Source organism: Narcine bancroftii, chromosome 1 (genome assembly GCF_036971445.1).
Source record: "Narcine bancroftii isolate sNarBan1 chromosome 1, sNarBan1.hap1, whole genome shotgun sequence".
NCBI lineage: Eukaryota > Metazoa > Chordata > Chondrichthyes > Torpediniformes > Narcinidae > Narcine > Narcine bancroftii.
In genome coordinates this window covers 341,933,899-342,216,419 of record NC_091469.1, presented here as the reverse complement: position 1 = coordinate 342,216,419, position 282,521 = coordinate 341,933,899, and the positions used below count along the sequence as shown (strand labels likewise).

General features: G+C 40.6%; 4 protein-coding genes and 1 long non-coding RNA gene across 13 annotated transcripts; 4 read left to right on the top strand and 1 right to left on the bottom strand.

The window, feature by feature from the left end:
- Positions 1–55,850: 55,850 nt before the first annotated feature.
- Positions 55,851–225,568, bottom strand: fyco1a (FYVE and coiled-coil domain autophagy adaptor 1a). 9 transcript variants are annotated; one of them, XM_069910198.1, is made up of 18 exons: positions 225,469–225,568; positions 211,999–212,134; positions 206,108–206,214; positions 203,792–203,917; positions 197,461–197,567; positions 195,042–195,185; positions 181,835–181,928; positions 178,964–181,507; positions 172,477–172,569; positions 171,941–172,059; positions 170,692–170,859; positions 166,494–166,643; positions 148,988–149,199; positions 138,038–138,185; positions 77,342–77,455; positions 69,483–69,693; positions 64,238–64,347; positions 55,851–57,293 (listed from the first exon to the last, which is right to left on the bottom strand). In XM_069910198.1, the coding sequence occupies exons 2-18, from the start codon at positions 212,051–212,053 to the stop codon at positions 57,212–57,214; spliced, it is 4,584 nt and encodes a 1,527-aa protein (XP_069766299.1). In that variant the 5' UTR covers positions 212,054–212,134; positions 225,469–225,568; the 3' UTR covers positions 55,851–57,211. The 9 variants fall into 9 exon arrangements, with proteins under 9 accessions (XP_069766299.1, XP_069766291.1, XP_069766307.1 ...); XM_069910190.1 differs by having other exon boundaries at positions 225,424–225,529; XM_069910206.1 differs by having other exon boundaries at positions 225,414–225,528.
- LOC138749208 (uncharacterized) lies at positions 74,174–75,053 on the top strand. The gene is made up of 2 exons (XR_011348481.1): positions 74,174–74,490; positions 74,615–75,053. It is a non-coding gene; the product is annotated as an uncharacterized lncRNA (long non-coding RNA).
- LOC138749192 (C-C chemokine receptor type 7-like) lies at positions 91,913–93,420 on the top strand. The gene is made up of 2 exons (XM_069910275.1): positions 91,913–91,994; positions 92,184–93,420. Exons 1-2 carry the CDS (start codon positions 91,986–91,988, stop codon positions 93,258–93,260), a joined length of 1,086 nt encoding a protein of 361 aa, XP_069766376.1. The 5' UTR covers positions 91,913–91,985; the 3' UTR covers positions 93,261–93,420.
- LOC138749203 (C-X-C chemokine receptor type 6-like) lies at positions 109,885–116,508 on the top strand. The gene is made up of 2 exons (XM_069910284.1): positions 109,885–110,417; positions 112,250–116,508. The coding sequence occupies exon 2, from the start codon at positions 112,285–112,287 to the stop codon at positions 113,353–113,355; it is 1,071 nt and encodes a 356-aa protein (XP_069766385.1). The 5' UTR covers positions 109,885–110,417; positions 112,250–112,284; the 3' UTR covers positions 113,356–116,508.
- Positions 225,569–268,637: 43,069 nt separating the features above from the next.
- Positions 268,638–274,049, top strand: LOC138752397 (C-C chemokine receptor type 3-like). The gene is made up of 2 exons (XM_069915275.1): positions 268,638–268,684; positions 273,000–274,049. Exon 2 carries the CDS (start codon positions 273,021–273,023, stop codon positions 274,047–274,049), a length of 1,029 nt encoding a protein of 342 aa, XP_069771376.1. The 5' UTR covers positions 268,638–268,684; positions 273,000–273,020.
- Positions 274,050–282,521: the final 8,472 nt, after the last annotated feature.

Sequence of the window (282,521 nt, the reverse complement as noted above, 5' to 3'; positions counted from 1 at the left end):
CCATAGGTGCTTTCCTGAACCGATTCCCCCAATTCACATGTAAGGTGCCTTATTGGGTGGGGCTGTTACAACCAGGAGTTATTCCTGTTAAATACTAGAAACGGATGAAACCAGAAGGCGCTGTAAATAGCCAAAGCTCGCTGGCGCCCTCTGCAATTTCTCTCTTGCTAAAACAACCCGTTCTAAATCAGCAACTTTTACCGCAAGTTCTGCCCGAGTTCTTTGCAGGACACTCAATGCAATGTACAGTTGCACCCAAATTCTTCCTTGCTTCAGACGGGCATTAGATAAACCATCATTTCAAATGCTGTACCTGGGGATTTTTAAAAAAATCCAAATCCAGGTCGTTCTAAGCGATCCAAAAGACCAATGACCATTCACGATAAGCGATGACCATTCCATCCTCGTTCACATGAGACTTAAAGATAATTATGAAACTTTCAATAAAAAGTAACCAACGTACCAAAACCCAGTTGATCTTGGATCAACTGATCTTACAATCAGGTGGAAGTTTTTCTGTAGCTTTTAAGAGCATATGATTGAAATGTTAATTCCAGAGACGGGTATTGCTGCGAGTTCATCGCTTGCTTGCTGTCCTTCTTGTGTGTCCCTGAGTGCACGTCAGTCCTGTTTCTGAGGCTGATCAAGGACCCTGCCACGCTTCAATTGGAGAGATGGGACTGAGACGGCTCCCAAGCAACCAGTGTGTGTGAACTGAATGTTGAGCAGCCCTCGTCTCCGGGGAAACACTGAGCTTTCTCTTGTCAGCCTTGCACACACGGCACAGAAATGATGTCCATCAGATGCAGTGGAAGTTTTTAAAAAAAGTCCATTCTGCCACGCACAATTACTGAAGCATATGTTGTCATTGGCTATTGGTGAATATCGGTTTCTTTACTTCAAAAGATGCCCACATTTTGTTTCAAGCTGCTACTGCCGAATCAAGCTCCACGGTTTTAAATAACACGTTGTTGAGTACAGGTTGCAATTTTCACAATGATATTTGTACGCCCTCTTGCAAATCCTTTTGGTTGCATAACCAGCAATTCACCAACATTGTCGAGTAGCGGAGATACGGATCTAACTTTTTTTTAAAAATGATGTTAAAATTCATCCCTGCAAAGTTAACTCTTGCTATTAAAGACAAAACATTTTTTAAAGGATTTTAAGGAACTTCCACATATGGATTTTTTCCCACCATGAGCAGCCCGTTTAAAATTGCTAACATTCCCTCCGATGGATTACTGATCCCGCTCCATCACATTTGACGAGCTCAATTACTGTCAGAACATGGTCATGTTGTGAGCTATATTTTCCATTAATATAACAGTCGTTCAGGCTTGCACCGACCCATGGGTGATAAAACATCTCGCTGAACAGCCATGGAAATATATAGCACGAAACATGCCTGGCCTTCCCTTTCAACCCCTAGTATAGCTTGGAAAAGGATTCAGTAAGCTCATCAGCAGTGCCTAACCAAGAATCCCATTAACATGACCACACAGTACGTTTCTGGTTCACACATGGTGATGGTGGAAGCCCTTCCTATTGTACAAATTTACATGGTTCCCAGCAGAGACAAACACCCAATGTGCTGGAAAGTCTCTGCAGATCAGGCAACAGCTGAGGAAAGAGGAGAAGATTCAGGTCAGTGACCCGCTGTCGATTTAGCAAAGGGTCTTTGACCTAAAATATTCATTCTGTTTCTTGCTTCACAAACACCCTTGACCTCTATCTCCAGAGATGCTGCTCAATCTGCTGAGTATATTCAGCAGTTTTCTTTTGCTTCAGAATCCAATACCTGCAGGCACCTGTGCTTCCACTTTATTCAGACTTCGGTATCTTTTGTATTTAAATTGTCAATATAAGAGAAGCTAGCAAACAAGAGGAGGGAGATAATGAACAGAAGGAGAGATTCCACAAACTTAAAAACACATGTATTTTGTTAAATGCCACCGAGGGTCACTGAGCTCTTAGTATCACAGACAATGAAGCAAGGTAATCAGTATGACAATTTTACTTCCTCTTTTTCTTCATGCCATCTCTTACATCATTGTACTGACCCATCTCCAGAACATGATACTGCCTCATGTTTTCATTCAAAGCCATAGTTCAGTTTGTTGGGCGCAAGATACCACAGAGTCGAGGACAATTTATTTCCTGCTGTTACCAGACTCATTGGTAAAATATGTTGACCCTGCATTATAAAAATGTACTTCTCTATATCCTGCTTTTTGCCCTGCTAACACTATACCCTGCACTTTTTGACTTTTGTTGTATTATTGTTGTACTTGCCTGGATAACACACAAAACTACACTTTTCACTGTATCATGGTATATGTTACAATAAATGATTCAATTCAATTTGTCCATTTCTCGATCAATTAAAAATTGTAAAGACAAGATTAAACAGATTAACTGTGAGTTTGTCATCAGCAAGGAAAACTCGGCCTGTGGCATCACAGGCACCAGATTTGACTCCTTCGAGGACATCTACATGAGGCAGTGTCTTAAAAAAGCAGTCTCTATCCTCAAAGATCCCCACCACCCAGGGACATGCCCTCTTCATTCTGCTACCTTCGATAAAAAGGTACAGGAGCCTAAAGACGAGCACTCAGCAGCACAGGGACAGTTTCTTCCCCACGGCCGCTAGATTCCTGAATAATCAATGAACCATAGATACTCTTTAGTGCACTATTATTGTTTTCTAGTAATGTTGTAAGATGGTTATAATATGAATGTTTCCCGATGATGCTGCAACAAAACAGCAAATTTCATGACTTGTTCAAACAATGAATTCGAATTCAGAAAGAGAAAACTGTTCATGAGCCAGCTCAATCTAAATTTTCCCAACCAAAATTGGCAGCTACAATTCATGAAACTGTGACTATAGACCAGAGTGCTTTAGGACACCTTAATGTTGTGAAAGGAGCTATGTAAATTCAAAACTTCACTTGTTATCACAGCCTCGACCCCTTCATAACAAAAAATGTTTTCCTGAAAACATTGCCAGAAAGGAGCTTTCCTATTCCAAAGGATGGCACAGAGGAGTTGACTGCCCACTTGGGTGGGGTTATCAGGTTCAGTTATGCAGCACGTAATCACTTGAATGCCCACTGCACTTAGTTTCTTTTTCCCAGAACCTATTACAACTCAAAGCAATGCTCATGTTGGACATGCTGGGTAAGATGTCCTCAGTCCAGAATTCATTGCCCAATGACTTTTCAATATTAGATAACAAGAATATTAATTTGAGATTTATTCTTAATTATAAGATGGAATGGTTTGGACATAATATGACTTAAATATTTTAAAAGAAGATCGCATTCCTGCAACAATGACGCTGCTGATGTAAAACAGACGTCTTGGTGTGATCGTTGCAGTTACAGTGCAACCGCCTCCCTGAATCCACCCCCGAAATACAGTATGTGCTTCAAGGTGAGCAAAACTTCTTGGGAAATAGTCTAATGGAGAGTGGAACAAAATCACTTGCTTCTTGAAAGAACTGGGACATGAACAAAGATTTCATCCTTTGTTGCAGCAACATTCCCCGATTCATTGAGAGTAGTAATGCTTCATTTTGCTTGGGAGCCACTTTAAGCCTTTGTATCCAACTTAAACTCCATTTAACACTACTTGGTAGATTTGGTAACATGTCCTTTAACATATACAGAGGCTATCCTGTGAAATTCTGGCCCATCAAATTTATTTATGAGAAATTTTGAAAAATAATGTAAATATTAACTGCCATATATACTCATGTAATAGTTGATCCTGTGTAATAATTGACCCCCCCGCCCCACCACTTTTTTTGGCCTAAATATCGCGAGTTTTATATATAACCCATATAAAAGTTGAGGCCCTATTTTTTGCCCGACACCTGCCCATTCAAGCTCCCAATGTCCCAACCACAAACACTCATCTCTGCCACCTGCCCATTCAAGATCCTGAAGCCCCAACCGTGAACCCTTGCCTCTGCCATCCGCCCATATGAGACACTGACATCCTGACCACCCATCCATCTGAGCTCCTGACACCCCAAACATGAACCCTCGCCTTGGCCGCTCACCCATTTGAGCTCCTGATTCCCCAACCATGGATCCTCGCCTTGGCTGCCTGCCTATTGGAGCACCTGACATTCTGACCGCCCATCCATCCAAACTCCCTGTACCTAGAGCGCAAACCCTCGCCTTGGCCACTCATCCCTCCAAGCTCCCGATGTCCCAACTGCAGATCCTCACCCCGGGCAACCAGCCACAGGCACTCCTGATGCACTGCACAAGGATCCTTGTCCCAGCCATCCATGCACCAGAGCTCCCAATGCCCTGACTGCCTGCCATATGAACTCCAGATGCCCCAACTGCAGATCCTAGTCCAGTTGCTCACCCATCAGAGCTCCCAATGCTCTGATCGCAATCCCTTGTCTCACCCACCCACCCATCAGAGCTCCCAGTGCCCTGACCACAGATTCTCGCCCCGGCCACCAGCCCCTCCAAACTCCCAGTGCCCTGACCGCAGATACTTGACCCAGCCGCCCACCCATCTGAGCTCCTGACGCCCCCAAAAGCAGACTTACCACCCAGTCCCAGGCATCCAAGCTCCCAAAGCCTTGAACAATGCATGTAGTTACCGCGGTCAGAAGTATGACCCCCATATTTAACCTGAAAATGTGGTCCAAAAATTTTGACTATTACGCGAGCATGTACAGTAATAGTATAAATCCTGGTATATTCACAATCATAAAATTGAAATGAAACTTATCAATTCAACACTGACGATTGACTACCTATTTATGCTAAACCTGCACTATAATCCCATCTGTACTCTATATTCCTGCTAACTCCCCCAGATCCTACAATTCACCAACAGAATATGGGCAATTTCAGTGGCTAATCAATTTAGTGCTATGGCCCTGTAGACTGGAATAGCCTGATATTGTGCTATTTTTCTTTGGCTTGGCTTCGCGGATGAAGATTCATGGAGGGGTAAATGTCCACGTCAGCTGCAGGCTCGTTTCTGGCTGACAAGTCCGATGCGGGACAGGCAGACACGGTTGCAGCGGTTGCAGGGGAAAATTTGTTGGTTGGGGTTGGGTGTTGGGTTTTTCCTCCTTTGTCTTTTGTCAGTGAGGTGGGCTCTACGATCTTCTTCAAAGGAGGTTGCTGCCCGCTGAACTGTGAGGCACCAAGATGAACGGTTTGAGGCGATATCAGCCCACTGGCGGTGGTCAATGTGGCAGGCACCAAGAGATTTCTTTAGGCAGTCCTTGTACCTCTTCTTTGATGCACCTCTGACATGATGGCCAGTGGAGAGCTCGCCATATAACACAATCTTGGGAAGGCAATGGTCCTCCATTCTGGAGATGTTACCTACCCAGCGCAGTTGGATCTTCAACAGCGTGGATTCGATGCTGTCGGCCTCTGCCATTTCGAGTATTTCGATGTTAGGGATGAAGTCGCTCCAATGAATGTTGAGGATGGAGCAGAGACAACGCTGGTGGAAGCATTCTAGGAGCCGTAGGTGATGCCGGTAGAGGACCCATGATTCGGAGCCGAACAGGAGTGTAGGTATGACAACGGCTATGTATACGCTTATCTTTGTGAGGTTTTTCAGTTGGTTGTTTTTCCAGACTCTTTTGTGTAGATTTCCAAAGGCAATATTTGCCTTGGTGAGTCTGTTGTCTACCTCGTTGTCGATCCTTGCATCTGATGAAATGGTGCAGCTGAGATAGGTAAACTGGTTGACCGTTTTGAGTTTTGTGTGCCTGATGGAGATGTGGGGGGGGAGTGCTGGTAGTCATGGTGGGGAGCTGGCTGATGGAGGACCTCAGTTTTCTTCAGGCTGACTTCCAGGCCAAACATTTTGGCAGTTTCCGCAAAACAGGACGTCAAGCTCTGTATGGGCAACTAAAGCGGCATCGTCTGCAAAGAGTAGTTCACAGACAAGTTTCTCTTGTGTCTTGGTGTGAGCTTGCAGGCACCTCAGATTGAAGAGACTGCCATCCGTGCGGTACCGGATGTAAACAGCGTCTTCATTGTTGAGGTCTTTCATGGCTTGTTTCAGCATCATGCTGAAGAAGACTGAAAAGAGGGTTGGTGCGTGAACGCAGCCTTGCTTCACGCCATTGTTAATTGTGCTATAGGTCTAAATTAAACCTGCAACCGTTGGTATGCCAGAAAAAATTGGAGCAGATGGGGGAAATATATATGTCCACAGGTAGAATGTATAAATACCTCATATACAGTGTTCAAAATTAGGTTCACTGGAGCTGTAATGCAACAGTTCGAGCACTTCACCACTACGGTGCCATCTCTTCAAAGATTTGCATATTATATCAAAAACACCCCAAATGCTGAACATCATAATGGTCAACTGGTCTTCTTGTATCCCTCATCAACCAAGGTTCCCTACTTTTGATAGCTTTTCTCTTTACTCAAACAGGAACATCCTGACCTTGAACTCTTCCTAGTTCACATTTGCATATAACACACTTGTCAGGCACCATTTTGTGTGAGATGACTGCAGTGGAGTGGAGATTCACTAAGTATATGTGTACAAGGATGCAAAGGTCCTTGTCATGGTTCATCCCCAGCTGAGGACTCTCTGATCTACAGGCTGTTCTCAGGGATGCACACAGAGTCAGACATCTAGAACTGCTGGAAGACTATCAACTCGGTGAAAGACGCACTTTGCTCTGCCGGAAACCTGTTGGTCTTTCAGCAAACTGAGATGTCAGTGCAGAATTTCTGCTAAATGGCACATTCCATTCTGCAGGAGGAATACAGTGAGGCTTGGTGCAGCCAACCTGAGGGCACTACAGGGAAGGACCACAGTGTAGTGTTCTTCCATTACCGGGCATTGAGGGGCTCAGACAGAAGGGAACTCCCTCAAACAATAGTGCGGAGAGTAACAACAAGATACCACAGTGGTGGTAATGGTGTAAATAGAAATTAATGTAACAATGTACGGTGATGGAAATATATGGCTACAAAACTAAGAGAGGAAAGCAATGTTCCCTCTCATTTTTAGTAGTCAGTGTGCGCAAAAATTTTAGGTGGTGCAATTTTTTTTCCAGTGACCAAAGTATATGCATACTGAATGTTTGTGCAAATGCAAATTTGAAATTGTTTCTCTCATGGCTAATAAAACTATATTGGCATGTTACAATATAGTACAAGTATGATTAACTACTTGTTTAACTGACTAAATAGGTAGCAGAAACAGTTAGCTAAGAGATTATTTTCAATAAGTATAATTATTAATTACCACATTATTTTAGGTAACTAACCTTAATTTCCTTTTGTGTGGCAAAATGTGCAGAATGCGCGCGCGCACACACACACACACACACACACACACACACACACACACACACACACACACACACACACACACACACACACACACACACACACACACAGCTTAGAGAGAACAGCGGTGGGAAGAGATTTTAATCAATTTTCCTTTTGTAAATAATTTATTCTGAATAAAGTCTATTGTTTTTAAAAAAAAGACTTTGTGTGAAATTCTGTCCCAAGAATTTATGCCTGAACAATTGCTTAACTTTGTTTACATCTACTCCCATCTCATTAATACAGTGGACAGCAAAAATCCTTCTTGCCAACCAGTTTTACAGTTAATCTGTCATAATCCTGGTAGAAGGAAGATAATTTGGGTCATGTTGATTTAAGAACAAGATAGAGTTAATACTATCACAATTTTACTAAATGACACATGTCCTGTTTATTATTTTGCAGTGAAATCTGTTTATATCTGTTGTCACTTTTTAAACGGTTTGGTTAATTTTCCTTGAAGAAACATTATCAGCAACTCTTTGTTATCTACTTCTTTTCTAACATGGTCGCTTCTCAATTGCAGTATCTTTCTGTTTATCCCTCAAGTCATTAACAATCAAGGAGCTGAGTCCTGGGAAAAGTATACAAAAGTATTCAAGTATACTTGAATTCAGAACCAATTTTTGGAATGGAGGATAATACAAAGATGATTGGATAAATAATGTTGACTTTTTAAAACCATGTACTCTATAAATGTCTTTACTGTATTTACTTGTAAATACTGTGACCATTTTCAGAAGTGATGAGATCAAAAGACGACTCCATAAAAATGGTCAGCCAAGTGCAAACTGAAGCAAATTACAGAGATAATTTTACTGATTCTGGAAATGTCAAATAAGAACATGAAGTGTGGAAGGAGAAATACATTAAACTGAGAAACAAAGTTAACATTTCAGGACAATGGCTGTTCATTAGAACTACCCCTGGTGAGCAGGGGTACCAAGGGGAGAAATGAGAAAAAAGGTAGACCCCCATGACAGGATGAATTACAATATTCAAAAGTTGCAGTCTGGTTCTCTTTCCCAGATCATTGGCCTGAAAGGCAAATTGTTTCACACACCACACAGGTTGCCCGATCTGCTGAGTATTTCTACCATTTAGTCTTTCAATTTGAATGTTATTTTAATTTTTGATGTTCATTTAATTTAGAGATACTGCACATTAATAGGCCCTTCTGTCCAATGAGCCCAATTACCCCCATGTAACCAATAACACACTAATTCATACATTTTTGCTTTGCTGATTACTTATTTCTTGATTTAAACAATTAACAAATTTTTCTCTTATTTTATTCCATGAACATCTAATGTTTAAAAACCTCCACCATTATTTGCATTCTCTTTTTTTTGGTGTAACAAGCCATATCCTCTCAGATTTCAGATTCAGATTTCTTGTCAGAGTACATACATGACATCACATACAACCCTGAGATTCCTTTTTCCTATGGGTATGGCAGAATTACCACTAATTGTTAATGCAAAAAATAAACTGTACACAGCGTAAACATGTAAACAATCAAAAGAACTGTTAACAACTAATGGATGTAAACAAATTGACTGTGTAATACAGAGAGAACAAAAGAAAATCAATAAATTGCACAAGTAAGAGTCCTTAATGAGTCTCTGATTGACTTTGTTGTTGAAGAGTCTGATGGCGGAGGAGTAGCTGTTGTTCCTGAAATTGGTGGTGCAACCTCTTTCCTGATGGCAGCCCGGAGAGCAGATTGTATGCTGGATAGTGTGAGTCTTTGATGATTGATGCTGCCCTCCAATACCAGTGTTCCCTATAGATGTATTCATTAGTGGGAGGCTTTTGCCTGTGAAGTCCTAGGCTGTGTCCAAAGCTTTTGGAAGACTTTATGCTCAGGGGTATTGGTGTTTCCATACCAGACCATGATGCAGCCGGTCAGCATACTTTCCACACACCTCTGTAGAAATTTGCCAGGGTTTACCCAACTTTAAACTACCTAAGGTTCTTAACCATTTTCAAGTTCAAGTTTATTGTCATCTGATCGTATATACACAACCTAAGAAAATATTGTCTCTCTGGATCATGTTGCATGCACAATAACACAATACACAGTATATAATGATCACATATAAAATCAAAATAAATATATGTAAATCCAGTAAAATCTCTGTAATCCAGAATTCAAGTAACTTAAGCAACCGGCAAAAGAATCACAGAAAATAAATAGATAGAAAATATGAAGTTTAAAATTGGCACCCCCTAATGGTTAGCTCTCCAATCCATGAAACCTGCAGTGTCAAGCAATCAGAAAATGGACTTATCGGGCATCTGCCAATCCACATAGGTGCCAGATACCAGAGGTTTTACTGTATTTGGAATGATTTTCATAGCTACAGGATACTGTTCATCTGTCCCACAGTCTGCAGGAAGAAACTGTTACCCAGCCTGATTTTGATGCTCCTTTACATTCTTCTTGGTGATAGTGGGTTAAAGATACTGTGTACTGGAAAGAAAGGATCTTCTATAATTCCTTCAGCCCTATTTAGACAATGCACCAATAAATGTCATCTTTAGAGGAAAGGGAGACCCCATGACCTTCATGGATATTTTAATGATCCTCTATGTAGATTTCCAATCTGATGCTTTGCAGCTACAATGATGCAGACAAACAGGACATTCAATTGTACTTAATTGTCAAAATAGGGACCGGTAGTTTTTCCCTCCTCAGATTCCTTATGAAGTGTAGGCGCTGCTGTGCCTTCCTGACAAATGAGGAGGTGTTGTGAGTTCAGGGTAGGTTGTCCCTTAGAGGCACACCAAGGAATTTTGTGTTCTTCCTTCTCTCCACAACTGAACCTTTGATGTGTAGTGCAGAATGGTTGACCTTCATTCTTCTGAGGTCCACAATCACCTTCGTTGTCTTAGGTTGTTGTTTTCGCACTATTTCGAGTCTTTCATCCTCTTTTCTATAATCCGACTCATTGTTGTTGCATAAAAAGCCAACTACTGTCATATTATTTGCAAATTTGATGATTCAGTTGGTGCTGAATCTAACAGTGCAAACATGAGTCCTCAGCATGAACAGTAGTAGGCTGAGCACAATCATGAGGTGTGCCAGAGCTCAATGTGATGGATTTTGAGGTTTTGTTGCCAACATGGACACACTGTGATCTTTCTGTAAAGAAATACAGAATCCATTTGCAGAGAAGGCCGTTGAGTCCCAGTGAGGACACCAACCTCTGAAGTATGATAGTGTTGAACTCCGAGCTAAAGTCAATGAACAACAGCCTGGTGTATGAGGCATCGTTCTCTCAGTGGGTCAGGATGGAGTGGAGGGTCATGGCTGAAAGGTGCACTTTGACACAATCCATCATCAGCCGCTCAAAACACTTCATGATTGTAGACTTCCCCAAGAGTTCTCGTCAGTGATTCACACTGGAGTCTATATCTCTCCTGATCCCAATTACACATAGACCATTGTGGAGCTGCGTGATGTCATCAGTAAACAAGAGAAGGTCCATCCTGTTGTACTACAAATTATAATCAGTGATTTTAACCAGGCCTTTCTCAAGAAAACCCTGCCCAATTACAACCAGAACATAACCTGATGTACTAGAGGTCCTGGCACACTTGATCACTGCTACACCATGATAAGGAGGCCTTTCCCAAGACTGCATTTTGGCAAGTCGGATCACCTGATGGTGCTCCTTCTGCCTGTATATAGATAGAGCCTAAAAAGAGAAGCTCCAAAGATCAGAATAGCCAGAAGGTGGTAGCAGGAGGCTAAAGTTCAGTTACAGGACTGCCTCGATTCAGTGGATTGGGCAGTGTTCAAGAACTTTATCAAAACACCTCTTGGTGACTACATTCTCACCAAATCATCCAGGGTTTTTCCTAACCAGAAGCCTTGAGTGATCAACAAAATCCAGAACCTGCTGAGAGCTAGATCACAGGGATTTAAGTCTGAAAATCCAGAACACTACACAAGGAGCAGGTACAACATACAAATAACCATCTCCCGGGCGAAGTGGAGATTCTGGATGAAAATGGAAACAAGAATACCTGACAGCTGTAGCGGGGCCTAAATGATATGCCCTGCTACAAAACAAAATCAGCTACAGTAAGAGATGGCAAAGCTTCACTCCCAGATGAATTCAATGCCTTCTACACCTAATTTGACCACAAGAACAAGGAAGAAGCAAGGCGCACTTCTATGTCCCTTGATGATCCTCTACTGTCAATATCTGAGGATAATGTGCTGGCTACCTTCAGGAGAGTGAATCTAAGAAAAACCTCTGCTCTAAAGAGGGTACCCAGCTGAGTACTGAAAACATGTTCTGATTGACTTGCCCATGTATTCCAATGTAACTTCAATATCTCACTCCAATGTGTGTGGTACCCACCTGTTTCAAACAGGCTTCAAAGACACCCATACCCAAGAAGAACCTTCTGATCAATATTAAATGTACTCCTCTGCCATGTTTTGACTGCACTGATTCTTTTTTAAAAATCCAGATACAACATTGTAACAAGCAATTCCTTCCTATGAGCCTGTGAATCCAATTACACTCATGTGACTAATGAACCTATTAACTCAAGCATCTTTGAAACCAGTGAGAAAAGAAGAGCACTTGGAGGAAACCCAGACAGACATGGGTAGAACATACAAATTCTTCAGACTGTGGCAGATGCAAATCTAGGTTGCTGGAACTGTAATAGGGTTGTACTAGCCACTATGTTAATCCTCCACCCAAATAGTTTACTAAATATTTTAGTAAATCAAATTTGATTCACATCATCAATCAAACCTAAATTAATTTGAATTCAGATGGTGTGCAGGGTAATTATACAAATAACTAGACATATAAAACCAATGCATGCTACCTTAATGGAAATGCTGTCAGATTTTTAATAGCTTTATTATACAAAATCAATCCTATTTTATTATCAAAGCAGGGATTATTCATTCCTTATCTTAATGAAAAAGTTGATAAATGAGTCTAATGAATTGTATATATTCTTTCATTTACTCAGATAAAGAATTGGAGCTATAATATTGAAGATGCAACGTATGAATTTGATAAGATCTGGGACCAATTCCTGGATTATTATCATAATCTGAGGATTTAAGTGGTGTGGATACTCGGGGGAATTCCCTGTCTGGGGGCCATTATTCAATTCATATTTACAATATATACAGATAACCTTGTTTAGAGGGTAGATTAGTAGGGAGAATTTTTTTTTTCCTTTTTATTATTGACAAACAAGAGCAGTTCAACTACAGATTAAGGATCATATCACAGAACAACATGATCACATCAGAAAAGTATAAAATATCTTATATAAGGGAATTCTGTGTGTACTATTTGTATAATTTTTGTATTCAGTATTATTTTGGGACATAGTACGAGCTATGATTTAGTTGTTTAATTATTATAATTACAGAATTTGATGTCCTGAACAAAATAAGTTATGTAATAATTATAATTATGATTCTAATTTACAATTGATACATGATACATGATTTGATTTATATTATCATTAGTAAATCTTGTGTAAAATGTTTTTGTTAAAATCAAAAATATTTTAAAAAGAAGGAACAACTGGAGGTGGCGAACTTTGCACAGTCACAACGGGTTTTGTAGGTAAATGGCTTTTCCATTGATACGATTGGGATTACAATCCCATTCCACATCTCACACCATCCATTTTCACTGCATGACTGCAATTGTTATACCTACTGACAAATAATGGTTTAATCCTCGCAGTGCATTTGTCTGCTCACTATATATATCACGATGATGGCATCACGAAGGTCCTGAGGCAGCTTTTCTTGGTCCCAGCAGAGCTTGAAAACCTCATGCAGTTTGGCATGCAGAGTTTTGCCGCCAGCCTTCCAGACCTCTGGGGGGGATTCCATCCATACCTGCTGCTTTGCCACTTTTCAGTTGTTCAATTGCCTTATATGTCTCTTCCCGGAGAAATCAGACTGCTCAAACTACAGGGGAATCACGCTGCTCCCCATTGCAAGCAAAATCTTCGCTAGGATTCTCCTAAATAGAATAATACCTAGTGTTGCCGAAAATGTTCACCCAGAATCACAGTGCGGCTTTTGCGCAAAGAGAGGAACTACTGACGTGGTCTTTGCCCTCAGATAGCTCCAAGAAAAGTGCAGAGAACAAAACAAAGGACTCTACATCACCTTTGTTGACCTCACCAAAGCCTTCGACACCGTGAGTAGGAAAGGGTTTTGGCAAATACTAGAGCGCCTCGGATGCCCGCCCCAAGTTCCTCAACATGGTGATCCAACTGCACGAAAACCAACAAGGTCGGGTCAGATACAGCAATGAGCTCTCTGAACCCTTCTCCATTAACAATGGCGTGAAGCAAGGCTGCGTTCTCGCACCAACCCTCTTTTCAATCTTCTTCAGCATGATGCTGAAACAAGCCATGAAAGACCTCAACAATGAAGATGCTGTTTACATCTGGTACCGCACGGATGGCAGTCTCTTCAATCTGAGGCGCCTGCAAGCTCACACCAAGACACAAGAGCAACTTGTCCGTGAACTACTCTTTGCAGACGATGCCGCTTTAGTTGCCCATTCAGAGCCAGCTCTTCAGCGCTTGACGTCCTGTTTTGCGGAAACTGCCAAAATGTTTGGCCTGGAAGTCAGCCTGAAGAAAACTGAGGTCCTCCATCAGCCAGCTCCCCACCATGACTACCAGCCCCCCCCCCCCCACATCTCCATCGGGCACACAAAACTCAAAATGGTCAACCAGTTTACCTATCTCAGCTGCACCATTTCATTGGATGCAAGGATCGACAACGAGATAGACAACAGACTCGCCAAGGCAAATAGCGCCTTTGGAAGACTACACAAAAGAGTCTGGAAAAACAACCAACTGAAAAACCTCACAAAGATAAGCATATACAGAGCCGTTGTCATACCCACATTCCTGTTTGGCTCCGAATCATGGGTCCTTTACCGGCATCACCTACGGCTCGTAGAACGCTTCCACCAGCGTTGTCTCCGCTCCATTCATTGGAGCAACTTCATCTCCAACATCGAAGTACTCGAGATGGCAGGGGCCAACAGCATTGAATCCATGCTGCTGAAGATCAAACTACGCTGGGTAGGTCACGTCTCCAGAATGGAGGACCATCGCCTTCCCAAGATCGTGTTATATGGCGAGCTCTCCTCTGGCCACTGAGACAGAGGTGCACCAAAGAAGAGGTACAAGGACTTCCTAAAGAAAGCTCTTGGTACCTGCCACATTGACCATCGCCAGTGGGCTGATATCGCCTCAACCCGTGCATCTTGGCGCCTCACAGTTCGGCGGGCAGCAACCTCCTTTGAAGAAGACCGCAGAGCCCACCTCACTGACAAAAGACAAAGGAGGAAAAACCCAACACCCAACCCCAACCAACCAATTTTCCCTTGCAACCGCTGCAACCATGTCTGCCTGTCCTGCATCGGACTTGTCAGCCACAAATAAGCCTGCAGCTGATGTGAACATTACCCCTCCATAAATCTTCGTCCACGAAGCCAAGCCAAAGAAAAAAAGAGAAAAAAAAAAAAAAATATATATATATATATATATATATTCTTCACAATGAGGACCAAAAAAATGTCTTCCAAACACATAAATTTAATTTAATGTCAAGCATATTGCAGAGTCTCCGGAAAGTTCAATGTCAGGCATTGAAAGCAGCCCAACATCTTTTAGCATAGCTGGCAGGAGACAGAAGTTTCACCATGCTCAGTCTTTACTAAATTCCAGCCTCTAATCTCAGGATGTCAATCAAGCTTCCACTAATTATTGTAAAATTACACAATTACTCTGGCATTCCTATTACAAGCTCATTTGAAACAGTTTGAAGCAGTGGGAATGGTAGGGAGAAGAGGAGGGCTATCAGTATTCTGTGGGATTATGACACATTGCAGATTGTTACATTGTCCTTGAGAATGTATTTAGTGGGGATGAAACATTCACTTACCCCATTATGTAAGGTATGTTTGTAACAGGGTTGCCAGCTTTGGAGACACAATTCAAATTTGGCTCATGTGGAACTTTGGTCACATGACACCTGATCTTTCACCTCATCTCACGGTTTGGGTCACACTCTAACTGAAAACAACTAATGCTAAAATTAATATGTTTACTTTGTAATAGTTGGATGCCCTTACCATGGATTTGCACCAGAGCCTGTTTTGCAAGAAGTGCAAAGAACGAGATCAGAGGGGTAACAAAGTTTCTGGGATGGCGCATAGAGAGCCTAATTTGGGAGAGGAACTGGGGGAATGGAGAACTCTAGGTTGCTAACTGGGGGCAGAAACTGAGGGTGGGAAAACTGAGGTCAAAGAACTAAGTGTTTGGAGTTGGGGATAATGGACTGGGAGAGATATGGGGTGGGGATAGGAGTTGGAATGAAGAAATGGAAGGGAAACTGGGGGTTAATACAACATCATTAAGTCATAGAATTATATTGCATGGAAGCAGGGCTTCAGCCCAAGTCGTATACGTTGACATCCAAGCTGGCTCCATTTGCCTGCATATCCCTCCCATATCCTCATGACACCCGATCTTTCATCTCATCACATGGTTTGGGTCATATTCCAATTGAAAACAATTAATGCTAAAATTATTAATTTTTGCCCATCAGCTGTTCCAATGTCCTTTAAAAGCTGTAATTATTCCTGCCTCAGTCACTTTCTCTGGCAGCTGGTTATACATATTCATCTCCCCACGTGCCCACCTAGCCCCTTTTAAATCTGTAACAGAGAGCTAAGATTTGGGAAATTAAGGGGATTAATCTCTAAGTGGGGACATGAGGGTGAAAGTTGAGAGTCAGGAGTTGGGAAATGGAGGTAGATAGAGATCCATTGCTGGGTAAATGAGGAAAAAAAGACTGAGGTAATAGCTGATGCTGTTGTCCTTAGAATTACACTTCACACCAGAAAATATTTACCCAATTCCTTTCCAAGGAAACCTTTAGTCTCTCCCTCTATGGGTATAGATGGTGAAACATCTCAAAGGCTACAGACCTCAATGTATGATTATTCATCAGGATTGCTAATCTTTGCTCAGTTGTTGCTCATTCTACTTCACATTGCCCATTTACTTTTTTAATTATTTTCCCCTGCTGCAGGATTAGTACCTCCTGACCCCAGATGAACAGAATTAAAGTGGAATATGTCAGTAATTGTCTTTTGTACCTGTTTTCTCAGTTCAGCATTAAGCCATCAGCAGAGATTAAATTTGACAAGGCTGAAAAACAAGACAGCCCAGAAATCCTAGAAATATTTTGTGAGACAAAACAGATAGGACCATAAACCAATAGAGTACAAATAGGCTATTCACCCCATCGAGTCTGCTCTACCTTTCAATCACGATCTTAACTATTTTTCCATAACCTTTAATGCCCTAGCTAATCAAGAACCTATCAATCTCAGCCTTAAATCCACCCAATGATTTGGCCTCCCCAACCACCTGTGACAACAAATTCCACAGAGTTACCATCCTCTGGCTAATGAAAATCCTCGACCTCTCTGTTCTAAATGGCTGCCCTTCAATCCTGAAGTTATGCCCTCTTATCCCAGAAACTGTCACGATTGGATGCAACCTTTCTATATATTTTCTGTCCATGCCTTTAAACATTTGAAATGTTTCATTGAGATCCCCCCACTCCCCTCATTCTCCTAAATTCCAATTAATGAAGCCCAAGACCCATCAAACATTCCACATATGATAACACTTTCATTCCTGGAATCACCCTTGTGAACTTCCTCTGGATCTTCTCTAATGTCAGCACATCCTTTCTTTAATGAGGAGCCCAAAACTGCTCACAATACTCCAAGTGAGGATCACACGAACCCTTTGAAGCCTCAACATCATATCCCTGCTCTTACATTATATTCCTCCTGAAATGAATGCCATACTGCATTTGCCTTCTTTAGCACTGACTCAACCTGTACATTGACCTTCAGGCTATCCTACACGAAGACTCCCAGGTCTCTAAACATCTGGGAATTTTCAATATTCTCCTCATTGAGAAGAGTTCCCTACTTATTTTTTTTCTACCGATATGCATAACCATACACTTTTCAATATTGAAATGCAACATACAGAGAAGTGGCCCCAACTCCACCCCTATGGAACATCACTAGCAATTGACAGTCAATCAGAATATGATCCCTGTATTCCAACTCTCTATTTCCTGTCAATCAGCCAATGCTCTACCCATGCTAGCAAGTTTCCTGTTATACCTTGAGGTCTTATTTTCTTAAGTAGCCTCATGTGTGGCACCTTATCAACACCTTCTGAAAATCCAAATAACACCTACTGCATCTTCTTTATCAAGCCTGCTTGTCACTTCTTCAAAGAATTCCAGTAGCTTGTCAAGGAAGATTTTTCCTTCAGGAAACCATACTGGATTTGGCCTATTGCAGTGTAGATGTGGAGATATACATGTGACTTCCCTGTCTGGTACTTGATTTTTCCGCCTGGAACCTAGTTGGAAGTCACCTCACCTGCCAATCAAGATCAAGCCCTGCCCCATCTTAGTACACACCTTATCAATGGCCTATTTAATTGCCTCATTGGTATCTGGGCCAGACTTTTCAGCCAATAGGACTCTAAAGCTCACCACATGTGGAGCATCTGCCTCTTCTCTTCTGGGATGAACCCTAGCTCCACTTTAGGTTGTAAACCGTGAATGATGCTGGAGAGTCATTGTAATGTGTGCACAGACAAAGGGTTGGAAGCTGTGTATTGTGGGTCTAGAAATCACTGTCCCTAGTTTAGAGTAGTTAAGAGACATGCCTACACTACATCAAGGGATGGCGGGTATCATATGTTGCAACTTGATTACAAAGCTTTCTATCTCCAAGTGGTTGTGAGTGGGTCATATAATCTTGTGTGTGTGTGTGTGTGTGTGTGTGTGTGTGTGTGTGTCTGTGTGTGTGTGTGTGTGTGCACGCATGTGCGTGTGTGCTATGTCTTTCATCTGTGTGTAGCTAAAAACCACTGTTCAGCCAGCCTGTGTTCAGACTTGTTGCACTTGGGTCTTGTCGAACTTGTTTTTTCTCACACACTTATCTTGTCATGTGCCTTCAAGTACTCCATAACCTCATCCTTGACAATTGACTCCAATATCTTCCCAAACAATGGCATCAGGTTAACCAGTCTACAATTCACTTTCTGCTGCCTCCCTCCCTTCTTGAATAGTGGGTGGCATTTTCAATTTTCCAGTCCTCCAGGACCATGTCAGAGGCTATTGATTCCTGAAACATCTTTACTCATGCCTCCACATTCTCTATAGCTACTTTTGTAAGAACCTGCGAGACTTATTTACCTTTTGACCATTCAACTTTCTGAGCACCATCTCCCCTAAAATTGTAACTGCACTCACTTCCCTTTCCTGATATCCTTGGACATCCAGCAAATTGCTAATCTTTTCCATAGTGAGGACTGATGGAAAATCCTCATTTAGCTCCTCTGCCATCTTCTTGTCTCCCATTGTAATTTCTCCAATGTCATTTTATGGTGGACCTGTATCTACTCTCACCTCTTGTTTATGGTTTATATATTTGAAGAACCTTTTCGTATCCTGTTTGATATTGTTTGCAAGCCTACTTTCATATTTCATCTTTTCCCTCTTGTGAGTCTTTTAGTTGCCTTCTGCAAGTTTTTAAAAGCTTCCCATTCCTCTACCTTACAACTGTTTTTTGCTTCCTTGAATGCCCTCTCTTTTGCTTTTACGTTGGCTTTGACTTCCCTTGTCAGGTACAGTTGTGCCATTAAATATTTCCTCTTTTTTGGAATATATTTATCCGGGAGCTTCCCCATTTATTGGAGAAACTCTGTTCCATTACTGCTTTGCTATCCTCCCTTCTAGTGCCCCTTCCCATCTACTTTGGCCAGTTCCTCTCTCATGCCATTTTAATTCCCTTTACTTCACTCCATACAATAAATAAAGTAATATTAATAAAAGCACTACATATAATTTAAAATTTTATGAAATACTATTGAGAATGATATGATGCAAGGATCTATAGAATATCATGCATTAATATGTCCTAATATGGACATGAGATAAGGATGAATTAGATTGTTGTGGAGTATGTTTACAGAGATTGGCACAACCTCTTGGGCGAAAAGGCTGCATTGCTCTATGATCCTTGTGCTGCAACACTTTACACTGCTTTCTTCCCTTTAATTCTAACTCAGCTTGGCCCAGCAAGATTCACTCCCATCTCTACAAGCAATAACTCCTGAATGTGGTTTCCTTGTAAACCATCATGTTAAAGAGTAAATATTGTTCATGTGTCCAGTTGCCCTCAGCTCTAATGTGTCAAACCAGTAATTGCTCAAAGGACTGTTCCCATTTGTATAGGGAATCAGTTCTTTCCTGAGCTCGTTTCAATATTCCATAGTTTGTCCTGAACTCATAGGAACATAGGAACATAGGAAGTAGGAACAGGAGTAGGCGAAAAATGGCCCATCGAGCTTGCTCCACCATTCAATAAGATCATGGTTGATCTAATTTATGACCTAACTCCACCTACCTGCCTTCTCCCCATATCCCCTAATTCCTCTATCATGTAAAATCATCTTATTTCATAATATAAAGCTAGTGTTAATTTGACTGACACAGCCACCATCTCTGCCACTCTCCCCCTTTGATTGCAAAAGTTTTCATTGAATTTTATTGGTTTGCTGTCCATACTTGAGAATCATCCTTTCTCATTCTCCTGTCATTGCTTTTGTCTCTTGTCTTCTCAAGGGAATGTCATCTTGTTTAATCCTTTGACCATTGTAGGAAGGATTTTGGATAACTGTAGCCCTGGGTTAATTAGCATTGAGAAAAGTTGATGAGTGGAATAATTTTGGCCTTGACGTTTCTAAAGGCTACAGTGCAACTGATGAGGATGGGAATCAGAAGTAGTGCAAATAACACCAACTTGTGCATAAGCAATTTGTTGAGAGTGCTACTGAGTAAGCTGACAAGATGTGGGGAGTTGACTGACAGTACGGAGGAAGGATGAAGATAAGATGATAATGAAACCGCATTAAATGGAATGCTGGCTGCTGTTGAATGCAATGTGGGTTGAAGAATCACTGGTAAGACTGCTTATCCAATAACTAGTACACAGTCAGCAGAAGTTCCCTCCAACTAAACAGGAGACAGCTGTTCCTCAAACATTGCCAATGACCCTTTACCCAACATTTGTCCAAGATGAACCTGATGTAACTTCAGTGCAACATTTGATCCCCAATGCGAGCCTTTGACAACCTAATGACATTCTCGCTGTCTTATTTTGTCTTTGACCAAATACTGTATGCTAAATAACCCAGCTTCTGACATCTTAAAGGTCTCCCATCATTGACAAAGCACAAGTCATAGGAGTGCCCAAATAAATGCAGCTCTAACACTTCTCAAGAAGCTTGACACAATTAATTGAGGGTAGCGCTAGATAAATTAACAGAGAGGTATAACCAAGGTGGTTTGCAGTTACCAAACTTCAGAAATTATTATAGAGCCACACAATTAAGGTATTTATCAGATTTTTACCAGACGAGAGAAAAACCAGACTAGACTAAGATAAAACTAGATAAAATAGGAGAGAAGGTACTGGAAAATATATTTTATAAGTGGGATGAAAAGCAGGTACAATATAACAGCTCACCAGTATTGCATCATTTACTTAATATATGGAAGAAGATTCATATAGAAAAGAAAAAAATGAATTACCAAATACCAAAATTGTTATTGATGCAAAATCCACTAATCCCTTTTACAATAGATAACCTTTCCTTTAGAGAATGGGGGAGAAAAGGAGTCAAGAGAATAGAAAATTGTTTTTTGGGAAATAATTTATTAACATTTGAACAGTTGAAGGACAAATATGGAATAACTCACGGTACAATGTTTGCATACCATCAACTGAAAGCTTATTTAAAGGATAAATTGGGAAACAGATTGAGATTACCAGAAAGAAGCAGCTTTGAATATGTGATTACAGATACAATGATAATTAAAAGATTTATAACAAATATGTACATTAAGCGGCAAAGTAAGGAAAATGATGAAATAAGCTATAAACCCAAACAAAAGTGGGAAAGGGACTTAAACATAAAGATAAAGAATGAAGCATGGGAAAAGTTATGCTCTGGAACTATGAAGAATACAAGAAACACAAGGTTACACATGATACAATATAATTGGTTACACAGGTTATATATCACTCCTCAAAAATTAAAAGAATGGGATCCAACAATATCAGATAGGTGTTTTTGCTGTAAAAATGTAATGGGAACAACAATACATGCAATTTGGGCGTGTACAAAAGTGAATACGTTTTGGGAAGAACTAAATCAGATATTAAATAAAATCACAAAAAACAACATACCAGACATCCAGAGATCTTTCTTTTAAGTAACATAAGAAGTAAATAATTGGGCCTCAAATTGGATAAAGTGCAAAAAAGATTCATTATTATACCCTTAGCAGCAGAAAAAAATATATAATGTCAACTTGGAAAATGGAAGAGAGCCTGAGAATACAGCAATGGTACATGGAAATGAATAAATGTATTCCATTGGAAAAAAATAACATATAATCTAAAAAATAAAGTTTCATTGTTTGAACAAATTTGGAAACCATACATGGAACATAAGAGAGAGAGCTTGTCTCGGACCTCCATCCCCTAAAATGATAAGAAGACAAAACGATTTGATTTAGTGTGTAAAAGTAGATGACACATTTTTCTTGTTTATTTTTCATTGTGTGAAGACATTGTTTTATGATTTTATTGTATTGTATATGTTGAATATTTATTGGTTTTGGAGGGGGGTGAAAAGGGGGGAGGGAGGGAAGGGGAAGAAAAAGGGGGGAAATGCCACTGTTTGTATTTAATGAGAAAGGTTTGTACATATTTTGGTTGATCACAGTGTGAGAAATAAAAAAAAATTAAAAAGAAAGAAGCTTGACACAATTCAAAGCAATGAAGCTGGTGTGATTAGTACCCTGTCCACAATCTTCATAGCTTTTAACAACAGCATTCAATTATTAAAAATTCAATATAGGTTCTTATCTGGCCCATGACAAAACCACTTCCCAAAATTACTAATGAAGTTCATTGTTATCTGATTGTACAAGTATAACCTGACAAAACAGTGTTTTCCTGTCCTCAGTGCGAAACACGCAGACATAAAACCAAACGTAACACACATATAGACAACCAATACACATGCAGGACAAGTATTTCTTCTATAGAAATAAATAAATAATGTTTCACGAATATGAGACACATGCATGGAACCATACCCATCCATCCACTTCCCTCCAAGATGTCTGCCATCCTGGTTGGTAAATGTATCTCCCTTCATCATGATGGAGTCTCAGATCTGGAACTCCCTCCTAATCATTGGAAGTACCTTCACCTGATGAACTGATAAGTCACTAACACTTTCTGGCAGGTAATTAATGGTTGGTTTGCGAGTGAAGTCCTCTTCTGAAAATAAATACAAATAAAATGCCAGGGATTTTGTTCTTTTAAATATAAGCTGTGCTGCTGTTATTCCAATGAACTTCCTTGGATTCTATTCTTTTGTTTACACTTTCTTTGCAATGGAAACAGTTCTTCACTCTTTCTATGTAGTACGGCATCAGCTTTACTCCACTTCCTGCGCTCTACCTCACTCCATGTTCTTGACCTCATTCGGATTCACACAAGCAATTCTTCCTTTAATAGCTCATCTCTGCCACGCCCAGTCCTGCCTTTTCCATCTTCCCCTCACTGAATGTGAAATTCTAAGGCTCACTTCCAAAACTGAATAATCAAAAGCACTGCCTTACATTTTGTGCACTATTTGTTTTAATATATTTAATGTTGTAAGATGATTCATAATATGAATTATGATGTTGCTACAAAACAAATTCTGTGACTTGTTCATGACAATAAATTCTGTTCTAATTCTGACCATTCCCCAGCTTCCCTTGTTCAACTTTTGTACAATTTCCACCCCTGATTCCAAGGAATCAGTCCTTAGAGAAAATTTCAGAGAACTCTTCCACTTTTCAAACAGCATTGCAGAGGCATATTTGGCCCCACATAAGATTAATCACCTCCTCTCAAAGCTCAGAGCTCTTGAAACCCATGCTCCTGTGGTGCTGGGCACAGCTGAAGAAAGCACAGCCACCATGTTGAGGGTTGTTAACTACTGTTTTTTTTTTAATTTAGCGCATGCCCCTTTAAGGGCAGCATTGGTTCAATCACCACGTGTGTGGTGACATCATAATCGCTGCCTAGGGTGCACACTGAGTGGGAGGTTTGAGTGAGGAAAACCCCTGATGGCGCACTCTTCCCAGGGCTGCCCCGTCACATGGCGTTACACGTGGGACTGGTTCGCCCTGAGAGAGTTTGCCGCCACACTCCCATGATAAAGACCATTGATCTAAGTTCTTGAATACAATGTTATGGGGAGGAACTCCTAAACAAGGGATGCCAAAATTGTTTTGAAAGGTTTTAGAAAACACAATTTGCAGTTAAAACATGGAGAAAGGGACAACAGTATTTGTCAAGGATTTCCATGAGTAGTTCTAGCAAACAGGACTCTGATGCTCTGCAGCCTGTTCCCAGGACCAGACATCAACTACTGATCCAAGCTCATTGACCAGGTGAAAAATGGTGAGAAATTTGTCTGGCTTTCCTGAGTGAGAAGATCCCCTGGGACTGACTAAACATCTAATTTTTTTTTTAACTAATATATAGACTTTATTCACAATAAATTATTTACAGAAGGAAAACTGTTCAAAATCTTTGGGTTGTATCCAAATATTTCCATTTCTGTATATTGTTACATTAATTTTCTATTTAGCAACATTCCCACCACTGTGAAACCTTGCGGATAATCCTGCCTCTGTTCTCTGAGGTGCTTTCCCTCGGTGTCCACCCTCGATGCCCAATGACAGAATGACTCTCGTCTATGGTCCTTCCTCACAGTGCCCTCATATTGGCTGCAGCAAGCCTCAGTGTGTCCCTCAGCCTGGAATGTGCCAGCCAGCACCATTCCCTTACTGTTATCTCCATGTCTTGAAAGGCCAACAAATTTTGGGGAGACTAAAGGGCGACTTTCACCAAGTTGATGGACTTGCAACAATTCTGGATGCCTGTTTCTGTATGCATCTCCCAGAACAGCTCGTAAATCAGAGAATCCTCTGTCATGCTAGTGCTGGCGATCAACTGTGACAAGGACTCTTGCATCTTTCTCCGCTTATCACACTCCATACCGCGAGAGAGGTGGGCGACTGTCTCCACTCCATCGCATTTACCTTGAGGACAACTACGTTAGTTGGTGCTGTTTCTATTGTATTTTTTTTTTTTTTTTTTTAAATTTTTTATTTTTCACACCATAAATCACAATAGCCATGATATACACTTTTTCTTTTCCACACATTTACAGTGACTTTTTCTCCCTCCCCCCTCCCTCCTCCCAAGCCACCCCCCCCATCCCCCCCCCTCTCATCCATTTTAGTTATACAATCTAGGTTGCATTAATTCAGTTAGACAATGTTGTCATTCAACAAAAATACACCAGAAATTCTACTGAGTCCATTCTTTTCTTCTCTTCTCCTTCCATCAACTTAGGTAATGTTTGTTCCCGGTAGGTTTTCGCTATTGTATTTAATGTAAGGCTCCCATACTTGTTCGAATATTTCAATATTATTTCTTAAACTATATGTTATTTTTTCTAATGGAATACATTTATTCATTTCTATATACCATTGTTGTATTTTCAAATTATCTTCCAATTTCCAGGTTGACATAATACATTTTTTTGCTACAGCTAGGGCTATCTTAACAAATCTTTTTTGTGCATCCTCCAAGTCAATTCCAAATTCTTTATTTTTTATGTTACTTAGGAGAAAGATCTCTGGATTCTTTGGTATATTGTTTTCTGTTATTTTATTTAATATCTGATTGAGATCATCCCAAAATTTTTCTACTCTCTCACATGTCCAGATTGCATGAATTGTTGTTCCCCTTTCTTTTTTACATCGAAAACATCTATCAGATACTGTTGGGTCCCATTTATTTAACTTTTGCGGTGTAATGTATAGTCTGTGTAACCAATTATATTGTATCATACGCAGCCTCGTATTTATTGTATTTCTCATCGTTCCAGAGCATAACTTCTCCCATGTTTCCTTTTTTATCTTTATATTTAAATCTTGTTCCCATTTTTGTTTAGTTTTACCATTTGTTTCCTCATTTTCCTTTTCTTGCAGTTTAATATACATATTTTTTATAAATCTTTTGATTAACATTGTATCTGTAATCACATATTCAAGGTTACTTCCCTCTGGTAAACTCAAGTTGCTTCCTAATTTATCTTTCAAGTAGGATCTCAGTTGGTAATATGCCAGCGCTGTATCTCCCGTTATATTGTACTTATCTCTCATTTGTTCAAAGGATAAGAATCTACTTCCTGAAAAACAATTTTCTATTCTTTTAATCCCTTTTTTTTCCCATTTTCTAAAGGCAAGGTTGTATATTGTAAAAGGGAGTAGCTTATTTTGCGTCAATATTAGTTTTGGTATTTGGTAATTTATTTTATTTCTTTCTACATGAATCTTCTTCCATATATTGAGGAGATGGTGTAATACTGGAGAAGTTCTATGTTGTACCAATTTTTCGTCCCATTTATATAATATGTGTTCAGGTATCTTTTCCCCTATTTTATCTAATTCTAGTCTCGTCCAGTCTGGTTTTTCCCTTGTTTGATAAAAATCTGATAGGTACCTTAATTGTGCGGCTCTATAATAATTTTTGAAGTTTGGCAATTGTAAGCCTCCTTGTTTATACCATTCTGTTAATTTGTCCAGTGCTATCCTCGGTTTCCCCCCTCTCCATAAAAATCTCCTTATTATTTTCTTTAACTCTTTGAAGAATTTTTCTGTCAGTTGTATTGGCAATGCCTGAAATAAGTATAGTATCCTTGGAAAAATGTTCATTTTAATACAGTTTATCCTTCCTATCAGTGTTAGTGGTAGCTCTTTCCAATGCTCTAAATCGTCCTGTAATTTTTTCATTAGTGGATTGTAATTGAGTTTATATAATTGGCCTAGATTTTTGTTTATTTGCACACCTAGGTATCTTATTGCCTGCGTTTGCCATCTGAATGGGGATTCCTCCTTAAATTTTGAGAAATCCGCGTTATTCATAGGCATTGCTTCACTTTTATTTACGTTTATCTTGTATCCCGACACTTCTCCATATTCCTTCAATTTCTTATATAGTTCTTTTATTGATAGTTCTGGTTCTGTTAAGTACACTATCACATCATCCGCAAACAGACTGATTTTATATTCCCTGTCTTTTATTTTTATTCCTTTTATATTATTATCTCTTCTTATCGATTCTGCTAGTGGTTCTATAGCTAGCGCAAACAATAATGGTGATAGTGGGCATCCCTGCCGCGTTGACCTGCTTAAGTTAAATTGCTTTGATACATGTCCATTTACTGTCACTTTCGCTAACGGTCCCTTATATAATGCTTTAATCCAATTAATATACTTCTCCGGTAAACTGAATTTTTGCAATACTTTGAACAAGTAATTCCATTCTACTCTGTCGAAGGCCTTCTCTGCGTCTAAAGCAACTGCTACTGCCGGTGCTTTATTTCCTTCTACTGCATGAATTAAGTTAATAAATTTACAAATATTGTCTGTTGTGCGTCTTTTTTTTGATAAATCCAGTTTGGTCTAAATTTACCATTTTCGGTACCTGTTCTGCTAATCTGTTCGCTAATAGTTTAGCTATTATCTTATAATCTGTGTTTAGCAAAGATATTGGTCTATATGACGCTGGTGAGAGTGGATCTTTCCCTTGTTTTAGTATCACTGTAATTATTGCTGTTTTACATGAATCTGGTAAGTTTTGTGTCTCATCAATCTGGTTGATTACATCCAGGAGGGGCGGTATTATTAGGTCTTTAAATGTTTTGTAGAATTCTATTGGGAGTCCATCCTCTCCTGGTGTCTTATTATTTGGTAAATTTTTTATTATCTCTTGTATTTCTACTGTTCCAAATGGTTCTGTTAATTTATTTTGTTCCTCTATTTGTAGTTTTGGTAGTTCAATTTTAGTCAAAAATTCATCTATTTTCCCTTCTTTCCCTTCGTTTTCGGTTCGGTATAATTGTTCATAGAATTCTCTGAAGTTTTCCTTAATTTCTTTTGGATTATATGTAATTTGTTTGTCTTTTTTCCTTGTTGCCAATACCATTTTCTTAGTTTGCTCTGTCTTAAGCTGCCATGCTAGGATTTTGTGTGTTTTTTCCCCTAGTTCATAATATTTCTGTTTTGTCTTCATTATATTCTTCTCCACCTTATATGTTTGTAATGTTTCATATTTTATTTTTTTATCCGCCAATTCTCTTCTTTTGGTTGTATCTTCCTTTATTGCTAATTTTTTTTCTATGTTTATTATTTCCCTTTCCAACTGCTCTGTTTCCTGATTATAGTCCTTCTTCATCTTGGTTGCATAACTTATTATTTGCCCTCTAATGAATGCTTTCATTGCGTCCCATAGTATAAACTTATCTTCCACTGATTCCGTATTTACTTCAAAGTACATTTTTAATTGTTTTTCAATAAATTCTCTAAAATCCTGTCTTTTAAGTAGCATGGGGTTTAATCTCCATCTATACATTCTTGGAGGGATGTCTTCTAGCTCTATTGCCAATAACAGGGGTGAGTGGTCCGATAATAGTCTAGCTTTATATTCCGTTTTCCTAACTCTCCCTTGTATGTGGGCTGATAACAGGAATAGGTCTATCCTTGAGTATGTTTTATGTCTAGTCGAGTAGTATGAGTATTCCTTTTCTTTTGGGTTTTGTTTCCTCCATATGTCCACAAGTTTCATTTCTTGCATTGATTTAATTATAAATTTGGTTACTTTGTTCTTCCTGTTAATTTTTTTCCCCGTTTTATCCATATTTGGATCCAAATTCAGATTGAAATCCCCTCCTATTAGTATGTTCCCTTGCGTATTAGTTACCTTCAAAAAGATATCTTGCATAAACTTTTGATCTTCTTCGTTAGGTGAATATATATTAAGTAGATTCCAAAGCTCTGAATATATCTGACATTTTATCATAACATATCTCCCTGCTGGATCTATTATTTCCTCTTCTATTTTAAATGGCACATTTTTGCTAATTAATATAGCCACTCCTCTTGCTTTTGAATTATACGATGCTGCTGTTACATGTCCTACCCAATCTCTCTTTAATTTCTTGTGCTCCAATTCAGTTAAATGTGTTTCTTGGACAAATGCTATATCTATTTTTTCCTTTTTCAGTAAATTTAGTAGTTTCTTCCTTTTAATTTGGTTATGTATTCCATTAATATTTAGAGTCATATAGTTCAGCGTAGCCATTTTATATTTTGTTTATCTTCTCTTTCCGTTTTTCCATCATTACCTTTCCTCCTTTTCCATTTCTGTTTTCTTATTTTCAACTCTTTACCAGACAACATTCCTACAACATCCAACATTTTCCTTATTCTCCTATTTCTATCTTCTTTATCCCCAATCTCCCCTTCCCCTCCTGAGTTGCCCTTTATCCCTTGTCGGACAACCACATTTCCCCTCTCCATTTGGATTTGCGAATCCACTCGCAAGCGTCAACTGATTTTGCAGTGACCGCTCTTTTCCCCCCACCCAGCCCCCCCCAGAAAAGATTTCGTTTTTTATATGTCACAAAGGTCACTCTTTTAGTTCCCTCCTTATTCTCTCTATTCCATTACCTTCCCTTATTAATTCTTGTCTATACTTTCTATGTTTTCCTCTAATTACAGATACTTTCACATATGCCCATTGTCTCTATTCACTCTTATACCTCTTTACCCGCATACATATCAATCGTGGTCATTTTTACCCTCCTTACCCGTCTTCATCCCTCAGTCTATTTTTGTCTTTACCCACATACATATCAATCGTGATAATTTTTGCTCTCATTACCCGTCTTCATCCCTCAGTCTATTTTTGTAATTGTTCTGCAAATTTTCGTGCTTCTTCTGGATCCGAGAATAGTCTGTTTTGTTGTCCTGGAATAAATATTTTCAATACCGCAGGATGCTTCAGTGTAAATTTATATCCTTTCTTCCATAAAATCGCTTTTGCTGCATTGAACTCTTTTCTCTTCTTTAGGAGTTCAAAGCTTATATCTGGATAAATGAAGATTTTTTGCCCTTTATACTCCAGTGGTTTGTTGCCCTCTCTTACTTTTTCCATTGTCTTCTCCAGTACCTTTTCTCTTGTAGTATATCTTAGGAATTTTACTACAATAGATCTTGGTTTTTGTTGTGGTTGTGGTTTAGGGGCCAATGCTCTATGTGCCCTTTCTATTTCCATTTCTTGCTGTAGTTCTGGACATCCTAGGGCCTTAGGGATCCATTCTTTTATAAACTCCCTCATATTCTTGCCTTCTACATCTTCCTTAAGGCCCACTATCTTTATGTTATTTCTTCTGTTATAATTTTCCATTATATCTATTTTTTGGGCTAGTAATTCTTGTGTCTCTTTAGTTTTTTTATTAGATTCCTCCAATTTCTTTTTTAAGTCTTCTACCTCCATTTCTGCTGCTATTGCCCGTTCTTCCATCTTGTCCATTTTTTTCCCCATTTCTGTTAAGGTCATATCCATTTTATTTATTTTCTTTTCTGTGTTGTTTATTCTTCTTCTTAAATCATTGAATTCCTGTGTTTGCCATTCTTTAAATGACTCCATGTATCCTCTAACAAGAGCAAGTACCTCCTTTACCTTGCCTATCTTTTCTTCTTCTATTTCCCTGTACTCTTCCTCTTCTTCTTCCTCTAGGTTGACCATCTGTTGTTTCTTTGCTGCCCTTTCCTCCTCTTCTTTCTTGTTTCTATTGTCTTCTGTGGTCTCTTCTTGCTGCAGGTGTTCTGCAGCTGTCGTTGCCGGCTGTGGAGATCGACTCCCCAGCTGGTCCCCCCTCCCGTCGGTGTGTTTTTTTGTATGCGCATCGCGCATGCGCGAGGAGTCGCGCATGCGCGGTTGCGCACTTTTACTCGGCTCTGTGAGCCATTGTTGTAGTTCTCTTTCTACCGACCTGAGGTAGTGGGGTCTTCTCTCCACAGCGGGCCTCTTCGGACAGGTAAGGCCTTCACCTTTTTCCTCCGTTGTTTTCTCTTCCTCTCTTCTTTCCGTTGATTTTGATTTTTCTCCTTTTGTCTCCATCTTCTTTCCACCTTTATACTCACTTTTCTTTAACTTGTATTTCTGTGCCTTTGTATTTTCTCTTGTTTTTCCCGACTTTTCTGGAGAGGGCTGGAGTTCACCGTCCGGCCACTACTCCATCACGTGACTCCTCCGCTGTTTCTATTGTAGAGGAAGGATCTGAACAGGAGGGCCCTCTCACCACTAGTAAGGCCAAGTCCTGATGTTTGTTTATGAGCACTGGTAATTAGGCAATCTACCAGATGACCTGCACAGTCTGCTCAGGGAACAACCCCAACATGTCCATCGGCTCCTCATTTCTCAGTGTCTGCAGGACATTCTGTGCTGATAAGTGGAGAATTACCCAACAGGTTGGACAGGGAAGTATTCAAAACAAATGAATTTTCATGTGCTTGCTCCTGGAGGATTATTTGAGTTAGGAGGCATTTCCCTCTGTCAATCAAGTTTAGACATACCTACAGGTAAAGATATCTGACAATTGGTCCTCATCCTCATACAAGATCACATGGGCTTACCTTGGCCAGCCCTCTTGCCAGCTGCAGGATAAAAATCCAGCACAAGGCCTACTTCACTCTATTCTTTGATCCCTGAGCTCCACTCCAAGTTGCATGCCATGGCTGACACAGGAAGGCTAATTGTTAGGGGTCCAATCCACCTTCATATGTGCTGACCACTGCCTGAAAGCCTTGTGTCTGTCTGGAAAAAAACATTTCCTTGAAGGATAAGTGATCCGGAAAATTCCAGCTGACTGGGAAATTATGTGGCAACTCAATCGATGATCAAAGGTCATTGTCAAGGGATACTCAAACTTTCAGCTATTTAAAGGGAGATTTGGGGATAATCAAAGAACTGTCTCCCACCTGGTTAAGGAGCAGCTGACTGGACCCCTAGCCCATCCTTTAGTCTGAGTATTCAAGAAAACAAGTCTATTTAGGGAAAGAAAGAACTTTGTGCCTGTGGAACCACCTCCACCCTGCCCCATCGACCTGCTTTGCATACAATGACCCCACCCCCACCACCAATAGAAAGTTCAATTCAATACAAACATCAAGTACTTTTGGATAAAGAAGAATAAACAGAAATATGGCAAAAGTAACAATGACAAGTAGAAATGCAGTCCTTTTGAAGTACAGTGATTAATATGAATAGTGGTTTAAAATGTTGCATTTGAAGTATGTTTATGTCCTCTGCAGAGTGTTCTCCTGCATTGTATTTGTCCAGTATATGGTCAGCATTGTTTGTGAATAGGGTTTACCATTGAGAAGGGGAAATATTGTCACAGTTCAGTAATTATCATGGACAGGTTAATGTATAGGCAGTCCCCAGGTTATGAACAAGATCCTTTCCCAAGTCTGTCTTTAAGTCAAATTTGTAGGTAAGTCAGAAGGTACATATGGTTCTTATTTAGAGTCAGTCAAATATTTGATAGTATGTAGTATATATTTTATCTTTCTATGCATACAAAACTACTGGAGTTAATTTCTTGAAGTTGGCATCAAGGGAGGTTGGTACAGAGCTTTTCTGGTTCTCATCATAAGTGGCCTTGGAGCAGCTGAGGCCCTCGGTAACTGTACAGTAAACATTTGTGAACCTCTCTGTATCAGGATCTTGCTCCTCTAACTTTGCCATCCCTGCTTCAAAAGGCTTCAGCTAACTCTTTCATCAAAAACCTTTTCATTTCTAGAGTTTTTAGGTCCCAGTCTCCTTCCTCAAATGCTATCATCTGTTGCTCTAGTTCCATAAGGTCTTCATTGGTCAGTTCTTCAGCATGGGATTCAAGTAACTCTACGACATCATTTTCACTGCTTTCTAACTGCAGTTGATTACCAATATCAGCCACAGCTTGCCTGGCTTTGGTGATGTTGTCAGTTGTAAACCTCTGAAAAGCATGCGTGAATTGGGGGCACAATTTCCTCCACGTGCCTTTCATATTTGACTGCTCCACTTCATCCCAAGGATCAGCAATATTTTTGATGACATCACAGATGTTATAATTCCTACAGAATTCCCTTAAGATCATCACATTATCTTGGGTAGCCCTGACTGCTTGTGAGAAGGCCCACTATAAATAATTGGCCTTAATCTTGGGTAGCCCTGACTGCTTGTGAGAAGGCCCGCTATAAATGATTGGCCTTAAAGAGGCTATGACTCCCTGATTCAATGGCTGAAGTAGAAATGTGGTGTTTGGTGGTGGGGGGGGGGGGGGGGTGTAAAAATACAACTTTTATATTGCGGTGAAGGTCATCTAAAGTGTGTGGATGTCCGGTTGTGTGGTCTTGCTGACGCAAGTACACATGCCAACTTCCAGCTCAGACTGAAAGAGATGGATGTGGTCGCCATCATTGCCGCAACTGCCCCGCTGACTGCGTGTAACAAGCGGGGCCAGTTCATCCCTGCACACCTGTGTGTCGCCATACAACTCCCCCACCAAAAAAAAAATAATTGGCACCAGTAGTGTCCTGCTGCGCTAATGGCAGGTGTTGCTGCTTTGATGGCCTGCCCCTGCGCTCTGGCTGCAGGACCTTGACTGGCTGGGATATGTCCAAGAGTGCAGGCTTCAGACAGTCCACAGTAAAGAGCTCCTCTCTGCCCCCAATTTCCAAGGCAAAAGTGGAACCTGTTCTGCAGAGCACTCTATAGGGACACTGAAAAGGTGCTCTGTGACCTTCCCTGTGTACAAAGATACAAGTACAAGTCATTAATTCGTGGGGAACATGAGAGGGAAGAGGAGAGGTGCCAGGGACCCCAGTCTGATCCGTAAGTGCTTTAGGATGCTCCCTAGGTCCTGGATTGGGCCAGGGGCTAGGGGCAGGAACTGACCTGGGAGAGTGAGGGGCTCCTCATAAAGCAACTTGGTGGTCGAGGCATGTAGGTCGTCTTTGGGGGCTGTACAGATACCCAGGAGGACCCAAGGAAGCTCATCTGCCCAGTTCAGACTCTTGAGTCATGCCATGAGGGCTGATTTCAGGTGCCGGTGGAAATGCTTCACCAGGCCATTGGACTGGGGGTGATAGGAAGTTGTGTGATGTAGTTCAGTCCCCAGGAGTTTGGAAAGTTCACCCCATAAGGTGGATGTGAACTACGCACCGCGGTTGGTGGTTATGTGGGCAGGGACACCAAAACAGGAGAACCAAGTGGACAAGAAAGCCATGGCGCACATATTGGCAGCTATGTTGGGAAGGTTGAGGGGGGGGGAGGTTGCTTCCAGCCTCTGGGTGAATCTGTCCACCAGGTTAACAGGTAGCAGTAACTCCTCGAGATAGGCGGGGGCCCATGATGTCAACATGTACATGTTTAAATCGGCATGAAGCGGGCTCAAACTGCTGGATAGGCACTCTTGTGTGTGTCTACGCCTTCGCCATCTGGCAGTCTGTGCACGCTCTTGCCCACTCTGTGACCTTCTTGCGAAGGACATGACAGATGAACTGGGTAGAAATCACTGAACTGTCATATGGATGGAGGGGTGCAACAAATCATGTACGAGGTCGAAGACCACTTTCTGCCATTTAGCTGGGACCACTGGTCAGGGGTTTCCTGTTGAAATGTCACACAGGATGGTGGTGGTGCCATTCTCCAAGGGTAGGTCCTGCAGTTATAAGACCATGATGGCCGTGCGGAAACATTCTGCATCTGGGTCGGATTGCTGGGCCCGGGCCAGCTCATAGAAGTCAATGCCCTGTGAAAGGGGCACATACCGCTGGGCTAGAGAGTGACTATGTTGTATTTTCCAGAGAGATGGCGAATGGAGGTAGTAAACTCTGAAATGTACAACAGGTGCCGCTGTTGCCGGGTGGACCATGGATCTGAAGCATTGTGGAAGGAGAAATTTAGCAGTTTGTGGTCAGTGTAGACTGTGAAGGGCCTGCCCTCCAGAAAATAATGAAAATGACAAATCGTGAGGTCAAAGGCGCTGTACTTGTGTTCCGGTGGACAGAAATGGCGGCTGAAGAATATGAGTGTCCTCCACGTATCGTTCACCAACTGCTCGAGGACCGCACCCACAGTGGTGTCAGATGTGTTGAGTGTGAGTGCTGTGGATGTGTCCATCCACGGGTGCACTAGCATAGTCGAATGCGCCAGGGCCTCCTTAGTAGCTGTAAAAGTGGCTGACACCTCATCTATCCAATCGAGGTCTCTGGCAGAGGCAGTCATCAGGTTGTGAAGGGGAGGCCTGATAGCAGCTGCAGCGGGGATGAATCTGTTGTAAAGGTTCACCATCCCCATGAACTCCTGAAGACCTTTGAGAGTGGGTGGCCTTGGGAACTGGTGGATGGCCTCTACCTTGTCTGGAAGTGGTGCCGGGGCATCCTTGGTGAAGCAGTAAGCCAAGAAATCAATCTCCTCACAGCCAAACTCACACTATGTGAAGTTGATGGTAAGGCCGAACTGTGCCAATCAAGCAAATAGCTGTTGTAGGTGTGCCACATCTTCCTCTTGCGTGGTGCTTGCCACCAGGATGCCGTTAATGTAAATGAAAAGGAACAATAGGTCATGTCCTACCGCATCTATCAACCTCTGGAATGTCTGTGCGGTGTTCTTCAGGCCACCTTCAGATACTTGAATAGGCCCAATGGAGTGATGATAGCCATCTTCTGGACATCGTCTGGGTGGAGTGGGATCTGATGATACCCCCGGATCAAGTCAACTTTAAAGAACAGGTGGGCACCTCGAAGGTTGGTTGTGAAGTCCTGAATGTGAGGCACTGGGTAGCGATCCAGAACAGTATCCTCATTCAAACAATGTTTGTCGCCACAGGGTCACCAACTTCCATTGGCTTTAGGCACCATGTGGAGGGGTGAAGCCAATGGGCTGTCAGACCTACGGATAATGCCCAGCTCCTCCATGCAAGTGAACTCCTTCTTGGCCAGTCTGAGTTTGTCTGATGTAAGTCATTGGGTTCGCGAGTGAACGGGGGGCCTTTGGTCATGATGTGGTACTGGATGCCATGCCAAGGTTATGTGGAGGAGAACTGCAGGTGCCGAATGGTGGGGTAGTCGGCAAGCAGACAGGTGTAGTGGTTGTCTGAGGTCTCCACAGCAGCTAGGTGGGTAGTTGGCTCGTTGGATGTTCTGAAGGGTACCATCTGAAAGGTCTCCGCATGGATAAGGCTTCTGCTGTGCAGGTCAACTAGTACCAAGTGCGCTCGAAGGAAATCCACACCCAGCAGGGGTTTATCCACTATTGCCAGTGTGAACTGCCACTAAAAATCCATTCCCCTGAAATGCAGGGGTATATGCTTCCAGCAAAAGGTTCAAATGGATGAGTTGTTGGACACTCACAGGGTAGAGCTATGTGGTCCTGTGCACATTTCCAGTGAACTTGGTGGAATGACACTTAGTTCAACTCCTGTATCAACAAGGAACCTGTGGCCTGAGATGCTGTCCTACACATGAAGCAGGGTGTTCTGTCAGCCAACCATTGTGGCCACTAATGGCGGGCTGGCCCACTCATTTCCCTGAAACAAGCAGGGTTGTCAACATTTTCGTGGCTTGGCCCCCAATGTTGGTGGTAAAAACACAGGTGTTGATCTGTGGAGGCTTGGCTTGAGTTGTTGATGCAGTGCCCTGATGGGGGGGGGGGGGGGGGGCTTTTCTTCTGAGTGGACTCATGCTGCGACCTGGTCATTCAGTTGGCCATCTCGGGGGTCTTGTGTTTAGTGTGGTAGAGGATGTTGGCCTTGACTGCGTCTTTACGCGGGTCACTGAAATCAGCATCCACGAGCAAGAGCCTGATGTCCTCCGGCATTTGTTCCAGGAAGGCTTGCTCAAACATGAGGCAGGGCATATGGCCTTCTGCCAGCGTGAGCATTTTGTCTATTAGTGCAGATGGCTTCCTGTCCCCCAGGCTGACTAAGTGCAGGAGTCTAGTGGCCCTCTCATGTCGGGAAAGGGCGTATGTGGTGATAAGGAGGTTTTTTAAAGCTATATATTTACCCTCTTCCAGCAGAGCTTAGTTGAGGTCATCAACATGGCCAGTGGTCACCTAGCTGAGAGAGCTAACGACGTAGAAATACCTCATTGAATTGGAAGTTATTTGCTTAATCTGGACTGGGCCTCCACTTGGCCGAACCAAGTGTGGGGCCGGTTGTCCAGAAGGTCGGCAGCTTTATCACTACAGCGCCCACTGGTGTGGGGTCCATCTTGTTGATTCTTCAGGGCATGGAGACTCGTCGGGGTCACCACTGTAGAGCATTGTGAGAGAGTGACTGTACAGACTGGAGACACAGGCTGCTAGCTCGGGTATCACAACAGAATGTTTATTTAAAACTTACGCACTTGCTTTTCAGGTCAAGAGTCAGACCACACGTAAGTCCTGTCGCTTGCCTCATGCTGACATAAGTGTACACACCAACGTCCAGCCTGTATGTGTAACAAGTGGGGCTGGTTCATCCCGGCACATCTGCATGTTGCCACAGCTTTACTATTTCAATAATTAAAGCACTTACATTGCTTAGTAATAATTGTAGTTTTCATCAGAGCAGGACCTTTCACATGCTCCATTTTCTCACTTTACCCTTTAAAATTATTCCGATCATTGACCGACTGCAGCCTAATACTTTTCCCAATGACTGATGGCATTTTATATCTTTACAAATGCTTTATTATTTCCACTTTATTTTCAATCATGATCGTTTTCATTTCCTTTGATGCATTACCAGCACTTGCATCGGATTTATGCTTTGGAGACATGGTTACTGTGGTAAATAAGAGAAAAAAATTAAGCCAAATACAAAGTTACGCACTCAACACAGTGTTAAACGTAATGTGGTCTGACTTAAAATGGCGGACAGCGTCCTCCTTCATTGAGTCAACGAACCGCTGAAGCCAGGCGTTGTCAGTTCCCTAAGTATGAGTTGTCCATAAGTCAGATGTTCTTACCCCGGGGACTTACTGTATATATAAAGAAATGAAGATCCCCAATCACTTTCACAATTCCTTCAGGGATGGACAGTGGGGCCAACCATCATTTAGATATGTGTTGAATTGTAGGTGCACTCAGCCTCAAGGCACAGTGCTGAAGCCATGTTCCATTGTGAGGTGTTTAATAGATAGACTTTATATCTTCCTTCTACTTAAATGTGTCTGCATGTGATATTCAGCCATTCTTTCTCTAGGTTTTCTTTATGTGTGTCTATATATTCATAGTAATGAACAAGCACTGATGTTGACTTTTAATTGCTGGGAATCCTGGAATTTGACAGCAGAACATCTGACTTTTTTTGTTTACTGGTATACAGCCACCTAGAAAGAGAGGCTGCCTGCAGCTTATTGGGATGGCAACAGTACAAGATCACAGAGTGAAGAAGGGGACAGAGATGAAAGGAGGGATCGCAGGGGAATCAATTCACAAGGCATCAGCAGGTAGGGGAATCTGGCTGCTGGGAAGTAAGAATACTTAAGGAACTGGAATGTGTGGGTCAGCTGATAGAGATTCAAATTTTGAAGAAACTACTTACAGGGAATTGGTGCCGAAAAAAATTTCATTGACATACAACATGGAAGTGATCCCTTTGGCACATCATGCTAACTGCCACATATTTATCTGTACTAAACTCATTAACCAGCACTTGGTTCAGAGCACTCTAAGCATTGGCAATTTAAGTGCTTGCCTCGATGCTTACTAAACATTGGGTCAGTACCTGCCTCCACCATTCACTCAGTGTGCTCCAGATTCCAACCATCCTGGGGGCAAGAGCTCTGATCCTTTTCTCAACTTCATTACCCCCACTTTAACCCTACATCCTTTTATTTTAGATACTTCTTCAGTGCAATCATGCCCTTCCTACAGTGTGATGTCCAAAACTGTACACTGTTCACTGGCTGAGGCTGCAATAATTTTTGGAAAGTTGACAATAACCTTCCTGACTTTATGTTCTGATGAAAATAAGTGTCCTATGTAAACAATAAGATGCTGGAGGAACTCAACTGATCAGACAACATCAATGGACAGAAATGGTCAGTCAATGTTTCGATTCAGAACTCTTCATAAGATCTATCTTATGTGCCTTCTTCAGCACTTTATCAATATGTGCTGCCATCTTCAGCGATCTTTCGACTAATACACCAAGGTCCATCTGTTCTTCAATTATCATTGAGTATGTTGTTCTCTTATAACTTTTTCAAAAGTGCATCCGATGAATTCTCCAATGACCATGTCCTTGACTTTAGTGAACACACGAGAAATTTTCATTTAGAATGTCACGTAAACTGTGAGCAGATTTCTATTTTTGTATTTTATGGGCCTTTCTCTTTCTCTGAAAGCTATTTATATAATAATGCTCTGGGATTGTCCTTAACATGCCCCCTCTGTGATATTTTGTAGCCTTTTGTATAAAAGGGGCGTTAAGTCAGCGTACAGGAGGGAGATTGAAAACCTGGCTGAATTGTGCTCCATCAACCTCGCACTCAATATCACCAAAACCAAGGAGATGATTGTTGATTTCAGGAATGGAAAACCAGAGGTATAGGATCCCATGATCATTGGGGGAATCAAAGATGGAGAGAGTTAGCAAATTTAAATTCCTGGGAGTCACTATTTCAGAAGACATTTCCTGGACCCAACACACGAAATGTCACCATGAAGAAACCATGTCAGCGCCACTACTTTCTCAGGAATTTGCAGAAGTTTGGTATGATATCAAAAACTTTGGCAAACTTCTATAGATGTGACCGGCTACATCGCAGCCTAGCATAGGGGCACCAATATCTCTGAGTGGAAAACTCTGCAAAAGGTAGTGGACAAAGCTCAGTACATCACAGGCAAATCTCTCCCCACCATCAAGTAAATCTTCATGGAGCGCTGCCCTTGGAGAGCAGCAGTAATCATCAAAGATTCACACCACTCAGGGCATGCTCTGTACTCGTTGCTGCCATCAGGAAAGAGGTATAGATGCCACAAGACTTCTTCCAGAAGGTTCAGGAACAGTAGCTACCCCTCCGTCAGACTCCTAAACAACAAACTCAATAATAGACTTAATTCAGGACTCTTTCTTTGCACGTTATTTATCATTGAATATTTATTTTCTGTATTGCAGTTTGTTTGCACCTTCCTTCTTTATATTTATCCCTTTTGTATACATATCGTTTCTTGAGTACAGTTCATTCGTGCTACCAGTAAGTAAAAATTTTGCCTGGCCTGCAGGAAAAATAATCTCAGAGTTGGTGGTGATATCATATACAGTATGTACACTGACAATAAACTTTCAATCCCCTCTTCACCCTCCTCATCTGGTTTCAGGGCACCTCCTGTCCTACATCTTTGTAGCTGCCAGTTTCTTCTTTTCTTTAGTCAGCACATGTTATCCCTTAATGTCCAGTGTTTGCTGGACTTTCTGAACACATAACCTTCCATCTTTAAACGATCCCACATGTCCGATGATGACCTACTACAAGCAGCTGCACTCAGTTGACTTTTTGCCACATTCCGTAAGTATTGAAGGTAGTTTCTGCCATTCAGTGCCTTACTTTTCAGACCATCGTTATCCCTTTCCAGAGCTCTCTTAATCTTACAGCTATGATCATAACCTCCAAATAGCTCTCCATTTCATTTTATTCTGAATAGAATTATTTTGGATAGACATAAATATTATTGTTAAACTGAAGAACATATCAATAATTAATAACTAACTTAATATACAAATAAAGTGCACTGAAAGGACAATGGACAATTGGAAGAACCCAAATTAACTGCACCATCAATTACTCGAATAACTCTTGTCGAGAAATCATTAGTCTTGAACATAGGCACATTCATACTGCTCCTGTACTGAGGAGGGGGCTGTGAAACAGTCATTTTCAGCCAGGAGCCTGTGGGGTGGGGCACAGGTACAGTGGGCCAAAGGGGATGCCTGACAAGACAGTTATACATAAACAGTGGTTTCCACATTCACCCATTGTTTTTATTTAAGAGTCCAGTGGGGTCTTGTTCTAGTGCTTTAATTACAGTAATTCCTAAAAAAAGATAGAGTTCCTTTGAAAGTATCTTCATATAGACCAATTTCATTGTTAAATGTAGATTATAAAATAATAGCTAAAATATTAGTGAATAGATTGGCTAAATTTTTACCAAAGTTGATTCATATTGATCAAACAGGTTTTATAAAGAATAGATATGCTTTAGGTAACATTTTGCGCGTGATTAGTTTGATTAATAGATTTCGACAATCTTTAGATCACCCGATGGTGATATCCTTAGATTCAGAAAAAGCATTTGATAGAGTTGAATGGAATTTTTTGTTTAAAGTTTTGGAGAAATTTAAATTTGGTCCTTCTTTTATTGGTTGGATTAGGGCTCTATATAGTAAACTGGTAGCTAGAGTATTGACGAATGGTTTGATTTCAGAATCTTTTAAGTTAACTCAATCAACTCCCCAAGGTTGTCCTTTATCACCAGCTTTGTTTGCGTTAGTGATTGAACCTTTAGCACAGTGGATAAGACAAAATACACAGATACAAGGTATGAAAGTTTTAGATAAGGAGTATAAAATTAATTTATTTGCTGATGATGTACTGGTGTATTTAATAAATCCAGCTCCGTCAGTTTTGCATTTGAAGGAATGTTTAATACAATATGGGTGTCTTTCTGGATATAAAGTTAATTGGGAAAAAAAGTGAAATATTACTGGTAGGTGAAGGAGATTATTCAGTTTATAAGAATATTATTAATTTGAAGTGAACTGATTGAATTAAATATCTGGGTATAATTTTGAATGTTAATTATCAATCTTTATATAAATTAAATTATGCTCCATTAATGAATAAAATTAAAACTGATTTGATTAAATGGAAAGATTTACCTATTAATTTAATGGGAAGGATAAATACAATTAAGATGAATATCTTTCCGCGTATACAATATTTGTTTCAATCTATTCCATATTTACTTGATAAATTTTATTTTCAAGATTTAAATAAAATGGTTAGGGAGTTTTTATGGAGGGGTAAATTTTCGAGAATAGCTTTGAATAAATTAACTTGGAAATATGAATTAGGGGGATTACGTTTACCACATTTTCAAATTTATTATGAGGCAGCCCAATTTAAATTTATTAGTTCATTGATGGATTTGGGTCGGCCTCCTAGTTGGGCTAAAATTGAGATGGCAAGTATTTCTGAATTTGAAATACATCAATTTTTGTTTAGGTGGAATATAAATTTGTTACAACAATAATATGCCTATATGAAAACATTTAATAAAGTTATGGATAAAGAAAAATAAAATGATAGGCTCGAGGGGTAAATTATTGGCTTTGACTCCATTGTATAATAATCAACTTATTTCTTTTTCAATATATAATCAAAGTTTATTGCATTGGAGATTTAAAGGTGTGAAAAATTTGGGAGATTGTTTTAGAGAGGGTAAGTTTTTATCTTTTAATCAGATGAGGGAAAATTTTGGTATTGATAAGAATTCTTTATTTCTTTATTATCAAATTCGATCTTTGGTAAAATGAATGTTTGGTAGAGATATGATTTTACCTAAAATGACTAAATTTGAAACTTTTCTTATGAAGGTACCAGAGAAGGGGTATATTTCATTTATGTATCAAATATTACAGGATGGTACAGATAAAAAGGGTTGGGATAGATCTAAAATTAAACAGAAGCTGATATTGGTTTTACTTTTTCTGAAGATGATTGGTTAGATATCTGTTATGATAGATTGATAAATGCACATTATGCAATGATTAATTACAATTTTTTACATCAATTATATTTGACACCTGAAAAATTTTTAAAAATATGGTTTTAATGAATCAGATTTGTGTTTTAGATGTGGCGATATGGTGGGAACTTTTTTTCATGCTGTTTGGTTATGTATACATATACAATCTTTTTGGAATAAAATTCAATCATTTTTTAGAATATCTGTATAAGATTAAAATAGTTTTAGATCCAACAGTATTTTTATTGGGTAGTTTGCAACCTCTGAAAGGTTTAGGATTAGATAAATTCCAGCTTGCTTTTGTATATTTAGCTTTATCCATAGCGAAAAAATGTATTGCTAGTATGTGGAAAGATACAAATATGATTGATATTAATAGATGGCATAATGAGATGAAATATTGTTTAATAATGAAAAAAATTATGTATGTTTCACATGATAATTATGTTTTTTATTAATAAGTGGCTGTTATACTAGGAATATTTACATTTCAATTTATATTGATTAGATTTTAACATGTATATTTAACTTTTTTTAATATTCTTTCTTTTTTCTTTTTCTATGGCTCTCCTTAAGAGAGTTGGCTGAAGGTGGGGGGGGGGGGTTCTTTTCTTTTCTTTTTTTTCTATATATATATAAAAAACATTCATGTTTATGTTTAATTGCTGTATATGTCATATATTATTTGTTTTTTGAACAAATAAAGTTTTTTAAAAAAGAGTCCAGTGGGGTGAAGTGGAACTTACAAAGTCACAAATTAAGTCTCTCGGTGATCTGGTTGTTCATTGGCACCGTTGTAGTTCCAGTTGTGGCTGAGGTGCAGTGATCTGGACAGTCCTGGATGGTCACAGGTGCCTGTACGTACTCATCGGTGTTGTGCTGGTTGATAAGCACTGATGAGTCTAGTGTATCCTTCCTTGGAGCAGGGACAGAGGACCAGGGGTCAGATGCTTCGTGTGTGTGAGGGGTGTGTGGGGTGATCTGCGGAGGTCTCCTGATCCCCTGGGGGAGCCAAGATAGACAGTGTCTTCATGTCCGTCAGGGTATGCCATGTAGGCATATTAGGGATTGGCATGGAGGTGGATCCTTTCAACCAGGGGGTCAGACTTATGGCTTTTCATATGCTTCCTGAGCAGGACAGGCCCTGGGGATGTCAGCCACGCCGATAGCGTGGTCCCTGTTGCAGATTTCCTAGGAAAGGAAAACATACGTTCATGTGGTGTGGCATTTGTGGAAGTGCAAAGCAGTGACCCAATAGAATGGAGTGCCTTTGGGAGACTGGGAAACCCTTAGACCACAGGGCCAAGAGGACAGCCTTCCAAACTGTGGTGTTCTCCCTTTCCACTTGCCCATTTCCCCTTGGGGTTGTAGTTCATGGTCCTGCTTGTGAGAATGCCCTTGGCCAGCAGGTACTGGTGCAGCTCATCACTCATAAAAGATGACCCCAGTCACTGTGTAACTGGGGAATCCAAACAGTGTGAAGAGGCTGCGCAGGGCCTTGATGACTATGACAGCAGTCATATCCGAGCAGGGGATGGCAAATGGAAAACAGGAGTATTCATCAATGATATTGAGAATAAAAATATACATTGCAGTCAGTGGAGGACAGAGATCCTTTGAAGTCAACACTGAGGTGCTCAAAAGGGTGGGCGGTTTTTATTAATTGTGCCCTATCTGGCTGGTAGAAATGTGGCTTGCACTCAGCACAGACCTGGCAGTTCTTTGTCATGGATCTGATCTCGTAATGGAGTATGGCAGGTTGTGGGCTTTGATGAAGTGGAACGATCTGGTAACTCTGGGGTGGCAGAGATCATTGTGGAAGGTTTGTAGGCAGTTGATCTGTGCACTGGCAAAGGACCCACTGGACAGAGCATCTGGTGGCTCATTGTTTCACTGGCCAGTACAAGGTATTGTAGTAGTAGGTGGACATTGCTATTCTCCACCTCAGTATTTTGTCGTTTTTGATTTTGCCCTGCTGCTGATTGTTAAACATGAACACGACAATCAGTCAGCGGGGTGAATCGTTTACCAGCCAGATAATGGCGCCAGTGCCGCACTGCCTCGACAGTAGCCTGGGCCTCTTTCTTGACCAAGGAATGTTGAATTTCTGGGCCCTGCAGTGTATGGGAAAAAATGTGACTGGCCTGCCTGCTTGCTTGAGGGTGGCTGCCAGAGCGAAGTCTGACGCATTGCTTTCCCCCGGAACAGGGTGGATTCATCCACAACATGCATTGTGGCTTTAGCAAAGTCTGTCTTGATGCAAATGAAAGCTGCACGAACCTCTGCTGTCAGAGGAAAGGATGTGGATTTTATAAGGAGGTGGGCTTTGTCTGCATAATTGGGGGCTCATTGTGCATAATAGGAAAAGAACCCAAGGCACCTTTTCAGGGCCTTAAGGCTGTGGGGGAGTGGAAGTTCCAGAAACGGCCACATGCGGTCAGGGTCTGGGCTAATGACTCCGTTCTCAATAACAGCCGAGGATGGCAAGGCGGGTTGTGCGAAATATGCACTTGGCCTTATTATACATGAGGTTGAGGACCTTGGCTGTTTCTAGAAATTTCTGGAGGTTGGCGTCGTGGTCCTGCAGGTCTTGGCCGCAGATGGTGACATTGTCAAGTTATGGGAAGGTGGCCTGAAGCTCGTACTGGTCCACCATTCAGTTCATCTCTCGCTGGAAGACTGAGACACCGTTTGTAACACCGAAGGGGACCTGCAGGAAATGATGGAGGTGGCCATCAATGTCGATCCCCATATACTGGCAGTTCTCTGGGCAGATAGGAGGCTGGTGATATGTCAACTTCAGGTCAATGGTTGAAAAGACCCACTACTGTGGAAATTGGTTGACCATGTTGTCTGTGCATGGGAGGAGGTATGCGTCCAATTGCATGTATCTGTTGATGGTCTGACTGTAGTCGATGACAATCCTTCACTTTTCCCCATTCTGCACTACCACTACCTGTGCTCTCCAAGAAATGGTGCTAGGTTCAATGATCCCTTCCTTGTGTAAGCACTTTACCTCTGCCCGGATGAAGGCCCTGTCCCCAGCACTGTACCATCTACTTTTAGTGGTGATGGGTTTACATTTGGCGGTGAGGTTGGCGAATAATGATGGGGGGATAATTTTAAGTGTGGAGAACCCACAGGTTGTATGTGGTGAACGGCTGGGTTGTTGGCCATGTTTGCTGGGGGGTTGTGGAGAGTGGGTGGGGATCAGCAGTCAGTTTGAAAATTGACAGTTATACATAGTGAGGGGTGGATGAGGCCCATTGAACTCCATTGTCATGCTTTTAAGGTGACATTGAAAAGCAAGTCTAAATAGTACAGCAGCGCAGAGCTGCAACATTACCAAAAGTTTAAGTCTTTATAGTCTGTACCCTGCACTGTTAGAGTCACCACACAGTAGCCCGGGATGTCCGCCATGTGTGACTTGGAGGTCAAGGAGACCTTCTGGTTCACAGACAATACTGTCAGGGAAAGACGCCGCACTGTGTCCGGGTGTATGAAGCTCTCTGTGGTGTCACTGTCGAATAATCAACTTGTCAAGTGACCGTTTACCTTAACGTCCATCATTGACCTGGCGAGCTGATGTGGGCTGTCCCAGTCAAGTGTGATGGAGGCCAGTATCAGGTCACAATTCTTCGCTGTTGTGGAAGATGGCAGAGTCCAAGATAGTCGTCCCCAAGGCCCAAAAGCTATGCTGCAGGATCTTGAAGATAGTGCCCAAGATGGCAGCACCCATGGTTTGCACTTGGTGCTCCTGGGCCCCGGTGAAAGCGGTGTCTAGGATGGTGTCCCCACAATCCGCATGAAGCACTGCTAGGAAGCGGTTTCAACTTGCACACTTTGGCGTAGTGTCCCTTCTTCCTGCAAGTTGAATCCTTTGCTGGGCAGCATTTCCTCTGATGTCGCACTGTGACTGCAATTGGGTCACCAATGGGACAGGGCAAAAGCAGTGGGAGGTGTTCGCGTAGCACTGCTGCTATGGTCAGGTTGTTAATGGAGTGGGGAGGCTGGTAGTGTGTCCCAAGATGGCTGCACCCAGGGTCCCTGGCGGATGTAGTTCAATGATGAAGGCACCCCTGATCAGGTCCTCAGTGTACTCTGCAGCAATAACAGCTTTACGTTCACAGGCCCTGCTGTGGGATTGCAGGGCCCATAGGTACTTACCATTGGACTCACCAGGTTGCTGTTTGAATGTCATTAGAAAGTGTTTGGCAGAGACAATGTTGATCTTCCATGGGTACTAGCCTTTGAGTATGTCCATGGTTTCCTGTACAATGTGGATCCCTGATCATGGAGTACATCAGGGTGCTGACCCGAGAATGCAATGCCTGCAGTTTATTGGTCTCTGACCGCATGATGGTAGAAGATGCTTGCAGGAATGCTTCAACGCAGCATAGCCAAGTTCGAAGTTGGCGGATGCCTCAGGTGATTGAGGGTCGAATTCCAGATTTTCTGGCTTCAGAATCTGCTCCATTGTGAAAAAAAACTTTCAGTAAATTAATTACTCAAATGACTGTTGTTGAGAAATCAATAGGCTTTTATTCACTGAAGAACAAAGGGACATCCATACTGCTCGACTGACCTGTACTGGAGAGGGGGCTGTGGGACAGTCACCTTTAGCCAGGAGCCTGTGGGAGAGACCACAGGTAGAGACAGCCAATGGGTGGGCCGAACCAGACAATTAGATGCAATTAGTGGTTTACCACACTCATAGTTGGTGGGAGATCAGGGAGAACTGAGATTCACTGATAATGTGTTATAATGATAGCCAGCTCTTCCTCCTGGCTCCAACCCCCTCTACCCCTATATAACCCTGGTTTCCTGCCTAAACCCTGAGGCCTTCTGAAGACCACTGAAAGACCCTACCCTCAGTTATGAGCTAATAAAAACATTATGTTCTCCCTCCAGTCGTGAGAGCTTTTATTCACACTACAATTTTATTAGCTTATTCCCTAGTGATGGAAGCACTATTCAAGCCTGGCATGCTGCTGATAGACCCTCTGTCCCTCGACGCGGCTGAGTGCACATACTGGCTAGACTGCTTCCAGGCCTACTTGAATACGACCAGAGATGACTTCCACACCAATGAGTTCAGGAGGTCCACACTTTTCCAGAGTAGGAATGAAAGGGTATGCAGTCATCAGGGACTACACTACATATGATGCAGCCATTGAGGCTTTGAAGGCTTGGTACCTGAAGTTGCAAAATGAGGTCCTAGCGAGCCACTGACTCACTCTATATCACCAACGGCTAGGAGAGACCATCGATGGCTACCTGCTGGATCTGTGGATGCTTGCCAAGAAGTGCAGGTACAAAGTGGCTACAGGCCGTGTTCATGAGGAAGAACAGGTCCGGGACCCTATAGTCGCTGGTGTTCTGTTCAAGGTACATGAGGCAGTGACTACTCGAGTCAGGTAAGAAGGATCTGGCTAGTCACATTGAACTGGCCAAATGCCAAGCTGGAGAACAACGACCTCGAAGCTAGCGAGCTCGCTCACCCAGGTGATTCCTTCCAAGGACTGGCTGCTCCCATTATCCCAGCCCTAACAGCTGCCGTTTCCTGTGCTGTAGATGGAGATAAAATGAGCTGGTGGTGAAATAGTGATGCATCCTCTACTAGACTCACGGTTTTGTTAGCTGAGTGCTTTTTCTGTGGCAAGAGCCAGCATCCCTGATCTCGTTGCCCGGTTGTGGCAAGAAAGGACATTGGGCAAGGGTTTGCCATGTGAGGGAAAGCCCGGGGAAGTCCGCAGCCTGCACCGCTCCTGGATCCGATTCCAGCTCCAAGCCATCTGCTCTGAATTCACCCAAACCCACTTGCTTTGCTACATGCCCGATGGAGGGTGGCAGTGAGGAAACGGCGCAAAAAGGATTGGAAACCATCTTGCTGTGACTCAGATTCAAACTCGACGCCATCATTGTCAGAGGAGGAAGGAGGCCAGCCATCTTACCCATAGGCAACCCAGGATGGTGGGAGCCACTCGAGTGAGGAGTATGGAGTCTCCGGAGTCCTAGCCTCAATGGGTCTAGATCAGGACAGACTTCACCAGCTCAGCAACTCCATAGTGACTGTGAAGGTAAACGGACATTCCACTAAATGCCTGATCAACACAGGCTCTACTCAAAATTTCATAGACTCACGGATTGTGCAAGAATACAACCTGATGATGTATCCTTCCAATTATCGCATATTCTTTGCGTCTCAATCACACACTACGGGTATTCAACAATATTGTATAGTACATTTGTTGTTTGAATGGGGGGGGGGGGGTGGGAATTTTGTAAGATATGTCTGTATGTACTTGATGAATTGTGTGCTCCAGTGCAGTTGGGTCTGGACTTCCTATGTCACCTTAAAAGTGTGACCTTGGAATATTTTGGTCCCATCCCCCCTGTAACGGTTCAGAACGGAGGGCCCGTAAAATTAGAACACACATGCAGCTTTTCCATATTGAATATCTCCCCCCTCCCCCCCTTCCCGAATCTGTTCTCTGACTGCAAATCCATTGCTACCAAGAGCAGGAGGTACAGTATAGCAGACCGAGATTTCATACAGTTTGAGACACATTATCTGCTCCATGAAGGTATCATTGAACCTAGCTCCAGCCTGTGAAGAGCGCAAGTGGTCGTGGTAAAAAGGGAAAACAAGTCCAGGCTAGTAATTGACTATAACCAAATTATTAATCAGTACACACTCCTGGACGCATACCCCCCTCCCTCGAATTTCGGACATGGTGAATGACATTGTGCCGTATCGGGACTATTCTACCATTGATCTAAAAGCTGCTCATCACCAGCTGCCAATCCATTAGGGTTAGGGTTTGGGTCCCTTAGCCACTGAGCCCCTTGCTGGTCCACTCAGTGGTCCCCCTCCTGTTGGGTGGTCTCCCCTACTTCTCCTTCTCCACATAGGGTGCCTCCCCATTTCTGGTGCCCTGCACTGGCCCACTGCTCTCCCCAGAGTCTGCAGCACCTCGAGGCCACTGCCCACCACAGGCGTCACTATTTTGGACAGAGACCCGTAGTTACAGGATTTTAGTTTAAAACATTAGAGACTTTACACAGCCACTTCATTCCAGGATATTGCGGGCTTTTTTTTACACTACACCTGCTGTGTAAAAAGCACCAACATGGAATGGATTGGGGGGGGGGGGGGGGGGGGAGGAGGGGGTAATTCCAGTCCTGGCTTTTTTCCAGCAGCAGAGATAGTAGCAGTGCCAGAATGCCATCTGTGTAAAAGGGGTGATCTGGCATTCCAAGACCAACTCAGGGAAGGATGTGTTTGTGTACCATATTTAATTTTTAGTGTATTTAAGGGTAAGCATTTAAAACTTGGACAAAACATGCCAATAGGACAACACAAAAATCTTTTAAATAATAATGCCACCGTCCTGCTCTCTCGCGGCAGCCCACAATTATACAGCAAAAAGGCAGAATCAATCTGGCTGACAGCGAGTAGTTCACTAGGGAATACCTGACCGGCAGGGACATGGAGATTAGCCCATCTCAGATGTTTATGCATCCTCCCATAATGCAGAAGTCTGAATTGAGCTGTAGATAAAATAGCTGGAACTGGAGATGAAATGAGCTAGTGGTGAAATAGTGATGCCTCCTCTACTAGACTCACCGTTTTGTTACATGGGTGAAGCATAGATGTGTTGCTGGAAGGAGAATGAGAGATGATTTAATTCATAAGTACATAATTCATGGTCTTGACAGATGTGGGGTGGCTGTCCTCTAACATGCCTTTTAACGCCTATACAGAGCACTAGTACTGGGTGGTTGAACCCTTCAGAGCCGCGCAGTGTCTCTGCTCTCTCCGGAGTCCACACCCACAGCGACGCTGCCAATGCAATTGATCTAGACACACCACCATTTTTATTTAAAGGAGCCATTGTAAGAAAAAAAAGGGATACCGTGGAATTAGTGTAAAATAGATTTTTGATGCTTGTTACTGATTCATTGTGCCAAAGGACACTGTGTCACTCTCGGACTTAACAACAGAGTGGTGTGAACAAAAAAAAAACACAAGTTGACTAGAAGAGGAGAGAGCAATAGCATCTGATTTTCAAAGTTCTTTTTCTTAAACCTGAAATATAATTCAGCATTATAATGTTTCCAGGATTATTTTTTTCAAATTTCTAGTCTCTATAGAAGAGAAGTTAAACCTGTAGAGGGCGATGTCCACTCACTTGAGTTGCTCACAACCTTTCAGGGCGCTTCCAAAGGCTAAGTTACATGCACTGACCGGCTCCTCACAGAACATTTTCCATTGTCTGGAACTGTCCTTCAAAGCTCAGCAGTGAACTTCTCCAGAAAACTTCTGATATGTTGAGGGGAACCAATAGTTTGTGTGGAGCAAGCTGCTTGGTATTCCTTGAACCCTGAGTTTGCCAGCCACTGGAAGAAAGATCAATCACACTGCTGTTCAGGGTCCTGGAGACTGGGTAATAGCTAGAGGGTTGGATTTCTCATTCATGCTGGAATGAAGAATAAAGTGTAACATCCCCAGTCCTCTGGACCCCACCATGTTACTCACATGATCAGTTTTGAAATCATCCATCTACTGGTTTCTAATTGCCAATCTGCAACAGTCAGTTCTTGATACATTCAGCACAAACTGAATGAAAAGTAGAATGGGTATTTGCCAATCATAATAGAGAACACAGAAATGGCAGAACAATTGAATGGTTTTTTTTTGGTTCTTTCACTAAGGAAGATCCACATAACATTCCTGGAAGGATCAGAAGGAATTTGACTGAAATTACTATCACTTGTGAAATTGTGTTAGATAAATTGATGCCATTGAAATTACTTTGAATAAATACTGATAATATACAAAGATTCTTTTTTTTTCATAAAAACCTTTTAACTCCAATGTGCAAAATACTAAAAAGGGAATATTTCCTATCACCACGGACCACAGGTCACTAAGATCTTCAAAGTAAAGATAAATGAAAAGAAAGGTTAAATAGATTGCTCTTTCATTGTCCCGCTTTCAATTAACATACAAAGCCAAAATTAATCCCAAAGACTGGTAAGTAGGTGGCGTATTGTACTTCTGACAAGTGTGAAGGCACAAACCTATGAATCTATTGAGAAATTTAAGTCTAGTAATGGGGTAGGGGGATTTTAAAAAAACACAGGGCATCACAAGATCATTCAACTTCAATGGGCTGTCTGCCTTTTTTTGCTGATATGTCTCTGCTTTAAATCAAAACAGAAAATGTAAAGATGTGCACTTCCTGCTTCAAATGAAAATGGCTAAACAAGTGAACTAGTGAGTTTAGAAATCAAACATAGAAATCCATAATGTTAATGCTGTTGCAAATTGATTTTCACCAAAGCTTAGTTTTTACATAGCACATGTTTCATAGTGCAATTTTTGCATTCTGCTCATGTTTAAAGAGAGTAAGGACTAAAATATAATTCTAGATGGGTGCTCTCATAGCCAACCATTGAGCAATTCCTGAAGTTTTTTTTTTGCAAATGCACTCGGAGCCGGCCTGTCTGGCTTGATGAGAGCTCCAATATTTTTAATTAAGATCTGTTTTGAAGTGTTTGTATGTGACCTACACTAAAAAAAACTCCCACAATTTATCTCCTTTAAAACATATTTATATACATTATAAAATACAACATAATCTATCACAGAAGTCATAATCAAAATAATATTGTAGAGAACATTCCATGATATGTTTTGATAATTCAGTTAGATTGAAGAACAACAACTCCTTATTTGCCAGGGCAGTAAAAGACTTAACTATTGGGTAAGGAATATGACTCTGATTAACAAATACCAAGAGAATTCTAAGGAATATGTACTTACATGAAGCAAGCTGTTCAAATATTCTACAAACCTAGGGGTCTAAGGGTATAAACTACATGACTTGCAAGCCACAAGATGGTCGCTCTTGGGGTAAGACCAGCTGCTCGTGGCAGTGCTTCTTGCTGTAACAGAGTTCTCATGCTTCAAGCAAAAAGTTCACTTTAACGCAGACAAGTGAGGAAAAAAAAACGTGGGGAGCTCTGAGTTCATTGGTTTAGGGTCACCAGTTCCACCCAAGCATACTACACTCAGCATATTGATAACTAAAATAATTATCATATTATTTCCTGAAACTACTTTCTGAAATAAAACCAGCATATTTGAATGAATCAATACAAGATTCCTTCCACTGTTCCCTATGGAGTGTATGTAAATATGCTTTTTGCTTGCACAAATCTTACTAAAAAAAAATCAAATAAATGTGAAAATACTATGATACAATTTAGTAGTTATACTGGTGGATCCAAAATTATTATTAATCTATCCATTTTTAATTCACAGATCAGTATTGCAATGTTACATCTCCTTTCCTCACTCTGTATTCATTATTTTTTTTAAAAACAGCAGTCAAAATAATTTCCTTTCTTAGTTCCCAGAGACAAGATTATTCGCATTATTTCTTTATTCCTGAGATGCTTGGAGCCTTGGGACTGTTTTTAGAATGTTGTTGCAAATTAGAAAAACAACTGCTAACAGTTGAGGAAAGAAATTTTTTAAAATTGGCCCAATTTGAAGTTTCTTCTAATCAAAATAGATTAATGAGTCATTTAGCACACAAATGGGCCCCTCAGCTCAATTATTCCTTGGTGATTCTGTACCTACTTACACTAATCCCATTTCCTCTCTTTAAACCAGTTATCCTCCTGCTCTTCTTCTATCCAAATACCCGTCCAAATGCCTTTGGAATTGTATCTGCTTCTAGAACTTCATCTGGCTATTCATTCCATATAACCAGCAGTCTCTGTGTGAAAGTATCACTCCTCAGATCTCCTTACCACTGATCCCCAGGAAAAAAGATTCTGACCCTTTAGCCTATCAATGCCCTCTCATAATTTTATACATCTCTATAAGGTCACTCATTTATCTCTTATGTTCCAGTACAAATTAAATCAGCCTATCCAATCTCTTTTTATAGGTGTTAAGCAAGAAGATCTGCAGATGCGGCGATTGGAATTTAATGCACAAAAGTGTTGGATAAACTCAGCAGGTCATGCAGCGTTCATAGGAATTAACCAACATTTTGGACTTGGGCCCTTCATACAATGCTCTCTATTCTGGATAATATCCAGGATTCTTCTATACTCTTTCTAATGATATTATACAGTAATTTATACAGTTGCAACATATCTTCTCAATTCTTATACTCAAAGCCTTAGTCTAAGTAAGAAAAGCGTACTGAATATCTTCTTCAGCATCCTATCACCCATCCTCTGTGTCACCACTTTTCGGGGAGCTATGAATGTGTTTTCTAAGGTCCCACTGCATATCAGCACCCTGGAGGTCCCTGCCATTTACTGTCAACATCCTGTTAGTCATTGGTATCCCAAAATTTATTACCTCAATATCACAGATTAAATTGGAATGGGAAATCCAAAGTATGTTCAGGGGAGAATCTTAGATCCTCTTCTATTTTATTTGAAGTTGACTGACAGGTTGAGTAGTTAACTCTCTTTTGAGCATAGTAAGGACATGTAGTCTATACCATCAGTCTCAATAATTACTTGAATGGGTGAAGGGAACAAAGTGATGGTTCCACCTTTATAGAGTTGTGGGATGGTATATCTTTTACCAGAAAAGGCTAGGACAGTAACTTAATGTTTCCCATTGCGGTGTAGGGAAAGCAAGTAGCCTTAGACACAGACACTGGGCTGCTCCTCTGGTGTGGTTGTATTTGGTCCATTTCCATTTACTATTTACCTGACTGTTGGGGACTGACTTCATGGGCTCCAGCCTGCAATTACAACAATCTTCTCAGACCAGGTTCATGCGAGTTGTGACAATTCATTCAGCCTGTTAACATTACCTGGGTCTCAATGTTTTCAGGTTCTCCAAATTGGGTCTATAGTTTTGCAGAGCTAACCTCTCCAACAGAACTTGTGAAGCAAATAAAAAATGTCTGAAGGGAGGTGATTCAATATTTGCTTGTCACTCCTCCAAACACTCTTTAATGTGACCCAGTATCAAAGTTTGGATATTTGATATTACTCCTTCCTAAGTTCTGATGGGAAGTCATTAACCAGAAACTGCGACTTTAGCTCTTTCTCCACAGATGCTGACAAGCTGGCTGAGTTTTTCCAGTGTCCTGGAATTGGCATATTCTGAGGTACTGGCCCAGCATACCGTGATGACCTTTGAAAGTGCCCACCTGAGTGGCTGAGTGGATGGACAGATGCAGCAACACCTGACCACCCCTCCCTTTTGCCACCTGCATGTCTTGGTTATGCTGAGCTCGGGTGGTTGAAACATTAACTACACAATTCAGTCCACCAACAAAATGTGACAGAGAGAAATGTTTCTTTCAGTTTAATTTTTCACTGGATTGTTATTATTTTGTTTTTTGTAAACCCTTTAAAAGGAATGCCATTATAAAATATTAGAATTTACTTGCAGTTAGCAGTTATACATGTAGATTGGATTTCCCTATGATACTATAAGGTTAAAAGTAACAGGGATCATAGTTTTACTGAGATTTATTTTCTGGATTTGTTGGGCAGAGGCTGCTTGAAGGTGTAATTATATGCTACTTGAGTTCTCTGACAGCTTCATTCATGTCAGGAATTCAAATTTGTGCATTTGGGAGCGCGGTCATTAGAAGTGACTCCAGGACCAATCTCAAATCCAGTCATTTTGTTTGATAGCGAGGTGATCTTGTCAAAATAACATTCATACCTGAAGGACAACTCACCACCAGATTCTCAACCACATTAGGGGATGGACAAGTAAATGCTGGCTCAGCCTGAAAAGGCTGCAACCTTTTTGGAAAAAAGAGAACTGGCCAAAGTGGAAGGAGTATCACTGAAATAGTTATGTTACAAAATGGAGAAGAGTCACATAGATGTTCCAAAACCTTGTTGACCGTATTCCATTTCTGTGACATCATGGACAGAACTGACCCAAATGGACCTCAGCTTATCAATATTTAGCAGTTCCAGCTGGATATACAAGACTACTGAATACTATGGCTATTGTTCTGGCTCAGAAACAGTGAATGGCACCATGGCTTAACCCAAAGCTGCTTATCATCTGTCCATAAGATAGTTAATCGCTCTCTTGTATCTAATTACAGATCTATAGGTCAGCATATAATGTAATTAATATTACTAGTCGGCAGCCACCTAAACTGGAAAAAAAATTAAAACAGGTGCTTTTCTTTTTTCTGTAGAGTTGTCTGGAACATTGATGTCGCTTGTAATGGATCTGAGTCTCAGTGATTCTTCAGTCATTTGATCTTCCCCTAATGAGCTGCAAGTTCTCCTTCAAATCTATCCTTAATACTTTTCTGGCTAGTAAATATCCTACAGATCCTTCATCATTGCTGACAGTTCCTACCTGACACTAGTGTGAAAATACCATCACCATAAATACCGCAGAATACAGTGCCTACCAACTTCTCAAGGGCAAACCCTGGATATTAAAAAAGTGTATTTATTTCTCAGTCTTAAACTAGGTATCAGGTGCTTTGAATTAGTGAGTGAACAAAGCAAGGAAGCATTTTTTCCTGATATACCAAATTCAAAATAATCAGCTTCAACTGAAAAGTATGCAATGATTTCCTTTATTGTCAAATTATAGAACAAAAGTGCATCATACAATGTAATTTTAAATAGATATGAGTGACCTTTCCAAAGGAGAGCCAGAACTCTATGTTTCCGATTATTCGAAACGCTCAGGACCAGACATGTATAGGTTAACTGCAATTTCCAGATATCTGAGAAATGGCTTTAAGCAGCCATAGTTTAAGCAGCAGAATGCTTGTATTGGGTGTCGCTGATCCCAACACCTCCCCACCACCGTTGCTGAACTTGCATGGGAGTCTGAGGCTCCCCACTCTGATCCCCGACACCTCTCCACCGCCATGGCCGAACCTGCCCAGGAACCTGAGGTCCCCGCTCCGATTCCCGACACCTCCCCACTGCTGTCGCCGAACCTGCCCAGGAGCCCGAGGTCCCGGCTCTGATCCCAGCCCAGTGGCATCAGCATAATACGTATCAGCAGTTAAAACAACAACAAAGAACAAGGGAAGGCTTTTCAAGCATGAAATAAAGTTCTTTTCAAAAAACTATGTGATCTCTACTTACAAAAATAAGATAAATGCAGCAACATTCAAAATGGCACTAGCAGCGCACTTGAGTACACAAGAGTTCTGTTGGATTCAAAGTAGTGCTTACAGAGCATCAGAGTCCCACTTGAGCACAGCAGGTAAAAAAATATCTTTTTTTCAACTTGTGACATCATGTTTGCTGGTGAAAAGTTTTGTGGACAACTGAGAATTTTGTTAAAGTGGTATAATCGGAAACATGCTGTATTCAAATTGGCATTCCAACAATGCTGTTATATTATAAACCCACATTAACACTCTATTTGTTCCAAGCGTATAAATAATTTTAAAATACATGTTTCTCCAATCAAAATATATGTGATATTGAATATAAATGTTTTCCTTATTAAGATACCCCAATTATCATGTTACATGTTCTCAGCTGCATATGTTAGGTTCCACACATTTGCTTCATTGAGCAAATTACCAGGAATGAGGTATTAACCTACTTAATTTATTCCTAGATGTAATGCCACCAATGATATCCTCTTTGTGTATGTTAGTTTGTAACAACGTAATGAGCTGCAGCTGAACTGTGGTTAAACTGGGAGCAGAACAAAAGCTAGTTTCCTAATAAAATATGACACCAGCAACCATCATTTCTCAGAAAAGACAGGTGGATCTACTCCTTCCCATTACCAAAAAAAATGGCCTGGTCTCTGAGAGTCCTATGTTACAGTATTTTGTGCTGAAAAAAGTATTTGTTACTAAATATATTTTTAGTTGAAACTTATATGTGCATGGAGACCAAACCTTGGAAGATGTTGCCCCATATTTGTTTATAAAAAGTGCAAACATTTCATGGTTCAGAAACATCGCTTCCATCATAGATTATAGACTTTTCAACTGTTAAGCGATAAAACACCTTCTTTGATGTGAACCTAAAAAAAAATGACAGTGTTACTTTGATGTAATAATCATTTGGATTTAATGAGAGATTGCTAGAATACTCCATTTGAGAAGAAATTTAACTCAAATCTGCAGAAAACTGCCAAACTGGAGATGAAAATTAAGCTTTGTTCTACCTTTATTGCAAAAGATTATGATTTAATAACTTGATCAAATAATGCAAGCAACTTACCCACTCAAAACCTGTTCATTTTCATCTCATTGGATTGATTCTACACCTATTCTACAAGATTTACAAGCACTAAGATTGATACATTTCATTTAATCAAGAGTTTTTTCAAGTGTGTTTCCTAGATGGCTCAGGTACCTCACACACTTTACAGAATGGTGTAATATCTGAGTCCAAGAATACCTGAACATAGCAGTTGTTTCATCTTGTGGTCCTAATAAACTCTGCTCCATACGCCAAGCTAAAAAGGCATCCTCACATGAGTATCTCAAAGGATGGAGTTTCATGCACATGTTGAGCTTCTGATCAACTTAAGTGGAGAGTTATGAAACAGCAATAAGCACTTCAAATTCAATGAAGAAGAGCAAAGTAGGAGGGAAGGGGAAAATCCAGTGTAAAGGCACACATTCCCACATTTCCCATAGCAAGTATTGATACATTTCAGAGATATCAGTGAGTATTGAATAAGTTCAAAGCAAAGGACTACCTGCTTGTTTGGGATTTCCTGTGACTTCTATTTGATTACCCAAGGTCTGTCAGGGTAGAAGTCATATTGTTGAAAATTAAATAGCTTCCATGGACAACAAAGAGGTTACAGAGGAGAGGGATACAGCCTTTGGATATAGTGAAAGATACCGGGCATCTTCTTCAGTGTCATAAATGGCAAAGGAGGTCCCGTATGTCGAGGACAGCAGAAGACTGGAAGATGTCACGTATATTTTTAATAATAGAGAAGGAACCCATGCTGAATTCCAATAGTGTAATCTGATCTGTCTCATCCCCATCATCATATTCTCCTGTTGCCTAGGAATGTGTACATCTGTCCACCGACTTCACCCTTTTTAAAAATTCTATCATAACTTAGCAATGTCAAAGAGTAACATTTAGTAGCAAATAAATAACAAACATATCTTTGGGATGCAAGAGGACACTAGAGCATCCAGACAAAGTCAATATAGTCACGAGGAGAGCATGCAAAATCCAGTTGAAGGGTGCGCTAATGGTCATATAAATGCCCTCAATAGCAGCCTCCAATTGTGGGAAACCAGTAATGCACATGAATTCCTTTCATCAAAATTCCACTGAGACATAACCATAATCAAAGTATATGAACAGATCCATGACCTTAAATAGTGATTCATCTGAAGCTACATTGAACATTAAATCATGCAACATCACAGAGATCTACTACAAATACTTGGAAAGATCCTGTTGCAAGGAGGTTGAACTCAAAGCAACTTTGACTATCACGGAGAGAATAGACCATGCATGTTCAAAGATCTTCTCACAGAATTAACACAACTCAATGGTGACAGTCTTTGAAAATATGAGGCAGGTTTAGATAGGATGTGGTATTTCTGAAAAATATGTGGGAGTAGATTCTTTGCAGATGATTATGTCATTGTCTCCACCTAGATGTACTTAGTATGTTGGTAACTGCCTTATCACAGCCTCCAAAAATTAAATTCTAATGGTGATTTAACCACTGCAAAATTTATTGATTAGCTCAGCAATGAATGCTAAATTAAATACACTCTGTTATAGCACTTTTTGTCAAATTTAGAAAATTTGACCAGCTTGAATTCAAAAAGCTGCCCATTCTTGGCTACCTGTACATGGACTTTACAGCATGACTGTGATGTGAGAATTTAATGAGATTTCAAGGTTGCACATAAAAGTTTCAATTTATGTCAGTAATTGAGTAGGAAAATATTTGGCAAATATCAAAGAATGTGAAATTACTCATTTGAGTAGGTGCAAATGTAGAACTGAGGTAAAAACACACTGAAATACAGGAGGAACTCAGCCGGTTTTTTCAAGGTCTAGAGGAGACAAAGATATATTGCCAATGTTTCGGGCCAATACCTCTTCAAGAAATAAGCAGAATAAGCCAGAACAGGAGGCTATACTCCAATATTATGAACTAGTGTTAGTTCAGGAGTTTAAAAAAAGCAGCAACCCAATCTTACCTGGATTTTGCTTATAGGAAGGTTGTGTGTTTTGATGTGTGGTGTGCCACAATGAAAGTAGAAAATAACTTTGATTTATTGAGGGAAATCATTCTGATTGAGGAGATTAAAAATTGTGTTCCTGACGATATTCAAGTGTACTTGGCAGAGAAAAATATTAAAAAACTTGACAAGAATTGGCTAAATTCGCGAAGAATATGCCTAAGCCCACAAGCCTAAGTGGACACAATGGAAAACTTTTCAAAGGAATACTACTGATAATCCAAGTAGAGTAGAAAGAAATCTAGAAGTGAGGTTAAAGGAAGAGAGGAAGAGAAATGGGTCAAGGAAAAATTTTCAAGTCTTATTTTCCACTATTGTAAGAAGCCAGGGCACATAATAGCAAATTGTCCTGTACTGAAAAGGAAGAAAGAGAAAGGGGTGGTACCAATTGCTTATGTTCAGAGTGATAAAGTTAGGGATATTTTTAAACCATTCATGACTGAAGGTTTCATTTCCATTAAAGAAGGATCCAATCAAGTGCCAGTTAAAATCTTGCGGGATACTGGAGTAGTCCAATCGCTTATATTAAGCAACGTTTTGAATTTTGGTGAGGAGACCGATACTGGAGATATGAATTTAATTAAAGGCATTGGTGGTGAAGCAGAGCCTGAACCTTTGCATAGAATAGTGATGAAATCAGACTTAGTTAATGGTCCAGTTACGATAGGGATAAGATCAAGACTGCCGGTGGATGGACCTTCACTTTTGTTAGGAAATGATTTAGCAGAGGGTAAAGTCGTACCTGCAGTGAAACTCACAAGTATGCCATTGGTTTATGAGTCTGAAAAGGATTTGGAAATCTACCCTGCGTGTGCCATTACTAGAGCCATGTCTAGAAAAAAGGTAGAGGTAGAGAAAGTCTGTGATGATCCTGTAGTGGAGGCAAGCATTGAGGACAAACATAAGGATCCAGCTTTGCTGTGGTTAAGAGAAGAATTAATAACTAGACAAAAGCATGATCCTGATCTTGCTGGGATAAGAGATAAAATTCTGTCTAACCAGGAAATTGAAACTGTGCCAGTAGGTTACTTAATTCGGGATGGAATTTTGATGAGAAAGTGGAGACCACAAGTGATACCTGCCAGTGAAAACTGGGCAGTAATAAGGCAAGTTGTAATTCCCAAAACTTACAGGAATGAAATATTAAAGTTGGCTCATAATACACCTTTAGGAGGTCATCTTGGAGTGAAGAAGATGGTAGAAAAGATATGGAAAGTTTAATTGGCCGAAATAGAAGCTGTCACACTTGTCAACTGTTGGGCAAGCCTAATCAAGGACCACCAATGGCACCTTTACAACACATCCCTACTTTCGGGAAGCCCTCCTCGAAAGTGATAGTGGACTGTGTTGGCCCATTGCCAAAAACCAAAGCGGGAAATAAATATTTGTTAACACTCGTGCACAGCTTCAAGGTTTCCAGAGGCTATTCCCTTGAGAGACATTAAAGCAAAGACGATTGTGAAGGCTATGCTAAGATTTTTCACACTGTTAGGCCTACCAAGGGAAATTCAATCAGACCAAGGGAGTAATTTTATGTCTGGAATATTTTAACAGGTGGTGTATGAATTGAGAGCCCATCAAATTGCGTCGTCTGCCTATCATCCTGAAAGTCAAGGGACCTTGGAAAGGTTCCATTTAACTGTGAAAAATATGATGAGGGCTTATTGCGTGGAAAATAAAAAGGATTGGGATGAAGGAATCCATTTGTTATTATTTGCTGTTAGAGAGGCAACTCAGGAGTCTCTTGGTTTTAGTCCATTTGAGTTGGTGTTTGGTCATGAAGTCAGGGGTCCATTACTATTATTGAAGGAACAGTGGATACATAAATAATATACAATCAAATCTGTTGGATTATGTTTTCAAATTTAAAAACAGATTACATCAGGCTTGTAAGATGGCAAGGAAAAATTTAAAAACTGCTCAGGGAAAAATGAAAATTCGATATGATCAAAAAGCAAAAATTAGGGACATTAAACCAGGCGACAAAGTATTGGTTTTGTTTCCAATGCAGTCGAACCCTTTGAGAGCTCAGTTTTCAGGACCATATAGGTGAAATCAAAAATTAACCAGGTCACCTATGTCATTGAGATGCCTGATCGTCGAAGAGAGACACAGGTCTGTCATGTGAACGTGCTTAAACCTTACTTTGAGAAAATGACTGAGGAGGAGACTAGGATTCCAACTAAGGTGCTAGTTTTAGAGGAAAGTAAGGAGGAGATGAGTTTCGTGGAAGGTCATGCAGCACAGAAAGTGCTAAGCCCCAGGCTGGAAAATTCTATAGTTTTGCAAAACTTAGACACCAAGTTAATGCATTCGACTAAATCAGAAAGGGAAGAAATGAAGACATTATTTATGAAATTTAAGGATATATTCCCAGATGTTCCATTAAGAACTACTGTGGCTTGTCATGATGTGGAGGTCAGTGATGCTAAGCCTATTAAGCAGCATCCTTACCGAGTTAATCAGGTAGATTGTTGGATCAAGAGGTGGATTATATGCTCAAAAATGAAATCATCCGAAAATCAAGTTCAAATTGGAGTTTACCCTGTATTCTGGTGCCTAAGCTAGATGGCTCAATTAAGTTTTGTCCAGATCATTGAAAGGTAAACATGGTGACAAAGACTGATGCGTTCCCTATCCCCAGAATAGATGATTGCATAGATAAGGTGGGGAAGGCTAAGTTTCTTACAAAGATTGATCTCTTAAAAGGATACTGGTGTGTTCCTTTGACAGAGAGAGGCAGGGAGATTTCTGCATTTGTTACAACTTCGGGATTGTATGAGTATAATGTTACGCCTTTCAAGATGAAAAATGCACCTGGCCTGGCACATTTCAGAGCATGATTAACGAAGTAATTCAGGCTTTAGAGCACACAGGAGCCTATATCAATGATTTAGTAATTAGTACGGATACATGGGAAGAACACATGCTTGAATTAGAGCAGTTATTTCAGAGACTGGTGGAAGCACACCTCACAGTGAATTTGCACAACAGTGAGTTTGGACAAGCCACTGTAATTTATGTGGGTTATGTGGTTGGACAGGGACAGGTAGCACCGGTTGAAGTGAAAGTATTGGCTATCACTACGTTCCCTATCCCCGGTAATAAGAAAGGTCTTCGGCTACTATCATAGATTTTGTAACAACTTTGCTGAAATTGCACTCCCATTAACAAAAGTATTTGGAAAGAAAGAAAAATTTATCTGGTCAGATGCATGCCAGGAAGCGTTTCTGAAGTTAAAGGCCATTTTATGCCATCAGCCTGTACTTGTGTCCCCTAACTTTGAAAAGCCATTCTCTTTAGCTGTGGACGCCAGTGATGAAGCGGTTGGTGCTGTACTGTTACAGAAGGATAGTGATGGAGTAGAACATCCTATTTTGTACTTCTCGAAAAAGTTTAACGACCATCAACAAAGTTACTCGACCATTGAGGAGGTGTTATTAGCGCTTGTTTTAGCGTTGCAACATTTTGATGTGTATATTTGTACTCCTCAAAAACCATTAATAATATATACTGATCATAATTCATTAGTTTTTCCGTCTAAAATGAAAAATAAGAACAGACGGTTATTGAATTGGAGCTTACTATTTCAAGAGTATGATTTAATTATGGATGGATAATGTAATAGCAGATTGTTTGTCAATATGTTAATCTGGGTAGATATGAATTTAATCACATATTTATTGTAAAAAAAAAGGAGAGTTTATTTTATTTATGTAAAACTTCCATTAATTGTTAAAAATTTGTTCTTGTGGACCAATTTTTTTTTTAGCAGGGGAGGTGTTACTGAGTTCTGTGTTGTGTATTGGCCTATATGTTGTGTGGTTTTATGTTAAAAAGTGACAGTTTGTCTTAGAGAGCCAAGGTGAAGGTGAAGATGGACTGCTAAGAGAGTGGGAGACGGACTGAGCATGTGCAGAAAAATGATCTAAATATTTCTGGACATGGACGATAAACCACCACTGGGGGTGCTGTGGAGTGGAAGAAGACCCAGAGCATGAGTTATGGTCTAGAGGACAGTTTAGAATGTTGAGATTTCAAAAAGAATGAACCTTCCAAAGGTAGCCAGAAGGATCTGGACCAAGCCAGTGTTCCTCTCTCTGCAAGCAACACAAGACCACTTCTAATTTTGTGCTCTCTCTCTCTCTCTTTCAAAGATCTTTTGGCTTCAGTTTACCAAACAAACCAAATTTTGTTTATGATCTTTGCTTCCGTTGAGATCGAAGTTTTATGAGTCTTGTGTGTTTTTCTGTGGGCTGGTTGGAAGTGTAGCTTAGACTTTGATCACGTATGCTATATTTCGGCTGGGGAATTTATTAGTTTAACAAGTGGGCATTGTTATAGAAGGCGGGGCAGATTTTGAATTAAAGTTTGAAGGTGATTTTTTTTTGTTAATAAAGTAATTGTTCATCTTTACTGCTGTGTAATATGCCTTCTCTCTGGTTGCTGGTTTGATCTTGTAACAACAGGAATCAATCAGGAGATGCATGACCAATGATGCCATTAGGTGCACGGCTCATGATATAGATACATAAGAGGCACAAAACTGAAATGAACAAGAAAGTGTCTAAGCCTTTGGTCTATTGTATGATTTTTGCATTCAAAGAGATACTGTTAAATTATGTTACGATGATTTATCCTTAATGACATGCTGTTGCTGAAGGATTCAATAGTCAGTGAAGGCATTTGGAATGAAGAGAACATATCAAATTTAAGAACAACTGATGTAGCTCACCTTGAAAAAGAGTTGTCGAATATCAGTAAATACTGCCCTGCATTCCTGGCCTTCATTTGGCCTTGTATTGTTTCCTTATGAGAATTACAACGTGTTAAAGGAATTAAAACCTATGTGAAAATAAAACAATGAATAAAATTACATTAAAAAAAAACAAAATAAAATCTCCAAAGTGTTCTTTTATGTGATATTTTACTTTGGAAGAAAATAAGTCTCCTCATAAATCACTATTGGTTATGTCCCCAGATGTTTAGATGCAATTCTCTTTACTCAAAGTGTTGGTTTGAAAATTAAAATAGACGATAGTTTAACAGTATAAGATAGAGTCATGTATAAACCAAACTGAAGCATACTGGAAACTGAGCTACATCATTAAGTTCTATAATCTGAGTTAACAGCTTGTCCAGTAAAATACAGTGAACTTCGGGCAGCTTTGTTCACGGTCATAGAGCGATCCAACACAGACTTTGCAGCTCAGCTAGTCCATGATGTCCCTCAACCCCAAATTTTAAATAATCCTACCGTAACCCATTTTAACCTGCCCACATTCCCATCAATTTTCTCCCCTAGTCAAGTGGCATTATGCTCAGATCGCAACCTCTCTCTTAATCAAGATGAAAGAGATGATCATTGACATAAGGAGAGGGGGCAGAGGTCACAGCTATGTCCACATTCACGGTGCTGGTCAAAAGCGCAGATAGCTTAAGTTCTTGGAAATAACTATCTCCAATGACCTAAACTGAGGAAAACATGTATATATGGGTGTACAGGTGACCACAGAAAGCAATCTTGCTGGATGTATCACAGACTGAAATGTGAGCTACTCTGCTGGAGACCAGAAGTTCAGAAGGCAATGAATGCAGCTCAGAAAATGATGCAAACTTCCCTCCCCTCCATGGACTTTATCCACATATCCCACTGCTCCTCCTATTGGAGAGATGAAAGGTTTAAGAATGCAAAAGCACATACAAACAGCCTGAAAGACAGTTTCTCCCCTGCAACCATCAGGCTCCTGAATGGACCCAAAATCAGTACTACCTTGTTTGGTGCTAATTAATCTTTCTTTTCATTGAAATCCTGTACTCTATAACTGTGCTCTTTGCAACACCATCTGAATGTTGGAGATAACCTGTTAGTCTGCTTGCAGAAAAATACTTCTCACTGTACTATGTATTTTGAGACAAATAAACTTGCATGCAAACCAAGTTACTATGGGAAATGTACAATGGTCATTTAACCTATCAACCCACATGTATTTGGTATGAGTGGGACCACCGAGAGAAAACCCACACCAACACATGGAGAACATGCAAACACCAAAGAAAGGTTCGGAAGTCCGAATCTGATCACTGGATCTAAGAGCCTGGCTCTCTAATAGCTATACCACTGTGTTTACCTTGAATTTCAGTCCTGGGGAACAAATGTGGATAAATGAATGCAAATAGCAGCCCTTAATTATGCTTTGAGATCAAAGGTGCACTCTTATGCTTCCCTGTTCTACAACAAGCAACAAAAAGAAACTGTATTTACCTTCTTGGTGGATCTGCTTATTAAGCTACGTCAATAAAATGAAACCTGACCAGAGAAAATCAACACTTGCTCCATTCAGGCCAATGCCAACTTGGCAAAGAGATTCCTTTATGAGACTGACAGCTCCAATTCAATATTTTCATATGAACACCCATCCAAATGCCCCACTTGCTATTTTAGGTTGCTGCTTAGATGCCTACAACGTTGTTTATTACTAGAATGCTTATACCTATAATGAAGCACTGAAATGATACAAAGTAAGAAAAATCAAGTGCCACAAACATAATTTCTTCCACAATTTATCCATCGTGCAAGGTATAAAGAAATGTAAGCCACAGGACAAAACATCACAAACCAGATGAAAGGCTCTTGGATGATGCAAGCTGGGAATCTAATTACAAGCATGAGAAAATTGTGCTAAGTGAATACAAATTTTCTTTTTATTTTGTAGGTGATCTCTCAGACATATGATCCTGTATATATATCCTGTAATTTGCATAAATATCACATCAAATCATCAGTAAAGGAGGCATTCAGGTAACTCTGAAGTTCCAACCTAGCAATGAGGTAACAGAATGCTGCCTTGCACTCAGGGGCCTTTCCTTTGACTGGAGTGATTCAAAATACTTTGCAGTAGGAGCCAAACACGGTGATTACACTCTGCAGCACACAATGAGATTGAAGATTACACTTTTCTGTCTATCTCTGGCAACTTTCTTCCACCACTGCCTTAAACATTTTCAGAGATTCTGCCTCCACCTCCCTTTGAGGAGAATTCCAAACAATCATAATTCTGGAAAAAAATTCTGAAAAGCCAATTTAAATATTTTTTAGCAGTCTGTTTAAAAAAAATCTGAATATTATATTACAAAATGGAACCAAAAGCAAAGATGGATAATTGTGATGGAATCCTATCTCTTTGACCCTTTTATATAATGTCTTGAAAAGCCTTGTTTACATGAATATTAGCTGGCTAAGTTCTTTAGATGTGCTGGAAGCATCCTCCTAATCCTCTAAATTTGCGCATTTGAGAGTATCCTAATTGTTACTTGCAGCAAAATTGGTACAGGATGATAATGAGATGCTTTACTGTAAAGGTCAGACAAAATAGTTAAATGTGAGCCGGTCGGGGGCGTGGCATGATGCCGTAGGAGGAAGACATGGAAAACGTCTCTCCTGACAGAATTAATTAATGCCCAAATTTTTTTTTTAACTCTAATTGTTTATAAATCAGCTTATAAGAGATCTCAGAAAATGGCTACGAAAAAAGCTAAATCTCAAACTTCAAAAACCAAATGATCAGAACTTTGTGAGAAGATCCAGGACCTACCTTGAAGACTCAGCCTCCAATTTTAGTTCCAATTTTAGTTCCTCTTCAGCCCAGGACGTCAAAGGCCACATGGGTATGATTCAGACTCCAGTGCTGCCGTCTCAGAGAACTGGGAAGGGCAGCACTGGAGCATGCAAAAAACTTGTTGAGCCGGCTCCAAAGCCAGATACATGCGTGGGACTTTGCACATGTGTGCTGTTGAAACGGCTGTTAAGGAAGTGGAGGACCCGACATTGGCAGCAGTGGCTAGATATACGCGGGTTAAACAAAAGGCCCGATCGGATTTCCAGCCACTGACAACTTCTACAGAGGAAGAGGAGGAGGAATCAGAAGGAGAGGAAGAAAGTTTTGTGCAGCAATCTCAAGGAGAAGAAACAGATGATGATGCAGATGACCAAGATGTTCAAGTTAAAGGGGGGCATATTATGTCACCCCAACTCACCTTGACCCACAGGTCTTTGAAAAAAATCTTTGAAAAAATTGATTTTATTAGACAAAAAATGGATGCCAAATTTGCTGAGGTTAAAGCTGACTTTACAAATCAATTGGATGTGATTAAAGAAGAAATAACTGCAATAAAAAGAGATGTGAGAAATGTAATAAATCTGTGGATAAAATTAAAATAAAAGTTCAAAAAATTGAATATGATTTTCATGATTGTTGTATGGATGTGGAACAATGTAAAGATACAGTTAACAAGATTGAAGATTCTTTTACAGCTTGGGAAGTTGTGAAAAATAATTTAATGGATAAAGTTGATATGTGGGAGAATCAAAACAAAAGGGAGAATGTGAAAAGTGTTGGTCCGCCTGAAGATTTTGAAGGTAATAATTCTGTGAAATTTTTTCAAAAGTGGATACCCAAAAATTTTCCAAATGGTTTGGAGCTTGACAGGGCACATACAGCTCTAAGGAAAAAACCATATCTAGGAAAACCACCACGCTCTGTCTCGATTAAGTGTCTACGTTATCAAGAAAGGGAAATTATTTTAAAAATTGCACTTCAGAGGGAAAGGGAGCAACGAGGTCCTTTGATAATTCAGAATAATAGATTATTATTTTATCCTGATTTGAGTAATGAAATTGTCAAAAGAAGAAAAGAATTTAACCCAGCCAAATCTGTTTTGTGGAATAAGGATTATAAATTTGCATTTCATTACCCAGGAATCTTTCATGTTTTTTTATAGACAGTATCAATCTCAATTTTTTTCAAATGAATTCGAAGCTTTGGAGTATACTAATTTACTACCTAATGTCAAGCAAAATTGTGGTTCCTCGTCTGTATTTCAAAAAGAAAGAGATTAAGAAAAGATGAGAGAAGAGAGTTCGCCTGGGGGGCTACTGACTGAAGTTCAATTGAAATCGGTGAAGATCAAGCCAATTGGGACCTTGAAGAAGCATACCATACTTGACTGACTTAAATTTGATTATGATATTCTGTTTGGGGCAGGGGGGGCGGATTTCTTTTTGTTTCCGTTTTCCTCTTCCGAGGCTTCGTGCCACTAATGGTGAGGGCCACTTTTCAATAAATAAGGGAGTTAGTGCTGACCTAATAGGTGCTTTTGGGGTTTTATTTTTCTTTCTATTTTTTCTCTTTTTTTTATTATTTGGGGTTTCTTACTTAGAAAAAAATTTAAAAAGAGGAAATGAGAGCCGGTTACTTTACTGTGCCAAAATAGTGAAGAAAACAATTTGATCATGTGCTTGTCACTGTAGATGTGAAAAAACTCAACGTGGAATAATATATCAGTAATATTTCAGCAGAAATTATAAATCCATATTGGGAACTATAAGTGAGAAATATTTAAGACATCTCCAAGCAACTGAAGTCAAGGTAATTTGTCAATAAGAAATAACAACAAAAGATAAGTGTGAGCCAAACCACACAAAATATCAATTCAGCGAAAGGGCAGTATGCAGACATCTGTGATGGCAGCATGAGGAAATAGAACTTAGAACAATGCAGCACTGAAACAGGCCTTTCGTCCCATGATATCCGTGCTGACTTTGTGCCAATTTAAACTAATCTCATCTGCCTTCAGGTGGTCTATGTCACTCCATCTAATGCCTGTTAATGTGCCTAACTAAATGCCTCTTAACTGCTGCCCTCATATCTGATTCCACCACTTTCCGTGGTAGTGGGTTCTAACCACTCTGTATCTGTATATAATGTTATAATGGTGATAATAATTATTATAATGTTTTCATCAGGTATATAAAAGTGTAATTTTCTGTTGTTTATAATATGTATTATAATTCTCCAGCTAAATTCAATCTTTGAAAATTCAATGTTCAAGCAGTTAAATTCAATCTTAGAAATGTACATGAAATTTGGGAAAGTAACAACTGAAAAAGTAATCTAAAACAACAGTACATCTCCCCTTACCTTGCATTGCTCACATGACATTTCTTCAGAATCTTGATAAACAATGCTAAATGATATGCTCTTTGGTTCAGAAGAAAATACCCAGCCAATGGTAAAACCACATTCTTTAACTGTAATAGGTATAAGACTGTAGCAACTGGATTTAATAAAAAGCTCTCTGTTACTATTTCCAAACTGTTGAATTTCTTCCATTGTGAAGGGTATTTTGAGCCTAAAATAGAAAAGAAAACAAAAAAATTTAAACAACAGCTTCCCTTTAAATAGGTTTGCTGAGAAAGACATTGCAAAGTGCTTCATACCAGAGCATTATTAAACATAATTAGACACTAATCTACACAAGGAGATGTTAGGAGAGATGCACTAAACCTTGATCAAAGATGTCGGGTTTTCTGCAGCATCTTGGAGAAGCAGAGGATTTGTGTGGCTGAATGTTGAAGACATAAGTACTGATAGTAGAGTAATTAACATCAGTGGTGCAGAAAAAGTTGGAATAGCAGGTGCACAAAATCTCAAAGAGCTACAAAACTAGAGAATATTATGGTGATAAGACATAAAAAACCATAAAACAAATTTGAAAACTCGAAAATTCATGAATGAACATATTTATGGATGTGGAGTCAATTAAAGATATGTACAGTCATGTGTAAACACCATGAATGTTCGGGTGAAATAATTGTTTTTGGTGATGTTTAGGAGTAGAATTTGTTTTGAAGCGAGTAAATAGATGCAGATTTCAAGTTACAGAGATTGAAAAACAATCAACATGCTGGAACTGTAGAATGAAGAACACAGCCTACTGCTGCAAATACAAAATGAGGAAAAGCATCTAGACATATTCATCAGATTAAGTAGCTTCCATTCAGAGAGAGAGAGAATCATTAGTGTTAAAGTTGGGTGGCATTTCATCAGCTCAGTTCTCACGCAAATAAGAAAGGACAGCGAACTGAATCATACAATTTAATAGTGAGTCCCAGGGGCTGCAATATACTCAACAGAAGATGTGCCGCTCATACAGAGCTGGATTGAAACATTTTAGGAATCACATACAGGAGGTCAGAGAAGAAGGTGCAATGAATTAAGGTGGTACGGCAGAATGAAAAAGCTTTTGATAAGGTCCCACACGAGAGACTGGTGTGCAAAATTGGAGAACGTGGTTGTCCTGTTTGGAAAGTATCAGGTTTGGTGGGTTCACAGTGAAACGTGTCTGGACACAAATGTTACAATCAGAGGTAACTTTATTGAAAACACTGGAGATAAACAGGAGAAAAAGTCAAATGATATTTAATTTACGACTAACTAACTACATAAACATTCACATTGGACACAGGTTGGACTCTAATAACAGTGGCTGCCTATCATCTACACCGGGGCAGGCAACTTTTTACCATGCGTGGGCCAGATGGTGTGTCAGTGGTTGAACGGCGGGCCACATAAATAAATTAGATTAATAGAGATAGATGGAATAAATACGAATATGTATTTCAGTCAGGGAAGGCATCTTCAGATCTGGAAATGCACCAAAAATCATGTGTCATTAAATGACACAATAAAAACAAAACATAAAAGTCAAAAAGGAGAAAAATTAATCACAATGAAAACAAAATAACTAACCCCAAAACAGATCGCAGTGAGAGGGGAAAATCTCACACAAAGAGAGGGTGAACCTCACGCGGAGGGGTGGGGGGGGGGCTCTCACGCAGGGAGGGGGGCTCTCACGCAGGGAGGGGGGCTCTCACGCAGGGAGGAGGGCATGTCATAGAGAGAGGATGAGTCAGAGAGAGAGAGGAAGTGACAGAGAGCGAGAGAGGGATTTACGCACAGATAGGGAGAGTCCAAACCCGAGTGAGCAAGTCCAGCACTCTTGAGAGGCAGATGAGTGCAGAGATGAGTCACGCAGAGATGGTGTACACACACACAAAGTCTCAAATACAGAAACAGGAAGAGAGGGAGAGAGGAGTACCATACAGATAAGCTGAAAGAGCGTTATAGAAAGAGGTGGTGTTGCAGAAAGAGAGAGAGAGAGAGGTAGATTCTCAGACATGAGTCTCTAATAGAAGAAATGGATGTCACACAGAAGGCTCTCACAGACAGCAGGATAATGTCAGCGTGAGCAAGGGGAGAATGACACCGCAGGAGGGGAAGAACGGCACCGCGGGAGGGGGAGAACGATACTGTGGGAGGGGGAGAACATAAAGGTGTTGGGAGTCTTGAGCAGAGGGCATGGAGGGAATCTCAAGCAAAAGGTGGGGGAGTCTCATGCAGAGGGCAGGTTGGGGTTTCCAAAGTACAGAGAGTGGAGCCTCTAACAGAGAGTGGGGGAGCCACGCATAACGAGGGAGCCGTGCACTGAGGTGGAGCTCCCACTGATGGGGGGGGACGAGCCGTTCATCGATGGTTGGAACCATGCACGGGGTGGGGGGCGTGTGTTTGTCCCTCACACCAAGGCTGGCAGCCGCACACCAGGATGGATATATTTGGATCGAGGGTCATATCTGGCCTGCAGGCCATAAGTTGCCCATCTCTGTTCTACACGGTATGAGACAAAAATTATAACAGTGCAAGAAGGTGCATCGGGCACAAGGGACTCTGATACCAGTGGCTGCTTACCCTACCATACTCTCCCGCACGTGTACACATTGTTCAGACAGGGACTTTCAAACTCACTCACAATTCCCTGTACCAACAGGAATGCAGCTCTCTGCAAGCACTGATTTGTCACAGTGTTACAGTTCAATGCAAGGTAGTGCACACTTTACCCACGACACCCCGGTGACGTCCACAGGAGCATCCTGGTAGGGAGCGATGTCCAGGACTTGGAGCAAAAGGCAGAGAGAGAGAAATGTGGTATGCATCGATGTTTATACTGTTCTGAGCTGGGCATCTGGCCAATGATGGCACTTAATCAATTAAATAAACCAGCGGGTGGCCGGAGTCCATCCTTGATTGGCAGGTAATGTGGCTGCCGAATAAGTTTCAAATAGTGAGATCACGTAACCCTCCACAATGTTCCAGACAGGAAGGCTACGTGTTCTTCCATAATCCACATATAACAATGGTAGAGGATGCAGTTTATTGACATGCTTTGGCAGCCAGGCATGAAGATTCAAGATTTTTTTTTATTGCCATGTAATAAAACAGAAAAATGTGATATTATATGAAATTTCCTTTAGTCTACCGTAAGGCAAAGATTTGCCATGTGCAAAAATTGCCCAAAACCCCTACAGTCAGTGAAAGAGAAGCAAGAGAGTCCTCCCAGAGTCACTTAATATCCAAGGATTTGCCTCCAGCACACTTATAACCATATAACCATATAACCACTTACAGCACAGAACAGGCCAGTTCGGCCCTACTAGTCCATGCCGTAGCAAATCCCCACCCTCCTAGTCCCACTGACTAGCATCCGGTCCATACCCCTCTAGTCCCCTCCTATCCATGTAACGATCCAGTCTTTCCTTAAATGTAACCAATGATCCCGCCTCGACCATGTCTGCCAGAAGCTCATTCCACATCCCCACCACCCTCTGCGTAAAGAAATTTCCCCTCATGTTCCCCTTATAATTTTCCCCCTTCAATCTTAAACCATGTCCTCAGTCATATCGCCTTCAGTCAAAACACTGGCATTCCTGAGCTCCAGATCCAAAACTCTGACACAATCAGGAAGCCCTCAGGGCCCTTGGCATCCTCTTGGATCTCGGTTTTGATACCTAGTACCCCTTAAGCCAGTCTCGAACAGTCCGCAGCCTGGTATGAGTCCCTTGGACTGCAGTCGCCCACAGCCTGCGTGGGTTCCTATGCTCGAATCACCAATAGCCTGCTATTTGTTTGTTCTTCAGCCCCAGAGCCTCTCACTGGTCTGCTGCCATTGTCACCGACCTGTGGGTCATCTCCTCTGCTTTTCCTTCTCAAATGGAGGAGTTGCCTCCTGTTTCGTGGTTCCCTGCGCCAATCCTCTGCTTCCTCAGAGTCGGCAACCCCTGTGGCCGCTGCCGATAATAGGCACCATTATTTTGCATCCAGTCACTGCCAGCTTGGGTGCAGAGAGTGGTAATAAATTGGTCTTTTTCAGATTGACAGGCAAATTTACTGGGAGATACAAGATTCAGTGCTCGGGCCCCAGTTAGTTACAATATATATTCATGATCTGTACAAAAGAATTAAATGTTATATCTCTAAATTTGCAGATGACACAATGCTGGATGGAAGCATAAGCTGTGAGGGCGATTTCAAGATACTGCAAAATAACATGAATGATAAGGAGAGTGGGAAAATATAAAGCAATGTGAGGTTATCCACATTGGTGACAAAAAAATGTAGGCACATTAGTATATGGATGGTGATAAATTAAGGAAAAGTTGAGATGCAACAAGACCAGCATGTCACAGTGCGAGTGCTTAACTTGTAATTTAAGATAATTGTTCTGTTTTTGCATTTAAATATTCTGTAAACTGACCTTGTTATTCACTGATTTTCTGCCCCTTTTGAGTCACATTTTTGAGCATTTAATCTCTCTTAACCATATAACCACTTACAGCACAGAACAGACCAGTTCGGCCCTACTAGTCCATGCCGTAACAAATCCCCACCCTCCTAGTCCCACTGACCAGCACCCGGTCCATACCCCTTGTAAGGTAAAACATCATGAGATGGGAATGTGTAAGGAGTTACCCTGTACAGGGCTGTAACAAGATGTGAATGCCTCCTTGTACTTACAAGATAAGAGAGACATTGATGGATTGAGAGGCAGGAAGCTAGCAGGGAAAGGATAGCAACAGTTTTAGTCATTGGACAAGTAATGATATGATGATGTTCTAAGCATGTATCCAAGGGTATAAAAAATCACCATTTTGCTGATAACGGCAGAATGCATTCTCCGACTAACATGGTTAGTTGCAAGTGTTACAATCCGGTAATAAAGAACAAAGAACCCTGATTTCGACTCAGCCTGGTGTTTGTCTCACTCATTCATGAACAAAGCAGACCTAACAATTTGGTGACCCCGACGTGATGGGTGAGTGAACACTGGACGACGGTTTCTGTTTTTTCTGACAATCATCTCAGCCGGCTGATAAAAAGGTCCAGAGAAGCCTGTTTTAACAAAATTCTCTTTTTTTTTAAATCTTTATGATTGTCAGTAAGAACTGGAGATCGGACAAATTAGACGACCACAATTGAAGGTCGCATGCCAGGATTGTAACACGTAAGTGATTACAGACAAGATAAAAGTCCTTAAGGTGTTTGAATGACATTTATTAAGTGCTTCGCAAGAAACTACTAGAGTTTAAAAGTCTTTATTGTGTCGTTGCAAAGTCCAATAGAGTGAGAAGGTGGTCTATAAACAATTGAGGACCTGAGTTTTCTGCCCTAAACTGGTTATTAAGAGGAGAAATCTCCCACGTGAAGGTTGGGCTTTGAAAGAAAACAAAGGTTCAGGCTTATTGGCCTCAATTGTATCTGAGAGACTGACTTATAAATGTCCGGTAGGTATGATAATGTCTGTACACTTGAGAAGTTAAGAATTTATTTCCCCAATTCGCCGTGGTGGAATACCACAGCAGACACTAGAGACCTTGAGACAACAAAAAAAAGTACTCAGGGACGCCTGCCTGGTGAACAAGAACGACGACAGAAGGCTGCGACAGCTGTGTCCGGATCAGGCATTCGAACGCTGGTCACGAGGACCATAGAGAGAGCCTTTGCTGACCGTGATGAACTGCCTCCGAAATATCAAGCTGTGCAGGCTGTGGAGCAAGACTTTCTCACATTACAGGAGGCGGAGAAAGTTGCTGAGATCGATCTGGAGTCGGAAGGGGAATGTGATGGGAAGGAGGGATTGTGAATTAGATTGTTACACATATAATTTTAACCTTGCTTGTAACCTAAATATTATAACCTTGATTGTAGAACAAATATTATGAATTAGATTGTAGACCATATGTTAACTTGGGAATTTACTAATGTACGGGGGGTTAGCTAGTTTTTTGCTTGGGGGAAAATGGGATGAAACTTGTAAACGGGCAATGGGATCGGGGTGACGGATGGGGGGTGTACGCAAAGGAGGGTTGGGGGAGCCCTCGCCCACCAGCCGAACTACCCTGTGAACAGAACCCGTATAGAGCTTGGCAATAATAGGCGAACTAATGTAACGCGGTGGTAGCATAGTCAGGGCGAGATTGTCCTCTAAAGAGGACAAAGGAGGGATTGTAAGGTAAAACATCATGAGATGGGAATGTGTAAGGAGTTACCCTGTACAGGGCTGTAACAAGATGTGAATGCCTCCTTGTACTTACAAGATAAGAGAGACATTGATGGATTGAGAGGCAGGAAGCTAGCAGGGAAAGGATAGCAACAGTTTTAGTCATTGGACAAGTAATGATATGATGATGTTCTAAGCATGTATCCAAGGGTATAAAAAATCACCATTTTGCTGATAACGGCAGAATGCATTCTCCGACTAACATGGTTAGTTGCAAGTGTTACAATCCGGTAATAAAGAACAAAGAACCCTGATTTCGACTCAGCCTGGTGTTTGTCTCACTCATTCATGAACAAAGCAGACCTAACACCCTCCAGTCCTCTCCTATCCATGTAACTATCCAGTCTTTCCTTAAATGTAACCAATGATCCCGCCTCGACCGCGTCTGTCGGAAGCTCATTCCACATCCCTACCACCCTTTGCGTAAAGAAATTTCCCCTCATGTTCCCCTTATAATTTCCCCCTTCAATCTTAAACCATGCCCTCTAGTTTGAATCTCCCCCACTCTTAATTGAAAAAGCCTATCCACGTTTACTCTGTCTGTCCCTTTTAAAATCTTAAACACCTCTATCAAGTCCCCTCTCAATCTTCTACGCTCCAGAGAAAAAAGCCCCAGTTTGCACAAACTTTCCCTGTAACTCAAACCTTGAAATTCTGTCAACATTCTCGTGAACCTTCTCTGCACTCTCTCTATTTTGTTTATATCTTTCCTATAATTTGGTGACCAAAACTGTACACAGTACTCCAAATGTCTTGTACAATTTCATCATCCTTGACATCATCCCTTTTGCAGAACTTGTCTCATGTTCTCTTCACCTCTCTCAACCTTAGAGTTAATAATCTATGTATATCACATGCCCTTTGACCCAACTTGTTTATGCGGCTCAAGTTTTCTCTCTGAGCTTGTTCCATTTACTGTGCTTGGCCTATATCCCTCTTTTCCTGTCCAAATTAGCTTTAAATGTCATAATTGTACTTGCCTCTTCAACTTCTGGCAGATTGTTCCACAAACCCACCATTCTCTATGTGAAAAAAGTTGCCCGTCAGATCCCTTTTCAATTTTTCCTCTCTCAACTTAAACCAATGCCCTTCAGTTTTTCAACTCTCCTACCCTGACAAAAGGACCATGACTATTCATCTTATCTATGCCCTTCAGTCTCCTAAGCTGCAAGAAAAAAAGTCCCAGCCTATCTAGTCCCTCTTTATAACTCAAATAACATCCCAGTAACATTCTTTGACATCTGTTTTGCACCCTATCCAGCATAATGAAATCCTTTGACAAAGGGTGATTGGAACTGTCCACTAACTGTGGCAATATACAGCTATAATCTTTTCTGTATCTCTTAAAATTCATGTGATTTCAAACTTTTTCCAGTTCCGACGAAAGGTCAACAACCAAGGAGGACAAAGCGGTTGACAATATCAGAAGATATAAATGATCCTTTGCTGACCATTTGGAAGGAAAAAAAAAATCAGAAAGGGTTTTTTTTAATGGGATATTAAACTTAATTTAGATAGGGACAAAACACATGCTGCAATAATCTCTTCTGGGTCCTTGAAGCTCCTATGTTCCATTTGATCTGGATATCTTTGATATGATACTCACGTCATCTCACCACACTTCAACAGATTAATCTCTGCATCTTGCATAGGTTGCCTGGTTCCATCTTCATTTGGAATTCTTGTGCCATCTACTGATGATGCATCATGTGCTGGACTTCTGAAAAAAGTTAATTTATATAATTGGATGTGCAATATATTTCACAAGTTAAAGGTTTAAGGTTCATAAACATAGAGCAGGTTAATTTTCAAGATTGAAAAATCTACTACAGGGGCTCCCCGGGTTACAAATAACCTGATTTACAGAGATGTGACTTTACGCAAATTCTCCCATTTAAAACATTTTTCGAGCTAGAAAAAATATTAATAATGTTCCATGGTATTAATTAACCATTGGATTTAGTGTATTCTTCTTCTTCTTCTCTTTCTTTGGCTTGGCTTCGCGGACGAAGATTTATGGAGGAGTAATGTCCACATCAGCTGCAGGCTCGTTTGTGGCTGACAAGTCCAATACGGGACAGGCAGACATGGTTGCAGCGGTTGCAAGGGAAAATTGGTTGGTTGGGGTTGGGTGTTGGGTTTTTCCTCCTTTGTCTTTTGTCAGTGAGGTGGGCTCTGCGGTCTTCTTCAAAGGAGGTTGCTGCCCGCCGAACTGTGAGGTGCCAAGATGCACGGTTTGAGGCGATATCAGCCCATTGGCGGTGGTCAATGTGGCAGGTACCAAGAAATTTCTTTAAGCAGTCCTTGTACCTCTTCTTTGGTGCACCACTGTCTCAGTGGCCAGAGGAGAGCTCGCCATATAACACGATCTTGGGAAGGCGATGGTCCTCCATTCTGGAGACGTGACCTACCCAGCGTAGTTTGATCTTCAGCAGCATGGATTCAATGCTGTTGGGCCCTGCCATCTCGAGTACTTCGATGTTGGAGATGAAGTCGCTCCAATGAATGGAGCGGAGACAACGCTGGTGGAAGCGTTCTAGGAACCATAGGTGATGCCGGTAAAGGACCCATGATTCGGAGCCGAACAGGAGTGTGGGTATGACAACGGCTCTGTATATGCTAATCTTTGTGAGGTTTTTCAGTTGGTTGTTTTTCCAGACTCTTTTGTGTAGTCTTCCAAAGGCGCTATTTGCCTTGGCGAGTCTGTTGTCTATCTCGTTGTCGATCCTTGCATCCGATGAAATGGTGCAGCCGAGATAGGTAAACTGGTTAACCGTTTTGAGTTTTGTGTGCCCGATGGAGATGTGGGGGGGCTGGTAGTCATGGTGAGGAGCTGGCTGAGGGAGGACCTCAGTTTTCTTCAGGCTGACTTCCAAGCCAAACATTTTGGCAGTTTCCGCAAAACAGGACGTCAAGCGCTGAAGAGCTGGCTCTGAATGGGCAACTAAAGCGGCATTGTCTGCAAAGAGTAGTTCACGGACAAGTTGCTCTTGTGTCTTGGTGTGAGCTTGCAGGTGCCTCAGATTGAAGAGACTGCCATCCGTGCGGTACCAGATGTAAACAGCGTCTTCATTGTTGTATATTCATTGTGTATATTCCATTAGTTTAATGAGTTAGTTATTGAATTAATAAAATAATTCTAGCAAGTGCATGTATAAAAACATTTGGTTACTATTGAAAATTGACGTGCATCACTCATGGAGAAATCGGCTTAAACCGACAGTTCCTGGAACAGACTCTTACGTAAAACAGAGACTGCCTATATAAGATATTGCTGTACACCTTGGATTGATTTCTATCTACTAAGTATATGAATTAAAAAGAAGTACCCCACAATATGCTAAAAACTAAAGAAAAATAAGAGTGTTGCTTCTACATCCAAATTAATATCAAGTACATTCGCGTTCAGGTGTTCATATCTTAATATTGTTCTTTTGTGTTCGCTTCTGTTGATTTGTAACAAGTAATAAGAAAATATTCATGACAGTGTTTAAGTCTGGTGGATGCATTTATTCTTCACCACCTTTTGATTGTCTAATAAGGTCTGTGTGTCCCTCAATTGAACATAAAGTATCCCCTTTTATGCACTATACAATTGATGATGGTTTAATTGCCCCAATTCTGACCTCTGATGTCACTGCTTTCCTTAGCCATGTGGCTCTCACATAGCCAATTGGGATATATCGAAAATGGTATAAATATTCAGAAGGTCAACCACCATTGAGAAAGAATGTGTTTGACTTGCCATCTGTGATGATTCTGGTGGTTTTAGATTCTAATAAATCAATCATATTTGGGGTCACAAAATGTTCAGGAAATTGTGAGCAGAATGACTTGTGGTCATCAAAGCATGAAAACAAAATCATGGATACCCAGCAGTAATGGGCAATTATCCTACAAGCAACAGAAAGTATTGGTTACTTTCTTTAATGTAATTCCCATAAGTGGATAAGCAGGAAAGGAACTCTGAAAAACAGACAAAAACCAGTTGCTGTGATTCATGTCAGGAATGAAGGTATTGGTAGGATTAGCTGTTAAATACTGACCACTATAATCAACATGAGAATGAGATTCTGTAAATTGCAAGCCACTACAGGAATAGGAAAGGGTCAATAACTTTGTTGGATAGTTTTTAAAGGCCGCCCAATATGAATAGTGATATTAAGGAGCAGAGAGCGAACAGATTCTGGAAAGGTGCTTTGATAATAGTTGTCGTGTTGGGAGATTTTAAGTTCCCATATATTGATTGGCATCTCCCTAGAGCAAGAGGTTTAGATGGGGTGGAGTTTGTTAGAGGTGTTCAGGAAGGTTTCTTGATACAATATGTAGATCAGCCGACAAGAGAAGTGTACTTGATTTGGTATTGAGAATTGAACCTGGTCAGGTGTCAGATCACTCAGTGGGAGAGCACTGATTTGGTATTGAGAATTGAACCTGTCAGGTGTCAGATAACTCAGTGGGAGAGCACTGATTTGGTATTGAGAATTGAACCTGGTCAGGTGTCAGATCACTCAGTGGGAGAGCACTGATTTGGTATTGAGAATTGAACCTGGTCAGGTGTCAGATCACTCAGTGGGAAAGTATTTTGAGGACAGTGATAATCCTTCTGGCTCCTTTACAATAGGATTGGAGAGAGATAGGAACAAACACGTTAGGAAAGCATTGAATTGGATAAAGGGAATTTCTGGTATGAGACTATCAGGCAGGAAATTAGAATCTTAAATTGGGAAAAGATATTCTCAGGGAAAAGTACAGAAGTTATGACTGGGTACAGGAACCATGGTGTACAAAGGGTATTAAAAAAAAACTAGTCAAGCTGACAAAAGGCTCAAAGAGCTAGATAATGTTAGAGATCTAGAATATTATAAGGTTAACAGGAAAGAGCTTTAAAAGGAAATTAGGAGAGCTGAAAGGGGCCATGAGAAGGCCTTGGTGGGCAAGATTAAGGAAACCCCCCCAAGGCATTCTACAAGTATGTGAAGTACAAGAAGGTAAAACATGAAAGTACAGGACCTATCAAGCGGGAAAGTGTGTGTGGAACTGGAGAAAATAGCAGAGGTAATTTGTGGTGGCGCACATCGAGACACAGGTGAACCAGCTCCGCAATGTTACGGCCACGGCTGCTCCACAGCCGCATCAAGATGGCACCGCCGAGCGCATCTTCTTCCGTGCTCAAATGAGTCATGCACTCGGCTGCGTCGTGACGTCACCGCTCACGTGTGGGTGGGGCTTATGGGCCACCTTATAAGTAGCAGTGCGGGCTTTTCAACATAAAACCATAAGCAACTCACAGTGTGTAGCCTTTATTTCACTTCCCTCAGTAGTTACCGTTACATTGGTGACCCCGACGAACCCAGACGGTTCTGGAATCTACAACATGGACACTGCAGCAGTCAATGCAGTGGCCATGAAATTGCCAATGTTCTGGACGCTTTGCCCATACACTTGGATCGGGCAAGTGGAAGTGCAATTTTACCTCCAGCAGATTACCTCTGAATCAACAATGTTCTACCACTTCGTCAGCTCCCTCGACCAAGGGACTGTAGCCAGAGTGGATGACCTGATAGATGACCTGCCAGAGGAAGGTAAATACCCAGGTCTCAAGAAACTCCTCCTGAGTACTTTTGGCCTGTCCAGACAACAGTGTGCTGCCAGGCTCATGCACCTTGATGGCTTAGGCGTCAGAGCACCATCCTCACTCATGGACGAAATGATTGCACTTTCAGAGGGCCACAAACTATGTCTCATGTTTGAGCAGGCCTTCCTGGAACAGATGCCACACAACATACAACTGCTGTTGGCAGACGAAGATTTCTCAGACCCACGTAAGGTCGCAACCAGAGCAGACGTGTTATGGCACAAGAAACGGGAAAATGAGTCAGTCATGTACCAATTGACTCACCCCCACCCAGTTCAGCAGACCAGACCCCATATGAACTGAGCACAACTGCGCCCCAGCAAGGAAGCAGAGACACCAAACACTGGTGTTTTTAATCACCAACGCTGGGGGAACAAGCATGAAGATCTAGACAGCCCTGCTCATTTTCGGGAAACGCCCAGGCTAGCCGCCGCTAATTGTTATGGTGTCTGGCCACACCAATAGCCTATTGCACGTCACCGACAAGGCTAGCGGCCAACAGTTCTTGGTCGACACGGGGGCCAAACTCAGTGTCATCTCGCCAACAGCCCTGGAAACACAAACACGCCCATGAAGTCCCACTCTTCGGGTGGCAAACAACACTGCCAGTAAGACCTTTGGCACGTGCAATGTTCAAATACAACTCGGCAGAGAAAAGTTCCAGAGGAATTTCATATTAGCCGCTGTGGACACATCACTCCTCACTGCAGACTTTCTATGAGCACACAGCGCTCAGAACGTGAAGGCCAAACACCTGGCTCATGTCCAGACATTTCAGACCATCCAACTTAAAGCAACCAACGCCAGTAGTGCAAACATGGCCATGGTGAGCGTCACAAAGGATGAGTACAATCGCACCCTGGGCAAATTTCCATTCATCCTCAGGCTGCAATTTTCTTCTGCCATGCCACAGCACAGGGTGCAACATCACATCCCAACCCAAGGCCACCTGCTCCATGCCAAAGCTTTCACCGGATAAACTACAGTTGGCCAAAGAAGAATTTTCTCGGATGCAGGAGTTGGGCATAGTCTGCAGATCCAACAGTCCGTGGGCTTCCCCTCTTCACATGGTTCCCAAGTCCTCAGGTGGGTAGCGGCCCAGTAGGGATTACCTCAACACCTGACCGCTTCTCAATCCCACATATACAAGACTTCACGGCCAACCTGCGTGGCACAAAGGTTCAAAGGTTGATCTAGTGCGTGGCTATCACCAGATTCCCATCCACCCAGACGACATTGGAAAGATGGCCATCATCACCCCATTTGGACTTTTTGAATTCCTCCGCATGTCTTATGGCCTCAAGAACACAGCACAAACCTTCCAGCACTTGATGGACACGGTGGGCAGAGACTTTGACTTTGAGTTTATCTACCTGGATGACATATTCATCGCAAGCAAGGACCAGGAAAAGCACAAGGATCATCTCTGCAGTCTCTACACACGCCAAGGATAATCTCTGCAGTCTCTACACATGCCTGTCTGACTTCGGCCTCATGGTCAACTTGGCAAAGTGCCAGTTTGTCAAAGACCCAGTGCAATTCCTAGGCCATACAATTACCGCAAAAGGGGCAACGCCATCAATGGAAAAAGTCGTAGCCATATGCCAGTTCGCCCATCCTAACAACCTCAAAGGCCTCCAGGAATTCAATGGGATGGTTAATTTCTACAACTGCTTCATCCCAGGGGCAGCTCTCATCATGTGACCACTGTTCACCATGACATCGGCCAAGTACAAGATTCTAGGTTGGACAGAGGAGGCCAACGCGGCTTTCACTGGAACTAAGAATGCCCTGGCCAACGTCACCTTGCTGGTACACCCCAGATCAGATGTGCCAACGGCCCTCACCATTGATGCATTAGCAGCAGCCATTGGAGGCATCCTTGAACAGTCTGTTGACAGTTAGTGGGAGCCGTTAGCCTTTTTCAGTCACCATCTACGCCCCCTGGAACTTAAATACGGCATGTTTGACAGGGAGCTCCTGGCACTCTACCTTGCCATTAGATATTTCTGCTACTTTCTGGAGGGCAGGCTTTCACGGTCTTTACTGACCACAAACCCCTCACGCACGTCTTCTCTATGGTAAAGGATCCCTAGTCAGTGCGCGAGCAATTCCATCTATCGTACATGTCAGAGTTCACCAACACCATCCGGCACCTCTCCGGCAAGGATAATGTTATGGCCAACACCCTCTCTCGACCCACCATCCAAACCTTGTCCCCAGGGCTGAACTACTCCCAACTGGTGTAGACCCAAAAAGAGGATGCAGAAATGCAGGCCTTCCGCACAGCCATCAGCGATCTCCACTTCTGAGACTTCAGCCTGCCAGGCAGCTCTGATGCACTGCTGTGTGATGTTTCCACTACCTCACTGTGCCCGCTCATACCACAGCAACAGAAGCGCTATGTTTTCCAGGCAGTTCACGACCTCACTCATCCGTCCATAAAGACCACAACCTGCATGGTGGCGGAGAGGTTCGTATGACATGGCCTGAGAAAGCAAGTTGCCCAACTGGCCTGCAATTGCACCCAGTGGTAGTCCACCAAGGTCCATCGACATGTCAAGAACCCCATCCAGCAGTTCGATCCTCCAAAGAGGCAGTTCGAGCATGTACATGTCAACATCGTGGGCCCACTACCTGTCTCTCAGGATGCTAACAATGGTAAACCGCGCCACAAGATGGCCAAGAACCATCCCGTTAAAAAACACTCCAACTGATTCCTGCTCCAGGGCACTACTCACGCATTGGATTGCAAGGTTTGGGATACCAGCTAGTATCACCACCAACAGACGGGCACAGTTTAAATCAGCACTGTGGACATAGTTAGTAACTCTACTGGGCATTAAGCTGCACCACACCACTGCCTACCATCTGCAATCAATGGCCTCATCGAACATTTCCACCGCAACCTGAAGTCAGCTCTCATGGCCCGTTTAACCAGCCCCTGCTTGGTGGACAAGTTCCCCTGAGTCCTACTGGGCATCCAAACTGCACTCAAAGAGGACCTGCAGGCTTCCTCCACGGAAATGGTGTACGATGTCCCATTAATCTTGCCAGGTGAATTCTTCCCACTGTCCCAAAATCCAGGTACTGAGGGGAGAGCAGAGTTGCAGAAACTACGGGACAGACTAGCCTCCTTTGCACCACCCCCCCCAACTCTCACACCATGGGTGCTGGCCCAAATCCATTCCTCAGGATTTATTAACCACTGTAATTGTTTTTGTCCACTGCAGACCGTATTCCGCCCCCCTCCAATGACCTTATGAGGGCTCGTACAAAGTCCTACAAAGCTCGGGCAAACCTTAACACTGGACACTGGGGGTAGGGAGGACTGTTCACAGCCAACCAGCTGAAGCCCGGAAATCTCGACCTCAGCTAGCTGATCGTGTCAGCGAAACGCAGCACTGGGACGACCTCCCAAAGGCCCAGCACACTACCCTCAAGGGAAATAGAATCCTAGAACTGATTCTCGGGGGGGTGGGTTATGTGGTGGCGCACATCGAGACGCAGGCGAACCAGCTCCGCAATGTTACAGCCATGGCGGAGGAGCAGCACGTCAAGATGGCGCTGGCTGAGCGCATCTTCTCCCGTGCTCAAACGGGCCACGCATGCACACTCGGCTGCGTTGTGACATCAATGTCCACGCATGGGCGGGACTTATGGGACGTCTTATAAGACGCAGCGTGGTCTTTTCAAAATAAAACTGTTGGAATTGTAAGGAACTCACAGTGTGTAACCTTTATTTCACTTCCCTCAGTAGCTACCGCTACAACTTCAGTATTGACTGTGGAAAAAGATCTTGGAGATGTAGTGATAACTTGCAGCATTCTGAAAAACTTGAGCATGTAGAAATTAAGAGAAAGGATGTGGTGGAGCTTTTGGAAAGCATCATGTTGGATAAGTTGCTGGACTGGATGAGATGTTCCCCAGGCTACTGTGGGAGGCAAGGGAGGAGATTGTTGAGCTTCTGGCAATGATCTTTGAATCATCGATGGGAATGAGAGAGGTACTGGAGGATTGGAGAGTCGCGGATGTTGCTCCTTTATTCAGGAAAGGGAGTAGAGATAACCCAGGAAATTATAGACTAGTGATTCTTACTTCAGTGGTTGGCAAGTTGATGAAGAGGATTTTGAGATGCAGGATTTATGAACATTTGGAGAGGTATAAATGATTAGGAATAGTCAACATGGCTTTGTCAAGGGCAGGTCATAACTTACCTTTACGAACTTAATTGAATTTTTTGAGGATGTAACTAAACACATTGATGAAGGAAAAGCAATAGATGTAGTGTATATGGATTTCAGCAAGGTATTTGATAAGGCATCCCAAACAAGGCTTATTGAGAAAGTAAGGAGGTATAGGATCCAAGGGGACATTACTTTGTGGATCCAGAACTGGTTTGCCCACAGAAGGCAAAGAGCGATTATAGACAGGTCATATTCTGCATGGAGTTCGGTGACCAGTGGGTGTTCCTCAGGGATTTGTTCTGGTACCCTTACTCTTAGTAATTTTTTTTATAAATGACCTGGATGAAGAAGTGGAGGGATGGGCTAGAAAGTTTGCTGATGACTCAAAGGTTGGGGGTATTGTGAATAGGGTGGAGGGCTGTCAGAAGTTACAACAGGAGATTGATAGGATGCAAAACCGGGGTGAGAAATGGCAGATGGAGTTCAACCCAGATAAGCATGAACTGGTTTATTTTGGTAGGTCAAATATGATGGCAGAATCTAGTATTAATGGTAAGGCTATTGGCAGTGTGGAGGAGCAGAGGAATCTTGCGGTCCGAGTCTATAGGACACTGAAATCAGCTGCACAGATTGATTCTGTGATTAAGGCATTAATCATGGAATTGAATTTAGGAGCCAAGAGGTAATGTTGCAACTATATGTGACCCTGGTCAGTCTCCACTTGTGCAGTTCTGATCACCTCACTGCTCGAAAGATGTGGAAGTCATAGAAAGAGTGCAGAGGAGATTTACAAGAATGTTGCCTGGTTTAGTCAGCATGCCTTATGAAAACAGGTTGAATGAACTTGGGCTTTTCATGTAGTTAGTCAGAAGCTTTTTCCCCAGGGTTAAAATGGTTGCCACAGAGGACACAGGTTTAAGGTGCTGTGGAGTAGGTACAGAGGAGGTGTCAGGGGTAAGTTTTTTTTAAATTTATGCAGAGAGTGGTGAGTGCGAGGAATGGGCTGCCAGCAATGGTAGTAGAGGCAGATATGTTAGGGTACTTTAAGAGACTATTGAATAGGTACATGGATGTTAGAAAAATAAAGGGCTATGGTAAAGTCTAGTCATTTCTAAGGTAGGAACACGTTTGGCACAACTTTGTGGGCTGAAAGGCCCATAAGTTTTCCTTGTTTCTAATGAGTTATGTCATCTGTAAACATTAAGTTCCTTGGTCATGTCATTAGTTTGTATGCAAAGAAGTTATCGTGATAGCCTTCACTGGGAGATAGCATTTAATGTTAAAAATAAATTTGTTATACATTCAATGATGTAATTTTCAGTTAATTAAACTGCGAATTGATTTCAAAGAAGCACTGTCAAAATTTAAGATACAATTTTTTGTTCATGGCAATTATCTTTTATGCTAGTTGTGGAGATTTATTTTTAATTATCCCTTCCTTTAACTGACTTTCAGTTTCTTTTCATTCCACAGTTGTTCAATTGCTCTGTAACAGCTTCCGTTTCTCTCAGACTGTCATGTATGCCTCACATATTTTAATTGTTGCTGCTTCATTAATCATGAAATATCTATTTTTTAATATTTTATTTAAGAATTTTAAAACCACATCTGCAATAATTAAAAGGATAAATTGATAAATAATAATGTGTGACGTGTGTGTATGTGTATATATATATATATCTATATATATAGATATATATATCTATTCTTCTTTGGCTTGGCTTCGCAGACGAAGATTTATGGAGGGGTAAAGTCCACATCAGCTGCAGGCTCGTTTGTGGCTGACAAGTCCAATGCGGGACAGGCAGACATGGTTGCAGCGGTTGCAAGGGAAAATTGGTTGGTTGGGGTTGGGTGTTGGGTTTTTTCCTCCTTTGTCTTTTGTCAGTGAGGTGGGCTCTGCGGTCTTCTTCAAAGGAGGTTGCTGCCCGCCGAACTGTGAGGCGCCAAGATGCACGGTTTGTGGCGAGATCAGCCCACTGGCGGTGATCAATGTGGCAGGCACCAAGAGATTTCTTTAGGCAGTCCTTGTACCTCTTCTTTGGTGCACCTCTGTCACGGTGGCCAATGGAGAGCTCGCCATATAACACGATCTTGGGAAGGCGATGGTCCTCCATTCTGGAGGCGTGACCTACCCAGCGCAGTTGGATCTTCAGCATCATGGATTCGATGCTGTCGGCCTCTGCCATCTCGAGTACTTCGATGTTGGAGATGAAGTCGCTCCAATGAATGTTGAGGATGGAGCAGAGACAACGCTGGTGGAAGCGTTCTAGGAACCATAGGTGATGCCGGTAAAGGACCCATGATTCGGAGCCGAACAGGAGTGTGGGTATGACAACGGCTCTGTATACGCTAATCTTTGTGAGGTTTTTCAGTTGGTTGTTTTTCCCGACTCTTTTGTGTAGTCTTCCAAAGGCGCTATTTGCCTTGGCGAGTCTGTTGTCTATCTCGTTGTCGATCCTTGCATCCGGTGAAATGGTGCAGCCGAGATAGGTAAACTGGTTGACCGTTTTGAGTTTTGTGTGCCCGATGGAGATGTGGGGGGGCTGGTAGTCATGGTGAGGAGCTGGCTGAGGGAGGACCTCAGTTTTCTTCAGGCTGACTTCCAGGCCAAACATTTTGGCAGTTTCCGCAAAACAAGACGTCAAGCGCTGAAGAGCTGGCTCTGAATGGGCAACTAAAGCGGCATCGTCTGCAAAGAGTAGTTCACGGACAAGTTGCTCTTGTGTCTTGGTGTGAGCTTGCAGGCGCCTCAGATTGAAGAGACTGCTATCCTTGCGGTACCGGATCTAAACAGCGTCTTCATTGTTGAGGACTACGTCCTGGTGCGAGAAAGAGACAAACTGGATGTGCTCCACACCAGGGTCATGCCCAGCGCGGAATGCCACACTGACCACCGGCTGGTTCGCTGCAAGCTCAACCTTCACTTCAAGCCAAAGTCCAGGAACAGTAAAGCCCCCTGAAAGAGGTTCAATGTTGGAAACTTGCAGTCAGACGAAGTGAGAGGAAACTTCCAGGCAAACCTCAAAGCAAACCTCGAGGATGCAATCCGCCTCATGGATTCGTCCCCTGAAACCCTCTGGGATCAGCTGAAGACTACCATACTGCAATCCACTGAAGAGGTACTGGGCTTCTCCTCCAGGAAAAACAAGGACTGGTTCGACGAAAACAACCAGGAAATCCAGGAGCTGCTGGCAAAGAAGCGAGCTGCCCACCAGGCTCACCTTGCAAAGCCGTCCTGGCTAGAGAAGAAACGAGCCTTCCGTCGCGCATGCAGCCATCTTCAGCGCAAACTCTAGGAGATCCAAAATGAGTGGTGGACTAGCCTCGCCAAACGAACCCAGCTCAGCGCGGACATTGGCGACATCAGGGGTTTTTACGAGGCTCTAAAGGCTGTGTACGACCCCTCACCCCAAGTCAAATGTATTATTTAAGAAAAGGTTGGACAGGTATATGGATGAGAAGAAGATGGAGGGTTATGGGCATTGTGCAGGGAGGTGGGACTAGAAAGGGGTGTTTGGTTCAGTGCGGACTAGAAGGGCCTAATGGCTTGTTTCCGTGCTGTAATTGTTATGTTATGTTATGCTATATGTTATTAAGAATAGCAGCCAAGGAAGGTTAAGTAATTTGATTAGGATTGGGGTTTGAGGGAAAAATCCTATTTTGGTGTGGCAGCACTCAGTATTGAGAAAGGTAAAGTCTAGTATTTGGTATTATATACATTAAATCACGTTGAGAATACCAGAGGCATCATTATGCATGCTCCAAGAATTGAGGGTCTGCTAGAATGTTGGACATAATGGAAAATGGTAAAGTGAGGGATCTCATAATATTTCAAGCAAGTCTTGAAGAAATATTTGAAGGATAGAGCATGCAGGCAACAGATACCAGTCTGAAAGAAAACAAGTTAAAAAAAAATGAGTGTTTAATGAAGTGGGAAGAGTAAAAAGAGGTGTGAAGTAGGTATATGTTGAAGAACTCATTTTGCCCACAAATTGACAGCCAATGTCAGAGCATTCAACATTTAAGGGCAGCATGGTTCGCAAAGCAGTTGGTACACCACTACTGCAGCACAAATGACCTGGGTTCAACTCCACCACTGTCTGCAAAGGAGTTTGCACATTCTCCCCATGACAGTATGGGATTCCTCCGGGTGCTCCAGTTTTCTCCCACATTCCAAAGACATACAAGTGAGAAGGATAATTGATCACATGGGTGTATTTTAGGCAGCTTGGTTTCATCGGCTGCAAGAGCTTGTATCTCTACATTTAAAAACAAATCAAATGCTATCAAAAAAAGGCAGAGGAGTACATTCAGTTTTGTCAAAAAGGTTCGGGCCCTGAAGAGACATCAAAGGAACAACTCGTACCTGAATAAAGAATGGTTCAAACATTTAGGTACTTTAAAGTTGTGTAAGATAGGATTTGATTTATTACACCAAAAAAAAAGAAAGCAAATAAGGAGGAGGTCTTTACATTTTAGATGTCCTTGGAATAAAGTTTTTAAAAATTGCTGTTAGGCAAGGATATCAGGAAAGAAGAAATAAGCAAGACAAAAAACAAAAAAAAAGTTGAATTTTTGGAGATAATGGGTGCTCTTTCTATTCTGAAACAGAGGTAGAAATACAGGGACTTTATTAGTGACAGCATAGCATCTATACAGTGAATGCATGCACAGCAAACACCAACTCTTAGTAAAAACACAATGCTGGATAAACTCAGCAAGTCAAACGGTATACTTTATATAGCAGGGATAAAGGAGCCCACCTCACTGACAAAAGACAAAGGAGGAAAAACCCAACACCCAACTCCAACCCACCAATTTTCCCCTGCAAACGCTGCAACCGTGCCTGCCTGACCCGCATTGGACTTGTCAGTCATCAACGAGCCTACAGCAGACATGGACAAACCCCTCCATAAATCTTCGTCTGCGAAGCCAAGCCAAAGAATAACCAACATTTCAGGCTTGAGCCCTTCATCAAGGTATGAGCAAATGGTAGTCAGGCACCAATTCTTAGTATCTGGAATACTGATTTCATACCAAATTACCCCCTTTCAAATTAAAGGTCTGGTATAGCTGATTGTGTTCTCTGTTTCAATCCATGGTAGAAAGCATTATGGACAAAAATTGGATGGCGTGTCCATCTTTTAACTACAAAATTGGTGTTTAATCTTCCTGTGACAGAATGAAAATTTATTATGAACTAAAAGTACAAAAAAGTGGGTATTAGACTATTTATATATCAAATACTATAATACCTATTTGAGGTTTTACTGAAATGTAAAATGTGTTTGTTCTGAGTGCATTGAACTATGAGTAACTGTGATTCAGACACTCTTATCTTAATCATATTGAATAGCCAAACACTCAAAATATTGGTACACAAATTATGGAGCGCTGTTCCAAGTTTCATATTCAAATCATCAAGCTGCCACAGTTATTACACACTGCCCAAATGTTGCTGCTACCTTCTCACCCTCAAAAAGTATCATTTGGAATGAGAACTTACTACATTAAACTTTTGCAATTCTTTTGCTGAAATATACTCTATTCCCACTCCCATTTGCACCACCCTGCAGTCACCTCCCCCAACTACATGGACCTATTTCCTTAGTTCACTTTAAAGATTTCATTGTGTGCAGAGCTGAGGCAGTCCTTGAACACATTGGCTACAGTTTGCTGATTAAATTTCTGCTGTTTCTCAGTTCAATGGTGCTGAGTCCCAAGGCCCAAAAAAGGCAGAACATGACAATTAATTCACTCCTAACGATAGACCTCTGTGACCCCCAAACATAAATGTACATAACAATGAGGAGCTCACAAAGTCAGACAAGAAGGACATATTCTCCTTAGCACAGAGGTCCATAAATCAGGTAAATATGACTTCTTTCTTTATCTAATAAGCAGTGCAGGGTCTGAAAGAGTCAATCAGACAGGAGGCGTAAGAAGTACCTCAATGATCACTTGACGCCAGTAGTCTACTTTGCAGTTGATATATGTATGTTTGTATCAGGATGTAACATACACAAAAAAATGGAAAAATTGAAATGGCTTTAATGTGCATGAATCTTAAGATCACTTTCAAGAAGAGAATTTTCAGAGAAATTAAAACAAGGAATTAGGCATAGAATAGCAAACCATATTATGAATTGATTGAAATGCAAATAAATAGAGATTAGAAATTAGTTTTATTGAGAGGGTGAAAGTAATGATGTTCTAGTGCCAAAAATAGTCTGTTCATTTAAAAATCTATGGACTATTTATTATATGTCAGCACCTAGTTGAGAACAGAAGCGCATTACTTCCTTTTTTTCCAAATGTGATGCTTGATTTCTGTTTCACAATCCAAAAAAGCCAGTTCAGGAGACAGCACATTGAGACCAGATACCGATCAACACATAAAAACATTGTACATCTTCAAAAATATGGCCCAGGTAAAAATCTCTTCAATATGTAAACTTCTGTTTTGGTGAAGAATCATGTTGGCTTTGCTAATTGTATTAACAAAATGCATATGACATCACAGATGCAGTTGTAAATATCAGATTTATGGTTTAAAATCAAGTGTTTAACTCATTAATTTAAAATGGACTCTTTACTAATTATCACTATTTTATTTTTAGTTACCGATAACTAAGATTCCAGTCATCACTGAGGATAGTTTTGACTTTGCCATGCTGGACTTTACACTATTTACAACAGCCTGTGAAACATCAGGAATCAGAAACTTTGGTAGGTTTTTCATGCCCAGTTTATATGCAATAATATTTGTGACAGGGCTTCTGGGCAATGTCTTGGTCATCGTGACATTTGTCTTTTACACAAAGAAGACCATGATGGACGTCTACATGATGAATTTGGCAATCGCTGATATGATCTTTCTTTGCACCCTCCCATTCTGGGCTGTTGATGCATATAGTGAATGGATCTTTGGAACTCCTGTGTGCAAAATTATGAATGGTGTCTACACCATCAACTTCTACAGTTGCATGTTAACGCTTGTCTGTGTAAGTGTAAACCGGTACAATTTCATTGTTCAATCAACAAAAATGCTTAGAAGTAAATCTAAAATATTTCACACAAAGTTAACATGTGCAGGAGTTTGGATGCTTGCAATCATCCTGGCCCTTCCAGAATTTATATTAAGTGAAGCATATGGAGATTTACCTGACAAAATTATCTGTACTATGGTGTACCCTCCTAATTCAAACAACATCATCAAATTAGGTGTTTGTGTAATCCAGATGGTAGTGGGATTTTTGATACCCTTTGTGACCATGATCATTTGCTACACAATCATTGCAAAAACTCTGCTCCAAGCTAAGGGCTTTCAGAAGAATAAGACACTAAAAATTATACTTGCAGTTGTAATTACGTTTATGATTTGCGAACTGCCATTTAACATTGTACTCTTGATGCAAACTCTGCAGATCATCAGTGAAGACAACATAAGTTGTGAATATCGTGTAAACATGGATTATGCAATTATCATAACGGAGAGCATTGCCTATGTACACTGCTGCCTCAATCCTATTCTCTATGTATTTCTTGGAGTAAAATTTAGAAACAACTTCTTGAAGATGTTAAAAGATATTAGATGCATTAGTCATAAACATTTAACCCAATATCTTAAAACTGAATGTGAAACATCACAGCAAAAATCAGGTATATCTGACTCAACCAGCTTGCACCCTTTATAAAAAGTACTGGGGAAATCAGGATATCAAAATGTACATCATTAGAATCAGACTTAGAATTCTTGTGTTTTCTTTATCTTTTGTAGTAAGTTTGGGTATTTTCTAAATCAAACCGAACAATGGCATTGAAGGATAGTTAGGTTAAATTTCATGTAGCATCAAATTCTGCTTTATTATCTTCAAACATAAATTGTAAATGAAACCTAACATTTCTAGGTATAAAACATGATTAAATATGTACAAATATGGAATTTCTTATTAATTATATAATAAAATTGTTCAATGGTTATGCTAAGTTATCTCCTTGATTCATTAGTATAAAACACTGATCTTACTGGAGCAAAAAATACTGGTTGCACATATTTGGGAGTATCGAAAGTCATAATTTATACTGTAGATGGGCACCCAATGCATATTTATTTTAGACATACAGCATGGTAACAGGCCATTTCAGCCCAGGAGTCCATGCCACCCAATTCCCCAGTATGTTTTGAATGGTGGAAAGAAGCCGGAGCAGAGATAGGGAGAACTTACCAACTCCTTATAGACAGTGCGGGCTTCGAGCACCTGTCCTGATCGCTGTCGCTGTAAAGACATTGCGCTAACCACTATACCACTGTGCCACCGCTGTTATTCTATTTGGACACAATTTAAAATAATAGACCAGAAATATACGCCCTACAATATTTGACAGCTAACATTTATTTATTTTTATGCAGAATGATTGTTTTCTTTTTTTTGTAAAGTAATAGGAATGAAAGCCAGATCTTAATATAAATAGTCATGGAACTAACGGATGAATTAGTTGTCATCTTCAAAAATCCTTTAGATTATGGAATGATTCTTGTAGATTGGAAGCTGACAAATGTAACTTACAATTTAAAGATTGAGGGCAAGAGAACACAGTGAAACAAAGACAGATCAGTCAGCCCACTATTGAAAAAAACAGGTTTAATGAAGGAATTGATATCAAGATGGGATTATAAAAATCAACATGGATTTTTGATAAGGAAGTCATGTGTGAAAAGGTGGCGGTGAATAAAATTGATGAACTCATCATGGGTTCAACACCAATGAAGTCATCCATATAGTGGAGGAAGAGTTGAGGAGCCTTGCCTGTGTAGGGTTGTAGCATGGATTGTTCCATATAGCTAACAAAGGCAGGCATAGCTGGGACTCATGCAGGTATCATGCTCACCCCTTCGATTTGGAGAAAGTGGAATGAGTCAAAGGAGAAGTTATTGAAGGTGAGAACTAGTTTTGCTGGCAGACAAGGGTGGTGGTGGAGGGTGATTGGGTCTGTAGTTGAGGAAGAAACAAAGGGTTTTGAGAACTTCGGTATGAGGGATGGAGGTATTTAAAGACTGGAGCCTCATGGTGAAAATGAGGCAGTCAGGCTCAGGAAGCTGGAATTTGTTGAAATGATGAAAGACATGTGAAGTATCACAGATGCAGGTAGGATGGGACTGGACCAGGGGAGACAAAAAAAGAGTTGAGGTAAGATGATACCAGTTTGTTGCAGAAAAAAAGCTGGCTAGCTCATCATAGGTTAGTGGATAAAGTTGATAAACCTGCTGAGTATTTTTTAAGTTGTTACTGGCAGTGTAGATAAGAGAGAACAGAGGGATATGGTATTTTTAGGTTTTCAGAAGACTTTTGATAAAGTCTCACATGTGAGATTATTTTGCAAAATTAAAGCATATTAAATTAAAAGTAATTTATAGACATGGATTTAAAGTTGATTCAAGTACAAGAATCAGAGCTGGAATGTTAGTTGCTAGGATCAATGCTTGGGCCACAGTTATACAGATTAGCTACCCTATTGTCCATCTTAACATGGCACCTCCTGTCTCATCTGTGGAAGAGAGTCTTGGCTCCCACAAGAACTGCTTCACCTCAGAACCTATAGAAACAGAATCTTCCTCAATGAAGAGTCCATAAGACGTAGGAGCAGAATTAAGCTATTCAGCCTCAATAAGATTCACAATATATGTCAACTATTTGGATGACAGAGTCAAATGTGATGTTTCTAAGTCTGCCAGCTGAAAAAAACCGAGTGAGATAAAGAGTAAAGAGGTTGCAAAGTAGCTTCAATGTGACTGAAACAACTTGAGTGAGTGGGCAAATCCACGAAAGGGGGAGTATTAATTAAATAGCGACAGATTGGAACATATTGACACACAAAAGAATCTTTTGTGCACCAGTTAGTAAAAGCAAAATTGCAGGTGCAGGAGTGGTCAAGAAGGCAAGTTATGCTTGTGTTCATTATAATTTGGCCCCAGAAAGGGCCATAGTTTTGTGGTGTTATTGTCATAGATATCAGATGCAAACTACCTCCTCACACATGCAAATAAAAATGTGATTCCATACTATGAATGTGCTACTAGCATGTCACATGACTTAGAAGATCTTTCATGTCTACAGAGTGTTTTTATTTTTTCATCCTTCAGTATCGAGATCTCCCTGATCTTTGCATGGATGAAGACCATTTAAATAGTATTTAAGATTTTAATATTGCATGATGTAGATGAGTCATCCAATGTCAAGTGCACTTGTTTTGAAAACACAGCTTTTATAGTGAGCTATGTCCTAAGTCCAGAACTAACATTGTTCGATGAACGCTTTATAATTCAACCACAAGAAGAAGATATGCTTTATCTTGGTAAAGAGATACTGGCTCTGTGGGTCTTGAATTTCAGGAAGTAAAACAAAATGAGTCCACATAAATTTAAAAACTGTGAGAGGGTAGTCAATGTGTTATTTTCTTTAAAGGATCCACATCTTGCTATATTTTTCATTATATCTACAGGTGCATCATTCAAACCAAAACTCAACACTTATTAAGAACAACTTGGCATGCCTCAACTAATAATTGTCTAAGTTATTAAATGAGATTCCAATATGTGCAACTTTTCAAATATTACCATCATCTCTATGAATTACAAAGCACAATATAAACTTATTTAATACTTGCAAAATGAACTTGGAAGCCCAACATCAATTCCTTTAAGGCCATGCATGTGCCATGATCTGACTGATTCTCACCATCTGTAACTGAGTCATAAAACTATGCACAGTAAGAGGGAGAGATTCAAGATGAAAATGAGCCATTTTGTCAGACACGATGAGCCAATTGTGTCAGCAAACAGAAATGTAAATGAGGTCTATACTGAGAGTTGTGATGTGAATGAGGAGGTAGGATAAGGTAAAATATAGGAAGGTATAAAAGTGTTGAAGAGGAGTAGGAATTTTGGAATAATGCAAGTAGTAGTAGTTCCATTTGAGAAAGAGAATTAGAAGTATCCTTGGTCAGAATGCTGCATGAAGGGTTGGTCTTTGCCTGAGAGCGAAAAGTATGCAGGAAAGAAAAAGAAAGAACAATTAATTTTAAAGGACTAGTCAGTCTATTGAACATCTTGTGACACTTCTGTGTTTCTGCCAAGAGCTACTACTTCCAATTTTTTTTACTATAAATGATTACCCTGGCAAGTTTTGTGCTATACCCCCATAAGTTTCAACTTTTGATCTTCAATACTCTTGACAGAGCTGCTTAACTGTAGTTTGAGATAAAGATCTCTCCTCCAGGCTCATATGGCACTTGAATCATCAAAGTATCATCAAAATATAGGTGGTCAAGAAATAAAGTGAAGAATTTTGGAGAGAAACAAGACTGTAATACACTGCAGTTATTTAGTTCCTTGTTGTTACAAAAACATATTTTCATGCAACTGCACAGAGGTCTATTGGAAGTTTAGCTTCACGTGCTCATTGTAATCTGATTTTGGATGAATACTTAAAGAAATGAGTTCGTTAACAAGATTAACTCAAAATATAAATGTCATTCTCTCTGTTGGTCTCTGACATCCATAAAACGATTTCTTAGTCACTTTAATAACATTTCAAGCCATCAGTTCTACTATACACAACAAACCAGGAAGCTGATTGCAAAATTTCATAACTCTCATGTAAAGATGTTCATCATGTACCCTGTGCTAAATCTCTTACATATGACATTGAATGCATTCCTCCACTTACAATTATTGGAAAGAGTTTACTTGTATATTTTTTTTTATCCTTACTCAAATATTTATATTGAATTGCCCTATAACTTGATTTGCTCTTTGTAAACAACATGCCCTCTTTCTTAGTTTTTCTTCTTTTTTTACATACTTAGCATTTTGATGCTTGTATTGCATCTCAATATTACCTATGCATGGTGCAGCAAGTTATTAAGAAAACTAACAGAATATTATTGAATATTACAAGGATGATTGAATACAAAAGTAGGGAAGTTACCTTTGGTTCTACAGGGTATTCACCATATTTCATCGAAAGTACTGTGTGCATATTGGTCTCTTTATTTAAAGTATATTACTTTCTAAGAAATAGTTAATAGATTTACTACTTTAATAACTGGAATGATCAGATCGTCATTTGTGGAAAGATCAGACACACATGGCTTGCATCTGTTGAAAATTAGAAAAAAAATGAGAGGGAACTTGATTGAAATATTTGATCCTAATGGGTCTTGAAGGAAGATTGGATAATTTTTTTAAAACCCAGAGGTCACTGATTAAAAGTAAGGTTGTGTTAACGAAACATATTCCTCTCAGAGTTATAAAACTTTGGACTTCTTCAAAGAGTAGTGGAGCAGAATTCTTAGATATTAGTAAGATAGAGGTAGATGGTTTTTTTAAGCAAGGGGTTAAAGGTTACCACAGGTAGAAGGAAATACTGATGTTAGTTATAATCAGATCAGACTCAATCATATTGGATGTTGAAGTAGGCTGGAGATGTCTGGCATTTTCTCCTGCTCTTAACCTCAATGGGACACATAGCTCTCCACAATTCTCTAAGTTAGGTCATAATGAATCACATCAAGCTGACAGCTGGTGATTGTCAGCCACTAGAGCTCAGATCATAGGACTTCTACATATACTGAACCAATGAAAGAATCCCAAGACAAACTGGGGAACTAATCCACAGACAGTTATCACATCTATTTCAGTCATGCTAGATGCAGGTAGATGTTAATAAGACATTGGAGCAGAAATAGGCTATTCAGCCCATTGCGTCTGCCTCGCCATTTAATCATGAGCTGATCCATTTTTTGACTCAGATGCACTGTCCTGCCTTCCCTCCATGACATTTGATGCCCTGGCTAATCAAGAGCCTATCAATCTCTGCCTTAAATACATCCAATGATCTGGTCACCACAACCATCTGTGGCAAAAAATTCCACAAATTTACCACCCTCTGGCTAAAGAAATATCTCTGAATCTGTATTCTAAGTGAACGTCTTTCAATCCTGAATTTGTGCACTCTTGTCCTAGACTCGCCAACCAAGGGATACAACCCTTCTATATCCACTCTATCCATGCTTTCAACAGTCGAAATATTTCCAAGATCCTCCCTCATTCTCCAAAATTCCAACAAGAACAGGCCAAGAGCTCCAAATGCTTCTCAAATGATAACTCTTTCATTCCCAGAATCATCCTTGTGAATCTCCTCTGAACCCTCTCCAATGTCAGCAAATCCTTGCTTTAATGAGCTCAAAACTGCTCACAATACTTCAGGTGAGATCTCACCAGAGCCTTATGAAACCTCAATATCAAATCTTTGCTCTTGTATTCTATTCATCTTGACTAATCTTTTTATTTAAATAATTATTTGTTACAATTTTAAGCTAGTTAAAATCAACACTTTTAAAAATAATTTTGTAAAATTTTCATATCAACATTTTTTATGTCTCTATCAAATAACTTTATTAACAATTTCAAAGCTATGCAACATGCATCAAGCAGTCAGTTCCATCAGCATTGGTGCTCATTGTCACAGAATGCTTCGTGATGGCTCTGAGTGGTCATCTGGACCATGGCAGTCAATGCCAACAGATTCCAAAGCAGGAGTCTATTCACATAAAAAACTTCAAGAATGTTGAAATGTGGTCTCAGTAATCTGTCTTTTGGATCCACTTCCAACAGTGGTTCTCAACCTTTTTCTTTCCACTCACATACCACTTTTAAGTATTGTCTATGCCATAGGTGCCCTGTGATTAGTAAGGGATTGCTTAAGGTGGTATGTGGGTGGAAAAAGTTTGAAAATCACAGTTGTAATCGTACCTAATTGACTCGTTATGTGCAAGATTCCATAACTCCAAAAGAAAGAGGCCAGTAACAGTTTTTTTCAAGTAAAATATTTCAGTAACAATTGGGCCTAGAGCAATGATTCTCAACTTCCCTTCCCACTCACATACGACCTTAAGCAATCCCTTACTAATCACAGAGCACTGATAGCATAGGGATTACTTAAAGTGGTATTTGAGTGGAAAGAAAAAGATTGAGAATCACTAGCTTAAGATGAGAAATAAACCTGCTACTCTAGTCTGTACATCCCCCAGGCTCTTTCAGTGCAAACTGGGTCAGACTGTTTACGATTATGCTATAATATAATACTGCCAAGTCGTCATGGCCCAGGGCCATTGAAGTTTGCCATCCATACATAGCCACAGAGATTCTCGTGAAATTCAGATATCTTGTACATCCCCCACAATTCCCACTGAAGCTTCTTTGCAGCATTGTCCTCTCCAACACAAAAGGTTGTGGGTTGCAGTTCTATTCCATTTTAGCAAATACTCCAGGCTGGAATTTCAGTGCAACATTGCTTAATATTGGAAGTCCTGTTTTTTGGTGAGACCTTTGCCCACACAGATGGACATAAAATGTGCCATGACATCATACTGGATGCTGTTCCAGAAGATTTGGACAATATTTATCCATTCGGTATTATTAATACAACAAATTATCCAGTCATTTATTGCTGTTTATGGATCCACAACTGATGCCATCTCCCTGGCTCTAGACTCAACCATGGAACACCTAGACAAGGACACCGATGTCAAACTACTATATTATCAGTGACATGTCCGCTTTCCACACAATAGTTCCAAATTAATCCCAACTCTATATGACCTTGGTCTCAGCACCCCTCCCTGCAACTGGATCTATGACTTTCTATCCACAATTAGTGAGGATTGCAGCATAGAAAATCATGGAAACACCTGTTCCATACCACTGGACAATGAAGATTTTGGTTCCTGAACACTTTTGTGTGTATATTATAGATTTTGGGCTGTTCATCACAAAAATCACCTTAAAAAGTTCCTATCACATATAATTTTTTAGATACAACTTATTTTTATGATTTCCTCTCATATTTTAAGTCTACTTCAAGCATACCAATGAAGTGCGACTATGGAAAAATTATATCAGGGCAACTGGAATCCATCAGTGCTGACCAACTACTGTTGGATACTGACACAAGAGGGAGAGGCATCAGATGCTGAGTACAAATGAAAATCAGTGGCAAAACATTTTTTAGGTCAGTAGATCCAACGTAATGTGTCAGCATCATTATGCATTAAACATGCTAAATTCAATAAATGTTAATTTAATGTTTCTCCAGCTTCCTATGTGATACAGCAAATCTGAAATTACCTTTATGTTGAGCTTGAAGTTGTCTATCATAATTTCCATTTTTTTTTAAGGAAGCAAACCTTTTGAAAAAAAATTGTTAGCCAGGGTAATCATCCTCAAGGAGTAAAATTCAAAAATCTGCAGACACCTGGGGTTGAAGTAAAAACACTGCTGGAGAAACTCAGCAGGTCAGGCAATGTCCTCCATGTAGCAAAGGTTAAAAAATACATAACCTACATTTCAGGCTTGAGCCCTTCATCAAGGCATGGAGAATTCCAACATGCGTCCGAACAGAAAAGTGGTGGGGGGGGGGTGGGGTTGGGGGGGTGGGGTGGGGGGGGTAAGGGGAGGTCGCAAAGGCAGGAGGTGAAAGGTGGAGGAGGGAGGAACGGGAGAGCAGTATCAAGGGGAGGAGGGATGGCTAGGTGAATGGGAGGAATACTGGAAAGGGGAAAGGAAGGGGGAGGAAAGAGGTTAGCAGAAACCCGAAAAGTCGGTTAATGCCTTCTGGCTGGAGAATGCCCAGATGGAAAATAAGGTAGCGTTCCTCCAATTTGGAGGTGATCTTGGTCACGAGCTGAATGAAGTTGACAAGCTCATTGCAGGTGTATGAGACAGCCCTGATGTAGTCATCGATATACTACATCAGTATACAACAGAAGAGCTGAGGAATCTTGGCTATGTAGGCTTGCAGCATGGATTGCACCAGAAAGCCCCTGGGACAGACATGTGAGAGTGGGTGTGTGACATAGAATTGAAATGGTTGGCTACTGGGAAGTCTCTGTCATTGGGGCAGACAGAGCGAAGGTGCTCAGTGAAGCGCTTCTTCCAACCTGTGCCCAGTCTCTCTGATATAGAGAAAGCCACAAAGAGAACATCAGATACAGTAAAATGGCCCTGCGGATACATAAGTGTTGGTTCACTTGAAAGGCCTGTTTGGGGCCCTGGACTGTGGTGAGGGAGGAGGTGTGGGTGCAAGTGTAGCACTTCCTGAGGCCAGAGGGGAAGCTGCCAGGGTGTGGGAAGGGGGAGGGGGGAGGGATGAGTGCATGAGGAAGTCATGGAGAGAGTAGTCCCTGCAGAAGGCAGAAAGGAGAGGAAAGGGGAAGACGTGTCTGATAGTGGGATCCTGTTGGAAATTCTGGAGGACAGTGTATTGGATGCGAAGGCTGGTGGGGTGGTAGGTGAGGATCAGGGGGATTCCATGATTGTTGCACCTTCGGGCAGATATCTGGGAAATGGAGGAGATGCAGGTGAGGGCTGAGTTGGTGGTGGTGGAAGGGAAACCACACTTGTGAAAGAAGGTGGATATTTCAAAAGATTTGGAGTGAAAGACCTCTTTATGGGAAAAGAGGTGGCAGAGATGGAGAAATTGAGAGAAGGGGATAGTTGTTTGAGTTAGTGGGTTTGTAGTATATATTGGTGGAAAGCCTATCTCCCAAGATGGAGACAGAGAGATCCAGGAAGGGGAGAGTGTTGTCAGAGATGGACCAGGTGAGTTAGAGATCGGGGTGGAAGTTGGCCACGAGGTGGATGAAGTTGACAACCTCATCGCAGGTGCATGAGGCAGCCCCGATGTAGTTGATTATATACTGAAGGAAGAGTTGAGTGGGGTCTTGCCTATATAGGCTTGCAGCATGGATTGCTCCACAAAGCCCACAAATAGGCAGGTGTTGCATGGACCCATGCAGGTACCCTTTGATTTGGAGGAAGTAAGATGAGGTGTGTGGTGGAGGAGTACGGTGGTAGAGGGTGACTGGTCAGGTCTCTGGTTCAGAAAGAAGCAAAGTGTTTTAAGTCCTTCAGCATGGGGAATGGAGGTGTAAAGGGATTGGACATCCATCATGAAAATGAGGCAGTCCAATTTGGGGAATTTGAAGTCACTGAAGAAATGGAGGGCATGTGAGGTAACACGGATGTAGGTGGGGAAGGAATGGACCAGGGAAATAAAGATAGTGTTAAGGTAAGATGAAACAAGTTTAGTGGGACAAGAGCAAGCAGAAAAATATGAGTCTACCTTGATGGTTGGGTAGAAGGTAGAAACAACCAGTGCAGGGATATGAAACAATGAGGTTGGCAGCCGTAGGGGGCGTGGTGACCAGAGGTGAAGGTTGGAGGTGATGTTGGAGACAGTGGCTTGATGTGCTGTGGTAGGGTAATCATCCTCAATACTGGGCCACAACAAGAATCCTCCACTATACTCTCTGCATACCCACAATTGCGTAGTCAAACACATGTCCAACTCTATCTATACATTCACTGATGATACCACCGCAAAGGATAGGAATGATGAAACGGAGTACAGGAGAGAGATAGAGGGACTTGTAGCTTGGTTCTAGGACAATAATCTCTCCTTCAACTTTGGCAGGATCGAAGAGCTGGTTATAGACTTCTGGAGGAGAGGCGAAGCTGAAGTGGAGATCATTGATAGTTTTAAGATCCTAGAAGTAAATATATCCAGTAACTTATCCTGGCCCACCAATGTTGATGCAATGCCAAGAAAATGCACGAGTGCCGCTACCTCCTCAGAAGACTGAGGAGATTTGACACATCAACATCTGTTAATAACTTCTACAGATGTAGCATTAAAAGTATATTATAAGGCTATATCACTGCATTTTAAAGAAACTGCACCACCCAAGACCAAAAGAAACTGTGGAGGTTTGTGAACTGAAGAATCCAACATACACACCTCCCTCTCCTCCATCAACTCCATCCATAAATTCTGCTGGCTTGGAAAATCAGCAACCTATTAAAATACTCATACATGCTGGTCACACTGTGTTCACCCCCATCTGTCAAGAAGATACAAAAGTCTGAGATTTCACCACTAGATTCAAGGGAAGTTTTTCTCTGCCATAATCAGACTCCTGCATGAACCCCAAATTAAAAAAAAATGTTTACTCTGTACTAATAAATCTCTCTCTGTAACTCTACACTCTTTTATTGTGTCCAACTTTTATTATGTCCGCAAAACAATCTCCATCTCTACATTTTTGACACACATGAAAATAAATCTGAATCTTACTTTGCACAACTTGATTCCCTTGATTATTCAAAAATTTGAAAATAAACACATAATGCAGACATGATGGTTTGCAAATGGATAATTCAAAATTATTTGTTCAATTATTAGATAGAGATTGAAATGTCTTGCTCAATATTTGTGCTATCTTGGTGTTACATTTACATCTGTAATGCAATGAAGGAAATCAGAATTATGAAGGCCAGTAGAAGGGACAATAGAAAGTATTATAGAAAGCTGGCCAATAGGGATCGAAGATACAGCTCAAATGAATCACAAACTGCTCCTTGAAAGCTCTGTTGGCTAGAATCACTAGAAATTCATTCCTCATCTTCCTCTTTCAAGTTAAGACACATATTGAAAACCGACAAGAAAATCTTGATCTCTCAAAAGACACATACAGATGCCCCATAAATATTGGGAAAAGAAACATGACCATATGTATAGAGAATATGATATGTCAATTGCACTACAGCAAACCCTAGTCATAAATACACTGAGATAAAAGTCTGACATTCATAAATACTGAAAAATAATAGAAAATGTTTAGACCTTAGAATCAAGGATTACATTTTGTATCAATGTGACATAAATAAAAAGGGTGGGATGGGGGGGGGGGGGGTTCTCTGTGTCTCTGACCTTAGAATGAAATCAAATGAAACTCAAAACTGACTAATTCATTAGTTATTTCATCACTTAGCGCATCAAATATGGTCACATTTTGGTTCTATTAATCAATATGGGGTGTGTTTGTGTATCTAAAGAGCTGTCCCTCTCAAAACTTTGAATGAAAAGTACATTTTAAATGTCTGGACTATGTCCTCAGAAGTTCTTAAAACATCAACATAAATGATCAAAGGTCTATGGTTTATTCAATGTTGGTCTTCCCTTAGTATACTGTATCTCTTTGGCTTGGCTTCGCGGACGAAGATTTATGGAGGGGGTAAAAAGTCCACGTCAGCTGCAGGCTCGTTTGTGGCTGACAAGTCCGATGCGGAACAGGCAGACACGATTGCAGCGGTTGCAAGGGAAAATTGGTTGGTTGGGGTTGGGTGTTGGGTTTTTCCTCCTTTGCCTTTTGTCAGTGAGGTGGGCTCTGCGGTCTTCTTCAAAGGAGGTTGCTGCCCGCCAAACTGTGAGGCGCCAAGATGCACGGTTTGAGGCGTTATCAGCCCACTGGCGGTGGTCAATGTGGCAGGCACCAAGAGATTTCTTTAGGCAGTCCTTGTACCTTTTCTTTGGTGCACCTCTGTCACGGTGGCCAGTGGAGAGCTCGCCATATAACAGGATCTTGGGAAGGCGATGGTCCTCCATTCTGGAGACGTGACCCATCCAGCACAGCTGGATCTTCAGCAGCGTGGACTCGATGAGATAGACAACAGACTCGCCAAGGCAAATAGCGCCTTTGGAAGACTACACAAAAGAGTCTGGAAAAACAACCAACTGAAAAACCTCACAAAGATAAGCGTATACAGAGCCGTTGTCATACCCACACTCCTGTTCGGCTCCGAATCATGGGTCATCTACCGGCACCACCTACGGCTCCTAGAACGCTTCCACCAGCGTTGTCTCCGCTCCATCCTCAACATCCATTGGAGCGCTTACACCCCTAACGTTGAAGTACTCGAGATGGCAGAGGTCGACAGCATCGAGTATACTGTATACTCCCAATGTAAATATATAATTCTACGGAGACATGTTCATTCTCAAAATAGTGAGGCAAATTACAGATTGTAATTATTGAAATTGTACTTGATTACTCATTATTGTCTTTGAATGTAAAATATATAAGAACTCAATGTAGTTTGAGTTTCGGGAGATTCTTCCACCAGTTCTCTCTTAAGTGTTTGCTTGTACTAGAACAAATAACTGTTTCATTTACAGTTCTGGGGTCCGATTAGCTTTGTGTTGATATTGATTCAATTAAAGCATTTTCTCATTGCAGAAAGCCTGAGATATTATCACATCATCAGAGCATACTATGCAAGTGACACCTCTACTATGAAAAGGCTGAGAGCTAAAAGCTATTGCAAATATCTCTGACTTTTATCTGTTCAAGACCAAAGCCTCATGACATTGTCATTTTGGCAACCACTATCAAAGTAGTTTTTGGCTAGTTCTGAGATTGCAATCACAAGAATAAATTATGAAGATTTGAATTTTACTGAACCACAGGTGTCACATTTACTCACCTATAGTGAAGTTCAAGGAGTACATCACTTCCTGAACATTTGGAATGATTGCAGGCTTGTGCCATGACCTTTGTGCACCCCAAAAATACCCCACCACTTTCTGGTAACTTGTCCTGTGTTACAGACATGATAGCAGTGATAAGATTAGTCCTGAGAGTGTTATATATAAAATAACATTTTTAATTATTAATCAACAATTATATAACACTAATCTAATTGAACTAACTTATCTAAACTTAACTAAATTTATATACAATTATATAACTTTAACGTTGGGCAAATATACTGGTGTGCGTGGAGTACTCCAAACAATACAGCTCAAGACTCAATTCTTGAAAGCCATTTCCAAGTTCAAAGTTCATAAATTCAGTGATGACTCATGGGCTTGGGATTGATGTAACCTGCAAGCTTTAGCAGGTTGAGGCATGCAGGTCTTAGATGAATGGTGAGGCATGCAGGTTTTAAAATGGTGAGATACGCAGGCTTTAAGCTGGAGTTAGCAGTTCCTGAACTGGGTGAAAAAGACCAGGGGTGACAAAATGTTGATTCTCATGACATCCTGGTTGAGGTGCTTCAGAGAAATATAATTTTTAGGCAAGTGCCTTCTTCTGCAAATAAAACCTTTTTCGTGGGTCAGTCGAGTGCAGTATTTCTTCTACAACTTTAAAACCCTTTTTGTGGGTCAAAGTGTTCTCTCATCCCTCTATAAGTAAAAGGAGTAAATCTGACATTCCGTCTAATAACAACACAATGAGGCCAAGTGGGTTTCTCATTCCCACAAAAGAGGTCGAAGAGCTGTTTACTCTTGTACTGTTTCCTTAAAATGACCTCTTGAGCAAAATGTGTACTTTTTTTTTAAAAAGAAGCTAGTCACATGGTCTCTGCCCCTGGCTGCTCCCCTTCATTCTGCAAATGTATCAACTTTTTTTGGAACATGCTGTCTTCAAAACCTGCTGCTAGTTCACAGTCACTTTCCAAAACCTGCAGGCTTTTGCTATATCTTTTCTCTTAAAGGGACAGTCCCACAAATAAAATGGACTGAAAAATGGGAGAACGTCACACCTGGTCTTTTTGCTCTCTGCTTATTTTCCTCATCATCCCCCAGTGCTACCTACTAACATACCCATATCCTAAATTAACAGATTTGAAGAGAAGCTGTGAAGTTAGGAGCCAATATCAGCATCCAATTCTTTGAAGAGTTAAAACAATAGAATAAATCAATTAGCAATCAATCTAAAGTAAGTCATGATCACTTCAAATCACTCTAGAGGACCTTCATGTACATTGTCAACAGGAGCCATCATTTGGGAAAGCTGAGTAGCAGCAAAAGGATCATACTTTGGGTCCACTGTTTAATTTCATTATTCCATAATGATCCTACTGAATTTAGCCTCAATTCAGTGCTAATATGGAAAAGACATCTGAAGTATTCTGTGCAGTTTTGGTATCGACCGACAGGGAAGATATCAATAAGATTGAAAGACTGCAGAGAAAATTTACAAAGATGTTGCAGGACTTGTGGTGTTGATTTATCAGAAAAGGTTGAATCAGATAGGCCTTGGAATGTTGGCGACTGAGGGAAGATTTGATACAGGTATACAAAGTTAGGAGGGTTATGAATCACTCTTTCCTATAATCTGTCTCATCTTTACTTTCTGACTTGCTCAATAGAAGATGAAAAACAATCCCATTAGTCATGAATATTGTTTAAAAAAAACTGAAAATCAAATATGTATTAAAACAGAAATGCCATCATTAATCTTTTAAGGGAATGGAATTGCTCCATTTAATTTATTTCCAGCAGTATATAATGGTATGCCTGAGAAAGGAAAGCTGTCAGATCTGAGTAGAGACATTGGAGTAAATACTTTCTGATTGGATGCCAATCTGTCCTGGTTATGAATAACAGGATGCACAACATAAACTAGTTATTACAATTTCAAAGTAGATATCGTAACAGAGCAGCCGGGTGTGCATATAAATCTTTCAGCTTGACAGGGCTAGTCAAGGAAATTTAAAAAAATAAATACCATAGAATGGTTTTTAAAACATTTCACAATAAAATGGTTTGCTATTCAAGACAAAGGTGAAAGAATGTTTAGAATTTTTTTGTAGGAGATATATGAAGGCTTATTGAATAAGAATAACTTGAAGAAAGGCAGTTATAGAATTCAAGGGAATCAAGTGATCTGCGAACAAAGTAGGAAAGCGGCATTGAGCAAAAGATCAACCGTGATTCTGAAAAAACAGATACAAGATAATGAATGGTTTACCCCTGCTTTTTAATGTTTTTGAAGAAATCCTATTAACTCTCACTAAATAATCAGTTGGTACACTCAGCACCAATTCGGAAGACCATGTTTTAACAAAGTATATGAATGGATACAAAGCAAAATCACTAAAATAATCCAATTTATACAGACTTCAATTATGCAAAGGGACTGGAAAAGCATAGGTCTCCTTAGAGCTAAATCTTCTTTCTTTTTTGGCTTGGCTTCGCGGACGAAGATTTATGGAGGGGGTAAAAGTCCACGTCAGCTGCAGGCTCGTTTGTGGCTGACAAGTCCGATGCGGAACAGGCAGACACGGTTGCAGCGGCTGCAGGGGAAAAATGGTTGGTTGGGGTTGGGTGTTGGTTTTTTCCTCCTTTGCCTTTTGTCAGTGAGGTGGGCTCTGCGGTCTTCTTCAAAGGAGGTCGCTGCCCGCCAAACTGTGAGGCGCCAAGATGCACGGTTTGAGGCGATGTCAGCCCACTGGCGGTGGTCAATGTGGCAGGCACCAAGAGATTTCTTTAGGCAGTCCTTGTACCTTTTCTTTGGTGCACCTCTGTCATGGTGGCCAGTGGAGAGCTCGCCATATAACACGATCTTGGGAAGGCGATGGTCCTCCATTCTGGAGACGTGACCCACCCAGCGCAGCTGGATCTTCAGCAGCGTGGACTCGATGCTGTCGACCTCTGCCATCTCGAGTACTTCGACGTTAGGGATGAAAGCGCTCCAATGGATGTTGAGGATGGAGCGGAGACAACGCTGGTGGAAGCGTTCTAGGAGCCGTAGGTGATGCCGGTAGAGGACCCATGATTCGGAGCCGAACAGGAGTGTGGGTATGACAACGGCTCTGTATACGCTTATCTTTATGAGGTTTTTCAGTTGGTTGTTTTTCCAGACTCTTTTGTGTAGTCTTCCAAAGGCGCTATTTGCCTTGGCGAGTCTGTTGTCTATCTCATTTTCGAACCTTGCATCTGATGCTAAATACATTAATGATAAATGAAATCAACAAGATTTCTTATAGAATAACTAGGAATTGTTTTCTATCGCACGAACAACAGTAACCATACAATACAGATTTAATGTAATAGCAACAAGAACAAAGGGTCTTCAAAAGTAAAATGTTGTGATTTTTTTTCAGAGGCAATGAGGATGGCAAAACTAAATTTAATCATGATTTTTGTTACAAGTTACAGCAACCACAAAGAAGGCATATCACACAGGGGTAAAGATGAACAATTACTTTATTAACAAAAAAATTCACCTTCAAACTTTAATTCAAACACTCCCCCCCTTTTATAACAATGCCGAATGGTTACTATGCAAATCTCTATAACAGTGTAAAACTAATAAATTCCCCAGCCTAAATATAACATACGTAATTAAAGTCTAAGTTATATTTCCAACCAGCCCACAGAAAAACTTAGTCACAAAACAAAGACAAAACACACAAGACTCACAGAACTTTGATCTCAACTGAAGCAAAGATTTTGATACACTAAAGCCAAATGTTCTTGTGAGAGAGAGAGAGAACAAAATTCAAAGTTGTCTTGTGTTGCTTGCAGAGAGAGGAACAACTGGTTTGGTCCGGATCCTTCTGGCTGCCTTTGGAATGTTCATCCTTTTTGAAATTCCAACATTCTAAACTGTCTTCCAGACCATAACTCATGCTTTGGGCCTTCTTCCACTCCACAGCACCCCCAGTGGAAGTTTATCGTCCAAGTCCATAAATTTTAGATCATTTTCTGCACATGCTCAATCCGTCTCACATTCTCTCAGCAGTCCACCTTCACCTTGGCTCTCTAAGGCAAACTCACTTTTTAACATAAAACTACACAACACATAGGCCAATACACAACACAGAACTCTGTAACATTTTCAAAAGAGCAAATCTGCAGACAAGGTACCGTGAAATGAAATATTTGTGTTGTATTGTTCATTGAAAGTCACAAAACTATCTCGCAAACAAACAAAAAGTGCTTTGGAAAATCAGTCTTACTATCTCAGATTGCAATTTACCACAAGATTACCGGAAATAACAGTCATATATGCAAGACGTGTGTTACCTCCGTCAGCACATCAAACAAGATCATCGATGGATATTGTTGAAAGTTGCTTATAATATGAAGTGGTAAAGGAATTAGCATTCAAAGCAAGAAACACATTATCACCTACATTGATCAAGTTACGAAAAAATTGTGGTAAGTTTCAAATATTTTCAATTTTGAAAATATGCATTTAAAATATGTATTAAAATACATATTTAAATCTGTGCTTGTCACATTTAATGCCTTTTAATTGAAATGAATGTGTAAAAATATGAAATAAATGCCAGTAGGAATAACAAGTGCTACATTTGCATTCATGGAAAATGTGACTAATATTTTACAACAAAAAATTATTAGAAGTCCAGATTATTTGGGAGGCAGAGAGTGTAATAGACTGGAGTTACAGGTAGAAAGTCACACTGAGGAGATAGGAGACAGGTTACAGTGATTGTCAGGAGAGGGAAAAGGAAGAGGCAGTCAACAGGGAACATTGTGGTTGCTATCCTCAATAACAAGTAAACCATTTGGATACGGTTGGGGGTGAAAAGCTACTAGAGGAAGATGCAGCAGCCAGGACTTTGGCTCAGTCTTGCATCAATGTGGGCAAACAATTGGAGGGGATTCTTAGAGATTTACGAGCATTTTGAGCAGTCTTCTCAGAGGCAAGTCAGCAGAGCTTTGTGAGAGGAAGGTCATGCCTCACGAGCTTAATTGAGTGTTTTGATGAGGTACCTGAGGAAATAAATGAAGGTAAGGCAATGAATGTAGCACATATGGATTTTAATAAGGCCTTTGACAAGATCCGCATAGTGGGCTCATTCAAAAAGTCATGAAGCGTGGTATCCAAGGAACCTTCACTGCTTGGATTCAGATTTGGTTTGCACAGGGTTGTATTAGATGGGAAGCCTGGAGATTCATCACTAGCATTCCTTAGGAATTTGTTCTGGGATTTCTGCTCTTAGTGATTTTAATCAATGATGGATGAAGAAGTGGATAGGTGGGTCAGTATGCTTCCAGATTATATGAAGTTTGGAGGTGTTGTGGATGGTGATGAAGACTTTGTTGGTTACAACATGATATAAACAAGATGCAGAGTTGGTTGGAGAAGTGGAAGATGCAGTTCAATCCAGGTAAGTGTAAAGTGATGCAATTTGGGAATTCAAACCTGAAAGCAGAGTATGTGGTTATGGCAGGATTTTTAATAGTGTGGAGGAACATAGGGATCTTGGAGTCCAGGTCCATAGATCCCTTAAGATTGCTGAACAAGTTGATAAGATGGTGCGCTGGTCTTCATTAGTCAGGGGATTGATTTCAAGAGATCGAAGGTAATGTTGCAGCTCTAAAAAATTCCGGTTGGATCACACTTGGAGTATTATGTTCAGCTCTGGTCGCCTCATTACAGGAAAGATATAGATTCTCCAGATAGAATGCAGGTGAGTTTGACCAGGATATTGCCTGGATTGGAGAACATGTCTTGTGAAGCAGGTTCATCGAGGTAGGACATTTCTCTTTGCAGCAATGAAGGATGAGGGGGTGACTTAATTGAGGTATCTCAGATTATAAGGGGTTTAGATTGGGTAGAAAGCCGGTATCTTTTTCTGGTGTGATAATAGCAAATTCCATCAGTTCAAGTGGCTGGAGGAAAGTTTAGGGGAGATGTCACAGTTAAGGTTTTACACAGGGAGTGGTGAGTATCTGGAGGGATGGTGGTGGAGGCTGGTTCAATAGGAATATTCAAAAGACAAAGCACATGGATGTAAGAAAAATGGATGGTTATAGGTGCGAGGGAGGGAAAAATTAGATTCTTGTGAAATAGGTCTACACAGGTTGGCACAAGCCTGTACCATGCTGCAATGTTCTATGTTCTAAAAAGTACTTGTTATTTTAACACATTAATTTATACTTGATTACTTTGTATTAGTGTATTGGATGGGACATACAAGTTTCTATGCTAGTCCATAACAAATCTTTGTGATTTATTTCAGGTGTATTCTGCAGATTCAATTTCTGGTGCCTAACTATGACAGATGATGAATATTATAATTATTATTATGATGAAAACAGCACATTGGCCCCAGATTATTATACATTTTGTAATAATTCCAAAATTAGAGATTTTACTGCAGTTTATATGCCCAGTTTATATGCAATCATATTCTTGGCAGGTCTTCTGGGCAACTCTTTAGTTATTGTTACAAAAGTCTTTTATGAGAAGCTGAAGACCATGACAGATGTCTACATGATGAATCTAGCGATTGCTGATTTGATCTTCATTTGCACACTGCCAATCTGGGCAATTGATGCATACAATGGATGGATTTTCGGAAATTTGATGTGCAAAATTGTGAAAGGCGTGTACACTGTCAACTTCTACAGTTCCATGTTTATACTTACCTGTGTGACCATTAACAGGTACCATGCCATTGTTCAAGCCACAAAAATGACAAAAAATAAAAGAATATATAGTGTGTTTATTTGTACATGGATTTGGATGCTTGCTATCATCATGGCCCTTCCAGAAATTCTATTAAGTAAAACAAGTGCTGATGAATTTGGTATTATTGTATGCAATATGAACTACCCACCTAATTCAAGCAATATAATCAAAGCAGGAGTCCATCTCATGCAGATGGTGGTGGGATTTCTGATACCCTTTATGACCATGATCTTTTGCTACACAATCATTGCAAAATCTCTGCTCCAAGCTAAGGGCTTTCAGAAGAGTAAGTCATTAAAGATTATAGTTGCAGTTGTAACTGTATTCATAATTTGTAATCTCCCATTCAATATTTCACTTCTGCTGCAAACGATGCAGACTGTCAGTGAAGAAAGCACAAGATGTGAATACAATGCAAATATAATCTACGCAATTATTGTAACAGAGAGTATTGCCTATGTACACTGTTGCCTTAATCCTATTCTGTATGTATTTCTTGGAGTGAAGTTTAGAAATAATTTTTGGAAAATTTTAAAAGATATTGGATGCATCAGTCAAAAACAATTAAATGGGTATCTGAAAATTGAGTACAAGACATCACAGCAAAGATCATGTGTAAGTGAAACTACTATGTCTTCTTTAAAACATTTCTGAATACATCAATGTGTATAATTGAATATTATGGGAAGTAGTTCCTTAGGGATTTTCCTCACCTCCTGTTATAACTTTGAAAAGACAAAATGTTAATTTGTAATTCTGGTCTCCTCTTCGACTTCATATAGATTATAATTCCTTTGTCTTCTTCTTTGGCTTGGCTTCGTGGACGAAGATTTATGGAGGGGGTAAATGTCCACGTCAGCTGCAGGCTCGTTTGTGGTTGACAAGTCCGATGCGGGACAGGCAGACACGGTTGCAGCAGTTGCAGGGGAAAATTGGTTGGTTGGGGTTGGGTGTTGGGTTTTTCCTCCTTTGCCTTTTGTCAGTGTATTACACAGTGAATTACATGTTCCAACAAATGCGTTTGAATATTCAGGGTGTCTTGCCAGTTGAGATATGAACCCATTGTAAATATGTAATTCTTTTGATTGCTGATCTCAACCCAAAATACTGAAGTAAACTGTAAAATTATAACCCTAAAATTTATATTCAATCATCTGTTAATATATTTGTTCTTTTAGAGTACAAAGCACAATGTACTTAAAGTTCAAAGATGTTCCCCGTTACTGCTTCCATCAGGCTTCCAGCTAAAACAGTTTCTGCTGAAACTTATCACATGTGACTCATTCAGAGACACATCTTGATTGAACAGCGAAAGGTTATAGCAACTTTTAGACAAACATAAATCTTTGCAAGGATATTGAGACTGCAATCCTGGTAGTACCAGTGCCAAAACAAATCATGAAGCATTAACCAAGATAGATCAAATGACCATTCAGCAGCTCAACAGATTTATGATGCATTTATGTATTATTAACTGGAAAATTTCATCAACATTCCCATTATCCAGATCCAGTAAACAAGGTTGTCCATTTTCTCCTCACTATAGAGCTGTTAGCAAAATCTATCCAGTGAGATCCAGACATAAAAGGATTCAGGGTCAATCAGGAAGAAGATTAATTTATTTGCTGATGATGTACTGATATATCTGACAGAACCAGTTTTTTCAGAAAAACTACAATCTAAACTGGAATATTATGGGATAGTTTCAGGTTATAAAGTCAATAGGGATAAAAATGATATTATGCCACGGGAGGGAATTATCATCAAATTTAGAGAAGTTCACAATAAAAGTGGCTGCTAAATTGTATAAAATATTTAGGGATAAAGATAGATAGTAACATATAATTTATACAAGTTGAACCATCTTCCCTTGTTTAAGAGAATTGGGGAAGACCTTGATAAATGGATAACCCTCCCAATAACTCTTGTTGGCAGGGTCAATTGTATAAAAATGAAGGTGTTGCCAAGAGCCCAACATCTCCACCAAACATTACCAATTCCATTACCTCTTAAGTCTTTTCAAGACTTAAACAAATGCATCAGGAAATTCCTGTGGAAGGGTAAGCCACCCAGAGTGTCTATTGATAAATTATCATGCAATGGGAGGTTTGAAACTCCCAGACTTCAAGAAATGTCATTAAGCAGCCCAAATGAAGTTTGTCACCTCCCACTTTGATAAGGAGAAACAAGCCTTCTTGGGCAAAAATAGAGTTAGATAAGGTTGGAGGATAGCAGAAGATTTTACATATATTAATTGAATTCAAAATTAATTTTTGTGGTAAAAGAAGCCCCCTTATTAAAATATATCATTAATATTTGGAATAAAATAAATGATCAAACTGGGAAGAAAGGGAGTCTATCTCCTAAAAAGCCTCTAACTTAAAATAGGTTTATTCCTTTAACATAGACAATAAAATCCTGGACACCTGGTCCCAAAAAGGGATCAGGTGTATTGAGGATTGCTGTGAACAGGAGCATTAATGTCATTTGATCAATTAAAAACCAAATCTGGTATAACTAATAATACTACCTTCTGCTATTTTCAATTAAAATCTTATTTAAGGGACAAATTGGGCCAAGTAGAAAAGTACATTTAAAAGACTGCAAGAGTATAGTCTTTTACCCATGAAAGATCAATTTAAGAGTCTGATAATGGCAGGAAAGAAACTATCTTTGAATTGAGAGTATGTGTTTTCAACTTCATTTATCTTCTTCCCAACAGAAGGGAGGAGAAGAGAGTATGACCCAGGTAGTGTAACTTTTACTGTAGTGCAGTAAAAAAAGGCCCTGGTTTGAAGGGGACTACAAAGAAATTTATTTCAAAAGTTTATTTCCTATTTCAAATGGGCATCCAAAACAGGGGTTACATAAATCTAGACAAAGATGGGAGACAGATTTGGTGAAATATGAAAAAAGTTGATCCAACTTACGTCGGGACAACATGACCAATACTATTAACATAAGGTATAAATTAGCACAATACAATTTTTACACACACAAATTAAAATCAGATTAATATTTTAGATGTGGCAAAGAAACACTAATCTTTTTGCATTCAACCTGGTCATGTTCCAAGGTGAGGCCTTTCTGGGAAATCTTCCATAACAAATCACTAAGATTCGATTTATACAGATACTGGAATTGTTTATATTGGGAAATATAACAGATGTAAGACCTAAAATGAGGCTGCCAAAACACCAATTAGAATTTGAAAATATCGCATTGGTGGTGGCCAGGAATTGTAGAGGGTAACCTGGAAATCTGATTTCTGTCTAGAGATGACTTGTTGAAAACAGAAATATATGCTTGTATTCCCCTGGAGAAAATTACTTATAACCTTTGGAAAAAATACTATGTTTTTCTAAAAATTTGGAGTCCATATCTTCAACTCATAGATGCAGATTTTTAACGATGCCCCCCCCCACCTCACCCTCAACCCCCGCATCTGGGAATACCTGGGATTCTGGGTAAAGCAGGATATTTGCCCCTTGGCAAGAGATTGATGAATTCAATTAAACCATTTTTTTTGTCTTTTTTTCTTTTCTCTCTTCAATTCTATTGACTATTTCTCTCCTTTTTATCCCTGAAAGGATGGGGGGGGGTTAAAGGCTAGGGTTTTTTTTTCTTTCTTTTTCTTTTCTTACTCAAAATTATCATCGGATGATAAGATTATGTTTCTTTTATGTAATTGATAAATTTCATGTTGATTTGAATATAAATAATCAAAAAAATGTATTCTTGTGAAATTATATGTAAAAGTATAGCCTTACATTTCATACGAACCACCAACAATATCCCAGCACTATTGAAACACATATTTTTGCAGTATTTAAACTGAATAAATTTATGTTCATCATATTAAAATCATCTTTTTTTTAAATCCTGTGACAAATTGTGTTAATGTAATTGATATTCATTCTTCCTATTTATTGACTGCAGTTCCACCTTCAACCACATAGTTCCAAACAAACTCATCGCCACTCTAGAACTAGATCCTCATCTTCCAACCTACAGACTGCATATAGTGAGGAAAAGTGGTACTACCTCCATGTTAATTCCAATGATGCCACACAAGGCTATGTTCTGAGTCCCTTAAACTCCATATACATACAAATGTTTGGCTAAATATTACTCTGAATCCAATGACAAGTTTGCAGATGACACCACTGCCATAGTTTGGATCTCAAACAATGAAACAGAGCACAGGAAGGAAAAATAGAGTCTCCTGTCAGGATAACAACCTCTCCTTCAATGTCAGTAAAATGAAGGAGCTGATCAAAGGCAGCTCAAACCATCAGGAAAACCAACTGCTCTTCCACTAACTCTGTTTACACTTCCTGGTGTTTAGCGAATGCTGCTATCATATTAAAAGACCCATCCTACCTGGGTCATATTCTCTTCTCCTCCCTTCTGTTGGAAAGAAGATACATGAAGATGAAAACACACACCCTCAGTTCAAAGATAATTTATTTCCTGCCATTATCAGACTCTTAAATTGATCTTTCATGGGTAAAAGTCTATACTCTTGCACTCTTTTAAATGTACTTTTCCCTATACTCTGCAGTTTGTCTTTGATACATATGCAATACACAAATACACTGGAGGGACTCAGCAGATCACACAGCATCCATAGGAAGCGAAGGGTAACCAATATTTTGGTCCTGAGTCCTTGGTCTAAGGACCAAAACAGGTATTTATAAAAAGGTAAGGGAAGAGGGAAGGTGTCGCTGGGTGGGGGGGAAAGGAGCACAGTCTGACAAGTAGGAGGTAATAGATGGATACAGATGAGAGGGTAGAAGAGAAAAAAACCTGAGAAGAGGAAGGAGTAGATGGCAGAGAGTAGCTCTTTGATAAGGATATAGGACAGGGGTGGCCAACCTTTTACATTCCATGCATCAAAATAAACAACAACAAGGAGGTCTTGCGAGTGCTGGGCTCAGAGACCACAATGTTATATTTAGCTTCGGGAAGAGGAGAGTGGACAGAGCAGTCAAGAGGTGTGTGTTCGTTGTATGATGGGTGGAGGGGGTGGCACTGACAGGGGGTGGAAATCAGACTCCATCTAGACAAATAGGGCCTCATCTACGCTAATCCTGCCTCCTTCTACATTTATCATGCCATCCTCTACACTAAATGTGCCTCCTTCTAAGCACCATTTCTAATCATCCAATCCGTCACTTTTGGCCATCCCTAATAAGTAAGGGAAGGGGATGGAGCACGAGAGCAAGGAGACAGGGACAGAGAGAGAAAGAGATAAGTGGGAGGGAGTTAACAGAAATTGGAGATGTCGATGTTAATGTTGTTTGATTGGAGGCTGCCAAGATGGAATACAAGATGTTGTTCCTCCAATTTGTGGGTGGCCTCAATTTTGGCAATACATGAGATCATGGACTGACATGCCCATATGACAATGGTGTGTGGAATTGAAATGATTAGCCACTGAGAGGGCCTTGCTGTTGCAGCAGAGCAAGGGTGCTCAACAAAATGATCTCCCAGACTGTTTCCAGTCTCACCAATGTAGAGGACACATTGAGAGCACTGGATGCAGTATATGACCCCTACATATTCACAAATTTTTGTTTCTATTAAGTAAGGTCTTCAGATTAAATTCATCTACTGTTTCTCAGTTCCTTTGCACCCATTTTTTTTCTTTTCAATTTCCATGCTCTTTCTTTTGTTTATGCCTGAATTTAATTGCTCCACCATAAACAGTATTGCTTTCAATTTCCAAAGCTCAAGTTCTTAGATTGCCATCTATCTCTCCATTTCTCTGTTCTTTTTTTGATTCTCCGTAAACCCTACCCACTATAAAACAAGTGGTTGGGTTATGAATTTTAGTTGCTATCACCCCAGTTAGTCATTCTTGACATCTTGCTGCTGTTTGAATGCAAGAAGGTGTTGAATTTATGCTGCTTGTGTAAAAATCTAACTTCCAAAACCAAACTATGTTTACATTTTCAAAATTGCCAACTAAAGCAATTTTGCGTATACAAACATTTCTGGCATGTATCGGGGGAGCACCGCCCTCACCTCAGATACTCAGGCCACATCTCTGAAATGCTAACCTCAGCATACAGCTCCACACAGTTCAGAAGAAAGTTAAAACCAAGTGGGATGAAAAATTGGTGCAACGTAGGAATTCACCAGTATTACACCATCTGCTCAACATTTCGAAGAAGATTCATGTAGAAAGGAATAAAATAAATTATCAACTACCAAAATTAATATTGACACAAAATCAACTAATCCCTTTCACAATAAATAACCTTTCCTTCAGAGAATGGGAGAGAAAAGGGATCAAAAGAATAGAAAATTGTTTTTCGGGAAATAAATTATTATCTTTTGAACAAATGAAGGACAAATATAATATAACTCACGATACAAGGTTTGCATACCACCAACTGAAAACCTACTTGAAGGACAAATTGGGAAACAGTCTGAGGTTACCAGAAGGAAGCAATTTTGAGTATGTGATTACAGACACAATAATAATTAAAAAATTTATAACAAACCCATGTACATCAAACTGCAAGAAAAGGAGAACAAGGAAACAAACTGTAAATCTAAACAAAAATGGGAACAAGATCTAAACATAACGATAAAGAATGAAAGATGGGAAAAGCTATGCTCCGGAACCATGAGAAATACAATAAACATGAGGTTACACATGATACAATATAATTGGTTATACAGGCTATACATCACACCCCAAAAGTTAAATAAATGGGACACAACAGTATCAGACAGATGATTTCGCTATAAAAAGGAAACGGGAACAATACATGCAATTTGGACATGTGAGAAAGTGGAAAAATTTTGGGAAGATCTAAACCAGATATTAAATAAAATCACAAAAAGCAATATACCAAAAAATCCAGAGATCTTCCTTCTAAGTAATATAAGAAATAAAGAATTTGGACTCGATTTGGATGGAGCACAGAAAAGATTTATTATGATAGCCCTAGCTGTAGCAAAAAAATGTATTATGTCAACCTGGAAATTAGAAGACAACTTGAGAATACAACAATGGTACATAGAAATAAATAAATGTATTCCATTAGAAAAAATAACATATAATTTAAGAAATAACATCACAATATTCGAACAAATATGGGAACCATACATGAAATACAATAGAGAAATCCTACCATGAACCTCCACCACCTAAAATGACAGAAGGAGAAGACAACAAAATGAAATGACTCAGTATATAAAAATAAAAGATAAAAATTTCTTGTTTATTTTATTAAGTGATGACATTGTTTAATGGATTTAATGTATCTTATAGATTTAACTTTGAATAAATGGGAAGGGGGGAGAGGGAGGGAGGGAAGAGAGGGGGGAAAGGGGAGAAAATGACACTATATATTCAAGAGAAAAATGTCTGTATGTATTTTGGTCAATATGGTTTATTGTGTAAAAAATAAAAAATGTAAAAAAAAAGAAAATGACAGACTGGAACATATTCAAGGAAGCAGCAACCAATGGTGACTGCATCAATCTGAAAGAGTACACGGCATCAGTGACCAGCTACATCAGTAAGTGTTCTGATGACATCATTGTGCCCAAGTCCATTATAACTCTCTCCAATTAGAAGCCATGGATGACTGTGGAGGTGCATAGGCTGCTCAGGAACCAAGAAGCTGCCTTCAGAGCAGACAACAGAGTAGCCTTAACTACTTCAAAAGCCAAGCTGTCTAAGGCCATCAGGGAAGCAAAGCAAAGCATGCCTAGCACATTCACAATCACTTCCTGGACAACAAGAACACACGACACATGTGGAAGGACATCCAAGACATCACCAACCTCAAGACCACATCATCTGCCTGTGCTGGTGAAGCCTCCCTTCCAGATGAACTGAACAACTTCTCGGCACGTTTTGAGGTAAAAAAATAATACTGTGGCAAGGACGACCACCCCTCCTCCAAGTGATCAGGTGCTGTGTCTTGCAGTGGCCAATGTGAGGAGCTAAGCAAGGTCAATCCGCGGAAAGCTACTGGACCAGATAGCATCCCTGGCAATGTGCCAAGGGAATGTGCAGCTCAGCTAGCAGATGTTCTCACTGACATCTTTAACATCTTCCTGAGAAGCGCCGGGGTCCCAACATGCTTCAAAGCCTCCACCATTGTCCCCGTGTCAAAGAAGTCGTCTGCCTCATGCTCATTATCATGAAGGGCTTCGAGAGGCTTGTCATGAGGTACATCAAGCTCCTGCCACTGCTGTCACTAGACCCCCTGCAATTCACATACAGACTCAACCACTTCATGGACAATACCACTGCCATTGCCCTCCATCTAGCTCTCACCCACCCAAAAAACAAGCACTCATATGTTCAAATGCTGTTTTTGACTTCAGTTCGGCATTCAACACAATGATACCACAGTACCTGATGAGGATGTTAAACCTATTGGGTTTAAACACATCCGTCTGCAATTAGATTCTCGACTTCCTGTTGGGGAGACCTCAGGCAGTCTAGATCAATAACAGCACTTCCAAGACCATCACACTGAGCATGCCCCCCCCCCCCCAAACCCCACAGGGCTGTGTGCTTAGTCACTGCTGATCCACAGCTGTGCAGCTAAACACAGCTTGAATCACATCAACAAATTTGCTGACAACACAAACGTGGTGGACCTGATCGGTAAGAATGATGAAACAGCATACAGAGATGAGTTGCAGTCACCAACAGACAGGTGCTGAGCAATCAACCTGTCTCTGAATGTCAAAAAACAAAAGAGATGGTTGTCAAGTTCAGGAGAGCCCAGGGGGACCTCACTCCACTGACCATTGATGGCTCCACCATTGAGATCGACAAGACTATCAAGTCCCTTGGAGAGCACTTAGCAGAGAATCTCACCTGGTCCCTTAACAACATCTCCATAGCCAAGAAAGCCCAGCAGTGCCTCTACTTCCTGCAAAGGCTGAGGAAAGTTCATCTTCCCCCCCCCCCCCACCCCACTACATTCTACAGCGGATGTATCGAGAGCATCCTGTACAACTGCATCACCTCCTAGTTTGATAGCTGTACCTCCTGTGATAGCAAGACCCTATAGAGGATATTGAAGTCAGAGGAAATCATTAGGGGCTTTCTTCCAACCATGAAGGGCATCTATAACACTCGATGCAGGCAAAAGACAATGAACATTTTGAAAGGACTCCACACATCCTTCATGTAAACTGCCATCTGGTAGGAGGTACTGCAGCATTTGGGCAACAGTTTTTTTTTCCCCTCAGGCCATCGGACACCTGAATTCCCAGAACATATATGCAAAGAGTTCCTTCGTACTGGGACTCTTACAGCATGTGTCTTAATATTTAATATTTTATGTGCTTAACTTCTATTTTAACTTCTATTTATGTAAATATGCTCCATGGTCCTGGAGAAATGATTTACCGTGCGAGCACAATATGAACGATAAATCAAGGTATGTGACTTGATTTGGAATAGTGGGCCTTAGTGTGCATTACAGAAATCCTCCTGCAAAAGATGCCAAGGAACTGTCAGGGATAGATGAGCAGAAAATAATTGAAGTCAATAGAAAAACTGAAAAAAAAGTTATTACTCCAGATAAACCTAAAATGCTGAATTGTCAACATTGATCTTCAAAATCTGACCCAGATTTGGCACAAATCCAGCAGAGTGATTGTGATTCCATCAATACCAGATATATTTAAATGCCACCTGAGGAACTGTGGACATCAACTCTGGGAGTACAGAAATCTGGCTAGATAATAGGCTATATGAGAGTCTCCACACAGACAAACAAAATGTTTATATTGTGGTCAAAGGAGCAGCATGAATTAAGGCACTCTTCCCACATCTGTACCTGAATGTTGCAATCAGTCATTTTAATAGGTGTGAAATTCCAAATCACTTTTTAAGCAGTTTTAGAAACATAGAAGATAGGAGCAGGAGTAGGTCATTCGACCCTTCGAGCCTGCTCCGCCATTCAACGAGATCATGGCTGATCTTAAAGTTCAGTACCCCGTCCCCGCCTTCTCTCCGTAACCTTTAATACCCTTATACTGAAGAAATAGATCTAATTCTCTCTTAAATATATTTAATGAACCTGCCTCTACTGCCCTCTGTGGCAATGAATTCCACTGATTCACCACCCTCTGGGTAAAGGAATTCCATCAGTTTCACATGCTTATTTGCCTGTCTCTCAATTTTTCAGGTGAGAAATTGCCTGAAAGGGTCTGCCAGTGTTTCAATGGAGATTAGATAAATGTTGTGGAGTTAAACACAAACTAAACAAGTTTCATGATCTGCTTCTGCTCTTTAACATAACCTGTAAAAAAAAAATTCCTCTTTGTTTCAACACAACTTGGCAATTATTTATAAGATACACACAATCTTGATTTTTCCATGAGGTATATTCCCATTTCTTCATCTTCGCTAAGTTAGAATCTTCTAAATCCAAAGATCAAATTTCAGTAGCTGAGCAATACTTTTGTATTTAATCCATTTAAATAGATCTGAATTTGTTTCAAATAGGGTAATAGCTTTTCAAAATTCTTTCCCTTCTCCAATGTTATTTCACATGGTATACCATTAACAGTTAATACAATAATGAGGCAGAGGAGAAATACAGAAAGAAACAATGGAGAATCAGAGCGTATTTTTAAAAAAACCTCCCCACTCAAATGCCAACTGCACAAGAACATGTAATAACACTCATTTCCCTTCTGTGATCTCTCTATGAGGCCATGAGACTACTGCAAATTTATGCCACAAATTCAGTGCTGTTGACTTTGTCCAAAGTTAAGGGTAAAATTGTTTACATTCTGAATTTGTCCATTTGACAGGAAAAACATGATTCAGAGAAAATTTCAATTCTGGAATATCTAATAATTAGGAAAACTAAACATGCAATTTCTTGCTGCAAAAGGAACAATTTGCACCCATGTAATTTGCGACGCTGGAGCTGCTGTAATGGCAGTACAGCCACTGGAGCAGACCCAGGAAAGCAGAGACACAGCGCTGAGCCAAAGTCCTAACGCCAGTATCTCCATGCGGGCTTTAAATGACATGTTAAGTAGAGCTGACAGTTTTTGTAAGTAAAATCTTGCAACCGTGCAGGTCTGTGCCCAAGAGGGCAGTGCCTGTGCTCGGCAGCAGCCACAAGGGGTGGAAGACACTGGGGAGCAGCAAACTAGACTAGCACAGGGCACCAGAAATAGAGAGAATGCTGCCCCACCACCCCTCCCCCGGTTGAGAAGTATGGGAGATGACCCCCGAGGTTGGTGACCAAAGCAGCAAACCAGCAAAGGGCTCAGCAGCTGAAAGCCCTATATAGGCTGTGGCGACTTGCAGTCGGAGAACCTGCACAGGCTGTGGGCTGCTAGAGTCTACCTAATAGGAAGCAGGAATCAGAACCAGAATCCAAGAGGGTGCTGAGGGCAAGCAGGGCTCCCAGGCCCTGACGGCTTCTTGATCATGTTGGAGGTTTAGATCTGGAGCTCACGTTGCAGATGAAATCAGTCAGGAGACTGTGCAGCTACAGGAGCACTAGACGCAAATCCACAAACACTCAGTGGTTTTGAAGGAAGTCTATTTTGCTTCTCTTTCCCTCTGACTTTAATGGGTGCCGGGTTACACTAATAGCAACTTTGTCTACCTTATTGCAGACATTAGGCAATTTTGTAATAATACATGTTCTACACTATTATATAATAATAAAGAAATCTTGAACATTCAAGAGGATATTTCTCACATTCCCTCCATTACTTCAACAATTTCCAGTTCCCAGAACTCAACTGCCTCATCTTCACCAAGGGCATCCATCCCCATTCTGAAAACCTCAAAACCCTTTGTTTCTTCCTCAACAACAGACCCAACTAGTCCCTTTCCACCATCACCCTCCTCTAGCTGGCAGAACTAGTTCTCCCCCTTACTCTCCTTTGCTATATCCCTCTTTCTCCAAGTTAAAATAGTTGTCGTGGGTACACACATCGCCCCTAACCATGCCTCCCTGTATGTTGGTTATGTGGAGCAATCCATATTACAAGCCTACATAAGCAAGGTTTCTCAATTCTTCCTCAGCTGCACTGATGATTACATTGGTGCTGCAGCTACTCTTTTTCACAATTCCTGTGTCTCCATCGCATCTGCTCCCAGAATGAGGTCTTCCATGTAAGGTCACTTGAGATGTCATCCTTCTTCAAAAAACACGACTTCCCCTCCACTATCACCAACTCGGCTCTTACACACATATCCTCCATTTTCCAGACCTATTTCCTGCCACTCCCCCCACCCCTGTCCTCAGATGCTATGACGACAGGATTCCCTTTGTCCTTAACTATCCTCCGTATCCAACACATCATCCTCCGCATTTTCCACCATCTACAATGTGATCCCATCACCTGACCAATCTTCCCTTCTCTGGCTTCCACAGAGATCATTCTCTCCATGACACTCTCATCCACTCATCCCTTCCCACCAATTGCCCTCTTGGTACCTATCCTTGGAACCACAGGAAATGCTATACTTGTGCCCACGCCTCCTCCTTCATTAGTATTTGTGGTCCCAAACAGTCCTTGCAAGTGAAGCAATACTTCACTTGTGAATTTACAGTGGTCTTCTACTTCATTCGTTGAGGTCTCCTCTGCATCAGAGAGTCTGGATGCAGACTGTGAGGTCACTTTGCAATGTCAGCCATGTCTGCTGTAATAGTGGGAATCTTCCAGTGGCAATCCACTACATCCCCACTCCATTCCCATGTCGACATATCTGTTCATGGTCTCATGTACAGCTTAACTAAGACAGGCTGCAAATTGTGTCTCATGTTCAGATTCTGTATTGGCACCCTCCCACCAGATAACATTAACATTGACTTCTCAGGTTCCATTACACCCCCCCCTCCCATTTCTATCTTTCCCCATCCCTTTGTCCTCTACCCTCAAGCTCTCCACCCCTTGTCTCTCTATTTTTCCTACCCCTCTGTCTCCTGCTCTGCATTCACAGCACTGCCCCCTCCCCTGATCAATTCTCTGCTTTTCTCTGCTGCCCTCCTATGAATGTCCACTTATAGCCTCTTTGGCTGTTGGCCTGTGCTCCTCCCCTGCTCCCCACACCTTTTTTTTTAAGCAAGTGCAAGCCTAATTACAGTTGGCTTAAAGAATTAATGATGCTGATGTCAGGAAGATCTTAGTTGCACTATAGCCTGATGTATCCAAAACAACTCAGAGCATTTTGAAAGAACTCTCATGGCAGCATAGTTGGAGTTGATTTCATCCAAACTTCAACATAACAAGTCAACCAACTTTGCCTTTACAGTCATGTAAACCCACTCTTTCTGAAATTCACGATAACATTATCCATTGCCGGACTCAAACATGCTTCCTCAGTAGTGACTCACATTAAATTTCTCTTTTGGCTTTTTTTAGTCAGTTTAGGAGGTCTGTTCAAGAGTTGCTTTAACCCCTCCTTGATATACAAGCTCAGAGCAGAAATTTACAATTTGGCTCAATGATGGCACCTTATCACATGCACAGTTAAGTGATAACCTGACATGCTCAATAAAAAGGTATGTTATATACAAACTTGATTCATTACAATTCATGCTTTATGTCTCAGGATAAAAATATATATTTGGGACAGCACAGTTGGCGTAGCAGTTAGCACAAATCCTTCACAGCACCAGCGATCGGGACTAGGGTTCAAATCCTGACTGTCCGTAAGGAATTTGTATGTTCTCCCCATGTCTGCAAGGGTTTTCCCCAGGGGCTCCAGTTTCCTCCCACTGTTTGAAATGTACCGGGTCTTTAGGTTAATTGGATGGAATTGGGTGGCAAAGGCTCGAAATGGCCTGTTACTGTCTAAATTTATAAATTTAATATCAGAGCTCAATAGTTTTTGGACCATGTTTGTGACATTGATTTCTGGCATTCAGGCTATTTGGAGGAAGTTTAGAACTGATTAACCTGAAAAATTAATGCCAATCTATTTTTAATGCAAAAACTGAATTGCAATCAACCTAATTATTTCTTGCTCCTAATTTCAATTCTATATGTAACAACACATCTTTTATCTCTTTTTCTGATGCCTTTATCAACCATTCAGAAACTGCTGCTATCTACACTTCTATATTTTCATAATTTTAAATATTTTCAGCACGTTACTTAATATAAATAGATCTTTGAGAATTAGTGGCAGCACACCTCCTCCATGATCAAGCAGCACCAGGGTCCCACAAGGCTGTGCCGTCAATCCCCTACTGTACTCCCTTTACACCAATGACTCTGGACAAACATCACTCAAACTGCACCTTTAAATGTGCAAATGACACCAGCGTCATCGGCAAGATCTTTAACAAAAAGAAGTCAGAATGGAGAAGGGAAATTGAGAGACTAGTGGGTTGCAGTCAGGAAAGCAACACTCTCTCAGTATCAGCAAGACTAAAGAAATGGCCATAGACTAACAAAAGAGGGGTGGAGCTCATTCTCAGGTCTGCAGCAATGGTGCTAAGGTGGAGACTGTACACATCTTTATGTTCCGAGGAGTAAATATCTCTGGTGACCTGTCCTTATGTTGAAGTGATGGTCAAGAAAGCACTTCTACTGCCTCAGAAGCCAGAGGAAATTTGGAATGTCACCTGCCTCCCTTAATAACTTCTGCAGATGGATCATGAAAGCAAGAAACTATATAGATTTGTGAACAGTTCAGTCCATCATACACACCTCCATCGATTCCATCTCTTAACTCCTCCTGCCCTGGAAAAGCAGTTAACATACTTAAAAACTCATCCCACCAAAGGCACACTTTCTTCAACCCCCACCCCCCTGTTCTGTGAGGAGTATGAGATCACAAACCACCAGATTCTAGGACAGTTTGTTTGCTAATGTGATCAGATTCCTGAATGAACCTCGCATTAGAAATATTATGTTGCCTTTGCTCTTCTTACTGATCTATCTCTACAACTCTGTACTATTGTACTGTAGCTGACTTGCTGTTTGGTGTATGGGATGACGAACTGGACTGCACATTGCACCTTGGTTCATGTGACAATAAACGAAGTTGAAGTTGGTCTTCAACTAAAGGTACATTGTACCCTCTCTAAAACCTCAATATCCTTTCTCTATTGTGGAGTCCACTGCTCCATACATCATTCTCTCCAGATATTATGTTAATTGGAAGAAGAATATGAGCAATACTTCTCTATTTGACCTAAATTCATGAAAATCCATAGAATGTAAAGTAAACATTGATTTTTACATTGTTCTCTTTCTTCACTTCATCTTAACTTCTGTAAATAGTAAAATCTGGGATCTGAACCAACATGTGAGGGTACAATGAGTACTCTTAACATATTAAAATATTCATTGATTTTTCAGTTTTTTTTTTAAAAAAACAGAACAAACCAATGTCAATCATATGCTATACAATGGCATAATATCATTTTGTTATTCCTGTAAATGAAGACACCAAAGCATCCATCACTTGTCAGTTTCAAGAAGTATGCCATTTACAAGTTACAGATGTAACCGAGAATTTATGTCAAAATATGAAATAGTAACAGAATTAACTGAGAATAACAACTAAGAACAGATTCAGCACCTGATAAAAGTTTTTCACATGTTTTGAATGTAGAATATTTCCTATTTTGCAGTGCAAATGCAGGCACAAACCACAAAGTTTCACAGAAGAGCAAACCAGGTGGTTCTATTTTAAGCAAAGATGTTAATGAGACATTTCAGAATCATGAAAAGAATTTAGGCTATCACATAGAAACTGAAAACTGTTTTCAGTGAGAGGACCAAAGACAGCTAGAGGACACAAGGATAAGTTGCACGATAGTTTGGCAATAAGATGGTGAATCATCGAGCAGGAGAGAAGAAAATGGAGGTGCCATCAAATGATATTTCATGCCATGTAAAAAAGTTTTTCTATAGAGTAAACAAGTAATTCAGTATCAATTGGAAAATTGTAAAGGAATAATTAATAAAAAAGTTCATCTCCATTTTTGTTTGCTGAGTAAGTCAACCACACAAACACCATTCCAAGTAGAAAGTGTAGCCACACTACAACTGCAGAGTCTGGCATGGTCTGTGCTGGCAGCTGCAAAGCAAAACAACATTTAGTGATAATATTATTAATAATCATAACTTAATCCTTTCTTCTTAGTGGGAAATTTTAAATAATGCAGTCCTTCACTCACATTATACTGACCTCAATGGCTCAGTTACCCACACTTGGATTTGAGAGCAACAAACAAAGAAACCGTTGGAAAAATTCAACAGGACAGGCAGGAACTTTGGAAGAAAATGATCTGTCAATGTTTCAGGTTGAAATCCTGCATCAGGATTAATATAGGAGAGGAAACACAGGCAATATTAAAGAGAAGAAGCCAAAGGTACTTTTTACTGTGTTATAATGTAATGAGAGGACATTAGGTCATAGATGGACAAAGAAGTGTAGAGCGCTTCGAAAGAACCAAAGACTTGTTGATCCAAACCAAGGCTTTTATTAACTAAAAGACTGGAGCGTATCACAAGTAGGTCAACCAGTCCAGTCTGGCTAGGAGCAATCCTTTATGACCTGCTAGTAGGCGTGGCTACGGTCTCAGCCAATCACAGTCATCCTACATTACAATCTGTACATATACACATTGGTGATAGAATCTGTACTATCACAGAGTGGTTGTGGAGCATTTTAATATATGGAAACAGGACTGTCCATAGGACTCCACAGTACCCAATTACACTCTTGTGATCAATTTGCCGACTAGCACGCATCTCTTTGTAATATGGGAGGACACCAGAGCACACAGGCACAGAGAGATCGTACAAACTCCTTACAGACCATGATGGGTTCGAACCTGGATCACTGACACTATAAAAACATTGCACTAACCACTATGAGTTTGAAAATAGAAGAATAAGAGGTAAAAGCAGATAACGGTGGAAGAAAAATAAGATTTTAAAAAAGGAAAGTGGAGCATGAATAGGGAGGAAAGGGGAGGGTGAAGATGGAGGTAGCTGTTCAAGGAAGGAGCTTGGTAAACCCATAAAGGAAGAGATGGTGGTGAAATAAGAACAATAGGGCAGGAAATACAGTGGGAGGGATGACTGGGTGGTCGGCAGGTGGAGAAGGTGGGTAATGGGAAAAGAACAAAGAAATAGAGGGCTGGGAAAGAGTTTACAAGAGGACCCAGGTGGATGAGAAGGAGAGCGAAAGGGACAGAGATGACTTAAAAATGAGAATTCAATGTTCATGCCATTGGGTTGTCGACCACCCAGACAGAATGTGAGGTGATGTTCTTTAACTTGTGTTTAGCTTCACCTAAGCAATTGGGGTGAAGAAGGATAGTCAAGTCAGTATGGAGTAGGAATTTAAAACATCTAGCAAATGGGAGTTTGAATCTAACTACCTCCCCTTCCTTATATAGTTCACCATAGTCCTTCATTCAGCAATGATCTCCTGTCACACTGACTCCCCACTCCTGGCTCTATCTGCCATTCTTCATCCTTCTTTAATCCACCTATTACCTACCAACCCCTCCCCTTCTCCTCGATAATACTACCTGTCTTCCCTCACCCATCTTAGCCCTGAAGCAGGCTTTCCAACCATCCATGGATTCTTCTAGCAGTTTGTTTTAGCTCTGGATTCCAGCATCTGCAGTCTCTTGTGATGCCACCTGGCAGACAGAGATGGGTTAAAAAGCCTTTTTCATTTCCAACCACTACTTTATCTGTAAGTTCTTTCACTGTGTACAACATTATATTGGAAATTTCACTCTACTTGCGGAGATTTTATTGATCTTGCAGGCAAAGAATTGCACAATAAACAACAATGAATAGGAGACTACAGATCATGATATGGACAAAAGAAATGATTATTCAGACTTCTAGAAGTCTTTATATCATACAGAATATCTTAGGTATTTATTCTGTGTGCAATCAAAGACTTAATTTTTGTTTCATGAATATTCTACCAATCCATGACCGTCAGTGACTTTTCATAATACCTCCTATCTCCCATCAGCATTACTAGTCTTTTAAAATTGATTCTGTGGTTCTCTGCTGTATTCTTTATTCACAGATAAGTTGGCAACGGAGGCAAACATTAACAGAGTATCAGAAATATTTTTTTAAAAGTGAGGTTTTAAGTGGACAGCAAATTAAAAATCATCTAATGAATATGAACAAAAATTAATGAGGTTGTAACAACAGCAGATAAAAAGAGGAAAAAAATACAATTTGGGTTAAATCTATGGTGAAAGGAACATTTAATATTTAATAGTCATGGACTCAGCACAGAAACAGTCCCTTAGACCCAGTAAGCCGAAATGACCTGCAAGAACTCATTTGCATTATTCTCATTTTCGTCATCCCACATCCCCATCAATTTTTCCCGATTTTACCACTCACACACTAAGTGCAATCCATTAACCTACCAATTCACTTGTCTTTGGATTGTTGGAAAAAAAAATCTGTGCACCTGGAGGAACCCTGGGAATGAAATGGAAAATGAGTAAATTCCATACAAACAACAGTGGAGGTCAGGATTGAACCCTAGTTGCTGGAACAGTTATGTTACTTTTCTGCAAAGGCCTGTTCAAGGTTCACATGGTGCTGAGCATTGCTTCCTTTGCTTTGCCTCCCCATCCACTTCATTGACAAAGATCTGTATCACATTTTATTTCTTGTAATTTCCTCCAGCATTCAGAATTCTTATAACATAAAACATTACAAGCCATTCAGCCCACAATGTTGTGCCAACCTGTGTAAACCTACTCCACAACAATCTCCAAGTGCAGTATAACCAAAGTTTTATAGACCTTAAGACTCATGAACACAATTCCCCAACTAATGAAGGATAACACACCTTAACCAACCTTCAACTTGTGTGGTAACCTTGCATGGTAATCTATGGACCTGGACTGCAAGATCCTTCTGTTCCTGCCTTTAAGTTCTCTGCCTTTAAGTTTGACATTCCAAAGTGTATCAGTTTTCACTTATCCATACTGAACTCCATCTACTACTTTTCCTCCCAACTCTTCACGTTGTCTGTATCCTATTGTAACCTACAACAATCTTCACACCATCCACAACATTTCCAATCTTTGTATCATCTGGAAACCTAGTGACCTTTACTTCTTCATTCAAGTCAATTATAAAAATCACAAAGAGCAGTCGCAGAACAGATCCCTGCAGAACACCACTCATCACCAATTTCCAAGCAGAATATCGACTGCCACCTTACGATTTCTGCTGGCAGCACATTATGAATCCAAGCAGTACAGGTTCTTTGGATCCCATGCCTCATTATTCTATGAGTCTTTCATGGGGATATTATCAAAAGCCTGACTAAAATCCATATACACCACATAAGCTTCATAAATTTCTTTTGTCACTTCCTCGACTGTTTTATCCTTCTCATCCTTTTCAATTTTTTAACTATATGGCAATACAAGAACATTTTAATGGTGCATTTTTATTAATTACAGTTGCGAGCTCTCCACTGGCCACCGAGACAGAGGTGCACCAAAGAAGAGGTACAAGGACTGCTTAAAGAAACCTCTTGGTGCCTGCCACATTGACCACCGCCAGTGGGCTGATCTCACCTCCAACCGTGCATCTTGGCGCCTCACAGTTCGGCGGGCTGCAACCTCCTCTGAAGAACACCGCAGAGCCCACCTCACTGACAAAAGACAAAGGAGGAAAAACCCAACACCCAACCCCAACCCACCAATTTTTCCCTGCAACCGCTGCAACCATGCCTGCCTGTCCCGCATCGGACTTGTCAGCCACCAACGAGCAGGCAGCAGACGTGGACATTACCCCTCCATAAATCTTCGTCCGCGAAGCCAAGCCAAAGAAGTTACCTTAAACCTCATTTTATATTTCAATCAGAAAGGGAAAAAATACTCCTCAGGACAAAAATTAAAATGTTGCAAGTTGTTAAATGATAGAAAGAAGGCGTCAAAAATAAAAGCACTTCAGAGTAATCTGGAGGTTCCACTATGTCTGCTGATGATAAAGATACACATCCTGTCTAACGCACGAAGTTTCGGGAACATGTACATGAACATGATTACTATGGATCATTTTATTTTTCAGAATAAATTAGATCTAACGTGTGAAATGCTGCATTAATTTGATACATTTATCAATTAGCAGAAGATCGAAGTTCAATATTTATGAAGATACAAAGCCAAAAATTACCCATACAAGATAGGAAGAAGGGATAATGATAAAGAATATGAATTACACGTGTGACTTCAGGAACACATCGTTTCCAAACTAATTGTTTACAGCAGCTGGACGATTATTTCAGACCATAATGTTAAAGGAACACTTTCATCAATCCTGACAGATTTCCAGTAATGACAGCTAACAATCTTATTCTCTGCATCTTCCGGTCAACTGGATAAATATCATGTACTGCCTTTGACACAACAATGCACAAAAAGTGAATTTAAAAGTAGAAGGGAAATTCTGTAGCCAACCCATAGCAATGAGTAGAGCAGAAAGATGTGGTACCCATTTGAGTACAGTTAAGTAGCTGTGCTTTTTACATCCTTTTGGTCAAAGAAAGTTATTCTGCAATGTTATCCTCAGCGTTTTTTTCAACCTTTTAGTGCTCTTCATATACGAATGATATTGGCAAGATTTGAATTATTACCCAGCCCAGTTATTAAATTAGGCCATCCTTTCTTCTTAAATCTCAACAATTATCTGTTATACTGATCCCAGGATAACTTTAGATTAAGCATTCTCGAATTCTAATCCAGTGACAATCAAAGAAGATCTTAAAACAATTATGTTAAGTTGTTATTATTTTAAACTAGAACGTGAGTGTAATAACATAGCCTCTCAGAGTTCATATCAGCATTTGCTGATGTCACACCTCTTCAGTACCATGCTGCACGAAGAACTTCAGAGAAAGGTTGACCCTGACTGGCTTGTGTGAATGCTACAAACTGTAAACTAGTGTTCTGTATTATACTTTCAATCACTGCAAGATTTCCTCATGAATATTGATTCTCCATGAAAAAGGTTTGAGAACCAAGTATGTACTTGGAGCTTTTCAATCCACAATGATCCAAAGTTCATCCCAAGATTCCCAGGGCCTGATATTCCATGCCTTCCAAACCTTAAAATCTTCCTCAATTGGAAACATTCTGCCATTCTATTACCATTGCTGGGTGAAAAATCCTAGAACTCCCTCCCTCACAGCATTGTTGGCACACCCACACCTCTAGCACTGCAATGGTTCAAGGCAACACAACATCACTTTCTCACGGGCACTTGGGGAGAGGCAATTTAAACACTGGCTCATTCTGTGAAGTCTTCATGCCTTGAATGAATTAATAAAGAATCCCAGATTCCAAGACAAATCTGAAGAGATCCCCAGATTGTGAAGCAGAATTTTCCATTTGGTCAAGATTATCTCAAGTATTTGCAATGGACAGAGCATTCCCATGTATTTTTGTATTTAACTAGTAAGCAGAAACAAGCTTCACAGTTTTTTTTTCCAGAATGTCAGCAGTGTTTGACCACAAACAATTTGACATGGTTTTCAACCAAATTTGACTTCCTTATTCAAACTTAAATACCCTCTTAAGAAAACCAAAATATTGGCATAATAGCTGGCCAGCTATTACTGTTTTGTTTAAAATGTTTATGATATTGTTAATGGTTTTACCAAAAAGCGGTAAGTGAATACAACTATGCAGTTCAAGTAAAATATTATGATCTGAATAACTTTATGTAGGATCTGCATGACAAATGTTACAAGATAATTGCAAGCAGTTTCTCAGAAATCTAGCAAAATAAACGTCAAGTTTTTTTTAGATATTGTTAAAGATTATCAGTCTCGATTGCAAGCAAGACTTCCAGTTATCAAAGAGGCATATACTTCGCACTCAATTTTCAATGAACCTGCAGATTGCTTACGACCACAGTTCATTCTTTGAACCTGTTATATTCTATCTTCCACATACCTTGGGGCTCATCGGTACTCCTATTCCATCCTCTTTCAGATGAAGATATTATCTTATGTGGCCCTATACTGACTCATACTTTCCTTCCAATAAAAGGGGATTTTTTTTGTTATATTAACGGATGTTGGCATTACTGTCTCACTAGTATTTAACACACATCACAAGATTTAGTCTGTCTAAACTAATTTACTGTACATGCTTTCAGTGAACTTCAGTCTAAAACTGTATAAAATTATGCAACTGTGGTTTTACCAATTTTTTTTGGCATATTGTTCATTTTAGCATAACTTATAAATTCAATGCCTATTCATGTTAAACACAATATTGCATCTACTTTAAAAGCTACTATTAAGATCCTTCAAATCTGAATTCAAAAAGACCTGAAATCCTTATTCCTCATTCATGATTTTTTTCCTACTAATAATCAAAATGTACAATCTCATTCTGAACTTCATCTGTCACATTTTTCCTAATTCACTATCCAAACATAGCCATAAGGTATTCTTCAACCATATGAATCCCATACCATATCGTTCTTTATTGTCTGCACGTTTAAGGACCAGCTGTTAGGTAACCAACTCTCTAATTTGCATACAAAAGCAGTTTCAGAACAAAACCCTGAGGAACAATGAAACCAATTTCCAACTTCCAGAGATTTCTAATAATTCCTTGCAGTGTGCTCTCTAATCAACTTAACTTTTCTTCATTCTGATACATTCTCCATAAATACAAGCAATGAGCTAACAACATTACTTAAGAGTCTTTCTGCTTTCTGCCACAAGGACCCTCCTCAAAATTCTCCTCCCAGTGGCCATGAACTTCTTCCAGAATCACAATGCAGGTTCCATTTATCCATCCATAAAATCATAAAACTTTGGGCCAGAATGATCCATTTAGAGGCCATTCAACCGATTGCATCTCCTCCACCATTCAAATCAAACTCCTACCTTCTCCCCATATCCTTTGATGCCCTTACTAATCAAGAAGTATCAAACTCTGCCTTAAATATATCCAAGAACTTGGCCTCCACAGGAAGAAGTATGAATGTTCATGATTTTCATGGCATTATAAATTCAGAAAAAACATAGCAAATAGCATCAACAATGTTAATTTCCTTTATTTACATGAGAACAATTATATAACAAAGAAGAATTTTAAGAGATGTCTTCTCGCATCTGGATATCCTCATAAGTATCCTTACTTGTGACATTGTATATCTGCTACATTGTAATATACAAACCATAAAGCTAACCAATGGGTCCACCACAAACCTCAACCCACTGCAAAATGGGGACAAAGCTGTGACATCACTCCAATGTTCTTCTCAGTCTTCCTCACTGCAATACTACAACCTACTGTATCTCCAACAAGGTTCTCATTGGAATCAAGAAAATCTAAAAGAATCAAGAAAACAGGAAACTGTTTCATCATTATATCTACTTGACAACTAATTTCAGTCAGGAACAGATAGAGGGAGATATACATTGAGGATGTTCACAATCACTTCCAATCTACTTGCACAACCTTAGGCTAACGAGGATTTTTGAGGAAAAGAATGTTTGAAGACCACCATTCAAAACTGCACTAAGCACTATAGTGACTACTAACTTCCTCCTGTATGTTTTGGAGATGTGATCAAATATCAATTAGTATTACTGCTACAGATTCACTAAATCCAGTAGCTGGATAAGCATATCAATATATCAATGTTATTATCCACTTTGAGGAAAACATTCCTGGTATCCACGATCTTATTACACACATCCAACAACAATATGCAAGCCATATAATTTGCATGCTGACATCTGATACCTGAAACCATTCATTCAAGTTTCATTTTGTGAAGAGATTTCCGGAAAAACAGAGAAAATATCCTCTTGCGGGAATCTTGGCCTATGACAACTCAAGATGGAATAAAAGCATCCAGAAAGAGCACCTCGTCTAAATGTAGGAGCACTTATGAGGAAAGGAATAACTTATGAGGAAAGATTGCGCAATTTGGGGTTGTACTCTCTGGAGTTTAGAAGATTGAGAGGGGATCTCATAGAGACGTATAAAATTCTGGCAGGACTGGACAGAATGGATGCGGAAGGGATGTTTCCAATGGTGGGGGAGTCCAGAACCCGGGGCCATGGTTCGAGGATAATAGGTAAACCATTTAGAACTGAGATGAGGAGGAATTTCTTTACCCAGAGGGTGGTGAATCTGTGGAATTCATTGCCACAGAGAGCAGTCAAGGCAGGTTCATTGAATATCTTTAAGAGGGAATTAGATATATTTCTTCAGTATAAGGGAATTAGGGGTTACGGAGAGAAGGCGGGGACGGAGTACTGAACTTTAAGATCAGCCATGATCTCATTGAATGGCGGAGCAGGCTTGAAGGGCCGAATGACCTACTCCTGCTCCTATCTTCTATGTTTCATATATAAGCTTGAAGAAGTAATGGAAGGAGCATACAAGATTCCAAACAATTCACGTAACCGCCTTGTCATGCATCTCCTTCCTCATCTATAGTTCCTACATTAGACTTTGTAGTTACTTTAGAACTCAAGTAGAAGCAAGAGTGGTCAACACCAAGGGATCGCCAAGATAAGCATTCGTTCCATCTTTATTCCTATCCTCTTCTGAAAGAGCCATAAAATTCTGTTGTGTAATCTTCCTTTCACACATTTGTGCTGTTTTTAAATTATTTCCTCTTCATTCGATGTTAAGAAATTGCACCATTAAAATTTGAAATATTCATCTATCTCTTGCTGAGCTTATTTTAAACTTTGCTGCTCAAATATACAACAAACGAAGATCATGCCAATTTACAAATATTTTATTGATGAACTCAGCTCACTTGAAAATTCTGCCAAAGTTTTATCGTTCACTCCACAAGATCAGAGGTAGCTGGCAGATTAAGACATAATATCTGCTTATTAAACTCAGCAGACAGTTACTGGATGCAAGTTTTAATTATTTCATATAAAACCTGTCATAATTGAAATATTTCAAATTTTATCAATGTTAATTTATATTTCAAATCCTGCCTTAAATCTTGTATCTATTACAATCTTGTAGTATTCTATAAAATGTCCAAAAACATAATTACTAGTTGACCTATTTATTTCCTTTTGTTATCTCTGAATTACTCATCTTGACTGACTACTTGACTTGTTATATCAAACTTGGAATACCCCCAACTGTTTCCTCCAGTAACGGTGGTGCAGAAATACTCACCAGAAAGAACACCAGATCTCATGCAAAGCTAGTTATCTATAAGGTCAACGCAAGAGCTATCAATTTGCCATCGATCACAAGTTCAGGGTCTATTATAATATATGTAATTGTGCTATGATATTGTTTTACTTGACAGGAATGGCAATTTACGAGCATTTACTTACTGAGATTGAGTTTCTTGAAGAGTTGACTCTGGCTGAGTGGAGCTAAATTGGTTTGTGGATTCCAAAGAATAATCATTGTCTTCAATTTCATTGAGCTCTTCATCTGTGATGATATCAAAAGTTGCTTCATCTGGTTTGGTAAAACTTTCTGCAAGAGTTAAAATTGGAATTATGCCCAAATATACAAATTAAGTAGGTATAGCAAAAGGCCACTGTAGAGTGCCAAAAGCAGAAAAATTAGATGGAATACCAAAAATAGCCATTCAACCCATTTCTTTCAAAGACTATTTAAGACCCTTAGCTTTGATAAATTTTTGAAAAAAAAACTACAACTTTTGGGATTAAGAATTAAACTTTCCAAGATGTTTAACTTTTTCTCTGCAATTGTGGCCCCAGCACAGTCCAGCTGTGATCTGTCCCACAAATACAGTTCCTCCTGTCACAGTATTATTCACAATGAAGCAAAAGATATCCCCTTTCTCCCAACACTTCTGTTTCAGTTGTGGAATTGATTTCTCTGTTTTTTGCCCTAGTGATTGTTGACTGGTAGGACTGTGGCCTCCTTCTGCTTCTTTCCATTGTCAGTGGAACTAACGTGGAACACAAGTGTTCCTCACCATTCCCTTTCCTATAAAGCTAAGCTCTGCCATTGTTCAGAGATCACCTTGTTTCTTTGGCTAGCACCTCTGAGTAAATAGTAGAGATATCCACCTGAAGTTAAAGCAGCCAAACACATGAATAAAAAGGCTGGGCTGGCAAAGTGGGGGGGGGAGGAGGATAGACTAACAAAAGGTGTTAATTGCATGTGGATGGGCCACGAAAGAGAAATTGACTGGGGAGTGGGGTTTTTTGGCTCTCTGGAAGCAGAGCTGGGGGAAAGGAGACAGATGGAAAAGGGGAGCTAGAGAAAAGGAGGCATAGGTAAGGACTGGGAGTGGGGGCAGGGGCTAATGGAAACCAGAGAAGTTGATGTTAATGTCATCTGCTTAGAGAGTGCCCAGATGGAATATGAAGTGTTGTTCCTTCAATTTGTGGGTGGTCTCAATCTGGCAGCGCACGAGACCACGGTCAGACATGTCGGCAAGGGAATGGGGCAGGGAATTGAAATGAGTGGCCACTGGGTGATCCCCGCTATTGCGGCAGACAGAGCTTAAGTTCTCAAGGAAGTGTTCTCCCAGTCTGTGTCCAGTCTCATCAATGTAGAAGAGACTACAAGAGGAGCACCAGATCTTTTATCTTTTGGTCTATACTCCTCCCCTGCACATTCCTCCTTTCCCCAAAGTATTTTAAATCAGGCACCCTACCTATTTTTTTTTACTCATACTTTGAAGAAGGGCTCAAGCCCGAAATGTCAGTTATATATCTTTATGTCCTATGGATTCCACAAGACCTGATTGAGCTCTCCAGCATTTCTGTGCTGCAGACTTTCGTGCTTCACTCTCTCCTTCTGGCATTAACGCTTTAAGCAGGTGTACTGAGTGTGGAGGCTATTGGACATTGACTGCAATTTAGATTTTGGAAGAATATAGAATTCCACACCAGGTATATACTATATTCCTGCCAATTAATCTTGAATGGCAAGAGGACAAATTAAATGAGTGACAAAAAGAATCAAAAGGGACATCACCAGAAAAACAATTTGCATATACTGAGTGATTTGTATGTCACTGAATTGTTAAGAAAATAGTGGAGACAGATTCAGGAGCTACTTAATAAGAGTTATTTAATTATCTTTGCAGATATCTAGCACAAGCTCAATTGGACTAAAGTTCTCCTCTCATTCTATAATTTTTTTGTGATTCTATTATGTTAAGTCTTTTCTATGCCCACAGCATGTTGTTTGCTAAAAGTTAGATGATGTTATTCTGGAGCTTTGTAAAAATAATTGTGAAGTATAAATAAGAAATTAAAGCATATTGCAAGTGGATTTTTATATAACTAAGAGTTTGCAAACAATGGGTGAATTAAATAAATGGTCAAGTATGATTCTGTGCTCATACAAATAATTTATATTGTGTACAACTGACAATGTTATTTCAATATATTAATGTAAATAAATGTTATAAAAAATTACAAGAGTGCAACTTTGTATTGGTCTCATTTCAGTGTGGTTTTAATATATGCATCTTGCATCTTGTAAAACAAGTGAAAGTTCAAGTGAGAATTTTATCATGGCATGGTACACAAAACAAAGTAGTTATCTAAATCTTAATCACTGGTTGGTCCTCAGCCAAAGCATTGTGTTCAGTTCTGAACACCACACTTGAGGATGATTGAAATGGCCTGCAATTAGTTTAAGTTATGATGGTATAAAATATGAGGAATCTAGAGAAGCTGCAATTGGCTCTCTTGAAGCATAGAAGTTTAATGGGAGAGTTACTGAGATGCTGAACATTATGAAAAGGTGAGGTTTTATAGATCAAGTATGCAAAAATTGATTCTTTGCAGGAAGAGTGGCTTTAATGAGTGGGAAGAAATGCCAGTTTTCTTTCCTTGAAGGGACCAGATGGGTCTTCCTGATAATCAATAGTTTCCTGGTCACCTTAATTATACCAATGTTTTATTCCAAAATTATTTTTCATACTTGAATTCAAAAATGTTGGATGTTCTGATAGAATTTCAACTCAAATCTGCACAACATCTGCCACAATTTCTCCCCATTAGTCCAGCAAATTAATCGCAATACTATTTTAGTGTACTATAGTTTTTAAAAAGGTGAAGAGTACATATTAGATAAAGTAGGACCAATTAGGTATGCAAACTTCAGTATATAACTGTGGGAAGCAAGAATACCCTGAGATTATACATCTGCAATAGATAATTCCATTTTAAATCTGTCAGGGTTACCACTATTAAGCTTAAGTGCAAGTTTGGTCAACTTCAACAGATGATGTAGAGAATATCTGAATATAGGTTCCATTCTTCAGAACATACACCCAGATCCGGATAAAGTTACTCAGGGAAACATATAAGTGACAGAAGACAAGGCTTTAATACCTATAGTGGAGATTGAAGAATTGTCTCCAAACCACGCTGTGACCAGGGTTTTCACAAAATAGCAAATAAAGCAGCCGAGGAATTTTTAATTATATTTTTGTCATTCAAAGGTTGTGGTCATTACTAGAAATGCCAAAGTATAGTGTACATTCATACATATATTTGAACAGAGTGTTTATAGCAACATTCAGAGTTGTTCTCATTCCATTGTTCTCATAGACCAATGAGGCAGATGCCTCACAAAGGAAGAGAGAGAGGGAAGTAAAACAAAGATATGAAGTGGGGGAAGATAAGTCATACAGGTAGGAGTGGGCAGTTAGAAGACAAAGCCTGTCAGTGTTAGAATGTGATGAGTGGTGAGAAGTAGTATAAAGCGAAACCAAATGAACCAAGTGGAAGGGATGGCAGCAGAACATACCAGTGGGGATAGAGGAGACTGAAATTAAAGGAGGATAAAAATGGGTGGGCGGGTGGTTGGATGGGAAAGGGGATAAAAAGGGGGATAAAAGGGAAGTGCAGAAATATAAGAGAAGTCTCATTACCAGAAATTAGAAAATTTTATGTTCACACCAATGGGCTATAGACTGCCCAGGTGGAATATAAGGTTTAATTCCTCTAGTTTACTCTGGGCATAACTCTGGCAGTGAAGGTGGTCCACGACAGACAGGTCAGTGTGGAAACAGCATACAATTGTGAGCTTAGAACAGCCATTGAGGACAGTGGAGGTGCTCTGCGAAATTACCTCTGTCTGCATTTGGTCATGTAGAGAAGGCTACATTGGGAGCACTGAGTGCAGTGGGTGAAGGTAGAGGAACATGTGGAAGGGCTGATTATGTCCCTGAAAGGTTTTGAGGGCAGAGGTGCAGGAGCAAATATTGCACTTCCTGCGGGTGCAGGTGCAAGCACCAGGGAGTCACAGAGAGGTGGGAGGGACGAGCAGACAGGGAATCACAGAGATGGAGAGGGTAGATGTGTGGGGTCTAGCTGCAGTTGGAAGAAATAATGTAGGATGATTTTCTGCTGGAGTGATAGGTGAGCATAAGATGAACACTCTTGTTATTCTACATGGAGGGGATTGCGATAAGAACACAACTCCAAGAAAGAGGCTAGGAAGTCAGGTTGCTTAAAAATGAAGTTTATTTCACATCCTGGAAAGGAAAGCTTCATCTTGAGAAGGCGGAATACCTAGGAGAAAGGGATGGCATCCATACAAAAGACCAGATGGGAGCTGAAATAGTCGAGTTAGCGGAGGAGTCATAGTGAATGTCAAGCAGACTCCTGTTAACAACAGACTTAATCAGAGACTCATTTAAGGACTTTCACTTTGCACATTATTTATGCGAAACATAGAAAATTACAGCACAGAAATAGGCCCATTGGCCCTTTTAGTCTGTGTCGAATCATTTTCTTTTTGCCTAGTCCCACTGACCTGCACCTAGTCCATAGCACTCAATACCTCTCCCATCCATGTACCTGTCCAAATTCTTCTTAAATGTTAAAATTGAGTCTGCATTCACCACCTCAGCTGACAGCTCAATCCACACTCCCACCAGTCTGTGTTAAGAAATTCCCCCTCACATTCCCCCTAAATGTTTCCCCTTTCATTCTTAACCCACATCCTCTGATTTGTACTTCACCTCCACTCAGTGGACAAACCCTATCTACATTTACTCTCTCTATCCCCCTCATAATTTTAAATACCTCTATCAAATCTCCCCTCATTCTTCTATTCCACAATATTTACTTTGTTTCTGTATTTGCAGTTTATTTATATTTCTTTATTTGTTTACATTTCTCTTTTGTATACATAGATTTTTCTTGAGTACAGTTTACACTATGGATAAGTAAAAATTCTGCTTGGCCTGCAGGAAAAACAATCTCAGGGTTGTATGTGCTCTGACAATAACTTTCAACTTTGGTAATGCCCCTTGAGAGAGAGATATAGAAAGGGATGAGAAGTGTCAGAAATGGTTGATGTGAATTTCAGAGTAGGGTAGAAGTTAGTATCAAAGTTAATAAAGTTGATGAGTTACGCAGTAATCGATGTATCAGAGGAAGAGTTATTGGCTGGTGCCAGGTAGGTTCATAATAAAGACTGCTCCATGTGGCTAACAAAAAGTCAAGCATAACTGAGACCAGGTAAATGTCCATGGTTACACCTTTGATTTGAAGGAAATGAGAAGGGGATGAAGGTGTGCAGAGATTGGATGTCCGAGATGAAGATGAGATGGTGGGGATCAGGGAATTGGAAGTTGTCAAAGTGGCGAAGGACATGGGAGATATCCCAGGCATAAGTAGGAAGAAACCAGACATGGGGAGAGAGCAGGGAGTCAAGATATGAGGATATAAGTTTGTTGGGGCAAAACCAGGTGGAAATAATTGGCCTGCCAGGACAATACTGTTGGGGGATCTTGGGTAAGAAATAGAAGCTGGAAGTGCAGAATTGGGCATTATCAGGTTAGAGGGGAGTTATCCTGATGCAATGCAATGAGACGGTGTGGGAGATAATGGCCTATTGTTTGTTGGTGGGGTCAAGGTCCAAGAGTACCCACAAGGAGGTACCTGAAGCTGACATCTAGCTTCTACAAGCCAGAGATTGGTTTGTTGGACCACTACACCATTCCCTGACTACAGATTAGATGACAAGGTTGGGGGTTGGTGTGCAGAGAATGGAGTGCTGTGTGTTTGGAAACAAGGTTAGAATGGGTGAGGGGAGTGAAAATGTTGAAGTGGATCATGTCGCATCAGCAATTAAAATCAGAAGCAGAATTTATTATCATGAACCTATCACAAAATTCATTGTTTTACAGCAGCATCACAGTGAAAATATTTATATAAACCACCTTACAAAATAAATAAAACAAGTGCAAGAAAAAGTCAAAGTAAGGGAATGTCTGTGGTTCATTATTCATTCAGGAATCTGATGGCAGAGGGGATGAAAAGCTGCCCTTGAGCCGCTGAGTGTTCATCTTCAGGCTCCTGTACCTTTTTACGATGGTAGCAGAGTGAAGAGGCCATGGCTTGGGTGATGGGGATTTGAGGATTGAGGCTACATTCTTTGGACACACCTCTTGTAGATGTCCTCAATGGTGTGAAGACTGATGCAAGACAGGACAAATTAACAACCCTCGAGTTTTTTTCTTATCCTGAGCATTGGCAGTAATGCAACCAGCCAGAATGCTGTAGAAGTTTTCGGTGACATACCGAATCTCTTCAAATTCTTCACAAATAATAGTCACTGGTGAGCATTTTTGTGATTGCATCAACACGGTGGCTTCAGGACAAATCTTCGGAGATGTTGGTACCCAGGAATTTGAAGTTCTTGACCCTCTCCAATGCTGACCCCTTGGTGAGGAATGGTTCACATTCTCCTGATTTCTTCCTGAAGGCCACAATCATCTCCTTGTTTTTTTCTAATACTGAGTGCAAAAGTTGTTGATGTGACACCACTCAACTAGCTGATCTATTTACTCCAAATTAGAAAAGGTCAAGAGTGGGTAAAAGACCCAAAGTGGGTGTCCAAGAGGAAGGAGTGTGGTGAAGGCAAAAGGGTCTGGGATCTGATAATTTTCTGAACGGAAATTCATTGGATAACGCGCATAGGGCTAATAGAAAGAAGCCATTACCTGGACAGAAATCACATTCTGTGCCGATTAGATGTTTGCATTATCAAGATAAAGAGAGAATATTGAGAGCACCTGTTGAGAAGGCTCGCCAATATCAAAGCCCATTGATAGAGGCTGATAAGAAAGTATTCTTCTATGCAGATCTAAGTACAGTGATTGTGAAATGAAGAAAAGAATTTAACCCAGATAAATCAATTTTGTGGAAGAAAAGATAAATATTATTTTCGTCATCTTGCTACATTTAAGGTGTTCTTGGGAGATTTGGATCTGGTTTGGAATTGGATAGAGCGCACCGGGCATTGCGGAAAAACCTTTTCCAGGTCAACCACCGCGGGCAGTTTTAATTAGAGGTTTATGTTATCAGGACAGAGAGATGATCTGGCACCAGCGATGCAAAATGCTCGGGAAAATCAGCGCCCATTAATGGTACAGGGGAATTGGGTATTTTTTTTAATGCACATCTGAGTCAGGATGTAATTAAGCGACGGAAAGAATTTAATTCAGTTAAATCGGTATTGTGGAAAAAAGGATATAATTTTGCTTTTCGATATCCAGCAGTATTGAAAGTATTTTATGGCACTATCAAACTCAGTTTTCTTGAAAATGATTATGATGCATTAACTTTTGCTAATTCCTTGCCTGATAATAGGACAAGCCAGGACGTCACAGTCAAACCATTGGTGAAGTTTTCACAATTGAAAAATTGGATAAAAAATGGGAAAAAAAGAGAAAGAGACCTTACAGTTGATTGAAATTGAAGACAATGATCAAATGAACAGTATATTGGAGGCAGCCAGCCAACCATGAATAATATGATTCATCATAATAGCATTTGGTTTGGGGGGAGGTGGACAATCTAGTGGCTTCCAAAGTCATCTGCCACTGGTGGCATTGGCCACACCCATACAAACTGCTTTTAATGACATGTTTGATTCCTGACAAGGAGCAATCAGTTTATAGGTGGAGACATTGTTGAAGAGAGGATATTTCTGTGATTTTATGAAAAAGCAAATTCAAGAATTTTTAGAAATAAACTCTACTTCAGTCATTAATAAATTTACTGTTTGGGGCACATTGAAGGCATATTTGAGAGGTCAGATAATAAGTTTTACAGTGAAAATTAAGAACACTTATATGAAAGAGGATCATCAATTAGAAATGGAAAGAGAGGACTTGAAGGCTTTACAAAGAAAGGCTTCAGTTGAGAAAAGAAATAAATTAATAAAGAAAAAAAACTATTATAATACAATCCAGACTTAAAGAATGGAAAAATTAATTGAGAGAACTAAACAGAGGTATTATGAATTAGGACAAATGCCCCACAAGGTTCTTGCTTGTCAGTTAAAAACAGAACAAACTTCTAGAATAATTATTGATATTAGAAAAAGCTCGAAGACAATTACTTATAAACCCCAAGAAATTAATGATTCATTTAAACATTTTTATTCCAATTTATACAAGTCTGAACCTAGTAGAGATGAGGTTACAATTAAGAATTTTTAAATCTCAGAAAAAATTACCTAGTTTGAAATATCAAGATCAAAGAGATTTAGATGCTCCTTTTACAGCAAGAAGTCAATGAAGCGCTTAGTTATTGAAAAATGATAAGTCACCAGGTGAGGATGGTTTTCCACCTGAGTTTTTTTTAAGGAGTTTAAGGATCTTTTAAAACCTCCTTTTACGGAGATGTTAAATCAATTGGCGGAATCTCATTCCTACTGTAATCTTTTTCATCTGCAATAGTTACAGTTGTACCAAAGAAAGATAAGGATCCGTTAAATCCAGTGTCTTATCAACCGATATCATTATTGAATGTGGATTATAAAACTGTTGCAAAAATTTTTAGCAAATAGATTAGTTAAATATTTACCAAATTTAATTCATATGGACTAAATAGGATTTGTCTAAAAGCAATAATCTGCTGATAATGTTGCAACATTGATTAATAGATTCATTTAGTTCAAAATAAGTTGACTTAAGTGTGGAAATGGCATTGGATGCAGAGAAGGTCTTTGATAGATTAGAAGGAGATTTTTTTGTTTGTTTTAAGTAAATCGCCAACCTGGCAATTTAAGGAGGATCCTCTGCCCACGATGATGAGTTAAGTGTCGCATCACGCAAACTAGTCTCCCCGTCCTCCGACCAGCTTTGGCTTTGCGTTGATATTTATAAATTGGGTTAAAGCCCTAAATAAAAATTCTTGTGCAAGGGTGCTGATTAATGGACAAATTTCTACTTCTTTACTTTTAACTGCTTATAAGACCAGATTCTAGAATTAAAAGGTATAAAGGTTAATCAAGAGGAGTATAAAATCAATTTATTTTCTGATGATGTTTTGGTTTATTCGACTGATCCTATAAATCTATTGTCTCAATTACTTGCAAGATTGGAAGAATATGGGGAAATTTATGGATATAAAATTAATTGGGAGAAAAGTGAAATTATGTCTTTAATTAAGGGTGATTATACTAATTGTAAAATTGTTACTAAATTTAGATTGCCAGATATTGGTATTAAATATTTAGGTATTCGGGTTGATAATGGCTTTAAAAAATCTATATAAACTATTTACCTTTACTTAATAAAATTGTTGATTTGAATAAGTGGAATACCTAACCTGTTACTCTAGTAGGTCGGGTAAATTGCATTAAGATGAATATTTTCCTAAGAGTTCAATTTTTTTTTCAGTCGATCCCCATCTCAAATCCTCGAAAAAAATTTTAAGCTGTTTTCCTTGGAGCATTGGAGATTGAGAGGTGACCTGATCGAAGCATAAAATAAACTAAATAAAAACAATTAAACAAAATGGAGGAATTAATAGGGTAGACAGACAGAATCTTTCTCCCATGGTAAAAATGTCACATACTGGAGGATATGCATTTAAGGTAAGGGAAGAAAATTTAAAGGAGAAATGTGGGAATTTTTTTTTTAAAGACACAGAAAGTGGTAAATGCCTGGAGTGGGCAGCCAGGAATAGTGGTGGAAGCAAATATAATTATAGCATTTAAGAGGCTTCTAGATAAACATAAATATTCAAGGAATAGAGGGATGTGTATCATGTACAAGCAGCAGAGTTTTAGTTTAACTTGACCAACATGTTTGGCATAGGTACGTGGACTGCAGGACGTATAATGTAATGTTCTATGATTAAAAACGTGCTCACAGAGAAAACAGAGTAAGAACTAATCTTTTTCAAGCTAGAGGCTCCCCAGGGATCAACTGTTTACTATTTAGATTCATGATCTGGAGGAGGGAATGAAATGTAAGATTTTCAAATGTTCTAATTATACGAAAATTGGTGGAAAGGCATATTCTGATGATGACTCTGTGATTCTGCAATGGGATATAAATAGATAGTGTGACGCCAAATGGAGCTTAATGTGAAAAAGTGTGAGGTTATGCACTCTATTAAGAAGAATCAAAAGACTGGGAAAGAAACTACAAATGAGTTAAGTTCTATGGCTTTCTAGCCAATAAATCACAAAATGTTTAACAGGCAGATCCAACAAGCAATTAAGAAGACAAACAGCATGCTTGCGTTCATTATGAAGGGGGTCAAAAATTAAGAATAGGGTGGTTTTGTTACATTTATACAGATTGTTTTGAGGAAACATCTGGAATACTGTGCAGAGTTTTGATTCCCTTTTTATGTCCCAAAGCAGTTCAAAGGAGATTCACCAGGTGAATTCACAGATTTGTCCTAACAAAAGGGACTAGACAGCATATGTATCCCATGGAGTTTAGAAGAGTGAGAGATAATCATTTTCAAATATATTGATCCCAAGGCTGCTTGGTCGAGTACAGATGTTGGAATGTTTTCACTCATGTGAGAGTCATGAACAAGGAGATACTACTACAAAATAAGGGCTGGACAATTCATAGTGAGACCTATAGAAAATTCTTATTTCAGAGGGTACTGAATCTCTGGAATTCTCTGCTCCTGAGACTGATGGAGACCAGATCATTGGAGATAAATTAAGTATAGACATCGGAAAGATTGAAGATTTGAGGGTATCGGGAATTAGCACGGTTAAAAAATTGAAGCCAGCATTGATAGGTTATGTTCATAATAAATTAGGGGGCCTGATGGTCTACTTCTATTTCCTTGTCTTCTTGTGATTTTATTGACCAAATAATCTGCTTTAAATCATCCAATTTCAAAATATAGAAACAGAAGTGCATCCTTCAGCATCTCAAGTTGACGATGGTTATTCTGTATCTGATTTTTAAACTTGAATTTGTATCAATTAAACATGAATAATTGTACTCAACACCATTTTAAATATGGTAATAATTTTTGTTACCAACCTATATCAATAATTATTACCTGTACTTCTGGAGATTTGCCTTTCTGAGACTGATCGTGAAGGAGATTCATCGGGGCTATTTGTCGTATCCGAAAACCCAGGATCATTCAACCGTTGAACAACTGCACTATGTTCTGCATAGCAAGATTTGCAGCAGCGTTCTCTTTTCTTGTTGTGTTTTGTTATTACAAAACAATTACAACAATAATAGCAGAAGATGCGTCCACAAAGTCTGAAAACAAACAAAGCAGAAATATTGTTTTCCAGCTTTCAACCAACAGCACCTATGCAATGACCTCAAATTAAATTATATGCATCACTTTGATAATTGTCCATATCCATGATTCTTCATATCTTGCATTAGTTGGTTAGATGCATGGGTTAAGAGGACACATATAGTTAGATTTGAGGCTCGAGTAGTTACCTGGTGTGATTGGTCAATGACAATCTGGCAAAATATGAACTCTATCAATATGACCCGAAAACATCATCAACAATAGAAATGCAGTGATGAAGCAAGGAGATCAATGTCAAAGCTCTTAAAGGCCCCACAAACCTGGTTCTTTCCAAGTTCAGTACCTTTATTTGTCACTTTAAAATGAGATAAAGTGTTCCAGGACAAAAATGTTACATAAAGAACATGCAGGACTAAATTACAGTGAGGTACAATAGCACCTTTCCAAGAGGTCGCTGCAAGCAACTGCCACGCAGCCATCTTGAAACCATGGCCACCACTATATCCTCACAGGAATTAAACATCATAAATTAAACTCGTTCTCTTACACTTACAAATTACAGTTTCACAAACTCCTTAGAATATATATAAAAAAAAGTGTTAAAATACATTAATAGTCAGAGACTTGACAGTGAGCAGAGTAAAACAGATTGCTATATCAATTAGACTTCTAGATCTTAAAATGGCCTCTAGCTCAAATTGTAGTTAATGATTGCCTTGATCAGAAGAGGCTGCTGCAGCCTACTGCCGTGCCACCGTTTAAGGCCAGGATTCCCGGCAAATACTGGACCTCAGATGTTAAAAAGGGTCCTCCAGCTTGTAGTGAAACCACCACCCAATTCAGTCTCTTCACAATCTTAACAATCCATTCCTAGGCCCCACGATCCAGGCCAACACATCCACCATGGATCCCCAAAATGGCACACGGCCTGCTGCTCCGGACATCTTGGAATATCTCCTCTGACGCCTCATCATCTTCTCGACCACCAGCAGCCACACCTCCAACTCCAACTCTGAAAGCTACCAGCAGCCACACTGCCTACTCCAACAGTGCAGACTGCAGGTGACCACACCCACTGACTGTGACACTGAAGACCCCGGCAGCCACACCCACTGACTCTGACACTGAAGACCCCGGCAGCCACACCCACTGACTCTGACACTGAAGACCCCGGCAGCCACACCCACTGACTGTGACACTGAAGACCCCGGCAGCCACACCCACTGACTCTGACACTGAAGACCCCGGCAGCCACACCCACTGACTCTGACACTGAAGACCCCGGCAGCCACACCCACTGACTCTGACACTGAAGACCCCGGCAGCCACACCCACTGACTCTGACACTGAAGACCCCAGCAGCCACACCCACTGACTCTGACGCTAAAGACCCCGGCAGCCACACCCACTGACTCTGACACTGAAGACCCCAGCAGCCACACCCACTGACTCTGACACTGAAGACCCCGGCAGCCACACCCACTGACTCTGACACTGAAGACCCCGGCAGCCACACCCACTCACGCTGACACTAAAGACCCCGGCAGCAACACCCACTGACTCTGACACTGAAGACCCCGGCAGCCACACCCACTGACTCTGACACTGAAGACCCCGGCAGCCACACCCACTGACTCTGACACTGAAGACCCCGGCAGCCACACCCACTGACTCTGACACTGAAGACCCCGGCAGCCACACCCACTGACTCTGACACTGAAGACCCCGGCAGCCACACCCACTGACTCTGACACTAAAGACCCCGGCAGCCACACCCACTGACTCTGACACTGAAGACCCCGGCAGCCACACCCACTGACTCTGACGCTGAAGACCCCGGCAGCCACACCCACTGACTGTGACACTGAAGACCCCGGCAGCCACACCCACTGACTCTGACACTGAAGACCCCGGCAGCCACACCCACTGACTCTGACACTGAAGACCCCGGCAGCCACACCCACTGACTCTGACGCTAAAGACCCCGGCAGCCACACCCACTGACTCTGACACTGAAGACCCCGGCAGCCACACCCACTGACTCTGACGCTAAAGACCCCGGCAGCCACACCCACTGACTGTGACATTGAAGACCCCGGCAGCCACACCCACTGACTCTGACACTGAAGACCCCGGCAGCCACACCCACTGACTCTGACACTGAAGACCCCGGCAGCCACACCCACTGACTCTGACACTGAAGACCCCGGCAGCCACACCCACTGACTGTGACACTGAAGACCCCGGCAGCCACACCCACTGACTCTGACACTGAAGCCCCCGGCAGCCACACCCACTGACTCTGACGCTGAAGACCCCGGCAGCCACACCCACTGACTCTGACACTGAAGACCCCGGCAGCCACATCCACTGACTCTGACGCTAAAGACCCCGGCAGCCACACCCACTGACTCTGACACTGAAGACCCCGGCAGCCAACCCACTGACTCTGACACTGAAGACCCTGGCAGCCACACCCACTGACTCTGACGCTAAAGACCCCGGCAGCCACACCACTGACTCTGACACTGAAGACCCCGGCAGCCACACCCACTGACTCTGACACTGAAGACCCCGGCAGCCACACCCACTGACTCTGACACTGAAGACCCCGGCAGCCACACCGCCGACTTCGACGCTGAAGACTGCAGGCCCATGTCACCACACCAGTTGCTCGGTCTCCTCAGCCATCTAGGCCGCAATGGATGCTTCACTCCCATAGCTGTCAAGTCTGCCCAGCTTTTCAGCATCTTCCAGAGGTCTGCTTCTTAATTGGTGATCTCTGACTTGCCACACCTGCCTCACGATATTCCAGTGTCCAACCTCATCCCATCAATGACTGTTCACAGTGCCTACTTGGTGAGTTGCTGTTACACCAGGTCCGGAAAGGCCACTGCGGGCTGCTGCTGCGCCACTATCTTGGACCATACTTTTCAGTCTCTGTCCCACAATTTGTTAATTCCCAACCTAGAGGACCTGAAAAGTGACCACAATTTAGAGATTGCCCAAAAGTTCATCATAACTAACAAGTGCGAAGAGACTCTATACATTTCTATTAAATAGTTTGATATTAATGACAAGGAGTTCAAGGAATTAAGTAACCACAACCACAGAATACTTCTCAGAACAAAATTTCCGTCTCCTCCAAGGACTCCTTTTACATCCACTACTGCAGAGGAAAGGTAGCTGACAGACCGAAGGACCCATCACATTCTGGACACACTCTCTTCTCCCTCCTCCCATCAGGGAGAAGGCTCAAGAGTGTAAAAGTGCACATCCATAGGCTTAAAAATTATTTATTTTCTACAGCCATCAGGCTCTTCAATGAACCCCACAACAGTATTTTCATGCACTCCTTGCTTGGCATTAATTGATCTTTCTTTTCATTATAAATCTGTATTCTGTAAATTGTGTTCTTTACATGGCTTTATGAATGTTGGTGATAACATCTTTCATTACTTACACAAGAACTCTTAAACAAACTTAATTCTTCAGTAGTATAAGCACAAAAATATACAACACCAACATTTAAGGATCGACAGAATAGTGCGGCTTATGAATGGTGCACAGTATGGTCACTGTGTATTGGTGGTGCATAGTGTCAACTGAGTAAGAGTCAATCTAGCTACTTTATATTCGACAGTGTTGAACATTTGGAGAGTTGTCGATGTTGTACTATTCCCAGAATGAAGAATTTTACTTTAAACAACGGAAAGGCAGCATCGTCCAAAGTCAACCGGGTCCCTTCTCTACCTCGGAGGTAGTCAGGAACACAGTTAAACTTACCCAGGATGTGTTGCTTGAATAGCAAAATGGCCGACCCGGTTACTCCTGTGACGTCAGTGCTTACGTGCTGGCATCACAGGGAAACCCCCGGCTGAAGTGACTGCCTTGATCGAGGAGAGAGAGGGGTTGCTGCCAGGGCGCAGATTGAAGAAATGGAGGGATGATAGGTCACTGCTGCTAGGGAGAGAGGAGAGGGGTCAGCTGCCGAGGGGGAGAGAGGAGAGGGGTCAGCTACCTTGGGGTTGGGGAAGCATAATTAACTGTGAGAAAGAGACTGACAGCTGGTGAGGGGGGGAGAGACTGACAGCTGATGAGGGGGGAGAGACTGACAGCTGGTGGGGGGGGAGAGACTGACAGCTGGTTGGGGGGGAGGAGACCAACAGCTGGCGGGGGGGAGACCGACAGCTGGAGGGGGGAGACCGACAGCTGGAGGGGGGAGACCGACAGCTGGAGGGGGGAGACCGACAGCTGGAGGGGGGAGACCGACAGCTGGAGGGGGGAGACCGACAGCTGGAGGGGGGGGGGAAGACTGACAGCTGGTGGGGGGGGGGGAAGACTGACAGCTGGTGGGAGGACGGGGAGACTAGTTTGCATGATGCGAAACTTAACTCATCATCGTGGGCAGAGGATCATCCTTAAATTGCCAGTTTGGTGATTTACTGGGGCTATCCCCCCTTATCTTAAAGGTGCTGGAGGCACCTTTGCCCTACTAATCGAACCTGGGTCCCAGGAGGGCTTCCCAGGTGCTGCAGCTTAAAAGCACCTAAGGGTGGACATCAGTGCCATGAGGCCATAGTCATTGAGGCCTATTGCTGTTGCCTTCTTTGGTACCAAAATGATAGTGGCAACCTTGAAACCCAAAGGATGATGGACTGCTGCATTTGTGTGTAATACAGACCTCTGTCTGTTGCCTGGTCCCACTGCCTTGTGTGGGTTCATCTAGGATAGGGTTCTCTTCACCTCGGCTGCAGTTATGTTTATCAGGGAAACACAGAGCTTTCTTCGATGCCAGCCTGTTCTTCTTGTCAAACCATTCAAAGAAGATATTCAGTCTGTCCGGAAGAGAGGTGTCATGGAATACCAAATATTTGACCTGCATTGATGGCCAGCATATATCCGTCCCTTAGCTGCTGAGTCATTCACTGGTCCACCACCATGGTCACCATCCTGTAGGATCATCTCCTCTGCTTAAACTTTTCAACAGAGATGCTTCCCCAGTTCTAGTGCCCTACACCAGTCTGCTGCTCTCCGGAGTCTGCAGCCACTCATGGCCACTGCTGAGCACAGGCGGCATTATCGTGGGCCCAAACCTCTCGGTAGCAGGACTTTAAATGAAAATACCGTCAGCTCCTTAAACAAGCCTGTATGGAGTCATCGGCAGGAGGACCCTGTGGAGCCGTGCTGTGTCTCTGTTTCCTGCTCTTCCTGAATCCATACAATCAACAGTGCTGTCATTACAGTTGCAGGATTTTAATTTACAAACAACACTGGCTCCTTTAACAAGCCATTTAATGGCTTCAGCGAGCCACCAGCATTAGAACCAGGCAATTGAACCCTTCGGAGCAGCACTGATAGTTGCCAATTAATCTACCAACATATTCTTGAGATATGGCAGGAAACCATATTACCCAGACAAACTGTTACAGATAGAATAGGCAAAGTCTACACTGTCAGCACCCGGGTCACTGAAGCTATGAAATTTTTCCCCACAATTTAATCCTTCAAGGTATGAAGAATTATACAATAAGGAAATGTTTCATAGCTTCAGTTTTAGTTAATTTTCATGGATAGCATTCCAATATTTTAAAATTACATTTTTATAACTATTGGCTTTTAATGATATTTATAGAAACACTTTCAGTTCCTGCAATTTGAATGTCTCAGTATAATAATGTTTTCTTTAAATCCAAAGTGGATGATGTCACACAATGAAATTCATATGTCACTTTTTCAGTCTCTGTTCCTTTGTAACTTCCCATTTCCTCTCATGCAACTAACTGCACTTTCTAATTTAGGAATTCCTAGTTTGCAAATGTGATCGTCTGGGACTCAACCAATTCTGAATGAGGGGTAACTCATTTAGCATGAACTAAAGAAGTAACATCTGGTCTATATCCATTAGATAATTCTGAAACAACTGTCAGTAATATCTTGATCTTTACAATATTCAATCAAACTCCTCGTGTTTACAAATCTCATTGAAATAACAGAACTGACAAAAAGTACATCTTTTTGCTTGCTTTTTTGTAAACATTGCATTTTGTTTGACATTCTTTGAAGGAAAGCAATTACCTCATACTACCTTCTTTTACACTCAAGTCATCCTGAAGGACTTTACAGCCAATGATGCATGTGGGAAATATTATTCAATGTAGGAAATCTTGCTGGCATGGTGTCCAGCTGTCATGCATGTGGGTGTTTGATGCAAGTGTTTAATTCAGGTCTTTTGAAGTAATAGACCCATTTCATCCTTTGACACTTGTGTTGCCTCTTGAAGTTGCGTCGATACCTTGAATGGCATCTTTGGTTGGTCAGAAAGGTACCAACTCCTTTCTATCTTTACATACAATAACACAGGCTGGCTTAATAGTTAAATCCTCGTTAAAGTAACTTTTTGAGATAAGTTTTTCTTAAAAACCACTGACAAACTGATCTGAGGTATCATCTGGGAACATACAGATTACCAGACACTTCAAGGCAATTATGTAGTCAACAAGAGTTTCTCCTTTCTCTCGGTGCCAACGATAAAATATGAAACATTCTGAGTTAGAAATGGCTTAGGCCTGTCACCACCACATCATTCTGAACTGACCTTACTGTTTCAGTAAGTTCTCTGCAAAATAAATCCATCAATTTATTTGGTACTAATCAAAACTTTTAAAAAGTGCAAAATCAGAAAATATTTGACTTATTTTTAAATCTGTATTAACATTTGCTTCTGAAAATTTTTCAATCTTTTCAAATAAAAAAAATCTTCTTTTAATCCCTCGAATTTTACCAGCTAAATTATTGACATTTTTGTTATTCTGCAATACTGTTTTCCAACCATACAGATCTAATTGTAACAAAACATTGCTTGTTCGTCCAAATCAATGTACAGGATGCTTACAGTATCCAGGTCAAGCAGAAAGGAAGACATTGCTGTTTATCTAAATGTTGTCATCTTCATATTCCTCCTTCTGACTCCCCCGACTGGTTTACTGACAGTACTGTGGCAACACAAGGCAGACAAACCAAGCAAATTACACACTTGTGCAACAAGCTGCACTTGTAGCCACACTATTTTGATTTGGAAATTCCATCCAATAGTTCTGCAATTTAAAAAAAAATGAAAATGTGCTTTTGTGATTGATGGAGAGGGATCTGGATAGGTAATGCAATAGGCTCTAGTAGCGAAGTACAATTGAGGGATGAATATTGCCAGATCATCATGGATAACAGTTTTTTTTTAAATGTTATGCTATATATTTTATATTCACTTGAAAAGGCAACCTTAAAATTATACTATAAGTCTTCCGTACTACAGTGGAAAGTTTAAACATTTGTGCCAAATTAATGCCGTTTTTGTTCTTTACATTCAAGTACATTTAAATATTATAGTCCTAACACACAGACAGACACACCCATGCATGGTGTTCTCCATAATGTTTGGGTCAGACTTTCTTTTTGTCCCTGTCCTCCACAGTTTTAAATATATAATCAAAGAATTCATGTGTGATTAAAGCACACATCCCAGATTTTAGTAAAGGATATTTATGCATATTTTGGCTTGACCATGTAGAAATTACACCACTTTTTAAAAAACACATTTTGGACATAGGAATGGTATGCATATTAAAGCAGCCATGTTTAGTACTTTATTGCATATCCCTTGTATGCAATGACTGCTTGGAGTCTGTGATTTATAGACATCACCAGGTGCTGAGTATCTTCTCTGGTAATGCTCTGCCAGGCCTCTACTGCAGCCATCTTCAGCAGCTTGTTTCATGGGCTTGTCCTTCAATATATGGATGGCACGCTCAATTGAATTTTGATGGGATGACTGACTTGGCCATTTAAGAGTTTTCCAGTTTTTAGATTACAGATTTATTGTCAGAGTAATACATGACACCCTGAGATTCTTTTCCTATGGGTGTGGCAGAATTACCACTTATTGGTAGTGCAAAAAAACTGTACACGATGTATACATGTAAATAAATAAACTGACTGTGCAACAGAGAAGAAAAAAAATCAATAGAGGCCTCCTTAAATGAGTCCCTGATTGAGTTTATTGTTGAGGAGTCTGATGGTGGAGGGGTAGTAGCTGTTCCTGAACTTAGTAGTACAAGTCTTGTGGTACATAAATCTCTTTCCTGATAGTAGCAGTGAGAACAAGAATGCAGTTGGTCAGCACACTTTCCACCACACATCTGTAGAAATTGGCCAAGGTTTCTGTCGCATTACCAAACCTTTGCAAACTCATGAGGATGTAGAGGTTTTGAAAAAAAACTTTGAAAAACTGTTTTGTTGTTTCAGCAGTATGTTTGGCATCATTAACTTGCTGTAGATTGAAGTGCCATCCAATGAGTTTGGAGATGTTTGCTAGAACCTGAGCAGATATTGCAAGTTCAGAATTTATTTTGCTACTGCCATCAGCAGTTACATCATCAATGAAGACAAGTGTGCCAATATCTGTGGCAGCCAAACATACCCAGGCAATAGCACCCTGACCACTGCGTTTCACAGGTGAGGTGGTATGCTTTGGATCTTGGACAGTTCATTTACGATTCCACACTTTGGACTTGCCATCACTCTGATACAGGGTAATCTTGATTTCATCTGTTCACAACACATTTTTCCAGAATTCTGCGGGGTCTTTTAATTAGTTCTTGGTAAACCATAATCTGGCTAACCTGTTTCTCTGGCTAACTAGTGGTTTGTATCTTGCATTGTAGCTTCTGTATTTCTGTTCATGAGGTCTTCTACAGACTGTACTCATTGACAAATCTACACTGGTATGTTCTTTCTTCTTAAATATGTTCCAAACAGTTGACTTTTGTAATCCTAACATTTGGGTGATGTCTCCTACTGTTTTATTCTTGTTTTTCATCCTCATATTGGCTTATTTGACTCATTGGCACAATTCTCCTCCTTGTGTTGAAAAACAGCAACTACAAACTCAAAAGGTAAAAAACAAGCCTGGTGCACTGACTGGCATTACAGTTTCCACCAAACCAGCTACAGAATATCATGACATCACAATGCATGATATACAGTTTCTAAAAAAGGTTGTGCACATCTGTAAACAGTTTTGTTTGTACTTCCTCTTAACTGCAACTCATTACTCTCTCCTCCTGAATTATGCACTGTGACATCAGTGGCTAAAAGTGGTGACCCTGACGGCATGAAACAAAATTTTGGACCAGCGATGGACAGAGCAGAGGTATCCCTAAAGCTGCCTTTCTTCTAGACTTTGCAATCCAAAGTATGGTTCAGACAGGCAGAGACACAATTCCACATCAGAAAAATAGAGATTAATGCCACCAAGTATTATCATGTGATGAGCACCTTGGACCAGGACATAGCTGGCTGCGTTGTGGATTTCCTTTGGGAACCACTACCACACAGCAAGTATGAGGCACTGAAAGCATTCCTCCTATGTATTTACAGGATCTCCTGGCATGAGCGAGCTGCGTGGCTCCTCCACCTCGATGGCTTGGAAGACCGCGCCCCTTCAGAGCTTTTGGGAGAAATGATGGCACTGGTGGATAGCCACAAGCTGCATTTACTCTTTGAACAGCTTTTTATAGAACATTTGTCAGTAGACATCCACCTCATGTTATTCAACGAGAATTTCTGCGATCCTCGAGCAGTGGCTACGCAGGTGGACATCCTATGGCACGCTAAGCAGCAGGGCATGAAGCTCATTGAAATAAATTCTGCACCTTCAAGTCCCAACGACAAGAACATAGTCTCTGGGGGGCGTGGCAAGATGGCGTAAGGAACAGACGTGCCTTCCAGTCCTCTCCTGACTCTTTGTTATTGCTTTGTCTATAAGTGCCCGTTAAAACTTTTTAAAAGTTTAAAAATAGTTAGAGGTGTTGAATTAGTTTCTAATGGTACAACTGCTGAAAAGAAGCAAAAAAAAGGGCAACAGATCGTTAAGAAATTGTATTTTCCAAAGTTATCTGAGCCTACCTGTTTACAAGAAGACAGGACTCAGCGTGGAATGGATCCAGGAAGAGAGGTACAAGATTCGGCAACGGAGCTCCGCTCTTTGTCGGCAGGGCTCTTTAAAGATGGCACCCGGCAGCCCTTGGAACAAAGGGCTGGCCAAGTGTGTGCACGTGAATCAACACCCGCTGTGAGCGCTGTCAGTGAGTCTTTGACAGCTAGAACGGCTGGGACGCTGCCAGCTGAAGACCCGACCTCGAAAAGACGCTTACCGATTGATGCAGCGGTGGTGCTGTGAAATGCACCTCCAGTAATGAAGACTTCAACAGACATCGATGTAATGAAGGCATTTGATATAATATGGGTTAAGGATAACCCTGGCCATCATCCTCCAGATACTGCTGAGGAGGTTGTGGCAGGGGTTTCCACACGTAGTCATACTATAAGAAAAGCAGTTAAACTGCTTTTGCGATACAGAAACAGCAAGATCCTACTGTGCCTGAATCTATTCCAGTAGATATGCTTATTAAGAATCTTGAATCTAAGTTATCCTCTACAATAAAAGAAATAGGTAAGGCTTTAGTTCAGGTTAATACAAAGCTTAATACTTTGGTGGACATTAATACTCAACAGATGGTTGATTATGGAGCTTTTAAGCTTGAAACGAGTGAAAGACTTGATGGTTGTGACCAAGGCATAGTCGAGGTATGAGACTAAATACAAGATGTAAATAAAACAATTGAAATTTTACAAATTCAGAATAAAAATTTGGTGAAAAAGGTTGATTATTTGGAGAATCAATCTAGACGGAATAATATAAAAATTGTTGGTTTGCCAAAAGATATGGAAGGATCAGATCCAAGAAAATGAATGGATGGATTCCACAAGTGTTAGGACAAGATAAGTTTCCGGAAGGCATAATATTGGAACATGCTCATAGAGCTTTGAGAAGAAAGCCTTTTCCAGGACAAAATCCAACACCTGTTTTGGTTCGTTGTTTAAATTATTATGATAGAGAAACAATTTTGCGTGTGGCTATAAGAAATGCACAACAAAGAGGATCTCCCCTGATGGTTCAGAACAATCGTGTTTTTTTCTATCCGGATTTGAGTCAAGAAGTTATGTCTCAACGACGTGAATTTAATCCTGTGAAAGAAGTGTTGTGGAAAAAAGGATATAAAGCAACATTTAGATATCCTGCAGTATTGAAGATTTTTCAAGATAGTTATCAACCAAAATTTTTTGATAATCCTAAGGAAGCTATGGACTTTGCTCAATTACTGCCAATTACGCAATTTCAGGAACGACGTAGTCCACCACGGTCTCCAAGGAGAGTGGAGACGCAAGATGAGAACCGAATTCGAAGAAGAAATGGAAGCAATGGTGGTCGGAGTGACACAGTTGATTAAATTTTTTTTTCCTGAGAAGATTTCAGATAATGATGATAGTTTAATGTGAAACGGGAGTTGGGAGAGGGAGCTGGGTGGGCATCATTTTCCAGAAGTCATCAGCTACGTGCGAGTTATCTCACACCCAATATTTTGTGGGAGTTACCGCATTGAGCGGTTGAGACAGGGGGAGGTGGTTATAACCTCCAACCTGTTCTTTTTTTTTTAATCAATTTTTGGATTAAGGAGTGAAGTTTTTTTTTATTTTTAAAAATTTTTTGTAGTTTTAGGAGGGGATAAGGGAAGGGGGTGTTTTTCTTTTTTTTTTCTTTTCTCTTTTCTTTTTTTCTCTCCTCTTTTTCTTTGTGTTATTGTAAGTAATCTCTAAACTTAAGTTTGCCTCTCTTAATGTTCAGGGTTTAAATAATCCTATTAAGCATAAGAAAGTACTTGCTTACTTAAAAAAATTAAAAGTTGATGTGGCTTTTTTGCAGGAAACTCATTTAACAGATAAGGAACATTTGAAACTTAAACGTGAATGGGTTGGACAAGTTTTTTATTCTTCATTTAATTCAAAGGCGAAAGGAGTGGCAATTCTGGTGCATAAGAATCTACCATTTCAGTTACAGAATGAAGAGAAAAGTGGAGGGAGATTATTAAAATTGAATTGTACACTTCTTAATGAGGCTTGGACTTTGCTTGATGTTTATGCTCCAAATGTTGAAGATACAGCTTTTACTGTAGATGTGTCTTTATTACTTGGACAAACAAATTCCAATGAGATGATTGGGGGAGATTTAAATGTGGTATTGGAGCCTTTATTGGACAAGTATCCAAGAGTAATTAAGAAATCTAAGATGGCAGTACAAGTGACTAATATGATGAAAGATTTGAATTTAGTTCATATTTGGCGAAGACTTAATCCTCCAGAGAAAGATTTTTATTTTTATTCTTCACGTCATAATTCCTTTTCAAGAATTGATTATTTTTTAATTTCAACACATTTGCAGGATAAGGTTATATCTGTGGATTATAAGGCAAGGTTGGTTTCAGATCATTCATTATTATTATTAGAATATCAGAGCTCACAAGATGTTCAGAGAACCGCAAGATGGAGATTTAACACTATGTTATTACAAAAAACAGAATTTATTAGTTATTTAAAAAAACAAATTGAGGATTTTATTAGTAATAATGCTAATTCTGTTTCTAGTCAATTTGTTTTATGGGACACAATGAAAGCTTTTTTACGAGGTCAAATTATTAGCTATGCATCTAAAGTAAAGAAAGAGAGAATTAGAGAGATTGAAGATTTAGAGAAAAAGATAACTGTTAGTGAAAAAGAATTTCAAAAAAATGCTACTGAAATGCAAAAGAATCAGTTAACTAATTTAAAATTAAAGTATAATGAATTACAAACATATCGATTTGAATGTTTAATGAATCGAACTAAATATAAGTTTTATGAATGGGGTGAGAAAGCTCAAAGTTTTATCATGGCAGTTAAAAAAAGAACAATTATCTAGGATTATACCAGCAATTAGAAAAAAATCGGGTATTACTTTTAGACAAAAAGAAATTAATGAGGAATTTTGTAATTTTTATAAAAAACTATATACATCTGAGTGTAAAGATGTAAATGAAGATGCAATAGATTCTTTTTTGAAAAATATTAACTTGCCACAGTTGAATCAAGAAGATAGACAAGAGTTGGATAAATCTTTTACAGAGAATGAAATTGAAATGGCTATAAGAGATATGCCAAATGGAAAGGCACATGGTGAAGATGGGTTCTCTATAGAATTTTATAAAACTTTTTATGTTGATATATCTTCTATTTATAAGAATGTAATACAGCAGATTTATAAAACTTTTCAATTACCTGAATCTTGTTCTAATGCAATAATTACAGTTATACCAAAAAAAGATAAAGATCCTTTACAGGTTTCTTCTTATCGACCAATATCGTTGTTAAATGTAGATTATAAAATTGTGGCTAAAGTTATGGCTAATAGATTGGCTCAATATTTACCCAAAATAATACATAAAGATCAAACAGGATTTATAAAAAATAGATATGCGTCTGATAATATTTTGCGATTAATTACTTTGATAAATAAATTTAAATCTCAAATGAATTATCCATTAGTGGTCTCATTAGATGCAGAAAAGGCTTTTGATAGAGTGGAATGGAAGTTTTTATTTAAAGTACTTGAGAAATTTTGTTTTGGTTCTTCGTTTATTGGATTGATAAAGGCTTTATATAATAGTCCGAAGGCTAGAGTTGCTACTAATGGACAGATTTCAGAATCTTTTGATTTAACAAGGTCTACTAGACAAGGATGTCCATTGTCACCTGCTTTATTTGCTATAGTTATTGAACCTTTAACACAGTTAATACGTCAAAATGAAAATGTTAAGGGTATGAGAATTTTGAATGAGGAATATAAGATTAATTTATTTGCAGATGATGTTTTATTATATCTGGTAGATCCTGATATTTCCTTACCAGCAATTCAAGAATCTTTAGAAATTTATGGTCAATTATCTGGCAAAAGGTAAATTGGGCTAAAAGTGAAATTTTGTCAATTTGTAAAGATGATTATTCAATTTATAAAAATATTACGAAATTGAAGTGGACAAAACAAATTAAATATTTGGGAATTAACGTTAATACAGAATATCAAGATTTATATTCAATTAATTACCTTCCTTTAATAAAAAAGATTAAACTAGATTTGATTAGGTGGAAGGACTTACCTTTAGGTTTATTGGGGAGGATTAATACTATAAAAAATGAATATTTTTCCTCAGATGCAATATTTGTTTCAATCAATTCCTTATTTAAAAAAAAAGTTTTTTTAAGGATTTATATAAAGCAGTTAGAGAATTTTTATGGAAGTGAAAATTTCCGAAGGTAGCAATGAAAAAATTGATGAGGGATTTTCAATTTGGAGGTTTGAGATTACCTAATTTTCAATATTATTATGAGGCAGCTCAATTTAAATTTCTTAGTGCATTAATGAATATGGAGGATCCGCCCAGTTGGGCAAAGATAGAACTGGCAGTTATTTTAGAAAAATCTCCACATGAATTTTTGTTTCGATGGAATAAAAATTTGTTATGAACTTATGATGTACCAATATTGAAACATTTATTGAATTTATGGATGAGTAAACTTGATAAAATGGGGCTTAAAAATAAATGGTCTGGGCGATTGCCATTATATAATAATCAACTTGTTCCTTTTATGGTCTCCAATATCACTTTGAAACAATGGGAAAGGAAAGGAATAAAAAAATTATTTGATTGTTTTTTTGAAGGACATTTTTGTTCTTTTGAGGAATTACAAAAGAAATTTGGTATTAGTGGAAATTCTGTATTTGTGTATTATCAGTTAAGATCATTTGTAAAACAAATATGTGGTCGTCAAATGACTTTATTGCCCGAAACTAGTTTTGAGAAATATGTACTTTCAATACCAGAAAAGGGGTATATATCTGATTTGTATTGTATTTTACAAGAAATTGAAAGTAAGAAAGATTGGGATAAAGATAAGTTGAAATGGGATGGAAATTTGTCAAAATAGTATTCGGAAATTGATTAATGCTAGATTAGTGATGATTAATTATAACTTTATACATCAATTATATCTAACACCAGAAAAATTTTTAAAATTTGGTCTTAGTAAGTCAGATTGTTGTTTTCGGTGTGATCAGATAGACAACAGACTCACCAAGGCAAATAGCGCCTTTGGAAGACTACACAAAAGAGTCTGGAAAAACAACCAACTGAAAAACCTCACAAAGATAAGCGTATACAGAGCCGTTGTCATACCCACACTCCTGTTCGGCTCCGAATCATGGGTCCTCTACCGGCATCACCTACGGCTCCTAGAACGCTTCCACCAGCGTTGTCTCCGCTCCATCCTCAACATTCATTGGAGCGCTTACATCCCTAACGTCGAAGTACTCGAGATGGCAGAGGTCGACAGCATCGAGTCCACACTGCTGAAGATCCAGCTGCGCTGGGTGGGTCACGTCTCCAGAATGGAGGACCATCGCCTTCCCAAGATCGTGTTATATGGCGAGCTCTCCACTGGCCACCGTGACAGAGGTGCACCAAAGAAAAGGTACAAGGACTGCCTAAAGAAATCTCTTGGTGCCTGCCAAGTGGGCTGATATCGCCTCAAACCGTGCATCTTGGCGCCTCACAGTATGGCGGGCAGCAACCTCCTTTGAAGAAGACCGCAGAGCCCACCTCACTGACAAAAGGCAAAGGAGGAAAAACCCAACACCCAACCCCAACCAACCAATTTTCCCCTGCAACCGCTGCAACCGTGTCTGCTTGTCCCGCATCGGACGTCAGCCACAAACGAGCCTGCAGCTGACGTGGACATTTACCCCCTCCATAAATCTTCGTCCGCGAAGCCAAGCCAAAGAAGAAGAAGATAGCTAGTACTTTTTTACATACTGTCTGGTCTTGGGACTGATTGCAACAGTTTTGGAAAGGTATTCAATCTATATTTAATAGATTATATAATATTTGTCTTGTATTAGATCCTGATATATTTTTGTTAGGGAATATGCAATCATTAATTGATCTAGGATTAAATGATTATCAGATTTTTTTTATCTATTTAGCTTTAGCAGTGGCCAAGAAATGTATCTACTTGGAAAGATAGAAATATACTAACTTTGGATAGGTGGTATTTAGAGATGAAGTCTTGTTTAATTATGGAAAGGATATCTTTTTCAATTCAAGATAAGATGTCTTTTTATAAGTTGAAGTGGACTCCATTTGTTAAGTATATGCAATTAAGTTTGATTTAGGTATGTTCCTAGATGTGATATTCTAGATTTCATAAATCTTTTTTTTTATTATTTTTATTTGTTTTTTCTTTCTTTGTGTGTGCTTTTTTTAATATATTATTAATTTTACTAATTCTTCACTCTTTATTTTGGGGGAGGGGAAGGTGGTTTTTTTTTTATATATAGATTTTTTTTAGTTCTTGTATATGTAGGGGGGATTAGGTTGAATTAAGTTAGGATTGATGTTGTATTGTAATTATATTATTTTATTTTATATTTTTTCTTTAAATGTAATTTTTCTTTTTATTCCTGTGATAAAATCTTTAAATAAAGTTTAAAAAAAAAGAACATAGTCTCCACCGGACAGACGTGACTCAGAAACTAGCATGTGATGCTTCTATCACCAACGTTGGGGTGCTGGTGCCTGCAAATGCTGTGCTCCTTATGGTTTTTCAGGCCAGCCTTTGATAATGGCTATGACAGCTGGCCACCAAAACAGCCTGCTTTATGTCTGGGACGAGCTCTCGGGGTGAAAGTTCCTCATGGACACTGGTTCAGAGGTTAGCATCTTTCCTCCTTCAAGGATCGACACGTACCAGAGGAGCAGGTCCTGACCTCATAAAATAACAGCTTTATCCGTACATATGGGACAAGAACCATGGGTGTGAAATTCATTGACAGCAAGTTTACATGAAGGTTCAATCTTGCTGCTGTGTCCTGGCCGTTGCTGGGAGCAGACTTCCTCCGCGCCCAATCCCTAATGGTGGCTATGAAAGGACACAGCTTGGTGGACAGCATGACTTTCCAAACCTTTCACCTCAGATATTCAAGGTTATCAGCCCCACACTTGCACGCTCTCGAACGCACAAAGAATGAATTGTCACAATCCTCATAGTTTTTGCTGATGTCGTCACTCCCCAGTTCTCCACTCCTAAGTCACCATATTTATTTATTTTTTTAAATACTTAATTTTAAACTTTTAAAATCTCAATTACATCTAAAAGCAGTGGGAAGGATTTCTCACCACCCCACAATTCTCCAACCGCTAGAGTGAAGAGGCAGAAAATCTAAAAATATTTTGGTTAAAAGCAGAAAATGCAAATCAATATTCTGGGCTGAGCTATTTTTATACATTATGTTTTACAGACCTACCTGCAGTGATGCCGACGTAACCACCACGTAAATTGACTTTGGCAATCCAGACAGTAAATAACTTCCCTGTCGCCTAGCCATCGTGCTTCATTGCGGAGCTTCTGTTCAAATTCCAATGCGTCAGATTTTTGCCACAGAGCATCCTTATCTCTAATAAATAAATAAAAATAAGTAAATTATATTAAAGTTATTTAAAAAATGGACATTAGTAATGTGGATTGAGTAACATGGGTTATATATTGAAAGCACTCTGCTATTGTATTCTATTATATTAGACATCACCAGATGTTGTAAAGTATTAACAATGCAGGAACCATTAGCCATTGTTAATACTTTAAAGGGACTATCAGAACTGGCAGTGATGTGGAGAAATGAAAGCATATTAGGTATAGTTTAAAATAATTTTAATATCACCTGGATAATTTAGAACACTACAGCACAATTCAGGCCCTCGATATTGTGCTAACCCATATATTACTTCTAAAAAAAAACATAAACCCTTCCTGCCTCATAACCCTCTATTTTTCTTTCATCCATGTGCCTATCTAAGAGTCTCTTAAATGCCCCTATTGTTCCAGCCTCCACCACCACCCCCAGCAATGTATTCCAGGAACCTGCAACTCTTAGTGCACAAAACCTATCCCTGAAGTCTCCCCTAAACTTCCATCCATTCAATTTGTATGTATGCCCTCTGGTGTTTGCTATTCCTGCCTGGGAAAAAGGTGCTGCTGCCCATCACATAGGCCTTCCTAACGCTCCTATAACCTGCACAGCAACCTTGAGAGATGTACAAATTAGACCTCAAGGTCCCTCTGTTCATCCACACTCTTAAATAACCAACCATTAACTCTGTGCTCAGCCTTCTGGTTTGACCTTCCAAAATGCATCACCTCACATTTATCCAGATTTAACTCCAGCTGCCACTTTCCCACTCAACTCTGCATCCTCTCTATATCCTCTTGTAACCTATGACAACCTTCAGCACCATCCACAACTCCTCCAACCTTTGTATCATCTGCAAACTTATCTATCCATCCTTCTGCCTCTTCATCTAGGTAATTTATAAAATTCACGAAGAGCAGAGGTCCCAGAACAGATCCATGTGGAACTCCACTAGTCAATGACCTCCAAGCAGAATACTTTCTGTCCACTACTTTCTCTGCTTTCTACATGCAAACCATTTTTTAAAATCTACACAGCGACAGTTTCATGGCTCCCATGCCTCATTACCTTCTGAAAGAGTCTCTCATTGGGGACCTTATCAAATGTATTACTAATTCCATATTGACCACATCTACTGCCCTACCCTCATCAAATTATTTTGTTATCTCCTCAAAAAACTCAATTAGGCTCATGTCCTTCCCTTTACAAATACATGCTAACTATCCTTGAGTAGACTGTACTTCTCCAGATGCTCATAGATCCTATCCTTAAGAATTCTCTCCAATAGCTTGTACAACACTGACACAAGGATAACTGGTTTTTAATTCTCTGGATTTTCTCCATTACCTTTTTTAAACAAGGGCACCACATTTGCCATTCTCCACTCCTCTGGTACCTCCCCTGTGCCTAAAGAAGACTTAAAGATCATAGTTTCAGCTACCTCTTCCCTCGCTTCCTACAGCAACCTGGGATAGATCATGTCGAGCCCTGGGAACTTATCAATCTTAATGCTTTTAACAAGATCCAACACTTCCTCTTTCTTAATCTCAACATCATCCAGAACACAGGCCTGTTCTATTCTGAACTCACCCTGATCAAGGTCCTTTTTTCTTGTGAATACTGAAGCAAAGCATTTAGGACCTCCCCAATCTCCTCCACTTCTAGGCACACGTTGCCTCCTTTATCCTTTAGTGGTCCCACCTTCATTGTAATCATCCTTCTGTTCTTCAGATACACATAGAATTCCTTGGGGTTCTCTTTAATCTTACACACCAAGGCCTTCTCACACCTCCTTTGAGCTCTCCCAAGTCCTTTCTTCAGATCCTTCCTGGCTACCATATACTTCTTATGAGCCATTTCTGTATCTTGATTCCTAAATCTAATTCCTCTTGACTATTATTCTTGACTTCTTCCTCTTGACTATTTTATCACCTATTTTATCAACCATGGCTCCCTTTTCCTGTCCCAGTGGGACAAACCCATCGTGAACCCAGTGCAAGTGGTCCCTAAACTTCCACCACATTAGTTCTGTACTTTCACCCATGACCATCTGTTTCCAATTTCTAGTTCCTGCCTAATCCCATTGTAATTAACTCTTCGCCAATTAAACAGTTTTCCATTTTGTTTACTTTTATCCTTATCCATAGCTATGCTAAAGCTCAGTGAGTTGTGGTCCCTCTCACCAAAATGCAACCCCACTGAGACGTCCACTGCCTGACCAGGTTCATTACTCAGTATTAGATCCAGTATGACAGATAGGAACTAAGAAATCCAAAAAATAATGAAGAAGAAAAAAATTTACCCCAAGAACAGTGAGAACCTGGGATTTGTTCTCACAGGGAATGAATGAAGCAAATAATTCAGATGTACTCAAGAGGAAGTTGTACAAGTATATAACTGGGATTAAAGCAAAGGGTTATGTTGTTACATTTAGATGAACACAGACTGAGTGGGTGAAGTAGAAGGGAAATGTTTGCATGGATTGATCATGTTAAACAACCTGTTCCATGTTGTATGTCCAAATTAATCCTCTACATTTGATTTAATGGTTTAACAAAGAGTGAGATTTGCAATACTTGAAGTAGAAAAGTCACCCAACTAGTTGCAACCCAATCACGATTTGTGAAGGAAGCAGTGGAAGTTGCTGGTATGAGGATTTTTGAATGTTTATTAGATCTGGAAGAATCTCAACAATTGCACTAATCTTCAAAAAAAAGGACAGAATAAATATGTTGGTCAGCATTGTACTAGAGAAGTTGCAAGACAAAACTTTCTTGAAAAAGTACTTAATTTATGCAAGTCAAGTCTAAGTTGAGGTGTTTCAAGAAAATAAGGGAATGTTGCTGTCAGAAATAAAATTGATGAGCCTTTAATGTTGTGCCATGTATAAAAAAAAATTAGCAATATCTTGCTCTTCTCAGTATTTGTGTTATCCCTGATGCTACGACAATACTTATCCCTTAAACCTCCTTCCCCTCCCGCATCCAAGGTGTACTGCATTAGCCATCCAGATCCCTCGACACCAAGCACAGCAGCACATTTTCAATTTTTTTTTAATATTGCAGCTCTCTTGGGTTGGAATTCTAAGATAGTAATCTTGCAAAGATGAAGGAATAGCTATCAATTTCCAAATCAAAATAGTGTTTAATGGTAGTTCTGCACACCAGCAGCCCTACTGACAGCTTGGAAACCAAAGCCTCCAAGAGCAGACATATATGTTTTCAGTGAGAAAACAGTAGCAGATACTCATTGGAAGACACTCCAACAGTCATCAAAGAATCTAATAATGGTCAGGGAGGTGTTGGGGGAAAAATTCAGAATGTAGGGTTGAGATATATGGAGTGTCCTCACAGTGGTTTATCAGTAATTTGGCTCTTATTCAATACTTTGCAGGTTATAACCACAAAGCACCTATTTTTAAATGTTAACATTCATCTTGTATGCTACAGGGAAATGCTGATTTTTTTTTTAAAGCAAGCAATGGTACTGATAGAGCTTATAATAATCATACTGATCATAATTCAAAACAAAGTTCAGTATGAGCAATGAATCAGGAATAATTCTAGCTATGTCCTTGGTTACATGACGAGATATACAAAATTATGAGGGGTGAAGATAGGGTAAATGCAAACTGGCTTTTTCCTCTATAGTTGGGTGAGACAAGAACAGAGGTCATGCTTTAATGGTGAAAGGTTAAATGTTCAAAGTGAACATTCTGTGGAACTTCTCTTACAGTATATGGTGGTGAGAATGTGGAACAAGCTGAAGTGGTGGATATGGGTTCAATTTTGACATTTAAAAGATTGAATAGGTACATGGATGGGAGGACTATGAAGGGCTGTGATCCGGGTTGATGTGATAGGCATAATAATATTGCTGCGTGGACTAGATGGGCTGAAGGCCCTGTTTCTGTGCTGTAGTGTTCTATGATTCTTGACAGAATGAAGCTACATGGCATTAATCAATAATTATTAAGTATCTTATCAAATAGCTAACTCTTTCTTAGTAAAAATATAAATTGGTTGTTGGCTCATACTTAATAAGTTCAATTAAGCGCTCTTCCAGAAATTCCTTAGTTCGGTTCAAGTCATCTACTTCAGCCGCAAGTTTTTGTTCATTTCTCTTCATTTCCACTTGAATCTCTTCTTGGTGTTGGTTATACTCCTCTTGCTCCTTTTTCACAACTTCTAACGCTTGCTGGTTACTAAAGAATAATGAAGTTCAGTAAATCAATTGTGAACTTCATCAAGGGACGGTGAAGCCAGAGAAAATATTCAAAATAAAAATAAGCTTCTTTCACGTTAATTCATATCCAACACAACTAAATGGAATATCTACTGTAATGATTGCAGAACAATGTTTAAATTACAGATTTAATATAAAAATAACACATTTTAAGCAGTGAACACATTTACACGAACACTACTCCAGGGCCACTATTGTACCATCACTATTTTTTGCACTAACTTCAAGTGTATTTATCTATCCTTTTACATTTATTATCCTTGGGGTTTTTTTTGCTCTGGTGTGATGGTTTGATTTATACATTGTTAGTGAATTTCACATACCTGTACAGCTGCAGCATGCAAGAATTTCAGTGCATCCGTATACGGTGCTACTGCACAATTTTACTTACCAGAATCTTAATAACTTCCTTTTAAAAACTCAAAATGTGTAGAAGACAATTTAATTCGATGCCAGATACACCTCTGACGTGATTTTAACATATTCTGTAATTGTACTGCATTTTTGTTCTTTTTCAGATGCAGGGATCTTTCTTCTTAATGATGCTCCAAACTGTTGATTTTGGTAATCCTAAGGTTTGGGTGATGTCTCTTACTGTTTTATTCTTGTTTTTCAGCTTCATAATGGCTTCTTTGACTTTCATTGGCACAACTCTGGTCCTATGTTGAAAAATGGCAACTACAAACTCCAAAGGTGCTCAAAAGCTTAGATGTAAGCACAGCTGTCTTATATCCGCACCAATGAAGCAATTAAAAATACATGAGTCATCACAAAAACCTTAGAAGCCAAATGTCCTAAACAATATGGGGCCATAAAATGAGGGACTACGTATATAAACTGCTGTAATATCTACATGGTCAAACCAAAATGTATACAAATAACTTGAATAAAATCTGGAATGTTTAATTACATGTGAATTGGTTGATTACAAATTTAAACAAGTGGAGCATAGGGGCAAATAAACAAAAACATTTTGGAGGGCACTGTATATGTGCCATTTTGCAAAATACAAGCTAAAATTTGGCTTTAAACAGTCATACCTGATCAAGTTTTCTGAAAGGGACTTGAATTTTTCCTGCTCTTCGTTCATCAGTAATTGCAAATCTGCAATTATTTGTACTTTCTGTTCCATTTCCTCTTTTAATTTACTGTTGAGATCCTTTAAATAAACATATCAATAAAGAATGACAAATAGTAAGGGTGATATGCAAGTTCATTATTGACAACATATTCACAGTTACAGAGCATTGAAACAGTCCAACTTGCCCATGACAATGAAATTGTCCATCTGAGGCAGTTCTGCTTGCATTTGGCCAATCTATTTATACCATGTACTTGTCTAATTGTCTTTTAAATGTCATTGTACCTGCCTCTATTGACACCTTAGGTAGCTCACTCTATATTTGCAGACATCCTCTGTTTGAAAAAAAAATTCCCCTCAGGTCCTTTTCAAATCTTTGCCCTTATTTAAAATCTATGCACTCTAATTTTAGATACTGGTACTCCATACCCCAATCCTGGTAACATCCTTATGAAAGATGTCCATAACTGATGCTTTTAATAAAGGAAAACTCACTTGAAAGTCATTGAGTTGTTTATCCAGTGAAGCTATTTTGCTCTGGCTCTCATTAAGATCCTTTCTCACAGTCTCTAGTTCTTCTTCAGCAGTCTGTCAATACAAAAGCACCATTAGCAAAACTTTGTACTAGCCTAAATCAACCTCCATTTTAATATATTCAGGTCAATATAAGGACTGAATCGTTAGATTCATCCATAACAAGCAATGAAAACTGATGGTTAAAACTGAAGGGAAAAATAGAATTAGAATCAATTTCATGGCCAAAGTGATTTAAAGTGAGAGTTGGGGGTCTCTGAGAAAATTCTTTCCCATGGGAGGGACGTCACGTGTTGCTGTAGGGTGAGGACGTAGGAACCTGACCTTTTTGGTAACTTAGTAAAAAAAAATACTAAATAAGTACTATTTTAGAGTAATTGTTTTTTGAAGTACACTTAAACATTGAAACAATAAAAATGCCTCCAAGAAAAAGGAAAAAAAAACACTGCAGCCCCACCTCGAGCCCAACGTGAAGAGAAGACTAGAAAAAATTTGAGGCCAACATCAAGTTTGAAGCAGGGAGCTAGCATTCTAGCTGTTCCCTGGGTGAGTGAATCAATGGAAGGGCTGTCTACCAATGTCACTCGTCCACAGCAGCAGAGAGACGATGTCAAGGAAGAACCCAGAAGTACACTGCACATGCACGAGAGGTTGGACCTACAGCTAAAGCGTCGGAAGATGAGGAGTTGGGCTCACAAGAGAAGACGTAGCAAAGAAGATGAAGAACAGCAATATGAAGAGGATCTATTGAAAAAAGATAAAAATTTTTAAAGTAATATTGAATTATTAAGAGAACTTCAAGGAATGAAAGGGGAAATAAAAGAGGAAATAAACAGAGTGTAATGAATAAAATGAAAAGAAAGTTAGATAAGATGGATGGCAGGAAAAAATGCAACATGTTGATGATAGTGATAAAAATAGAAGATCAAAAGCTTCAACAGAAAGTAGACATGCTGGAAAATTGCAGTAGAAGAAATAATATCAAAATACTGGGTCTTAAAGAAGGAGTGGAGAAGCAAGACCCAATTGTTTTTTTTCCAAAAAATGGATTCCTGATATTTTGGAAGCACAAAATTTGAATACCCTATCGAGATTGAAAGAGCTCATAGAGCTGTTAGAGGAAAACCACTTCTAAATCAGAACCTATGTCCTGTGCTAATTCGATATCAAGATAGAGAGATCTTGAGCCTTGGGGCAGAAGGGCCAAGAGCAAGGAAAAGCCCACTTGAGTATGAAGGGGGTAGAGTTTTGTTCTACCCTGATATGTGTAGATCTATTAAAGAGCAGAGAATTTAATCCAGTTAAGAAGGCTCTTTGGGGGAAAAAGAGATATCGATTCATGCTGCGTCATCCTGCAACTTTAAAGATTTTCCTGCCGAGGTCAAAGTAAATTATTTTTGAATTTTGTGCAAGCAGTATTTGTGCAAGATCTTCAAAGAGTGCAGGTGGAATAAAGAATTAGAAACTCAGTTGCTGTTACTCTGTCCTAGATGGACCAATTTTTTTCTAACAGCTCTGTAAAACTGAATGATTCAGAATAATGATTATTCTCTCCTTGCTGATTTTGGAATTTTTTTTTTACATTTTATTTTATTTATAGATCATATGGTAAATGTACTGGGGGGTTGTGGGGGGTGGGGAGATGAAGTACTAACTGCTAATGGATCATGTGTGTTTTTGTGACCTTGATCGCAGCTCGTAGAGGGTAGCAGTGCTGTGTATTATTTGAACAACACTTTTTGGGGTCTTACTTTGTCTGTATACAGTTATAAGCTCAAAACGGTCAACCAGTTTACCTATCTCGGCTGCACCATTTCATCAGATGCAAGGATCGACAATGAGATAGACAACAGACTCGCCAAGGCAAATAGCGCCTTTGGAAGACTACACAAAAGAGTCTGGAAAAACAACCAACTGAAAAACCTCACAAAGATAAGCGTATACAGAGCCGTTGTCATACCCACACTCCTGTTCGGCTCCGAATCATGGGTCCTCTACCGGCACCACCTACGGCTCCTAGAACGCTTCCACCAGCGTTGTCTCCGCTCCATCCTCAACATCCATTGGAGCGCTCACACCCCTAACGTCGAGGTACTCGAGATGGCAGAGGTCGACAGCATCGAGTCCACGCTGCTGAAGATCCAGCTGCGCTGGATGGGTCACGTCTCCAGAATGGAGGACCATCGCCTTCCCAAGATCGTATTATATGGCGAGCTCTCCACTGGCCACCATGACAGAGGTGCACCAAAGAAAAGGTACAAGGACTGCCTAAAGAAATCTCTTGGTGCCTGCCACATTGACCACCGCCAGTGGGCTGATAACGCCTCAAACCGTGCATCTTGGCGCCTCACAGTTTGGCGGGCAGCAGCCTCCTTTGAAGAAGACCGCAGAGCCCACCTCACTGACAAAAGGCAAAGGAGGAAAAACCCAACACCCAACCCCAACCAACCAATTTTCCCTTGCAACCACTGCAATCGTGTCTGCCTGTCCCGCATCGGACTGGTCAGCCACAAACGAGCCTGCAGCTGACGTGGACTTTTTTACCCCCTCCATAAATCTTCGTCCGCGAAGCCAAGCCAAAGAAAGAAGATACAGTTATAAATGTTGGAATATATATCCTTTAATTGTATATCTGTTTTCTTTCCTCTATTTGGATTGCCGCAGTAAGTGCGCGTCAACACACTGGACATTGAGTAATGGAGTTAAGGGGAGGAGATTCGCAGGTGGAGGTGGAGGAAGTAATACTAAAGGGAGTGAATATGGCTCATTATTATTCACTCCCTTTAGTATTACTTCCTCCACATTGAAATTTGTAAATTTTAATGTAAACGGGAGAGTGAAGAGAAACAGAGTTTTAACATATTAACAAATATTTAAATAATGGGAGTTGACTTGCCTTTTCTGCAAGAAATCCATTTAATTGAAAAACAACATTTAAAATTAAAAAGATATGAGGGTGGGTATGCAACAGGTTCTTGGTTCAATTCTAAGGCAAGAATTATGGACCTTTCTGAATTTGTAAGTCCCTACAGTTGACAATGAAAAATTTAATCAAGAAACAATTCCTAATCTAGCAGATACACATGAAAATATTTTAACAGGAGGAGATTTTAATTTTTGTTTGGATCTATTTTTAGATAGATCTACCAGTGGAGTGATGAGGGCTAAAGAGGCAAAGGTTACATTGTTATTAATGAGATTTGAATTTAATAGATGCATGGAGGAGAATTCATCCTAGAGAAAAGGATACTCTTTTTATTCGAGTAGGCATGATTCTTATTCCAGAAAAGATTTATTTTTCAATTCAGCATGGATGCAAGGTAGGATATTGAAGCAGAATATAAAGCATGAATTATGTCTGATCATTCACCTTTATTAATGATGATTGCATTGCCTGATAAAACGAAATTGGTTTATAGATGGAAACTGAATCCATTATTACTAAAAAGAATGGACTTTTGTGATTTTATTAGAAGACAAACTCAGACATTTTGTGATACAAACCTGAACTCAATGAATGCTAAGTTTGTAAGAATGGGATGCTCTGAAAGCATATCTGAGAGGGCAAATTATGTTTTACTTCTAAAATCAAAAAGGAGTATATGAGAGATAGATCAATTAGAAAAGGAAATAATGGTTTCAGATCTTCAAAGGAGGAGTTCTGAAGATAAACATAGACAACTAATTATTTTTTTAAAAACTTCAGTATAATACATTACAAACTTATAGAGTAGAGAAAGCGATCTCAAGAACTAAATAAAGGTATTATGAAAGGGGAAAAATTACAAAGTACTTGTATAGCAACTAAAAGCAGAGCAAATTTCAAGAATGATTAATGGAATTAAGAATGACTAATATTATCAGTTATAAACCTGAATAAATAAATAAATATTTTAAGAATTTTAATTCTAAATTTTATAGGTCAGATTCTTTAAAGGATGATAATAAAATAGATGGATGTTTACCTAGATTGAGTATGGAAGAAGACAAGAATTGAGTGCCTACCTCACATAGATAGAGGTGAGGAAGGCAATGAGTTCATTACAAAGTAATTAATCTCTGGGTGAAGATGATTTTCTGCCTGAACTTTATAAAGAATTTAAAGATTTATTAATTTTTTTCATGGAAATGTCAGATCAGGCATCAGCACCTCACACTCTCCCAGAATCATTTTCAGCAGCAATAATTACTGTGATACCAAAATATATATATAGATCCTTTAAAACCTACATCTTACAGACTTATTTAATTATTAAATGCAGATTATAAGATTGTTGCCAAAATTTTGGCAAATAGAATAACTAAATTACTACCTAAATTAATAAATATCCATCAGGCATGATTTGTTAAGTTAAAAAAGAGACAATTGGCTGACCATGTGGCTAGATTATTTAGTATTATTCATTTAGTGCAACAAAGAAGACTTTAATGGTGCACCAGCTCTAGATGCAGATTTAGTGTTTGATAGATTGGAGTGGGATTTTTTGCTTAAGGTGATGGATAATTTGGATTTGGAGAGACCTCTATAAATTGGATTAAGGCATTATACAATGATCCTAAAGCTAAAGTTGCAACCAACTGAGAGATATTGGGTGCATTCCAATTGTCGAGATCTAGTAGCCAAGGGTGTCCCCCTTCTCTAGCTTTGCTAATATTAGCTATAGAGCCATTTGCAGAGGCAATTAGAAGCAATTTCAAAATTAAGATTTAGAATTGGTCAAGAAGAGCATAAAATTAGTTTAGTTGCAGGAGATGTTTTAATATATTTGACTGAACCTGAGACTTCCATGCAAAAATTATATTTTAAATTGGAAGATTAAGGAAAGATTTCTGGTTATAAAATAAATTGGGATAAAAGTGAAATTGTGCCCTTTATGAAGGAGATTAGTTAATGTCAAAGAAACACCCAATTCAAATGGCCAAACAAAATGGGATTGAAAGTCTAGAGATTCGTGTAGACAATAATTTTTAAATATATATACATATATATATATATAAATTGAATTATTTGCCATTACTTAAAAATGTTGAAGATTTGAAAAATTGACAATTTTATCTATAACATTAGTAGAAAGGGTTAACTGTGTTAAGATGAATATATCCCAAGAATATATCTTTTTCAAACTTTACCTATATTAATAACTCAAGGGTTTTTTTCAGGAATTAAATAAACATGTAAGGAAATTCCTTTGGAAAGATAAGATGTCAAGAGTCTCTATAGAGGTTAATGTGGAAATATGAATTGGGTGGCCAACAGCTTCCTAATTTTAAGAATACTATTAAACGGCCAAAATGAGATTTCTTTCTTTTGAAAGAGAAGAAAAGCCAGCATGTGTTAAAATAGAATTGGATAAAATAGGAGAGAGATTAGTAGAGGAATTCATGTATAAATGGGATTCAAAATTTCTAGCTGGTGTTAAAGAAACACCATTGTTGAAGAACTTGATTAATAAGATAAATGATGAAATTGGAACAAAAGAAGGTATATCACCTAAGATGCCTTTGATTCAAAACTGTTATATCTTTTTCAAAGGATAACTAATTTTTAAATACTTGGTTTTGTAAAGTGATTAAAAATATTGAAAATTGTTATGAACAGAGATAATTGATATCGTTTGAACAATTAAGGAATAAATATGGTATAACACCTTTTTTGTTATTTTCAATTGAGAGGATATTAAGGGAAAAAGTTAGGTCCAGCTATGTTGTTACCTATTTGTAGTGTTTTTTCTTTGCAAATTTGGCGCACATATATGCAAATTTTAGGTATAAATATGTAGTAGTGTTCTTCCTGCTCCTCGAGACTTGTGTTAATTCTCTCTAAATTAACTATTTAGAAATTCTGGAGAATCCTGTGTGTTGGATGGCAATTCTCTGAGCAATCCTTAAAGCTTTTACCTTTTTATTCTTTTTCTTCATTTTATTATATTATTTTTCTCATATATTAATTAATTTTTCTGGGGTTGGGGGGGTTTAGGGGGAGGAATTGTAACCATGTAGTGATTGCAACTTTTTAAAAAAATTCTGTTGTTATATATTAATCATGTATGGAAAATAAATTAAATAAAATATTTTTTTTTAATTCCTCTCCGTGGCAATATATATTTACTTATTTTTACACAGATCTATTGAACACCTCCCAAACCTCCCAACAGTTACAATACTGTAATTTAATCTTCTGTGATGCTGGTAACATGGTAATGAAGATCAAAGAACAATATATGAAATTTAAAAATCTTCCTCACAAAATAATTCAAACTAAATGCAATAAATGTACAAAACAAGCAAAAAGCCAAATCTCCAATTAAGAATAATACAGGAAATTACATTAAAAGTAACAGAACTTATTAGAAACTTCAATAAGGCTTCCCAAATTGAAACCTGACAGAAAAATTAAAATGTAGAGATTATACACCACTATATTCCACTGCAAGGAAACAGTTTGCACCTTTAATTTTGTCTGATAATCCATCACCTCTCCACTCATCTGAAATTTAACTGCAGACATCTCTTCTCTTGCAGCCTCCTTCAAACTTTCTGCTTGCTCTTGTGTTTTCATTAATTTTCTTTGCAACTCTTTTATAGTTGTTGCTAAGTCTTCTGATTTCTTCAATTCTTCTTTCAGGTGTTCATTTTCATTTTTGAGTGCAAAAACATTAACATTTAGTTGGTTTTGTTCCAATTTCATCTCATCAAAATATGTTGTCTGCTGTTGACAAATGTCATTATACATTTTTTCAGTTGCTTGTTTTTCTGTATTTAATGTACAAATCTGAATGTCAAGTTCAGCCATTTCAGTATTTACCCTCTTAAGCAGATCTTTGGTCTCAACATTCTCAGACTTTAATTTTTCTATCAACTTTTTCTGTTGAGATGATTCTTCTTTGAAAATTGCAAGCTGTTCTTCAAGTTCAATTATCTGCTGTGCTAAATTCTCTCGCTCTCTTTTAAAATAATCCTCCTTTTCTTTCAACATTAAGAGTTTTTCAGTATGATCTGTGTTAATTGAAACTATTTGTTCTTTCAGATTTTGAACCAGGGTTCTGTATTCCTCTTTGGAACATACCGCAAGATCTAGATTACGGTATAGATTTTCTTTTTCTTCAATGGCATATTTAAGATTTGACCCGAGTTCTTCAACCATTCCCTGTAACCTGGACACCTCACTTTGCTCAACTTCAAGTTGAATTGCACTACTCTCTAGTCCCATATTTATCTTCTGCATCTCTTTCTCATAAACGTCTCTCTCTGTCACCTGTGATTTCTCACCTATTAAATTATCTGTAAACTGAGAAGGTTGCGAAAAGTTATCCTCAAGAGACAATTTTTCTTGTAGTATCTCTCTTTTTGCCTGACATTTTTCAATGTTCTCTGATAACTGAATTGATAGGTTAACTTCTTCCTCAGCTACAAGGGAAATGGGAGAATTTTCATTGTGCTGTAACTTAAATAATTTATTCTCCAGGTTTGAAATCACTTCTTCCTTGATGTGCAAATCAACTTGGAGATTTACTAGGCAGTCGCTCAACTTTATTTCTTCTTGTTTCAGCTCATCAAGTTCAGATTGACTTTCTTTCAGTTTTGTCTCTGTTTTTTTGAACTGCTGGAGAGAATTTTGCAATTTTTCATTCAATTGTCTGTTTTCTTCCCTTAGCTTTTTCTCTTTTTCATCCACTGGAACCATGATATCAGCTACCTGGCCCTGCAAGTATTTCTCAGATGCACTTAGTCTATCTATCTCAGCTTCAAGAGCTAAACAAGCTTTTTCCATTTCTTTCTCTCTTTCCATATTTTTTTGCACCATATCCTGAAGTTTCTCGTTCTCAATTTGTAATTTTTGATCCTCAGTCTTCATATGTTTTGCACTACTTTGACCATTGGTTAATAGTTCTTCTAAATCTTGCAATTTTTTTCTAAGATCTTCATTCTCACAGTAAACCTTACTTTGAACCTCCTGGAAGTTCTGTGTTTCAGTAATAGCAGCAGTCAACTCTGATTTGTTTATTGTAAGCTGATTAGAAATATTATTTATTTGTTCATCTGCTGCTTTACATTTGATCTGTGCTTCGTCTTTCTCATTTCTTAGCTCCTGAATTGCCTTCTGCATCAATTCACATTCAGTTGTCTCACTTTCTTGTGCACTCTTTATTTTTCCAGATTTTTTCAGGTAAGATTCTAGCTCTTCATCATTCTTTATAAGAATAACACTCTTGTTCTCCAATTTCAAAGTTATCTCTTTCAACTTTAACTCAAGCCCATCTATTATTGAGTCTTTTGATTTCAAATCATTGCTGACCTTTTCCAGCTGCAACTCCTGCATATTGTTTAACCTCTGTGTTCCAATCTCCCCTCTCTCAGCATAATTCAACTTATCAAGAATTTTGTGGATTTTCTGTGCTAAATCACAGTGGGCTGCTGTCAGTTGTTTCTTTTCAGTCAAAATATTTTCTATCCTCTCCACCAGCTCTATGTTATTCTGTTCTGCTTTAATTAGCTTGGTCTGAAGTTCATTGACATCGCTATTTTTTACACCTTCTGATGACTTGATCCTTTCCATTCCTTGTGTTAATGACTGCAGCTTTATTGCATAGTGTTCATAACATGTCTCTAACTCTGTTGCCTTTGACTGAAGTGTCTGCTGTTTTTCACTGGAACTATCTTCTAACAGCTGCAGAGATTTCTGAAGTTCCTCCACATGGCCTGGAGTGAACTGTTCACACTGCTGATTCAGCTCTTTCACTGTCTGTTTCAGCATGAGGTTCTCCTCCACTGTATCAGCAGTTGATTTCTTCAAAGTTTCTAATGTTTGCTCATGTAACGTTATTTTATTTTGTAATTCTTTATTTTCCAATTCAATCTGTTGGATTTTTTCTTGCATTTCTTTTTGCTTTACATCAGATTGATCAAGTTCAACACGTAACTCATCAAGTGTTTCCAGCTGCTCCACTGTTAATGAATTGTTTATTTCCTGATTTGGAGGAATTTCTGGAGCCTGCAAAAAGATGCAAAGCACAGGTGAATTGTGCTGCAATCAAATTAGCTTGTAACTTAATTAATAATAATTTCCTTTATCAGAAAGGCACACAGAAACTAGATCTGTAGTAGCTGTTTAAAATATTACATGTAGGTGGCTTACTCATATAAATGAGGCTATCTTTTTGTTTTAGTCCTCCTTCTGCCAAGCAGTGCCCGACAGCTGAGTATTTTCCAGCAGCCTCACCCAAAGATTTTTAAAACATTCTGGTGATTATCATAACTTGGACTTAATTGATGCCACTTCTGTGGAACAATCATACTAATTTATGATTTTGGCACTTACTTGTAAATAGTTACTGACCAAACTGCTTATACTGGAACATCTACTTGGTGGTTTCCAATGATGAGATGGAGAATAAGAAATGCCAAAAGACCGCCTTGAAATAAAACACAAACAGCAGTTTTATAATTACTTATCTAAATTACATGAGATAAAAAATAATTACTTCCTGAAACTTCCGTTTAATCCAACACAGAAACATCTTAAAAATGGTCAAAATCCTATAATGGGATGCCACCCACGGGAATACCAAGATGAGAATTTCCAAAACCTCTGCAGCAACCTCTACCAATGTTGACAGGATAATTCCTGTCCTGCAAATGAACAATGAGCACTCAACACACTGGAACGTACCTAGATTGTAAGTTCCAATTAATCTTTCTTGTCTGGTTGAAGGCAGAATCCTTTGGTTACTTACCAGGAAAGATCAGTTAATTGCCCTAAGTGGCTTATTTATAACACTTAAAAACCTACCTGCTTTATTTGGAGATTCATCCCCAAATGCCTCCGCCAGGATTCATTGCATCTTATCAGGCACCAAATTTATTCTGGGTGACATTAGTTAACCAACCATTCATTCCACGTGTTAATCTCAAAAGTTTAGTGAATGACAGTAACATTCAAACATTGAAAGACTGAGGATGCGACATCTGATGCTAAATCTAAGAAAGTAGATCTAACTTTGAGTGGAACCATATCATCTAAATCAACTTCCATGTTAAAAGAATGAGATCCTGGGTAGTCTAAAACCCAATGGTATGAACATTGAATATTTTAATTTGAGGTGCCACCATCCCCTCACCCTGAACAGGTGTCACTGTTCTCATCTGTCCTGCACTTATATCTATTTCCCCAGTCTATTTCAGAACTGCTTTTCAGTACTCTCCCACCTCCACCTCTTCCACCTTCATCTATCTTGGCTCGAGCCCTTCCGCCCTCTTGTTTTTATTGCTGCCTCCCCTTCCCACAGTGGTCTTGACAAAGGATCCCAACTTGAAATATTACCTATCCATATCTCTCCACTGATCCAGCCAATTTCATACACTCTATATTAAAATCCTAAACATTTAAATATATACCATATGCTTGTTTTGTGAAATTCTTCAACTGATTCAGTAGATACAAACTTGCTCAAAAAAAATGAACCACAACTTCAGATCACTTTCCATCTCAATCCCTCCTACTATAACAGTGGTTCTCAACCTTTCTTTTTTCCACTCATATACCACTTTAATTATGCCATAGGTGCTCTGTGATTAGTAAGGGATTGCTTAAGGTGGTATGTGGGTGGAAAGAAAAAGGTTGAAAACCACTGTTTTCATTGTATATAATTGACTTGTGTGCATGGTTTCATCACTCCAAAGGAATTGGGCCAATGACAAATTTTTCTCAAGCAAAATAGTTCAATAATAATTGTCTAGAACAGTGATTCTCAACCTTCTCTTCCCATTCACATACCACCTTAAGCAATCGCTAACTAATCACAGAGCACTGTTGGCATAGGGATTACTTAAAGTGGTACGTGAGTGGAAAGAAAAAGGTTGATACATAGGATCAGTTGGCAGTTTCTGCATTTTAGCAACTAATCTGCTGGACAATTGTTTTGCCATTTCCATAAAGTGGCCTAAACAGGAATGATGGAGCAGCATTTTTCATGGAAATTAGAAAGCAATTTTTGCACACATTGGAAATATACAAATAGCAAGTATGTTTCACCCTTTGTGCATGGTTACATCCGTCACTGACTTTCAGATTCAGCATTTAAATTCTTAAACATTTATCCATGAAATATGCCAGAAAATATTATTAGGACTTGCCCATTTTACTATGTATGTTATCAGCCCTTAATTATTCAATTGAATTATTTATTGTCACATAATGAGATACAGTGAACACTTTGTTATGGCATGTCACCCAAGTCAACCCATATTTAAATACAACAAATGGTTAAAAAAAGTGTTGGACAGAAAAGTAGTTATAAAACAGTGTAAAGCATTACAAAGAAGTAGAATTTCGTGACGTTATCTTTTACTTATAAGAAGTTCATTCAAGAGTCTATTAACATTGGGAAAGAAACTGGTGCCATGAGTTTTCAAATTCATGTACCTTTTGCAAATGGGAGGAGGGAGAAAAGAGTATGATCAGGATAGGAAGGGCCCTTCAGTGAATGTTGGCAGCTTTCCCAAAAAATCAGCAAGTGAAGACAGAGTCGTTGATGGGGAAGTACATTTGAACAATGGGCTGAGCTGAATTTACAATTCTCTAGTTTCTTGTTGTCTTGTGCAGAGAAGTTCCCATACCAGGCTGTGATACTTCTGAAAGAATACTTTCTGCAGTGCATCTGTAAAAATTAGGAATTTAGGGTGATGGGTGAGGTGCCAATCAGGCCAGGGGCTTTCCTTGAATGTTCTCAGGTTTTCTGAACGTTGATGCAATTGAACTCAAAGTAAGTTGATGATTCTATGACAGGCATCTTATACATAGTGGTAAGACTAGGTTGTAATGAGTCTCTCCCCACAGTATATCTAGCCTCCAGCCTGCATTTGGATTACTGTATTTTAGAGCCTGGTCTTCTTGAGATTCAGATGTTGATGATGCCAAGGATAAAGATAAACAGGCATAGCAACTTAATGTCAAGGATAGTTGGTTGGCTTCTCTTATTGAAGATAATCATTGCCTGGCACTATTATAGCAGATATTAATAGCCATTTTTTTTCCAGTTAAAGGATTTTTGTTATCCTGGAGAGGTTGAACTCATGCACTAATTGCTTAAACATCTAAAATGTTATGCAATCAAAAGTGAACATTTTCTAATTTCACACTGAAGAGTAGCTGATAGATGAACCAAAAGTTGGTTATTTCTTTAGCACTGCCTTGAGGAGCATCTACACTGATGTCCTACTTGTCATAAACATGAATTAGCTTTCCTTGAGTGAGCTTTTGCTTTAGGCAGTGAAGAGTTCTCCTAACCTCCTAAATCACAATGACCTTTAACTGCTTAATGCCATTATTCTCTTTCAACTCCCCTCCCTCTCTGTCATTTAAACAAATTTTAAGTAAGAAAATTAATACAAGAAGAATCGTTCCCCAAACATCTGCTACTACTGATACATTCTGACAGCTGTATTCTTCAGGAATGATTCAATCTTAGAGCCAAGAAGCCAATTTTGATGATGCTGCCATCACTACGTCTTCCTCATTTTCGTGAACATAGACAAGTGTTGATTCACTAGTTGATGGAGGAAATTCTTGGAGCCAGAAGTAAGGTTGAGGAATCATAGATCACTCCCTTCTGACTATATATTAAGCCACCACCTCTAAAATGTTTGTCCTCTTGGTGAGACAAGATTATAGAGAGATGGTCTCAGAAAAGTCTGAGACACTTGCTAATACGAAGGGTGTGCCACCAAGAGTTGCATGAGCACCATAATCCTAGCCTTACCAGATTTTTCCTACACAACCCATCTTACTTTGTTTTGCAAACATGAGATGCTTTTCCATTTTATTAATCCACTTCATGAAGATGAGCATAAAGTCCCTTGTTCAGTCTTCTATGTTCTGAATGAATCTCAGCCTGTTCATTCATTAATAATAGTTGTGAACTTACAGTTTAGTATCTCTCTTGTTAGTTTAGTACCTTTTACAGTGTCTCTAAATCATTTTTTATTTAAAGTGCTCACTGGATTTATAGTTGCACAAGAGAATGGAGAGGAGATTCAGCAGGATGTTGCTGGGACTTGAGTTTAGTTATGAGAGACTATGATGGCTGGGCTTCGGAGTGATAAAGGCTGGGATTGATCTGATACAAGTGTGAATATATAAGAGTGTGATCTGATAGATGTATTCAGGTAGTCCCCAACTTACACATACCATCTGTATATATGACTGGAAAAAAAATGTATGTAAATAGAAGAATTATGCTTTTGGGGTGAAAGTAGGGGCCTATCTATGGAAAATATTATCTATGGCAATGATGGCCAACCTCTCACGAGAGCTGGCTTGGTGGCTGCCATGTTGTATTTGATGAATGATAAAACAAATACAATGGATTTCCAACTTGTGTCCATTTCAAGATCAGACAGTCCATCAGAATCAAACACAGTCGTAAGCTGGAGACTACCAGTACAAGATTATGAGACTCATGAAATAATCAAAATCTTTTCACCTTCACAAAAGAGCATAGCTTTAAGGTGAGAGGAAAGAATTTTAAAGGGCATTTGAGGGGTAAGGCTTTTTTTTTAAATACAGAGTGGTTGATATCAAGAATGCACTGTCAGAGATAATGGTATCACTTACATTTATTAAACAAATAAGGAAGGCATAGAGAGATATATGAGTAAATGGGATTACATTGACAAAAGGATCAGCATGATCTGGTGAGCCAAAAGGCCCATTTCTGTACTGAACGTGCGTGCGCGTGTACATAATTTATATTTATGTATTTTAAACACACAGATACTAAAGACTGTAGTCTAACCTCATTTTGTGCATTCGGTTTGTCAGTTCTATAACTAATCCCATACTTTAAGAGAATCCAACACCAATCGGAATATGTTGGAATTATAGAACCCATCCCCCAAGAAAACCACACCAACATCAAAAAAATGCATACAAAATGCCCTACAATTAATTCTTAGCCTTTATTTTCTTCAAGATATTTGTTGTTTTGTGAGAGCAAAGCTGCAGAAGTAACCATTCTATCTTAACTGACATAATGGCACACAATGGCTGGGGGTGAGAGAGGTTTTGGAAGAGGTTAACTAGAGGAGACCTGCTTCCATCCTATCACTTCTTCAAAGCGTCGTCCACTTCATCAAAGCTGTACAACTGTCTGAATGAGATAATGCCCAAGTCTGAGTCAAATACTCTGGGTGGCAGCCATTCAAGCTGTCCTCTAAGGTGCAAAGTAGTTGAATACACATTTTTAATGACACAGTCTCCCAGCAGCCATAAATATGCTCATCCAGTAGCAACCATAATTCTGTCTGTAGTCCTCTCATTCCTGGTTCAAACATTTCCGGGTTTGGGACCGGCTCCAATCTTAAACAAAAAGAAACAGGATTGTCATGTGTTCTACCAAATGAGTGTTTCATTATGATCTGCTCCCTCTGGTGGATGATCCTAAGGTTCTATATCAATGGAGATCAGGGAGTATCCTACATCATGGACAAAACTTTTTCATCCATATTTCCAATTACAAGAGTAGATGGTGTTTTCACACTAGTTTCAAAAGGAACTTGTGGTGTTTCAAATTTGTTGCCCCATTTTCCTGCAACAGTGACTACAATTCAACATTTCACTGTTAACTGTAAACACTCATGAAGGACATACTTTATTTTTCTCTAGATTTCATAGTTGAAATGTCAAAGATCTTTTCCATCAGCAAGCTCTTTTGTAGGTTGGCTATCATTTTTTTTTGTACAGGCCCCCCCCCCCCCACCCACCCCAAGGCTAAGCCATCAACTATTCCTTTGGACTAATAATGGCTCCACAAAAGCCAAGGGACCCTTGCTTTGTGTGAGTGTGGATGGTAACGCAAGGACTGTTTCATCTATTTTGCTGACTTTCAGATTATATGATGCAGTATGTCCTGAAAGAAGATTTAATTTGAGTCTATTGAAAAGGTTCAGTGAAATTGCATGGCAACATGTGGATTATATATATTGTGCATATGTTGAAAGATGAAAATGAAGCAGGAAAGAAATTAATATAAAGCAATGTATGCTTGATGTGAACAAGGGCAATAGTTTTGGGATATCAGCAATTGCACAAGGGGTAGGATATGGCAAAGGCTGTTAAGGAATGTTGTCCGAAAATAAACCATAAGTGTGTTTGAAATTAGGAGACATTTCTGATACTGGTCCACTGTTCAACAAGTGTTTATGATAGCCCACTATGCAAAATAAAACAAACCAGAAATTAAAATGACCCAATCCTCCCAACAACAACTTTATGCATTCTGCCTTATCAACTGCTCCACCTATCACTACTTGCATTCACCCATCATTTACACCACTATTCTCTTCTAGTTCATATTAGGGAATGCCTTTTAATTGTATAATTTTAGGATAAGCAACAAATTCAATATAGGCACATCAAAAAATTATTGATCAGTTTCTTCCACTTCTCACTTTGCTAATTTAGAGAAACAATGATAATGACGAGTTTAGTGTCAGATTTCGTATGCAATAAAATTCTGATTTGCTGCAGCTGAACAAACTTCATAAACATGCAAATAGCATAAATAATATTAAATTAAAAACAAACGATACATACAAAAGATAGATAATAAATATTCACAGATGCCATAGTGTAAGAAAAAAAGTGGCATTATAAGAGGGCCAGAAAGTCCTTTTTCTGGTGACAGAGCAGTCCTTAATTAGCGTAATAAGGGGAAGTTGAAGAGCTGGATGGTCATTGGAAAGAAACAGTCCTTGAACATAGAGGTGTTCGCCTTCAGGCTTCTGTATCTCTGCTTGAAAGTAGCAGTGAGACTAGGTAATATCCTTGGTGATGGGGTCATTTATGATGTTGGCTGCCTTCTTGAGTCATTGTTTTTAATGGATGAGCGATCGTACCCTGTGATGGACGTAGCTATGCTTGCTACATTTTGCAGCTTTCTGGGCACTTGGATTTTTCACAAAAGAAAAATAATAAAATTTATTTTAAATTTAAAAAATTGAAGCCACCAATCAATATACTTCCACATTTTACTTGTTGAAGTTGGATGGAGCATTTGATGACCTACCAAATCTTCTTGAACTTCTGAGAGAGAATTGGAATTGGTGTACCTACTTCATGAGAGGTCTTCTGATAAATGGTCTCCCAGGAATTTGAAGGTACTAATTCTCTGCACCTCTGTCCCATCAATGTGGGCAGGTGCAAGCTCCCTCAGCCTTCCCTTCTTAAAAATCAACAATGAACTCCTCAGTCATGGTGACATTGACTGGTGCTCTGGCACCCTACCAGATTCTCAGTCTCCATCCCGCATTCCGACTCATTATTTCAAATGATTTGATCTCCATCGGTGGTGTCATCAGCAAATTTAAAGATTGGGTTGGAGGCAAAATTTTCTCCATACTCAGTTTTCTGTTGTTCAGCCATTGATTTTTTTTTAATCTGTTCATTGGTAGCTAACTCAACTTTTCAAAACAATGCATCTTCAGATATTTAATTTTCTTCTAAAATTTCATGTGTAAGTTTATCAATGTTCAACAGATTTGCTAAGTGCATTTGTTAAATGCATTATTTTGTTAAAAAAGGAACCATGAGAATACATTACAGTAAAAAATACATCACTTAACTTTTCAATGCAAAATTTCACTTTCATAATGACTTGGGTTGTTTCCCCATTCTGCAGAAAATCTCTTGATTTAATGGGAAGAACTTTTAGTATCACTTCCCACACAAGAGTATCTGGTATTCTATTTCAGCAAGGCATAAACACATACAGAAAGCAGCTAACAAGCTTTAAAGTTTATTCGTCACAAAATGTTTAGTACGGTGAGAAGGGTTCTTCTGTGAGCAGCCTATCACTAACATTCCTTCAGCCGTGTAAAGAGTGCAATTACGAAGTACAGGATTGCAATGAAAAAAAATCAATTAACACCAAATGGAGCAGCATGATACCAGTACTGTGGGGCTTATCTAGGAGCCTAATGGCTGCAGGAAAATAACTGCCCTTAAGACTGCTGCTGGATGCTTTCCAACTCAAACATTCCACCCCCCCCCCCCCCCCCAAGCAAGGAGGAATAAGAGAATGGGTCCTTCAATACGCTAGTTGCTTTTCCTGGAGAGCAGGAGATATGGTTAAAGACCACAGAATGGAGGGAAATCTGTGTTATGTTTTCAGTTTCTTCAATATTGTCCAGATCAACACCCAGATTGTTCACTTGTAGAAGTTGTTAAGGGACATGGAGAACATGCCAAAATGACAGCCTTCCAAGAAAATGGCGAAGTTGTTACATTTTCTTGGCCATTGTGTCAATGTATCTGAGAGGCCAGGTCATTGGAGACATTTCCAAGAACTTTCCACTTCAGCCTTATTGATGTATATGAGGGGAGGGGAGGGCAATCTTCCCACCATCTCCAGAAGTCAATGATCATCGCTTTTGTCTTATTGACATTGAGAGCAAGCTTGTTACTTTGGCACCATGCCACCAGCCTTTAATCTCTCTCCTGTAGTCTGTCTCATCTTAATTGAGGCCCATCCCACTTCTGTGGTATTGTCAGCAAATTTTTTATTTAGCTGTGCAGTCATCATTTAGACCCATTATTATATTTTTCCTCTGGATGGATATAATGGTGGCCTTCTTGAAGCAAGTGGAAACTGTGGTCTGTGGTAGGGAGAGATTAAAAATGTTTGTGAATCTGTTCATCTGCACAGGTGCTCAGGATTCATGGGTTCACCCACTGGAAGGCCATACCGACTTCAGCTATAGTGACCATGAGAATGACATTGCTTGCAGCAATTAGTGTGGAATCATTGTCCTGCTAGCTTCCTGTTCAAATAACCATATAGCATATTTAAATAATTGGCCAGTGTTGTGCTGTTGCATGCGGTGTCTCTCAACTTTGCTTTATACTCTGTAATAGCATGAATGCATTGTCATAGTTGCCATGTGTCTATAAGGTTCTCTTCAGATGGTACTGTCTCTAGGTTTTTCTGATGGCCTTGGATTTCTTGCAGAAGGCCAGTCTCTTGATTTGAAATCCTATATCTTGACTTTCAGCGGTAAAAACATCCCAGCTTATCCATGGCTTCTGATTGTGTAACACACAAAATGATAAAAATTATTCCCCAGTCTTTTTACACACCTGCTGATGAAGGCAGTATCACCAATAATATACATGAAGCTGTTAGCAAAATCAATGGATATGGACTAGTCTATCAACCAAAAGCAGTCACTTAAGATTTCATCGGTCTCCTTGGACAATGTTGAATGAGTTTCACCACCAGGCTCTCCCTTCTCAGCTTCTGCCATAGATTTTTGAAATACTTTTTCACCCCCCCACCCCCAAAGTTCAAGTTCTTTCCCCCCCCCCCCCCCCCCATGTAACAAGATGCAGTGATAAAGGTTAGTCTGCAAGCAGACCAGAAACATATCATATACAAGTAAGACATGGTTCAGAGAGAGATCAGTCAGAATAGGATAAAGGTCTATGGAGAGGGGTATTTATATTGGCCTGAGCCACATTCACAAACTTCTGCAGATTCTTGCAGCCTTTGACAGAGCAGTTTCCTGATAGGATACTTTCAATGGTGCATCTGTAGACTTTTGAGGAAGTAGATGTGCTGCTGTACTCTCTTGCCCATTGCATCAAAGGGGATTAACCATTAGAGAGGTTTACTCCTTGGAACTTAAAGCTGTTTACAATCTCTAACTCAGCACTGCAATTGCAGACCAGGATCAGAGCTTCATCTCTCTTCTGGAAGTCCATGACTAGCTATTGCTGACGTCGACAGAGAGGTTGCTGTCGTGGCACCAAACCATGTCTCTCTCTCTCCTCTTCATAATTGTTCAAGATCCTGACTGCAACAGTGGTGTCATCCACAAATGTATAGAGTCAGAGCTGTGTTGGCCACAATGTCATGATTGTACAGGGAATACAGACAAAGTACCCAGCCTTGTGGTGCCCAGCATTGAGGATGATTGTGGAGGAGTTGTTGTCATCATTCCAAGATGGAAAATCATGAATCTAATTGAAGAGAGGGGTATTAATTTGCTTGCTACCATGATGTTGGAAACAAAGCTGTAGTTGATTTTTTTTAATATATAAAAGTAGTCTGATGTAGTCCATGTTGTCCAGGGCTAATGCATGTTCTGGGCAATGATGTCTGCTGACCTGAATGGGTCAAGGGTAAACTAGAATGGGTCAAGGGTAACTGGTGAGCCATGATCAGCCTCTGGAGGCACTTCATGACAGTGGATGTCAGAATCAACACTTGATAGTTATTTAAGCCCATTAGTACATTATTCTTCAGCACCAGAATGATGGTGGCCTCCTTGAAACAGATCAAAGCTTCAAACTCTTGGAGAGAGAAAATGAATACAACTTCCAGTTGGTCTGTGCAGGCACAGAGGACATCTCCAAGGACTCCATCTGGTTCAGTCATTCTCTGCAGGTTCACTCTCCAGAAGGCCACTTTGCAGCAGTGACCTTGGGTACAGGTGTGTCCCAGGCAGAAAAGATCTGTTCCACTACCTTGCTGGCATCAAGCATGGAGTGCATTGACCTCATTGTGAAGGATGCACTGTCAGTTATTATTCTGCTCAGCTTTGTTTTGAAGTCTGTGATGGCATGGACGCTTGGTGTCTGAGAAGCTCGGCTGGGACCAGAGTCTGGCTTGGTACGACCTCTTGATATCCCAGGTCACCTTGCACAAGTCATACCTGGCTTTCTTGTGAAGGGATTAGTTATCTGATTTGTACACCATCATCCCAGCCGTCAGAAGCAGGTACACCTCACCATTAAGTCATGGTTTCTGGTTGGAAGACACGTGGATTGTTTTCTTTCACCAAGTGTGTAGTGGATTGCTTGCCAGAAAGTCAGTAATAGCAGTGGTGTGTTCATTAAGGTTGGTCACTGAGTCCCTGAATACAGGCCAGACTAGATAACCAAAGCAGGAGCATATTATGTCACGTTTCCTCAGTCCGGTAATGCACGACTTTTATAACTGGATCCTCAGGCCTTAACATCTGCTTGTAGGCAGCTGGTGGTCTCACTGATTGGTGGTCTGATCTACCAAAATGGGCATCTTTGATGGATGTTTATCAACGGTGAAGGATGTCAAGGGTTTCTAGAGGGACAAAAAATTCGCAGATAGAATTTTGGTAGAATTTTAACATGCTTAAAGTTCCCGGTCAAGATGAACAGTGCTTCGGAGTATTTTGTTTCAAGGCTGTTGATGGAGGCGATTCATTCTATGCTAGCTTTGTGTTTTATGGGGTTGGGATGTAGACTGCTGTTAATATAACAGATAGTAGGGTGGCACTTCACAGTGAGACATTCGAGGTCCAGGGTACATGAACTTGAAAATACGCAGTTTCAGTATCAACTGCAGCCCAGCATATGTGCCCCAATTCCAGAGTGGACGGCTGCTTCCAGGTGGGCCCTGGATATGGTAGGTAGAGAGGATGGTTCCTGAATGAAGTAGATATGGCTTTTGATGTCTCCAGGTTGCTGCTTATCTCACTTTCACTTTTCTGAAAGATCCTTGATTGCCCAGTCCTCCTAAAATCTATTTTACCCATAATGCCTCAGCATCCACTGCTCTCAAGGGCAGAAAATTCCAAGGATTTCAAATTCTCCAAGGTCTCTAATCATAATTTATGCTTATTTTTATGCTTTATTCTTAAACTACGATTGCTAGTTTCAGCTTTCCCTTCCAGAAAAAAAATCCATCACATCGCATTGAGTCTGCACTGCCATTCAAATCATGGCTGATATTTTTTTTCCCTGTCAACCCCATTCTCACAGCTTTTCCCCACGACCTTTAACACCCTTACTAATCAAGAACTTATCAACCAATATTTTAAATACACCCAATGATTTGGCCTCCACAGCAGTCAGTGGCAATGAATTCCACAGATACACCACCCTCTGGCTTAAGAAATTGCTCCTCATTTCTATTCTGAAAGGATGTGATTTTATTCTGAGGCTGTTCCCACTAGTCTTGGATTCTCCCATGACTGGAAACATTTTCGCCATGTCCACTCTGTCCAGGGATTTCTTTTAGATCACACATGCTATGCATTTGAACCTTAACTGTATCCTCAGGGTGAGTATGAAATATTCTATTCTTGTTTAAGTTATAGATTCAATTTATCAACATTTCCTCTGTGACTATTTACTCCATAATTATGACATACAAATTTAGTGAATTCTTCACTAAATGCACTAGTTGTTCATAATTTCACTCCCCAAATGTTCTACTTTTGCTTTCTGCCGGATAAGCTGTTCAATTTTTAAAAATCTCTTGGTAAACTTGCCTGTCTCTGCAATCTTCACCATATCTTTTTCTACATTTTTGTCTCTCTAGCTTGCTGGAGACTACTTTTTAATATTTTATTGACAATTTTTCCAAACTTACACAGTTTCCATATACAAATATTTACTTGTAGGCTCATTCTCAGCTTCCTCCTGTGATAGCAGTCTTAACAGTGCACCTTGAAGTTTCTTCAGTTTCAATTCTCACCAAATGTTGTGACTGATCATAACTTAGCTCCCATTTTCTTTTGTTCTAAATTAGACTCTTCTGTTAAGGATTATAATGTATAAGTAAATATGGATATTTGCCCTCAATGTACCCACTTACTGATAATAAGCAATCTCCTAAAATTTATTTCATTTATCTAATCTATTCAGGTTTACAAAATGTGCAACTCTCAAATAGTTATTACAACATCACTTTTCCTTTTTGCTAATCATTAAGGAATTACCCCTTTTTAAAAAAAAATAATAAAAAGAACTATCCTTCAGCTGTCCTAAACCAAATGTCAATTTTGGAAGTGTGGAACCCCAATCACATTGCCAAACCATGTGTTATGCAGAATAGATGATGCCAAACAGCAAATGAGTCTGATATCCAACAAAACAAATGTCTATTTTAGAATTTCATGGCCTAACATTCACAGATTTTCATGTAGTGAGTTCCAAAATTCCTAACTTTTGTATAAAAAAGTGCATCTTGATCTTAAACTGGATTTTAATATAACCAAATTCTAGTAGTAAGCATATTTCCTGAATTCTATGACTGATAGAAATAATTATTTCAAATCAACTCTCTGCCATTTCCAACATTAATTAGAGTGCCTCAACTTTCTAAGATCACCTTTCTGAAGTCATCAGTAAATGACCTAATGTTGACAAACATCCATACAGTGAAAAGCATCTCTACACATTTGTAATTATCAAAATTATATTTCTAAATAATAACCAATGCTTTTGGCAGTATGTTGGCTTATCCAATTCATTACTACAGTAAAACCCTAATTGCCTGGAATTCAAGCAACTGGCAAAATAAAAATACGCATTTAAAATTGGCACAACCTCGCCATTCGTTTGCCTCTCAAGCAACTGGAAAATTCACTTATCTGGCATCTGCCAATTCCTGTAGGTGCCAGATTCCAGGTGTGTAACTGTACATGTTCAATTTCAGTTACTAAATCTTCATGTAACTGAATCAATAAAAATAAATATATATTACCGTGAAAACGTTGGCCAAGAAGCATCCAAATCATGACCTCTGGGAGCCAAGTCAAACTGAACTTCATTCAGATCATACAGATGAATGACAATATCAGAGACAATGTGAGGTTCCAGCAATGGGCTTCGAGCATAATAGCAGTCCCTTTAAAATGAAACAAGTTTGAAAGTCACAAATGCAAAATGAAACAAAAATACTTAGAAGGTTAACAGAAACTTCATAGAATCCTTGGTTACTTACTCTCACATCAGCTAAGCATGAGAAAAATATCAATGCACCTATATTATCCCTTTACCTTATCAACATGCAAGTTTAACACCATCTAAAATTAATGTTATTGAGACACGAGGCTTGTGCACAGCATTGTAGGTACACTCTCACCAGCCTGAACCAAAAAAAACTCCAGTAAGACATTCCTTCTCTTGAATTTCCATCTTTCTTTAATGTAGACCATAATAGTATTTGCCTTCTTTTAATCTCTTAATTTTCTACCAAAGAAGATAATTTTACATTTTTCCATCTTATATTCCATCTCACCTAATCACATGGCCTGTCCAGGACACCTACAACTTACTCTCTACCCAAACTGCATAATCAGCAAACATTTTTTCTGATATACTTGCTTGTACCATCCAAATTACTGATGTCAATTGTGAGCAACTGCATCCATTGCATGGCTATTCCTTCTGTTTTCAGACTGCTAACTACTGTTCAGTTTAAGTCTCCCAGTACATCATAAATGCTCCAATTGCTATAATCGCTTAAATGCCACATATCAAAGGCCCTCTTAATGCCCATGCACACTACAACCAATAGTTTACTTTCCCTATTCTGATAGCATCTTTTAAAAAAAAATTGCTAAATATAATCTCTCTTTTATAAGTCAACTTTCACCCTTCTATTATTTTAGAGCCATGTTATCATTTCTGACAGTTTCCCTACTATTGATGTCAGTTCATGCACTGTGGTTACCTGTTTTTAACTCTCTCATTTTTCTTAAGCAAATACATTTGTTACTTTCCCATCTGTGTGAACAATTCAGGAATGTATGGAATTTTGAAAGATTAAAAAATTGCCACCACTCTTGCAAAGTCTTGGGAAAATGGTCATCAGGTCCCATCAATTTATCCATCACTACTTTTTTTTTTAAAGTGCCAATTACTTTCAGCTTTACACTTGTCTATGGAATAATAAATTGTATTAATAACATCATAAGCAAGTTCTTTATCTATTGCTTTTAAAACTCTGAATTGGAATTCCAAGTTAACTATATTAGAGAAAATAAGTGCAAGTGTTATAACCAAGACTGAAATGAGAATTTAAAGAACAGTTGCTGGTGATGGCAGTGGCACTGGAGAGCAGAATCACTAAAACTGCATTATATTCAACTCTGCAGATTAAATGCCCTACTTTCTTGCGTAATTATTGGAAAATTCAAATTCATAATTAGAGAACAGTCAGAAAGACAGCAGCAATATTCTTTAAGAGTGTTTGGGACAACTTAGTTTGTGCAAGTGTCAATCAGAATTACTAATTTTACCCTACCCTCAGTTATAGAGAAGAATGGAACTTTTAGAAGAATACAAGTATTCCTGCTAAGAGGGAATTAAAGTTTACACTGCTATTAACAAAACTCTTCTAATGCAACAATGGAAAAAAAATGGAAATTTGCATGGAAATAAAAGCAATGGAGATGAAATAGAACTGAACTTTGTGTTGACACTCAGTACTCAACCATATACAATGAATTGTTAAAATGACAAATTAAAACTATATTTGTAGCATAAAATTGGATTAGTGAAGGAACAAATAGTTTCAAAACAACACACTCAAACAGCACATTCAAATTCTTTCAAGAGCCACAGAAATTGTTTTCTTTCTTGTAAACAAAATGGTCATATTACCCCATACAGCCCTTGTGCAAGTGCTGTAACACATAATCAGAGCAGATAAGCAGAGAGCTGAAAGCTAGTTTTAAACCACTCTATGCTAATAATGTGGAGAAGAGGTCCAAGGCCAGACAAATGCCATTTCAGTAGTCACAGCTTTTGTAGGACTTGTCACAGAAGATGTAACTCTTCCCATAGAATGGCCTTCACCACATACTTTTTATATTCCATTTCCATCTATTTTCCCTGCTTCTCTGTTATCTCACAGCAGCTGGCTAACCTCTACTAATATACCCAATCAGCCATTCTGAACATATGAGTTTAGATAATGAGTGATGTGAAGGTAATAAGCTAAGTGATCTTCACTTCTAAGGGGAATTAAGTCATAATTGATTACCCTTGCCTATTTAGGGTGCTTAGTCAGTTTGCCAATTAAACTCACAATCCACTCTACATTTGACATTCCTTGTATTTCTTCATATTATAAATTACATTTGGATTAAATTTTACTTAAAATATCTGCTTCTTACCTGGTGATTTTAATGTTCATTAAGCATTGCTGAAAAGTATCAGCCAGGCGCTGGTGAACTAAGGAATAACGAATAAATGCTCGTCCTTTACCAAGAGAGGTTTTGAGCTTTAAAAAGATGTAAAGAAATAACATCATGATAAAAATTTTCAAATTTTGACATAACAATAAATTCACTGAATTTATGTTCAGAATTTGTTGAAATTAGTTCAAATTTAACCCTCTCCCTCCACATTGAACAATAAAAAGTTCCTACAAACTCACAGCTGCATGCTAAACTTGGCAACAGAAAAAACTGACTCGATTTTGTCAGGGGACAATTTTGTCACTTTTTCAGTTTTAATTGATTTTTCTTCAAGCGCATTTGACAAAATCTAGTTAATTTGTTTTAATTCAAATTTCTTGAAAATTGTGTTTTGGATGTGGACAAGAGATAGATAGTTTTTTTCATTTGACCTGGCCTTGTTCTAAAGTTTGATCCAATGTTGTTTTTACTAGGGGACATTAAGTCAATTGCTTTAGGACTGAGATTAACTATCATCAAACTGAATTTTTACAATCCAATGCAGGAATTCACCTGCTTCTTTTACCCAGATATAGGCCAATCAAAATGACCATTACAATGGTCACGGTTGTTCAATAATTCCCCTGACAAGGAGAATCAGCAGAATTTATCAGATGGCTGGCTCATCAATACTAAAACTTGTCCCAATCACATGACTCATAATCTCATGACTCTCTCAACATTTGTTTTTCCTGAATAAACAACCATTGTTCTTGGTTCCTCAGCCAGAGCATCAACTTGTGTTTATAGTCAATACTTGCCAGTGCCACTCCATCTGTGAATGTTGTGAAAACTAAATGTTTGCAGCCTGCACCAATCCCCAAAGTTAAACAGGATCTTGTAATAAGACACTGATGCTTTATTTTCTTCTTTTTCTGGCTATCCATCCCATAGGATGATGATGGTTCCTTTCAGTCAGTTTGTGGGTTTGATATGTTACCCACTCCTCAGAAAGGAACAGCATGTATGTGAATGGATTTTAGGTGAGTAGGGGGTTGCACAGGTCCAGGCCCACCCTCTCAACATCCCCTCCCAGATCCAGCAGCATGGTGAGATCCAAGATGCCTGGGGGAGGTTCTGTTGCAGTGAATGGCCAAACCGAGCTTCAGTGCAAGGGATGTCATTTCCGCTCATCATGGGTCGTATTTGCTAGATGGCCATTGACCCTATGAGAGGCTTTGGCCGTCCTTTCACAGGTCACGTTTTTAATACTACAAGGTATCTAACCACCCCCCTGCTTTATCTTAATGATCATTGATAATACAAATCTGAGAGAAGAAACAATTCACCTTTGCATTGGAGATAGGCACTGCTAACAACATGAAAAAGTGTTGGCCCATCTTGCCCTCCATGTAAACAGACCTATACAATCAAGCTGTCATAACCAGATCTCCAAGAATTGGAATGAGCATGTATTCTATGCACCACATTTTCATCATCTCACGTAAATCTGAAATCTGTTCAAGGTTAAACTATTAGTAACTTATTCCTTCAGAAAAGTTACCAAAAGTTAATCTTGGTCATGAAATTGCAACGCCTCATCAACACAGCTTCTTGCTGCCTGCCACCTGACAAAATTGAATGCACAAGTTATTTAAAACATGCATTGTTCTTTACCTATCCTCAGTTATTTATACAGGTCTGTGTATTTGTCTGAATCTGGTCAGAGCTGGAAAGATCACCAATTGTTATCCATCTCCAATTGTTCTATGAGATGGTAAGGGTGGTAAACCACTTCAAAAGGGACAGTCCTTTTGCTGAAAGTACTCCCCAACAGTGTTGTTGTAGATAGTTGTAGGATTTTAACTCAGCAAAAATAAAAGAAAAGCAATATATTATCCAGTAAGATTAGTTAGTTTCATCTATTTTACACTGCTTTGATGCTTCGTTGGTACACTCATTTTTAGGTATGCCTGCTATTACTCCTAGCATTAAACTGCACACTTTAAGGAACCGAAGTCGATATCAGGGCTTGAATAACTGGAGGCTTCAGCAACCAGTTTTCAGACTTTCTGATATCGAAAATATTTCCTGATATTTGCTTTGTAAGGTTTTAATTCTCATTCTAAGTGCAGCGTTAATCTGAAGAAAATGTTATGCAGTTTTAGGAATAGTGATTGATTCAAAACCTTTGATCACCAACTTCTGGTGGCAAAATAAAAAGTGCCCTTAAATTGTTCTGAACTATCTTCTTTGCTCCTGAAGTTGCATAATCTGGCAGTGTTCAAGCAAGCAGCTTACGACCTGGTTCACTTTCAATGCTGAGCCCATTTCAAAACAGGTTATGAAGTATAATCACTTCAGCTCTTGACTAAAGTAAAAGCATGAATAAAAAGTTCACTACTGCTTGAAAAGATTCAGAATTAAGGCCAGCATTTATCACTGTGCCCAACAAGTGACAGACACCTCCACAGGTATTCCTTTCACATTAAGTTAAACAGATTTCAAGTCATACTGGACTCACCAGTAGTTTGGATCAAATTCACTTCACCAATATCTGTCTACACATAAAGCACTGTCCTCAGAAGATTACACCATTTTCTTGACTATCATCCCCATTGCATCACTCTCTACTCTCAGAACAGTATTTTCACCTAACAGTGGTTTGAGGACATATCCCCCCAGCTGATAGAGGTATTTAAAATTATGAAAGGAATAGATAGACTAGACATAAATAGACTCTTTCCCCTGAGCGTAGGGGAGGCTGAAACAAGAGGCCATGAGTTAAGGGTAAGGGGGCAACACTTTAGGAGAAATATTAGAGGTGGCTTTTTCACTCAGCGAGTGGTGGCAGAATGGAATGATCTTTCGAATGAGACAGTTACAGCAGGATCCATTCTGTCATTTAAGAGAAGGTTGGATGTGTACGTGAAGGAGAGGGGGTTGGAAGGTTATTGGTGGAGAGCGGGAGGTTTGAGCTAGTGGAGTTGTTCTAGTGAACCGGTGCGGACTCGAAAGGCCAACATGGCCTGTTTCCGCTCCGTAAATGGTTATATGGTTAAAACTAAATATCTAACAATTCTCAATCCATTATCTCTCTTGGCTTGGCTTCGCAGACGAAGATTTATTGAGGGGGTAAAAGTCCACGTCAGCTGCAGGCTCGTTTGTGGCTGACAAGTCCGATGCGGGACAGGCAGACACGGTTGCAGCGGTTGCAGGGGAAAATTGGTTGGTTGGGGTTGGGTGTTGGGTTTTTCCTCCTTTGTCTTTTGTCAGTGAGGTGGGCTCTGCGGTCTTCTTCAAAGGAGGTTGCTGCCCGCCGAACTGTGAGGCGCCAAGATGCACGGTTTGAGGCGATATCAGCCGACTGGCGGTGGTCAATGTGGCAGGCACCAAGAGATTTCTTTAGGCAGTCCTTGTACCTCTTCTTTGGTGCACCTCTGTCACGGTGGCCAGTGGAGAGCTCGCCATATAACACGATCTTGGGAAAGCGATGGTCCTCCATTCTGGAGACGTGACCCACCCAGCGCAGCTGGATCTTCAGCAGCGTGGACTCGATGCTGTCGACCTCTGCCATCTCAAGTACTTCGACGTTAGGGATGAAGGCGCTCCAATGAATGTTGAGGATGGAGCGGAGACAACGCTGATGGAAGCGTTCTAGGAGCCGTAGGTGATGCCGGTAGAGGACCCATGATTCGAAGCCGAACAGGAGTGTGGGTATGAGAACGGCTCTGTATACGCTTATCTTTGTGAAGATTGTCAGTTGGTTGTTTTTCCAGACTCTTTTGTGTAGTCTTCCAAAGGCACTATTTGCCTTGGCGAGTCTGTTGTCTATCTCGTTGTCGAACACTTCCAATCTCTTTTCAGTGCCAACCGGTCAGTCCAAGATTCCACCCTGCTCCAGCTCCCTCAACAGCCCCTAAGGCTAGAGCTGGATGAGGTCCTCACCCAGGATGAGACATATAAGGCAATCGAACAACTGAAAAGTGGCAAAGCAGCAGGTATGGATGGAATCCCCCCAGAGGTCTGGAAGGCTGGCGGCAAAACTCTGCATGTCAAACTGCATGAGTTTTTCAAGCTTTGTTGGGACCAAGGAAAACTGCCTCAGGACCTTCGTGATGCCACCATCATCACCCTGTACAAAAACAAAGGCGAGAAATCAGACTGCTCAAACTAAAGGGGAATCACGCTGCTCTCCATTGCAGGCAAAATCTTCACTAGGATTCTCCTAAATAGAATAATACCTAGTGTCGCCGAGAATATTCTCCCAGAATCACAGTGCGGCTTTCGTGCAAACAGAGGAACTACTGACATGGTCTTTGCCCTCAGACAGCTCCAAGAAAAGTGCAGAGAACAAAACAAAGGACTCTACATCACCTTTGTTGACCTCACCAAAGCCTTCGACACCATGAGCAGGAAAGGGCTTTGGCAAATACTACAGCGCATCGGATGCCCCCCAAAGTTCCTCAACATGGTTATCCAACTGCACGAAAACCAACAAGGTCGGGTCAGATACAGCAATGAGCTCTCTGAACCCTTCTCCATTAACAATGGCGTGAAGCAAGCCTGTGTTCTCGCACCAACCCTCTTTTCAATCTTCTTCAGCATGATGCTGAACCAAGCCATGAAAGACCTCAACAATGAAGATGCTGTTTACATCCGGTACCGCACGGATGGCAGTCTCTTCAATCTGAGGCGCCTGCAAACTCACACCAAGACACAAGAGAAACTTGTCCGCGAACTACTCTTTGCAGACGATCCCGCTTTAGTTGCCCATTCAGAGCCAGCTCTTCAGCGCTTGACGTCCTGTTTTGCGGAAACTGCCTAAATGTTTGGCCTGGAAGTCAGCCTGAAGAAAACTGAGGTCCTCCATCAGCCAGCTCCCCACCATGACTACCAGCCCCACCACATCTCCATCGGGCACACAAAACTCAAAACGGTCAACCAGTTTACCTATCTCAGCTGCACCATTTCATCAGATGCAAGGATCGACAACGAGATAGACAACAGACTCGCCAAGGCAAATAGCGCCTTTGGAAGACTACACAAAAGAGTCTGGAAAAACAGCCAACTGAAAAACCTCACAAAGATAAGCGTATACAGAGCCGTTGTCATACCCACACTCCTGTTCGGCTCCGAATCATGGGTCCTCTACCGGCATCACCTACGGCTCCTAGAACGCTTCCACCAGCGTTGTCTCCACTCCATCCTCAACATTCATTGGAGCACCTTCATCCCTAACGTCGAAGTACTTGAGATGGCAGAGGTCGACAGCATCAAGTCCACGCTGCTGAAGATCCAGCTGCGCTGGGTGGGTCACGTTTCCAGAATGGAGGACCAGCACCTTCCCAAGATCGTGTTATATGGCGAGCTCTCCACTGGCCACCGTGACAGAGGTGCACCAAAGAAGAGGTACAAGGACTGCCTAAAGAAATCTCTTGGTACTTGCCACATTGACCACCGCCAGTGGGCTGATATCGCCTCAAACTGTGCATCTTGGCGCCTCATAGTTCGGTGGGCAGCAACCTCCTTTGAAGAAGACCGCAGAGCCCACCTCACTGACAAAAGACAAAGGAGGAAAAACCCAACACCCAACCAACCAATTTTCCCCTACAACCGCTGCAACCGTGTCTGCCTGTCCCGCATCGGACTTGTCAGCCACAAACGAGCCTGCAGCTGACGTGGATATTTACCCCCTCCATAAATCTTCGTCCGCGAAGCCAAGCCAAAGAAAGAAAGAAGATTTGCATATTTCTTCCGTTTCAGGCAAAATGGACGTAAAGGAGGAACTTCTCTAAATGAAAGAATGACATCAACTGTAAGGTTGGATCATTTAATGATATATGGCTTCATTTACAGGAAATCGTCCTGGATTCCTTAGGACTGCCTCTAAGGTTAGATACAAATCCTGAGCTTAGCAGCAATAATATGTTTAACAAGTTCAAGAGAAATTTGATGCACACTTCAAGAAGGAAATGACGTAGCTGAGGGGCTGCTCAAAGTCAACTGTTGTATGGCACAAAACATTAATTTTCTGTTTATAAATAATTCTTATTCAACCATTCTTTTCTGAAAATAAACCAAAACTTTCATGCATAACGGTCAAATTTTGAAAAGAAAAATCAGAGCAAACAATACATAGCAAATGGACTGTATTTAGGGAACCATCGAAAGCATTGCTCCAAAGTACTCATGCAAATATTCTTCAATTTAACAGAAGAACTAATAGAGATCTTACTGCCAATCAGAAATAAGACATTCAAAACAAATACCATAAACACTGTACTGGTAAATGACTGTATGTTCTCTCAAGACCTTCACCCCTCACCTCTGAGATAGATTTCACAAAACGAATTCCATCATTTGCTCCTTTCACTTTGGCTAAGCAACAGCAGAAAAAATCCCAATAGTCTCTCTTATTGCCAAGAAATGAAGTTTTTTCCTTCTGGTCAAACTTTTAATGCAAAGTACAAATGAGAAAAAAAAAACTGTCAAAACAAAACTTTGTAATTGTACATGAACGACACACAATACAGTTATACAGTTTAAAAGGATTCAAACTTGAAAGTCTTCCAATGATCAATTATCTAGTCACATCGAGGTAACAATCATGGTCAAGCCTCCCCCAAATTCCATTCCATAATTATACTCATCCACCAAAGTTCTGTTTTACTGCAATAATTTGCACCTATTCAACTTTTGTTTCCATTATAAATGACATTCACATATCATTTCACTGTGAAAAAAAATCTTCACCTTCTCAGTCCTACATTTGAAAAAGCTTTCACTTGCTAAAAAAAATACAATTTTATCTATTTATGCCTTGAGCTTCCAGGGAGGCAAACACAATTTAGAATGCTGACTGCATCATTAAGACGAGTAAATTACTCGATGGTGCAGGAACTCAGCGGGTCGAGCAGCACCAGTGGGAGAAAACAAATGGTCCACATTTTGCGCTGGAACTTTCATCAAAAAAATACTGATCATGCTTTTGACCCAATGAGTTTGTGCAGAAGGCAGTTTCTAGCCCCTGATTCCATCATCTGCAGTATTTTGTATCTCCACTAAATTATAGTAAAACTTTGATGATTAGTTATCCAATAGCCAACTGTATGGAAATTTCTACGTTTCAGCATCTAGCTCACCTTTTCGGTTTCCCAATCTCCCTTTTAACTCATCAAGGCCCTTTTTCCACACTCCCATTAACTTCACTGGAATGTTTTGTATACTACTGTGTAAACTCTAATAAATTATGTGTTTATGTGCCATATTATTGGAGTTTACATTGCTTACATTGCACTTTTCATCACCTCAGCATCACACATACTGATTAGGTTGAAAGATCCATAGATATTTATGAATGTAGTGAGCAGATTATAGCATTTTTGATGCTGGAGTTTAAATTTAAGATTTCTAATTTTACAGAAATGGCTGAAGATCTAATCAATGCTGACTGGGCAACCCTACAATGACCAAGAACAATGCACAAAATGCTGGAGGAACTCAGTGAGTCAGCCAGCATACATGGAAGGTTATAGTCAGTGTTTTGGAACAAAAGCTCCTAATGAAGGGTTTCTCTTCAGCATTTTGTGTTTTGGTCGAGTTTTCCACCATCTGTGGTCTTTCTTAATGACAAAAATAAATTAGATTCTGTCCATATATTTTCCTGTGGTTGATAGGAAATTAATACTCCTTATGGTTGACCAGGGAATATTGAGGTGTATGAAAACACATTCAACACACTTTAGAAACTTACATCAAAAGTTAACTGTTAAGCTATTAAAGAGTACTGCCACAGAAATAGTCAAAATGCTGTTGGAAAGTAACAGATGTAATTGTGGTAAGAGTGTAGAATAGTCAGCCCCTTGAACCTGCTCAGCCATTCAGCTAGATGGTTAAATTACAATGTGATCTCACCTCCACATTTCACCTGCACTCAATAATCTCTTATTCTCGATTATCTCAAATCTATCTACTAAAGCCATAATTTTTTTTCTTCTATTCTATTATATGTATTCAGGAGTCTGAAAACTACTTATGAGAGGCAGTACCTTTTTCCCAGGGCAACAATAGCAAATAATAGAGATCATCTATTTAAGGTCAGTGAAGCAAAGCTTAGAGGAGACGTCAGAGCTAAGTCGTCTCCCCCCCCCCCCCCCCACCGCCCCACCTCCCCACAGATACTGGTGGGTGCCAGGAAATGCATTGCCAGAGGTGGTGGCCGAGGCTAGCACAATAGGGACATTTAAAAGACTCCAAGATAGGCACATGGATATAAGAAAAATAGAGGGTTATTAGGCTGTGAGGTTGGAAAGTATTAGATTGATGTAGAGTAAATTGAAGTGGGTCCACCAAAGGGCCCTCATACTGTTCTATTCTAATCCATGTTCTATGTTTTAAGTTGCACTACCAGTTTTCTTCGATTAAAGGAGCATCATAAAATTACTGAAATGAACACTTTGGTGAAATGCTTATATGGATGTCATTCATTCTGTTTCAGTAACAATAGACATTTATATCTTGGTATCAACCAGCCTTATAACAATGTCATGTGTGTGTTAGACAATGAGAAAAGAAGATTACTGACATAATTCCTGTCATTTCACCTTCTCCGAGAACACAAAATTGCTGATGACCCTCTTACCTGAAGGAGGTATTCTAATTTGAAGCAGCATTTTTGCAGGTTTGGGCTATCATCAGTGATTGGCTCACCATTTTCCTTATGTTCTCGATTTAATTCTGAAATTGCATCTATAAAAATATCATATATTATCTCAAAATTTCATATATATAACTACTAATAATAGTGGTGTGAGCAGAAAATCCATCATTTCTTAAATTATAATTCGAACATCTTGCTCATGATTGTTTTCATATTTTCTTCAATTTATACTCACCACCAGTTAAAAAATCTCTCCTGTTTTCTGGAGTTTACTTTATTTCTATTATCAAAAGGTTTTTTTTTGCTATTTGAAGACAAGTAATTACCAATATTTCACAAGGTTCGTGGTCCTGAATTTATACCATTATAATTTCATTGATCAGTTTATTTACACATTAATTAGTCATTTCTCAGATTTCTTTCATTGCCAGAGTTGAATCAGCCCATTATCGATCCCAGCTCTCAGTTACCTCATCTACCCATTCCTCCAATTAATTCCCTGTAAACTGTGAATTAATTCCCTGTAAACTGTACTCTCACATTTATCTATTATCAGCTCCATCTTTCTCCTACCATCCACTAACACTAGAGGGAACTTGGACAGTCCAATGCCAGCTTGCCTTTAGGATGTAGGAAAATACACAAAGTCAAAGAGAGAGGATGTAAATTCCACTAAGAAGCCAAGATCGAACTCAGGCCACCAGAGCTGTGAGACAGCAGTAAATCAATATGTCACTCAAATGGTGGCGCTGCTGGAGCCGCTGCAATGGCAGTGCTGCCACTGGTGTAAACCCGGTGAGAGTGGTGAGTGGAGACACAGCACTCCCCCACAGGATCCCACCATTCAGCCTAGTGTCAAGGGCTCAAGATGCTGGGCATCAGTATCAGGGTGAACAACTACCCATTCCCCCCCTCCCTGCTGAAAGAAGAAGCAGAGGAGATGACCCTAAGGACAGTGACCACAGTTGGTGACTTGTGGGCAAGGAACACACAAAGGCCATGAGCTGCTGATGACGAGGTCAAAGGACTCCTATCAAGTTGCAAGCTGCTAAAGAATGGCTCATGAGAACCAGGTATTGGAACCTGGATTTGAGGGATGGAGGGCAGGAAGAAATCCCAAACAGCCCTGGGCACTGAAGACTTCCTAGTCAAGTTGGAGGTTTGGATCTGGGCTCACAGTGACGATGGTTTGAACTGAACTGGAGTCTTGTGCAGCTGCAGAGGCTGTAGGAGCACTGGAGGAGAATCAATGAACCTTACATGACTCTGGGGTGACTCTCTTTTGCTTCTCTTTTTCTAGTTTCTAGTTAATACTAATAGAAAATCTTTGTTATGTCAGACTAAAGGCAATTTCATGTAATATTACATTTCTTTTTCATTCTTCTTTGGCTTGGCTTCGCGGACGAAGATTTATGGAGGGGGTAAAAAGTCCACGTCAGCTGCAGGCTCGTTTGTGGCTGACAAGTCCGATGCGGGACAGGCAGACACGATTGCAGCGGTTGCAAGGGAAAATTGGTTGGTTGGGGTTGGGTGTTGGGTTTTTCCTCCTTTGCCTTTTGTCAGTGAGGTGGGCTCTGCGGTCTTCTTCAAAGGAGGTTGCTGCCCGCCAAACTGTGAGGCGCCAAGATGCATGGTTTGAGGCGTTATCAGCCCACTGGCGGTGGTCAATGTGGCAGGCACCAAGAGCAAATAATAGGCAGTCCTTGTACCTTTTCTTTGGTGCACCTCTGTCACGGTGGCCAGTGGAGAGCTCGCCATATAACAGGATCTTGGGAAGGCGATGGTCCTCCATTCTGGAGACGTGACCCATCCAGCGCAGCTGGATCTTCAGCAGCGTGGACTCGATGCTGTCGACCTCTGCCATCTCGAGTACTTCGACGTTAGGGGTGTAAGCGCTCCAATGGATGTTGAGGATGGAGCGGAGACAACGCTGGTGGAAGCGTTCTAGGAGCCGTAGGTGGTGCCGGTAGATGACCCATGATTCGGAGCCGAACAGGAGTGTGGGTATGACAACGGCTCTGTATACGCTTATCTTTGTGAGGTTTTTCAGTTGGTTGTTTTTCCAGACTCTTTTGTGTAGTCTTCCAAAGGCGCTATTTGCCTTGGTGAGTCTGTTGTCTATCTCGTTGTCGATCCTTGCATCTGATGAAATGGTGCAGCCTAGATAGGTAAACTGGTTGACCGTTTTGAGTTTTGTGTGCCCGATGGAGATGTGGGGGGGCTGGTAGTCATGGTGGGGAGCTGGCTGATGGAGGACCTCAGTTTTCTTCAGGCTGACTTCCAGGCCAAACATTTTGGCAGTTTCCGCAAAGCAGGACGTCAAGCGCTGAAGAGCTGGCTCTGAATGGGCAACTAAAGCGGCATCATCTGCAAAGAGTAGTTCACGGACAAGTTTCTCTTGTGTCTTGGTGTGAGCTTTCATTACATGACAGTAAATAAATAGTATCCCAAATACCTGAAGTCTCACAGTTGGAAAGAGGTACCTAACTGCTGGGAAGCTCAAAAATTAATGTCCTGTTTTTACACCAGCACAGGATCCATGTAAAACTATACAAAACAAGAAGCTTTTACTTCCCTCTCTGTTGTTTCTACCTCAAGGGAGTAATGATCAGCCATTGTTGTCTGCAATCACATTTACAAAGGGAAAAGAGTCAAGGAATGTAGCGGGATTGTTGAGAGGGCAAATAGATACACCAATTTTGAAACATAGTGTATCTCATGGTGGTGAGATATGTGAGGCAGGCTGAATAGCATCATTTCTTAGATTCTGATCACACAAGCATCAGTTATTCCTAAAAGAGGGAAGAATCCTTTGCTTCCATCTTCATATAAGCCAATTTCATTACTGAATACAGATTATAAAATTTTGTCTAATTTAATAGGTAATAGATTAGCTAAATGTTTACCTAAATTGATTAATATCGACCAAACAGGTTTTATCAAGAATAGATCAGATGAGAATATTGCTAGATTTTTAAGTTTGTTAAATGTGGCACAGAAAAGAAAAATACCATCAGTAACTTTAGCTTTAGAAGCAGAAAAAGCGTTTGACAGATAAGGATAGGACTATTTATTTAAAATATTGAAGTTTTTTGGAATTCCAATAAATTTTAAAAATTGGATCAGGACATTATATAATTGCCCAAAGGCTAGAGTAATCACAAATAGACAAATATCAAAAACTTTTTTTATTGGAAAATTCATCTAGACAAGGTTGTCCATTATTTCTTTTTTTTATTTGCACTGGCTATAGAATCTTTAGCAGAGGTGATTAGAAGAGATAATGAAATTGAGGGTTTTAAGATAAATGATATAAGAACATAAAATTAGCCTTTATACAGATGATGTAATACTCTATCTTACAAATCCTGAAAGTTCATTTAAAAAAAGTAAATCTTCAATTGGCGGAGTATGGGTCAATATCAGATTATAAAGTAAATATTGATAAAAGTGAAATGATGCCAATGACTGAGACAGATTACACTCAAGTTAAGAAAATGACAATTTTAGTGGCAGAAGGAGGTGGTTAAATATCTAGGAATTATTATAGATAGAATTTAAATAATTTATTTAAATTAAATTACATACCTTTATTGAAGAAAATTAAAGAAGATTTAATAAGATGGAAGATTTGCCAATTTCTTTAATAGGAAGGATACATTGTGTGAAGTTGAATATTTTTCCTAGAATACAATACTTATTTCAATCATTACCAATTTTTGTACAAACAATATTTGTTTCAAGATATAAATAAAAATGTAAGAAGATTTATTTGGTGAGACAAAATGTCTAGGATGGCATTGGAAAAATTAACACAGAAATATGATTACAGATGCCTAATTTTAAAAATGACTTTAAAGCAGCTCTACTTGGATTTTTTTGTTCTCTTGTTATATCAGGCTGATGAAAAGACACCATGGGTACAAACTGAAATGAGTAAAGTAGGAGAAAATAATTTGGTGCATATTTTGTATAAATGGCATGAAGGATTGTTGAGAGGGCAAATAGATACACCAATTTTGAAACATAATGTATGGAATGGAATACATGTAGAAAGAGGAATGAAGAATTATCAATTTGGCTAAAATGTTATTAAAGCAAAATCCTTTGATTCTTTTTACGGTTAATAATGTTTATTTTGACATTTGGCACAATTGAGGAATAAAAAGGATAAAGGATTTTTTTTGGGGTTCTGTTTTTTCAACTTTCGACCAATTGAAAGATAAGTATAATATACCAAGTTTATTTTTTTTATCAGCTTAAATCATAATTAAAAAGAAAGTTAGGGATGAATTTTAGATTACCTGAACAAAGTCAATTTGAATATTTAATAACATACATTTATCAAAATATTTATTACTAATATGTATATAAAATTGCAAGAGTCTATGCAGAAAAAGGATTTATTTAAATCTAAATTAAGATGGGAAAGATTTAAATATACAAATTCAAGAAGTATGGTCAAAATTACATTATGAAAGTGTAACTAAAACAATTAATGTTAGGTACCAAGTGATACAATTCAATTTTTTACATCAATTATATTACACTCCATATAAATTATATGGAATTAATTCTAATTGTTCTGATCAATGTTTTATATATAATAAAGAAGTAGGAACTTCCTTACATGCAGTTTGGCAATGTGAAACAATAGAAACATTTTGGGAAGATATAAGTATTTTATTGGGACAAGTTATGAAGATGTAAGTTTTGAAAGATCCCAAAATATTTTTATTAGGAGATATTTTGATTTGAAGTTTGACATTTATCAGAAGAAGTTTTTAAGTGTAGCAATAGCAAAGAAATGTATAGCTGTAATGTGGAAATTAGACAATAACGTGGGGTTGAATAAATGGCAAATAGAATTACTAAATTGTATACCATTAGATAAAAAAATGTATAATTTACAGAATCAACCAGAAAAATTTGTTAAGATTTGGAAACCTTGTGTGGATTTTATTTCTATGATTTCACCTACAGCGTCTACCACTCCCGCTCCAACTCACCTTGGTTAATTCAAGGTTCAGGATCATTATGTAAATTTGAAATGTAACTAATTAATGATGGATATATGATTATCAGACAGGCTTTTTATTTTTTCATCTATCTTTCCTACTTTTTTTGGAGGGAGGGGAGGGGAGAAAATATGTATTATTTTTGCATCATTTATGTTATTATTCTGTACGATATGGTTAAACATTACCTTTATCGATGTAAATTTTATTTTTTTTGTTTGCAAAGAAAAACACACAAGCATGATTGGCTACACACTGGGTAAACCTCAATTTCCTGGCTTGCCCTTCTTTACAGACCATTGTTTCCCACTGCTGAGATGCACATTAAAAACATTGGTTCAGCCATTGAGCATCACATCCCTTCGGAGGAGCTTCTGGTAACTGATCAATACGTATCTGACAGTCACATATGTTTGGAAGTATTGCTGCTTTCTTAATACAATAAAAGTCTGAAAATCCAGAGTGCTTGGGGATTTTCAGATTTTCTGGATTCTCTGGCAGTACTTTTAAAATTTAAATTTAAGAAGGAATAAAGAAGAGATCAACAGGCAAATTTTGATTGTTATTCATTACCAAATACAGCATGCTTCATTTATCAAAATGAGCAATTTTAAAGAAAAATGTCACTGTGCATCATATGCACACGAACACACAAAAGCCCGCTAAATTTAAAAATTTGTGAATTTTCAAAAAGTCCGGTTTCTCGGGTGGTCCGGATTTTTGGACTTCCTCTCTATTGAGGCAGAAGATCCATCAATTGGGCACTAAATATCAAAAACATAATTGAAAATACATTGTCCTAGTATTGCAATACCAAAGAGACACAAGTCAGAAAAAAAATTTTTAAATCCTAACCTTTTAGGTCTCGGATTATTCTCTGAATCTGATTCTCTCCAACAGACAATGACATTGTTGTGACTTTTGCTCAAATATCATCTGTAAATTGTAAATGCTTCATTCCATCCAATTATTGAAAATGCTGTTGTATCCCCTGTGCAGTAGAATAAAAGAAACAAACACAATGAGATCCTCTCTTCTGCATACAGTATTTCTGTAACAGCATTAATTTGTATTGTACTCCGTTGAGACAAAAACATCCAACATAAGAAATTAGGGCCTGCTTTGCACAGAAAATCTTAGAAAATGAAATGCCTTTCCTTCCCATTCTTTACCAATGCAGAGAGTACAAAGAAAATAAGATGAGCCCAGAAATCTGGCCAACTCTTTGTAGAGAGGATTGGTGATAGGAAAGGCTATTGGAAAAATGAAGGAGAAACATCAGTCAGTAAATGGGCCTGGCAGGGACATTCGGCAGTTTAAATTGGGTCATGAGAAATGAACCAGTGGTTGATGACAATGAGGAATGAAATTAACAGCAATATGTAAGGGTATCTTGTAGCTTAAAGGAATTAACTAGTGGTAAAGTGGAAAAAATGGGAGTCAGGAATAGAATAAAAAGAATTGATAGGTAGGGAAGATATTATTATCATGGGAGAAAATATACCTATTGTCTGGAAGTGATCCTGGTAACCTAAGGATTCCCTAATTATTACTATCACCCACCCTTCCCACAAAGTGTTGGCCAGGATTCTGGGCTCACCTTCTTTGTACAGTGGTCATGACAGGAATCAGTAAATGAAGGTTGGGTGCACTGGAAGTAGGTGCCTGTGTTGAGGAACATAAACTTGGGAGTGTTTCTGGAGGAGTGGCCTTCAGACAATATTAGTCATATTTACCTAAACCGCAATTTGGGAAGTGGCATCCAACATTAAATTACATAAATCACAGAACAATTATAACACAGAAAGTGATCAAATGAATTATCAAGTCGATAAAGAGCTAACCAGCCTTATCCCAACTACCAGTACTAGATATAGTTGCTTCTTCTATGGAGAAACCAGATGGAGATTCAGAGTCCAATTTGCAGAAAAGTTAGTTCACTCCTGGGAGCTTCCTGTCAATTAAAAGTTTCATTATGTTTTCACTCTCATCCCCCTGACTTTGGCCTTAGTCTGCCATAGAATATTTCAAAGAAACCCAGCATAAGTGCAAGGAACAGCACCATTTTCTGATTGGGCATGTTACAGCTCTCAGCACTCAGAGGCAGACAATTTCAGATTACTGTACCAGCCTTTCTGGTTTGTTTCAGAAATAGCCAATTTTGAGGCAAGGTCATCACCTTGTAACTAGAATTTGAATTTTTCCCTTTCCTCTGACAATGCTTTACCACCTGAAGATCTCCAGTATTCTTAGCCCTCTTCAATTTTGCATCATTAGGCACTTTCAGATAGCTAAAATACCCCGATGTAAAGCCGCATATTCTACCCCTATGCGGCTGTCAGGAGGCCACCTTAAACCGCAGGAGGTGCCTTCGAGGTGCACTTTCCAACCCTCCTCCGAGAGGGATAATCGCCGGAGCACTGAAGTCCCCCTAGGCATCTGAATGCAGCCACCTGAAAGCAGCTGCTAAGGGGATGACAATCAGCTGGCGAGCGCCTGACAGTCCCCCTCCCCACTGCCCCTGTCCCCCGGCAGGGACGTCAGGGCTGGGGCGGCCGGCGCAGCTATTGTTCCATCAGTCTTTGCTGTTATTATACCTTCAACACCCTCTTTCAATCAGCAGCACCAAATGGGTCATTCAGCCTCACCTCATCTCCACCCTATCATCAATATCCCAAGGTTCTTCCAACTCCCCACCTCATTCCGCACAACCTAATAAATTTAATTTCCAACCTTTCCTAATTCTGATGGAAGTCGTCAACCTGAAACTTTAAATTTGTTTCTCTCATCACAAATGTTGTCTGGCTTGCTGAGTATTTCCAGCACTTTCTGTTTCTTTTCCTAACGGAATGACCCTATTCTCCCAGGCTTCCTCATGCATTCACACATCAGATCCAAAGTAAAATCTTGAACTTCATGCAACTCAGAAGTTCCCTATTTTCTTTCTTTTTCAATATTTTGATTGGTTTTATCAAATAAATGTTTCAAAGGTACATAACAATAAAATAAAGTATTAACAAACCTTGGAATACAAATAATACTGAAACCTGTTACATTAAAAAAGAAAGATAAAAAAGAAAAATGCTAAACTAAATATCTATTTCAATTCCCTGCCTTCAGAGGCTACTGACTAGCACAAACAGTCCACCACTAATAATTAAAAAAAGGAAGGTAAACATTGGGTTTAAAAACCAAAAACTAGTTAATCTTACAAATTTTGAAAGTAATTAAGAAAAGAACCGCATAAAGAAACAAAGTTAAGATTCATTTCAATAGTGGACATCATATCGAACAACCATTGATTATGGGTGGGAGAGACAGCATCTTTCCTTCTTATTAAAATGGCCCTTGTGATAAGGAGTTAAGGGAAATTACCTGGGATTGTGAAGCTGTCAGAACTAAACCAGATGGTCCACTTATTCCAAAGAGAGCAATAGAAGTATTTGGAGTCAACATTAAATTCCCCATTTGTAATGGAAGATTTAAACCGTGTTTTATACTTTTGCAGCCTTTGCTTCTGCAATACCTGACAGAAGCTGGCAGCAGTGACCAGGTCGCTGGCACTGAGCCTGGCATGATGGACCAAAAGGTAAAGAGGAATGCAGTGGTCATTGGGGACTCCATTGTCAGAAATACAGACAGGAGATTCTGTGAGCCAGATAGGTATGCCCGCATGGTGTGCTGCCTCCCTGGTGCAAGCATGCGGGATATCTCAAATCGGGTCCAGGGTATTCTAAAAGGGGAAGGTGAACAGCCTGATGTCTTGGTACATGTGGGTACCAATGACATAGATAAAAAGAAGGAGGAAGTACTGAAAAAGGATTACAGAGAGCTAGGACAGAAACTAAGAAATAGGACAGCCAGGGTGGTGATCTCTGGTTTGCTACCTGTGCCAAGTGCAACAGAGGACAAAAATGGAAGGTTAAGAAAAATGAATGTGTGGCTGAGGGGCTGGTGTAAAGGACAAGGTTTTGGCTTCTTGGATCATTGGGATCTCTTTTGGGGAAGGCATGACCTCTGCAAGAAGGATGGGTTACACGTAAACCCAAAAGGGGTCAATATATTGGCAGCTAGGTTTGGTACAGCCGTCGGGTGCGGTTTAAACTAATTTGGCAGGGGGGTGGGAACCTGTGTAATGGGGCAAAGGACAGAAAAGATAAAACAGGAAAAGTTAGGTTAGGCAGCGAAAGTAAAAAATCAGAAAGAGCAAGGAGGGTGAAAAAAGCAAATCTGAAGGCTTTATATTTTAATGCAAGAAGCATTCGAAACAAGGTAGATGAATTAGCTGTGGAAATTGAAATAAACAAATATGATTTGATTGGGATTACAGAAACATGGATGCAGGGTGGGCAAGCCTAGGAACTTAACATCCCGGGGTATACGATATTTAGGAAGGATCGGCAAGAAAGAAAAGGGGGTGGGGTAGTATTGATGGTGAGAGAAGGGACCGACACGATTGACAGAAAGGATATCAACTCGGAAGATGCAGAATCTATATGTGTAGAACTGAGGAATAGCAAGGGGCGGAAAACGTTAGTGGGGGTGGTATATAGGCCTCCAAATAGTAGTGTAGAGGTGAGGGAAGGCATTAAAAGAGAACTTAGAAAAGCGTGCAATAAGGGAACAGCTGTCATCATGGGAGACTTTAATTTGCATATAGATTGGACTAGCCGAATTAGTAAAAATACTGAGGAGGAGGAATTCCTTGAATGTTTACGGGACGGTTATCTAGACCAATATGTCGAGGAACCAACTCGGAAGCAGGCCATTTATGATTGGGTATTATGCAATGATAAGGGACTAATCAACAATCTTGTTGTACGAGGCCCTTTGGGTAGGAGCAATCACAATATGATCGAATTCTCACTCGACATGGAGAGTGATGAAATTAAAACCGAGACTAAGGTCCTGAATTTAAATAAAGGGAATTATGATTGTATGAGACGGGAGTTGAGTAAGATTGATTGGGTGGTGTTTATGGGGGAGTTGACTGTGGATAGACAATGGAAAGCATTCACAGATCTAAAGGAGAAATTGCAAAAATCATTTATACCGGTTTGGCATAAAAATAAACCAAAAAAGGTGACTCAACCGTGGATAACAAGGGAAATTAGAGACAGCATTAGGTCCAAAGAGAGAGCATATCAATTGGCCAAAAAAAGAACCACAACCGAAGACTGGGAGCAGTTCAAGATGCACCAAAGGAGGACAAAGGGATTAATCAAGAGAGCAAAAATAAATTATGAAAGTAAGCTTGCGGCAAATATAAAAACCGACTGCAAAAGCTTTTATAAATATGTCAAGAGGAAAAGATTGGTGAAATCCAGAGTAGGTCCTTGCAGTCGGAATCAGGGGAATATATAATGGGGAATAAGGAAATGGCAGACCAATTAAATTCTTACTTTAGTTCTGTTTTTACAAGAGAGGATACAAATAACCTCCCAAGGATGTTGGGAAACATAGAGACTAATGCAAGGGAGGAACTGAAAGAAATCAGTATCTCTAAGGACATGGTCTTGGGGAAATTGATGGGATTGAAGGCAGATAAATCCCAAGGGCCTGATAATCTACATCCTAGGGTACTTAAGGAAGTGGCCATTCAGATAGCAGATGCTTTAAGAATTATTTTCCAGAACTCGATAGACTCAGGATCAGTACCCATGGATTGGAGGGTAGCTAATGTTACCCCACTATTTAAAAAGGGGGGTAGAGAAAAAGCGGGGAATTATAGGCCGGTGAGCCTTACATCAGTAGTGGGCAAAATGTAATAGCGGAGCATATGACTAGCAGAGAAGGGATCGGACAGAGTCAACATGGATTTACAAAAGGTAAATCGTGCTTGACAAATCTATTGGAATTCTTTGAGATGTTGACAGGTAAAATAGATGGGGGACAGCCAGTGGATGTGGTGTACCTGGACTTCCAAAAGGCCTTCGATAAGGTCCCGCATAAATGACTGGCTTCCAAAATCAAGGCTCATAGGATTGGGGGCAAAGTATTGATGTGGATTGAGAACTGGCTAGCAGGTAGAAGACAGAGAGTTGGGATAAATGGCTCGTTTTCTGAGTGGCAGGCGGTGACCAGTGGGGTGCCACAGGGATCTGTACTGGGACCCCAGCTGTTCACAATTTACATTAATGATCTGGGTGAGGGGATTGGATGTAATATCTCCAAATTTGCAGATGACACTTAGCTTGGAGGGGTTGTGTGCACGGAAGAGGGGGTCAGGAAGCTCCAGTGTGATTTGGATAAATTGAGGGACTGGGCAGATACATGGCAAATGCACTACAATGTGGATAAATGTGAGGTTATCCACTTTGGTAATACAAACCGGAGGGCAGATGACTATTTGAATGGCAATAGATTAAGAGATGGGGAAGTGCAGAGAGACCTAGGGGTACTTGTACACCAATATCTGAAGGCAAGCATGCAGGTACAGCAGGCGGTTAAAAAGGCAAATGGTATGTTGGCCTTCATATCAAGAGGGTTGGAGTATTTGAACAAGGATACCTTACTGCAGCTGTACAGGGCCTTGATGAGACCACACCTGGAGTATTGTGTGCAGTTTTGGTCACCTTATCTAAGGAAGGATGTTCTTCCAATGGAGGGAGTGCAGAGGCGATTCACCAGGCTGATACCTGGAATGGCAGGAATGACTTATGAGGAAAGATTGCGCAAATTGGGATTGTACTTGCTGGAGTTTAGAAGACTAAGAGGGGATCTCATAGAGACATATAAAATTCTGGCAGGTCTGGACAGAGTGGATGCAGATGGGATGTTTCCAATGATGGGAAAATCCAGAACCCGGGGCCATGGTTTGAGGATAATAAGCAAACCATTTAGGACCAAGATGAGGAGGAATTTCTTAATCCAGAGCGTGGTGAATCTGTGAAATTCATTGCCACAGAGGGCAGTAGAGGCAGGTTCATTAAATCTATTTAAGAGGGAATTAGATATATTTCTTCGGGATAAGGGAATTAGGGGTTACGGAGAGAAGGCGGGGACGGGGTACTGAACTTTAAGATCAGCCATGATCTCGTTGAATGGTGGAGCAGGCTCGAAGGTTTGAATTACCTACTCCTGCTCCTATCTTCTATGTTTCTATGTTTCTAAGGGTGAGAACCTGCTTGTTGTTTTTTACTTTTGCAGCCTTTGCTTCTGCAAGGCTGAGGACCTGCTTGTTTTGTTTAGAATCGGCAGACATAAGCTAAATTCCACCGAGGGGCCAGAGATGCTGTTATCTGACGAAAGGACATCTGTGTACCAAGAACATTTAATCTTCCTGCTTGTTTTGGTCACAGACTGTCAGAGGATGAGCCTTGATGCAAAATAAACCATTGTATTCAAAGTGATAAGCTGAAAATTACATTATTCGATAGAAGCCTACCATGCTAGCTTGCTCGCTTATCTTTCTTACTGTGCTGGGAATAGGTGCTTGGGTAAGCAGTTTTTGGGTAATATAACCCATGGTCCCGCTGCTGAAGTTTGAGACTCTCCGAGGGGTGACAACATCTCTCAGCAAGAAGAACTTCTAGAGTCCAGCCAACGTCCCAGTCAGTGGAGGTGGAGAAGCTGCTATCGGCACCCCGACAACCTACTACAAGTGTGCGGTCGTTGCCTCGCTTCGGCAGTTGGTACCAGTCCAGGAGTTGATAAGTATAGTTGGGAAGGGCTTGCAAATTTTAGTTTGAAATCAGCTTTTGAATTTGTAATAAATATTTGCATAAACTGAACTGCTCTCGATGTGTGTGTCTATTTTCTTTCGGTAGCTCAAACACTGTGATCAATCTAAAATGAACAAAGTAAGAGGTACAAGTTTACCCAGGACACCATTTTAAACTATATTTTACTTTACACGAAAATGGAACCACATAGTGCACAAAAACATGGCGCAATTTATTCATTTTCAGGCAGATATCCCTTTGAACTTGTGTCACCAGAATAACACTCATGTGATCCAAATTGTGTTTAACACTGGAATAACTTACAAAAATAACGAGGTCATATTTACATAATTGGATTATAAACAATATTTGAAGGTGTCACAAGATCATATTAAAGGCAATCAATTCATCATTCCCAATATAAATAAAGCAACCCAAGAATTATGTCATTATCCAACTTAAGAATATAACTACAAATAGAAATATGCTCAATGCATAGATAACTTGTAATTAAGTAGAATAATCTATCAGAAACTAGTTACATGTGCATGTTTGTACATGGAATGAAAAGGTTTAGTGCGATATGGACCAGATGCAGTTACATGGAATAGAGCTTGGGTAGACAACTTGGTCAGCTTTATGATAAAGCAATTATTCTCAATGAAATTTCTACAAATTGGTGGAATTAGAAATGAGGGATCAGCCCAGGGAATGTTTAAGGTAAACATCCACATAAAAGATTAGGACAGTGGTACTCAACCTTATTTTTTTTCAATGCACATACGACTTGAAGTAATTACTTAACACAGAGCATCTATGGCAAAGGATGTCATAGGTGCTCTGTGGTTAGTAAAGGATTACTTCATGTGGTATGTGAGTGGAAAAAAAGGCTGAGAATCACTGGATTAAGATATGAATTGCAAATATAGAACTAAAGTTGTAAGTAAAAGAAAATTGACAGATATAGTTAATGCTGAAGATTGTACAAAGTAAAACTATAATAAACATGATAACATGCAGCAAAAGAATTTCAAAAAAAAGTGATGATGGCATCTACAGGGAATCAAGGAAGCCATCTCCTTGGAAAGGAGATCCAAACATTTTGTCGAGATACAGGTTGCTCATGACTGTAAAATATCTGGCAATTCTGATTAACAGGCCATATGAATGCAACATAAACTCTTTTTATTTTGCTGGAAGGATAGAATTCATAAAAATCAAAAAAGTTACAGTAAACATATTGCAGTGAACTGAGATTCAGTGGTGGTATGTTATACTGATGGCTGGCTCAACCCCCCCCATCTCCTCCTCACCCCTATATAACCCTGGTTTCCCGCCTAAACCCTGAACCCCTCTGAAGACCATTGTAAGATCCTACCCTTGGTTATGAGCTAATAAAAGCGTATGTTCTCCCTCCAGTCGTGAGAGGTTTTATTCATACTACAATTATTCTCTAGTGATGGAAGCAGTACTCAAGCCCGGGATGCTGCCGATAGACCCTCTGTCCTTCGACGCAGCTAGGGAGTTCACGACCAGAGACATATTCCACACTGATGAACTCAGGAGGTCTGCACTCGTTTCCAGGGTAGGAACAAAAGGGTATGCAGTCATCAGAGACTGCTCTACATATGATGCAGCCATCGAGACTTTGAAGGCTCGGTACCTGAAGTCACAAAACGAGGTCCTAGCAAGGCACTGACTCACTCTACATCACCAACGGCCAGGAGAGACCATTGATAATTACCTCCTGGATCTGTAGACGCTTGCCAAGAAGTACAGGTACGAAGCAGCTACGGGTCGTGCTCATGAGGAAGAACAGATCCGAGACACTCTAGTTATGGGGGGTCTGCTCGAGTTGGGTAAGAAGGACCTGGCTAGCCACGTTGAACTGGCCAAATCATTGGAACAGGCCGAGCTCGAGAACGATGACCTCGAGGTCAGAGAGCTCGCTCAGAGAGGTGGCCCCTTCCAAGGACTGGCTGCTCCCACTAACCCAGCCCTAACAGCTGCCGCTTCTTGTGCTAGGGAGTGCTTTCTCTGCAGCAAGAACCAACATCCCTGATCATGTTGCCCGGCTAAAGACTCAGTCTGTTCCAGCTGTGGCAAGAAAGGGCATTGGGCGAGGGTTTGTCGTGCGAGGGGAAGCCCGGGGAAGTCCGCAGTCTGCACTGCTCCCGGATCCGGTTCCAGCCCCAAGCCATCTGCCCCAAATTCACCCGAACCTACTTGTTGCACTACCTGCTGACGGAGGGTGGCAGTGAGGAAACGGCACAAAAAGGCTCAGTGGCCATCTTGCCGTGACTCAAATTCAAATTCGGCAACATCATTGTCAGAGGAAGAAGGAGGGCGGCCATCTTGCCGTGCCATAAGGTCGACGCCATCTTACCCACGGGGAACCCAGGACGGTGGGGGCCACTCGAGTGAGGAGTATGGAGTCTCTGGGCTCCTAGCCTCGATGGTTCTAGATCAGGACAGACCTCACCAGCTCAGCAACACCATAGTGACTGTTAAGGTAAAAAGACACTCCACTAAATGCCTAATCGACACAGGCTCTACTGAAAGCTTCATAGACTCATAGATTGTGCAAGAATACAACTTAAACATGTATCCTTCCAATTATCACATATTCCTTGCATCTCAGTCGCACTCGACCTGTATTCAAGAACATTGTATAGTACATTTGTCATTTGAGGGGGAGCATTTTGTAATATATGCCTGTACGTACTTGATGAATTGTGTGCTCCAGTGCTGTTGGGTCTGGACTTCCTGTGTCACCTTAAAAGTATGTCCTTGGAGTATTCTGGTCCCCTCCCCCCATAACAGTTTGGAATGGAGGGTCTCTAAAATCAGAACCCACATGCAGCCTCTCCACACTGAATATTGACCCCCACCTCTTTTCTCGAATCTGTCCTCTGACAGCAAACCTATTGCTACCAAGAACAGGAGGTACAGCACAGCAGAGCGAGATTTCAGACAGTCTGAGACACAACGTCTGCTCAACAAAGGTATCACTGAACCTAGCACCAGCCCGTGGAGAGCGCAAGTGTTCATGATAAAAGGGGAAAACAAGTTCAGGCTTGGCTATAGCCAAGTTTGACTATAGCCAAACCATTAATCGGTACACACTCCTGGACACATACCACCCCCCCCCCTCAAATTTTGGGCATGGTGAATGATATTGCACTGTCTCAGGTCTATTCGACTATTCATCTGAAAGCTGCTTATCACCAGCTGCCAATCCGTTCCAGGCACCGTTCAAATACAGCATTTGAGGCTAACGGTCACCTCTATCAATTCTGGAGGGTCTGTTTCAGTATTACTCACAGGGTCTGGATCTTCCAGTGGCAGATGGACAGAATGAGTATGGGTTGAAGGCTGCTTTCTCCTACTTTGATAATGTGGCCATACCTTGGAAGACCATGACACCAACCCCCAGACCTTTCTCCATGTCGTGAAAGCTTTGAATCTCACTTATAACTTTAGCAAGTGTGTGTTCAGGGCTAAATGACTGGCTAACCTCGGCTACACGGTGGAGAATGGCATAATTGGTCCAGATCCTGATAGGATGCACCCCCTATTAGAGCTCCCCGTTCCCAGGACCACAAAAGCTTTAAGGAGATGCCTGGGGTTTTTTTCGTATTACCCCCAGTGCATCCCTCAATACGCTGATAAGGTTCGCCCTCTCTTAAAAGCCACTATTTCCCACCTCGGCTGAAGCCCAAACAGCTTTTAACTACCTCCAAAAACACATTGCAAAAGCCGCCATGCATACGGTGGACGAGAATGTACCTAGGTGACGCTTCGGATGTAGTGCTGGCCGCTACCCTCAATCAGGCGGGCAGGCCAGTTGCATTTTTTTTCCCCTCGGCCATTACAAGGCCATGAGCTCCGGAACCACTCTGTGGAAAAGGAGGCTCAAGCCATTGTAGAAGCCATGAGGCACTGGAGACACTACCTGACTGGTAGGAAATTTACACTCCTCACTGACCAAGAGCTCTGTCACATTCATGTTTAATAACGTCAAGAGGGACAAAATCAAAAATGACAAAATTGCTAGGTGGAGGATCAAGCTCTCCACCTCCAATTATGACACTGCCTATGAGCCAGAACCCCTTAATGACCCACCAGATGCCTGATCCAGAGGAAGCTGTGCCTCTGCACACACTGGCCAACTGCATAATGAGCTCTGCCATCCAGGGGTTACTTGCATGGCTCATTTTTTCAAGGCGCACAATCTGCCCTACTCCATGGAAGATGCAGGGAAATGACCAGGTATGCGCAGAGTGCAACCCGCACTTATACCGTCCCGCGAAGGCACACCTGATTAAATCATCCATCCACACCGTTCAAACGACTCAGTGTTGATTTTAAGGGACCTCTCCCCACTACGAATGGGAACACTTTCTTCCTCTCTGTCATTGATGAGTACTCCCGCTTCCCGTTCACCATTCCATGCCTAGACACGTCCACTTCATCAGTCATAAAGGCCCTAGACTCCATTTTCGCCCTGTTCTGGTATCCTGGCTACATTCATAGTGACTGGGGATCATCCTTTATGAGTGATGAGTTACATCAGTGCCTGTAGATGATAACCATCTCATCCAGCAGGACTACTAACTACAATCCCCGGGGGAACAGACAAGTTGTAAAGGAAAACACCACGGTCTGGAACGCTATCAAACTGGCTCTGAAGTCAAGAGGCTTTCCAGACTCACGCTGGCAGGAAGTCCTCACTATGGTGCTCCATTCCATCCAGTCCCTTCTATGTACCGTGACCAATGCTACTCCTCACGAGCTCCTATTCAATTTTGAAAGAAGGTCAGCATCAGGAACTACACTCCCAACCTGGCTTACCATTCTCGGTCCGGTCCTTCTCAGGAAGCACGTGAGGAGAAGCAAGACTGATGCTCTGGTCGAAAGGGTGAAACTGCTCCACGCCAATCCCATGTACACCTATGTAGAGAACCCGGATGTCAGGGAGGACACTGCCTCCATCAGAGAATCGGCACCTGCCGGAACAGAGGGTTCATTGCCTCATGTGCCCTGCAAGCCACGGAGTTCATTCTCACTAGTCCTAGTCAGGGCCTCAAGAAATCTGGTTCAGGAGGAAAGTGCATCCTCCTCCACCATAGAGCCAGAGACCCCACCCACCACTTCTCCCTCACAAGGGAACCTGGAGACCCAAGGAGCTCAAGGCCCTCCCTTGCTAAGGCACTCCACCAGGATCTCCAGACATTTAAGTTTATAAATAAGTGTTTATGTTTTCAAATTTTTTTCTGAATCATTGCTCTCTGTCATCCACAGATCCTAAATTCTACAAGAACAGGTGAATGCAGTGAACTGAGATTCACTGGTGGTGTGTTATACTGATGGTGGCTCCACCTCCATCTACCCATATATAACACTGGTTTCTCACCTAAACCCTGAGCCCCTCTGAAAACTATTGTAAAACCCTACCTTCAGTTATAAGCTAATAAAAGCGTATGTTCTCCCCACCAGTTGTGAGAGCTTTTATTCATGCTAGACATATAAAACTTTAATTAGATCACACTTGAAATATAAAAGACAATTGTGGTCTACATATTACAAAAAAACTACATGGCTAACCCTAAAAGAATTGCAGAACAAATTTACAAAATTGTCCTAACAGAAATTGTGTTATCACCAAAAAAAAACTGTCATAAACAAAAAAAAGTGAACAGTTAATCAAAACCAAGGGCTTGGCAGAATAAACAGAGAATTCTTTCCACTTGTGAGCAATTCAAAAATTTAGAGCACTTAACTGCAAAATAGTCATTAATAAAGTAAAAAAAATAATTCAAGAGGAACATCCTTATTTAGGTGATTAGAAAGTGGAACTTGCTACCAGTTATTGGAGGAAATAGCATAAAAGAGGAAGTCCTTTTCAGTAATATAATAGCAGATAGGTTTAGATACTACACAGTGGATGAGAGTTTGAGGCAACTGACCTGGCTCTGTTGTATAAATATTTTATTTATGTTCAACAAAGATTCAGGCCCAGGTTTTTTTTTAAAACAAGGGTGGAAACATGCAGTATTTGCTTGATGCTGTTTTGAGATCTTTTATTGAAGGTAAATATAAATGCATGCCATTGTTGAGAAGAGTGAAAGAAGATTCAACAGGATACAATGGTGTTCAAAACCATAAATTGTTTTGTTTGAACAGTCCAACAGAAGATCATTACACAGAATAGATTGAAAATGCACAGATGGGGGGGAAAAAAAGCAAAATGATAAAGTGAAATGATAAAGTGGAAGTTTGGTTTGGAATCATGGTTGGCAGACATGTGGGCAGAAGGGGCTGTTTCTGTCCTCTACTGTTCTATAAAGAATCTAGCCAGGCTTGAAGAGTAACTTTCCAAACTGAAAAACTAGCCAATCCAAGGTAATGGGAAGTGGCATACAAGAGCCAACACTCGCACCATGACATCCTTTAGTGTGACAATGAGCCTCGTCCTATGTATTCCATGGGATAATTAGGCTACCTGGGGCCTTGGCCTTCACCCTGGTTCTGACCAGACTGCTTGACAGTGGTGTAAGATTACTGGCTGGAGGGAAGAGATAGGAACCCCCCAGTGCATTTTACCATCTCTCACCGATGAAGCAGCCTATTGGGTCACAGCCAGACGCCGGTCACTCACCGCCTTCTATCCACACCAGGCCAGGCCGCACACCGATCAACCACACCGATTGCAGACGCGACGGAGCGACACCCGAAACAGCCAATCAACGCGGCCGCTGCTCCGCGTCTGGCCATTGAACCAATTAACACGGGCTACGGGGGAGGGATTCAGCGGCGAGTTGTCAACAGTGGCCCGTCACCTGACCCGATGGAGTCGCACTCATTGACAGCGGCCTGCAATTCAACACCCCAGCGTGGTGATTGGAAGACGGCAGCGGTCATCTCGGTCTGATGGTGACTCGACAGTAAGGATCATCCCAGCCGGGTCATTCCAAGACAACAAGGGTCTCCCCAAGCAGATGATTGCAGACCAGCAGGGAACAACGCAGTCTGATAATTACAGGGATCATCCCAGCCTGATGGTTAGATGCCACCAAGGATCACTCCCAGCCCGACCATTGCACAACAAGAAGGGACCTCACAGACTTATGGTTACAGAATAACCAGTGTCACCCAGCCAAATGCTTACAGGTCAGCAAGGGTCAACCCAGCCTGACAGTTGCAGTGCAATAAGGATCACTCCCACCGAATACTCATAGGACAACTAGGTATCACCAACTTGGTGGTTACAGGACAAGTGGCACTACAGCTTATCTGTTACAGAACTGCAAATGATCAGCCAACAAGAATCCCACCACAAGATACCAGATATGCAACAGCAAGGGAGACCTGACCACCCAGGGCACCCCAACCTGACAGGTATATGGCACTTTGGGACACCCCAGTCCTTTGCTTCCATCCACTGCGTGGGCTTTGAGAATCACATGGGATTCACAGGTGCAGCCACAAGCAAAGAAATGCTTCAGAAGGTTCAAGTGATTCTGCACTCCTGCTGTTTTCAGGGCATTGAGGCATGCTTCCATAACACACAAAAAAAGATTCTAACTACCTTCTTAGTTGTTTTTCTCCATTTTTATTGGTTACTGTCCAGTGATTCCCATGAGTTCATGAAGATGTTAGATTTTTTCACAAAGAATTTGGGAATAGATCCTTGAATCAGTTCCTTAGTCCTTTTTGTAACCACTGACTGTGATTGAGTGCAAAGTAAAGACTCTGTTTAAAGAGTGTTTGGGTGCCAGCATTAAATGAAACAGACTGCCCATTGGAGCTGCCAATCAATCACAGGACTATGATCCAGTTTAGCAAAGCCTAAAGACCAAAGTGAACTAAAATCTATAATATTTTTGTACATTTTTTGTCATGTGTTTGCATTAATCTTGAAACAAAAAAGTCTAAGATTCTCAAGTACTATTGACTTGGATCCTGCTCATGAAGGAATGAAAACTAGAATCCAGAACTATCAGTATCTTGAATTGTTAGGACATAACTTTCCTTGATAATTGGAGAAATGGGCTGTGGTAAAATTAGAAGGTATAACCTTGAAGCTCAAGCTACACAATAAAAGGGTGTGATTTTGTTCCTCTTCATGCAGGGACTAAGAGGAGGTGAATCAGCATCAGGGAACAAATCAACTGCCAATGACCCAAAATTGTTTAGATCCCTACCACAAAGGCCAAGGAGAGCAGGTCAGCGGCAACATCAATACTGCATTGTTGCATGTTGTAAATACTGGAACTGCTTTCTCACAACACTGGAACAAATGCAGTTGTTCAAAAGACAGCTCTTAACCACATTCCCAAAGGCAAATAAGGTCATGGAATAAATACTTGTCTTGACAATGATGTTCAGTTCTTGTAAATTATATTCCTATAAATTTTCTGCTCCTTTTGCTCAAAGATTTCTATGTTCTAATATGTCTGGATTTTATTAGCTATGTTTGCAACCCAAACATTGCTTTTATTTACTACCAGTATCAATTTCCTTCCAACTTTCATATCAGTGGTTCTCTTCCTCCAGCACCCTGTAACAGATCTATTTTTTCTTTCCACCTCTCTCCTATCACTTCTCAGATTTTTTTCTTCCCCCCCTCCTATCTGTATCCACCTAAAATCTCTTATTTGTTAGCCTGCTCCCTGCTCCATTGCCCTGCCCTGTCCCCCATCGTCCTCTATACTTTTTTTTTATTCAAGATCTGTCTGCCTGCCTGATTATCAGTACTCCCAATGCAGAGCTTAGATCTAAAATGCCAACTACCTTTTACTTCCTGTGGGTGCTAATGACCCACTGAGTTCTCCAGCACTTTTGTGTTCTGCAAATGCCAATTATCCTCATTATAATGATTGATTTCTACCAGGGCTAGTGACTGGGCGAGATAAATAATCCATGGGTGATCTTGCTCTCATTTTCGCACCTGTTGATTTGACCATTACCATCTGTCTGACCAGATGTTTGAATTAAAGTTTGAAGGTGAATTTTTGTTAATAAAGTAATTGTTCATCTTTACCCCTGTTTGATATGCCTTCTTTGTGGTTGCTAGTTTGGTCTTGTAACACCCATTTCCTGGTCAATATTAATCTCTCATTCCACATTGTTAGCTTGCCATGGACACTACAAGATCCACATTTCAAGTCATTTCATTGGTGAGGGAGAAACAGGAAAGGTGTTGTGCAAACACTTTTTTTACTGTCTTCACTATAATTGTTTACCTCCCACTTAAAACTTGGATATTTAATTCTATAACTAAATAACCAACAATCTAGTTTACCCATTTTTTGATATATTTCTGGCACTTCCCTAAACATTTCCATATTTCTGTTGTTTTATCTTTTTAAGTTCCTTTATTAGTTTCTCCCCCCTATAATGTCTCTGATGTTCCCAAGATCGTGTTATCCATCCTCCATCCTCAACATCCATTGGAGCACTTTCATCCCTAACGTCGAAGTACTCGAGATAGCAGAGGTCGACAGCATCGAGTCCACGCTGCTGAAGATCCAGCTGCGCTGGGTGGGTCATGTCTCCAGAATGGAGGACCATCGCCTTCCCAAGATCGTGTTCTATGGCGAGCTCTCCACTGGCCACCGTGACAGAGGTGCACCAAAGAAAAGGTACAAGGACTGCCTAAAGAAATCTCTTGGTGCCTGCCACATTGACCACCGCCAGTGGGCTGATATCACCTGAAACCGTGCATCTTTGCGCCTCACAGTTTGGCGGGCAGCAACCTCCTTTGAAGAAGACCGCAGAGCCCACCTCACTGACAAAAGGCAAAGGAGGAAAAACCCAACACCCAACCCCAACCAACCAATTTTCCCTTGCAACCGCTGCAATCGTGTCTACCTGTCCTGCATCGGACTTGTCAGCCACAAACGAGCCTGCAGCTGACGTGGACTTTTTACCCCCTCCATAAATCTTCGTCCGCGAAGCCAAGCCAAAGAAAGAAAAAGAAGAATGTCTCTGCTTTAACCCCTACACAACTGATACAATCTAGACTCCTCCTGCTACTGGGCATTGAAGATCTGAGACTGGAGGGGAAGCTTCTGTATCAACAGAGGTGGAATAACTAAAAGGGGCCACATTAGTGGCAATAGGGCTTTGCAGCAAATTAGAGGATTCATGTACAATAATGATATGTACATATGACTATGACACAAAGGATGCAAAATACTTTGTATGCATTTCCTTTGTATATGGCTTTGCTATGAATAAAGTTTAATTTAGGTTTCCTGACATTTTGCTTAAAATAAGGACTTACAAGCAAGAGTTTTCAGTTGCCCACTGTAGTTCCCCTTTCTCAGCGATATCATTTCCTCAAATTTGAAGAAGTGTAGAGTCTGTTCTACAATTGTGGTTGAAGTAAAAAGATATATCTGAACGACTGATTTGAAAAAAAAGGTGACATCAGAACTGAGATGGAGAAACAGGAAGAATGGAATGTAATCCTTACAAGAAATAATATGAAAGAAAGTATTGTCAAGGGTCATTGTTATGAATCCTGGTATCTAATCTATCTCCTGAAATAAAGACAGAGCAATTTTAAAAAAAAGACAAAATTCACAGGCGAGACAAGATGGAAAACAGGAGAAAAAGGTGTTCTAAAGTGGGTGGGACATTTTGATTGGGGTGGGCAAGTTCGGCTGAAGGGCTTGATGCTGCATGACATTGACTCTAGACTAAGAAGAAGCATCAATGGAGATGAGGGAGGAGGTTTAACTCAGATGAAATGAATGGGTTGTTCCTTATGTTCAACAAAATATTACAAGCTCTGAGAAATTAACAGTCATATGAGAAATTATTCAGCATGAGATAAAAATAAGAAGTGCTGTAAATATTCAGTAGGTCAAGGAGCATCTGTGGAAAGATAAACAAAGTTAACATTCCAACTCAATAATTCTTCATTGGAACCGAGAAAAGAGACTATGAACAAATTTAGCAAATGAAGGAGTGTGTTCATGGAAGGAAAACAGTTGTAACAGGGTGAGCAAACAGTTAATGTGAGCCCAATGTTCTGCCCAATCCTGCCATGTGCTTCTTTACCAGATCAGAGGAGGCAGGACCCTTCTCTAGCATACACACATTGGACCTTGATGACTTAATTGTGCGTCCATTGCAATTCTAACTCTGGCCAGAGCAGACATGCCTCTGCTCCCTCACTTCATGAAAACAGACAAGTATATTCCAAACTAGAAGAGAACATGAATTGTGTTTATTTTATATTTCCTTGATGATCCATCTTGGGAATACTGAAATCATGGTGGTGAACCTTCCTGAGTGAAAAATCAATGACAGAGAGGAACACAAAATTCTGCAGACAGTATGATTATAGTAAAAATGCACCAAAATGCTGGAGGAACTCAACCGGTCTTTCAGCATCCATTGGAGACAATAGATATAGTGATGATGTTTTGGGCCTGAGCCCTTCTTCAAGGAAGAAACAAAATGCTATGGACACCGAAAGACTGGTTGAGTTCCTCCAGAAAATCAATAACATCCTAACAAACAAATTTCCACTTCCCCCACCACGCACACGACACTACACACCAAGCAACCTTTAATCACCCGCTCCCATCTGTCATGTCTACTCCTGTCTAGTTTTCCTCCTGTGTGATTACCTACCCTGCCCTAATGTGTTTCGCTTGTGTCTGATTACCCACCTGTGTCTTGTTATCATCCCCTCCCCTTGTATATATAAGGTGTGTGCTCTCTTCCAATTCATCTTAACCCTTTGTTGCAAGTGTTCTAGCCTTCTTCCTTTCTGTTAGCCTTCTCATGAGTGGTTTCTGATCTTTGAACTGTTTTTTTTACACTTTGCCTTGCCGTGCTGATTTGTTTGCCTTTGCCAATTGACCACCTGGGTACTGAACCTATGATTCCTAGTAAAGATGCTGATAATTGCCTAACTGAATGGTCTCTGAGTTGTGTGTTTGGGTCTATTCTTGTGAGCTTAATTCCTTGATAGAATGAACTGGCCACAAAATGGACCCAGCTGACTCCACCCTGTTAGAAGCTGCTCTCTGCTCTCGGTGTGTTTCTCTCTCAGCATGAGGATCAGCTGAACTCCATTTCTTATGGCTTCCAGGAAATCAATGCTCATCCTGAGGGACTCCAGACTTTGTTCTTACCCATCAAAGGCAAAAACTCATAGCTCTGCTTGGTGTGCTAGCTCCTTCTCTGCTGGTCATTTCTCTGTTGGCTAGTAGCCACTCTCCTCCTGCTCCAGTGACGTTGTCCCCCTTCCCGCACCCCACCCAGCCGATCTTCCCCCTTTCCTGACCAGAGTGATTCTCAGGGGATAAAGACAATTATCAAGCCTTTCTGGTACAGTGTGGTCTACACCTTGAACTGCAACTTTTCAAACTGACTTTTCAAAGATAGCATTTGTCATTTCTCACCTCTCCAGCTGAGCAGAGGCTATGGCTGAATGGGCTTGTGACTCCTCTGTCTGTCACTCTGTGGATCTTTTCACTTCCAGTCTGTCCAAAGTTTCTGACCACTTGACTTCTGGTTCAGACTCAGTTCAAGCTTTGATTAATCTCTGCCAAAGCAGATGACTCACAGCAGATGCTGATTCCCAGCTCGCTGCCTTCCAGAACTGGCTCATTGACTACATCAAGGACCATCTGGTTTACCTGGAGCACCCTGCTGACTTGGACTCTTCATCACTGGCTGAGAGAATGAGAATGGCAGTTGTTTCTCTCCCGAAGGAGGCCTGCACCACAATGCCCCTCGCCTCAATATACTCCATCTTCAGAGTCTCTTCTGCCTTCTACTGGCTCTGAGGAGCCCATGCAGCTGGGTTGCACTAGGTTGATTCCAGAAGAATGACAGCAGTGTCTTCAGGAGAGGAGGTGTATTTAAAGTGGTCAACTTGGCCTCGAAGTGCCTCTCCATTTATAAAGACCGGGTTTGCCAGTGAGGAAGGGGGCGCTGGTGAGCCATACTATCTCTCATAAGTATAAATGTCATTCTTTGACTGATTTTGAGAGTTTTTTTTCCCCTGTGCTTTCTGAAACGTTGAAGGTATTAATTGACTCAGGTGCAGATGAAAGCTTCATGGATTGGAAATTAGCCAAGAAACTGAATTTAATTGTTTTCCCCTGCTTAATCCCTTCAAAGCCAGTAAGATTACTAAACAGAGTCACTCACCACATTGAATCTCTGAGGCTTATCATTGCAAAGGATAACACCGAGCTGCTAAGTTTCCACCTTTTAAGCTCTTCACCCCCTTATTTTAGGTTATCCTTGGCTTTCATTGCACAACCCTCAAGTTAACTGGTCCACTAGGGAGATTATGGGGTGGGGTGTTGTAATGGAGGATTAAAACCATGTACCCAGATGCTTTTTGCTTATGTGGAACTGGGTCCACACGCAAGTCACCTTACTTTCAGAACTAGCAGATGTAATTAAACTCAGCCATGGGGATTTATCTGAAGATACACTTTGAAATGGAATTCCACTGTGAGGCCCAGGGAAAGCAGTTGTCAAATGCAACACTCTGAAATTGACGAATTGGTCACAACCTGTCTTGCTCGAGAAGTTTTAATAAGTCTTTGTATCTACGAGATAAACCAGGAAATCATAACATCCTGGTTCCATAATAATTAATCTTCTAAATTGTAGAATATAATGTTCAGTTTTGATTTTGACTGACAAATGTTAGAAGGAGTAGGCGCATGATTAATTGTTTTTGGGGTATATAAGCCTGTGGTCCTGCTGCTGAAGTTTAGATTCTCCGAGGGGTGGGAACACCCTTGTCAAGAAGGAAGAACAGTCAGAGTCCGAGCAACGTCCCGGTCGGAGGAGGTGGAGAAGCTGCCACCAGCGCCCTGACAACCTACTACAAGTGTGCAGTCGTTGCCTCGCTTCGGCAGTTGGGACCAGTCCAAGCGTTGATAAGTATAGTTGGGAAGGGCTTGCATATTGTAGTGTGAAATCAGCTTTTGAATTAGTAATAAACATTTGTATAAACTGAACTGCTCTCGGTGTGTGTGTCTATTTTCTTTCAGTAGCTCAAACACTGTGACCAATCTAAAATGAACAAAATGAGAGGTATAAGTTTACCCAAGACAGGTGTAATGGTATGGATTATATGTACTCATTGGCTGGTAAAGGCTCGGGCTGGCCCGTCCCCTGATGACACTCTCCCCTGGACTCCTCCCCTGTGACCAGGCCATAAAGGTTGAGCCACCTCTCCCTTCCATGCACTTCCCTAGCTTGGATCCGGGCCAGCTCAAATCTTATGTATAATAAAGCCTATCGTTCCCCTCAGCCTTTGTCCTTGTGATTATTGGGGCAACTGGTAGTGCCCGACAATTTATTGTACATAAAATTTTAATGTCCCTGGTAATGGAGAAATGCTGCACCCCGATTGGCTAGAGGTGGATCCCCAAGTCCCAGGTGCATCAGAACTCTTCGAACAGTGGATCAGTTGTTTTAACAACTTTCTGGAGGACGCTGCTGGAGTGGTCGACTCAGATGAGAAGAGGCTGAAAGTCCTACAGGCAAGAGTCGGCCAGAGGGCTTTCCAGGCCATCACAAGCTGCACGACCTACACCAAGGCGATGGCTGAGCTACGGGTGCTATACAAGCCCAAAATCAACGAGGACTACTCCCGCTATCTCCTGGCGTCTAGAAAACAGCAGCCTGGTGAGTCAGTAGAAGAGTTTGTCCGAGCCCTGATCACACTGGGAAAAGACTGGGGAACTCCCCAGTCCCTGTGCCAGCGGCCCAGTGCGTGGAGGACCTGGTCCAGGACACGCATGTCGGGGCTGAGGTCAGACTATATCTGACAACATCTCCTCGAGGAAGATCAACTCCCATTGAAACTGGCAATCCAACTGGCCAGGACCTTAGACTCGGTCCAGTGCCACGCGGAGTCAATAGTGGGCAGAAGCGGACTTATCCAGTACATGCCGCCATGACGGCCACCATCGTGGGAGTCACCGTTGGGGATGGCCGACCCGACTGTGTCTGCAGTGGCGCTGGGATCCTCGAGATGCAACTTCTGTGGGCAGGCAAGACATCCACAACGTCTCTGCTCAGGCTGCGGGAAAAAGGTCCACTATTAACGATTCTGCAGGTCCAGAGCCCGATCACAAAGGATGTATGGCCGAGTAGCTTCCAGTGTTGGCTGCTTGTGTGGTAAGGGGGGCACCATTTTACCCACTCCCGCCTCCATCCTCTATGCAGTGGATCTCTCACCAACTGCATCACTTCCGCCCCCAACGACGTCACTTCTGTCTTCATTGACATTGGCAGCGTGGTCAACATGAAGGCCGCCATCTTGGACATTGGGCCTCCCTACTGACAACGAAGATGACGCACCCATCCTGGCATCGATCATCTTGAACCAAGCCAGCCCTCACCTGATCATGATGCAGATCGAGGTGAATGGGCACAAATCAAACTGCCTCTTTGATAGTGGCAGTACTTTTATCCCCATAGACTCTTGGACTCTTGATACCCATTTGGCCGATGACCGGATCCGTGTCAATGGTGGCGAAAAACCAGCGTCTTGTATCTGGGGGTACTGTGTGGCATCTCTGACGGTGGAAGGGGAATGTTATAATGACTTTTTGTTGTTGGCCATGCCCCAGCTCTGCATGCCAATCCTCCTGAGCCTCGAATTCCAGAGTCAGTTCAGGAGTATGACGATGGCATTTGGGGGCCCCCAACCACTGCTCACCTTTAGTAAAGCACAGCTTACAGACCTTCCCCACCGAGCACCCAGTCTCTGGCACTGATCTACAGCCTCACCACCCTGTGGGTGGCCCCTCCTTCACTATTCACGAACCTCAGCCTGGACTGTAAACCAATCACCACCAAGAGCAGGCGCTATAGCACTAAGGATATGGCGTTCATCTGGGCCGAGGTTCGGTGACTCTTGGCGGAGGGGATCATTGACCCTAGCTCCAGACCCTGGAGGGCACAGTTCCTCATGTTCAGAGAGGCAGGTAAGCCCCGGATGGTGATTGACTCCAGTCAAACCATCAACCACTTCGCCCAATTGGATGTATACCCTCTACCCCGGATACCCAACTTGGTCAACAAGGTCGCACAATACAGAGTCTTTTCGATCACTGACCTTAATTTCCCCTTCGCCCAAGCGACCGGCTCTACACGGGTTTCGAGGCCGGTGGCAAATTTTTTTACTTCCTGCGGGTGCCTTTCGGTGTTACTAACAGTGTTTCTGCTTTTCAGAGGCTTATGGATCGGATGGTGAAGGAGCATAAGCTGACGGCGACATTCCTATACCTTGACAATGTCACCATCTGCGGCCACGACCAACAGGACCATGACACGAACCTCACAAAGTTCTTACATATGGCCAAGTCTCTCAACTTGATGTACAATAAGGACAAGTGTGTGTTCAACACAGACTGCCTGGCCCTTCTTGGATGTATCAGCGTAGGACTAGTGGATGACCTGAGAACGTACAGAGGGAGGGAGGAACAAACAGTTTGTATGATGGCAACACTCTGGAACAGGGGTGTTAAGTCCTGACTTGCTCCTCAATCCCAAGGTGATCGATCACCCCTATGACACAAGAAACTGGCAGGATTTTGGTAGGTTCTTGACGGAGGGGTGTCTGGGTCAAAATGATGAAACAGGGCATCAGGCTTTACATTTCTGGACCCAGGGCATTACAGCAGGATAACAATGAAATTATTAAAGAGGCTACCTTGCCTGCCAGGAGTTGAGTCTTTTGGCTAAGCGGATGTATTTCAGGTTCTTGTGATCTGTCCAAACCAGAAACTACTATTCCGCCTGCTTCAATCAGTGCCATCACTGCTCCAAGGCAACACTGCCAACAGCTCCCCGTTGCCCACATTGTAGTTCCTCTCAGTAGGGGACAGTTTCCAGGAAAGGAAGGTACATGGGAGGAGCTTATTGAGACAGGACAGCTCCCACCCCTATGCCAGAGGTGTCCACCTCGAGGACAAACTGGAGGTTGGGGTCTGGGAGAGTGAGGGCAGAAGCCTTGGTGAAACTAGCCTTTAGTCTCCTGTCTGCCTGACGGGATCACTGAAACGTGGACATGGGAGAGGTTAGTGCATGCAGGGGAGCAGCAACAATACTGACATTTCTAATGAAACACCTGTAAGAGTTAACAAATTGCAGGAAACACTGCAATTGTTTCCTGGAGATGGGGCTGAATCACTCACCAACAGCACTAACCTTGGAGGTGGTTCTGTGAGACAATGAACCCCAGAAAAGAGATAGTGGAAATGTGAAACTCACTTCAGGGTGTATTTAAATATTTCCCATTCATCCCCCTCCCTAATCCTCACCACTGCATTTCTTTGGTCTAATTGGTGAAGATTTTGGACCCCTGGAGCAGTTTGAATGCAGTGGTTATGAGAGTGAGGGGGGGGGGGGGTACCTTTTAAAAAAAAACAGTGATGTTATTGAGTCAACAGTAGTCGATGCAGGGCCAGAGGGACTTGTCCTTCTTGTTAAAGAATGAAAAACCCAGCACCCGCTGGGGACGAATAAGGCCGGATTATTCCAGCCTTCAAGGAGGCTGAAATAGATTTGTCCATGGCCCTGCGTTCTCAAACAGACAAGGCGTACAGCTGACCTTTAGGATGAGAAGTTCCAGGGAGGAGGTTAATAGCACAGTCAGTCACTGAGGAGGAAGGGAGGTGGCACATACCTTATTAAGCACTCCTTGAGATCATGTAGCACTGGGGAATTCTAGAAAGGTTCAGTAATCTGGGTTAAGGTCAGTCGAAGGCACTGTGACCCTTATGCTCTCAGAGGATGACAAAACCCCATCAACAGACTTAGTGGGCAGTGTTAGAGATGCAAGATAACATTCGGGTGGGAAACAATTTAGCTTACATCTAGCCCCACTGTTGGGCACTACCAGTTGCCCCAATAATCACAATGACAAAGGCTGAGGGGAACGATAGGCTTTATTGTACATAAGACTTAAGCTGACCCGGATCCAAGCTAGGGAAGTGCAGGGAAGGCACAGGTGGCCCGACCTTTATGGCCTGGGTCACAGGGGGAGGAGTCCAGGGGAGTGTGTCATTAGGAGGTGGCTCGAGCCTTTATCGGCCTATGAGTACATACAATCCATACTATTATGTTCACCCCCTCTTTTTAAATAGAACCCCCCCAACCTTTCGACACAACAAGAGAAAAAAAATTATCTAACAAAAGAACGACATCAAGCAGTGATTCTGGTAGCCAGCTAAGGAGAAGGAGGTTGGAGAATATATTGCTGCCTGCCTCATGTGATCTCGGAACAAGACCAAGTCTCATCTGCTGCTGGGTTCCTCAACCCTCTGCCTGTTCCTGTACAACCCTGGTCAGATATTTCCTTAAATTTTGTCACTGGACTGCCACCCTCTGAAGTAATAGCATAGTCTTCACTGTTTTCCAAGATGGCTCATTTCATTCCATTGACCAAGTTACCCTCAGCCAAGGAAACAGCTGATATTACAACATGTCTTCTGCTTACATGGTGTGGTGTCTGACTGGGGCCACAATTCATCTCTCAGTTTTAGAAGGTCATCTGCACCCTCATCAGGGCTACAGTCAGTCTTTCCTCTGACTACCATCCACAGACTAATGGTCAGACAGAGAAGATCAACCAAGAGTTAGAGAAGGGTTTTCTTTGCCTCATCTCCAGTCATCCTTCATCCTGGTGTAAGAATCTTATCTGGGTCGAATATGGTCATAATGCCTTGCCTTGGTCTTTCCTCCTTCCAGTGTGCCTATGGTTATCAGCCTCCTGTGTCCCTGAGCTGGTGTTCGAAGTGGCATTTCCCACCAACCAAGTCCTTATCCATCATTGCCGCCAGGTCTGGAGACAAGCTAGATGTCAACTGTTAAAGGCCACTGACAGAAACAAGAAGGCTGCAGACTGGTGGTGAATCCTGGCTCTACCCTATCATCCAGGCCAGAGAATTTGGTTTTTAACCCAAGATCTTTCACTCAGAGTGAGTCACGTAAGCTGGCTCCCTGTTTCATTGCACTTTTTCCCATATCCAAAGTCATTAATCCTGCTGCTGTTTGCCTCAAGCTCCCCAAGACCTGGAGGATTTACCCCACCTTCAAGCCCATCAAGTCCATTGGTTCCCTTCTCCTCACTCGCCCCTCCTGGGATTATTGATGGGGCCCCAGCCTTCTCTGTGAAGCAGCTCCTGGTGGTCCACCGAAGGGATGGGGTCATCAGTATCTAGTAGACTTGGAGGGTTATGGGCCTGAGGAAAGGTTGAGGGTCCTGTCCTGCAACATCCTGGATCCTTCCCTCATCAGAGACTTTCACCAATGCAGCCTGGATTTCTCTGGCCCATCAGGAGCCATTCCTTGAAAGGGCAGTGGGGAGAGGGGTGGGGAGGTGTGGTGGTGTCATTCTGTCTAGTTTCCCTCCTGTGGGATTACCTGACCTAATGTGTTTCACCTGTGTCCAATTACCCACATGTGTCTTGTTATCCTCCCCTCCCTTGTGTATATAAGCTGTGAGCTCTCTTCCCTCTTTTTCCCTCTTTGCCACTTTACATTTGTTGCAAGTGTTCTAGCCTTCTTCCCTAGTGTTAGCCTATTTGTACGTGTTTTTTTCCTCCTTGGACTGTTTTTTGACGCTATCTCTGCCTTGCCCTGCTGATTGACCACCTGTGGATGGACAAATTTGGTGTTCAATTCACCAATCCCAACAACTGCCCACATTAAAATTCTTCAATAAGAGTTAATAGCATATCACACTCAATAATTGCAGGCAAAACATAAAACCTATTTGTTTTGTATCAGTTGCCCTTTCCAAATTTGAATGGAAGTAAAACTGCTGTGGGCTGGGGAGTTGGGAAAAAAAAGCACAAGTGAATCCATAGAAAAAAGTTCAGTAAGATGCTTCAGTTCTGTTCAAAGGCATGCTGCACAAGAAGTAATGGTGAGTCTCTTTATTTAACAGTTGAAACCCTATTTGTAACTTTCAGTTAAGTCCCGGCTAATGCTGGCAAATATTTGTTTGCATTGTGCTTAAATACTAGCTGCTAGTTGACATGAGTAAATAAAGATTTGGCTATGTTTATTTCTGTCTTTGGAGAAGTGTCGAGTTTATCCATAAGCTTTCATTACAATTGTAAACTTCATTGCTCAATATCCAAGGTGAAAGTACAGTAAAAGGTGACCAGATTTGCTATGATCTTCAAAGATTTTGTTGTGTAATTGATTTATTCTTTGGGCCATCAAAAATAAGTTGATCATGATTATTGTGAGCAATCTCTGCACCTCTTATCTCAGCCATTTCCTCCATTTAATATATCATTTAACATCCATAGCTTTGACCAAATTCTAGGTCACCTGTCCTAACTTCTTCTAATGTCACAGTTTCAACTCCCTGGGGTTGTTTCTCCAGGTTAAAAAGGTGCTATGCTCATTGATTTTTCACTGCTCAGTTTGCCTCAAAAAAAACTTTACAATTATCGAAGATCATATGCAGAATTGTAACATAGGAAATCAACCTATTGATGAGAAAGTACACCCACATTGAAAATGAATATTATTTCTTGAGGGCATTGAGATGCAGGAATGTTTATGAACCTTGTTTGAAAAATGGATGATCAGGACTGGCAATGAGGCTGGATTGGATAGTGTGCTGTATAATGGAGTCTAAGGCACTCGTGCTGAGTAGGTTTTCAAAATGTTCACTCCAGCGTGCTTTGATTGGGTTTTTGTGCTTGTGAAGTTCAATTCCCTTGACTTTCAATAAAATGGATCTTTACATGCTCAGGTCATGGTTGTCCTTGAAAGAGCATAAAATAGAACAAATAGAATAAAATAGCATAAATTGTACAGACCCATGTGTCTGTACAAAATATAATGTTCAAATCAAACTATGAATCTGGCTGTTTGCATGTAAAAGATATCTTTCAGCCCTTCCATATTCATCTCAAAGCCTCTTAAACACTACTGATGTATCTGCTTCCACCACTACTCTTGACAGCCTGCACTAGACACCACCATGCTCTGCGCTAAATATTTGCCCCACACATCTCCCCTAAACATCCTGACCCTTGCCTTAAACATATGAACTCTGAGTTACAATTTACTCAAAGGCATGATATCTGCTTTATATTATAAACTATTGAATATGAAAGAAATTTATTCAAGTGGAATTAAAACTGAATGGGAAAATGATCTATCTCTTTCTAAGAAGAAGACTGGACTACATATGATGATTTTTAGCCCGGGGAACAGATTTGAATTGTTCACATCCATGCTCTCATGATTTTGTACACCTCCCGAAGAATAAGCATACATCACAGTTACCAGCAAGCTGCTAAGCCTTATGCATTATTTTCATTGATAATTAATCTTTAGGTCAGTTTTCCTGATAGACTTGTGCTTGTGCAGATGTTTCTTTTTCCTTGGGATAAAGGATGACTTGTCAATTCAAACATTTGCATTTTCAGTTCATTAGTGCATGGATCTCCTTGTCGTTGTCATCAAACCAGATCTGACGATTGCCAGGAAAATCTGCAGTTGCGGAGATTGTAGTGCAATATACAAAAGTGCTAGAGAAAATCAACAGGTCACACGGCATCCATAGGAAGCAAATGTATAATCACTCATTTTCAAACCAGTGCCCCCTCTGAGCCTGATGCTAGCTTTTTCTTTCAAAATTATTTGAGTTTTATCAGAAAAACAAAAAGCAGTAAATCAATTGCAATGCAACCTTTGCAGATTTACAAATATTATGTGGTACAGTAACAATACTTGATTCTAAATCAATAAATGGTAATATATGCAATATTATAAGACACAAGTAAGAAAAAAAAAATTCAAACCCACAGCAATCGAGGTTAAAATTCATATTATATATGGTGTTAAATCCGAACAAGCCTCAGGGGATCAAAACAAGCACACCCATCGACATTCAGCATTGCACCTAATGAGTCAAATTATGGAGTGAAGTATAAATGGGCCCCAAGTCTTATCAAAAAAATCTTGATTTTCGTGACATTATGCCTAATTTTCTCCAGATTTAAAAAGGACATATTGTCTAATAGCCATTAATTGTGGAGGTGGGAACTCCTCTCCATTTTATCAGAATTGTTCTTCTTGCTAATAAAGTGGAAAATGCTATAACCTGTCTTTGATTAGAAGATAAAAATAATATTTATATCATTATATATAAAAAAAAACAAATGGTGCATCTAAATTGATCCTAAATATGGTTGAAAAAGTTCTAAAAATGTCAATCTGATTAATTTTGCAAATTGGGGCAAGTCCAAAACATATGTAACAAAGAGGCATTGAATATTATACATTTGCCATAAAGTGAACTAATATCAGAATAAATTCAAGCAAGTTTGACTTTGGAGAAATGTACATGATGTAGCACTTTGAATTGAATAAGACTATGCTTAGTGTACAATGATGAATTGTAAATCAGGCTTAAAATTGAAGTCCAGTCTTCTTCTTAGAAAGAGATAGATCATTTTCCCATTCAGTTTTAATTCCACTTGAATAAATTTATTTCATATTCATTAGTTTATAATATAAAGCAGATATCATGCCTTTGAGTAAATTGTAACTCAGAGTTCATTGATAAAATTTGGGTCAGGAAGAGTAGGAAATAATGTCTATTTGATAGGTTAAATATCATCCCCAATTGTTGAAGAGATGCAAAATATTTTTTGCATAAAAATATCTTTAAAACTATTAAATATCAAAAAATTCCATTCTTGAAAAACCAGCATCTAAACTAACTGGTTGAAATAAGTAATTTGATAAATCCCATGTCCAAAAAAAATTTCTGAATTGATTCCAGATCTTCAATCTGTGTCTCATTATTAGGTTATTTGTCTATTTTTGAATAGAGATGGGTAAAGATGACCCTAATACCACCTATAGGGACTCGTTTCTGTGGGACTTCAACTCCATTTCAATCCAATTAGGATATTCATCTGTCTTTTCACAATGCAACAAAAGTAACGTGTTTATAGCCCATTAGTAAAAATGGAAATTAGGTAGGGCTAATCCCCCATAATTTCTAGTGTTCTGAAGATACCTTTTATCCAATCTGTTTCTTGTTTTGCCATATATATGACATAATTAATTAGTAATTGTCAAAAAAGGATTTGTGAATAAATATTTGCAGTGATTGAAAGAGGTATTAAAATATTTTGGTAGAATAATTGCATTAAGCAGTATTTTCATTATAATCAAGTAAAGCTTCAGGGCTCGATTATTATCCATGTGAGTTTTACAATTTTTTTTCTAAACATTTACTCCCACATTTAAACTTGGTATTAAACAACTATTTCTGAGAAGGAAAATTACCTCCTATTAATTAAGCAGCTATTTCAGTGATTTTTTTTTTAAAGACTCATAGGATTGTGCATCTTACAGACCAATCTCCTTACTAAATGTGAATGTTAAGATTTTAATCTAGAGTTTTAGCATAATCGATTGGAGAATGACTTACAAAGTATAAAACTCAGATAAAACAAGTTTCACTAAAAATAGACATTCTTATTATAATATCCATAGATTACTGAATATCATGTATAGACCTACTCATAACAATGAATGTATTTTACCCTTAAATGCTTAAAATGTACGACAGAGTAGAATGGGAATATTTATTTGCCACCCTGTAAAATTTAATTTTGGCCCAGCTTTTATACATTGGAAATGTATATAAAAGTTTTATCCAATGGCCTCGATTCATACTGATTCCCAGCAATCCAAGCTTTTTAAACTACATCGAGGCATGAGACAAGGTCTGAGCCCATTGTTGAAACCACTTGCTTTTGTTCTGTGGGCAAAATCTGTTTTTACTGGTCTGTTTAGAGGAATTACTGAACATCGGCTATCTCTTTATGCAGATGACCTTTTATTGTTCATTTCTGACCCTGAGTTATCCATATACTTTCTCATTTTAGCAGATTTGTTGGTTATAAGATCAATCGTCAAAGGCTGAATTACTGCTACTGAAGGGTGCACTGGAACTTTATTCTAAATATCCATTCAAAATAGTGAATGAACAATTTAAATACTTCGGCAGTGGTTCTCAACATTTTTCTTTCCACTCACATACTCTCTTAAGTAATCCCTATACCATGGGTGCTCTGTGATTAGTAAGGGATTACTTAAAGTGGTATGTGAATAGGGAAAAAAAAGTTGAGAACCACTCCACGAGACCCAATTGTTATTGAAATATTTTGCTTGAGAAAAATTGTCTTTGGCCCATTTCCTTTGGAGTTATGAAACAGTGCACGTAATGAGTCAATGAGGTATGATTAAAACAGTGATTTTCAACCTTTTTTCCACCCACAGCAATCCCTTACTAATCACAAAGCACCTATGGCATAGTGAATACTTAGTGGTGTGAGTGGAAAGGAAGGTTGAGAACCACTGCTCTATGGTAACTGTGTCACTCACTGTTGGTTGGTCATCCAGATCTCTTGGCAGTTTAGTCTGAAAAGCAGTTGCAAATTAAAAAACATTAATACAAAGACATTGCTCTCCTTTTTCAAAGATAATTATGATTATAAGCTGCAGATCAACATTGGGATGTCCCTGCTATTTAATAGAGAAAACCATTACCAACTGTTTTCTCCCCTTGCCTAGATAGCTGCTTCTTAAATTGCAACATGGATTCCATGGAGGGGCAATGGAAATGGTCTTCATTGTACATCAACTCCAAATCCAATATAATGCACATCATCAATCTCTCTCTCTTTCTCTAAATATATATAGAAAGATTTAAAAGGAGCTAAAGGGACCCTTCTTTTAACAGAATGTTGGGATTTATAGAACAACCTGCCAGAGGAAGTGATAGTGATATGTAGAATTAAAACATTTAAACAAATACATGGATAAGGGTCTTGAAAGGATTTGGACCAAATCCAAGCAAGTGGGACGAGGTTGCTCAGCATGGAAATGTTGGGTTGAAAGACTTAGTTCCATGCTGCAGAGCAATGAATTCCTGGCTTCAAAATAGGCTAGTAAAGTTGGCATTGAGCCCATTTATTGGAATCGTACAGAAACTCAAGAAAGCAAAGAAGCAGTGCATCACTCATAGTGTGGATTGGGGAGGGTCGTGTGACCTCTCCAGCAAGCCTGAGATTGGAAGTGGCCTCATTTGCCAATCAAAGGTGAGATCTTCCATATTGTTCTAAACATTCTTGCAAGTGAATTAAAGATCATTCCAGATTAGTTAAATATATCAAAACATCATCAGCAAATAAATTAATTTTTATATTTATTGTCTGTTATCCTTAAACCTCTAATATTCTCATTCTGCCTAATAGCTTGAGCTAACGGTTTGATGACCAATGCAAATAGAGCTGGCAACAAAGGACAACCTTGACAAGTCGAATGTGATAATTTAAAGAAAGAAGAGGTTTGACCATTTGTCGCCACCCAACCAATAAAAAAGGTCCAAACTTCTATTTCTCCAAAACTTTAAATAAAAATTCCATTCAACCCTATCAAAAGCTTTTTCAGCATCTAGAGCAACTACCATTAGTAGGTTGGGTTGCTGACGTGAAGCATTGATCAGTTAAATCACTCTAAAAATATTGTCAGAGGCATACCTATTTTTAATAAAACCAACCTGTATCAATTGTGGTAAATACTTAGCAAGTCTATTCACCAATAATTTTGCTATTATTTTGTAATCTACATTTAATAAAGAAATTGGCTGATATGAAGCTACATTCAAAGAATCTTTATCTTTTTTTGGTATAACCGTTATTAACATTGATCAATATTGTTTACATGAGTCTGGTAAAGTTTGCTCCTGGATTACCTGATGAAGAACATCCATAAATAAAGAGGACAAATCATCATCATAAAAAAACTTTATAAAATTCAACAGTGAACTCATCATCTCCTGGAGACTTCCCGTTATGCATTTGTTGAATAAAATCCTTTATTTCTAAATCTGTAAAAGGAGAATCCAGTTTCTTCACATCATCTTCCCCTAATATTGGCAAATTTAATTCTGACAAAAAAGATTCAATGGAACCATCATCTCGAACTCCCTCAGAAGCATATAATTTCTAGTAATATGATAAAAATTGGTCATTATCAGGATATAAAGTGAATTGAGACAAAAGTGAAATATTACAAATTTCTGAGGGAAATTATGACCAGTTTAGACAAATTACTAAGTTCAGTTGGACTGATATAATTAAGTATTTAGGTTTAATGATTGATGTAAATATTCAATCATTGTATAATTTAAACTATGTACCATTAACGAGAAAGATTAAAGCAGATTTGATTAAATGAAAGGATTTACCTTTGTCATTAATAGGTCGAGTAAATTGTATTAAGATGAATATTTTTTCCACAAATTCAGTATCTTTTCCAGTCAATTCCTTGTTTACTTTCAAAATCTATTTTTCAGGATTTAAATAAAGTAGTTCGAGAATTTTTATGGAAAGGAAAATTAGCCAGAGTAGTGATACATAAATTGACTTGGAAATATGCTCTGGGAGGTTTACAACTACCTCATTTTCAAAGTTATTATGAAGCAGCTCAATTAAGATTTATTAACCGTATGCTGGACATTTTGTGCCTCCCGAGCTGGGCCAGGGAAGAAATGGCTGGTATTTCTGAATCTTATTCACATCAATTTGTATTTAAGTTGAATTCTGTTTTATTACAGAGATATAATGTACTGATTTTAAAACATTTGTTAGTGATTTGGACTAAAGGAATTTATTAATAGGCTTGAAAGGTAAAATATTGGCTCAAGGCCCGATATATCAAAATAAGTTGATTCCTTCTTCATTGAATAATAGATTTTTAAGAGAATGGCAGACTAAAGGAATAAAGTTGTTGCAGGATTGTTTTGAAGAGGGTAAACTTTTATCATTTAATCAACTTAGAGAGAAATTTGGAATTTCAGTGACTACTTTGTTTGTTTATTATCAAATTAGAGTGTTAGTGAAACATAATTTTGGAAGAGAAATGAAAATTCCTAAGTTAATGAAATTTGAGTTTGATTTTTCAATTTTCAAATAAGGGTTTTATTTCAGAGATGTATGCGTTGTTACAAGACACTATGGATAAAATAAATTTAGATGAATCTAGGATTAAATGGGAAAATGATTTAATTTGTGATATTAATCAGGCTGATTGGGAGACAGTGTTTTGAAGGTGTGACTAAATTGTTTAATGTAAGATACAATATGATTAATTATTTTTTGCATCAGTTATATCTAACCCTTGAGAAATTGAAAAAATATGGATTTAGTAATTCAGAATCGTGTTTTAGATGTGGATTTTGTGTAGGAACATTTTTACATTCTGTTTGGCTTTGTGATAAAGTTCAATAATTTTGGCATAAAATTAGGGAATTTCTTCAAAATTTGTTTAAAATCCAATTTTTGTAAGATCAAAAAAAAATTTTGTTGGGTTATACTGCTCCATTTATGGATTTAGGGTTAAATAAGTTTCAGACAGCATTTTTATGTTTAGCATTGGATGTAGCATGTAAATGTGTTGTGATTTCTTGGAAAGACAAAGTTGAGATAAATGTAAATCATTGGCATAATGAGTTGAGGTCCTGTACTTATATGGAGAAACTAACATATAATTTTCATTATAATTATGACTTCTTTAAGATGTGGTCGCCTTATTTGAAATGTATGAATTTAGTACTATCTTAAATTGTTGTATGTATATATTTTTTAATTTTCTTAATGATTTCCTTGTGGGGCTTGCTGAGGGTGGGTGGGAGGGGGTGGGATAGTTGTAGTTTTCATTTTTATATTATGGACTTTGCAAAAGTTTTTGTTTTGAAAATATTAAATAAAGTTTTTTTTAAAAAAAAGGGTGAGATCTTCCCACCTGAAAGGCTGATGTGTAATTGGTTCTTACAGCTGGTGTGTGATTGGTCCTCTGGGTACAAAAGCAAAATTGTTAGATTTGCCCACAAGTGAGGCTGACACGTGATAGACCCAAGCAGGTTGCATACATTGAAATGCCATGTGTAGAGCCTGTTTGGTCCTTTTTTTTTTCCCCTGCTGTTTTGAGTTGCTACTTATTTCATCTAAGTATAATTTTATATCATTAGGAACACATCTTTTGATTTCTTCAACTAACTTCAGTTCTCTTTATCTGTGGTAATCATTCTTTTTTTGTGTGTGTGCTCCATCAGCCACAGCTATTGCACAGGCAAAATCCATATAAGATTGATTCATTGATCTTCTCAAAGTCCTGAATTTTTGGTCTGTTTGCTTCAGGAACCAATTCATAATCTTTAAGCATAGTTTTCTTTACTATCTTGTAATTACCAGCTTGTTCTGCAGTAAGGGCTGAGTGAACCTGATGTGCTCTCCCTTTAATTACACTTTGTAACATGAGGGACCACTGAACTCGTGGCCATGTTAAACTTCCAGCTTCCTTTTCAAAATGTTGAAACTATTTATCAATTACACTTTCCTCAAATGGAGGAACTAACCTCACCTCTCTACTGGCTATAAACCTCCATTGGACTAAAAGGTAGAACTCTGCTTTGTCTCTGCTCTGCCTTGAACCTCCTCTGTCTCTCTTTTTCCTCAGCCTCATACAGCCTTTACCTCTTTTCCTCTTTTTAAACTCAAACTGTCTTTTTCTTTTTTTCCCCTCTGCCTCAATTTTTTTAATGCTATCCTTTCTAACACCAGCAGCTGCTCAATGGATTTACTCTCGGGAAATTTCTCTATCTCTGCCTCTTCAAACTTTCCCTCTATAATTTCCTTCATCTCCTCCTTTCTCAGGAATAATCTTCCTTCGACCAAGCTGTTGAGCAATATTCACCAAATTGTCCCTTTTTTTGCCTTTTTCAACTCTGCAGGAGATGATGACTCCAAAAGTCCCTCAATTAGCTTGAAAAAAGGAAGTTAACCACCCAATCAAAATGTTATCAATTACAAGGCTCCAAATTCTGTGCTGCTGACTGTAGCACACACAATACATGCTTGCCAATTTGGTTAAGCTTCAATTAGCTCCAAATGTGGTAAAATCCTGGAAGACGAATCCCCATTTTTGTTATGAACCACGCATACTGAGCAGCATAGACGATGAACCAGAATGTTTTCAATTTTAAAACACTAATTTTATTTCTAACTCTTAACCCTTAAACTATCCTTAATACTAAATCTTTCCCCAACTATGTGCAGGTGTACTAGTGTATGTGTGATATACACAAACCATTAAAATCCAGGCCAAAATCTAGAAAGTTACTTCAGTCTTAAATTCAGTGTTGAAGCATAGGCCTTTAAAATTTGATGCCCAGAGTTAATAAACTGATAGGAAGGCTGAAGTTGTTTACAAATTCTTCTTGTGTTGCCTTTGAAGAAATGTACATCCACACCAGCTGTGGTCACAATACTCCTTCTCCTTTTATCGGCAGGACTCAAACAGGGTGGCCTCCACTAAGCTTCCAAGACCCTGGCACCGGTTTCTCCAAGTAACTTCACTGTTAGTCACACTTAAAATGAATCAGTCTCTCCAATTGACCTTTACTATTAGTCACAATCAAAATGAAGCTCTTTGCTTCCCAAAGTATGTCCTGGCACAAGTCAATCCACCGAATAGGTCCAGTCATTCACAGAGCAGGCTTTGCTCTGAATTTCTCAAAAATGGTTGATCACAAGAGCTGCTTCAAACAGCTGTTTTCAGTCAGAATGGTCCCCCACAAAATCATAATGTCTTTGCAAATGTATCAAATTCTGGAATTGACTGTAACAAACCTTCCTTCAGTTCTTCCAATGTATCAAATTGTTGCTAGGCTGTAACTAGTAGTGTTAAATGTAAGTGACCATTCAGTCTCTCCTGTCTATACTATCCCTTACAGTGATGATGTTTTTACAAAAATGGGAGCTCATAACAGGCATTGTGTGATTAGCCCTTACATTCCCAATCAGGAGTTCAGAATGGTTAGAGGTGATTTACTTGCAATATGTAATTATTTGTGTATTATTCTGGATTAGTCTGTGTGACCATTGTGCCTTTTTTGAATTCCACGTGCATAAATAAAGACCACTGTTTTTTGATCACACATGCCCTGTCTTGATTCTTTTGAACTGTCAAACCTACTCTGAACACAACTCACAAGATCCTCATAATCAGCCTTTTCAACAATCCCCTGCTCCACCTCTGGCATGGTCTGCAGTTCTCATATTGGGTTCACCAACCATCTTCAAACTCACAAAACTAGAGTAAAAGCAAGACATTCTCCATCACATGGAACTGCCCAAGAAAAAAAGTTGGCACAGTGGCGCAGCTGCAGACACCTGGAATTAATCCTGATCCCGATGTTGTCTGTATGGTTTATATGGTCTTTTTGAGACCACATGGGTGGATTTCCTATAGATATGCCAAATACTTGCTAGTAATTAGGTTAATTGGTAATTTGCTCCTGGAGAATAGATGAGTAGTTAAATCTGGGGAGAGTTGGTGGAAATTTGGAAAGAGAAAATAGGATTAATGCAGGATTGATATAAGTAGGTATTGGATGGTTAGTGCAAAATACTGCATATCTCCATAAGTCTATGACTAAGGAGGAGAAAAACAAATTCATTTACAATAGTCTTCACTGATCATATTATTAATTAAACTTTCCAGTAGAAATTAAATTGATTCAATGCAACTGGAAATCCTTATGGATTGACTCCTCTGGAGATGTGAAGACTGAATGTTTCTCAACAGTGAAATTTCAACTGAATCCATTTGCCAAAGTATTCTGTGGGATTTGACAAACCTTAACACTTTTGTAGCTCCTTTTCTCCAGCTGACTGAGGATCTATCCTTAACTTATTTGTTCCCCCTTTTGTAATTTGCAGGGGGGGGCTGCCCTCCTTCCACCCAATCCCAAACACAAAAGCTCCTCATACCCAAATACCTGCACATCAGGCATTTAACAATATTGTTTGTGTGGTGATACAACTACTACACTGGCTGCACCCCTACTAGCCTACTGAAGGGAGCAACCACTGTACCTGCAAGTAAACAACCTGGGAGGCTGGATCTACCTGCTGGCTGTCAATCACTGGCCCATACAAAGAATTGAGCCAGCCTCTTTGGGGACAGTCAGACGTGGAGCCATGAGTGTTCTGAGTGTGTAAGGGTTTAAGCTAATTAAAGCCTGTTGTACAGTCTGGACTTTGCATCAGAATTATTCGCATAGCAATGCTCACAATTTAATTAGCTTAAAATTAAAAGGATCATGGAGAAGTTCCTCACCACCAAGAGGCTGGATATTGACCCCCAACACTCGGATGCTTACTTTGAGATCTGGAAGCATGTGATTGAGGAGATCATCCACACACAGGCTGAGGTCATCAACACTAACCAGAAGAAACTCCTGGTACTACACACCAAGCTGTACCTGCACGCTTTCAGGCTATCCAAGTCTTCATGGATTTCAAACCAGTGATGGTTGTCCTGGAAGGCATATATTGGCCCCTGACAAATGTGTTCTACTCCCGGTACCTGCTCAGCATCGGGTACAGCAACCAGGTGAGATGGGAGATGCTTCCTGGGGGCACGGCAAGAACTAGCACGCCTGTGCACGATCAAAGCTGGGGTGACTGCTGGGGAGGTGGAGGAACTTGTTGGAGATGCCTGCGCATGAGGGTTGCAGTCGAGGGTGACTCAACAGAGATTGTTGGAGGAGAATAATCCCTCCCTTACCAGGATCATGGAGGTGGTCCGCTGCCTAGAAGCTGCAGCTCACCATATAGAAGCCTTAAATGTTCACCTCCCCAACCTTCGGCCTGGCTGACAACAACATTTGCTGAGGGGCCCAATTTTGAAGAGACGATCACCACCAGTGACGCAGTCCACTGCTGTAAATACTGTGGGTCCCACTGTGGGTCGGACAAGTTCTCTTGAAAGAACTGCCCTGTGAGGAACTCTCATTGCTCCCAATGTGGCAAGAAAGGCCACTTCGCTAAAGCATGCCTCTCCAAACCCACTGGGAGTGCTGTGGCCCACCGTTACCAACCGAGGGCCCCTTCCAACTCTCTGGACACCCCCATGTGCTGAAGCTAGGCAGCACTATTATTCCACCCATCACTTAAGCCTGCACCAACGACGTCACCGCTGGCCCAGTCATCCATCCACGCCACTGCCATGCGTTCACCACAGATGCTACCATCTTTCATCATCCAACCTCCACTCACACTGGTGACATAATTTCCAGCCCAGCTGTCCAACCATGCTGCCATCACCATCTTTCATTGTTCAACTTCCACCTGCTCCGATGATGTCACATCTGCATGCACTGACAAGGTAACTTCCAGTCAAGTCGTTTGACCATGCCAACGCCATGTGCATCTCCTGGGTGCTGCCATCAAGGGATAGCTGACGCCCAACCACCCCAACTCACTGACCAGACAATGTGGTCAATATGCACGCATGCAGAACAGCTCACTCGCCTCACCCCATGCTCCGAAAGGCACCCACTGGCCGCTACTCACCACAATAGTCAGGGAGAAGTGACTTGGACCCCAAGGCAAACCTAGCATCCACCACGCTAACGGAGGACATTCCCCATGAGCTTGGGCGCTCGATGATGGACATCACTGTCAATGGGAAGGTAATAAAATGCCTGTTTGATAGCAGTAGTACTGAGAGTTTTGTGCACCCGAATGTGGACCATATGCTAAAGCTCAAAGTATACCCAGCGAATTTTACTATTTCAGCTTCTTAGCCCAGGACCACTCCATCATGGCACTAGGGTGCTGCTTGGTGAACTTGACATTGGGGTTGGAGGAGAAACATATCCAGGGTTGAGTCTCCTGTTCATGCCCAAGTTCTGCCCCCAGTTATCCTGGGACTAGACTTTCAGTGTCATCTCCACAAGCCTCACATTTTCATTCGATGGGCCAATCCCCCCAATCACCAGCCACAGTGCAAAGTCCAATGACCACCCCCAGTTCACCTGTGGGCTATCTGCCCTAAAGGTGCCCCTTCCACCCTCTTCAACTACCTGGCACTAGACTGAAAGCCTGTAGCAGCCAAGAGCAGGCACTTCTGTGCAGCCAACAGGACCTTTGTTAAGGCCAATGAGAAACCGCTTCTGGCGGAAGGAATTGTAGAGCCCAGCTCCTTGTCATAAAAGAGGGCAGCAAACTGAGGATAGTCATCAACTATAGTCAGACCATCAACCAGTAAACCCAACACACTGCCCTGCATCTCCGACATGGTCAATGAGATAGCCCAGTACAGGGTTTTCTCCACAAATGACTTGATGTCGGCCTGCCATCAGCTCCCCATCCATGCCTGGGATAAACCTTACATTGCCTTTGAGGCAGACAGGCACCTCTGCCAGATCCCATTTGGGGTCACAAAAGGGGTCTCTGCGTTTCAGCAGGAAATGATCCAAATGGTAGACTGGCACAATCTAAGAGCAACTTTCCCATACCTAGACAATGTCACCATCTGGGGCCACGACCAGCAGGACCACAATGCCAACATGGAGAGATTTCTCCAGCCGGCTGAGGCTCTTAACCTCACAACAGGGAGAAATGCATGTTCAGCACCACCCACCTTGCTATCCTGGATCCATTGTGGAACATGGTGTAATTGTTCCCGACCCCAAAAGCATGTGCCCCCTAATGCAACTGCCCCTCCCCCACACAGTCAAGGCCCTCCGCAGATGCCTAGGCTCTTCTCTTATTACTCCCAATGGGTCCCTCACTTCTCCAACAAGATCCATCCACTGGCCCAAGCCACCACTTTTCTCCTCCCTGCCGAAGCGTAAATGGCCTTCCCCCACATCAGTCAGGGCATTGCCAATGCCTTGATGCCAGGAGTGTGATGCTTCTGATGTTGCTCTTGCTGCCACCCTCTATCAAGGGGGCAGATCCGTGACCCTTTTCTCCAGGACCCTCCACGGTTCAGAGCTTGGGCACTCCTCCATCGAAAAGGAGGCCCAGGCAATCAGTGAAGTAGTCTGCCACTGGCACCACTACCTGCCGAGCAGAAGGTTCACAATTCTCACTGACCAGCGCACAGTGGCTTTCATGTCAGCATCACCCACGGGGGCAAGATCAAGATATTCCGCTGGAGAGTGGAGCTGGCCACATTCAACTATGACATCCAGTATAGGCCGGGGAAGATCAATGACTCCCTTGATGCCCTGATCCAGACCTGTGCAGGTGTGCAGCCCAAACAGCTTCAGGCACTGCATGACACCCTTTGTCACCTGAGTGCCATGCATTTGTACCATTTCATTAAGTCTTGGAACTTCCCCTTCACTGTCTAAAAAGTCTGGACCATGACTGAGTCCTGCAAGGTCTGTGTGGAGTGCAAACTGTGCTTCCTCCACCCGCCGCAGGCCCATGAGGTGAAGGCCACTGGGACTTTAAGGGACCACTGCCTTCCACGAATAAGAACGTCTATTTCCTCTTGGTCATAGATGAATACTCCCATTTTCCCTTCACCATCCCTTGCCCTGACACCTCCACTGTTATCAAGGTGCTGGCACAAATCTTCACCATGTTCCAACACCCGGCTTTCATCCACAGCGACAGAGGGTCCAGCTTCATGAATGAGGAGCTACACCATTACCTGATGGGGCGAGGCATCGCAGCTAGTCGGAGGACTAGCTACAACCCCAGGGGCAATGAGCAGGTGGAATATGAGAACCGAGTAACCTGTAAGGCAGTCCTCTTGGCCCTGAGGTCAAAATGCTGGTCCATCAACTATTGGCAAGAGGCCCTCCACGTCATACGGTTGTTCTTGTGCACAACTACCAAAGAGATACCTCACAAACACCTTCTTTCCTTTCCTAGGAAATCGATAACTGGCATCTCCCTGCCAGCATGGCTGACATCTCCAGAACCACTACTCCTCTGCAAACACCCAAGGACCCACAAATTGGACCCCCTGGTCGAGCAGGTGAACCTCCTCCATTCAAACCCAAATTATGCCTATGTCTGGTACCCCAATGGATGTGAGGACATTGTCTCGACCAGGGACCAGGTGCCAGCTGTGGCCCAGCCCTCTCATCCTGGACACCCCAGCCCATTCAGGAACACCCGGGAGCTGACACCCTCTCTCTGCCTCTCCATAGGGCCCCAGTCCCTGGGGGCCTGTCCCACACCTACACCCCCACTCTGCCAGACACCATCCTTCCCATACTGCTGGTCACCCTAGCCACTCCGGACCCAGCCGACCCTCAGGCAGCCCTGCCCCTACCGACCATTGACCAGGAGCCTGTCTTGTAACAGTCCCAGAGGCATAGACGACCGCCAAAACTTGTAGATGCTACTCAGTACCAAGATCACCATGCATCCAGAGCACTCATTTTAAGAAGGGGGTGAATGTGGTTATACAACCACTACATTGGCCACACTCCTACCAGCAGAGGGAAACCACTGTACTTGCAGGTAGGCAATGCAAAAGGCTTGCCCCACCTGCCAGCTGTCAATCACCAGCCTTTATAAAGACTTGAGCCGGCCCCTTCGGAGAGCCAGACATGTGGACCAGCAAAGATACTAAGTCTGGTGTGTACAAATTTAAACTAATAAAAACCTGTTATACAATCTGTTGACTTAGCATCAGAATTATTCGCACAGCAGCACTCACAGTTTGCTAACATCCTGCTCTTCAATTTTTAATTTTTGTTGATATTTTTGGAAAACAAAGTTCTATGAAAGGGATAGGGATGTCTCAAATAACAATTTGTGCTGATAAAATTTGGGGCATTCTGTGTATTTTTTCCATCATAATAAGTGATTTCAGTCTTGGGACCAACGTGCTATTTTCATTCCTTTCCTGAACTGTAACTGAAAAAGAAATTGACATGTGAGACAGTTAATGGAATAACCTGACAATTTCCATAAAACATGGCTTCCCTGATAATCTCAGGACTAAATGCTCTGGCCAGCATTTCATAGTGGATGAAAGTTCTCAACTTAAATCACATTTACAGCATTTTGTTTCAATATGAAAAGCTAATAAAGAGAACAGAGGCTCCATGTTAACTGTATGCATGTTGACACTCTTCAGTTTAACTGGGAAGCCCTGGATGTTCAGAACTTGGGTTTAGAACCATACAATCATAGAACTATAAAACATTATAGCACAGAAAACAGGCACTTCAGCCCTTCTATTCTGTGCCAAACTATTTTTCTGCCTTGTTCTACTGACCTGCACTCAGTCCATCGCCCTCCATACACCTCCCACCATGTGCCTGCCCAATTTTTTTCTTAAATGTTAAAATTGTGTCTGCATTCACCTCTACAGCTGGCAACTCGTTCCACCCTCCTGGCAGTCCCCGAGTTAAAAACATTCGATATATGAACAACTTGTACTTATGAACTGACAAGCCAACCAGAAGTAGAATACCATCAACTTTTGTTTTGAGCATGGTTGAGTAAGCATCGCGAGAGAATAGCTGTACTCTTTTTGACCTGCAGTTTTAAATTTGCAACGTTAAAGTTTTATTGTTGTTGCTATTTAAACTACCACATAATACTTGGCACGAATAGAGTTTAAAATATTTGAGTCATGGAATAGAGAGAGTTAAGTGGCTGTGTTGAAAGTTGCTACTGTCCATGTTCTGATCGGGATCCCTGCACTATCCCACAGCATGCTGCCTTACACTGATGGTAATCTTTTATTCATCTCTGCTCTGATGCAGCAGATCAGCAAGTTTCCAAACTGCTGAATGATGACAGTTTGCATGGAGGGGAACCCTTGGGTTTGAATTAGGATTGGGGCAGGCCAGCGAGTTTTCAAACCACTGAACAATGCATTAGGGTTAGGGGCAGGCTAGCGAGTTTCCAAACTACTGAATAATGCATTAGGGATAGGGTTAGGGGCTGGCCAGCGAGTTTCCAAACTACTGAACAATGTGTTAGGGATAGGGGCAAACTACATTAAACAAATATTTTCTTAAATGATATTCACTTATTAACAATAAAAATCAGTTTTGTATATCCCTTTTACAGCTTTATGTATTACACTAAAGCATAATGTAATAATGCTTTGAAAAGTGTGGTTTTCCATAGCACTAAACTTGTTTGGAACTCATTAACTGTGTTGTACAGTTATTTCATCTGGTTTACAAGTGACTCGTGAACCAACAGTTTGGTGACCCTTTACTGCCTCCTTCGTTTAAAGGCAGCTAGAAATGAACAGATGCTTCTTTGCAGCTGATTCAACCTCCAAGTTTCAGGAGGCAAAAATCAAACTCTGACTTTCCGGCACTAGGTCCATCCTCTCCAACAGTAGCCATCTCTCCATCATCTTCTCCTATGTCATCCAATTATGTACTGTATTATTATGCTTAAGATGTAGCATATTTGGATGTGTTTAAGTGTTTTACATGCATAAAAACATAAAATATATACTATATATGCGAGATGTTAAGATAAACACTTAACTAACTGACGCTAAATACTTCTTCTAGCTTAAATATAAATTTGAGTTCAAGGCATACCTAGTTAAAGGAATTCATTTTTAACCTAGGAACTGTCTGTTCCTCTGTCAAATCTCCCTCCTTCTTCTCCACCCCAGGGAATAAAGTCCTATCTGTTTAATCTTTCCCTGCAACTCAGTTCCTGAAGTAAATCTTGCAAATCCCTGAAAATCTTTTCTGCACTCTTTCAAACTTGATATATTTTCTGTAGATGCTTCAAATTTTGCCTCTCCAATGTCTTACACACCTTTACTGTAACATCTCAACTCCTATGCCCAATACTTTCATTTATGAAAGCCAATATACCAAAAGCTCTCTTTACAACCCTATCTTCCTGTGTTGCCACTTTCATGGAATTGTGTAACTGCATTCCTAGATCCCTCTATTCTTTCACACTTATCAGTGTCCTACCATTTACTGTGAATGTCCTCCCTTAGTTTCTCCTTCAAAAATGCCACACTTCTCACTTGTCGTCATTAACTTCTATCTGCATTTTTCAACCCATTTTTCTGTTGGTCCAAATCCCTCTGCAATCTATTGCAATCCTGCAATAGATTCCATCAGGCTCTGGGGATTTATGTTTTCCAAGAAGCCCAATCCTTCCTCCTCCTGAGTATCAACATATCCTTGACTATCACTAATCTCACCATCATCCATGTCCTTTCCCTTGGTGAATACGGATGCAAAAGGGCAGCACAGTTGGAGTAGCAGTTAGTGCAATGCTGTAACAGCGCCAGCAATCGGGTCTAGGTTGGAATCCCACGCTGTCTGTAAGGAGTGGTACGTTCTCCCCAGGTCTGTGTAGATTTTCCCCAGGGGCCCCAGTTTCCTCCCACCATTTGAAACGTATAAGGGTTGTAGGTTGATTGGGTGTAATTGGGCAGTGTGGGCTCGTGGGCTGAAAGAGTTTGATATCATGCTGTATGTCAAAAATGTATTTAAAAAAAGGTACACACTAAGTAAAACCTCATCCACTTCCTCTGGCTTTGTGTATATATATCCCCCTCCTTTGGCCTTAGGAACATGCTGGTCATGAACTCTAAAATCAAATCACCTTAAAAATACTCTTGCATTCAGATGTGGATTTGCCTTCAAATAGCTTCTTCATTCCACTTTCTCCTGTTCCTGCCCAATACTGTTGTAATTAGCTTTCCCCATTTTGCCTCTTGCACCTGTCTTATCCTTATCTATAACTATTTAAAAAACTTAGTGAATTATGATCACTGTTCCCAAAATGTTTCCCTACTGAAATTTTGATCACCTGGCTAGGCTTGCTTCTCATTATAAAGTCTATATAGCCCGGTCCCTTGTTACACTATCCATACATTATTTCAAGAAACCCTCCTGGATTCATCTAATAAATTCTGCCCCATCGAAGACCCTGGGAGTAAGGTAGTTCCCTTAATGTTGAGGAAGTTTAAAGCATTCACAACAATAACCCCGTTGTCATACTCAACCAGTAACTGAATTTCTTAATGAGCTGGTAGAGTTATGCAAAAGAGTTCAATTAAATATTGTGTGAGTAATCTTTGCTGGAATGGGAGACTGAGTTTGATTTGGAGCTGGAGTGGAAAACCGCAAACCTATATGTATGCATATAATTGCCAAAGTCAGAATGATAACTGACCTTCTCAAACTAGTTCATTCACAGAATATGGCGATTATTGGCAAGACATTTATTGTATAAGTTTGACATCTTTCAATTAACCATATTGCTGTGGATCTGAAGTCAAAAATAGATCAGACCTTTTAAAGATGGGGATGTTCTCTTCCACACAAGACATTCATGATCAAAATTAGCTTTTACAACAATCTGATAGCTTCCTAGCCACCATTACTGAAATGTCTATTTGTTCTTGATTCATTAAATGGCTAAATTTAAATATACTAGCGGCTAGACTGTAATGATTAAAAAAATATGGAAAGTATGATATTACAGCACAGGAAAATGCCTGGCCACCCATAATTTATACCAAATATAAATTAAATAACTTCTGCCTGCTCATTATATATTCCCTGTATGTTCATGCTTCTATCTAGAAACACTTAAATTCTACTATCACTTCTGTCTCTGCTACTTCTACCCATTCCAGGCACCATCCACTCTCTCTGTGGAAAAACAAACTTAGACATGCACATTTCCTTTAAGCTTCCCCATTGTAATGGAGGATTTAGACCATCCCTTTGCTTATGCAAGGCTGAGTATCAGTAACCTACTTTGAGAATAATGTAAGAATCAGCAGGAATAAACTAAATTCCACCGTGGGGCCCAGAGTTGCAGTTATCTGACAAAAAGACATCTGATACCAAGAACGTTTAATCTTCCTGCTTGTTAGCCGGTTGCTGTTTGAGATTGATGGGATTGTTGGTCGCAGACTGTCAGGTGAGGCCTTGAAGCTAAGTACATCATTGTATTCAAAGTGATAAGCTAGAATGGGTAATATAAGCCGTGGTCCTGCTGCTGAAGTTTTAGACTTCCTGAGGGGTGGCAAGATCGCTCAGCAAGAAGAAGAACTTCTAGACTCCAACCAACGTCCCGGTCGGGGGAGCTGGAGAAGCTGCTACTGGCACCCCGGCAACCTACTACAAGTGTGCGGTCATTGCCTTGCTTCGGCAGTTGGGACCAGTCCAGGTGTTGATGAGTATAATTGGGAAGGGCTTGCATATTGTAGTTTGAAATCAGCTTTCGATTTTGTAATAAAGATATGTAGAAACTGAAGTGCTCTCGGCATGTGTCTCTGTTTTCTTTTGGTAGCTCAAACACTGTGACCAATCTAAAATGAACAAAGTGAGAGGGACAAGTTTACCCAGGACAATTGGCGTAGTCGGCAGGATTGGTCGCAAGATGTTTCGCCGAAAGAAAGAGGTGAGCCCTGAGCAGTTCTTGATTCCGGGATGGACTTCCAAAGACAATGGGTTTGGCATGTTGGCCAATACCTTGTCTTTGTTGGGGCCACCCAATTGTTGGGATAAGAGGTTAGATCCATCAAGTGCGCCTCTGGGAAGAGCAGGTTGCCAATCTCCTTCGAGAAAGTAAATTTCCTGTTAAAAAGGGGATGCTGACAGACAGTTTTTGGCTGCTGGTCACAGCCATATGCTGCACCGTTCAGCGTGAAGCAGAATCTGTTCAGCGAGAAGTAGAATCCCAGCACAAGATAGAGCAACCAGAGGAGGAGATAGAAGCCATGTGACAACGCTGTTCCATGATAAGCAAGATTGTTCGCACCAGTCAGGACCAAGGCAAAGAATGGGAAGATAAGCATGTCCAAATGATCTGCCGTAATATTAAATTCTGGCAGCAGCTCTGTGCAAATAAGGAAAAGCAAGGGGTATAACCCGATCCACATCGTATTCGTGCCATGATAAGGAATGGTGATGATCCTGATGTAATTGATGATTGGGATGGGAATATCTGGAATGATGACAATGGTAATAATGCAGATACCCCTTGGCATGTGCCTGTCATACTACCCTCTCCACCCACTGTTCACGCCAGCCCCATAAGGCAGTGGACTTTCCAAACAGACAGAGTCAGAGAGGGGTGTGACGTAATGGTAGAGATTGAAGGGATAGATGCCCCTTCTTCCCAAGCAGACTCAGGGGAGGGTACCTGAACCCTTGTTTATTCTCAATGCCCCCCCCTTCTACGGGATGGCCTCGTCCTGCACCCGACCACTGGGTAGAGGGCCCACTTGTGGGCCAAAGTGGGAACAGGGGTCGGGAGCAGTCAACGATACGTGACTTCTCTATAAAAGAGCTGGCTGCCATTGGAGATCGATTTAGGCAAAAGACGGGAGAAACTCTGGCGGCCTGGCACCTGCATGTTTGGGAACAAGGAGGGGGTAATGTATATTTAACCCCTGAGGAATTGTTGGGATTAGGAACATTGACTACTGATGTCCGGGTCACTGCTGAGCTATGTGGTCGAAGGATAGGAGTGGATTACTTACTTGCCACTCTAGGGGATGCCCTGTTAAGAGTATTCCCATCACCAGTAGATTGGGATTTACATTTGCAGAACAATTGGGGCACCCCAGAGGAAGGTATAGCAGTAATTTGTCAACAGGCCCTCGCCTCTGCCTTGTATGCAGGGCCTTTGAGGCTCTGGGTACATGAGGGGAGCCCTGATGAAGAGATAGTCACGGCCGGAATCCATACCCGATTGGTTCGTTCCGCCCAACCCACTGTACAGGGACCGGTTCTGTCCGTAACTAGCCCGCTAATTGGGCACCCTGTGTCTGAGGTGGTGCACGCCTTATCTGGGTTTCAAGAATTAGAGTTGGGAGGTAAAATCTATTCACGTACAACCCAGGTTAAATCAGACAAGCAGGATGAAAAGAGAGGGGCTGCTGCTAACAAGGGACCGACAAGAAAGGACCTTTTTCTAACCTTGTTAAAGTTAGGCGTACCTAAAAGTGATATTGATGGGAAACCTACTGCAGTCCTTTATGCCCTTTATAAGAGAAAAGCAGTGGAACATCATCCCCAGCTGCTGAGTCCTCCTGGCCCAGCTGTGCCTTCTGCTCCCCCCTGCTGCTTCTATCGAGCCAGCTTCTCTTGCTCCAGTTATCCGTGATAAGATACAACAATTGGTTAAAAAGGCTCTTATGGATAATAGTAGCATGTGGTCCTGGAAGCCCCCAAACCCTACTAAAGCATGAGAGTGCGGGTGGGATTCCAGTGTCTACTCTATTGAGATACGACGGATACACGTGGACCCACGGCCCTACATACCTTTAACAATCCATTGGGGTGGAGGTGATGACCGCCAATATTTGGCCTTGGTCGATACCGATGCGGAGCACTCGGTGATTCCTGGTAACCCCGACCTCTGGACTGGACCAACATTTCAAATAAAGGGGATGGGAGGAGCGATCACCCTGGCGAAAGAAATAAAAGTCCGCGCCACGGTGGGTGATGGCCCTTCCCCTGTATGGTTACATGCCCTGGTGGCTGCCACTGATGAGTGTATCCTGGGTATCAATATGTTGTCCGGTACGACCCTTAATAGTAGCCCAGGGGGATTTGCTTTTGGAATCCGGATATTACAAAAAGACTAGTGGTGGGTCGGACTAAGTGGGATCCTGTGATGGTGCCTTCCCTCCACCCCCCTCCCCCCTCCACCGGAACCAGTGTGCATTCCACAATATCGCCTCCCTGGAGGGCAGGAAGAGATTACTGTCACCATCGATGCTTTGCAAGAAGGGGTAGTGAGGCCTGCAATGTCGCCCTTTAATAGCCCTGTTTGGCCAGTCCAGAAGCTGATGGCTCCTGGAGAATGACAGTTGATTATCGTTTTTTGAACAAACATGCCCGACCACTTGCTTCGGCAGTTCCGTACATTGTTACCCTTATTGAAAACATTGCTACTGGGAACTCAGGAACACGATATGCTGTCATTGATCTTGCTAACGCCTTCTTCAGTATTCTTATAGCTGAGATCTCACAGGATCAGTTCACCTTTACCTGGAAGGGTCGCCAGTATATCTTCACCCACCTCCTTCAGGGCTATGTACACTCTCCCACTATTTCCCACAGCCTAATTTCCTGTGATTTGGAGGCGGTGTCAATATTGCCTTCTCTCTCGATTCACCATTTTATTGATGATATGATGATCCAAGGGGCCACGGAAGAGATGGTACAGGAAGGTATTAGGAGTGTCCAACATACCCTGATGCAAAGAGGGTGGGCCATTAACCCCACCAAGGTGCAGGGCCCGTCCCAGACGGTTATTTTCCTTGGAATTCAAACAGGAGAACAGGTGGTTCCCAATAAAGTTCGCAATAAGATCGCAGTCTTGGCCACTCCTACTAGTAAAAAAGAGACCCAGCATTTCCTAGGGTTATTGGGATACTGGCGATGTCATATTCCACACTCGGCATTGCTTTTACGTCCTTTATATAAGGTTACCTGAAAGAAAACAGACTTTTTATGGGGTAACGACCAGGAAAGGGCGTTCCAGTCCGCCGCGCAGGCTATTCTTCAGGCCCTGTCCATTTCTCCCTGCATCCCAAATACCCCCTACGAACTACAGGTCTCAGTTACTGATCATGTGGCCTCTGGTAGAAACAAGAGGGCCGCCGAGTCCCGCTGGGATTCCGGTCACAAACCATGCCCGAGGCTGCCACTTGTTATTCTGCTTTTGAACAACAGTTACGGAAAGAATGACAGGCGATGCAAATGTTCAGTTGCGACCTGCACTTCTAATAATGAACTGGGTCCTGGCTAATGATGCTAATCTAAAGATCAGGAGGGCTCAGCAGTCTTCTATTGTTAAATGGAAATGGTATATTCAGAGTCGCGTGACCAGAGGGCCTGAAGGGGTGGGCCGCATACACAAACAGGTGGCTGATCTTCCGTATCGCCATGAGGACGTTGAACCCGGTTTCCCCACCCCTACCCCCTTCACCAGTTCAGTGGGGTAAACCATATGATATTCTCACTCCAGCAGAACAAGAGGGTGCCTGGTTTACTGATGGTAGCAGCCGGTGGGTGCAAGGAAAGCAGAAGTGGAAGGCGGTGGCTTACCATCCCAGGTCAGGAACTCACTTATCAGAGGAGAGGGATGGTGGCTCCAGCCAGTATGCTGAATTGAAGGCGGTCACTTTACCACTAGACCCCCATGATCACCCTCTTTGCCTGTTTATCGATTCCTGGGCTGTGGCTAATGGACTAATGGTATGGATGCCTGATTGGCAAAAGAATGACTGGCTGATACATGACCGCCCAGTATGGGGCAAACAGTTGTGGCAGCTGTGGTGGGATGCTTCCCACTATCATGAGATAACCATATATCATGTTGACGCCCATACCAATGCGACGACGAACGTGGCACAACATAATGCAGTAGCAGATCAGCTTGCCTCTATCAGCCGTGCCGATACCGTTCACCTGGCTCAATGGGCACATGAACAGAGTGGCCATTTGGGGGAGAAGGGATCAGCTATGTGGGCCCATACACATGCCTTACCCTTCCATCAGGATGATGTCCGCATGGTCGTGCGTACATGCCCAGCATGCCAGCTTGTGAAGTCCCACACCATTCCTCCTGGTCCACATGGCCGAATAAGACGGGGAGCTTGCTCGGCTGCGGTCCCATTCCAGACTGTATGGGTAAACGTAACGTTTTCGGGCCTGGATTTGCTTTTCACCCCCAAGACGGTTGACCAAGCTAGCACTATCCAAGGACTAAACCATTTAATTTCTCGTTATGATGTACCAGAGGAGATTCAGTCTGATAATGGCTCACACTTCTCCGGGAAGGCAATCTGTGATTGGGAAACTGACAACAGTATCTTATGGGTCCACCATATTCCTTATTATCTGCAGGCTGCTGGGTTAGTTGAACGAATGAACGGCTTACAGAAGGAACAAATTCATTTATTAACCACACAGTGGCACCACCAGGTAGTGGCCCTCCTGTTAAAGGGGAAATAGTGACACCTGCCCAGGGTAACACTTGGTGGGTAGCTATTGAGGGACAGGATGGTTTAGTTTGTTTAAATACTGAACGCTTACATCATCGTGAGTGATATATGTCAGGATTCTTTGATCCAGGTCCTCCATCTTGCGCTCCGGCTGATCTGGCTTAACAGCTGCTTTGGTGCCAGCAAATGGATTTGTAATGTCAAGGACGTTCTGAGGGAGTTGCCCATGGGGGACACAGCCCGATGCATTACACCAAAGAAGTCCTCGGTCTCCCGCCTCAAGTGCAGCTTATATAAATATGTTATTGCCGGTCACGGTTCCTACATTCTGTTTGTGGATGGATCAACTGAAGGAGTCGCCCCCTACTTCTGTTTGTGTATGTGGCCCACCCCTTCAGGACCTCTGGTCACGTGACTCTGAATATACCACTTCTATTTAACAATAGAAGACTGCTGAGCCCGGCCGATCTTTACATTAGCATCATTAGCCAGGACACAGTTCATTATTGGAAGAGCAGGTCGCAACTGAACTTTTGCATTGCCTATCATTCTTTCCATCTCCAGCAGGGCCCAGTAACAGGCCAGTAACTGTTGTTCAAAAGCAGAATAACGTGTGGCAGCCTCGGGCATGGTTTGTGACCAGAATCCCAGCAGGACTCGGCAGCCCTCTTGTTTCTGCCAGAGGCCAACATGATCAGTAACTGAGACCTGTAGTTCGTAGGGGGTATTTGGGATGCAGGGATAAATGGGCAGGGCCTGAAGAATAGCCTGCGTGGCGGACTGGAATGCCCTTTCTTGATCGTTACCCCATAAAAAGTCTGTTTTCTTTTGGGTAACCTTGTATATAAAGGACATAAAAGCAACGCCAAGTGTGGAATATGACGTTGCCAGTATCCCAATAACCCTAGGAAATGCTGGGTCTCTTTTTTACTAGTAGGAGTGGCCAAGACTGCAATCTTATTGCAAACTTTATCGGGAACCACCAGTTTTCCAGCAGGCCACTGAATTCCAAGGAAAATAACCGTCTGGGACGGGCCCTGCAACTTGGCGGGGTTAATAGCTCACCCTCTTTGCATTAGGCTATCTTGGACACTCTCCATACCTTCCTGTACCATCTCTTCCATGGCCCCTTGGATCATCACATCATCAAAATAATGGTGAATCGAGAGAGAAGGCAATATTGACACCGCCTCCAAATCACAGGAAATTAGGCTTGGGAAATAGTGGGAGAGTGTACATAGCCCTGAGGGAGGCGGGTGAAGGTATACTGGTGACCCTTCCAGATAAAAGTGAACTGATCCTGTGAGACCTCAGCTATAAGAATACTGAAGAAGGCGTTAGCGAGATCAATGACAGCATATCGTGTTCCTGAGTTCCCAGTAGCAATGTTTTCAATAAGGGTAACAATATCCAGAACTGCCAAAGCAAGAGGTGGGGCATGTTTGTTCAAAAAACGATAATCAACTGTCATTCTCCAGGAGCCATCCGGCTTCTGGACCGGCCAAACAGGGCTATTAAAGGGTGATGTAGTGGGCCTCACTACCCCTTCTTCTTGCAAAGCATCGATGGTGGCAGTAATCTCTTCCTGCCCTCCAGGGAGGCGATATTGTGGAATGCACACTGGTTTTGGGGGGGTTGGGGGGCACCATCACAGGATCCCACTTAGCCTGACCCACCACTAGTCTTTTTGTAATAGTCTGGATTCCAAATGCAAATCCCCCTGGGCTGCTATTAAGGGCCGTACTGGCTAACATATTAATACCCAGGATACACTCATCAGTGGCAGCCACCAGGGCATGTAACCATACAGGGGAGGGCCATCACCCACCATGGCATGGACTTTTTCCTTCGCCAGGGTGATTGCTCCTCCCATCCCCTCTATTCAAAATGTCGGTCCAGCCCAGAGGTCGGGGTTACCAGGAATCACCGAGTGCTCCGCACCAGTATCGACCAAGGCCAAATATTGGTGGTCATTACCCCCACCCCAATGGATTGTTAACAGTATGTAGGGCCGCGGGTCCCCATGTCTCTGCCATATCTCAATGGAATAGACACGGGAATCCCGCCTGCACCCTAATGTTTTAGTAGGGTTCGGGAGCTTCCAGGCCCACATGCCACTATTCTCCATAAGAGCCTTTTTAACCAATTGTTGTATCTCATCACGGGTAACTGGAGCAAGAGAAGCTGGCTCAATAGGAGCAGCAGTGGGAGCAGAAGGGACAGCTGGGACAGGAGGACTCAACAGCTGGGGATGATGTTCCCCTGCCTTCCTCTTATAAAGGACTGCAGTAGGTTTCCCATCAATATCACTTTTAGGTACGCCTAACTTTAACAAGGTTAGAAAAAGGTCCTTTCTTGTCGGTCCGTTATTAGCAGCAGTCCCTCTCCTTTCATCCTGCTTGTCTGATTTAACCTGGGCTGTACATGAGTGGATTTTACCTTCCAGTTCTAATTCTCGATGCCCAGATAAGGCATGCACCACCTCAGACATAGGGTGCCCAATTAGTGGACTAGTTACGGACAGAACCAGTCCCCGTACAGTGGGTTGGGCGGAACGAACCAATCTGGTATGCATTCCGGCCGTGAATATCTCTTCATCAGGGCTCCCCCCATGTATCCACAGCCTCACATGCCCTGCATACAAGGCAGAGGCCAAGGCCTGTTGACGTATTACTGCTATACCTTCCTCTGGGGTGCCCCAATTGTTCTGCAAATGTAAATCCCAATCTATTGGTGATGGGTATATTTGTAACCAGGCATCCCCTAGAGTGGCAAGTAAGTAATCCACCCATCTCCTTCGACCACGTAGCTCAGCAGTGACCCGGATATCAGTAGTTAATGTTCCTAATCCCAACAATTCCTCAGGGGTTAAATATACATTACCCCCTCCTTGTTCCCAAACATGCAGGAGCCAAGCCACCAAAATTTCTCCCATCTTTTGCCTAAATCGATCTCCAATGGCAGCCAGCTCTTTTATAGAGAAGTCACGTATCGTTGACTGCTCCCGACCCCTGTTCCCACTTTGGCCCAAAAGAGGGCCCTCTACCCAGTGGTCGGGAGCAGGCCGAGGCCATCCAGTAGAAGGGGGGGGCATTGAGAATAAACAAGGGTTCAGGTACCCTCCCCTGAGTCTGCTTGGGAGGAAGGGGCATCTATCCCTTCAATCTCTACCATTGCATCACACCCTCTCCATCTCCGTCTGTTTGGAAAGTCCGCTGCCTTACAGGGCAGGTGGGCGTGAACAGCGGGTGAGAGGGTAGTATGTTAGGCACATGCCGAGGGGTATCTGCATTATTACCATTGTCATCATTCCAGATATTCCCGTCCCAATCATCAATTACATCAGGATCATCACCATTCCTTATCATGGCACGAATACGATGTGGATCGGGTTCTACCCCTTGCTTTTCCTTATCTGCACAGAGCTGCTGCCGGAGTTTAATATTATGGCAGATCGTTTGGACATGCTTATCCTCCCATCCTTTGGCTCGGTCCTAACTGGTGTGAACAATCTCGCTCATTATGGAACAGCATTGTCGCATGGCTTCTATCTCCTCCTCTAGTTGCTCTCTCTTGTGCAAGGATTCTACTTCTTGCTGAACAGATTTTGCTTCACGCTGAACGGCGTGGCGTAAGGCTGTGGCCAGCAGCCAAAAACCATCCATCAGCATCCCATTTTTAACAGGAAATTTACTTTCTCGAAGGAGGGTGGCAACCTGCTCTCCCAGAGGCGCACTTGATGGATCTAACCTCTTATCCCAACTATTGGGTGGTCCCAACAAAGACAAGGTATTGGCCAACATGCCAAACACATCGTCTTTGGAAGTCCATCCCGGAATCAAGAACTGCTCAGGGCTCACCTCTTTCTTTCGGCGAAACATCTTGCGACCAATCCTGCCGACTACACCAATTGTCCTGGGTAAACATGTCCCTCTCACTTTGTTAGTTTTAGATTGGTCACAGTGTTTGAGCTACCAAAAGAAAACAGAGACACATGCCGAGAGCACTTCAGTTTATGCAAATCTTTATTACAAAATCGAAAGCTGATTTCAAACCACAATATGCAAGCCCTTCCCAATTATACTCATCAACACCTAGACTGGTCCCAACTGCCGAAGCGAGGCAATGACCGCAAACTTGTAGTAGGTTGCCGGGGCGCCGGTAGCAGCTTCTCCACCTCTCCTGACCGGGACGTTGGTTGTAGTCTAGAAGTTCTTCTTCTTGCTGAGAGACGTTGCCACCCCTCAGGAAGTCTGAAACTTCAGCAGCAAGACCACGGCTTATATTATCCATTCTAGCTTATCACTTTGAATACAATGATGTACTTAGCTTCAAGGCCTCACCTGACAGTCTGTGACCAACAATCCCATCAATCTCAAACAGCAACCGGCTAACAAGCAGGAAGATTAAACGTTCTTGGTATCAGATGTCTTTTTGTCAGATAACTGCAACTCTGGGCCCCATGGTGGAATTTAGTTTATTCCTGCTGATTCTTACATTATTCTCAAAGTAGGTTACTGATACTCAGCCTTGCACAAGCAAAGGGATGGTCTAAATCCTCCATTACACCCACTTTAAATGCATGTTCGCCAGCGTTTGACATTTTCACCCTGACTATCTATGCCTCTCGTAATTCTAAGAACTTCTGTCAGAAAGGCCATTCACCACCATTTTCCTCAAGACTAATGTGCAATAAATTGGCGAGCAATACGAACATCTTAGAACATGAGTTAATGCAGAAAAAAAAATACAATCTACCTGTGCTCAGCAGCTGTTGAATTATCAGGAAAGTAAGATTATATTTTCCCACCTAAACTATGATTTGTATTTGTTCCAATGATGGGAATTCAATCCTTCATCTGAGTGAAAATAAATTGATGACTCTGTTGGATATACAGTGTGTGTATAATTCATTTTATTCCAATGATCACTTTCTCTTTATGTAGTTAATCAATGTGGTTTTTTTTAAAACAGATTTCTTGTTTCCTCCATTTACTGTAAAAGGACTGCACTCTGCTAAGGTATGTAAAAATCATAAATTTTTATTTATTGACTAGTTCTCCAAAATGTTCATATCAGGAATTATGAATATTAGCAAGTAGTTTTCTGAAGAACAAGGGATTATTGGGGTGATTTTGCTTCAACTCTCACACTAAGTTTCAGAAAGGAAGATATGGATCCAAGACTCCCCTTATTTCCACTGATCTTGGTTTTTTAATCCCAAACTTCCAAATGGTTGCATTATCTATTTAAGATTCCAAATACTGACCTGGAGTAAATACTGATGTTACTGTGTGTAGGTACTGTTTAAAATGCCTGGACTTAGATTCCGAACCTCATCAAAATCCTTTTCAGTACATGACATGTGGATAAGGCAATTCCTCCTCATTTAAGCATGACTGTCTCCACAAATTTTGTGGGGAAATGTCTTCATTACAGTCATACTGTTCACTTCTCGGGATCCACTGCAGGAATGCCACTGTTTATAATATGTTAATGGCTTGGAGAAAGGAGCCAAATCTATGGGACTCAGTTTTAATGGATGATACAAGAATAAGTGGAAGGTAAGCAATTTACAGACATAATTATGGATTTAAGTGAGTGGGCAAAAAAATGTTTGGATAATGTTGGAAAATGTAAAGTTGATCATTTTGGGGGAGAGAGCAAAAGAACAGTATTATTGAAATAGAGAAAAATTACAAAGTTGTGTGTAAAAAGTGAGCACAGTTGTGTAGCAGGTAATAAGGAATGCTGATGGAATATTGCCTCTTATTTTAAAATGAATATTCATAACCCTTTTTTTCATGTAGAGGGTAGGAGGTAGGTGAAACAAGCTGCCAGAGGAAGTATTACATGTGGGTAAAATAGCAATATTTCATAGACTTTGAGATGTAAGTGGATTTTTTTTAAAAGAAAAGAGGGATATGAGTCAAACACTAGCAAATGAGATGAGCTTAAGGTGACAACTTGGTCGGTATGGATAGTTTGGGTTAAAGTGTAAAACTTCAGAAAACTTCATGCAAAATTCAACGCTGTTTAAAATGTAACCAAAAGATGGTGCTAAGAGAATCTTGCTTGGTTTTACTTTAAGCCTGAAACTCTGGTGGTTTGAAATATCATGGCTAAGAATTTTTTTTTGCACAATTGATCTATTGAATTAAAATAAAAACACAATGCTGGAGAAACTCAGCAGATCAAAGATGAAGCTTGAACCCTTGTAGGCAGGAGCCTGAACAAAATGGTGGAGGGAGGAGTGCAGCCCCACAAGGGAGGGAGGGCATGCCAGCAAACCAGGGGGAGGGGTTTTGGCTCTGTGAAAGGAAGGGAAAGGGGGTGGAGAGCTAGAAGACAGAGGGAATAGGAACAGAGAGAGAACAGGGACAGAAACCAGAGAAGTTGATATTTTCTTTCTTTCTTTCTTTTTCAATCTTTTTATTATTATTATAATTTATAAACACATGCTGAATGTTTAAATTACCCAGTGGATGAAATTCCTTTTCTGTTGCCATCTGACTCTCAGAATCTATCCCATAAAAATTCACAAATAACACGTTTGTCTAAGGATACATTTGCCAAGGTAAATGTGCTCAAATTTAAAAGATAAAGCTTGTAGCTCTCTTCCTTCCTTCATTTATGATCATAGGAAGGCCATAGGAGCTCACATCACTCATTGATATTAGTTTTATTCTGTTTCTACCCCAAGAAACTTTTGGTCATTATTGAATTCAGTCAAATGTTCTTTAAGACCCAAAAGATCAGCAGATATAGTAACAGAAGTAGGCCAATCGGCCCATCGAGTCTACTCCATTCTTCCATCATGAGCTGATCCATTGTCCTACTTAGCCCCACTTCCTTGTCTTCCCCCAATTACCTTTGATACCCTGACTATTCAGTTACCTATCAATCTCTACCTTAAATATATCCATCAATCTGACCTCCACAGCCACCTGTGGTAGAAAATTCCAGGGGTTCACCACTTCCTAGCCAAAGAAATTCCTCCGCATCTCTGTTTTAAATGGATACCTTTCAATCTTGAAATTGTGCCCTCTATCTTTGATTCCCCTACCATGGGAAATAACTGCATAATTTTCTCAATCCTGTATCTAATCTTGCCTCTTTTTTTAAAACACTTAATTTTTTTTTAATTTAAATTTAGGTTTTTAAATTTAGACAGTAACAAGCCATTTCGGCCCACAAGCTTGTGCTGCCCAATTGACCTACAACCCCTGCACATTTTGAATGGTGGGAGGAAACCAGAGCCCTTGGGGAAAACTTAGAAACACAGGGAAAACATACAAACTCTGTACAGACGGTGCGGGATTCTCTTGCGATCCAGCACCAACCTTGGTTTTCCCAATCAACCAGCATATTGAAATCCCCCATGACTAATGTAATGTTGCCCTTTTTTTGCATTCTTTCTCCATCTCCCTCTGTAGATTGCTCACAACATCCTGGCTACTCTTTGGAGGCCTGTATACAATTTCCATCAGCTTAATTCTACCCACAGGGATTTGATAACTTCTGGTCCAATATCTCCTCTCTCCAAAGATTTAATATCTTTGTTAACCAGCTGAACCATCCACCTCCTCTGCCTATCTTCCTGTCTTTCCAATACACTTTGTATCCATGGAAATATATAGTTCCTAGCTTTGGTCTTCTTTCAGTCATAACTCATGACGTATATGTGATGTCACTCTTGACAAGAAATCTGAAAGAGAGCCACAGTGTCACTCCTGCCAGCTTCCACAACTGCAGTACTGATCATCAACCTTATTTCTTATACTGCAATCATTTAAATACAAGACCTTCAGTGCTGTATTTGTAGGCATTTTCAATTTTGTTACCAATGCACACAAGTTAAATCCTTAATCTTACATTTGCAATTTTCACCTGTTGACTGCCTATCCTTCCTCACTATCTCACTACATTAGCGTATTTTCTTCCCTATTCACTGCCCTCACATTCTTGTTCCCATCCCCCACAAACTAGTTTAAACCATTCCCCACAACTCTAGCAAATCTGCACACCAGGATATTAGTGCCTCTCCTATTCAGGTATAATCCATCCTTTTTGTAGAGGTCATACCTTTCCCAGAAGAGATCCCAATGATCCACGAATCTGAACCCCTGCACCCAGCACCACTTCTTCAGCTACACATTCATCTGACATAACCTCCTATTCCTGCCCTCACTGATGTGTGGCGCTGCCAGCAATCTGGAAATTATTACCCTTGAGGTCCTGCTTTCTTTTGCTTCCTTCCTTTCATCCTATATTCCATCTTTAGGGCCTCATCCTTTTTCATATCCATGTCATTGGTGCCAGTGTGGATCATGACATCTGGCTGCTCACCCTCCCACTTGAGAATGTTGTGGACATGGCCTGATCCTGATTCTGGCACTTGGGAGGCAACAGACCATCTGGGAGTCTCATTCTTGTTCACAGAACCTATCTAGTCCTCTGCTAATTGAATGCACAATCATTATAGCTCTCCTCTTCTTCCCCCTTTCCTTCTGAGCTAAAGACCCAGACTCTCTGCCAGAGTCTTAGCCACTACAACTTGTCCCTAATAGATCATTTTTCCGCCCCCAATGGTATCCAAAGCAATATTCTTACTGTTGAGGGCAATGGCCACAGGCGTGCTCTGCACTCACAATTCATTCCCATTCCCTCTCCTAATAATCACCCAGTTATCTGCTTCTTGCCTCTTGGGTGTCACTGTCTCCTTATTAACTTCTGTCCATCACTCCCTGTGCCTTCTGAATAATCTGTAGTTTATCCAGCTCCAGATCCGGTTCACTAACTGTAATTCACTTTTTGCAAATGTAATCATCAGGAACACTTCTGCTGTCCAAGATTTCCCACATCCTGCAATTGGAGCATTCCACTGCCATCTACCCTGGATTACTATGACAAGATCTTACTTGACCTTATCTGTACCTGGAGCAAGTACTCAGACTCTGCTGGTCAAATTCTCTCAAGTCAAAACCTCTATCCACTCCTACACCAGGCCACTCATACAGTGGTCATTCCAGAATGGCTGTTCTCCTTGTGCATGCTTTACTGTTATTTGTTCCTGCTAATGAATTGAGATTTGATTGGTCCACTGAACTGCCAAGCCCCACAAACGTTCTGGCCATTAAATTCCAATAGGGGATAGCAAGAGATAAAGATTAAAATGCTAATATAAAATATTATCTCAGTGAAGGTTTAATCAGGTGAAATGGGCAGACTAAGAGCTTTATTGAAAAAGTTAAGTATTTCCAGTAAGTTTTAATTAATTTAAATATCAATACATACAAAATTATGTAAATAACATTTTCTTTTTAAAAAAAACAGATTCCTTCTGGTTTGCCAACGATGAATTACACAACAGAATATTATGACTATGAAGAGGTGTGCGAAAAAGATGACATCAACAAATTTGGAGCGCAATTGATGCCTATCTTTTATTCTCTAGTACTACTACTTAGTGTACTTGGCAATGGACTGGTTTTGGTTATATTGGTAAAATATGAATACCTAAAGACAATTACAAACATATTCATTCTGAATCTTGCCATTTCGGATTTGCTCTCTGCTATTAGCCTTCCTTTCTGGGCTGTGCATCATTCCAAAGGATGGATCTTTGGAGATGTAATGTGCAAAATAATGAGTGGCACATTTTATGTTGGCTTTTACAGTGGTATAATGTTCCTGACTCTGATGACAATCGATCGATACCTTGCAGTTGTTCATGCAGTAACTGCTGTGAGGTCCAGGAAAGTTTGTTATGCAGCGATAACCAGTACAGGTGTCTGGCTAATTAGTATAACAGCAACTATTCCTGACTTTTACTTTGCCAAAACTGTTCGTGGTGATTATGACACTTATATTTGTGATGATTCTTACCCAGTGGATAATGTAGGTCCTTGGAAACTATTAAAATATTGTCAACAGAATGTATTGTTCTTTATCATTCCATTGATTATCATTGTGTACTGCTATGTTAGGATCATTCAAACAATAATAAAGTGCAGAACAGTCCAGAAGCATAGGACTCTAAGAGTAATATTCTCCATTGTAGTGGTGTTTTTTTTGTGTTGGGTACCATACAATATAGTGATTTTTTTGAGATTTATGGAGGAGGTCAAAATATTGGATGAGCTGGAGTGCGATCATGATAGAAAACTTGATTATGCACAGCTCTTCACTCACAGCATAGCTTATTTCCATTGCTGCCTCAATCCCATTTTTTATGTTTTCGTGGGTGAAAAATTTAGAAGGCACCTCATTTATTTCTGCGGCCATTGTATGCCATGTGGACTGATTTGCCAAAAGCAGATGAGTGTCAGCAGGAGTGCCAATTTGGAAGTTTCTGATGGCAATGATACAACCAATAACTGGTAAAACAAAAACAGGTTCAAGGTTAGTGTAGCAGTTAGCACAACGCTATCACCGCGCCACTGACCCAGGTTTGAATCCAAAGCTGTAAATATGGTCTTTGTATGGTCTCCCCATGACCATGTGGTTTTCCTCAAGGAGCTCAGCCTTCCTCCCACCCTCCAAAAATGGTGCATTTGGGCGGTACTGACTCGTGGGCCAGAAGGACCTGTTTCTCTGGTGCATCTCAATTTTTAAAAATATTAATAAACATACAGCACAGGAACAGTCCTTCAGCCCATGATAACACTCACTGGCAATGAGGCCAATCTAAACTAATCCAATCTATCTGCACCTCGTCTGGATTCTTGCCTATTCCTGAGTCTGTCTAAGTGCTACTTAAACATTTCTATCATGTCTGCTTACATCATCTCCACTACAGTATAGAACCATGGAATAGTGCAGCACTTAAACAGGACCTTTGACCTTTCTAGTCTGTGCCGCACCTTTTTTTTGTCAAGTCCCATTGACCTGCAACAAGTCCATAGCCCTCTATACCTCTGCTATTGAGCCCGCATTCACCACTTTAGCTGGCAGCTCATTCCATACTCCCACCACACAGTGTGAAGTTCAGGATTAGAATCAGAATTTATTCGATGATCAAGTCATGAAATTTGTTGTTTTGTGGTTGTTCCCTGTTACGCATCCCCTAAACTTTTCCCCTTTCACTGGTTTGTATTGTGGTGATATGTAATTACACCACAAGGTCACCAGGGGTCATCCTGGTGACCTTGTCTATAAAGCAGTCCAGAGCTACAGTCTAGCCTTCCAGGTTCGTCTTGTCGAGAGACAAGACCTCTTAGTGTACATATTAGTTTATTAAAGCTGTCTTATACTCACACTGCTGGTGTGGCTATTGTCAGCACATGTATCTCACCTACCCTCAGTGGAAAAAGCCTATCTATCCCCCTCATAATTTTAAATATCTCTATCAAATCTCCCTTCATTCTTCTATGCTCCAGGAAATAAATCCCTAACCTGTTTAACCTTTCCCTATAATTTAGTTCCAAGTCCAGGCAACATCCTAGCAAATCATCTCTGCACTCTTTCAATATTATTGATATTTTTCCTATAGTTAGGTGACCAAAACTGCCACAATACTCCAAATTTGACCTCGCCAATGCCTTGTACAACTTTACCATAACATCCCAACTCCTATACTCAATTATTTGATTTATGAAGGCCAATATGCCAAAATCTTGCTTTATGATCCTATCCACCTGTGACTCCACTTTCAGGGAATTATGTATCCGTATTCCCAGATCCCTCTCTTCTACCACACTCCTCAGTTACATATCATTCAATGACCTTGTGTGTCCTTTCTTGGTTTATCCTTCCAAAATGCAACACCTCACATTTGCCAGCATTAAATTCCATCTCCCATTTTTAGTCAATTTTTTCTAGTTGGTCCAGATCCCTCTACAAGATTTGAAATCCTCTTTTGCTGTCCACAACACCTCCAATCTTATTTTCATCTGCAGGCTACTGCCATTCTATGCATAAAAATAATATTTGAAATATCCTTCAAACTTTTCCCCCTTCTCACCTTAAACCTATGTTTTCCTATTTGACCTTTTCACCCTGGGAACAAGACTGATTATTCACCCTGTATATGCCTTGCATAATTTTGTATATTTCATTAGATTGCCCTTTGGACTTTAATGCTCCAGACAAAATAAATTAAGTTTGTCCAGCCTCTCCATAGAGCTAGTATACTTGAATCCAGGCAATATCCTGGAAAACCTCTTCTTCATTCTCTGCAAAGCCTCCACATCTCTCTTTGAGTATGGCAACCAGAACTGCACACAGCATTCCACTCTGCCAGAAGATTGGAGGTTGGCTAATTTTGTTCCTTTATTTAAGAAAGGCTCCAAGGACAATGATGTACCATCAATCACTCAAGAGACTATTGTGGAAAAACCAATAGGCTTAAATTCACTTGAGAACATAGCATATCCTTACCATGCAGCTGACCTGCATTGAGTTGCTGGGGGCTGTGGTACAGCCACCTTTATACAAGAGCCTGTGGGAGGGGCCACAAGTACAACCAGCCAATAGGCATGCTTGACCAGATAATTATACATTACACCAGTTTACCACAGACAGGTCTGGGAAATGCAGACCAGTGAATTTAACATCAGTCATTGTGAACTGGAAGTGATCTGAGACTCAAAATCGACATGCCTTGATTTAGAAAGACCGGGACTAATTATAGGGATAGTCAGCGTGGCTTTGTATGTCAAAAATAGTAACTCAGGAATTTGATTGAATGTGTTTTGAAGTGATTAAGAAGATGAGCGTAGGACATAGATGTTGTTTAAATTATCTTTAGCAAGACCTTTGACAAGGATTCACATAGCACATTGGTCCAGAACGTTTGATCATATGAGATCCAGAGTGAACTAGTCAATTGGACACAGAATTGGCTTGGCAATAGGGGACTGGAAGTGGTCATGGAGAATTGTTTCTCCAATTGGAAGCCTGTGATAAGTGGTGCAGCACAGGGTACACTTTTGTTCACCCTTTATATTAACAATTTGGATGAGAACATAGGTGGCATGCTTAGTACATTTATTGATGACACTAAAATTGGTGGTTTGATGGACAATGAAGAAGGCTGTCTAAGACCTCAATGAGCTCATGATCGAATGGGTAAATGCTCTGAAAAATGACAGTTTAATTTGTATAACTGTGAGGTATTGAATTTTGGTAAATCAAACCAAGGTTGGACATATGCACTGAAGAGTAAGTCTCTGAAGAATGTTATAAATCAGTGAGAGTTATGGATTGAAGTGCATAGTTACATGAAAGTGGAGGCACAGGTAGGCAGGGTGGTGAAGAAGGTGTGAGAGATGCAGGGTGATCAGAACTTCATGTAATACTCAAAATGTAACCTTACAAATACTTTATACAGCTGTGTCAGCTCCTGTATTCAATGCCATGACTGATGAAGGCAAGTATGCCATCTACAATATTATCCATTTGTGCTACCACTTCCAGAGAGCTATAGACTTTCACCACAAGGATCTCTCTATACATCAATGCTCCTCAGGATCATATTTTCCTCTTCCATTTAACCACACAACCCACCCCCACCCACTAAAACCAAATGCATCGCCTCATATGTGACCAATTTCTAGATTTATCCACCCAGATTTCCAACTAATTTGAATCTCACTGTTCTTTGATAATTTTCCTCATCATCTACAACTTCATCAATTTTTATGTAATCTTCAAACTTAGCGATCAGCCTGTCTACATTTTCATCCAAATCAAAAATATATATTACAAAGAACTTAAGGTTCTAGCATTGATTCTTGTGAAATACTATTGGTTGCAGACCTCCAATTCAGAGAAACACCTGTACATCACTAATCTCTGTCCTCTATGATTAAGCAAATTTTGTATCTAATTTACTAGTTCATCACAGATTCATGTGACCTGCCATGAGGGATCTTGCCAAATGATTTATCTTCATAAAATCCTCAAAAAAACTCAATGAAATTTATGAAATGGGATCTTCACCAAATAAAAATGGATGCAAAATTTGATTTATGCCCATGCAATCTCCTCCTTTCCTTCATTCAGTATCCAAGAATAGATTCCTCCAGGCACAAGGGACTTAATCATGTTTATGTTTTTCAATGCACCTAACATCTCCTCTTTGCATCTGATGTGCCTTAAATATGCCTCCGTAAAATCAACCATCATTCATGGTCTTCTCCATGGTGAATGCTAATGCATCATTAAGAGTCCTCATTAAGAGTCTTGCACACTGCCTCTGTCTCTGCTTATAAATTATCCTCTCCTTGAGTGGACAGCCATTTCCTAATGTTAGAAACAGAAGTACCTTCACAGAAATTGCTCGAGACAAAAATTGAGAACAAAGAACATTTATTATACAACAATGCAAAGTTGGGTGCTTCCCCTTACCCTGGGAATACACACCTACACTGGGGCTCACCCAACTTTTATACAGTTCATTTCAGTATAGGAATAACCCCCCCCCCTCCCCCCCCCCTCCCCCCCCCCCTCCCCTTGCATTCTTCTGCCTCCTGGAGAGGTTTGGCATTAGGCAATCCTGCCTGTCTATGTGCTGTTTCTGTGCACTTGGAGGACCAGGGGATATCCTGTCGGTGTCTCATCATGTCATTATCCTCATTGTCCTTATTCACAAACCTGTTTTTGTTCTAATTTACACCTTCCCGACCTTCAGGGCTGTGTCCCCTTCATATGTAGAACTGGCTGATGTCTTTCTTCTTCTTCTTTGGCTTGGCTTCGCGGACGAAGATTTATGGAGGGGGTAAATGTCCACGTCAGCTGCAGGCTCGTTGGTGGCTGACAAGTCCGATGCGGGACAGGCAGACACGGTTGCAGAGGTTGCAGGGGAAAATTGGTTGGTTGGGGTTGGGTGTTGGGTTTTTCCTCCTTTGCCTTTTGTCAGTGAGGTGGGCTCTGCGGTCTTCAAAAGAGGTTGCTGCCCGCCAAACTGTGAGGCGCCAAGATGCACGGTTTGAGGTGATATCAGCCCACTGGCGGAGGTCAATGTGGCAGGCACCAAGAGATTTCTTTAGGCAGTCCTTGTACCTTTTCTTTGGTGCACCTCTGTCACGGTGGCCAGTGGAGAGCTCGCCATATAACACGATCTTGGGAAGGCGATGGTCCTCCATTCTGGAGACGTGACCCACCCAGCGCAGCTGGATCTTCAGCAGCGTGGACTCGATGCTGTCGACCTCTGCCATCTCGAGTACTTCAACATTAGGGATGAAAGCGCTCAAATGAATGTTGAGGATGGAGCGGAGACAACGCTGGTGGAAGCGTTCTAGGAGCCGTAGGTGATGCCGGTAGAGGACCCATGATTCGGAGCCGAACAGGAGTGTGGGTATGACAACGGCTCTGTATACGCTTATCTTTGTGAGGTTTTTTAGTTGGTTGTTTTTCCAGACTCTTTTGTGTAGTCTTCCAAAGGCGCTATTTGCCTTGACGAGTCTGTTGTCTATCTCGTTGTCGATCCTTGCATCTGATGAAATGGTGCAGCCGAGATAGGTAAACTGGTTGACCGTTTTGAGTTTTGTGTGCCCGATGGAGATGTGGGGGGGCTGGTAGTCATGGTGGGGAGCTGGCTGATGGAGGACCTCAGTTTTCTTCAGGCTGACTTCCAGGCCAAACATTTTGGCAGTTTCCGCAAAGCAGGACGTCAAGCGCTGAAGAGCTGGCTCTGAATGGGCAACTAAAGCGGCATCGTCTGCAAAGAGTAGTTCACGGACAAGTTTCTCTTGTGTCTTGGTGTGAGCTAAGGCTTACTAATTACATATGCAAACCTGCTAATTCTATCTGAAGACCCTTATCTTATTCAGACTAACTCTACTTCCTACATTCTATTATCTATTGTCTATCCTTATCTCTTCATACAGTGAACTTGCTGATTCTGTCTAAAAGGCTAGGAGATTCTTATCTTACTCAGACTTATTCTGCTTCCTGCATTCTAATATCCATGTCTTATCCTGTTCATACAGGCTTTATTCAGTTACCCATATATCAATTTTAGTTTCTTCATCTTCATATTTTTATATCAGTTGTACTCATCTCTCACACTAACTTGCTCCTCATTTTTATATATGTGTAAAATTTTACTTTTTCTTATTCCTACATTTTTTAGACATACAGCATGCTAATGTGCCAAATTACATCTAATTAACCTACATTCCCTGTATGTTTTGAATGGTGGGAGGAAACCAGAGCACCAGAAGGAAACCCACTCAGACATGAGGAGTATGTACAAACTCCTTCCAGAAAGCGCTGGATTCAAAACCATTGAACCCTGGTCACAGGCACCATGACCGTGTTGTGCTAACTGCTACGCTAACATTGCCATAGTTTTGAAATCTTGAAAAAAATATACACAAAGGGCTTTGCGATTTTTGATGCATTAGCTTAGTAAATGTGATTTCAAGTTTTAATGTAATGCCATCAAGCTGGTTTAATCAAGTGAGTTAATAGCCATCAGAAAGATTTCAAATAGTTTTTTTTCTCAACTTCATGCAAGCGAATGATAAAAAAGCTGCACATTCGAGCCACAATTTAATTAATTTGTTTCATTTAATGTTATTTTTAAAAATTTATGTAAGATGATCTTGTTTGTGTGCCTTATGATTGAGAATTTGTATTACTAAATGTTGTTAAGCCGGACAGTGTCGAAAATTGTGAGTTCAGTAAATTAAGGAAAAATAAAAAGACATTTGTTTCTTGCATAACTTACCTTGAACTTTAATAAATTATTATTCATTTTAAAAAGTATTAATCAGTTAAGGACAGGGACCTGAAGCAGGATTTCAACCCAAAAATTTGGCTGTACATTTTCCTCTATAGCTGTTGCCTGACTTGCTGAGTTCCTGAGGCATCTGCAGACTCATGTATTTCCAAAGAATTTGCATATAACACTGGACAACAAAGATTTTGCTTTACAAACATTTTCAGGTTTATTTCATGGATTTTGGGCTGTTGATCACAAAAATCACGTTAAAATGTTCCTGTTACATACCGTTAAGGCTATTAGTATATTCCTGGCAAACCATTCCAGCCACACACACTCTCTGCGGAAAACTCTTACCCTAAACTTCCCTCCCTTCACTTTGTGCATATTGTCCTCTAGTGTTTGCTATTTGTGCCATGGGAAAGAAGCATTGGCTGTCCACCTATCTATGCCTCTCATACTCCTATATACCTCTATTAAGTCTCCTCTCATTCTTCTACACTCCAAAGAGAAAAGATCCAGCTCTATTAACCTTGCCTCATAAGACATTTTCCAATCCAGGTAACATTCTGGTAAATCTCCTTTTCACCTTCTCTGTAGCTTCCACATCCTTCCTATAATTAGGTGAGCAGAACTGAAGTGTGGCCTCACCAGAGATTTGTAGAATTGCAACATGACCTCTCTACTCTTAAACTCAATCCCCTTATTAAAGAATCCAAGCTTCCCATAGGCCTTCTTAACTATCGTCTCAACCTGTGCAGCGGCCTTGAGGGATGTATAGATTTGGACCTCAAGGACCTTCTGTTCATCCACACTCATAAGTAACTGACCTTTAACCCTGTACTCAGCCTTTTAGTTTGTCACCCCAAAATGCATCACCTCACACTTGTCTGGATTGAATTCCATCTGCCACCTTCATTCAAATCTGCATCCTATCTATATCCTCTCATAGCCTTCAACAACCTTCAGTTCCATCCACAACTCCTCCAACCTTCGTATCTTACTGGCCCATCCTTCTGCCTCTTCATCGAGGTCATTTATAAAAATCACAAAGAGCAGGGGTTCCAGAATGGAGCCCCATGGAACTCTTCTAGTCACTGACCTCCAGGCAGAATACTTTATTTCTAATACTTCTCTCTGCTTTCTACCTACAAGCTAATTTTTTTAATCCATATCCCAAGGTTCCAAGGATCCCATGCCTCATGACTTTCTGAATGAGACTCTTGTGGAGAACCTTGTCAAAAGCTTTACTAAAATGCATGCAGACCACATCTACTGTCCTGCTCTCATCAATTTATTTTGTTATCTCCTCAAAAAACTCAATTAGGCTCGTGAGGCATAAACTTCCCTTCACAAAGCCATGCTAACTATCCTTGAGTAGACTCTACTTCTCAAAATGATCATAGATCTTATCCTTAAGAATCCTTTTCAATAGCTTTCACACCACTGATGTAAGACTTACTGGTTTATCATTCCCAGGATTCTCCCCATTACATCTTTCAAATAAGAGAACTACATTTGCCATTCTCTCCTGTGGCCAAAGAGGACTCAAAGATCATAGCTACTGCTCCAGCATCTCTTCCTTCACTTCCCAAAACAACCTGGAGTATATCAGATCAGGCCCTGGGGACTTATAAATTTTGATTTTTTTTAAGAAGATCCCACACTTCCTCTTCCTTAATCTTAACATTGTCCAGCATACAAACCTGTTCTATTCCAACCTCACCCAGAACAATGTCCTTTTCTCCTGTGAATACTGAAACAAAGTATTCATTTAGGATCTTCCAACCTCCTCTGCCTCCAGGCACATGTTGCCTCCTTTATCCTTTAGCAGCCCCACCTTCATTCTCATCATCCATCTGTTCTTTACATATGCATAGAATGCCTTGGGGTTCTCCTTAATCCTGTGAGGTTTCTTTTTATGTAATAAAGAAACTTGAGTTCTTTTAAAACAGCTAAACTTTATTAGCTAAAGTACACAAAACTATGTGGAGGCATCCATCTTGAATCAACCCAAGCTGCCACCAAATTAGTCTCCAACTTCCTCTAATGGTCAGGAGGATCACTGGCACTCTATCACTCATCCCCTGGAGATGTTTAATCTAACAACATGACACACTAATACAGTGTTCATTTCAATTTAAAATTCAACACAAACATAAACACAACATCAGCAGCACAATTTT

Coding starts and splice junctions, on each gene's coding strand:
- LOC138749203 (XM_069910284.1), top strand. CDS start 112,285: ATGACAGATGATGAATATTATAATTATTATTATGATGAAAACAGCACA.
- fyco1a (XM_069910198.1), bottom strand. CDS start 212,053: ATGTCATTGTCTGTTGGAGAGAATCAGATTCAGAGAATAATCCGAGAC. Junction 166,644..170,691: donor CGCTTAATTGAACTTATTAA/GTATGAGCCAAC, acceptor TTTATTTATTAG/AGATAAGGATGCTCTGTGGC. Junction 149,200..166,493: donor TTACGTCGGCATCACTGCAG/GTAGGTCTGTAA, acceptor GTTTGTTTTCAG/ACTTTGTGGACGCATCTTCT.
- LOC138752397 (XM_069915275.1), top strand. CDS start 273,021: ATGAATTACACAACAGAATATTATGACTATGAAGAGGTGTGCGAAAAA.